Source organism: Lontra canadensis, unplaced genomic scaffold, assembly GCF_010015895.1.
Source record: "Lontra canadensis isolate GAN:19392208 unplaced genomic scaffold, GSC_riverotter_1.0 scaffold38, whole genome shotgun sequence".
Lineage (NCBI taxonomy): Eukaryota > Metazoa > Chordata > Mammalia > Carnivora > Mustelidae > Lontra > Lontra canadensis.
The window spans coordinates 16,847,271-17,101,066 of NW_022631032.1; the positions used below are offsets into that span (position 1 = coordinate 16,847,271).

The following is a 253,796-nucleotide window of genomic DNA, read 5'->3' on the forward strand; positions in this document are numbered from 1 at the left end:
ATTCATTTTCATTTGTTTCCATGTATTTTTTTTAAATTGTTCTTTAACTTCCTGGTTGACCCATTCATTTTTTAGCAGCCTGTTGTTTAACTTCCATGTATTTGTGGTCTTTCCAAATTTTTTCTTGACTTCAAGTCTCATAGCATTGTGGTCAGGAAATATGCATGGTATGATCTCAAACCTTTTTTACCTGTTGAGGCCTGTTTTGACCTAGTATCTGATCTATTCTGGAGAATGTGCCATGTGCACTTGAAAAGAATGTGTATTCTGCTGCTTTGGAATGAAAGTTCATATAGTTCTGGCTATACTTCTTAAGTCCATTTGGTCCAGTGTGTTATTCAAAGTCATTGTTTCCTTATTGGTTTTGTGCTTAGATGATCTGTCTATTGCTGTTAAGTGGAGTATGAAAGTCCCTTACTATTATTGTATTATTATCAAAGAGTTCCTTTATGTTTGTTATTGTTGTATATATTTGGATGCTTCCAAGTTGGGGCATAAATATTTACAATTGCTAGACCTTCTTGTTAGATAGTCCCCTTTATTATGATATAGTGCCCCTCTTCATCTCTTGTTACAGTCTTTGGTTTAAAATCTAGTTTGTCTTACTTTTGATGTACGTTTGAATGAGAAATATTTCTCCATCCCCTCACTTTCAATCTGCAGGTGTCTTTAGGGCTAACCTGAGTCTCTTGTAGGCCGTATATTTATCCATTCTGACACCCTATGTCTTCTGATTGGAGTGTTTAGACCATTTACATTCAGAATAACTATTGGTGGATAAGTATTTAGTGCCATTTAATTACTTGTTTTGTTATTATTTCTGGAGATTTTCTCCAGTCCTTTCTGTTTGTTTGTTTTTTTTTTTTTTTTTTTTTTTTAATCACTTTTGCTCTTTCCTTCCCACTCAAAGGGCTCCCTTTAATATTTCTTGTAGGGCTCACAAGAGTTTTTGGTTTTTGGTTGTCTAGGAAACTCTTTATCTCTCCTCATATTCTGAATGATTGCCTTGCTGGATAGAGTATTCTTGGCTGCAAATTTTTCCCATCAGCATGTTGAATATATCTTGTCACTTTCTTCTGGCTTGCCACATTTCTGTGGAGAGATCTGTAGCTAGCATTATGGGCCCTCCCTTGTAAGTTAGGGTAGGAACTTGTTTTGTTTCTCTGCTTTTGGGACTTGTTCTTTATCACTGTATTTTGCAAATTTAACTACAATATGTCTTGGTGTTGGCCTGCTTTTGTTGATTTTGATGGGAGTTCCCTGAGCCTCCTGGATATAAATGTCTGTTTTTTCCCTCAGATTAGGGAAGTTTTCAGCTATTATTTCCTCAAATAAACCTTCTCTTCCAGTCAAGCCCACGGACCCCTAAAACTCCAGTCTTTAAGCACCACCATTTGCAAAAACTCACAAAAATCAGCCTGTTTCATTTTCCCAGCCAATGGCTTTGGGGAGGCGTTCTCCTTGTGCATGTCCCTGTGCACTCCACTCTCTCTTGCCTCTCACCATGATCAGGGGTCCCTCCCCACTGCAGCACCCATGATCCATTTCTCCCCCAAACCATGTCTCTGTACTTCCTACCTTCCTTGATGTGGTGTTTTTAATTCCTCTAGTTGTGCAGTTTGTTCTGCCAGTCCTCAGAACTTGGGTATTCAGAATGATTTGATTTGATCTAGTTACATTGGAGAGATGAGGCAAGCCTAGGGTCCTCCTCCTATGCCACCATCTTACTCCCTCCAGTGGTTGCTTTTAAAGTTATTATTACATGCTTAAATATAAAAGTCACATGGATTTTGGATATATGAGCTCAGGGGCTGAGTAAGGTTTTGAGAGGAAGAAAAAAATAGCCTTATTAGCATACTGATATTTAAAGCTACAGAATGGAAAAAGTCACCTAAAGAGAGAAGTTAGATGGAGATCAAGTAGCTAGAAAAGAAGAGGATGCTCTAAGCATACTATTGAATTAATCCCAATTGGTAGGCACTATGTTTGCTGAATCATTTACTTAACTCTATAGAAAAGCTCTACTCATGATGCCTATTTTTTCCATTTTATTTTATTTTATTTTATTTTATTTCTTTTCTGTGTTCCAGCTCATGATACCGATTTAACGTGATAATCAATGTCTTTTCTACAAAGATGCAAAGGAAAAAATTCCACCTTTTATTTGGCTATGTAAAAAATTTTTTTTTTTTTTTTTTTTTTTTTTTTTATTTATTCCACAGACAGAGATCACAAGTGAGACAGAGATCACAAGCAGGCAGAGAGGCAGGCAGAGAGAGAGGGGGAAGCAGACTCCTTGCCAAGCAGAGAGCCTGATGTGGGGCTCGATCCCAGGACTCTGGGATCATGACCTGAGCCGAAGGCAGAGGCTTTAACCCACTGAGCCACCCAGGTGCCCCCAAAAATTTTTTTTTCTCCCTATATTAATCAGTCTATTTTTCTTTACCAGATAATGGGAATTATGTAAATGACAAATTTACTTTTGGGGATAAGTTGCTGCAATTTCAAAGCTAAATTGAAAATGCATTTAAAATTCAATCCACTAACTCCAACTACTGTTTCTTTGCTGCTTTCAATAACTATTGATGGAATGCCTGAGTGGCTCAGTTGGTTAAGCATCTGCCTTTAGCTCAGGTTGGGATACCAGGATCCTTGGATTGAGCCCCAAGCTGGGCTCTTTGCTGAGCAGGGTGTCTGCTGCTTCCTCTGCCCCTCCCCCTGCTTATGTTTTTTCTCTCTCTGTGTCAAAGAAATAAAAAAAAAAATTAAAAAAGATAACTCTTTATTATATCCATTTTCATTATTTGATTAATTTTGGAAAGTCAGTTCAAATCCTTTGTTGGAGAGAATTGGTGGAGGAGTGGAAATGGAGAAAAAGTGGCAGAGGAATGGAACTGCTAGATGGATTCTGTTTGCCTTCACCCTCCATCGCTCACCATCCCTCTCAGTCCCCTGAATGGCTTTCTCTTTGTTCCTAACCTGTCCAATTTCTCTTCACCAGGAGGCCTTCACATATACTCTCTCCTATGCTTAGAAGACTCTTTCCCCTACTCCTTTTATAACCAAAATCTGCTCATCTCTCAAGTCCCAGATTAAGTGCCAACAGTTGAGGAAGGTCTTCCCTGAATACACTCCCGCATTATATAGATTTACATACCTTGTACTTTTTCCTCATAGCACTAATTATCTTTACAATTATTTGATGTTTTTGACAGCTATCCTCTTCTTTTAGAAACTTTCTTTAGCTTTTGTATTTCCTTTTATTCAAGAACAAAGTTTCACCTAAGGTTACACATTTGAAGGTAACTGAAGGCTTGTTCTCTCTACTGTCTACCAATCCTGTATATAGACATGAAATAGTTATAGGTCAGGCAGCTTAGGTGTTTTTAAATAAGATACAGAGAATCAATAGCAGAATGAAATAATTACCAATCTTAACATTTTCTGCCACGTCTTTCACTCTGAAATACTCATTCCATATTCAAATTTCCCCAAATATGCTCAAAATACCTCTTATAGCTTTTTCTAATCCTGGATTGGATTGAGGTTTGCACATTGCATTTGGATTTTATGTCTCTTTTAAGTCTTTTTCTCTGGGATGCATGGGTGCCTCAGTTGGTTAAGTGTCTGCCTTTACCTCAGGTCATGATCCTGGAATCCTGGGATCAAGTCCCACATGGGGCTGCCTGCTCAGTGGGGAGCGTGCGTATGCACTCTCTGTGTCAAATAAATAACTAAGATCTTAAAAAAAAAAATAAAGTCTTTTACTAAAGAAAAGTCTCTCCATTTTTTTGTTTTTTTTTAGAGTATTGACTTTTTGAAGAATCCAGGCTAATGTTCCATTATCTGGGTTTGTCAGATTGTTTCCTGATGGTATTGCTTCAATTATTCCTCTGTCTCTTTTATTTTTTATAAGCTAGAAGTTAGGTCCAGAGAAGGGCTATTGAATAAAAATATAGCATAAGCCACTTACATAATTTAAAATTATCTGGTAGCCACATTAAAAAGTGAAAAAAAGTTTAAGATATTTATTCAACACAATATATCTAAAATATTATTTTAAAAATATAGCCAATTTTAAAAAGATATCAGAGACTCTCTTCAACTTTTTTTGTGCTAAGTTCTTCAAATCCTGGGTTTTTCTTGTTTGTGTGTTTTTTTGTGAGTAAAGCAATAGAAGCTTATTAAGTGAAGATACAGAAAAAGCTCTCAGGAGTGGGAGGGTTTGGGCCTTGAGGGTTGTCTTTTATAGAAAGCTAACCAGGGAACTTAAATCCTTTTAACATTTCTACTGATATCACCATTGAGTAAGGACTAGTAATAACGCCTTCAATGGCTTGCTTCCTATGCTCCCTTTCACAGCACAAATACTAAAATTGGAACAATGGCTTACTTCCTTTTTAGGCTCTGGTCATTCTTTGTTGGTCACAGGTGATTATCATAAAAAAAAAAGACACCTACCCCATGTGCCTAGTACAGGGTGAAACTGTTTGTTCCCTTATCTCTGGTTTCCCTACACCTCCAGGTATAGGAAATTTATGTGGATTTCTGTCAGCCTGATCTCCTAGCCTCCTATCTATCTATCCCTGCCTAAGCCCCACCTTACTCATCTTTCCCTCTGGAAGAGTAACCCTAACTGCCCTTAGGGAATGGGATGGTGATGACCCTCTGGCTGGTTCCTGCTGAAATGGGGCAGCAGACTGTGTGACAGAGTCTATCTAGGGATCGGTCCAGGGTCTTGTGGTATGGCTTCAGGGGGGTCATGATGGGCAGCAAACAGTACGTGCAATAGCACATGCAAAAGGATGAACATAAAACAAGTATTAGGCCCCAAATTATGGTCACATCCCTTAGATAAGATCCTCAATTACCAATTTTGCCAAATGGATCAGTGGATATCTTGATTCTTATTTAATTGATCACAAATGTCCCCTATTAATTGGGATACTTTGTAGGAGTTAACTGTAATGTTAACATAGCACATGTGAGGAAATTTTTCACACCCCAAATGGTGTAGCAATAGTAGGGAGTCTCAAGAAGTCCTTCTCTGACTTCATTTAATTCTTGGCTGAGTGCACCCAATGCCTAGGAAGTCTCATTTAGAGTCCTGCTGAGCAAGCATCCTGTTTTGCTTATTTTATATTGCGGTCCTAATGTGAGTCCTGGGAGTCCCATACTGAGCTTTGAGGCTCTTTTTACCAGGAGGGCTGTTGTATGCTTGGTTAGAGTCTTTGTTTGCTATTGTATGTCAGTAGAGGTGGCCTCCAGCATAAAGGACTATGAGGGATGAAACCATCTCCAGGCCCACATCAGGCTCCCTGCTCAGTGGGGAGTCTGCTTCTCCCTCTCCCTCTGTCCCTCCCCCTGTTTGTGTTCCCTTTCTAGCTGTCTGTCAAATAAATAAATAAAATCTTTTTTTTAAAGATTTAGAAAAAAGATTTTATTTATTTATTTGACAGAGATTATAAGTAGGCACAGAGGCAGGCAGAGGGAGAAGGGGAAGCAGGCTCCCCGCCAAGCAGAGAGCCTGATGCAGGGGTTGATCCCAGGATCCTGAGATCATGACCTGAGCTGAAGGCAGAGGCTTAACCCACTGAGCCACCCACGTGCCCCTAAATAAATAAAATCTTAAAAAAAAAAAAAAAGACATCCTTTTTGTGGGGCACCTGCATGGCTTGGTTGGTTAGGCATCTGCCTTCACTCACCTCAAGTCATGATCCCAGAGTACTGGGATTGAACCCTGTGTTGTGTTCCCTGCTTAGCAGAGAGCCTGCTTCTCCCTCTCCCTCTGTCTGCCTTTCTGCCTACTTGTGCTCTTTCTCTATCTCTCTGTCAAATAAATAAATAAAATCTAAAAAAAAAAAAAACCAAACCCAAACCTTTATTTAAACTTAGTCCCTCACACCTAAAATTCCTTTCCAAAGATTTCCCCTCACAAACTTTCTACAACTTTCTTTTGTATTCAGATTTTGTCCCAAACCATTTTTCTACAAACAACCAGTCTCATTTAGGACAAAAATTGCTTTCTTTTACCTTCAACAAAAATGCATTCCCATTTCTTATATCTTTCTTACACATACAGAGTTGCTTTTCTTATTTCCATCAGTTTTAATTACAGTTAACAGAATTTCAGACTCTTAGAAACCTTAGTTTCTACTGAAAACTAAGTAGTAAGTAATTGTGAACTGTTACACCAAAACTTTTTTAGGTAGCAAATTTGTGAATCCATTAAGCACAATGCATGTTTACCAAAGAGACTCAAATATTCTTAGTTTTTTGCAATAAGAACTCAAAAGCATAAACCTACATTTTGCACTTTTCCCATTTGGAAAAGACCTAGATGTCCAATGAATTTAATCCCAAAGACTTTGAAAGGTATTTTAACAATTTCCTATGAAAACTTTGATGAGACAGACAAGTAGCCATCATTTTAGTCATCTTTTTGCTAACAAATTGTAACAGAGATAACATGAGCTTATTTGACCTTCAGTAAACCTTTGCAGAATAAAAGTTTCGCATTTAAATTTAATTTAATTTAATTCACATGTCTGTCTTAATTAAACCAATAAACTTAGTTTAAATTCCAAGTTATGTTCCACCTGGGTCCACTTTTAAAAGTCAATTAGTTCATTCCCCCAGTGTCAATTTTTACCTGAGACACAGGTGGGGACATCTGAAGGGAGCAGCGTACGTAGGCTGCACCCCAGGGGCAGATGCGGGAGGGGTGGGGCAGACAGAAGAGGCTTTTACTCTCCCTTCAGTGGAAGTGATTCTGGGTTTTGGCGTCAAAATGAAGTGGGAGAACTAGGTTCTTGTCTCATGGAGTGGAAGAATGAATCCCATGGACAACGGAGAGTGAGGAAAGTGATAGAAGTTTAAGTGAAGATACAGAAAAAGTTCTCAAGAGTGAGAGGGGTTCTGACAGGGTTGCTCTAAATCCTGTGTTTTTTACACACTCACAGCACATCTCAATTTTGAGTGGCCGAATTTCAAGTGCTCATTATTCAAATATGGCTAATGGCTATCGTATTGGACAATGAGGTCTACAGGCTTGACTAGATTCAGGTTAAACATCCTTGGTAAGAAAGCTTCATGGATGATACTGTGTACTGCCCATTGCATTCTATCAGGAGCCTCAAAGTACCTTTGTCCTACTGTTAGTGATGTTAAGTTTGATTACTTAGGTAAAGGGTTTGCTGCCAGAATTTTCCATCATAAAATATTCATTTCCTCCCTTCCTAATGTAGAAGGTAATCTGTAGCTATTCCTTGGGCATCATGAGTCTATCTTGTTACCTCCCACTCTTTTGCCCAATGGTTATAGAATCCATTGACAGTCCTTGTGGGAAGCAATTATTATACTATAATTATAGTGGTAATTTCTTTTTTTTTTTTTTTTAGATTTTATTTATTTATTTGAGAGAGAGAATGGGAGAGAGCAAGCATGAGAGGGGGAAGGTCAGAGGGAGAAGCAGACTCCCTGGTCAATGTGGAGCCTGATGCGGGACTCGATCCTGGAACTCCAGGATTATGACCTGAGCTGAAGGTAGTCGCTCAACCAACTGAGCCACCCAGGCACCCCCAAATGGTAATTTCTTATAATTCCCTTTGCATCTGTTAGCTGGCAATCTACAAAAAAAGAAAATGTTTATTATCCTCTGGAAGGTGTTGTTTACATTAGGAATTTTCTTTTTCTTTTACTCCTTTTCCTTAGGATGCAGGGACTGCAGAGAGTCCACATGGACACCTCATAGGACTGGAAGTGCATGGGTGAAGCAAGTAGCCAGGAGAAGTAAGGAAGTTTGGAGATCTGGAAGATGAATGGGTTGGGTAAGCTAAGACTACTGTTACAAGTAGATATCAACATTTCACTGGCTTAACCCATAGGAGTTTACTTTTGCTTCTGTAAAAGTCCCATGTGAGTGTTCCTATTTAACAGGTGATCTTTCTCCAGGCTGTAATTTGGAGACACAGGCTCCTATCATCTGGTGGCTCTGGCATTACCTAAGACCTTGACATCCCTGCATCTAGGCTGAAGGAAAAGAGAGGACTGAGAAGGTCATTCACCACTTAACTGCCTTGACCTAGAAGTGAAATACATAATTTCCACTTCTACTTGCTAGTGAGAGCTAGTCAATTAGCCCTTCTTATATGCAAGGGATGGGGCACCCCTCCAGCACAGCTGCTTTCCTGAAGCATCTATTTTCTGTAGAAGGGATGGTCAGCCATCATTGCCACAATGCAGCTGAGAGGCCGTTGACTAGAGGATAGAAGGGTGTTTGCTGGCTCTTTCTCCTTTTTACTCCACCAGTGGCAACCAAATTTTATTTTTTCATTTACTCTCAAAAGGACTAGGTGAGATTCCTTTAAAAAAGCCTCCTGGGCAGCCACGATTCCTATTTAAAAAAAGAAAAAAAAAGAAAGAAAGAAAAGGAAAGAAAAAGCATAGAAGTGACTATAGAAGGCATTGAAAAATATTTCGTGAATTACTTTACAAAATGTACTGATGGGAAAAAATAGATATGGAGAAAATGCAACAGTGATCTAAATTGAGAGAGATTTATTCCATTTCTATACCATAAGCTCTCTGTTGAAGAAGTGTGTAAAGCACTTACATACATGATATTTAGTATCTGAGATATGGACTAATCCTAAAATATTATCTGTTAAATAACTATGTGTGTAGCAATGCCTTTTTAAAATATTTTATTTATTTATTTGAGAGAGAGAAAGAGAGAAAGCACAGGTGTGCAGGGGGAGGGATAAAGGAAGAGTGAAAGAGAGAGAGAGAGAGAAAATCTCAAGCGGATTCCCCACTGAGCACAGAGCATGATGCAGGGCTGGATCTCACAGCTCTGAGATCATGACCTGAGCTGAAGTCAAGAGTCAGATGCTCAACTGACTGAGCCACCCAGGCACCCCATGTGTTTAGCAATTATTATATATATTTTAAACGTTCCTAGTCCTAGAACTCCTAATCTTGGCTCTAGTGGTCACAAACCTTATAAGGCCACAGCTATTGATTCAAATATCTATTGAATGTCTACTGTGTGTCTACTCTAGTAGACACAGATACTACTGTAGTTGTTGAAGATAACCTTGGTGAATAGGAATTACACAATCACTGACCTCATGAGGTTGATGGTCAGGTGTGAAAACAGACCTTAAACAAATAGTTACCCTCCTTCCCCAAATGAAATGATTTCAGTAATAAGTGCTATGGAGAAAAAGTTCTGGGGTCCATGAGATTATAATAATGGTGGTGGTGATGGTGGGGAACTTCAGGAAAGATCTTCCAGAAGTGTTGGCACTTAATCTGGGACTTGAAAGAAGAGCCAGTTTTGTTCCACAGAGTGGGGGAAAGGGTGTTCTAAGTAGAAGAAAGAGTAAATGTGAAAGCTGAGAGGTAGAGAGAAGTTTGATAAGTTAGGAGCAAAGGAGGCTCTTGTGGGGGACTGAGAAGGACAGTGAGTGATGCCAGTTATGATGGGGAGTATGGGTAGGAATCAGATCATGCAGGTTCTGTAGGCCAAGCGAAGGATTTTTAAGTTTAGCCTTAAAACAAGGGGGAGAATCTGGAAATATGGAAGCATCCTTATGATTACACGATTACAATCCTTATGATTATAGTTGTAATCAAAAGAGATTACTCTAGCAGAAGCTATGTTAGACATGAAAACATTTTACGATGATTAAAACAGTACTGACAGGTGAATTAAATGGCAACTCAATATACAGGTAAGAAAGTTCAGCAGAAGACCCACCCAAATATATATAGGAAATTTGTGTGTGGTAAATATGACATTTCAAAATAAGTGGGGAGAAAAATGGATTACTTACTAATATTTTGGGATACCCGAGTATCCTTGAGAAAGAATAAAGTTGGACCTGTACTTCAGAAATTCAGGGACACAAGATGAAGTCATAAAAGACACAGAAGAAATCATGGGAAATGTACAAAAAATAATATTGTGGGCAGGGAATGCCTTTTTGGAGTAGGTATCAAAATCTAGATATTACAATAATGATGGCTTGGCCTAGGCCCTGAAGAGATGGTAACCGATGGCTTCAAGGCATATTTTAGATGTGGAATCATCAGGATGATGATGTTGAATGAGGGAGGATGAAAGAGGGAGAGAGTAGAAAGATGTCAAGAATGACTTAATGACTTCTAAATTTGTAGTTTGAGGAATCCAGTGGGTGGTAATGTTTCCTCCTGAGATGGGAAATAAGGGAGGAGGGATTGTTGGAAGGATGATAAAAAAAAATTCAGCTTTGTGTTAAAATATTTTGTGCTTCAAAGGGCACCACCAAGAAAGTGAAAAGACAGCACAGAGAAAAACTATTTGCAAACCTGATAAGGTACTTATATCCAAAATATATAAAGAACTCTTAAAACTTAATAATAAAAGGACAAATAACCCAGTGAAAAAATGGGCAAAAGATTTGATAGACACTTCTTTAAAGAAGATACATGAATGGCCAATAAGCACACAAAAAGATGATTAACAACATCATTAGTCATTAAGAAAATGCAGATAAAAACCACAATGAGATATTTCACACCCGTTAGGGTGGCTATAATCAAAAAAGATAGAAACTAACAAGAGTAAGTGACCATATGGAGAAAATGGAACTCTCCTATATTTCTGGTAGGAATGTCAAATGGTGCAGTAACTTTGGAAAACAGTTTGGTAGTTTATCAATCTGTTAAACATAGATTAACCTTATGATTACATAATTTCATTCCCATATGCTTACCCTAGAGAAATAACACATGGCCTCAAGAAGCCTTCCACAGGAATGCTCATAGCAGCATTAGTCATAATAACCAAAAAGTAGACACAACACACCAAATGTCCATCAACTAATGAATGGATAAAGAAAATGTGGACTCTTTATATAATAAAATATTTGTCAGTTGAAAGAAATTTAAGTACTGACACAAGTTACAACAGAGATAATCCTCAAAAACATGTGAAGTGAAAACAGTCAGTCATAAAGACTACATGTTGTCTACTATATAATGAAATATCCAGAACAGGCAAGTCTATAACAACAGAATATAGATTAGTGATTGCCTAGGACTGGGACCAGGAGGAGAAAGGGAGAGAATAGGAGTGACTGCTTGGGATTACAAAATTTCTTTTGGGGGGCAATGAAAATGTCCCCAAATTAAATTATAGAGATGATTGAACCACTCTGTAAATATATAAAAAGCCGCTGATTTGTATGTTTTAAACAGGTGTACTTTATAGTATGTAAATTATATCTCAATAAAGCTCTGAAAAAATTCACCTTCGGATATATTAACTTTCCTAAATAAAACTGTGAATTCTCTTAAAGAACCCCGTTCTGGGGATGCCAGAACGATAGAAGTTTAGGGAACGTTAGAAGACCAGGATGGGAAATAAATTGACAGAACAATTTCCTTCCTTCCTCCAGGTGCTTAGAATGAGGCCACGCCCTTCCTCCGTTTCCTAGCAACCAACTCCCGTGCCACATGCTCTCTTCCTCAACGCTTTCTCTGTCGTCACTTCCGCCCTATAACAGGAAGTGAGGTCAGAGCCGGCAGCTTTCCCGGGAGTTCGGCGTTTACGGTGTCTGCCTCAGCCGAAGAAGTGGTATTTCCCTGCAACTGGCAGCCTCCCGCTGTATCCGGGTCCCACCTGCCCGCCTGGTGGTGAGGCTCAAGAGGAGTGTAGAGGTGTTTGAGGTTCCAGAGATCCGCGCGAGAGGAGGGTGAGGCCCGGGAACGCATGGCTCTCGGGGCAGAGTAGAGGACCGGCGGGGGCAACTCTCTGGGTATCTGGGCATCCCTTCAGCTTAGCTTCGTTTATCTACTGCGGCACCGGGAGTTTTTCACTTCTCCGCGGACCAGCTTGGTTTCTGGAAATTGGCACTTTTCGGCCTCGCTCCCCCAACGTCCCACCTGCTGCCTTTGAAGGAAGACCCCTCATACGGAAGGCTCGTCCAAGGCTCGCTGGGCTGCTGACTCCCAATCCCGCGCAGACCCAGAAGTGATTCGTCATGACCTCAGTGTGAGCTAGTGACCGACTTGTGACACTTTTCAGAGTCCTAGGGTAAATGTTTATATATGCGCATGGCCGTGTGTGTATGAGTGTCTTTTTTATCCTGCACATTATGAGCTAGGAGAACCCTGGGCTGTGTTTAACAAGTGTGTTATTTTAGTTTACTTTTCTTTAACGTCTCTGCCATGGTTTCTTCCTTGTTCTTGCACGTCAAACAACTTTATGCCGTCTGTTAGTTGGTGGGAACCAGCAGACTGGAATTAGGCTGGAAGGGCCCAGGAGTTACTGATTTAAATTTTTTTTTTTTTATTTTGGCTTGTTCTTTGAGGAGTTCAGTGACCTATTTGATTTAGGCGATTTTTAGTCCGTTTTAAATTTTTATTTTTAATTATTATTACTTTAAAAAAATTTTTTTTAAGTTTTTAATGTGTTTGTGTCTTACATCCAAGACCACAGGTTCTTCATGGACAAAGACTGTGTCATATAATACTGTTGTGACCCTCATAGTCCCAAGCACAATGCTGAACGCATAGTAAAGGCTCGTTAATTTTTAAATTTAAATGGAAGAAAATACACATTCTAACATTTTCAACTTAATATTGAAGGGGTCTATTTAAATATAGTTCAGCTCCTGGAAAGGACAACATAAAATAACAAGATCTTTTTAGAGAAATGGGTTTAAAACTTAGAGCTGCCTAGAATACTAGATACGGTGCTTTCAGTGAAAGAGAAATATGGTGCATCTATCTTTTAGGAAGAGAATACATAAATAATGGTTTCCTTGCTTGTATCTTTTCTTCTTCTTTTCTCTTTTTTTAAACAGGTATAGTATCCTGACTTACTGACCCAGAGGAACTTGCTGACATTATGGGAAATCAGCTTGCTGGCATTGCTCCTTCCCAGATCCTTTCTGTGGAGAGTTATTTCTCAGACATCCATGACTTTGAATATGATAAGAGTCTGGGAAGTACTCGGTTTTTTAAAGTTGCTCGAGCGAAGCACCGAGAAGGCCTCGTGGTTGTGAAGGTCTTTGCAATTCAGGATCCCACATTGCCTTTAACCAGCTATAAACAGGAGCTGGAGGAACTGAAAATAAGGCTTCATTCTGCACAGAACTGTCTACCTTTTCAGAAAGCAGTAGAAAAAGCATCTGAGAAAGCAGCCATGCTCTTTAGGCAATATGTGCGAGACAACCTTTATGATCGCATCAGTACCCGTCCGTTCTTAAATAACATTGAGAAGCGTTGGATTGCTTTCCAGATTCTGACTGCTGTGGACCAAGCACACAAATCTGGAGTCCGTCATGGGGACATCAAGACTGAGAATGTAATGGTCACCAGTTGGAATTGGGTCCTTCTAACTGATTTTGCTAGTTTTAAGCCCACTTATCTTCCAGAGGACAACCCAGCAGATTTCAACTATTTCTTTGACACTTCACGGAGGAGAACTTGCTATATTGCTCCTGAACGTTTTGTTGATGGTGGATTGTTTGCCACTGAGTTAGAATACATGAGGGATCCTTCAACTCCGCTTGTAGACTTAAATAGTAATCAGAGAACAAGAGGAGAGTTGAAGAGGGCAATGGATATCTTTTCAGCAGGTATTTGAATTGGTCGAATTTGCCAAGGGGGGATGCGCATATATTTTAACTTGAAACATTGAACTGTAGCTTTTAGAAAATCCCTTATGTTGAAAAATTATTTTCTTGGTATTTCATACATTGTTCATTATTCAGATAGATATAGCAGTCTTTCTTTGGACATGTTTAAGTGCCTAGGAAATGCAGAGTGGTTCATTTATTCAAATATTTCAGAAATATTTGAATTCTTCTGTATGTATTAGGCACTTTTTTAAAAAAAAGTAAACTTTTTTTTTTTTTTTTTTTAAAGTAAACCCAGTGTGGTGCTCAGACTCATGACTCACAATCAAAAGTTGCATGCTCTACCCACTGAGCCAGCCAGGTACCCCAAGGCACTTTCTTTAGCGCTGGAGATGGATGGATAATTATGTCCCTCTTTTCAAGGTGTTTACATTTAATGGGGAAATGGATATGATATTGAAAAAGGACATTTCAATGCAGTGTGATTTGCTGTGGTGGTTATAAGCACAGGGTGCTGTTATAGGAGCATAAAAATATTAGTATCCATGGTGTGGGTAGAGAGTCAGTAGCAGGAAAGGCCTCTTTATTGGAAGATGGTATAAATTTTTTAAAGATTTATTTTAGAGAGTGTGCTTGCTTGAGTGAGTTAGGGGAGGGACAGAGGGAGAAAATCTTCAAGCAGACTCCCCACTAGGCAGGGAGCTTGACATTGGGCTCATTCTGAAGACGCATGAGATAGATCATGACTTGAACTGAAACCAAGAGTCAGATGCTTAACTGACTGAGCCAACCAGTCACCCAGATGATTTTAAGAGAACTGAAAGAAGATTGGGAGCTAACTATGGCAAAGATAGCTTGTTTCAGGCACAGAGTGTTGCTTATACAAAGACTTGAACATCCGAGCACGAGGACATTTTAAGTAGTTTATTATATTATATAGAGTGTAGAGTGTGAGGTAAGCAGGCCCCAGATCAGAAAGGGTCTGGCATGCCCATGCTACCGTACAGGGGCATTATCAGATAAATATTTTAGATAAACGCTGTAGCATGGAGAGTGGATAGTGGGGGAGCTACCTTATAGATGGGAAAACCGGCTAGAAGTAAACTGCCATAGTCCAGAAAGGATAGGACCCTGACAAGCTTAAAGTTGTGACAGAATTGGAGAGGGAGTGGAAAAAAGAATACTTCAGAGATAATTAATAGGTAGAATTGTTAGGACTTGGTGATTGATTGGTAGGTGAAGTCAAGAACACTCCTTTCACCCTGGCATGGGAAATTGGGTGGATTGGCAATGGTGGTCACGGACATAAAAGAAATGGGGGGAAGAACAGGTAAAGGGGGTGAGAAGATGATGAAGTCTCTGTTAGGTATGTTGAAGGTGTCTGGGGGATATCCAGGAGAAGATGTACAATAGGCAATTGGTTATAAAGGTTTGTTGCAGAGAGAATTGGGATGGAGGTGGAGATTTCGTAGTTACCAGGAAATAGATAGTAATTGTAGCTAAGGGAATGAGTTTGTAACTAGGAAGAGTTTGTAAAAAAGTGATTCCTAAGCTTTTTTGGGATCCCCTTAAAGATTTTGATGCAGTCAGTGCCCTTCTTCTCTAGAAGAAAATACCATGCATTAATATACATTATTTCACATACCCAGACCACTTCAAGCCAGGCTATAGATTCTAGATTCTCTATGAACTTTTGGGAAGAAAATGGGCTGAAAATGGTATCCTGAAGAAAAACTGTGTGAGCTCTGCATCAGTGCCATTTTTCATGAATTTTGCCAAGGTTGGGTGCTGCAAAGAAAATGTAAATTGAGCTGTATTTTAGATTACTTAGGAAAAGTAACATAATTAATGAAGAAATGTATTTCATTGAGGGTAATGAACAAGAATTGTTACTACAGACCTGTCCATTCAGCTCACTAATATGTGTCCCAAGATAATACTGAGGGGTATTTTTTGGTAAGCTAGGGTTATCCTCCAGGCTGTGTAAATAACAGGATTAGAAGTTTAATTCATCGGATTCCTGACTTTTTTTGACCAGTGAATTTATCTAAATTTTTGGCAAACCATTTTTATTTTTAAAATTATGATTTTATAAATAGGATTCCTTTAGCTTAGAAATTTGAACACTTTTTAATCTCGGGATCATTTATAGGCTTTTTTTAAACTGAGGTATAATAGGCACATATTACATCCCTGTGACTTATTTATTTAATAACTGGAAGTTTGTTGGAGTTTTAAAATTTCAAGGGTCGATGCAAAGTTTATATTTATGCTTTCTGTGTGCATTATAGTTTCATAAACTTACTCAGCATTTTTTTTTCCCAGACCAGAGTCTACACCGTAGAGGCCCTTTCATTTTTTTTGAAAGAGGTGGGTGGGATCTGTCCACCTCTCCTAAGATTTGATGTAGGCTCTTTGGGTTTTGAATGTTACTTTTCTCCATTTTGATGGATATCCTTGGTTCCTGGCTGCTAGTTTTGGAGAAGGTATATATTCTCTGTCTCTGGTCATATAAGTGGGCAGGATGCTTTTCCTGGAGATCTTTCATTCATTTGCTTGACAAATATTTGAGTATTATCTGTTATGTATGAGACACTGTGTTGTTACATGTTGGGGGTACAGCTCTGAAAAAGACTGATGAAGTTTTTACCCTTAAGGAGCTTATGTTCTAGTGGAGTAGAAAGAGAAACAAGGAAAGAAGTTTATTTTCATGAGTGATAAGTGCTGTGATGGAGTTAGGACTTTTAAGTGTTATGACAAAGGTTGGTGGGAGACTACTTTAGATAAAATGGTCAGAGAAGACCTCTATGAGAAGGTGATATTTGAGCTGATACCTGAATTATAAGGACTTAGTGTTGATGAAGACACTGAACAATCTGTTCCATAGGGAAATACCACCTAATAACACATTTTCCAGAACAATATTCTAAAAGTTGCAAGAAAAAAGTCCTGTATTCACCTCTATTAGTTTGCTAGGGCTGCCATGACAAAATATCCCAGACTTGGTAACTTAAAGAAAAATTTATTTTCCCTCCATTCTAGAGGCTGAAGTCCAGGATCAAGGTGCCAGCAGGAGTCATTTCTCCTGAAGCCACTCTTTTTGGGTTGCAGATGGCTGCCTTCCCACTGTGTCCTCACATGGTCTCTTCCTTGGTGCACCTTCTTAAAAGATCACGTATAATAATGGACGTATGACCTCATTTAACTTAAGTTACCTTTTTAAAGGCCTATCACCTGTATTTAGTCAGGTTACAGGTACTGGGTGTTAGGGCTTAAATATATGAATTTGAGGGAGAGAAGAGAGATAATTCAGCCCATAACAAACCCCATTTAGTTGTAAATAGTTAAATGTCGCTATGTTTTTTTCTGACTTTTTACTTGGAAATTATTTCATACTTAAAAAATTTAAAAACTTGCAGAAGAGAATCCCCAGATTCACTTGGTTGGCATTTTGCTCCACTTGCTGTATCACCTATACATTCTTTTTGCACCCCAACCCACCCTCATGTTTTTTTAATGACTAAATTACATATATTGTGGCCCTTTGCTTCTGAATACTTCAGTATATATTCCCTAAGATCCTAGTCTGTTACATAACTCTTACGTAATTGTATGTTGCAGTTATCAACTGCAGCAAATTTAACATTGATAAAATAATTTACAGTTTTAGTTCTAATTTTGTTTTTGAGCCATTAATGTCCCTTTTAACATTTTAACTGCTCCAGGTCAGGACCCTGTCTAGGGTTTATAGCATTTAGTTGTCCTCTCCCCTTAGCTTCCTTTGATGTGGAACATCTTCATAGTCTTTTTTTGTCATCACGACATTGACATTTTTTGAAGAATACTTCTCTCCTTAAATTTTTTAAAAATAATTTTTGTACTTTTTATTTTAAGTGATAGAAGTTGCAAAAATAGTGAAGAATGCTTCTCCCAGTTTCCCTGCTAGTGATATCTTATATGACCAGTCTGACCTCAAAATCTGGAATTGACAGTGGAGCCTTATTGTTAACTGGATACAGACTTTATTCAGTTTTCACTGGCTTTCACCTGCATTTTGTGTGTGTGTGTGTGCGTGCGCGCGCGCGCAAGCGCACACATGTGCTCAAGCAGCTCACTCCACCCCTTTGTTTTTTCATAGAATGTACCTCATTCAGGGTTTGTCCGATTTCTCCTTTTGATTAGATTCAGGTTATTCATTCTCCATGTACTGTATATGTGATGATACATTTTCACAGTATCACATCTAGAGACATATGGTGTCTGTTGGTGATGTTAATTTTGATCACCTGGTCAAGGTCTTGCCTGATTCTCCCCTCTCTAGTTACCTTCTGTTTTTTTAGTCTCTTGCAACTAGTAAGGAGCCTGTGGGAAGAAACTTTTAAGACCATGCAAATACACTGTCAGTCATAACAACTTACTTCCTGATTTGGCATTCGTTGCTGATTCTTGCCTGATGGTTGCAAATGATGATTTTCCAACTCTAGTACTTCCTCCACATTCAGCAGTAGGCCCTCAGCATTCTGGCATACTCAAGTGTTCTCTCTTTCCCCTCATTTTTTTCTTTTAATTTATTATTGGTATGGACTTATTCATTTTTGCACCCAGTTTGTCAGTGCCTATATTCATCAGGAATATTGGTCTGTAGTTTTCTTTTCTTGTGATATCTTTGTCTGGTTTGGTATCAGGGTAATTTTGAATGAGTTGGGAAGTGTTCCCTCTTCTATTTCTTTGGGACAATTTGTGAAGGATTATTAAGTATTTTAACACTTGATAGATTGAAGCCTCTGTTAAGTGTTAGGCTTTTCTTTTGTGGAGTGTTTATTATTCTGTTTCTTTACTTATGAAGTCTATTCAGATTTTCTGTTCTTTTTAAGTCAGCTTTGGTAATCTGTGTCTTTCCAGGAATCTGTCCATTTCATTTAGGTTATCTAATTTCTGTGCATACAGTTGTTCAAAATACAGTTCTTTTTCATTTTTGTAAGGTTGGTGGTGTGTCTCCTTTTTCATACCTTAATTTAGTAGTTTGAGACATCTGTCGTCTTAGTAGGAGCCTGTCAATTTTGTTGAGCTTTTTAAAGCACCAACCTTTGAGTTTGTGGATGTTCTCTATTGTGTTTTATTCTCCGTTTCACAAATTTCCATTCCAGTCTTTATTATTCCTTTCCTTCTGTTTGCTTTGGTTTTAGTTTACTTTTCTTGTTTCTTAAGGTTAAGATTAGATTATTGTCCTGCACTCTTTTAAAATACAGGTGTTTATAGTTACACATTTCCTCTCAACACTGTCCTAGTTGCATCCCATACGTTTTATATGTTGTGTTTTCATTTTCATTAATCGCAAAGTAATTTTCAAATTCTGTTTGATACATTGGTTATTTAGGAGTGTGTTGTTTAATTTCTACATATATGTGAATTTTTCAGGCTTTCTCTGTTATTGATTTCTTATCCCATTGTGGTTTGAAGGACTTGATTTCTATGATTTCAATCCTTTTAAACTTACTGAGGCTTGTTCTATGGCTCAGCATGTGATCTAACCTGGGAATTGTTCCATATGTACCTGAGAAGAATTTGTATTTTGCTGTTGTTGGGTGGAGTGTTCTTTTGATGTCTGTGTTAGATCCAGTTGGTTTGTAATGTTGGTCTGGTTTTCTATTTTCTTCTTGCTTATGATATTTCTAATAGCTATTTTAAGTCTTTTATTCTAAAACTTGACACAGATTGGTAGAGATTAATATAAGAACTTTATTATGTGTTAGGAACTGTTTTAATTCTTGGAAATTATTTAGTGAACAAAATTAGGTGAAAATCCTTTCCTCATGAAGTTTGCATTCTAGTAGGTATACTAGATAGTAAAGAAAAAAAATACATGATATATTTAATTTGGCAGTTGGTGCTGTGGGGAAAAAATAGCAGGGAAAGGGAAAAGGGAATATGCAGAAGAATAGGCAAGAAGAATGGGGTAGTTGTGGTGGTGGGGCTTGCAATTTTAAACTGGATAGTTTACATAACTGCTAATATCCTAAATTATATTTGATGAAGGATCTTAAGGAGGTGGAGGTATAGGTGGACATTTGAGGGAGTAGCATTCTAGGTAGAGAGACCAGCAGATGCAGAGGCTATGAGCTAAGGTTATTTAAGGATCTCTATAAGACCTGTGAAACGCAGGGGTGCCTGGGTGGGTTAGACGGTTGAGTGTTTGATTCTTGATTTCAGCTCAGGTTATGATCTCAGAGTCATGATATCAAGCCCCACAGGGGGCTCTACATTGAGTTTGGAGCCTGCTTAAGATTCTCTCTCTCGGGACGCCTGGGTGGCTCAGTTGGTTGGACGACTGCCTTCAGCTCAGGTCATGATCCTGGATTCCAGGGATCGAGTCCCTCATCGGGCTCCCAGCTCCACGCGGAGTCTGCTTCTCTCTCTGACCTTCTCCTCGCTCATGCTCTCTCTCACTGTCTCTCTCTCTCAAATAAATAAATAAAATCTTTAACAAAAAAAAAATTCTCTCTCTCCTTCTGCCACCCTACATCCCACATGCATGTACACGCTCTCTCTTTCTCTCTTAAGAAAAAATATTTGTGAAATGCAGGTCATACAGTGATGCAGTGAAACTGTTTTGTCCTTTTTGGAGTGTAGATAGATTTTTTGTATTCCCTGTTTGAAGATTATGTGAGTGCCTAATGATTTGGTTATCTTTCCTTCTTTTTCTAGTCTTACACCTATACTTCATAGCACTCTTCACACATTTGTTCATGGGTTTATTTTATGTCTGTCTTCCTAGAACGAAAGCTTGATGAGGGCAAGGATTTTATCTATTATATGCACTGCTAGTGTCTAGTGTATAGTAGATACCTAATAACTTTTAGTTTGATACTGAATAAATGAGTTGTCAGATAATGACTTTTCAGTTCCTTATGGACTTAATTTCTAAAGTAAGTCCATACTTTAAAAAAATTACCTTTCTTGTAACTTGTATTCTATCTCTAAATATATGTATGTATATATTATATGCAAACATATTCATTTTAAATTAGAGAACTAGGAAGTAATTTTATTTTTTTTTTAAGATGGAGAGATAGTGGGATTCTTTTGACTTTACACTTTCAGAAACTGATGATAAGGCAATAGACATTTTCCTTGTCTTGTGTGACCGTAGTTGTATGATGCATTAAAATTTTTAATTCAGTTTACTTTGGGCTTTTCATTTTGAGTTTTGTGAATTCTCTCAGTTCTACAATAAAGGTATCTTGCATTGCATTTTTAATGGAATTATATCTGTTATTTTGCAGGTTGTGTTATAGCTGAGCTTTTTACAGAAGGTGTACCACTGTTTGATCTCTCTCAACTTCTGGCTTATAGAAATGGACAGTTTTTCCCGGAACAAGTGCTAAATAAAATTGAAGATTGCAGTATCAGAGAATTGGTAACTATGCTACAAGTATTCCCCATTAGGTTTTAATAGAATTGTGTTTTCACTTTTGCATTAGACAGCTCTCTGGAATTTTATGAATTTGGAACAAAGAAATAAAGCCCCATAGACAATTATGAACAGCCTTTTTTTATTTACTTTGTTAGGGAGAAGTGTATAATACTTTACCTCTTTTCAGGCACAGAGCTCATTTGATTAAATTTTATATATATATAAAACATGCATAATGTTATGCATACACACACATCTTCAGCTCTGCTTTGGACAGATTTGGGAGGAAGTAAAGTGGAGCTTGGAGATTAGAGATATTGTCTAGAATAGAGCTTGCTAGTAAGAAATCAAGAAGACCTATCTAAAATGAAAGACAGGAAACATCAACTTGAATATAATACAGTAGTATAGGGCCATTTCATATAGAAACAGCTCGTTTGGTATGTCTCTCTTGAGGCTGTTCTGGATGGAAGGCTATAGAATCATTAGTATAGCAGAAGAGAAGTGAGGAGTTTTGTGGGTCACATAAGCCAAAAATCCACCTTACTGTTTGAGGGGATCTTTATTTAAAGTCCATCAATACAGTAACTGATGACTTTAAAGATGATGACTCTCAGTCTTGGGAAGTTGTAGTATATTAAAATATTCTATAATAAAGTAGGGAAGTATAGAATACATTTTAATTTCTCTTATAAATGGCAAATATTAAAAAATAAGATGTTTTAGAGGAAGCCAATTTAGCTCATGTTTGGTGAACTGTGCACTAGTTGGTGTACCTGGCTGTTCTGTCTTTGGGTATGGCACTCATTTGTCATGTTACATTGGCTGAGTGACTTCTTGAACTTGGGCCTGTATTTTCTTAACTATGGAAGGAGTGAATCTGATGAATCTTTAAGGCTTAATCTGAATGTAAAAGGAATTCTATTTAAGTCACTTCTGGTATTTATAGTGCATATGAGTCCTTGCAAGTTCAATGCTAGGTCCCTATTTGAAATATAAACAGAAAACTCAAATAACTAGATATATTTTTATGATATTTTAAGTATTTAAATAATGACTGATTGACTCTGAAGATCTAGGAAAAATTAAACTATGCTCTGTATATTGAAAGAAAATTAGTTCCCTAAGATGTCAGAAAACACATAATAAGTTCAGGTTAGGTACATTTCCTTTCTAGGGTTTGTAGGATTTAACATCTCTTACACTACTTGAGAAGTTTAAACCACTGATCCCCTTTTTGACTAGATCCTAGAACTACACTTAAACCATGTATTCCCTTGGACTTGTGGTATTAAGACTCTAAATCAGAACTCTGATATGTAAATAGATTTTAGTGGTACTGTGGTTCTTTGAATCGTGTATAATTTTATATGTAAAAATTTTGTGTATACAATTTTTTTCTGGAGAAAATCCCATTGTTTTCTTTAGATTCTCAATGATATTACCGTACTCAAAAATGTTTAAGAATCCTTGAGTGGTGGGCAGTAATGTATTACTCCCCTGTCTTAATAATTCGGGAATACTGAACAAGGTATATCTCTTTATGTGTCTGGGCCATTTGTAATACTATATAATATTACAATAGTAATTTGTAATTACTATATAATTTCCTGTTGCTTTGCAGGATGGTAGTAGAGTCCCATATTGCTTGTAGTCAGGTTCTGAAAGTAGCTTGAAAGGTGAAGATTGAGAAGAGTCAGAGTTACCTCAAAAATTCTTTATGTCGTGTTTAAGTTGCCCTTGTAGCTTTCATCTGATTTAACCTGCTGTTCTCAAATCTATTTTTTACTCCTTTTCTCCCCTTGGTGTAGGTAACTCAGATGATTCACCGTGAGCCAGATAAACGTTTAGGGGCAGAAGATTACCTAAAGCAGCAGCGTGGCAATGCCTTTCCTGAAATATTTTACACATTCCTTCAGCCCTACATGGCCCAGTTTGCCAAAGAAACATTTCTTTCTGCAGATGAGCGCATTCTGGTTATACGGAAGGATTTGGGCAACATTATTCACAATCTCTGTGGACATGATCTGCCAGAAAAAGCAGAAGGAGAGCCTAAGGAAAATGGGCTGGTTATCTTGGTGTCTGTTATAACGTCCTGTCTGCAGACCCTTAAATACTGTGATTCCAAACTTGCTGCTTTGGAACTTATTCTCCATTTGGCCCCAAGATTAAGTGTAGAAATTCTTTTGGATCGTATTACTCCATATCTTTTGCATTTCAGCAATGACTCTGTTCCTAGAGTGAGGGCTGAAGCCTTGAGGACGTTGACCAAAGTTCTTGCTCTTGTCAAAGAGGTTCCTCGCAATGATGTCAATATCTATCCGGAATATATTCTGCCAGGCATAGCCCACTTAGCCCAAGATGATGCTACTATTGTTAGACTAGCCTATGCTGGTAAGAACTTATTGTCCAAGTAATAGCTGCTCATATTTTTGAAGTTAGTGACTATAATATCTCTTGTTTCTCTGATTTCTCTGGGAATTCTGAGAGTGAATTATAGTCCTTAAACTATTTGTGTACATTTTGATAATTTTCATAAGTGATCTATCTGTCCCTGGGACTCAACTTTTGGTTGTACTCATTTTTGAAGTGATCAGAATTATCAAGTGAAAAATATGTAATATAGAATCCTATGATTTTACTGAGTATACTACATTTAATTTGGAGTGAGACTAATGTTTACAAGTATGTTCTGATTGAGTGTGTTTAGGTCTTTGTAAAGTTTCTCTGAACAGATATGCTAATTTGAATATCAGCTTTAGGATACAAATCTTTTGCTGTTCAAAAAGATGAATTTTGCTGGATAATTTGGTTTTTAAAAAACCTAGCCTATTACCAGATTTTAAAGTCCTTTTAGTTACTGTAGTGCTTAAGGTGTGTGGCTTCTTTGTGTTGAGGTTATAACACATCTACTTGTTTTACTTGTAATTCTTACTCATAAAATTAAGTGATACAGATTCATGTTTTTTAGCTCCCCAAATTAATTCTATATACTTCTTTCTGTATGGAAAATGTCACTGAAGCATTAACATAATTCATAATTTATTTCTAATATAATATGTAAAGCAGAGATTGTTTTGGTTTCTGTAAATAGTACATAAAGTGTGGTGGTGATATTGCCACTTTTTTGAAAGGTACTTGCTAGGTTTATTAAATTTACAATTGTCTATCATTATTTCAATGGAACATACAAAAAATGGTTGCTGGACTCTGGCCTTATCTCTAGGTACATTCACTGAGTGGTGGTTGTTGCATTTTTTTTTCTTCCCTATACATATATTTTTATTTGTATTTATCCATTGCCTATTATTTATGGCTTGGTTTCCATAACTGTATAGGTGCACATGTCAGGCCTAGAAAATTCAGGATTTCTTTAAGACATGTACATTTGAGTTTACAATTTGTAACAAAGTATATTTATAAGTAACTTGGCAAACATAATTAAACTAGAAAAATTTAAATAAAAGTTTATAGGTTTTAAAAACAAACTGTATCTTTCTTTAGAGTTTTGTGACCTACTCTTGGTCTTAGTTTGTTCTCAGTTGTGTTAAATGGATAAGGTTCTGAAGTGTAGGTGCTATGTTAACAGAGTGACAACCAATTACTAATAGTGATAGCATAAATATAATAGCTACTGTTTATTGAAAACTCCATCAGGGCATCTGCTCAGGGTTGCAGGGATTAGCTGCAAGAGATATATAAATTTTAAGATAGATTCCAGATTCTAAGATACATGGATTCTGAGATTCTAGGATCTATATATTTTTTGCAACTAATCCTTGCAACAGCTTTGAGCAATAGATGCTATATTACCTTCATTTTACAAGTGAGGAAATTGGAAATGGGAGAAGCTAGACAATATGACCTAAATGTATCTGGTTTCATTCTTTCTCAGTTCTCAGAGCTGCTGGTCTTTACCTTGACTCTGAAACACTCTGCTTTTCTTTGATCTTCTGGGTCTCTATGGTGAGAGTCTGTGGTAACCAGGGTCCATGCTGGTACCTTGTAGTGTCCCTTCATTATGGTTTAGTGCAGGATAAACCTGCCTGTTTTTCAGTTGAGCCAGAAGTCTATTTGAACTTTTATGGTTAAGTATAATTAAACCACACATGTCAGTAACTTTAAAAGTTTAAAATCAGTTTTTAAATGTCTTTTACAGTGTTCTTTTTAAACTCAGAGGTGGTATAGATTTGTATCTTGTGTAAACTTTCAAGTGTATTGTGGTTTATGAACTTAAATGGGGGAAATAGGCATAGATCTACTCAGATTTTAGAAGTGCCCAGGAAAGTAAGAGACTTTTCCTCATAAAGATACATCCATTAACGTGGGGTGGGGAGCATTCATCTAGAATTTGACTTGTTATCAGAGGATGGCCCAAACTCTTCCCATCTTTAGGGCAGGCATTATGGCAGGCATTATAGGGTATTCACGTCTTGGGTACTTAGAGGTAAAGTTTTGTTCTTCAGAACAGTTTTGAACCTGTTGAGGGTCAGGGCAGGGTATAGTGGGGCTATAAGACAAAGGTAATCACTGCATTTGATAGACTGAGCAACTCAACTCTTGTGATATGCACCTCAATTGTAGTGGTATTAAAAATTTAAGGAAAAAGTGAGTCTTGAAATTAATAAAGTGAGGCAGTTAATTAAGCTTTATGTTCAGTGCCATTTACTGCTAAGGAAAAGAGTGCAGTCTTAGGCTGGTATGGACATATGTTAAGAAGCACAGAAATGGGGGTGCCTGGGTGGCTCAGTGGATTAAGAAGTGAGAAATGGGAGGGAAAGAAGGATAGAGACACAGGCCTCATTAAGAAAATGGAAGGGAGAAGAAAGTGTAAGCAGATCTGATAGCAAATGTGACAGCACAAATTAGAAGTAGATATTTTCACAGTGCTAAGGAATATCAGACAGTCTTAGGAGAGAATGCAACTGTAGAAATGCAGCAATCTCACACTTTGGTTCATAAGAACTTCAGAGTATCACAAGGAAGGCAATCTAATAATGGTTGATTCAGTTTGGTAATAGCTCTTTGAGGTAGATGTGACTTATGTATATGTGAAGTATACTCCTGTGTTAAGCAGCAGTAAGTGTTGGGGGCTGAGATTGGAGCTGAGATTTAAGCCGGGGTCTGTGTGATTCTGAAGTCTGTGTGATACTGAAAATAACAGTTTAGCCCGTTATTTTAATCTGAATGTTTCTCTTTTAGTCTAATGTATGTATCTCACCTGTTAAGATACTGTTCCTAGGTCTCTGTCGAAGGGTTAAGCTTTTCCCTTAGTAGATTTGAATGCTTGTTTTATGCTATTTTTGTATTTTTTCATAGTTTTATTGAGATCTAATTGACCTACATCACTGTATAAGTTTAAGGTATAAAGTGTAATAGTTTGACTTCACATATTCTGAAATGATTACCACAAGTTTGGTTGGCTTCCATCCTCTCATATAGGTACAATAAAAAGACGCAAAAACAGAAAAAAAGAATTTTTTTCTTTGTGATGAGAACTCTTAGAATTTGCTCTCTTAACTTTCATATGTATCATATAGCAGAGTTAACTATAGTGTTTACGCTATACATTTTTGTATTTTTAAAAGAAGTTTATGTTTTATTATTAAAACTGTTAGTTATAGGGGTGCCTTGGGAGGCTCAGTTCGTTAAGTGTCTGCCTTTGGCTCAGGTCATGATCCCGGAGTCCTGGGATCAAGCCCCCTGTTGGGCTTTGTGCCCAGTGGGGAGTCTGCTTCTCTCTATACCCATTAACCTGCTCATGCTCTTTCTCTCTCACTTGCTCTCTTTTCTCAAATAAATAAATAAAATCTTTAAAAAAACTGTTAGTTGTAGATTATGAGATTAGTTACCAAAAATCTGATTAGGTTAAGAGCTAAATTGAAAAGTCCTACTTTTCCTCCTTAGTTTTATGATTCTTATTTATATGTATAAAGACCTGAAGGAAAAATTATTATAGGGATTTAAGATTATAATAAATTTTCCCTTTTTTATAGAAAACATAGCTCTGCTGGCTGAAACAGCTTTGAGATTCCTGGAATTAGTGCAGTTAAAAAATCTCAATATGGAAAATGACCCAAATAGTGAAGAAATAGATGAAGTTACGCATCCCAATGGAAATTACGACACAGGTAGTACGATTTTCTCTTCCAGGTTTCTTATTATTTGGAATGAATTAGTAATGTGGACTTGAAAGAAACTATCATAATTTTTGTGTAAGATGAAAGAATACCTTATGTATATAGGTGGGAAAGGTCACTGATGTTTCATTGTTCTCTCTGCTCTGTACACTATTATCTAACCAGAAAATTATCAGCTTGTTGTCAGGATTCTAAGCTCAATTTTTAGCCACAACTGATTTGTATAAACAGTAAAGCTAGCTGAATTGTATAATCCTTCTAAAATGGAAGGAAAAAAATTGACGTCATAGCCAAAGAATCTAAGCCTTTTTTCCTTATGTGAATATACTTTGAGTATCCTTAGTCATGAACTGTTTATGTCATATTGTCTATGATTTATGGATCAAACCCCACAAACACCTTTTGCTTTAAATGTATAGATGTGATGGTAAGCTCTTTGAGGTCAAAGTTCCTGTTTAAGTTTCTTTACATACAAACAACTCTTAGCAGGCTTTTAATTAATGTTTATTGAGTTAAAGATTTAGAAGTAATATGCTTAGATTTCTTTGAGCACAAGATTTTTATGCTATACACAAATGGTAATGGCTCTATTACTTGTAAGAATGATATCAATTTTAGGCAGCATATATTCTCTGCAGTTGAAGTCAGTAGAATAATTTTGAACTTAAGAATGTATCAGGAAATCGTCACTTTTTTCATGGAATTACTTAAAAGATAATACTGTCCTACATTCTGTAACCATGTAATTGGACATTTATAGATAATGAAGTTGAAGTTAGTTGTTAAACCTTTTTAGGAGTTAACCTAAAGTTTGTCTTAATGTGAACGTAGTATTTTGCTTATCAGACCACCTTTTCTCTTGACAGTGGCTGCACCAGGAGCGACCTCTGCCCTCATGCATTTAGCCAACAGATAATTGTTAAACATAATTTCTGCACTAGAAATATAGTGGTGAATAAGACAGAAAAGATCCTTCTGTTGAGCTTACATTTTAGAAGGGAAAGGAAGGAAGAAGGGAGGATGGGTAGGAGATAAAGTCAGAGAAGAAGGGGGTGGCCAGATCATGTAAACCCTTGACAGGATTTGCAGTATAGTTTCTGCTTTCTAAAAATTTAGTAAACTGACCTTAGAAATGCTTTCTTAAAGTATTAAATTATGCCATCAGTTTATATCCTTAACCAGTCTAGTATGTTGAAGTTCTTGATCAAGTTGATTTTATTGGTGGCAATAAAATAAAATTTATTGGTGATTTTATTGATTGTTTTGGTGTTTCCTATAGTTTTTTTCCTTGAGCTTCAAAAATAGGTCTGTTTAGTTAATGAGATGGTAACCATGCTTGTGGCATCTGCTTATCAGGATGTTGTTCTTCAGTTTATATTTTGGTTTCCTTATCTGTCCTTCAGAGCTTGAACAGTGGAAGTATTTAGTGATTATAGACTTTTTTTTTTTGGTGGCTTCTCTGTTGTTCTGTTTCTGCAAGAAGTAAGAAAGAAGACTAGGTCTATAACTTGGGAAAAAACTGATCCTATCTTTACCTTTTTTTTCCTTTTTTTTTTTTTTAGAGCTGCAAGCCTTACATGAAATGGTCCAACAGAAAGTTGTCACTTTGCTAAGTGACCCTGAAAATATTGTGAAACAAACCTTAATGGAAAATGGAATAACACGCCTGTGTGTATTCTTTGGACGTCAGAAAGCCAATGATGTTTTATTGTCCCACATGATCACTTTCCTCAATGATAAAAATGATTGGCATCTGCGTGGAGCTTTTTTTGATAGTATAGTTGGTATGTTTTTCTATTTGTTTTAAAATATATCTTTAAGATATTGAATTATTCTCTCAAACAGTATTTCCATGAGTCTGAAAATGGGTGATAAGTCTACCAATTTCATTAATGAAATAAGCTCCTAGTGTTTCTGTCTGTCTTTTATGCTGCTTTTGGATGATAAAAGTAACTTTTATCAAGGGATTGGTTAATTAAATTGTGATACACATTCATATAAAGAAATAATCATGTGGTCATTAAAAACAATGTTTTAAAAGAATATTGAATGACCTGAGAAAGTACTATGAAATTCTATTAAAGTGACCAAAGTATTGGTTCTATAAGGTAACATAACAAATCATATATTTATAAAGAAGTTGGAATATTCTAAGATTTATATAGTGATTATCTCTGGGGCGGGGTTTTAGGTGATTATTTTCTCTATGTTTTTTATATTTGTCAAATTTTTTATAGTAAGCATTCATCAGAAAGTAACTTTTACAATCAGAAAATAACAGTTAAACTTAGTATGATTGAAAATCAATTTAGTTAGGAAGAAAATTAAAGCTTGCAGGCTATGCTTTGTGTAAACTGAAAAATTAAGTAGTTTTTTTTTCCACTTTTTTCAAAATGTTACAGTTTTTATTTTGTTTGTTCATTTGTGTGGTTTTTCAGATTTCACATATAGGTGAAATCATATTGTATTTGTCTTTTTCTGACTTATTTCACTTAGCATAATACCCTCTAGATCCATCCGTGTTGTTGCAAATGGCAAGACTTCATTCTTTTTTGAGACTGAGTAATACTCCATTGTATAGATATACACATCTTTATCCATTTATCTGTTGATAGATAATTGGGTTGTTTCCGTGTCTTGGTTATTATAAATAATGCTGCAGTAAACATAGGGGTACATGTATTTTTTCAAATTAGAGTTTTTATTTCTTTTAGGTAAATATCCAGTGGAATTACTGGATCATATAGTATTTCTCTTTTTAATTTTTTAAGATACCTCTATACCGTTCTCTGAGGTGGCTGCACCAATTTACATTTCCACCAGCAGTGCTTAAGGATTCTTTTCTTCACATCCTTACCAACACTTGGTGTTTCTTGTCTTTTTGATTCTAGCCATTTTGATATGTATAAGTAGATATCTCATTGTGGTTTTGATTTGAATTTCCCTGATGATTAGTGATATTGAACATCATTTCATGTATCTGTTGGCCATCTGCATGTCTTCTTTGGTAAAATGTCTATTTAGGTCCTCTGCTCAGTTTTTAATCAGGTTATTTATTTGGGTGTTGGATTGTATAAATTCTTTATACATGGTGGATATTAACTCCAATATAAGCTACATCATTTGCAAATACCTTATTCCATTCAGTAAGTTACCTCTTAGTTTTGTTGATGGTTTCCTTCACCGTGCAAAAGCTTTTGATTCTGGTGTAGTCTCAGTTGTTTATTTTTATTTTTGCTTTTCTTTCTTTTGCTTAAGGTGATATATCTAGAACATGTTTCTATGGCCCATGTCTAAGAAATTACTCCCCTTGTTTTCTTCTAGAAATTTTATGGTTACATGTTTTACATTTAGGTATTTAATCCATTTTGAGTTTATTTGGGTGTATGGTTTAAGAAAGTGGTTCAGTTTCATTCTTTTGTATGTAGCTGTCCAGATTTCCCAGCACTGTTTATTGAAGATACTGACTTTTCGGATTGTATATTCTTGCCTCCCTTGTCATAGATTAATTGACCATTTGGGTGTGGATTTATTTCTGGGCTCTTTATCCTGTTTTATTGATGTGTGTGTTTTTGTGCCTGTACTGTACTGTTTTGATTATTACAACTTCGCAGTATATCTTGAAATCTGGGATTGTGGTAACTCCAGCTTTGTTCTTCTTTCTCAAGATTGCTTTAGCTATCTGGGGTCTTGTAAATCTATACAAATTTTAGTATTATTTCTTCGGGTTCTATGTAAAATGTTGGGATTTTGATAGGGATTGCATTGACTTTGTAGATCGTTTTGGACATCTTAATATTTTTCCAACCATGAGCTTACAGTATCTTTCCATATGTTTGTGTCATCTTCAATTTCTTTCATCAATATTTTATCGTTTTCAAATCCATTGTTTCACCTTCATGGTTAAATTTGTTCCTACATATTTTTTTAATTGAAAATTTTAAAATTTTCTTTAAAACATTTTTTTTAAAATTATTAACATATAATGTATTATTTGTTTCAGGTTACAGATCTGTGATTCATCAGTCTTACACAATACACAGCACTGACAGTACATATCCTCCCCAAAGTCCCTCACCCAGCCACCTCATCCCTTCCACCCCCCTCCACTCCAGCAACCCTCAGTTTGTTCCTAAGATTAAGAGAATCTTAATGGTTTGTCTCTCTGGTTTCTTCTTGTTTCATTTTTTCCTCTCTTCTGTTATGATCCTCTGCCTTATTTCTCAAATTCCACATATTAGTGACATCATATGATAATTGTATTTCTCTGATTGATTTACTTCGCTTAGCATAATACCCTCTAGATCCATCCATGTTGTTCCAGATGGTAAGATTTCCTTTTTTGATGGCTGCATAATATTCCATTGTATATATATACCACATCTTCTTTATCTATTCATCTGTCCATGGGCATCTGGGCTCTTCCCATAGTTTGGCTATTGTGGACACTGCTGCTATGAACAGTGCCCCTTTTGATTACTATATTTTTATCTTTGGGGTAAATAGCCAGTAGTGCAATAGCTGGTCATAGGGTGGCTCTATTTTCAACTTTTTGAGGAAATGCCGTACCATTTTCCAGAGTGGCTGCACCAGCTTGCATTGCCACCAAGAGTGCAGGAGGTTTCCCCTTTCTCCGCAGCCTCACCAACACCTGTTGTTCCCTGACTTGTTAATTTTAGCCTTTCTGACTGGTCTGAGGTAGTATCTCATTGTGGTTTTGATTTGTATTTCCCTGATGCCAAGTGATGTTGAACACTTTTTCATGTGTCTCTTGACCATTTGGATGTATTCTTTGCAGACATGTCTGTTCGTGTCTTCTGCCCATTTCTTGATTGGATTATTTGTTCCTTGGGTGTTGAGTTTAATAAGCTCTTTATAGATTTTGAGTACTAGCCCTTTATCTGTCATTTGCAAATATCTTCTCCCATTCTGTTTGTTGTCTTTTGGTTTTGTTGACTGTTTCCTTTGCTGTGCAAAAGCTTTTGATCTTGATGAAGTCCCAGTAGTTATTTTTGCTCTTGCTTCCCTTGGCTTTGGTGATGTGTCCAGGAAGAAGTTGTTGTGCCTAAGGCAGAAGAGGTTGCTGCCTGTGTTCTCAAGTATTTTGATGGATTCCTATCTCACATTGAGGTCTTCCATCCATTTTGAGTTTATTTTTGTGTGTGGTTTAAGGAAATGATCCAGTTTCATTCTTTTGCATATGACTGTCCAGTTTTCTCAACACCATTTGTTGAAGAGATGTGTTTTTTCCATTGGATATTCTTTCCTGCCTTGTTGAATATTAGTTGACCATAGAGTTGAGAGCCCATTTCTGAGTTCTCTGAGATTAGTTGACTATAGAATTGAGAGCCCATTTCTGAGTTTCCAAAGAAACAGTGTTCCTTAAATCTGTGTGCCTATTTTTGTGCCAGTGCCATACTGTCTTGATGATTACAACTTTGTAATAGAGCTTGAAGTCTGACATTGTGATGCTACCAACTTTGGTTTTCTTTTTCAACATTCTTCTGGCTATTTTGGGTCTTTCCTGGTTCCATACAAATTTTAGGATTATTTGTTCCATTTCTGGGAAAAAAGTTGATGGCATTTTCATAGGGATTGCATTGAATGTATAGATTGCTCTAGGTAGCATAGACGTTTTCACAATATTGATTCTTCCAGTCCATGAGCATGAAAAGTTTTTCCATTTCTTTTTGTCTTCCTCAATTTCTTTTATGAATATTCTATAGTTTTCCGAGTATAGATTCTTTGCCTCTTTGATTTGATTTATTCCTATATCTTATGATTGGGGTTACAATTGTAAATGGAGCAACTCCTTAATTTCTCTTTCTTCTGTCTTGTTGGTATATAGAAATGCAGCTGATTTCTGTGCATTGATTTTACATCTTGCCAGTTTACTGAATTCCTCTATGAGTTTCTAGCAGTTTTGGGGTGGAGTCTTTCTGGATTTTCCACGTAAAGTATCATATCATCTGCAGAGAGTGAGAGTTTGACTTCTTCTTTGCTGATTTGGATGCCTTTTATTTCTTTTTGTTGTCTGGTTGCTGAGGCTGGGACTTCTAGTGCCATGTTGAACAGCAGTGGTGATAGTGGACATCCCTGTCATGTTCCTGACCTTAGGGGAAAAGGTCTCAGTTTTTCCCCATTGAGAATGATATTCACTGTGGGGTTTTGTTTTGTTTTTGTGATGGCTTTTATGATATTGAGGTATGTACCCTCTGTCCCTACATTGTGAAGAATTTTAAGCAAGAAAGTATGCTGTACTTTGTCAAATGCTTGTCCTGCATATCTTGAGGGTATCATATGATTCTTAACCTTTCTTTTATTAATGTAGCATATATTGATTGAATCTACCCAGTGCAGTTTTTAACAATGAATACTAGAATAAAAATCCTTGAAAATGTCAAAAATGTGAAAGCTGAAAAATAAAGTACTCTCTTAAGACTGTGTTAAACTCTGCCCATAAAAGTAGACATTTTTAATTAAAATTACTATTTTTTGGCTTTGCAATAGTGATTTCATATACTGAGACAGCAAAGCGGCCTAAGAAGTTTATGACCTTAATTTAATGAAGAGTTAAGTGAAACATGGAATTAATGTTGCCTGTGGATACTCAGTAAGATGGCAGCCTGGCAGGATCTGGGACTCTGAGTGTCCTTCTTTCAAACCTGTGGTTAGATCAATGACCCATGAACTTTTCATGCTTGGTTTCCATCGGAGAAAGGTCAGATAGTAAGGGAATAAGAGCTTTAAGATGAATGGTCACCTAAAAGGAGAAGGGCACACAGGAGCTCTTGGTCTCATGAATTGGTCTATGTTGAATAGTCTAGAAATGTAAATCCTTGTAAAGCTTTCAAGTGATAGCTCCAAACATTATTTTTATTTCTCTCCTTTTGGATCAAGGGCAATGATAGTTTTAACTTTTAAAAAGGTTTCCATCTTCCCTGAAACTAATAATACACTACATGTTAATTAACTTGAATTTAAATTTGAAAAAATGTGATGTATCATGTTGATTTGCAAATTTGAACCACCCTTGCAGGCCAGGAATAAATCCCAGTTGGTTATAGTGAATAATCCTTTTAATATACTGTTGGATCCTATTGGCTAGTATTTTGGTGAGAATTTTTGCATCCATGTTCATCAGAGATACTGGTCTGTAATTCTCCTTTTTGATGGGGTCTTTGGTTTTGGGATCAAGGTAATGCTGACTTCATAAAATGAGCTTGGGAGTTTTCCTTCCATTTCTGTTTTTTGGAACAGTTTCAGGAAAATAGGTATTAATTCTTCTTTAAATGTTTGGTAGGATTCCCCTGGGAAGCCATCTAGCCCTGTGCTTGTGTTTGTTGGGAGATTTTTGATTATCGCTTCAATTTCCTTACTGGTTATGGGTCTGTTCAGGTTTTCTATTTCTTCCTGGTTCAGTTTAAAGTAGTTTATACATCTCTAAAAATGCATCTGTTTCTTCGAGATTGTCTAATTGTCATATAGTTGCTCATAATAAGTTCTTATAATTGTATTTCTTCAGTGTTGGTTGTGATCTCTCCTCTTTCATTCATGATTTTATTTATTTGGGTTCTTTCTCTTTTCTCCTTTGTAAGTCTGGCCAGGGGTTTATCAATCTTATTAATTCTTTCAAAGAACCAGCTCCTAGTTTTGTTGATCTGTTCTACTGTGCTTTTGGTTTCATTTATTTCATTGATTTCTCCTCTGATCTTTATTATTTCTCTTCTCCTGCTAGGTCTAGGCTTTCTTTGCTGTTCTTTCTCCAGCTCCTTTAGGTGTAAGGTTAGGTTGTGTATTTGTGTATTTGGGACCTTTCTTGTTTTTTGAGAAAGGTTAGTATTGCTGTATGCTTTCCTTTTAGGACTGCCTTTGCTGCATCCCAAAGATTTTGAACAGTTGTGTTTTCATTTTCATTTGTTTCCATGAATTTTTTAAATTCTTCTTTAATTTCCTGATTGACCCATTCATTCTTTGGTAGGATGCTCTTTAGAATGTGTTTGAGTTCTTTCCAACTTTCCTCTTGTGGTTGAGTTCTAGTTTGAAAGCATTGTGGTATGAAAATATGCAGGGAATGATCCCAGTCTTTTGGTACTGGTTGAGATCTGATTTGTGGCCCAGGATGTGATCTGTGTTGGAGAATGTTGTATGTGCACTAGAGAAGAATGTGCATTCTGTAGCTTTGGGATGAAATGTTCTGCATATATCTGTAAAGTCCATCTGGTCCAGTGTGTCATGTTAAGCCCATATTTCTTTGTTGATCTTTAGCTTAGATGATCTGTCCATTTCACTGAGAGGGTTGTTAAAGTCCCCTGCTGTTATTTTACTATTGTTGTTGTGTTTCTTTGAGTTTGTTATTAGTTGGCTTATATAATTGGCTGCTCCCATATTAGGGGCATAAGTCTTGACAATCATTAGATCTTCTTTTTGGTCAGACCCTTTAAGTATGATATAGTCTCCTTCCTCAACTCTTATTACAGTCTTTGGTTTAAAATCTAATTTGTTTAAGGATTGCTGCCCCAGCTTTCTTTTGATGTCCATTCATATGATAAATGATTTCCCCCACAACTCTTTATTTTATTTTATTTTTTTAAAGATTTTATTTATTTATTTGACAGAGAGAGATCACAAGTAGACAGAGAGACAGGCAGAGAGAGAGAGAGGGAAGCAGGCTCCCTGCTGAGCAGAGAGCCAGATGTGGGACTCGATCCCAGGACCCTGAGATCATGACCTGAGCCGAAGGCAGTGGCTTAACCCACTGAGCCACCCAGGTGCCCCTCCCCTGTACCACTTTAAATCTGCAGGTGTCTTTGGGTCTAAAAATGAGTCTCTTGCAGACAGCATATCGATGGGTCTTGCTTTTTTATCCAAACTGATACCCTGTGTCTTTTTTTTTTTTTTTTAAGATTTTATTTATTTGACAGAGAGAGATCACAAGTAGGCAGAGAGGCAGGCAGAGAGAGGAGGAAGCAGGCCTCCCACTGAGCAGAGAGCCCGATGCGGGGCTTGATCCCAGGACCCTGAGATCATGACCTGAGCCGAAGGTAGAGGCTTTAACCCACTGAGCCACCCAGGTGCTCCAGCCTGTGTCTTTTGATTAGGGCATTTAGCCCATTTACATTTTAGGGTAACTATTGAAAGATACGAATTTAGTGTCATTGTATTGCCTGTAAGGTAACTGTTACTGTATATTGTTTCTGTTACTTTTGAGTTCTCTCTTTGCTCAGAGGACCCCTTTTTCATAGGGCTGGTTTGGTGATTGCAAATTCTTTTAGTTTCTGCTTGTCCTGGAATCTTTTTATCTCTCCATTTTCAGTGACAGCCCTGCAGGATAAAGTATTCTTGGCTGCATATTTTTCTCATTTAGTACTCTGAATATATCAAGCCAGTCCTTTCTGGCCTGCCAGGTCTCTGTGGATACATCTGCTGCCAATATAATGTTTCTACTGTTGTAGGTTACAGACCTCTTTTCCCAAGCCACTTTCAGGATTTTCTCTGTCTCTGAGATTTGTGAGTTTTACTATTAGATGTTGGGGTGTTGACCTATATTTATTAATTTTGAGGGGGATTCTCTGAGACTCCTAGATTTTGTTGCCCATTTCCTTCCCCGAATTAAGGAAGTTCTCTGCTATAATTTGCTCCAGTATACTTTCTGCCCTTCCCCTCTTTTTCTTCTTGTGGGACCAATTATTCTAATGATGTTTCGCTTTATGGTTCACTTATCTCTCGAATTCTCCCCTGGTGACCCAGGAGTTGTTTATCTCTCTTTTTTCTCAGCTTCTTTTTTCTCCATCATTTGGTCTTCTTTGTCACTAATTCTCTCTTCTGCCTCATTTATCCTAGCAGTTAGAACCTCCATTTTTTATTGCCCCTCAATAGCCCTTTTTTTTTTAATATTTTATTTATTTATTTGACAGACAAAGATCACAAGTAGGCAAAGAGGCAGGCAGGCAGGGAGAGAGGAGGAAGCAGGCTCCCTGCCAAGCAGAGAGCCTGATGTGGGGCTTGATCCCAGGACCCTGGGACCATGACCCGAGCTGAAGGCAGAGGCTTTAACCCACTGAGCCACCCAGGCGCCCAATAGCCTTTTTGAATTCAACTTGGTTAGATTTTATTTCTCCAGAAAGGGATTCTCTAGTGTCTTCTGTGCTTTTTTCAAGCTGAGCTAGTATCTTTATAATTGTTATTCTGAATTCAAGTTCCAACATCTTACTAATGTCCATGTTGATTTGGTCCCTGGCAGTTGGTACTGTGTCTTGTTCTGTTTTTCTGAGATGAGTTTTTCCGTTTTGTCATTTTATTGAGAGAAGAATAGATGAATGAGAGAACAAGATGCTAAAAGGGTAACAACAACCCCAGAGAAATATACACTAAATAAATTAGAAGAGACCAGAAACCAGGGGGAAAAGAAAGAGGAAGAACGAAGAAAAAGAATATGGTCAGGCTGGTGAATAGAACAGAGCTATACACTAGAGTTTGGATGTATTTTGGTCTGTTAGATGAAACTACATCCCAAATTTTTTAAAAAAGAAAAACCTGTATATACAGAAAAATAAAGTTAAATACAATGGAGGGATGGAATAGGACTGTAAAAATGAAAAATTTAAAAAGATTTTAAAAAAGGAATTGATAAGTTGGTTGAAAAAAGAAAGAAACAGAATTAAAAATTAAAAAAAAAGAGAATGTGATCAGGCGGGTGGATAGAACAGAGACATACTAGAGTTTTGCTATATTTTAGTCTTTTAGAAGAAACTGTATCCCAAAATTTTAAAGAAAAAAATATATATACAAAAAATAAGGTTAGGTACCACAGAGGGATAGAATATGACTTTAAAAATGAGACTTTAAAAAAGATTTCAAAAAAAGAATAAGTTGGTTGAAAAAGAAATAAGAATAATTCAAAAACAAAGAAAAAGAAAAACAGAAGAAAAATAAAAGAAGATTAAAATAATTGAAGTTGAAAGACTAAAGAATCATCGGGGAAAAAGCCATGCATTTTGTATGCTGTGTTCCCCTAGTGCCAGAATTTTGCAGTTCTCATTGATGGGTGAACTTATCTTGGCTTGTTGTTTTTGCTGATCTGGAGGACCGGCCTGTTACATTAATTCTCAGATCTCTTTGCCCCAGGTGAACTGCACCACCCTTGATAGGGTCAGGCTAAGTAATTTGCTTGGGCTTGCCCTCCATAGCTTTTGTTCCCTGAAGGCTTTCTGCATAGCTTTAGAGGATAAGAATGAAAATGGTGGCCTCCAAATCTCTGGCACCAGAGGAACTGAAAGCTCAGGACCCCACTTGTCATTGAGCTCTCAAGAGAAAAGCTGTCAATCACTCCTGTCTCCCTGGTTTCCATCCGCAGTGCGTGCTCACCTGGCCTGTGACCACGCATTTCTGTCTCTGGCACATGGCCAGTTTGGAGTCTCCAAACCCAGCATATTCCAGTGGCATGCTCCACACCGCTCTTCCTGGGGGAGGACGGGGAGTCTCCCTGGATTTGCTGCTTGTTGGCTCCCTGCTTGAAGAGCAATGGCCTGACGGTGCCTCGGATCCCGAGCTGAGAGCCCATTCCCTAGCTCACTCTTTTTTTTTTTTTTTGGGTCAAAATTATTTATTTATTTATTTGATAGAGATCACAAGTAGACAGAGAGATGGGCAGAGAGAGAGGGGAAGCAGGCTCCCCGCCAAGCAGAGAGCCCAGTGTGGGACTCGATCCCAGGACTCTGAGATCATGATCTGAGCCGAAGGTAGAGGCTTAACCCACTGAGCCACCCAGACGTCCCCCTTAGCTCACTCTTTGCAGCTGGCTTCCCCGCTCTGATGCTTGGGAGCTGTCACATTCAGGCACCCTTGGTCTTTCTGTGACCTTGAGAGTCCTGAGACCACACTGTCCCAGCAAGGGTTGCACTCCCCACTTAGCCACTGGAGCTGAGATGTCCCTCAGTGGAGCTGACTTGTAAAAGTTATGATTTTGTGTTCTGCTACTCTGTCACTTGCTGGTAGCCAGTTGACAGAGGTTTCTCCCCCGCCCCCCCCATGGTCTATTTTCCCATATATCACCTGGATTCACCTATCTGCACCTCTTACCTTGCAAAAAATGTTCGCTTTTCTATTTGTAGAGTTGCAGCTATTCTTTTCTTTGATTTCCAGTTGAGTGTGCAGGTGTTCAGAATGGTTTGATAGCTATCTAGCTGAAATCCTGGGAGCAGACAATATTTAGGTCTCTAGTCCTCTGCCATCTTGGACTGCTCCTACGTATTTTATTTTTTTGATGCAATTGCAGGTAGAACTGTTTTCTTAATGTCTCTTTCTGTTGCTCTGTTATTAGTGTGTAGAATTGCAGGGTTTCTGTGTATTTTATATCCTGCAACTTTACTGAATTTATTCATTCTGATGTTTTAGTGAATTCTTTAGAGCTTATCTGTAGAATCATGTTATCTGCAAATAGTGACTGTTTTACTTATTTCTTACCAATTTGGATACCTTTTATTTATTTGTCATGTTTGATCGCTGCAGCTTAAACTTTTATTACTGTGTTGAATAAAAGTGATGACAGTGGACATCCTTGTCTTGTTCCTGTTCTTAGAGAAAAAGCTCTCAGTTTTTCACTGTTGTGTATGATGTTAGCTGTGTTTTTTTATATATGGCCTCTATTATATTGTGGTATGTTTTCTCTAAACCCACTATGTTGAGTTTTTGTCATGAACAGATGTTAAATTTTGTCAAATGCTTTTTCTGCATCTGTTGAGATGACCATATAATTTTATCCTTTGGTTTAGTAATGTGATAATATTGATTTGCAAATACTGAACTATCCTTGCATCCGTAGAATAAATCCCACTTGATCATGTGGGGTGAGTGGCTTTTTAATGTATTGTTGAATGCTTATTGAATGGATTGCTCATATTTTGTTGACGATATTTGCATGTATGTTTATCATAGATATTGGCCTACAGTTTTCCTTTTTATTCTTCATGTGGTGCCTTTGTCTGGTCTTGGTCTCAGGGTAATGCTAGTCTCATAGAATGTATTTGGAAGCTTTGCTTCCTCTTCTGTTTTTTGGAATAATTTGAGGAGAATAGGTATTAATTCTTTGAATGTTTGGTAAAATTCACCTGTGAATCCATCTAGTTCTGGACTTTTGTTCTTTTGGAGGTTTTTTTTTTTTTTGGTTTGTTTATTTGTTTTAAAGATTTTATTTATTTATTTTAGAAAGAGAAAGAGCATGAGTAGGGGGAGGGCCAGAGGGAGAGGAACAAGCAGACTCTGTGCTGAGCAGGGAGCCCAATTCGGGGTTTAATCCTGGCACTCTGAGAACACAGTCTGAGCTGAAACCAAGAGCCAACCACTCAACAGACTGAGCCACCCAGGCACCCCTCTTTGGCGTAATTTTTCAATTACTGATTCAGTTTCATTACTAGTAATTGGTCTGTTTAGATTTTTTATTTCTTCTTGATTTACTTTTGGAACAATGTATGTTTATCCATTTCATCTGGTTTGTCCAGTTGTTGGCATATAATTATTTATAGTTTTCTCTTATAATCCTTTGTATTTCTGTGGTGTCAGTTGTTACTTCTCCTTTGTTTCTAATTCAGTTATGAAATAGTTTTTATGCCAAACCCATGTTATTATGGTTACCAACTAACCCTTTTTTATATCATTTTGCACATACTTGTAAAACTTGTCTGTTAGTTTTTTTTTTTTTTAAAGATTTTATTTATTTATTTGACAGAGATCACAAGTAGGCAGAGAGGCAGGGAGAGAGAGAAGAAGGGAAGCAGGCTCCCTGCTGAGCAGAAAGCCCGATGTGGGGCTCGATCCCAGGACCCTGGGATCATGACCTGAGCCGAAGGCAGAGGCTTTAACCCGCTGAGCCACCCAGGCACCCTCGTCTGTTAGTTTAAAAGATTGAAAAACTATTCTGCTTGTCGGAAAGCTTCCCTGGTATCCAAACTTTCTCATGTAGTTGCAGAAAGCTGTAGGGTTTAGATTTTGGTTCCCAGTCTAGGAAAGTAACTGCTAAAAGATTTGCCTTTGTTTTTTTTCCCAAAAATAAAAAAAAAAAAAAAGAAAAGAAAAGAAAGAAACTCATAGCAACAGTATTGCTCTTTCTGCAAGTTCTGCCATATAACATTTTGGAGAAGAGGGTACTTTTCTCCTTTTGAAAAGTTTTGAAATTGTATGGTGTTCTTGCTTTGTTACTATTGGAGATTATTGTATCTTCTCTTTTCAGACATCTTTATAGTTAAAAAAATTAAAAAATTTTTGATGTATAATTGATATAAGTTTTGGATGTACAACAGTGATTCAGCATTTATATATATTATGAAATGCTCACCATAGGTGAGTGTACTTACTATGTGTCACCAAAGTTACTGCAGTATTATTGTTTATATTCTATGTTGTATTTTACATTCCATGACTTATTTATTGTGAAGTTTGTATCTCTTAATTCCCTTCACTTATTTCACCCCTGTCCTTACCCTTTTCCCTCTGGCAATCACTAGTTTGTTCTCTGTATTTATGAGTCTGTTTCTATTTTGTTTGATTTTTCATTTTGTTTTTTAGATTCTGTATATAAGTGAAATTATATGATATTTGTCTTTCTCTGTCTGACTTGTTTAACTTAGCATAATACCCTCTAGGTCCATCCATCTGGTTGCAAATGGCGAGATTTCAGTCCTTTATGACTGTACTCCATTGTATATATGTACCACATCTTCATCATTCTTTCCTCTATATGGACATTTAGATCCTTTCCATATCTTGGCTATGTAAATAATGCTGTAATGAAAATGGGAGTACAGATATCTCCTTGAGAGCCTAAATTGATTTATTTGGGTATATGCCCAAGAGTGGAATTGCTGGGTAGTATGGTATTCCTGTTTTTAAATTTTTGAGGTATTTCCATGCTGTTTTGCATAGTGGCTATATCAATTTACATGCCCACCAGTAGTGTGCAAGGATTCTCTTTTCTCCACATTCAGGTCTCTTGCCCATTTTGTAATTGAATTGTTTGTCTTTCTGGTGTTGAGTTGTATAAGTTCTTTATATTTTGGATATTAACCCCTTATTGGATATATCACTTGCAAATATTTTTTCCCATTCAGTAGGTTGCCTTTTCATTTTGTTGATGGTTTTTTTCCACTGTTTGTATTAGTTTATTGCTTCATCTCAGTCTTCCATTTCAGACTCCTCTAACTCTATTCTTACTTTTACTTTGCTCCTCACATTTTTTGTCTTTCTTGCTTTCTTCTTTCAAATCTTATTTTTGTTTCTTTTGTCTGGAAAAGGTGCTGCTTAGCACTTCTACCATCTATTGATCAATTCATGTGTATTTTGAATCATGTCTTTATGTTATTTTAAAATTTTAAGATAATTTTGTTTTTATTTTGTTTATAAAAGTAATGCTTGCTTGCTGCAGAAAATTTGGAAAATAAAGAAACCAAGAAGAAAATAAATCACCTCTAGTCTTATAACCCTTTATGACCTCTGTTAATCTTTTGGTGTTTTTATTACTGTAGGTCACTCTCTCCTCCTTCCATCCCATTTTGCCACCTTGTCATATATGTTTTGAGGCACTCTTGTGTACCTGGTAAGAGTAGGCACTCTGGAGGCAGACTGTTGGGTTCATGTTCTGGTTTTGTCATTTACTAGTTGTGGTTCTTGGGGAAATCATTTAATCTCTTTTTTCCTCAGTTTCTGTATTTGTAAAACAGGAATAATACTAGTACCCATCTGGGGCCTCTGGGTGGTTCAGTCAGTTAAATGTCTGCCTTTGGCTTGGGTCATGATTCCCGGTACTGGGATCGAGCCCTGCTTTGCTCCCTGCTCAGCAGGGAGCTTCCCCCTCCCCCATTTATGTGTGCATGTGTGCTCTTTCTCTCACAAATAAATAAAATATTAAAAAAAATAATAGTACCTATCTGTTGTGTTGTGAAGATAAGATGAATTAACATATGTAATAGTGTTGGGCACATAAGTATTATGTATGTATTGTATTACCTTTTAATCTTATTTCATTTTTTAATTCTTTTTCTGGTAACATATGTCCTAAGCATTTTCTCATGTCATTAAAATTTTTTTGAAACCAGGGCGCCTGGTGGCTTAGTTGGGTAAGTGTCTGCCTTTGGCTCAGGTCATGATCTCAGGGTCCTTGCTCAGCAGGGAGCCTGCTTCTCCCTCTCTCTCTGCCTGCTGCTCCCCCTACTTGTGCTCTCTTTCTGTCTGTCAGATAAAATCTCAAACAAATTTTGTTAAAACCATAATTTAATAGGTTAAGATATTCCATTATATGGTTTTACCAAAATTTATCACTTTTGGATATTTAAATTATTTTCATTTTTTCCCTTTCACATAGAGATAATATTTTACATAAATATTTGCTTCTGATTTTTTTCTCAGAATAAAAGTCTGAAATTTTAATTATTGGGTTAAAGAATATGAAAGTATTCTTTTTTTTTTTTTTTAAGATTTTATTTATTTATTTGACAGAGAGAGATCACAAGTAGACAGAGAGGCAGGCAGAGAGAGAGAGGGAAGCAGGCTCCCTGCTGAGCAGAGAGCCTGATGCGGGACTTGATCCCAGGACCCTGAGATCATGACCTGAGCCAAAGGCAGCGGCTTAACCCACTGAGCCACCCAGGTGCCCCAAAGAATATGAAAGTATTCTTAAAACTCCTGATACATTTTAGAAGCTTTTCAAAAAATATTCTATCATTTTCCATTCTGATCAGCATTGTTTGACCATACTGCATACCCTTCACCATGGAATAGGCTTCAAATAATCTTTACCTGTTTGTATCGTAGAATGATAACTTGTTTTGATGTATATTTCTCAGCTTATTTGTGGAGGTGAAAAACTTTTCTTGTGTTGATAACTCATTTGTGCTTTTTAAAAAAATATATTTTATTTATTTATTCGACACAGAGATAGATCACAAGTAGGCAGAGAGGCAGGCAAAGAGAGAGAGGGGGAAGCAGGCTCCCCGGTGAGCAGAGAGCCCGATGCGGGGCTCGATCCCGGGAACCCGGGATCATGACCCAAGCTGAAGGCAGAGGCTTAACCCACTGAGCCACCCAGGCGCCCCAACTTTTTTTTTTTTTTTTAACTTTATTTATTTGAGAGAGAGAGAGTGAGAGAGAGAGAGCACTGGAGGGGGAAGGTCAGAGGGAGAAAAGCAGACTCCCTGTCGAGCAGGGAGCCCGATGCAGGACTTGATCCTGGCACTCCAGATCATGACCTGAGCTGAAAGCAGTCGCTTAACCAACTGAGCCACCCAGGCGCCCTCATTTGTACTTCTTATTCTGTGAATTTTTTATTATTTTGTCTTGATGTTTTTGAGACTTATAAATGTACATTAAAAACATTAATTTTTAATCATTGACAAATACTTTTCTCAAGTAACTTAGGTTAATAATCTGTTGGCTATGTATTTTTTTTATAATGCTTTTTTTTCTTTTAAGATTTTATTTATTTATTTGACAGAGATCACAAGCAGGCAGAGAGAGAGGAAGGGAAGCAGGCTCCCCACTGAGCAGAGAGCCCGATGCGGGGTTCCATCCCAGGACCCCGAGATCATGACCTGGGCCAAAGGCAGAGGCCCAACCCACTGAGCAACCCAGGCGCCCCATTTCTATTTTTCTTTTTTGATAACATTTTTGAAAGTTACTGGCTTTTGTTCTAATTTGGCTATTATCAGCTTATCCCCTTGAATTTTGGGGATGGAGATTATATATATATATATGTATATGTATTGAATATGGATATATACTATATGAATGTGTGTGTGTGTGTGTGTATACTTTTTTTTTTTTTTTGGTATATTCTGTATTTTCTTTATTTTGCTGAAGAACATCCTCAAGAAACTTTCTTAGGTAGGGTTGCATGTGAAGTTAACCCAGGTGGTTTTTGTATGTTGCAAAATGACTTATTTATGTTCTCTTATTTTATTGGCAGTTTAAGTATAAAAATTATTTAATAACTTTGGAGGTCTTGCTGTGTTGTGTTCTAGCATCCATTGTTGCTAAAGATCATCTTGTGAAGATTGTTTTCATTGTTCCTCTTTCCTTTTTAGGGGAGTATTTTTCTTTCTCTAGGTTCCTAAGATCTTTTTATTCCCCTTGGTGTTATAGAATTTCTTGGTGATTTGCTTTGGTGTGGATCTTTTTCATTATTGTGCTGCTCAGGAAGTACGATGTCCTATCCTGGATTTTTGCTCAATATATTTGGGTTTTGATTAATTTTATTGTTTAACTTAATGGCATTTGTACTTTCTGGTATAGAATAATCATGTGATGTTGCTTCTCTTTCAGGTGTTGCTGCATATGTTGGTTGGCAAAGCTCCTCAATTCTCAAACCCCTGCTGCAGCAAGGTCTTAGTGATGCTGAGGAATTTGTTATTGTTAAAGCTCTTAATGCCCTTACTTGTATGTGCCAGTTAGGGTTGCTACAAAAACCCCATGTCTATGAATTTGCCAGTGATATTGGTAAGTTTCTTTTTCTCAAAATTAGAAGGAGAAAATTAAGGGTATCTTAAGAGAAATAACAAATGATAGAACACTGTAAAAGTTCTAGGCAATATAGGGTCAGATTTTCAACTTTATTTTGTGTGTGTGTGTGTGTGTCTATATGTGTGCACATGTATGTGCATGTTCATGCATGCTTGCATGTAAATAAAAGACAGGCAGGCAAACAAATGGATCATTTGGTCCTCTCGCCCAGTTTGGGAAATATCTCTTTGTTTTTATCTGTAGTTAAGCCTTTAACTTGAAAAACAGATTGTTTTGTTTTGTTTTGTTTTTAACATGATGTAGATAAAGTCTTTAACTGCTCTGAAGAGTCAGCTTATTTTTTTGAACACTTGACCACTAGTCAAGAAGTTAAAATTGAACATACGGGATTGTCTATGATATCTGTTGTTGCACTGATTGCCACTGAAAAATTCATAGTGTTGAAGTTACTACTGTTAACAGTTTTATTAACCAATGAAAAGAATTAATATTTGACCTTTATAGCACTTAACCTGTTACCCACAACTTAAAATTCAGAATAAGGGCAAACAAGTAAATATGACACTTCTAATATTAAGAATATGTGGAACTTTTAATCTTACCACTTCATTTTAAGAAAGTAAGCAATGCAAGATACTAAGTTGGCTCTGACCTGAGAGGACATGAAATCTTAGAAAATTGCCTTTTTTGATAAAATGCTTAATTGCTGTTAAATTCTTTGCCAAGGAAAAGTAATAGAAAGCCAAAATTGGTTAGATTTTGTTATAGGTTATTCTTGAGGCAGTCCTCAGAGAAGAAACACAAAGGAGTTATTTATTTTGATTGTTGAGAAAATAGGTAGTAGCTGTAGAGGTGTATAAAATTTCTGAAAAAAAATTTTTTTTTTTTTCAGCATAACAGTATTCATTATTTTTGCACCACACCCAGTGCTCCATGCAATCCGTGCCCTCTTCAATACCCACCACCTGGATCCCCCAACCTCCCACCCCCCACCCCTTCAAAACTCTCAGCTTGTTTTTCAGAGTTCATAGTCTCTCATGGTTCACCTCCCCTTCCAATTTTACTCAACTCCCTCTCCTCTCCATCTCCCCTTGTCCTTCATGCTATTTGTTATGCTCCATAAATAAGTGAAACCATATGATAATTGACTTTCTCTGCTTGACTTATTTCACTCAGCATAATCTCTTCCAGTCCTGTCCATGTTGCTACAAAAGTTGCGTATTCATCCTTTCTGATGGAGGCATAATACTCCATAGTGTATAACCACATCTTCCTTATCCATTCGTCTGTTAAAGGGCATCTTGGTTCTTTCCACAGTTTGGCGACCGTGGCCATTGCTGCTATAAACATTGGGGTACAGATGGCCCTTCTTTTCACTACATCTGTATCTTTGGGGTAAATACCCAGTAGTGCAATTGCAGGGTCATAGGGAAGCTCTATTTTTAATTTCTTGAGGAATCTCCACACTGTTCTCCAAAGTGGCTGCACCAACTTGCATTCCCACCAACAGTGTTAAGAGGGTTCCCCTTTCTCCACATCCTCTCCAACACATGTTGTTTCCTGTCTTGCTAATTTTGGCCATTCTAACTGGTGTAAGGTGGTATCTCAATGTGGTTTTGATTTGAATCTCCCTGATGGCTAGTGATGATGAACATTTTTTCATGTGTCTGATAGCCATTTGTATGTCTTCATTGGAGAAGTGTCTGTTCATATCTTCTGCCCATTTTTTGATATGATTATCTGTTTTGTGTGTGTTGAGTTTCCTGGATATCAACCTTTTGTCTGTACTGTCATTTGCAAATATCTTCTCCCATTCCGTGGGTTGCCTCTTTGTTTTTTTGACTGTTTCCTTTGCTGTGCAGAAGCTTTTGATCTTGATGAAGTCCCAAAAGTTCATCTTTGCTTTGTTTCCTTTGCCTTTGGAGACATATCTTGAAAGAAGTTGCTGTGGCTGATATCGAAGAGGTTACTGCCTATATTCTCCTCTAGGATTCTGATGGATTCCTGTCTCACGTTGAGATCTTTAACCATTTAGAGTTTATCTTTGTGTACGGTGTAAGAGAATGGTCGAGTTTCATTCTTCTGCATATAGCTGTCCAGTTTTCCCAGCACCATTTATTGAAGAGACTGTCTTTTTTCCACTGTATGTTTTTTCCTGTTTTGTCGAAGATTATTTGACCATAGAGTTGAGGGTCCATATCTGGGCTCTCTACTCTGTTCCACTGGTCTATGTGTCTGTTTTTATGCCAGTACCATGCTGTCTTGGTGATCAAATTTTTAAGGCATGAATGTAGCTTTTTTAAAAATATTTATGGAAAATTTAAGTATATGGAGGTTTCCTGTTTTACACACTAGTATCTGTAATTGTTCTTTTAGTTTATGACCTTAATTTGGTTTGAATTTTATGATTATATTCAAAATAATTACAAATTTAAGAAATTGTTGAGTATTGGTACCACCATCATTGATGAGAATCTCAATTACATTGAAATGTTTTTGAGTTTTCATATAAGCTATGAGTGCCGTGTAGTATAAGGGCAGATATAGAAAGCAGTGTTTCCATAATAATATTAAAGAAAAAAATGTATTGTCGTCAATGTTTTCTTTTTTCTCTGTGAAAGTGACATTACCTTTATGGCCCAAGTTTTTCTTGCCTTTGATCCTCCTTATTTTAATGAATATTCTCTGTATATAAATATGTACTTATATGTTCTAATTTCATGCAATACATTTTTTTTTTAAAGACTATTTACTTGAGAGAGAGAGCGAGCATGAGTTGGGGGTGTAAGGGGTAGAGGGAGAGCAGGGAGCTGAGCAGAGAGCCCGATGTAGGGCTTTATCCCAAGACCCTGGGATCATGACCTGAGTGGAAGGCAGACACTTAATTGAGCCACTTAGGCACCCCTCATATAATATGTTTCTTCTGTTGCATAATTACTTGGGAACTATTTTTGAGACTTAATGTAGCTATAATTAGCATTTTATTTATCTGAAAAATGGATGTCTATCAATTTGTAAGCAAAAATCATCATAAAGATGTTTTTTATTCCTCTTCTCAAATTTTGCAGATTTCTCTGTGTTCTGTTTCTTATCACTGATCATAGGGCAAGTATATGGGATACTCTGTATCTTTAGCATCAAATAAATGATTTAGATATATAATAAATATGCAATTTCTTGGATAAGGGACTCCCTTAGAACTGGAACTGAGTTTGGTACTATCTTTGTGGGGACAATTGCTAAAAAAAAATCAAGTGAACTTGATTTTGGCATTATGAACTATTTCAAAGAAATAGTTGGCATTTTGAACCATTTAAAAGAAAAAGCAACTTTTAGTAACTTAGAAACACCTTTAAAACATGATAAACCCTGTACATCTCTCTGTTCTGTTTTTATGTGTAGTCTATTGTAGTGATTGTTAAAGGGAATGGTAATGGTGATAATGGCATCATGATTTCTTTCACTGTTTTGACAAAACTATACTCTTCCCACTTAGTATTATGCATACTCCCCTTCCCTCATGCTTGTCCCTAAATAATTGGAATGTATTGGATACAGAAAAGATCAAGTACAGTGTTTTATAGGAAGTCCTCTTGAGTGTTTGAAGTTCTTTGTATCTGCTACTTACTGTAGAATGATGCTGTGTGATAGTCAACCATAAAATCTCAATGAATGCTTTCGTAAAGTCCTCATCATGAATGTGTGGGCTGTATGGTTGGCTCTGCTGTAGGCTTTGTATCTCCAGATTGTCTGTGGTGACAGTGATCCATCCGTCTCATTCTGGTGCCCATGTTAGATGGGCTGCAGTTTCTTGGGTTATGTTATAGGTGATGGCATGAGACAGCAAGCCTCGCTATGTAGCACATTTGAGGCCTCTGTTAGTGTTATATCTGCTAATTTCCCATTGACCAGAGCAGGTTAATATGACTGAGTGAAAAGCAAGAGGCAGAGAAGTACCCTTTGTATACCATGAGTGCAAGGCAAAGAGTGTGATTGTTTAATAGCGATAATGTAAAGAATTGGGACCAATAATTCAGGCTCATACAGTGCCTAATTCCTGCCAACTCATTTTGGGTTCAGCTACTTTCTGGAGGTTTTTCAGTATTTTTCCAGTCCTCATTTTGCCTATTGTCAAAGGGAAACTACAAACCCTCCTGTGTTATTGTATCAGAGGCTGCATGATGCTTATGAAGTAATCAAAACCTCCTTTATGTGTAATTAAAAGAATTGGAAATGGGAGAACTTTGGACACATACTTTGAAGAAATTTTATCTCCTTCTCCTTTTTATATAAGTAATTTTAGCATGACAGTGTTCTTATTTCTCTATTACCCTGAATTTCTTAGAAAATTAATATCCTGTAAATGCTGATGTTTTAGCATACTCAGAACAAATTATATATATATATATATTTTTCTTTTAAAAGTTTTATTGTAAATCAGGGGTTTAAAAGTTTGAATTTTATTCTAAATCTTACGTTGATTAGTTGAAGTCATTGATTTTTAGGTAATAAACAAGATAGTTAAAAGGTGTGAAAACACATTCATTTACTTTTCTGTTTTAATATATATCTTTTTAAATTTTTATTATTATTATTATTATTTTAAAGGTTTTATTTATTTGTCAGAGAGAGAGAGGGAGAGAGAGTGAGCACAGGCAGACAGAATGGCAGGCAGAGGCAGAGGGAGAAGCAGGTTCCCTGACGAGCAAGGAGCCCGATGTGGGACTCGATCCCAGGATGCTGGGATCATGACCTGAGCCGAAGGCAGCTGCTTAACCAACTGAGCCACCCAGGCGTCCCGAATTTTTATTATTTTTTAAAGATTTTATTTATTAGAGAGCAGAGTGAGGCAGAGAGAGAGAGAGCACAAGCTGGGATCAGGGGCCGAGGGACAAGCAGACTCCCTGCTGAGCAGGGAGCCTGATGCCAGGCTTGATCTCAGAACCCTGAGATCATCACCTGAGTTGAAGACAGATGCTTAACCGACTGAGCCACCCAGTCTTCCCTAATCTTATATTTTAAACTCCTTAAGAATGGGCATCATATTTTCTGCCTTTAGGTTCTATTCATGATGCCTTGTGAACGAATTTATGAATGATGTATTAGATTTGATCAAACCTTTTCATTAAAAAGAATGTCAGATAAACAGCTATTTTTATTCTTTTATGGTATTATTGCTAATGTTTTATGATAGAGGATATTATAATGTTAGTATGTTGAGTTGAGTTTATGCCATAGGATAATTGAGTATGTGAGGACAGCTGATAGTAACATTGTGGTATAATCCCTTTATTGTGTTATAAAGTGAAATTTTGTTTACCCCAATACTTTGAAACTATTTATGAACATAGTTTAAATCTTTACCTTTTCTTTTCCTGTTTAGCCCCATTTCTTTGTCATCCCAATCTATGGATACGCTATGGCGCCGTAGGATTCATCACAGTGGTAGCTCATCAAATAAGTACAGCTGATGTATACTGCAAACTGATGCCTTACCTTGACCCATATATTACTCAACCAATAATACAGGTATGCTTGTTCCTACTTGGAGTCAGTCCTCTACAAATTGTACTCCTTAAAGAAAAAGGTTTAGAGGCGCGGCTGGGTGGCTCAGTCATTAGGCGTCTGCCTTCGGCTCAGGTCATGATCCCAGGGTCTTAGGATTGAGCCCTGCATCAGGCTCTCCGTCTGCAGGAGGCCTGCTTCTCCCTCTCCCTCTCCTCCTGCTTGTGTTCCTTCTCTAGCTGTCTCTCTCTGTCAAATAAATAAATAAATAAATAAATAAAATCTTTATTAAAAAAAAAGAATAGGGGCGCCTGGGTGGCTCAGTGGGTTAAAGCCACTGCCTTCGGCTCAGGTCATGATCCCAGAGTCCTGGGATCGAGCCCCGCGTCGGGCTCTCTGCTCGGCAGGGAACCTGCTTCCCTTCCTCTCTCTCTCTGCCTGCCTCTCTGCCTACTTGTGATCTCTGTCTGTCAAATAAATAAATAAAATCTTTAAAAAAAATAAAAAAAAAGGAAAAGGTTTAGAAAGTCTTATTTTTATTTAAAATTTTAAAGATTTGAATTGGGCTACAGCATTTTCACATTCCTTTAAGCTACTTAATGTTAATGGAACAAACAGTATTGAACCTGAGAAAAGTTCAAGAGACTGTTGTGTCATACATCATGTTATGCGTAATATACCACTCAGTAGTGCATGGTTTATTTTCTTAGGTGCAGTACTGTAAAACATGTGCTAGTAAAGTGAAATATAGTAGAAATGTATACTGACGGGCCTCTACTTTTATTGTAAAAACTCTGATTTTAGCCCAAGTCAGCATTTATAATAAATTGGAAAAAACCTTTTACAGATGTTCGTTTTTTTGGACCACTAACTGGTTCTGGTTTTTTTTTCTGTTCTCTTTTTTAATCTAATCTTTCAAAATCTGATTTAATCTTTTTTTTTTTTTTTAAATATAATAACTTGTGCCCCCCTCCTCTCTTCCCAGTATAGCATGAACTTCAGGTTTTTGGTTCGTATAAAGCAGTTACTTACCCAACTTGTCAGTGCTTACATCCCTTATCTTCCTAGAAAGCTGACTATCAAAAAATATCTAAATTGAGTGAACTGTCGAGAAATGATTCTGGCTGTTAAAATATTCTGAAATATCTTTTTTTTTTTTAACCTTAAACTCTATTTCCTTTTTGCAAATTCACATACTTCTAGCTTCTGCTACTTTTATATTTCCAATGTACCTTCCCTTTGTTGGGGAAAGTGACCTTGGATATATTCTGGAAATGAGGAGGCTTTGGCTGTGCCTTCCATCCTTTTCCCCATAGATTTATCCTTTTCTTTGGGATCATCATTCTTTATTTCATATATGTATGAGAGAGGGATAATATTACTAGAAAATACACCTTTTTAATTAATTTTTTTTGAAAGCTTATTTATTTTAGTAGTATCTCACCACCCAGCATGGGGTTCAAACTCACAAACCTGAGATCAAGAGTCACATGCTCTTCCACCTGAGCCAGCTGGGCATCAGCCTTTTTAATTTATTTTATTTAAAAAAATTTTTTTATACTTTTATTATTTTTTTAAAGATTTTATTTATTCATTTGACAGAGAGAGGGAGAGAGAGTGCACAAGCAGGGGGAGCAATAGGCAGAGAGAGAGAGGGAAGCAGGCTCCTTGCTGATCAGGCAGCCTGATGTGGGGCTCAGTCCTAGGACTCTTTGATCATGACCTGAGCTAAAGGCAGATGCTTAACCAACTGAGCCACCCCAATTTCTTTTAAAGTTCAGTAAGTTTTCTTGGAAATCCAGTCTAGTGATTCTTACTACTTTTGGCTACTTATTCCATTTAGAAGTTTGTTTATTAAACTCTTTTATAACATAATGTGGAGAAAGTATTCCCGGGAATTAAAAATTGCATGCATTTGTAATAACTTAGTGGTGGTTTACTGTAATAAATCTAACATTAAAAAAATCTGACATTAGGTATTCTTTTTAGAAATCTATATCACTCTTCTTAAGGATATATATATACATATACATTATTTCTCAGAGATATAAATATAAATATAAGTATAAATATTTTGGGGGGAGCTTTTTTTCATTGCTTTATTTTTTGAAAGGCCAGGATTGGGAGTTGAAAGGCTAATTATCCATCATAAATCTTGCTTTTCTACAGTTTGAATTAGACAAAAGATACCCTTTTATGCTGGTTTCCACTGGCCAGATTATCAGATAGTTAAATATGTCTAAAAGAAGATGCTCTTGGTTTTGGTTAGTATGCTTATCCTTTTTATTATATACCCATTGACAAGGAGGGTGTTCTTGGGAATAATTAAAGGAAAGATTTCATGAACTCTGTGGAGAGAGTAATGTTTTTTTAGAGGGGGTTGAAACAACTGGGAAACATGATGACTGCTGGTCAGCCCTGTGACTCTTGAGCATCTTTTCTCAGTCAGTACCCGCTGGCTGTTAGACCCGTAAGCCACAGGTACTTTTTTGATCTAGGAGGTCATCTGACATTTTGGCATCCAGAAGAAGTCTCTGTCATTTTCTAAGTTTTTCTGTCCTGGGTGTATACTATTATTCTTTCAGTATGGAAGACACAGATGTGTACTCACATGCTAAAAATGTAAAGAAAAACCTTAGCTCTTATAGGTCAGTAGTAATCTTTTTTCTTTGAAGAAAAAATTGCAGATGTTGATATCTCCCATTTTCTGAGGAAATATGGATATTAACTTTGCACAAGTTGTATTTACTGAATATGAAAATAACTGTACTATATGTTGTATCTTTGGCTGATTCTTTTTATTTTCCTAATATAGATTGAAAGGAAACTTGTTCTGCTCAGTGTTTTAAAAGAGCCAGTAAGTCGTTCTATATTTGATTATGCTTTGAGGTCTAAAGATATTACTAGCTTGTTCAGACATCTTCACATGCGCCAGAAGAAACGAAATGGGTCTCTTCCTGACTGCCCTCCACCGGAGGATCCTGCCATAGCACAGCTTCTGAAGAAATTGCTCTCACAGGTTGTATTACCTTTCTGAAATCTTACATTTAAACACAAACTTCATAAAAACATTCAAGCATCCATTTAGTTATTAAAAATACTTTTGGTTATTTAGGTTGCATCATAACAAATGAGTAAATAAACCTGGCAAATATATACATTTGCCTTGGCATCTAGGAGATACTAGGATGATGATAAGGCATTGGTTTGAGCTCTATAAGGAATCATGGTAGACCTATTAAGTTTCTTTCGTGATTATTGCATGTACAAATAAGGGAGAGAGTACATACAACCTTAAATTTGATTAATATTCTTGGTTCAGTTCCATATTTCACCAAAAAAAAAAAAAAAGGAAAAAATTCAATTAGAAGAAACATTGCAAAGCACAGATATAGGACAGAGAGATCCTAAGTTATTTCAGTCCAAATTTAGAGTTTTCTCACTACATGCAAACAGCTGAAATAACTGGGATTTATAATACATCTTAGATTGAATAAACCAGTTACTCCTGTATATTGAAAGTCTATGATTTGGATCAATTACCAAATGTTGTTAGAACTAGGAAGTAATCTATTTATTATACTTGGAATTAGTAAGTCCTCTTTAGAAATAGTCTAGATTCCGTGTCCTGTTTTTATGGAACTTAAAGAAATCAAGATAGAAATGAAAATGGTAGAAATAAAGACTACAGTTTCTGAATAAATGCCCCATGAGCTAGAAAGTAAATGAGTAAAGTTATTAAAAAATAACTTCAATGACTATATTTAAGTCTGTAGGACATTTTGGTTAAGAGAATACTTGTCAGTCATGTCTTACCTACCAAGAAGATGAGAAAATGTTTTAGTTGCCTGAGAGAATTTGATAAATTTGAAGATATAAATCCTTTCTTGTATTAGTCACTAAATATCCAGAGTATGCTGTTTCATACTTCTGTGTTGGTTTGGGTGATTGAATATCCCTAAGGAGCCTGGTCAATAACCATTTTGGTTCTTTTGGGTCTCAGTTTGCCTGGAGGCTGGAACTGCTTCTCAGTGTCCCTTCCAGGCCAGTGGTTCTGTTTCCTGTATTTTAGAAGACTTAATTTGGTGTGACTTGAATTACCAAAGAGCTTTTTCTTTGGGTTTTCTTTTAACCTTGGCTTGTACATTAGATGTATTTTATATTTTAGAAAGCAATTTATGGAAAATTAGATATTGAATCACATTTCCTTGTTGTTTCTCTTGAATAAATAATCCTTATCAAAAAGATTTTAGCATGCAATAAAAACCACCCCAATTTAGTTGTTTCTTTGGGCTTAGATGGTGTGATTCTTTGTATTTCTCTCTTCTACAAATCCTGTGTATTAAATTAAAAGCTTCTATACTAAAATTTCATCGTAAGTCATTAGTTACTTAGGGCCATTCTAGCCATCAGTTCTTACTTTTCACCTTGCTGTGTGTATAGGTTTTGCCATTGCCATGGGTAAAAGGAGGGAGGGGAAGGAAGCAGTTTTCATAGCTTTTTTACTTTCTGCTTCCTGCTGTCCTCCTAAACCCTTCTACCGTCACTGCTTCCACAGCCAGCCCTCATTATTGGGTACCATGATGAAATCAGTAAAAATCAGTAAAACACTGACTTGTATTCCTCTGAAATGTTAGTGCTTGATGTATTCATTTGTCTGTCATGTGCACCCTCATTTGTATGACTGGGGAAGAAGGACCATGTTTTCCCTGGTTTTATGTTGTTTCTGTGAACAACGGTTTTAGGAGACTCCTAAGGGTTAGTAGTACTCTGTTTCAAGGGACAAGCGCTATTAGTAGGTGGGAGAGCAGGCTAGAATCTTTGAGGTCCTCAGAAGTAACAGCAGATTATTACTGGCTTCCATTTTTTGAGGACCTACAACGAGACTATCACTGCAGGTGGTGCTGTCCATATTTTGTCACTGTCCTTACATAACAAGCTTGAACAACAGGTGTTATCCCCGTTTTATAGTTAAGGAGACTGACTCAGTGAGGATAGTTATCTATGCTCACACAATTAGTAAGCTTCAAAGCTGACATTGGAACTAAACCCATCTAACTCCTTTACCATGCCATCTCTCTTTTTTTTTTTTTTTTAAGATTTATTTATTTGTCAGAGCAAGAGCACAAGCGGGGGGTGAGGGTGGCAGGCAGAGGGAGAAACAGACTCCCTGTTGAGCAGGGAGTCTGATATGGGACTCCATCCCAGGACCCTGGGATCATGACCTGAGCCAAAGGCAGATGCTTAACTGAGCCACCCAGGTATCCCAATCACCATGCCATCTTGCCTCAAAATAAGGGACTGGGAGCTAAGGCTGAAAGGCTTGCTTAAGTTTTTTTTGGATTTAGGAAGGGTCCATGTGCAGTTCATCTCTTCCAGCTCCTTGCATGCCTTTTATCTGCCTTCACTTCATTTTGATCTCTGCACTACCTGAGTTTCTTGGGATTACTCACAGAGGCTTGGAGTCAGGGGAGACTTTGGAGGTAGGAATTGAGTCCCTGTTCCTAATGTAGGGATACAGAGGGAAGGATGCTTTTAGCCTCTGCAAATGGGAATTCTGAATACTCCTACAAAATATTTCTTAATTGGGGTTTTACAGTGCTCTTTTGTATAGGACTGCACTTCAGATACATAATGGGTGAAATAGGCTTTTCAGGACCATCCTAGTATTGTTTCTGTGGGAAAATATGCTCAGGGTTCTGGGTAACAGACTTTTGAAGTACACTTTTGGAACATATGGAAGTTAGAATCTGCCTGAACTCCAGATTTTCAGCAGAACTTACCATCTGGAGGTGGTCCACGGTGGGGATATTTTAGAATTGCATCTACAAGAGCTGTTTTATTTGTATCCATTTGATCAAGCAGTAATACAGGAAAAGCATATGTATATATTTTTACATTTTATTTTTAATTTTTTAAAATTTTTCTTTTCAGCATAACAGTATTGATTGTTTTTGCACCACACCCAGTGCTCCATGCAATCCGTGCCCTCCTTAATACCCACCACCTGGTTCCCCCAACCTCCCACTCCCTGCCCCTTCAAAACCCTCAGATTGTTTTTCAGAGTCCATAGTCTCTCATGGTTCACCTCCCCTTCCAATTTCCCTCAACTCCCTTCTCTCCATCTCCCCATTAGCAAGACAGGAAACAACATGTGTTGGAGAGGATGTGGAGAAAGGGGAACCCTCTTACGCTGTTGGTGGGAATGCAAGTTGGTGCAGCCACTTTGGAGAACAGTGTGGAGATTCCTCAAGAAATTAAAAATAGAGCTTCCCTATGACCCTGCAATTGCACGACTGGGTATTTACCCCAAAGATACAGATGTAGTGAAAAGAAGGGCCATCTGTACCCCAGTGTTTATAGGAGCAATGGCCACGGTCGCCAAACTGTGGAAAGAGCCAAGATGCCCTTCAACGGACAAATGGATAAGGAAGATGTGGTCCATGTACACTATGGAGTATTAAGCCTCCATCAGAAAGGATGAATACCCAACTTTTGTATCAACATGGACAGGACTGGAAGAGATTATGCTGAGTGAAATAAGTAAAGCAGAGAGAGTCAATTATCATATGGTTTCACATATTTGTGGAGGATAAGAATATTCTGATTTCACTTCTTTTAAAAAATGACAAATACTTTAAATTTTTATTTTTATTTTTTAATTTTTAAAAAATAATTATTTATTTGACACAGAGAGAGCACAAACAGGGGGAGCAGCAGGCAAAGGGAGAGGGAGAAGCAGGCTCCCCACTGAGCAGGGAGCCTGACACGGGGCTTGATTACAGGACACCAGGATCATGACCTGAGCTGAAGGCAGCCGCTTAACCAACTGAGCCACCCAGGCACTCCATAAATTTTTAATTTTTTAATGATTTTTTATTTTAATATTTCTGGATTGGTAGTATAGACACAAGGTGTAAAATTGAAAAAATATTGGAAGATCTATAATAAAATACAGGTTTTCCTATTATCCCTGATCCCCAGCCACCCAGTTTCTTTCTCTGTTGATAATGAATTTTATGTTTTTAGAGTGCTGAATTCCTTTACATAGTATCAGATTGTTGTGTTGTACAGTTACTTACTTGGAATCAGTTTGATCCTTTTAAGCCTTGCTTTTTTTTTTTTTTTTTTTAAATTTTAAATCCAGTACAGTTAACATAACAGTGTTATCTTAGTTTCAGGTGTGCAATGTAGTGATTCATCAATTCTGTACATTATCCATTGCTCATCAAGATAAGTGTGCTCTTAATTTCCTTCACCTATTTCACCAATTCCCCCCACCCCCCACCTTTCCATCAGTTCTCTGTAGTTAAGAGTTTGGTTTTTTATTTGTCTCTCTTTTTTCCTGTTTATTTCTTTTGTTTCTTAAGTTCTATACAAGGGAAATCATAGGGACTTGTCTTTCTTTGACTAGCTTTATTTATTTATTTATTTTCAATATTCCAAATTTCATTGTTTATGCACCACACCCAGTGCTCCATGTAATACCTGCCCTCTATAGTACCTACCACCAGGCTCATCCAACCGCCCCCCTCAACCCAAAAAACCCTCAGTTTGTTTCTCAGAGTCCACAGTCTCTCATGGTTTGTCTCCCGCTCTGACTTCCCCCAACTCACTTCTCTTTTGCTTAGGATTACATTCTTTATGTCTCTCCATGTTGTTGCACATGACAAGATTTTATTCTTTTTAATGGCTGAGTAATATTCCATTGTAGATATATATCACATCTTCTTTATCCATTCATCTGTCATTGGACACTTGGACTGCTTCTAAATTTTGGCTATTATAAATGACACTACAGTATACGTAAGGGTGCATATATCTTTTAGAATTCGTGTTTTTATATTCCTTGGGTTAATACACAGTAGTGGAATTACTGATCATATGGGTAGTTCTAGTTTTAATTTTTTGAGGAACCTCCATACTGTTTGCCACAGGGAAAGTGCCAGTTTGCATTCCTATCAACAGTGCATGAAGGTTCCCTTTTTTCCACATCCTTGTCAGTATTTGTTATTTCTTGTCTTTTTAATTTTAGCCATTCCATCTGGTGTGAGATGCTATCTCAGTGGTTTTGATTTGCATTTCCCTGATGACGAAAGATCTTTTCTTGTGTTTGTTGGTCATGTGTATGTCTTCTTTAGAAAAATGTTTGTTCATGTACTCTTTTTTTATCGGATTATTTCTTTGTTTTGAGTTGTACAAGTTCTTTATATATTTTAGATACTGACTCCTTATTGGATATAACATTTGAAAATATTTTCTCCTATTCATTAGATTGTCTTTTTGTTTTGTTGATGGTTTTGTTGATGTTTCCTTTGCTGTGCAAAAGCTTTTTTATTTTGGTGTAGTCCCAGTAGTTTATATTTGCTTTTGTTTCCCTTTCTTGAGAAGACATTTCTGGGAAAATGTTTCGTTGTCCATGTCGAAGAAATTATTGCCTATGTTTTCTAAGAGGTTTATTTTTCCAGGTCTCACAATTAGATCTTTAATTTATTTTGAGTTTATTTTTGTGTATGGTGTAGGGAAGTGGTCTGGTTTATTGTTGTGCACTTAGTTGTCCAGTTTTCCCAGCACCATTTATTGAAGAGACTATCTTTTCCCATTGTATATTCTTGCCTCTTTGTCATAGATTAATTGACTATATGAGTATGAGTTTATTTCTGGGTTCTGTATTTTGTTTCATTGATCTATGTGTGTGTTTTTGTGGCAGTATCATACTGTTTTGATTACTGCAGCTTTGTAGTATATCTTAAATTCTGGGATTGTGTTACTTGCAGCTTTGTTCTTTCTCAAGATTGCTTTGGCTGTTTGAGGTTTTTTATGATTCTATACAAATTTTAATATTATTTGTTCTAGTTATGTGAAAAATGTTGGTTTTGTGATAAAGATTGCATTGAATACAGATTGCTGTAGATTGCTTTTAGTAGTATGGACATTTTAACAACATTAAGTTTTCCAATTCATGAGCATAGAATATCTTCCCATTTGTGTTGTCTTCAATTTCTTTCATCAGTGTTGTATAGTTTTCAAGAGTATAGGTTATTCACCTCCTTGGTTAAATTTATACCTATGCATTTTGTTCCTTTTGATCCAATTTTAAATGGACTTACTTTCTTAATTTCTTTTTCTGCTGCTCTGTTATTAGTGTATAGAAATGCAACAGATTTCTGTGTATTAATTTTATATCCTACAACTTACCTAGCTCATTTATCAGTGCTGATACCATGTTTTGGTGGAGTCTTTAGGGCTTTCTCTGTGTAGTATCATGTTATCTACAAATTGTGACAGTTTTCCTTATTCCTTACCAATTCGGATGCCTTTTATTTCTTTTTCATGTCCAATTGCTGTAGCTCAGACATCCATTACTATGTTGAATAAAAAGTCGGGTGAGTGGACATCCTTATCTTGTACCTGACGTTAGTGGAAAAGCTCTCAGTTTTTCACTATTGAATGTGATGTTAGCTATGGGTTTTTTCATATAAGGCCTTTATTATGTTGAGGTAATGTTCCTGCTAAAACATTTTGTTGATAGTTTTTATCATGAATGGATGTTGTATTTTATCAAGTGCTTTTTCTATATCTATTGAGATGATCATTTAATATATTACATTGATTTGCGAATATTGAACCATCCTTGCATCCTCTGAATAAATCTCACTTGATCATGGTGAATAATTTTTTTAAAATGTATTGTTGAATTCAGTTTGCTAATATTTTGTTGAGGATTTTTATATATGTTGATCAGAAATTTTGGTCTTTAGCTCTCTTTTTTTGTGGTGTCTTTGTCTGGTTTTATATTATCCCCATAGAATGAATTTGGAAGTTTTCCTTTCTCTTCTATTTTTTTGGACTAGTTTGAGAAGAATAGGTATTAACTGTTCTTTAAATTTTTGGTAGAATTCACCTGTAAAGCCATCTGGTCCTAGATTTTTGTTTGTTGCGAGTGTTTTGCTTACTGATTCAATTTTATTTCTAGTAGTTGGTCTCTTCCAGTTTTCTATTTTTAATGTATTAAATAGACTTCTTATAAAACTACTTTAAACATATAAGTAATGTAAATATTTTATGAAATTTTTCTGTAGTCTGAATTTTTTTTGCTCTTACTGTATTTTTGCATTTAGGTTTGTAAATGATTTGTTCTTCAGTTTTCCTTTCTTGTAATGTCCTTTAGGTATATATACCAAATACTAAAGAAAAAAATCCTGACTTATAATCTTGTCTTGAAATTACTCCTAATTCTTAACAGTTCACCTGAATGCTTCCTGTTTAAGGATGATTGCTCCTAGTAATGTCAGTTTGCAATTTCTGATTTAGGTGTGTGTCTTATGGGAGTCTGGAAACTCTAATATGATTGTATTATTGTTAAAAAGAAGCTTTTTCCTCCATGGTGCACTTCTAATGTTTTTTTATTGAGATAATGCACATACAGAATAATTCACATTTTCATCATCTTGGAAAGAAACCCCATATCCATTAGCAGTTATTCCTCATTTACTTCTTCCTCTAGCCCCTGGCAACCACTAAATCTACTTTCTGTTTCTAGGAATTTGCCTATTTTGGATCTTTCCTATAAATGGAACTGTATAATATGTGGCATTTTTGTGTCTGGTTTCTTTCACTTAGCAAAATATTTTCAAGGTTGCTCCATGTTATGGCATATATTAATACTTCAGTCCTTTTTATGGTTCTTATGGTGACCCCTTATGTGGACTAAAATGGAGACTTCCCTTTTATGAACTAAAATGTTGTCTAACAGAAAGAATAGAACTCTTGCTACAGCTGTAAAATTGTCTACAGTAGGCAAATTTTAGGAGGAAAAGTAAAAATAAATGAAGAATTTCAGGCCAGTATTGGAAAAAATTCAGTCAAGGATCTATGATTATTGTACTTTAGTACAATTTTATTTTATTGTTTCTTAGCTTTCTAACTTTTTAGAGTTTGTGTCCTGTTTTGACTGTGGGTTGTGAATATTATTTTAAACTCCAATAGGATCTAGATTAAGGCCTTGGGAATTGCTATTTTTTTTTTTTTCCTGTTGGCATAATAAAATCATTCTAGAGGATTCTGTGGATGGTTTGAAAATTAAGAAAAAACTGCAGAACTGTTCCATTTACCAGAATATTTGTTTCACATTGAATTATTTAATTAATTAGTATTTATTGGCTGTCAGTTTCAAGTATTCTTAAGTGTCTTTGGTAGATTAACTTACTGAAATTTTAAAATAGACAAAAAAAAATTTCAAAATAGCCTTATAAGTTGGATGCTAATAATTATCCTTATTTTCTAGATAAATCAGTAGAGGTTTAGGGAAATTGGGTAATTTGCCCAAGTTTACACGTATAGTAAGTAATAGAATTTCACTGTATTTCGGCAGTCTAACTTTAATTATACTGTTATCCTAGGGTGTATTGCTTGCATTTGCTGCTTAGTTTGCGTATATCAATTTCTGAAGTGTGTAGAATGTTTTATGTATCATAGAGTCCCTTCACAAACAGTGTCTCATTTAATATTCTCAACACATCTAAGAGCAAGGTTGAAATAGGTATGCTCTCTTTTACTTAATATTCTAGTTCCAGAATTTTTGTTTAGATAGTAAATGCTTATTCAGAGTTACATATTAAAGTAACAGGCACTGTATTAATTTCTTTGGAGATTTCAAAGATGAATTATACTGAATGCTTCCATTTAGAAATGAAGTTAAGGTACAAATTGTGATACAAAATAGCAAATGTGGGACGCCTGAGTGGTTCAGTGGGTTAAGCCGCTGCCTTCGGCTCAGGTCATGATTCTAGGGTCCTGGGATCAAGTCCCACATGGGGCTCCTTGCTCAGCAGGGAGCCTGCTTCTCTCTCTGCCTCTGCCTGCCACCCTGCTTGCTTGTGTGTGCGTTCTCTGACAAATAAATAAATAAAATCTTAAAAAAAAATAGAAAATGCCACAATACAGGGTGTTCTGGGAGATCAGAATAGTGAGATGTTCAGTATTGGTACTTTCTTTTTCTCTTGCCTTTTTGTTTGCTTTATTTTAGCATTCTAATTCTTAAAATTTTACAGTAGAATTTAAAATTTGACATTCAAAGGGGTGCCTGGGTGGCTCAGTGGGTTAAAATTTGACATTCAGTTGTTAGGCATTCCAATGCCTGTTACTGCTTTTGAAAATAACCTAGAACATATGTTTTTTTTGGTTTTAGGGCATGACAGAGGAAGAGGAAGACAAACTCTTGGCACTGAAAGACTTCATGATGAAATCTAACAAAGCAAAGGCCAATATAGTAGACCAGAGCCATCTCCATGATAGTAGTCAGAAAGGTATCATTGACTTAGCAGCATTAGGCATAACTGGGAGACAAGTTGATCTTGTTAAAACCAAACAGGAACCCGATGATAAGCGAGGTTAGTATGTTTTTGTGTGTGTTTATGTGTGTTTAGCTTATTGTTATTTACTTCATAAAGTTAGCTATAGCTAATTAGTAGTAAAATGAAAAATCATATTTTCCAAATGTAATACTGTGGGTGACTCTATTATGTAGCAGGAAAAGTGGCAGGGAGGAAAAGTAGAGAACTGAATTAACAGTTAAAAATTTATATGGGGATGTCGGTTAAGTGTCTGCCTTTGGCTTGGGTCATGATCCCAGAGTCCTGGGATTGAGTTCCACATCAGGCTCCCTGTTCAGTGGGGAGCCTGCTTCTCCCTCTTCCTGCTCTGCCTGCTGCTCCCCCTGCTTGTGCTCTCTCTCTGACAAATAAATCAAATTAAAAGAAAAAAAAAAGTTATATAACCTGTCAAAGTTATGGCTCTCTGTGTCAGATCAGGATTCAAACCAAAGCTTGACTCCAAAGCTCTGCTCTTATAATGAGATCATGTTGCCTTTATGGAGATGTATATTGACGATGAATTCCTATTTTTTAATCCTTTAAACACCAAGCCAAGGTCAATAGTCTGTGTTAAAATGAAATAGTTATCTAGTTTGTTTTAGTAGGTAATGCCCAGTGAATTGAAAAGAACAATCTTGTTATTAACAATGAAATACAAAAGAGTAGATGTGAGAGAAGACTTAATTGTTTGAAGTTTCAAGATTTAGAACTATCAGCTATTGTGACAAGAATGTTAATAGACATTGACTATATGAGGTTTTTAAGATCTTGTGTGTTCTTCCTTTAACCCTTTTTGAGATGTAGTTACTTCCAGGTATATGCCTTTAAAAATAGTATCAGATTTTAAGGACAGCTGAATTATATGTTAAATAAACCTCTAACTGCCACACTTGGGGTAAAATTATTTGGAACTTAATTACCTGTGGTTTACATTGATAATAACTAAAACACTGATACAGATTATAAGAAAAACACAAGCACCCCAAAAGAAAAATATTGAAGGATTTGATCTTAAAACTGATAGAAGAATAGAAATGCATGTTTGAAAAAATAAATAAATGCAAAACAATGAGATGCCATTTTCTGCCATGTGATCAGCAAAGACTGAATGATACCTATTGTTAGTAAGGGGATAGGGAATAGGCATTGTCATACACTGTTGATAGATTATAAATTGAACATACTCTTTTTAGAAAGCAGTGTCGTTACTCTTTGAGTCACCATTTTCAATTCTGGAAATTTCTTCCAGGAAATACCGATAAGCATGTGAAGAAATATGTATAAGAATGTTCTTAGTTTAAAAAAAAGAAATAATTGAAGTATCCATTAATAGGGGGATAGTTAAATAAACAATTAGTGTATTTAGTTAAGAGAAAAACAGGTTGTGAAACACTTTATATTTGTACTACTTAATTTTTGCAAAATGATATGGTGTATCATTAAACTATATAGTCTGTGAGGTTTACAAAGTTATTGGGGCAATTCACGTTATATTTTCGTAATGCAAGAACTTTGTGTTATTTGATGTACTTTTTGTAATTGGAGAAAGATTTTTTAAAAAGTTTCTTTTTATACTCAGGAGGTAAGTGTTTAACGATTTTTATATTTGGTTTGTTTGTATCCTAAGTAATACTAGAAATAGGTCATATTTAGCAGTGTAGTCAGTGACATTTGAAAAAGTTGCTTTTATTGTTGGTTCTTGAGATAAAGTGGTTATTTGAAATTGAGCTAGCCTTGCGAAACTAGGAAGCAATTAGGTCTAATTATTAATGCCATTGAAAGTGCATCTGTTCCATTTATCCCAGAGATAAAGTGAGAGTTAATGAGTTGATGTGTAAATATAAATAAATCAGAGATCAGAAAGAACAGATAGCATGTGAAGTCCCTCCCCACCAAAAAAATAAATAAAAGCACATATTGATTTCAGGAGTTTCCTTTAGATTGACTATTCTGAATCTGTTTTTGTAGCTAGAAAACATGTAAAACAAGACTCAAATGTAAATGAAGAATGGAAAAGCATGTTTGGGTCACTGGAACCACCAAACATCCCACAGGCTCTACCTAAAGGGACTGACCAGGAGGTGATTCAGACTGGGAAACCACCTCGTTCTGAGTCTTCTGCTGGCATTTGTGTCCCTTTGTCAACTTCTCCACAGGTACTACCAGCTAGGCAATAATCCTCCTTTTGTTTTTCAATCCCATTCTAACTGTTTTGGTTGTTTAAAGGCTGTGTACTATATTGGAAAAATCAATATGGTGAGTTGTCCTTTAGGGAGGATATGTTTCATTATTTTTTCTTCTTCAAATTTTTATTTAAATTCTCCTTAGTTAACATATAGTGTAATATTGGTTTTAGGACTAGAATTTAGTGATTGATCACTTGGATATGTAACGCCTAGTGCTCAAAACAATTATCCTTCTTAATGCCTATTACCCATTTAGCCTGTCCCCTGTCCACCTCCCTTCCAGCAACCCTCAGTTTGTTCTTTATAGTTAAGGACATGCTTCTTTCTAAAAGCAAGTTTATCTTTAATTTTATAGCCAAGGGGAAGTCTCTAATTATTGAACGTATCTAAAAAGATCTTGTGTTAGAGTACTCACCAATAAAGTGATCTAAAATCGTGGGTTGAACACATCATTATCAAATGTGATTATAATTATTAACTTGCAGTGAACCTTTTAAATCTGTTTTTATTCCTCCTCTAATATTCCTCCTCTAATATAATATACCTTTAAAATAGCAAAAATACTCCTAGAAGTCCCTAGTTTGCCATGTGTGAGAAATGTTATGATTTTATATATCTGAAATAAATTTGCTGTTTAAGGTGACTCTTCCCTAAGCCAATCATAGTTTAAATGAAAATATTAACTGAACCAACTCATTAAATTCTATTTCTTTTCACTTAAATTAATGAGGATTTTTGTTTAATGTTATTGCTGTAATGATAGGTTTTTTGGTTGTTGTTTTGTTTTTCTTAGTAATATAGAGGTTTGGAAATGTAATATTTGTAGTTAATTTTTAGTTAGATTTTCACTGAAAAAATAAGTGGATTTAAAACTTGGTACATTAGGGGCGCCTGGGTGGCTCAGTGGGTTAAGGCCCCTGCCTTCGGCTCGGGTCATGATCCCAGGGTCCTGGGATCCAGTCCCGCATCAGGCTCTCTGCTCAACAGGGAGCCTGCTTCCCCCTCTCTCTCTGCCTGCCTCTCTGCCTCCTTGTGATCTCTGTCTGTCAAATAAATAAATAAAATCCTATTTAAAAAAAAAAACTTGGTACATTAATAAGGAAAAAAGCAGATATAATGAATAGAGAGAATATTGGTACAGTTTTATCATCTAGTATACTTTGCTTATGACATAAATAGTTATAATTCTGTTTTGCAGCTTCCAGAAGTGACAAATGTCCAAAATAGAAAACCAACAATACAGGTTTTAAGTAGTACAATTTTACCATCTACCTACCAGATTCGGATCACAACTTGTAAAACGGAACTTCAGCAGCTCATCCAGCAGAAGCGGGAGCAGTGTAACGCTGAGAGGATAGCTAAGCAGATGATGGAAAATGCCGAATGGGAGAGTAAACCACCACCACCTGGTAAAAGTGCTACTGCTAGGTAGTTGTATTCTAGTGTGGGTGCCAAAGCCTACCATCTAATGCAGGTTAATTAAAGAAGTAAGAACAAAACTGTCACTTGGAAGCCCAGAGGAAGAAGCATTGAGTGAGAAATTTTAAGTCATTATTTGTGGAGTTTGGATCATCTTGGCTGTGCGGGCAACTTGCAGTGTCTTGTTTAGGCTACTTAGTGTTTCAGTCTGTCTGTGGTTCATTTTCTCCACTTACAGTGCTACGTTTTACCTGCCTGCTTATATCATGCCACTTTTTCATAAAATGTCAGTCTTCTTGGAGTAAGCTTCAGCTTTTAATTAGAAGGGTTTAACATCTATTGATTTTCTTTTAAAAAAAGGTAAAGCATTTGGTAAACAATGGGTTTTTTTTTTTTTTTTTAATTTTTTTTTTTAAGATTTTATTTATTTATTTGCCAGAGAGAGAGAGAGAGCGAGCACAGGCAGACAGAATGGCAGGCAGAGGCAGAGGGAGAAGCAGGCTCCCTGATGAGCAAGGAGCCTGATGTGGGACTGGATCCCAGGACGCTGGGATCATGACCTGAGCCGAAGGCAGCTGCTTAACCAACTGAGCCACCCAGGCGTCCCTGGGTACTTCTTAAAAAGAAAAAAATCATCATCTATAATTCCACTACTCAGTGATTAACAGCATTAACATTTTGTGGAAAGATTGCTGTATTTTGAGAAGATTTAAAAGAAACTTAGAGCTATTTCAGATGAAAATGTGGCTCAGCTATGTTAACAGACTTGCCCAGTGTAAATGTGGTGGAGTTAGTTTTTGATATTAGATATGCAGATTTTAAAAACATATTTAATGAGTTTCTGTATATAGATTGTAATAATAAAAATTTAACTTGAAAACTCTGAGAAGCAATGCATAGTGTGCTTATGTGTAGAGACTTAAAATCCCATGAATTCCTATGTGCTTCCATTGTGTGCTCCAGGGGAAAAAGCTGGTGATGGTAAATGATTTAAAGATTTAAAAAGTATTATTAAGTGGTAAGTGGCATCTCAGGTCAAATAATATCCTGGAATAGAATCTGTCTTTATAAGAAGCATTTTATATTTAAGTGGAGCTGTACTTTTTATTCAGTAATCACAAAAAAGGTATCAAATTTTGAGGTTCAAGAAATGTGCAATGACTGTTGAACATTTGATTTTTTTTTCTTTCCACACTTGAATGATTGTGTGAAATTGATTTTCTCTAGAGGGAAATGTTCAATCTAGCCTGATGGATTATCTAGACTTCACGGCAAAGTGTTTTTGATCACCTTCAAATCTTAGCACATCCTCCTTTAAAATCACATTCAGCTTTTCTTCCCACACATGTGAACTAGAGATCCAAGGGGAAACATTTTTTTATTTTAGAGTTTACCAGGTTTGGCAATAGTCTTAGTTTCATTTTTGTTTTCTGATAAAAAATAATTTTATCCTAAAATGACATTGTTATCAATTAGACACTCTGCTGAATCCTAATATAGGACCATCTTTGGCATAGCTTTCTGTTTTATGTTAAAATTGATTTAATATTAAATATTAAATGTTTCACTTAATATAAAAGTTGACTCATCAAGGATTGAGGATAGTTATGTGCAAAGACCTGTGCTAGGTACTGTGAATGATTCAGAATGGATAAGACATGGTCCCTGGCTTTAGCAAATCTATAATTTATTAAAGGAAATTAATCATACACAAAACAATATGCATAATAAGACAAGTGTATAGATGTCATAAAGATAGTACTAGAAAATCCATGGGCACTCTGAGCCTATAATTCATAATACTATTTAATTAAAATGTTGATGCCATACAATACATGATTGCAGGTAGAGAGGAAATCAACATTTGGTTGTTTACTATGGACCTCAGATGATGTTAGACACTTTATATATCTTGCTTATCCATATCCACCCTTTGGGCTAAGTAATATTTCCCTCATTTTACATTTGAGGAAATTGAAGCTCAGTTTAAATAAGTGCCCTAAGGTCATACATTGTATTATGGTGGATCTGGGTCTTTGAGACTTTGAGAACAAGCTTGCCTCCCTAGCACCCAGTGTCTCTAGGTATAGGATAGCCATTATCTCTGGCTGTTGGACAAGAAGTCAAGGTTTTTCCAGGTTGTAAGTGACTATTGTGCACTAGACCCTAGAGGAGGGCCCCCCCAAGTGCAGTCTTTCTAAAGGCTCCTTGGTCAGCACTTAATTGCTGTCTCGGATGTCTTACTAAATAACAGTAACTGTCACGGTCTAATAGACCACTCTGTATTGTTTAGCTAGTGGTACCCTTTGTTTAGTTCTTATGATTGTTCTCATGCTGGTCATTGTGACTGTAGCTGGAGGTGAGAGGAATATTTTATTTGTAAACTGTAGTTTAAGACCGACTCCTTTGCTTTTCCTTAGGGTGGCGTCCTAAAGGGCTACTAGTTGCACATCTTCATGAACACAAATCTGCTGTGAATCGAATTAGAGTCTCTGATGAGCATTCACTTTTTGCAACATGTTCAAATGATGGCACAGTGAAAATCTGGAACAGTCAAAAGATGGAAGGGAAGACCACCACTACCAGGTAATAATGCTTGGGAGAAGAATCCATTCAGTCAACAAATGTTTATTGAGTGCTCACTCTGACAGGTGCTGTTTTAGGAACCAGGGATATAGCAGTAATACATGGACAAAAATACCTGTTCTGTGGAGCTTTCCTTCTTCTTCTTCTTTTTTTTTTTTTTTTTTAAGATTTTGTTTATTTATTTGACAGACAGAGATCACAAGTAGGCAGAGCAGCACACAGAGAGAAAGGGAGAAGCAGGCTCCATGCTGAGCAGAGAGCCCAGTGTGGGGCTTGATCCCAGGACCCTGAGATCATAACCTGAGCCGGAGGCAGAGGTTTAACCTACTGAGCCACCCAGGCGCCCCTTGGAGCTTTCCTTCTTATGAGAGGTGACAAACAATAAGCAGTATAAATAAATAAAACATATAGTATGTTAAATGGTAAAAAATTTTGGAGAAAAATAAAGCAGGAAAGAAGGATAGGGAATAGAGTGTGGGGGGAGGGGTAGGTAGAATGTTAAATGAATTGACCAGAGACTGCCTCATAGAAAAGGTATCACCTGAAACAAGTGAAGGAAAAAGTCATGTAGATATCTTGGGGAAGAGGATTCCAGGCACAGGAAAGGAGGGATATCAAAGGCTCTGAGGTAGAAAGATGTTTGGCATGTTTTGAAGAATAGCAGAAAAGTCTGTGTGGCTGGAGCAGAGTGAGCAAGAGGGAGGAATAAGAGGAACCAGATTACATAGGGCCTTGTAGGCTATTGTAAAGGACTTTGACTTTTACTCTGAGTGAGATGGGAGCCTTTGGAGGATTTCAAGCAGAGGAGACACATGATCTAAGTTAAATTTTAGTAGAATTACTGTGGCTCTTGTATTGAGGATACTGAGCAGTTAGAGGCTATTGCAGTAATTCAAGCAGAGGTGGAGGTAGTGGGAAATGATCAGATTCTGGATATATTTTGATGGTAGAACCAGTAAGACTTACTAAATGGGTTAATGGAGCCTGAGCAATAGAAAAGTAATGATGGAATAGCTAGCTGTATAAGGAAAGCACTTACTATGCCATTGCCCCAGTGTTATGGTCAAGATGGAGGCTAGTTATGACTTGAAATCTCTAAGACTCTTTACGCATGATGTGATTTTGGTTAAGTGTGATTTAGATTTGTATGTTTATAGTTATGTCCCTTCTTGATATGTGGTCTCTTTGTCTGCCAGTTCCCCATTTCCTCATTCCCATCAGTCCTACCATATTAATATTTGTTCTGTGCTTAAATTTGGTCTGGATCTGAAAAGCTACTAGAAATCAAAATTGAATTTCATGTGTAAAAAAAATGTGGATAATCTCTGGTGCTTTTCTCATTATCAGTTCAGTAACTACAGTTAATCACAAAATCATCAAACAAAATATCTTTGATAAATAAGAAGTGTACTCTTAACAGTGTAATGCAGTTTTGTGCTGTTTATTTTTTAAAAGAGCTCTATGTTTTTGCTTGATTATTTTCATGTTCATTCCTTTTTGGTGCATTACATTGGTCAGAACATAAATCAAAACCAGTAACAGAATCCTGGCTCCATTTAGCAATTTTTTGTCAACACTTTATTATGAAATTTCAAACATGTAAGTAAAGTTGAAAGAGTTTCACAGCGAACATTCATATACTTGCCACATGGATTCTATAATTTTACTCTATTTGCCATGTCATGATATTATCCATCCTCCTATCAGTTCATCTTTTTAAAATGTATTTCAAAATAAGTTGCAGACATTAGTACATGTCCCCTAAACACTTCATCTTATCATTAGCTAGAGATCAGTATGTGTTCATAAGTTTTTTTTGTTTGACATGAAATTCATATTCTATGAAATGCACAGATCTTAAGTGAACCATTCTGTGAGTCCCAATAAATAACATACACTTGGCAACTTACACCACTCTCAAGATAGCCATCACACCAGAAGAATGTCCCCTAGTGTCCCTTCACAGAAAACTCCTGCCTTCTCCCTGCCTACAACCATTCTTTTGATTTTTTTCCCCACCATCGTTAGCATTTTCATTAGTATTTTGTCTAAAATACTAATACTCTTTGCTTAAAAGAGTATTTTCTTTATTTTATTTACTTTTTACTATTTTGTACTTTGTTTAAAATACTAATACTCTTCTGATAATTTTTTTTCAAATGGCTCTTTGTTACTATCATTATCAGTTGAATTCATTGTCCCTTTATTAGGAGGGGAAGTTCAGTTGACATGTGTAAACCTCTTAAGAAACAACTTGGGGGTACCTGGGTGGCTCAGTGGGTTAAGCCTCTGCCTTTGGCTCAGGTTATGATCTCAGGGTCCTGGGATCGAGCCCCGTATTGGGATCTCTGCTCAGCGGGGAGCCTGCTTCCCCCTCTCTCTCTGCCTATCTCTCTGCTTGCTTGTGATCTCTCTCTCTGTCAAATAAATAAATAAAATCTTTAAAAAAAACAAACAAACTTGGAATCATTGTTTAACTTTACAAAAGCCTCATTTGTTAATTCCCAAATGATTTTTATTACTGAGCCATGCCGTCTGTATTCCAGTGTCATATTTTAGGGAGTGGTATCCCAGGGTCACATTTCAGACAGTGGTATCCCAGAAAATGTGGCAATTCACCTGACTGTATAGTCTTTGGGAAGTTTGTTTGATAATTAGGAGATTGGATTTCTCCTGGATGCAGCTGCTCTCTTGCTTTTCTGTAACACCTGCTGTCTTGTTTGTGGAGTGCAGTAGGCCTTGGCTCAGAGGTGCTTCATTCCACAGTGGGGAAGAGAGGAAGGGGACAGAATGTGTTTCCTTTATCGGCCTTCATGAACTGGATTAGGGGAGAAGCACGCCATTATTATTGCCAGATCCAAGTGGGGAACAGCTGGTGGTTGGGAAAGAACAACAAAACTCCTTTTTCTTAGGAAAAAGTATTTTCTTAGGAAATATTGCTAGTACATTCTGACTATTGAGGTTTTTCCCCTATGTGTTATGCTGGCTGGCCACCCAGTTCCCGGTCTTGTCTTTTTCATGGAGTATGATTGTGATTTAGGCCACCCAGCTCTTGGCCCTACCAGTTACTTCTTTCTTGAGTTAAACTGTTGATTTGTCCCTTGGGGACTAGTTTGTGAAAAATTGCTATTTTTCTAATCTCTTACATAAATTTTTTAAAAACTTAATTCTTTATAGTATTCTAAATCATATTTTCTTTATGTGTTTCTTGTGTTACCCTATTTTTGGCTCATTTAGCTTCTCAATTTCAGGAGAGGTTGATGAATTTGGTACTTTTATGTGATAGAACATCTCAGTAGAGTTTTATCTCAATGAAGATTTGACACACTAGGAGAGGTGTGCAAGAAAGTTACAGTATTACATATTTTAGAATTGCTGGTGGTGTTGGAGGTTGAAGCTTTTGAGTGGAGTGGCTACTCTGAAGAAAAGGGAGCGTAAGGGCCTGTAAAAGTCCTGAGGATGCCTGAGGACTTGATCTTTGCCAGTTGAATTTTGGGGATAGGAAGAGTGGTGGTCAGGAAAGGAGAAAGAAGAAGCAATTTAAGTTACATCTGCAATGGAAGAAAGAGTTTTAAGAAAGGAATTTAGAGGCAGCTCTCAAATGCAATGAAAAAGCCAACTAGCATGAAAACCTAATAAGGTCATTGGGCATTCTGATACAGTGTCCTTTGGTGGAATACAATCGATACAGCCATCATCCTTGGAAGGCTTTTTGATAATATATATTACAAGCACTTATGATGTCCATATCCTAAGGAAATGACTATGAATGAACTCAGAGATTTAGTTTTAAGGGCTGTTCAGATTGGCTTCCTTTATAATAGTAAAAAAATTAGACTAGAGGTTCAGCAGTAGAGGTAAAATTGGATAAGTAAGTGCTGGTGCAAATATAAAACTGATGTTGTGGGAATACGTTTTTTTTGATATAAAATATATTGATACATTGTGTGAGAAAGTAGGTTTGAGAAGTAGGTTTAAGAACTCACATAGGGTTTCTATTTTTGGAATGACAAAGTAAGGATAGAACACTAGTAGATACTGTCAAAGTCAACTTTTTCAGAACTCTAGAAATTAAGTCCTGCATTAGTCTGAATAGTGTTATTCAAGAAAATCAGCTGACTTAGAACAGTGCGCCATGTGTTCTCTAATTTTATCCCCTTTTAGCTAACAGTGTGGTAGCTTTGAAAACTAATAGTCCCCCAACCTTTTATCATGCTGTGCAGTAACTTTGAAACTCACAGCCCCACAACTGTGGTAGCCCTGAAAACCAGCAGCTTAGTAGTGACTAGAGGGGTCATACATGCTAAAAAGCCCCATTTCTAGAAAATTGTCACTATTTGACCTTTTTGCCAGATTGCTGAAAGCTCCGTTCTCAGTGTCTATCTTTATTTGATCTGACTCAACCTATTCTTTGAGAAAAAACTGCCCACAGGGCATTTGTTGAAATTATTAATGCCGTTTGTTTAACATTGCAGCAGCTTGTTTGCTCTTTATTTAACAAAGTAGCAGCATTACTGGTTGTAGCTAACAAGAGGCTAACAAAAAAACTTAGGAGGAAGAACTAGGGAATGATATGTCTTTAGGGGCCTTTGAAAAGTTCAGACATATTCATGGGTATCTTTAAGGCCACATGCATGTATAGGGTTATGTGCATGCTCAAGAAAGAACTGAGAAGACCCCGAGTTTTTGCCTCTGGCTGACCTTGAGACTGTGCAAAGAGGAAATGAAGGATAAGGCAGAGTTGTAAACTGTTTTGTTGAAGGTGTGCCACAAACACAGTGAACCTCAACAAAGGCTAGAACACTTACCATTTCAAGGCAGGTAAGGAAAGGAAATGTCTGTCTAGTCATTAGCCAACTGAACAAAGACTTTAATGGCTATGCATGAGAAAGATTATGGACTTTAGATAATTAATCCTGCAAGAGTCACTAAATAAACAGCAAAAACCTTGGGATATTATTTCTAAAATTGACATATGAATTAGAATATCTAGTTTTGAACAAAAAATTGCAGGTCAGGAAAAGAAACAGGAAACTATGGTCTATACACAGGAAAAAAAACAGTCAGTGGAAACTATTCCTCAGTAATCTCAGTTATTAGACTTACTAGACAAAGACTTTAAGTTAGGTATTAAAAATATTATCAAAGAATTAAACCAGGTCTAAAGAATTAAAAGTGAGTGAAGAAAATGTCTCACCAAATATACATATCAATAAGGTTATAGAAATGATTAATAGAGATTCTGGAGTTGAAAATGAAATAACTGAAAAAATGAAATAAGTGTACTAAATGAAAAATTCACAAGAGAGGCCGTACAGATTTCATCTGGCAAGAGACAAAATCAGCTGAGGGTAGATCAGTTGACATTATCCAAGCAAAGGTGCAAAAACTAAAAAAGAATAAAGAAAAATGAACAGAGCTTCATAGACATGCAGAACACTATCACAACATACACGTAGTAGAAGTCCCAGAAGGCAAGAAAGAGAAAAAGGAGGAGAAAGAATATTTGAAGAAACAGTGGCTAAGAACTCCCCAGATTTGGAAAACCTTAATCTGCACATTTAAGCAGCTCAGTGCACTCCAAGTAGGCGTGGCCATACTAGACACAAGATAAGCAAACCTTTGAAAGAATATTGAAAGCAGTGAGAGAAAAGGGACTTACTGCATGCAAGGGATCCTCAGTAAGATTAACGGCTGGCCTTTCATCGGAAATGGTGTAGACTGGAAGTCAGTGGGATGACATATTCAAAGTGTTGAAAGAAAAAGACTGTCAACTGATAATGCTATATCCAGAATGTCCTTCAAAAACAAAGAAGAAATTAAGACATTCCAAAGTCATTAAAAACAGAGAATTTGGTGCCTGGGTGGTTCAGTGGGTTAAGCCTCTGCCTTTGGCTCAGGTCATGATCTCAGGGTCCTGGGATTGAGTCCCGCGTTGGGCTCTCTGCTCAGCAGGGAGCCTGCTTCCTCCTCTCTCTCTCTGCCTGCCTCTCTGCCTACTTGTGATCTCTCTCTGTCAAATAAATAAATAAAATCTTAAAAAAAAAAAAAACAGTACTTATTGCTAGGAGATTTTCCCTAAATGAAATACTTAAAGGTATCTTTTGTGTTGAAAGAAAAGGACACAAGACAGTAACTTGAATTCACATGAAGAAATAAAAAAACATTGATAAAGGTAAATATATAAGTAAATATAAAAGTATAAATCATTTTTAGAACTCTTTACTTATTGTCTTATTTAAAAGATAACCACATAAATAATTATAAAACCGTGTTTATGGGCTCATAGTATATAAATCTAGAATTTGTGTGACAATAATAGTACAGAAAAAGGAGGAAGGAACAGAGAATTTGGAGCAAAGTTTTTGTGTATTAATGAAATTGGTATTAATCTGATCATCTTTAGATATCAAATGTATTTCCCAGGGAAACCACTGGAATAAACCTTTCAAAAACATGAAGTATAAGAAACAACAAAGGAATTAAAATGGTATACTAAAAAATACATTTTAACATAAAAGAAGGCAGTAATGGAGGAATACAACAACAATAACAACAAAACCTGTGTAAGACAGAGAAAACAAATAGCAAAATGTCAAACATAAATCCTACCTTTTTGATAATCATATAAATGTAATCAAAAGACAGAGTTGGCAGAAAGTATGAAGAAAACATATGACTATGTGCTGTCTACAAGAGACACTTTATTCAGTTTTAAAAATTTTAATTGCAGTATGGTTAATATACAGTATTATCTCAGTTTCAGGTGTACAATACAGTGATTCAATAATTCTGTACATTACTCAGTGCTCACCATGATAAGTGTACTTTTAATCCCCTTCATCTATTTAACCCATCCCTCCAACCCACCTCCCTCTGGTAATCATCAGTTCTCTATAGTTAAGAGTCTGTTTTTTGGTTTGTCCCCTTTTTTTCTTTGGAAACAAACTGTACATATGAACGATATCATAAGGTATTTATCTTTCTTTGAGTGGTTTTTTTTTTCACTTAGCGTTGTACTCTTTAGATCCATCTATATTGTTGCAAATGGCAAGATTTCATTCTTTGAAATGAGTAGTATTCCATTGTGTATATATACCACATCTTTTATCCATTCATTGATCAGTGGACCTTGGGCTACTTCTACATTTTGGCTGTTGTAAATAATGCTGCAATAAACATAGGGGTGTATATATCTTTTTGAATTAGTGTTTTCATATTCTTTGGGTAAATGCCCGGTAGTGCAATTCTGAATCATAGGGTACAGTAATCCAATTTTTATTTTTTGAGGACCCTCCATACTGTTTTTCACAGTGGCTATACTAGTTGGTATTCCCACTGATAGTGTATGAGGGTTTCTTTTTCTCCACATCTTCACCAACACTTGTTTCTTGTGTTTTTAATTTTAGGCATTCTGACAGGTTTGAGGAGATATCTCATAGTGGTTTTGATTTGCATTTCCCTGATAATGAGTTATGTTGATCTTTTTTTTTTTTTTTTTAAAGATTTTATTTATTTATTTGACAGACAGAGATCACAAGCAGGCAGAGAGGCAGGCAGAGAGAGCGAGGGATGCAGGTTCCCCGCTGAGCAGAGAGCCTAATGCGGGGCTCGATCCCAGGACCCTGGGCTCATGACCTGAGCCGAAGGCAGAGATTTTAACCCACTGAGCCACCCAGGCGCCCCTTATGTTGATCTTTTCATGTGTCTATTGGCCATCTGTATTTCTTCTTTGGTAAAATGTTTATTCATGTCTTCTACCCATTTTTTCATTGGATAATTTTTGTTTTTGGTGTTGAGTTGTATAAGTATATGTTTTGGATACTAACCCTTTATCAGATATGTCCTTTGCAAATATCTTCTCCCATTCAGTAGATTGTCTTTTAGTTTTGTTGATTGTTTCCTTTGCTTTGCAGATGATTTTATTTTGATGTAATCCCTCCCCACAGTTTATTTTTGCTGTTGTTTCCCTTGCCTCAGGAGACATAGCTTAGAAAAATATTGCTATGGCCCATGTACAAGGGATACACTTTAGATTCAAAGACATAAGTTGGTTAAAAGTAAAAGGATACACTATGTAAACAGTACCTAGAAGAGAACTGGAGCAGCTATATTAATATTGGACAACATTAACTTTAAGACAAAAGTTGCTATTATAGATAAATAAGGACGTTTTATAATGATAGAAGAGTCAGTGTATCAGGAAAACATAACAGTTGCAAACACATGCACCAGATAACACATCCCCCAAATGAAGCAAAAACTAACAAAATTGGATAGTTCAAGTAGGCATAAGATCAACAAAGAAAATAGATTTGACCAACACTACAGACTAACCAGATCTAGAGATTTTAATAGAACACTCCACCCAACGGTAGCAGAATATAAATTCTTTTCAAGTGCACATGGAACACTTTCCAGATTAAACCATATATGAGGCCATAAAACAAGCCTCAGGAAATTCAAAAGCATTGAAACATATTAGCCTATATGTTCTCTAACCACAGTAGAATGAAACTAGATATCAATAACAGAAAGGTCTGAGAAATTGACAAATATATGGACATGAAACAGCACATGGCTAAATAACCAATGGTTCAAAGGCAAGTTAGAAAATACTTTGAGATGAATGAAAATGAAAACACAACATGCCAAAACTTACGGACTGTAGCTTAAAGGAGTGTTTAGAGACAAGTGAGATTTCACCAAAGTTACAAACATTTGTGCTTCAGAGGACACTGTCGAGAAAGTGCAAGGACAACCCCCAGAAAGAGAGAAATACTTGTAAATATAAATATACACCATATATATATATACACTTTATCAACTCAACAATAAAAGTACGACTAAAATATGGATGATGGATTCAAATAGATGTTTCTCCAAATAGGACCAATAAATATACAGAAAGCTGTTCCACATGATTAGTCACTAGGGAAATGCAAATCAAAACCATAGTGAGATACCACTTCACACCCGCTAGAATGGCTGTAGTTAAAAAGACAGTAACAAGTGCTGGAAAGGATGTGGAGAAACTGGTGCCTTTATATGTTGCTGGTAGGAATGTAAAATGGTGCAGTAATGATGGAAAATAGTTGGCTGTTTCTCAAATGCTAAATACAGAGTTACCTAATAATGACCACTCAATTCTATTTGTAGGTATAAACCCAAGACAGTTGAAAACAATTGTTCACATGGAAAGCTATACACACGTGTTCATAGCAGCAGCATTCATAATAGCCCAAAAGTGGAAACCACAATGTCTGTAAGCTATGAATGGACAAACAAAATGTGGTGTATCCTCTATAGAGTGGAGTATTAAGCCACAAAAAAGATTGAAATACACATGCTACAGCATGGATAAACCTTGAAAACATGCTATGTGAAAGAAACCCGATTCAAAGGTTAGCTAGCATATTGTATGATTCCATTTATATGAAATGTCTGGAATAGGCAGCTCCACAGAGAGAAAGTAGATTAGTACAGATCTTCTTGATTTATGATAGGGTTATATATCATGATAAAACCATCATAAGTTAAAAATACTGTTAATTCAGGAGCACCTGGGTGGCTCAGTGGGTTGAGGCCTCTGCCTACGTCTCGGGTTGTGGTCCCGGGGTCCTGGGATTGAGCCCTGCATTGGGCTCTCTGCTCAAGAGGGAGCCTGCTTCCCCCTCTCTCTCTCTGCCTGCCTCTCTGCTTACTTGTGATCTCTCCCTCTGTCAAATAGATAAAAATCTTTAAAAAAAAAAATACTGTTAAGTCAAAAATGCATTCAATTTACCTAACCTAACATCATAGCTTAGCTTAGCATATCTTCAAATGCTTAGCCTACATTAGCCTATAGTTGGGTAGAATCATTTAACACAAAGCCTATTTTAGGGGTGCCTGGGTGGCTCAGTTGTTAAGCATCTGCCTTTGGCTTGGGTCATGGGACCGAGCCGCGCATTGGGCTCCCTGCTCAGCAGGAAGGCTGCTTCTCCCTCTCCCACTCCCGTGCTTGTATTCCCTCTCTTGCTCTCTCTCTCTCTCTCTCTCTCTCTCTCTGTCAAATAAATAAGATTAAAAAAAAAAGCCTATTTTATAATAAAGCATTGAATAGCTCATGTAATTTGTTGACTACCAAAAGAAAAACTGAATCATTGTAGATTATCATAATGGTTTTAAGTGTGTTAGTTTTTTACTCTTGTGATCACGTGGCTGCCTGTGAGTTGTGGCTTACTGCCACTGGTCAGCATTGTGAGTAGATCGTATGGCATGTCATTAGCAAGGAAAAGATCAAATTTAAAGTTTGAAGTATGGTTTCAACTGAATGCCTGTTGCTTTCATACCATTATAAAGTTGAAAAGTTGTAAGTCAAGGACTATCTGTAGTTGCCAGGAGCTGGGGGAATGGAGGATTGGGGAATGACTGCAGTTGGGTACAGGGTTTCTATTCAGGGTGATGTAAAGGTTCTCGAATTACATAATGGTAATGGTTATAAAACTTAGTGACTGTACTATCAATCTCTTTAAGAGAGTGAATTTCATGATAGGTAAATTATACCTCAATATTAAAAGAGAGGGAGAGAGAGCAAACAAATGCAAGAGACTGAACAATAATGGCACTCCTGTGTCTCCCAGTGCCTTGTCCCTGGATCTCTATACTCATCTACCATACTGGTCCCTTATTGGTATTGTGTTCCAACAAAGCTGTGATTAAGAAAAAGTGAACTAGAGAGTAAAGATTGATAAAAATTACAACATATCATTCCATATTTATTTAAGAAGCAGATATGAATATAATATGCATAGAAAACCCTTTGGAAGGTTATATAACAAAATGTTAATGGTGTTTCTGGGGATAGAATTATAAATGTTTTTACTTTTCCATATTCTTTTCTATAGTTTTAATAATTCTTTGTAGTATGTATTAGCTTGCATAATAAAATGAAAAAAGTAGAAAAGATGGAGATGAATAAATTTGGTGATTAGGGACTTGTGATCTTTTAAGTATGGCCCCAGAGAAGGATGAGTATGCACCTTATGAAGGAGGTACTGAAGGTACTGAAAGAGGGAATTGGTAATCATGGGAGGCACCCTGTGTAGTTCATATATTCAAGCCGTTTGGCATTGAATTTGAGAAAGGGCAGTAGATAACTGAAGAGGTCAGCATGTGAGTGGGAGAGACTGAATATTATAGTAAATATTGTGCATTTATGAGTGTTTTATTATTTACATATTATTTGAGCTTCACTTTGTTCCAAGTAGAGAAGTTAGAGCAGCCCTGTTTTGCAGATGAGTAAACTGATACATAGCAAGGTAAGTGGCTTGACCAAGGTCATATGAGTGGTCAGTACTGGAACTCAGGTCTTTCATTCCAAAGGCAGTGTTTTTCCTGCTGTGTCAGGCTGCATCTTAGGAATTACAGAATTACTGAATGCTGCAAGAATAGGGCTTATGGTATTGTAAGAGTGGAAGGAGAGCTGGATGAGGGCAACATGAATGGGAGCTTCAGTTGGAAAGGAGGATGACAGCTTTTCTGTGATAGGAGAGTAGTGTATGGGGATGGCCATTTGAAAATAGGAGAAGAAAAGTTGATTTTGTGCCAGCGCTTTTGGTCAGGATTCTAAGCTTTGTTAGGAGAGCAAGGAGGTGAAACAGACCTCAAAGCACTAATTTTGTTGGTTAACAAACATGTGGATATTTACTTAGTAATAGCAATAATAATGCTCTGTGGCCTTTGCAGAAATGCATTGTTTTCTTTTGTACAGATCTACTCTTACATACAGCCGAATTGGAGGACGTGTCAAGACGCTTACATTCTGTCAGGGCTCCCACTACTTAGCCATTGCATCTGACAACGGCGCCGTCCAGCTTCTTGCGATTGAAGCGTCTAAGCTGCCCAAGTCTCCTAAGATTCAGCCTCTGCAAAGCAGGTATCTTCTATCTTTTGTGTTTTTAAAACAGCATTTAGTGCACTAGGATAATTTAATCCTATCTTGCCAGTGTAGTTTGGATCCACTAAAGGCCTATTAGATTGTATTCTTTTTTTAGCACATGGAATAAATAAAACTGTGTTTTCAGCTGAAATCTGTCACATGCAGTTAGTTTCAGAAAGCTCTGTATATCTTCTTTCTGCTGTAAGGTCAGAAGGGCCGCTTTGAACTTGCGGCTCATCCCAGTCTGGAATCTGTTTGAATAACCTAGTTATCAGATGCATCTTTTGTCTCAACTACGAAAAGCACAACTCTGGCTGGCTGATTTTTAGAATATGAATGTTCATTAAAAAAAAAAACAAACAAAAAAAAAACTCAAAACGTCAGCATTTTGTCACTTGGCATTAAAATATCTGAAGTTGATGGGAACATGGAGTGCTGCTTTTAGTCAAATGATTTGCTTATCATTGTAAAACAAAATACTGGCTGGTTTTATATAAGAATTTCCTTCACTTCTTACAAATTGTGGTTGCCTCCGGATTAACGCAGGGTAAGACATTTAAAGATAAAGCAGAACAAGTTTTCAACTGACCAGTATGTGCTACACACCTAGGATTCCAAATACAAAGATATGTTATCCAAATTCCAAGATATGTTAGGCTCTCTAAGACACTATAGTCTAGTGGAAGAAGCAGACCAGTTAACAGATGATTTCAGGTGCAATGTGATAATGTTCCCATGCTACAGGGACGGGGAGCCAGCTTGCAGGGCATAGGGAAGAAGGCCTGGAGGAGGGGAGACCAGATGTAGGTTAGCCAAAGCAGGGTGGTCGAGAAGAGCATGCAGGCAGAGGGGGAGATCCCATAGAAATAAAACAGAATGAGCAAATTTTTATAGTTAAGTGGGTTCTAAGACATGGTGGTTGGGGTAGCTAAGGAAGGAAAGGATGTATGTTGGATCATCTAGGGTTTTATTGTTTATATTATTTTATTTGTTTATAACTTTGTTTTGCCTTTACAATTAAAAATATGCATTATGTTTAAGACATTCACTGAACAGATTTGGGTAAAGCTTTTGTCTAGGACATATTATATATTGTTTTTAACTAAAAAATACCTGCCTTTTTTTTTTTTTTAATTGTTTCAGCAGAGGAGGACTGTATCATAGTATAACTATTGAGTTCCATGGAACTTAACCAACAGCTGATGGCAGATTGTGTTGTGTGACGGCTGTGCTGGCCAGACACACAAACAGACATGCTCATTCCTCCCATAGGTACCTTGCAGCTGATGGCACTTTCCATTATGAATGTTACTGTCTTCACCCTAAGCAAACATTGACTACACAGATGGGGAGATTGTACCAGAATGTTTAGTAGATTTCACTCTACCTGTTAGTGGTTGCTCCAAATAAACCTTGCCATGAGTCTTTTTTTTTTTTTTTTTTAAGTTTGCTTCATTCAGTCATATCAGCGGTTGTCATGCCTCTTAGTTATTAGAATTTTTGGCATTTGGACTTTTCATCATCCGTCTGGGGGAAATACAGCCAGTATTAGGATGTTTCTAAATATAGTTGCTTATATTTATAAGCCACCTGGGTGGCTTAGTCAGTTAAGTGACTGCCTTCAGCTCAAGTCATGATCCCAGGTCAGGGTCCTGGGATTGAGCCCCACATCAGGCTCCCTGCTCATCGAAGGGCCTGCTTCAGCCTCTTCCTCTGCTGCTCCCCCTGCCTATGCTGTCCTGCTCTCTCTCTGTCAAATATATAAATAAAATCTTTTTTTTTTTTTAAATATAGTTGTTTATCTAAGATGTAGAGGTCAGCAAACTATAGCCTACAGTATGACCCATAAGCTAAGAATGATTTTTGGATTTTTAAAAGATTGTAAAAAAATGAATATGCAATAGAGATAAATGACTTGCAAAGCCTAAAATATTTATTGCCTGGCTGTTATTTGCTGACTCTTGATCTAAGAGATAAAACTAAAATAGTGTATGCTGCAAAAGCATGATATGTACTGATCAGGGGGGCTGGCCAATATGTTTATGAATTCTTTTTGGTTTAAGAATGCCTCAGCTTGAAAAAAATAGGCATATCCATATAGTGGAATAGTACATAAAAAGAAACAAAAAGGAACCAGTGTTATTTTATTATTTTTATTATCAGTTATGAAAGGAATAAACAGTTGATTAATGCAACAAGCAATGAATCCTACATTCTTTTTGCTAACGAAAGAAGTTAGACCCAAAAGGCTACTTCTTGTATATTTCCAACTGTGTGACATTCTGGAAAGCATAAAATTATAGGGAGGAATTGAGATCAGTGGTAGTCACAGGTTGACAACAAAGGGGCTGCACAAGATAATTTTGGGGTGTGCACTTGTTCTGTGTGGTTCTGTGGTAGAAGATCCATGGCTGTGTTTCTGTCATAATGCATAGGACTGTATACCACAAAGAGTAAATTTTACTCTTAAAAAAAAAAATTAACCCAGATATAGGATGAAAGGTAGAATGCAGTCTATGACAAATCAGTCTACTTAACTCTACAGATGAAGCATATAGGCACATTGAAGAGTGTGGGCAATAAAGGAGCCATCCTAATACCTGTGGAAAACAAGTGGTTTAACTGGACACTGCAAGGTGAATGACAGAAGGAACTGAAGTCACTGTTCTAGTTGGTTATTTGTCACAGGAATATGTTTTATCAATTCCAAAACTACTTGTAAATTGTATGCTAAGGTTGAGGAATAGGTAAGTATGTAGGTAATGAGAGCCAGGTTTCTCACTGCTGAGGAAAGAAGTTACAAATATGAAAAGGGGATTGCTGAAGTGAACCATCATGCTAGATAGATATGAATATGGACTCAGTATCAATAGGGACTCATGATATATGTATATGCATATGTGTGTATATATATGTGTGTGTGTGTTTGCATACATATGCACACATACACATAAAAGGATAGAGAAGTACAGATAATGTATGTAGCTATGAGCTGTCATATACATATTTTCTAGCTCTGGCCATTGAGAGGGACTAGAGCAGGGATACCCCCATAGCAGTGAACATTTAGCACGTAGACCTTGGCTTTTAAACACCATTCTCCTGGGCATCTGGGTGGCTCAGTCAGTTGGACATCTGACTCTTGATTTTGGCTCAGGTTATAATCCTCAGGGTCGTGGGATTGAGCCCTCTGTCAGGCTCTATGCTCAGCAGTCTGCTCAATATTCTCTTTCTCTCCCTCTCTCTCTCTCTAATAAATAAATAAATCTTTAAGTACCATTCTCCCATAAAAGGAACCAGGGCTCCTTGGAGAACTGGTTGATTCCAGGTCTGAGCAGTGAAAATACAAGATGAGTCTTGAGTATCTTGTGATGCCAGGAAGTGGTTCAAAAAAGGACATTGAAAGGGCATCGGAGCCAACCTGAGGGAGCTTCCTGTGGCCAAAATTGGAACAACTTGAGCAACAAAACAGTAATACTAGTATTGGGTTACAACTCAGAGAATAAAATAAATATCCACAAGTCCATACTGATATAAATAAGTAAATGAATAAATAAATTAATGGGAGAAGTGACCAATCTTCTTTACAGAAGAATTCTAATCAGTAAGTATAGAAGGAATGGGGGAAATAGTCACCATTAGAACACCACTGGTATGATCTATCAAAGGATTCTAAAATTTGTAGACAAAACTTCAAGCAGAAACAGGATTTTTACGTGGTCTCAAAAGTATTTGCCCTAAAGATTGAGTAGTTATAAAGGAAAAAATAATTTTACAGTGGAGAATCTTGGTAGATGCCACCTTAGCCAAATGATTAAGGTTAATATCACCACTAATATGTTCGAATTAGCATCAGGTGCTTCCTCATAAATGCCCTGAGAAATTATTTCGTGGTCTTCCAATAAGGCATATACTGGGTGAGAACACATGAGGCAAACCCAAATGGAGGGATATTCTATAAAATAACCAGTAATCTTGAAAAATGTCACAATCATGAAAGGCAGTCAAAGACTAGGGTCAGATAAATACATGACAACTGAATGCCATGTGGTATCTTGTTTCGGATCCTGGAACAGTGAAAGGACATGAGTGGAAAGCTAATAAAAATCTGATTATGTTCTGTATTTTATAAGCATTGTACTAAGATTAATTCTTAGTTTTGATAAATTTTCTATGATTATGTAGGTTATTAACATGAGGGGAAGCTGGGTGAAGGATATATAAGAATTCTGTGTACTATTTGTGCAGCTCTTCTGTAAGTCTGAAGTTATTTTAAAAAATGCCTAAGGTATCATTGGCTTGATGGGTCACAGTTGTTATTTCTTGATTATGGTTAGAATATAAATTTATCTTAAATAGAAGCTGCTCTATGTTTTCAGTGACGAGAAAAATCTTTACCTTTTGCTTTGTGTATTTCTTTAGAATTCTAGACCAGAAGGATGATGGCTGTGTTGTGGATATACATCACTTCAACTCTGGGGCACAGTCTGTTCTCGCCTATGCCACTGTGAATGGCTCTCTAGTTGGTTGGGACCTCAGGTCTTCAAGCAATGCATGGACACTAAAGCATGATCTGAAGTCAGGCCTCATCACTTCCTTTGCTGTGGACATCCACCAGTGCTGGCTTTGCATTGGTGAGCTGATTTGAAAGTCATTGACTAGGTTGTGAATGCCACTAATATCTGGAATTGCCTTCTTGTGAAAGTTTTTTCCTTTTTCATCATTGGTAATCCCCCGCCCCTTTTTGGGGGGGTGGGGCGGAAGTGAAGGGAAAGAGAGGGGAATCCCAAGCAGGTTCCAAACTCAGCTCAGAGCCTGACATGGGCTCAGTCTCACAACCCTGAGATCATGACCTTAGCCAAAACCAAGGCACCTCCTCATCTCCTTTTTTTTGATTATTACATTATAATCACTTGCAATTTAATTTTTTTATTAAAAAATTTGAAAGATTTCAGTATCCCAATGCCTAAAAGTTTCCTTTTTCTCTTTGTTCTTAAATGAGCCTCTTTGTAATCATTATAGTGATCAGATTTTGTGGTATTCTGTTATCCTGCCAGGGAAGCAGCAGGCTTTTTTGATGAGAGTATTTGAATTTGTGCAGACTTGGGTTTCAAATTCCAATAACCCCAGGCAAGCTGCATAGCTTCTCTGAGTCTTAGGACCCTCATCTTCAAATGGGGCTAATCCTTTCAGGGGCTGCTTTGAGGATTTAATGAATTAAAAGCATCTATCACAGGGCCTCGTACTGGAGAAGAGCTAAACGGCGGTTTCTTGCCTCATTATTCCTCCTTACCTCCCTTTCTCAAAGGCTGAAGGTGTACGATGTTATCTTGCTGGTTGCTTTCCTATTTTAGTTTCACATTTTGCCCCCATAAGGCTTTGAACCTGCCCCTTGAGAATGTACCACATCTCACTTTTTCCCATTTGCCGTACTTTCTGAAGAATTATAATGTTGTGCTTGAATTTTGGTTTCCAGATTCCCTAACTTATATTTATGACATTGTTAAGTATCTGCCCTTTCCTTTATGTCTTTTTATATAGTTTATATGGAATACATTGTTTGCCTTTTGTGGGAATAAACTGTACGGGTTCAGGAAGATGTGATGCCAGGCCTATGTGTTAGATATGAAACTCTGTGAGTAGCTTAGTAAATGGCAGTGATGGCTCTCAGATGACTCTCATCAACTTTGAGGGCAGCCAAACTACCTCGGCTGTTTGAGCCATTGTCCTGCAGTGGGGCAAGGTTGCAGAGGGACCCTGCTGCCCTTTTGCCTTTTCACACTCCCAGTATCTCCATTGGAATTGGAGACCAGTCCAAGAATATGCTCTGTGCCTCTGTCAGGACCAGCTGTTCAGTGTTGGGGTTGGCAGTATTCTTTGGAGCTTCTCTGTGGAGTTTGTTGTGGGCAGATGTACGGGTACTCACTCCAGTTTCTGCTGTGATTGGATATCGATACCGGTTTCCAGAATGTTTTGGAGAAAAGGGCACATGGAAATGATTGAAGTCTATCGCTATAAAGCTGCTGCCACTGTGGGTTGGTTAAGTGATCACTGAATGCCACTAAAACATGGGTTTTGGTGATTTAAGGCATTCTGAATGCATTCTCAAATGCAGTTTATTTCTTTTCTAGACCATTTCTTCTCTAGTGCCTTTGGCAATTAATACCAGTGTAGTTAATGAATTATTCATTTTCAACTTACATTTATTTGACAATTATGTAGTAGCATTTTGATGTTCATTTTATATCTTTATTTAACAACTAGAAGTGCTTTGTGACCCCAGGGAGATAGCTTCATGAGAACAAAGGATGAATAAAACACATTCACACAAAGCTAGTGGTGTTTATTATTTGTATAAATGCAGCTTGGTGTACTTTAATCATTATATATGGTAATCCCTTTGACCTTTTTCTCCTTTAAGGTACAAGCAGTGGTACTATGGCTTGTTGGGACATGAGGTTCCAGTTGCCAATTTCCAGTCACTGTCATCCTTCCAGGGCTCGAATCAGACGCCTCTCCATGCACCCTCTGTACCAGTCCTGGGTGATTGCAGGTAAAATGGAGGGCTGGCTTTCAGGTGTTGGGGGATGTTTTTGAAAGTGCATAATATGCTGCTGCCAAGACTCAAATTCTTAGAGTTTTTATTTCACATGTGAACCAAATCTTGATTTTGTTCTGTTTTCTGATGATGGAAGTTCCTACCACTGCTATCTTGCTGTCCATTTCATATTTATTATCCTTAAAAATGATCTCATTAATTGTACCATTACCTTCCATTTGTTTCCTTTCTCCCATATTTTTGTTGAAGCTGCCACCACCATCTTAGAAATCTGAGTTAGAAACCTTGACTCATCCTTGTCAGATGCCATTTCTTGTTGATGTGTTTCTGTTGTGTTTTTTGCAAGCTTCGCTTTCCATCCTTCCCCTCATTGGGCATTTGGATTTTCTTGTATGGATTCTTGGCAGGTCTTTGAAACTTACTTTCCTTATCTGTAAAATGTGGTTAAAAATACTTTCTTAGCAGAGTTGTAAGAATTTGAGATAAAACACTGTGTAGAGCACACAGCCTGGCATATGTGCAGTGCTTGGTAGATAGTAGCTCTTGCTGTTCTTATGTCTTCTCATTGGTTGTCTTGCATCTCTTTGGTCCCTTCTCATATGCTGCTGCTGTCAAAGACTTTGTGTTGCCAAATTTGATGGCCATTGATCTGCTCACCTCTTACCTGACTCATCCTTTGGTCAGTTACAGTATCCTCTTTCTGAACTACTTTCCTTACATGACTTCAAGGACATCACTTTTTTGGTTCTCGTGTTCACTGATTTGCAGCTGATTCCCCCATCTTCTTTTAAAATTGGCCTGCTCCACTACCTCAGGGCTCAGTCTTTGGTCCTAACTCCTCCTCCTCCTACACTGGCTTTGCTGTATGACATTGTGCAGTTCCATTAAATACCACATTTATTCACAGTTTTATAGCTACTTAAAATCCCCCCCTAAGATATGTAATAGACACCTTAAATTTGACATGTCTAAACCGAATACCTGGTTTCCTAACCTGAGACAAAACTGTTCTTCCCACCATATTGTCCAAGTAAATGACAGCTCTTTTACTCGAGGTGCTCAGGAAGCCTGGTGTTGTCCTTGATTCTTCTCTCTCATCTTCCTTCTAGTCCTTTAGCCAATCTTGTATGGTCCTAAAATACATTCAGAATCTGACCAATTTTTACTATTTCCATCACTGTCTCCCTTATCCAAACCACCATAATCTCTTGTCCCTATTAATACAATATGCTTGTAACTCCCTGCTTTAATCCTTACTTCTTAAGACTGTTCTTTCTGCTGTTCGGTACCTTCCCATTCCAAGTTACAGCCAGACTCCTTACTATGGCCCAGATGCCTATTGGGGATATGCCCCTGCTACCTCTCTGACCTTTTTTTTTTATCAGTCAGGGTTCCAATAGGAAACGGATGGCATACCCAAGGTAGGGTAATTTGAGGATTTATTTTCAAAGGAACTATTGATGGAAGTATGGGGTAGAGGTATCATAAAAGCACAATGAAATGGGGCTGGTATCAGAAGACGGTGGGGATGGGATGGTTACTGGAGTTTGCAGAGAAGTTGAGTAGAGAGGAGCAGTGAGTTTGACATGAGGGACACAGTCCCCCTGAGATGAGACATTCATCTATCCCTTTGGTCTCCTACTATGGCTTCCACAGGCCTATATTAGTTCCCTATGACAATTTATTCTTAGGTATAATAAATTACCACAAAGTTAGTAGCTTAAAACAACACACATTTATTCATTAACAGTTCTGGAGGCCAGAAATTTGAAATGAGTTTTGCTGAGCCAAATTCAAGGTGGCAGCAGGGCCACATTACCCCTGTGGGGTTAGGGGAGAATCCATTCCCTTGCCTTTTCATGCTTCTGCAGCTGTATGCCTGGGCCCCTTCTTCCATCTTCAGAGCCACCACCGTAGCATCTTGCTCCATTGTCCTTTTGTTTTCTGCTGTCAAGTCAGCCTCCCTCTTCTAAGGACACTGTGATTGCATTTAGGGCTCACTTGGACAACCCAGGAGAATCCCATCTTGAGGACCTTAATTTAATCATATCTACAAAGTCACTATACAACATAAGTTAACATGTATAGTCTCTGGAGATTAGGACCTATATATTCAGGGGGCTTTTAGTTTACCACCGGCCAAACCCATGTAGAAGCCAGAGGGCACACACAGGGCCTGTTGATGTGGCCTCTATGGATTAGCCTTGGAGTGGCGAATGGAACGTGGCTAGGCCTCCTATGCCTTTTCCTGCCTCTCCCCCATGCTCAGGTCACCACAGCCACAGGGGCTTTCTGGTTTTCTCCTGGAATTAAGCACACTCCTGATTCAGGGCCTTTGCATTTTTTTGGTTTATTGTCCCCATTAGAATGTAAGTTCCATAAAATAGGGAATTTTTCTTTTGTCATTGCATTTTTTGCCTCCTCTTCCTCAGCATCTAGGACGGGATAAGTTCATAGTACACATTGTTGGTTCAGTAGATATCAATGAAGGAATGAAGTATTGTCACCACCACCACCCCCCGAAACTCAAAAACGACTAAGTGATAATGTCTCTCTCAGGTCTACACTTCCCTTTTTCGATCCTGCCTTCATCTCCCATCCCTCCCTATCATAGATGTGCTTCAGTCACACCAATTACTCATTTTCCCAAAGAACATAAAACATTGTTTCTGCCTGAAATGACTTGCCTGTATGCCATCTGTATCTGCCCAGCTCTACTTGTTCTATTAGTCCCAATGAAAATGTCTCCATGAGGGGACCTCAGTTCTTGCCAACGGATTGGATCTTTTCCTTGAGTTCAGGTGGAATTCTTCAGTTCTTTTTGTTCTCATTGTCTTAATCCTTTAAATATTTTTTTCTCTACTTCTAGACTGTAGGTTTCTTGAGGGCAGAATCTGTTTAGGCTTTACCTTTCTACTTCAATGTGTTGTACACCAGTAAATATTTACTGGCAGTTTATTAAAACAGTCTGGTGACAGAGTCACAGTATTCTTTAAAAGTAGAGTGAGGATTTTTTGCAGAATCAGAAAAATAGGAAGAGGTACAGGCTGACTTGGATTCTCTACCAAGATGTGGAAGCTCTGAGAATAATGCTCTGAGAATAGAAGCTCTGAGAATAGCACTATTCTCAGAGCTGAGTAATGGTTCTGGCCTTTGTTTCCCTTAGCTGTGCAGGGCAACAATGAAGTATCCATGTGGGACATGGAGACTGGCGACAGAAGATTCACACTCTGGGCTAGCAGTGCACCACCACTCTCTGAATTACAGGTTTGCCTCCAGTTTTTATTCTACAGACTAGTCAAGTTTCCCATACCCCAAGCACTCAAACCTGGTATCTGTTGGGCTTTTGGGTTGTTTTAAATTAGTCTTAGGTGGCTTTCCCATTCCTTAGGCTTACTAACGTCTGGGAGGTTTGGTTGCTAGCTCCATAAGGCTTGTGAGGTCTCTGTGGATCCCCAGTAAAAATTTGGGGTAATTAGAATGTGACCCTCTTACCTACACTTTTTTCAGGTTGCCGCCCCATGTACTTCACTGGGGCAAAATGTAAGAAGAAGTTTTGTTCTCCTTTAGTTGGAGTCCTCCCAAATAGAAAATGTTAAGAGGCTGAAGAGATTTTGCCTTTTTATTCAGAATGATACAAAGCAAATGCATTTTAAGGTCCCAAAGAAAGATCTATAGAAGATACGCATAAATGGTCTCTGATTTCTTCAGTTAATCAGAAGCCTGGAAAGCTACTGTCAGTTGACTTGTTTCTAGAAATGCCAACACTGGTATCTTTAATTTGCTTCCTATTTCTTTCTTTTTAAAGCCCTCTCCTCACAGTGTCCATGGTATTTACTGTAGTCCTGCGGATGGAAATCCCATCCTTCTAACAGCTGGCTCAGACATGAAAATAAGGTACAATATCTGATAAAGGATACTTACTATGTAACACTTGAGAGAGATAATAAGGATAATATGTGGATGGATGCTCTGGTTAATGTTAGGGTGATATCAATGTTGGTAATGTTTATCCTCCACATCTTGCAGGAATAGCTATTAATACTTCATTTATCCCTAATTTTATGCTATTCCAGGAAAAATCTCTTTTCCTAATGAAAAAAAAAAGTTATGTATTGATGAATATAAGTTAATGATCATTAATTCCTCCCCATCTCTAGATATGATCAACATTCGTTTTGTCTCTTTAGGTTTTGGGACCTGGCTTACCCAGAGAGGTCCTATGTTGTTGCAGGAAGTACTAGTTCTTCGTCTGTGTCCTACTATAGGAAAATAATTGAAGGCACTGAAGTTGTCCAGGTACAAGCAGTCTTGTTTTCTTTCAGCTTCTGTAGGCATAAAAATGACTTCGGCCAAGAGTGGCAGTATTTAAGAGAGGGGTTTATTTTCTATTGGCTTTTATGTGTTTTTTTTTTTTTTTTTGAAATTCACTTTTATTAAGGTATAATAAACATATTAAAGGCACACACATAAGTACACAGTTCGAAGTAAGCACTTTATACACTTGCTCAGTCTTTATAAGAAAGTACTTTTCTTACTTTCATTCTACAAATAAAGTTAAGCACCATGAAGTAACTTGTGTAAGATCATCCAGGTATTAGGCAGAAAAGCTGGGGCTCAGACCTGGCTATTGGAACTCCAAAGCTTATGTTCTTGAGTTGGGCAAAAACTTCATGCGAGATAATAAATCTGCAAGTGCCTGGGTCCTAGAAGGTGCTCAGTAAATGAATGAAAGCTTCCTTTATGACAGATAAGTATTTGCGTCCATATCCTGGTCATTTATACCCCTTTATTATAGGCTTTCTCTTTTTTCTTCTGATGGTGGCAGAAGGTAATACGGAAAATTTATAAACAGGCCCATAATTTGTACATATTTGTAAGTGGCCTACTTGTGGAAAACAGTATCATTTTGGACTCTTTTACTCAGTGTATTTGTGAAAGGATGACTACCTCACAGAAAGTTTTAGCTTTAATGACAACAACTTGTCCCAGAAGCAACAATATTGGTAAGAGGTACAGTGTGGTACAGGCTTTTAACTTCTGGCATTCTCCCTGACTTCTAACCATTAAACAGGAAATTCAGAATAAGCAGAAGGTGGGACCAAGTGATGACACCCCTCGGAGAGGCCCAGAATCTCTGCCTGTGGGACACCACGACATCATCACAGATGTGGCCACCTTCCAGACAACGCAGGGCTTCATTGTTACTGCATCTAGAGATGGGATTGTTAAGGTGTGGAAATGAAAAACTAGTGGTTTGTAAAATTTGTAATAAAGTTATATGTATACTGTAACTTGAGAGGAAAGGTATTTTTAGAGGACAAAAGTGAGATTCCTTTTCAAAATCGTGTCTGTATATTTACTATTTCATTATTAAACAGATCCCATCCAAGGTGGTTAAGGAAGTTGCACTCGACTAATATGCTCATGCATATCTCTGCAGGAATCAGCCAGACAACAGTATCTGGGACTTTTTATTTTATAGGTCACAGAGGTGAGGAATTTAAAATGCTAAGACTTACATGACCTAAGTTTACTTTGTATTGAAAAAAGTGGTTGTAAGCTATTAACAATGTAAACACATTTTTGCTATTAAAAGTGCTATTCAAACCAGCTAATAAACTGTATTCAAGCATCTTAAGTTTTTTTTTTGTTTGTTTGTTTTGGTTTTTTTTTGGTGTTTTAAACAGTAAACCTGAGCAGAATAGTAAACTCTTCAGCAATATTTGTTCTGAAGAAATGGACTCAGTGTCACAAAGAATCTGTGTCAGAAGTAAGTCTTATGCCCACATTTCTGGACTTTCAGTATTGTTCTTTCTGCTTTATATCTTTCTTCCTGATTTACAGTCTGCCTGATTATTTAACATTGGAACTGATCTGTGTATCGACCCTTGAAAAATGTCTCTCCTTGGCCATTCCACTTGCTTTTATCCAGTGTCCGTTAACTAAGCTGTTAAAAACATGCCAAACCTCTATACTTTTAAATTAAGACAAATTGGCCTTCCCCACAAAAATAAACCCTTCAGGTTTATCAATTATTATTTGTACATGAACCTAATTGTCTCTTCACATTTAATTGTCATCCATTTGCTGAAGGGTTTATGGTGTTTAAAATACTTCATTTTTAAATTCGTTACATGAGTCTGTAAACCAAAAAGTTAAGTAGATAATCTGACTCTGGGGAAAACAGTACTTAAATACTCAAATTTAATTTTCTGTAATTATAGGATTCCATTATGGTACATGACAGTTTGCAGTGCATAGGTCTGTCTTTACAATTCAGTGCACTTAGTTTTTGTTTACCTGTCTAAGCTCATCAGAAAACCCTGTCATTCACAAAGGCCTGAGTTAGGAGTCTGGACCCTGACAAGGCTAGACAGCTAGTGGAACTGAAGGATTTGCAAATTTGACATTTTCCTGTTACATTGCTTCTGCTTTCCTTCGTGTCTGTTAAGACCATATATCCAGAGTTTCTAGCTATTAAGTCAGATTTCATGTCTGCAGAGGTTGGAGGTCACCTGTTTGTGACAAACCTTTGGCCTTAGAAAGGCATTAAGCCTGGAGCCATTAGCGAAGCCACATGACTGACAAAGCATGCAGAGAGGAAAAAAATGGAGCGGGCCAGTGGAGATGTGATCCTTTTTTCCCCTTATCTTCCTGCCATCCATTCCTCTTCCCACTTAACTCCCCTTTAGAAAAGGGGGCACTTGGTTGAATTGTTACTGAGTATTGTAATCTAAGGCTCTGTTGACTTGCATCTTTTTTAACCTTTTTTTTTTTTTAAACATGCTTGATTCATAGCTTACTGCTAATAGGCATGTCCCTTATAGTCAATTAATTTACATGTTTAAACCAGGAAGCACCACTGCCTATTTATGTGATTCTTGGTTTAAATAGGCGTTTAGTTAATTTATATTCACATTTTTGCTGTTTTTTTCCTTTAGAGAAAGAGGTAAATCATGGGAAATGCTAATATTAGAGATTTCAAAAAAGGAACTTAGTAAATTTACAGTATGTTTCAGACCCTTCATCTATTAAGGATTAAAACGATGACCAGGGGCGCCCGAGTGGCTCAGTGGGTTAAAGCCTCTGCCTTTGGCTCAGGTCATGATCCCGGGGTCCTGGGATCGGGCCCCATATTGGGCTCTCTGCTCCGCGGGGAGCCTGCTTCCTCCTCTCTCTCTCTGCCTGCCTCTCTGCCTACTTGTGATCTCTGTCAAGTAAATAAATAAAATCTTAAAAAAAAAGACCCAAAATGCTAAATAATCTCAATTACCAAGGACAAAAATTTTTGGTGTACTTTATCAATGCAGAGAAAATAGACAAATACATTTTTAAAGTATTGCTAGCAGTAAACAGGAGGAGTTCTTGCTTAATCCAAAGTTAACCAGAAAAAACCCTTTTATTAAAATACTTCTTAAATATGTCTCATCATTTTCCTCTACGTGAAACATGAAGTTTTCCGGAACCCCTAAGCACCGCTTAGGATATGAAGAAAATTGATGTGCTCTATTCATCTGTTTCCTAAGTATGAATATGACATTGGGGGCTAACTATGGAGTTGCCTAAGTAAGGATGGCAGAAGTGATTTTAAAACACAGTGGAGATGGTCTTTCTTTCCTAGCTTTTATGAGGAGAGATCTAGAAAAGAAAATCACCTACTCGTCTTAGGAGTCAGTAGCCATCTGCTCCATGCATTCAGGCAGGGTCTCCCTCCTTGAAGAGAGTGACGTTCTACCAAGCAGGGCCATTGCTACCTACTCTGGAGTCAGCTCTGAGAATTTGAGGTAAGGTCCAAACACTGTGTCTAAATTAATTAATTTGGTCTTTAGTTGTTGAAAATACTAGCCCATCATAAGATTAAGAATTCGTGATCTGGATGGAGGGGTTGAGGGAGCAAGCTGTCAGAATGCTATTGGAGGCTAGGCATTCGGAAGACCTTTCTTCAACTTACTTCGATCTCTGTGCATCTCTTCACATCTCTGGAATTCCAAATGGATTTGTGGATTAAAACATTAACAACTTAATCTTTTCCAAACTCAGTATGCCTTTAAAACTACTTAGATATCAGTCAGTCCTATTTGGTACTGCTTACTACTGACTAAATAGCTATCTTACGGGTGAAAGTAACTCAGCTTCACCTATGACCAGTTGTCTTTACTCTCCTTGTCTAAAGAATGTATGGGTTAGTGAAAAATAAAATATTTAACAATGGTAAATAATAAAAGTCCGTCAAAATGGCTAGGCAGGAGGTCCTATATAGTGAAGGAACTTCTATCTCAAGAGCAATTATTTATGTTTGGGGGGAATTAACAAGTTTCTCAGTGAGTTGAGTAGTTGGAGCAGAGAATATTATTCTCTGCTTTTTACCTATCCTAGCAAGCAACTGCAGAAAGTGGGAGGAAACCTTCCAACACAAGCCTATCCGAAAGCTGGCCACCCCACAGAGTCCGTGATGTGTTTAAATGGTATCATGGAAAGCCAGATCATCAAAATTATGACATATAAGCATCAGTTTGTAAATGGAAATGTTGAGGTCTTTAAAACATTAACCTTTGGTTAAACGTGAGCATTAAACTGTATTAAGTAGAGAATGGAAGCTTGGTTTGCAGAAAGTGGACTGAACAGAGACCTGCAATTAAAAGAATTAGCACTGGCTCATGTATATACTATGTAAAATTTACCTTCAGATTATATCTCCATTGAACTTTGCAGAACACTTCTTTCATTCTTCCATCTTTTAATGATAAGAGTTCTTGAATATATCAGAGTGCTGGAATTATGAGATGTGCTCCAAGAAATGGACAAGATCGACCTTAATACTGATGAGTGCAAAGGGTTAAATTGCCTAATAATCTACAACCTGTGCTTTGTCCAGCCCTCCAGATTGGACTTGTGAATATGGGTGGATATCCAAATAAAAGTTTCCGATAGGTATGGCAATGAATTTAGTTACTTAAATCCACAGTCTTACCATGTTTCCTAAGGCTAAATTCTTCAAGCACTTCCTTTATCATACTGTTTTGGAGCAGTTTTTATCACCTTTTTTCCATTTTTAAAGGTATGGAATGTGTTTCTGGTAAGATTTCGAATAATAGCATCACTGCTGCCTCTTGCTACTCTTGGAAGATATTTTTTATCTTGAAAGAACTTTGCCTTCTGTAATACATCTTCTTTGAGGGCAGTTTTATGTGGTCCAGGAACAAAGCTGTGCAACAAAAGAAGAGAAACATCATAGAAGATAAATTCCATTTCAACTTTAATAGACTTAATAATATTGTCTTTAATAATATTAATTCTGTCCTCCTAAATGTTGTCCCCATTCCTTGTTGCATCCTTCCTAGATGTACACTGTGCAGAAATACCAGAAGCTGAGACTGTGACATAAGACATCTTGTCAAAATATGCAAAATTATTTCAACAGCAAAGTTTCCTCTTCATGAAACATGTTCTACCCAGAACTTCATATGGCTGGCTTCCTCTGATTATTCAGGTCAGAGGTCAAATAGTACACCTCATTAGAGACTGCTACAGCTATAGTTTTCTCAGCACAATATGTTTATCTCACAACATTTCACTGTCTGAACTTTTATTTACTTATAAACCTCTTTGTGATCTGTTCTCTATTCTACCCTCCCAGACAGAAAATTTCACAAGACGATACCTGGTAATCATAGTAATCCCAGGAATCTTAGAAGAGCATATAGTAGATACTCAATAAACATTTATAAGTTGTTGAACACTACATCAAAAGTAATGTACTATATGTTGGCTAACTGAACATAATAAAAAAAGAGAAAAACCACAATTATCTAATGAAAACATGAAACTCCCTTCTTTCCTTTCTCCCTCCCACCCATCCATTCTTCCTTCTGTCTGTCCATCTATCCATATGTTGACTCTCTGTGGAAAGCACTAGGTTATGTATAGTGGGGGACAGAGAGATAACAGTCTGGTAGGCACATAAAGAGTCTGTCAACTGTAAAGGACAGCTGGGGTCAGACTCTGGAAGGCCAGAATGCCAGACTGACAGGTCAAGGAAATCATAGAAGTCAAGTACTGACAGGAAGTCCTAACCTTATCCAATAAAACTGTGCTGTTGTAAATGTCCTATAATTCACTGGCTAGTATGGCAGTCACTAGCCACATATACCTATTGAGCACTTGAAATATGGTTAGTGTGACTGAGGAACTGAATTTATAATTTCATTTAATTGAAAGCTAGTGGTTACCATATTAGCGCAGGAAGGGAGCCATTTCAGACAACCTTATTTTACAGGGAGGTGGTAGAAAGACCTTTAGGCCCATAAACGTTCTTCTATTCCAGCTGCACTACTTACTGGCTGAGAGCAGCTCTGAGCAAACCACTTAACTAGAGTGATTCTTGTGTCTTCAGGTGTAAAATGGTAATAATCTATGTTGTGAGCAACATTCGAAATCCCCTAGGCTGATTACCACGGTGCTCTGTTGGTTACAGATGAGGAAACTGACTGCACATAGAGGCGAATATCAGGGACAGAAGTGAGACTATAACCCAACATTCTGATACTAAGAGCTTGGTGTTACTTACATTGAACTTGGTTTTTATCTGGGACACTATGAAAAACTATCAAGATATTTATTTATTAAAATATTTTATTTATTGTGGCACCTGGGTGGCTCAGTCAATTAAGCATATGCCTTTGGCTCAGGTCATGATCCCAAGGTCCTGGGATCAAGCCCCATATCAAGTTCCCCACTTGGTGGGGAGTCTGCTTCTCCTTCTGCCCCTTTCCCCCCACTTGTGTTCTCTCTCAAATAAAAAATTAAAATCTTAAAAAAAAAGTTTATTTAATTGAGAGAGAGCACGTGAGAAAGCATGGTGGGGGGAAGGCAGAGGGAGAAGCAGACTTCCTGCTGAGCAGGCCCAAGGCAGCCACTTAACTGACTGAGCCACCCAGCTGCCCCAACTATCAAGATATTTAGAATAAGAAAGTGAAATGAAAAAAAAGTCATGATGTTAGGAACACCTGGGTATGGGTACAGAACCATAGGAAAGGAGATGCCCTGGGGCAGGCTGGATAATTAAGAAGGTATGAGGACCTTGGCATATAAGCTCTTTGTAAATATTTTTAGAATGAATGTGTGAGAGCCTGGTTACATAAGAAGAGGTTTACCAATACTGATAAACCTCAAACATTTGCTGAATCCTGGTCAAGGGAAGAGTGGAGAGAACTCCAAAACATAGACATCAGAAAAGCAGAGCCAGTATTTACTACGATCCATTTCTTCATATTTGAATTTTTCTGCTTTCATGAGCTTTAAACCTGATCTCTTATGAAAACAAAGATATTTAGAAAACAAGTAAGGGAAAGATAAAGAATTTAAAGTTAGTTCATGTCTTTCACGTACACATGACATACATGCATGCATATGTGCACACACGCACACTCCACATAGTCCTCTTGCCTCTATATTGAAAGCTAGAAGCAAAGGAGACATCAAATCAACAAAGAACCATGCCATTATATACTACATGTCTGGGCTTCTGAAATTCTAATCCTAAAGTATATCTCCATTCACTTCCATCAGTGCTATCTGGAATATACCAAGTTGATCAACAGACTTCTCCCAGTTACCAAGAAAGCTAATTTCAGTGCAAATACAATTTCTCATACCTTCTCCCATTTTTGCTCTTCTATTTTCTTATTTCCAGAACTAAATATTAGGACCTCAAATTCTCCAGAGCCGTAATTGTTTATATGTGCAGAACATGGCTTCACCAATCATGGAGAATGTATGCTTTTGAATCTCTATCACACCATTTTCATGTCTTGGGTTCCCCTCCCCCAACCTCCCTCTTTCTATTGGATCCTTTTTATGATAAGTTGTTATCTTTGTTATCTTCCTCCCTCTCTTTGTTAAGAAAAAGCTGTTAAACTGGTAAATATGACATTGCTATCTTTTCCCCCCAAATAATTTGATTCTCAAAAGGTTTGAACATGATAAATATTATATCTCTGGACTTTTTTCACTAGTATACACAGGAGCTTGTATTTGATTAGCATCAGGTAAGAATCATTTGATTACCCTGTTTGGGAACCATATAGAATTCCTATTTTTCCTTTTATCCCATATTGTTGAAATACTTCTTTACTGATTGGTAACTCCAATAATAGGCAGTCAAGATAAAGAAACAGGAATGAAATACAGCCAATCATTTTGCATCCTGTACCCAACTCTAGTAAAGCTTGTGTAAAGTCTGGCGGCTAGACAAAATGAGGTGGGTGGGACTCTGTAGATTTCAGTTCTCTGTGATGACAGATCCCTCCATCTATGCAGATAATCAGGAGTCAACTCTGCTGCATTTACTAGTTGACTGGATGCACTGGAGTAAAAAATGCAGACAAGACTGCCTCTATTTTGGGAATCCTTTTTAATATGCATCTTGTGTGTCTAGAAAACATACTTTGGAAGGTAGAATTACAACAGATGTATTATTCATATGACATTGGTGACTCTGTCCATTTTTTACAATTTGATTGTTCTGGCTCTGGTCTGTCAGTGCTTTCAAGTCTGGCACAACAGCTTCCTTCACTGGATGAAGCAATAAGCAGGGGCTTTCTGTCTTTTATTGTCTCTGAGCAGATCTAAGCACTTACAAAGAGGCTGCCTTACAGTCTCACCCTTACTGGCCATCTGTCTCCTTGATTGCTTGTGTTCAGTTCCTTTCTTTTCCATCTGGTAAGAACCAGCTTCTACCTGTATTTCTCAAAATCTCACAGTGGAATCATCTAATTCTTATGCAAGTCATTCTGAGACTTGGCAAGTCATCTTTATGGCCAGGCATCTTGCCTAACAGGCATTCTCAGCTCCCTCAATTATGTGCTCAATTCTGCCTCACTTCTCTTGAAAGGCTCAGGCAGGGAGTTTGAGAAGCATCTGTGTGGCTTGTTACTTTTTATTACGGTCTTTGGTTACTTAGAGAAGGCCTGCAGTGTCCTAGGCTGTCTCCATCAAGAAGTTCAGCCACAGCGGTATGGATTTCATGTCTCAATTCCTGATGTCCCAGCCATTTCCTGTCATTTCCCTGTTTCAGATACATAGGAGAAGCTGAGCCTCGAGGATAGCTGGGCAATGTGAAGAAGGGGAGGAAACATCCTGTCGAATAGTACCATGAATCCCCTCTGTTCATGTTGATCTTTGAACAAAATGCATGGTAGGAATAGTTTCCAAAAATGGGTTTTAATTTTTATAGGCTGGCTTCAGTGTCTGCCTTTGGCGATTATGGCCAGCTACATATTATGTGGAGCCTAGTGCAAATGCAGATGGGAAGCTCCTTTCCTTGCTGCCAGACACCTGCAGCAGGGGGAGCCCTGCTCTTTGTGGACCGACCGCACAGGCCTGCTTTAGGCCTGAATTCAGGCAGCATTTGCTGCTGGACAGTTCCCTGCTTCCCAGCAAGGTAAGCATATTTGAAGCAGAGGCTTCTCAGAGCTTCTGGAGTTGGGGCATCTGGATTGAGAGTGCCTCTCTGGCCCCGATCACAACACAGAAATTCAGACACTGCAGACTAAAAGTAGGCACACACTATTCAAGGCATTTGCCTAAGTGTGATTCCCAGGGGCTAGTACACATTTGATTTCACTCAGATGTGGGGCCCACGTGTGTGTGGCAGTACAGTATGATTTTTCCACTGAGACACTCGCCTAACTACAATCATTTCTAATTAAAAAAAAAAAAGTAATGTTCATACAAAAAATATATGTATATTATTAAGTTTTAAGAGAACTTTTACCTTTATTGATACTCTTAAAATATCTTAATTAAAAAATATTAAGTTCTACTCTGATTCCTTTCTTTGGGTATATATATTTTTTCTTCTATAACATCTCAAGAGCAATGTTTAGCTTATTACCTTTTAGAGTTTTAAATTTTCCCTAACATAAGAATTAAGACTATAAACTTTCCTAAGTTATGACTTCTGACATGTCCCACAAATTCTGACATAACATCTTGATTATTATACAGTTCTAAGTGTTTTAAAGTTTTCATTATATTTCTTTACCTTATTTAGAAATGTGATTTTAATTAAAAAATGTATGGACTCTAAAAACCTTTTTATTAATTTCTAACTTAATCGAATTCCAATCAGTTTGGATTGTATGACACTAGTTCTTAGAGCTGTGTTGATACCTACTTGATAAGTTAAAAATGGCACCATGAACACCTGGTAAACTCTCCATCTTGATTCAACTAGCTGTTAATGTTACCTGTGTTCTTCAGAAGAATGTCTTGTTGCTCTATGCATGGTTCTAAATGAACCTATTAAATCAAGTTTGTTACTTATGATGAAATTTTTAATGTCTTTACTCATTTTTGTTTGCTTGACCATTCAGTGTTCAAACTGGTGTACTGAAGGGCACCTGGGTGGCTCAGTGGGTTAAGCTGCTGCCTTCGGCTCAGATCATGATCTCAGGGTCCTGGGATCGAACCCCGCATAGGGCTTTCTGCTCAGCAGGGAGCCTGCTACCCTTCCTCTCTCACTGACTGCCTCTCTGCCTACTTGTGATCTCTGTCGAATAAATAAAATCTTAAAAAAAAAAACTGGTGTACTGAAATCTCCTACTCTAATGATAGTTCAGTGGCAATTTCTCCTTGTAGTTTTTTAATCTCCACTTTGTGTATTTTAAGATTTTGTTACCCTCTTAGAAATCTGGAATTGTTAAATCTTCTTCATGAATTGAACACTTTGTCACCACGCAGTGGCTTTTTATCCCTATAATACCGTTTCATTAAAGAGAATATTTTATTTGATACTAATATGTTATATTCTAGTTTTGTTTTTCTGGCTACGGTAGGTTTATATATATCATTTTCTGCATATAGCAATATAAAATTTCCAGATTTTTAAAAAATTTACCTGATATTTTCCATACAATTTTTCTTCCAACTTTTCCTTGTCCTTATTTTGTGGCCGTGTCTCTATAATTGAAAGCAAGTTATAGCTGGATTTTATTTTGTTTCTTAAGTCTATCCATCTCTGTAACTGACATGTTTAGTTTGTGTTTATGACAACCCCTAATATATTTCAGTGGATTTGATTCTGCTGTTTTAATTTCATGCTTTCTATTTGTCCTCCCCCACCTTTTCTCACCCTTTTATTTTGTATTTATTTTTTTTAGATTTTACTTTTTATTTGACACAGAGAGAGAGAGAGAGATCACAAGTAGGCAGAGAGAGAGGGGGAAGCAGGCTTCCCACTGAGCAGAGAGCCTGATGTGGGGCTCGATCCCAGGACCCTGAGATCATGACCTGAGCCGAAGGCAGAGGCTTAAACCTCTGAGCCACCTGGGTGCCACTTTCTCACCCTTAAAAAAATATATATTTATGTTGTTTTTATTCCGTTTTCCTGCACTACTTTTTTGGTAGTTAGCTACTTTCCATATTTCTTTTTCACAGGCGCCGTCATAATTTCTAATGGATTTTTAAGAGAGTCTAAATTTTTCATTAGCCTGCCAGCCCAAATATTTCAAGTTCCTAGAACCCTTAACTCCATTTACCTCTACATGACATGTCTTATTATTGTTCCATTTTTCAGTACCACCTTTTTTACCTTACAGGCTCAACTTCATTTTTTTAAATAAAAGATTATTTTATTGTCCAATATATTTTCTCAAGTTTAAATAATATTTGTTAATATGTATTGTCTTAGTACAACTGTTTTTTTCTGTTAAACCACTAGGTCATTTATTTTTCTTTCGTACCTTTGTTAACCAAAAAAATGGCTTTTTTGTAACCCTACAAATTAGATATTATTATTACTTAAAAATCTAGCATTTAGATTTTCCTAAATATTGTCAAATTTTGATGATTTATTAGTGTTCCATCTCAGCTTTTCCTTCCATAGTCATTTTTATTTTTCTTGAACTGTGTACTTCAGAAGTTCCTTTAGTAAAGGTCTTTGTGGTGAACGGTTGTTTTTTGTTTAACCTAATTATCTTTGTTATACCATTATTTTTTAAAGTCGGTTTAAGTTGATAAAAATATTCTTCCATTACTTTAAAAGTTCTTAACAGTTTTGTGGCTTCCACTATTGCTACTGATAATCCAGCTGCCAGCCTAATTGTAGTTTCTTTGTAGATAATCTCTCTTTCAGGCTGCTTTTTCCTTTGGCTTGGTTTCTGCATTCTCCTATGCCATGTCCAACTTGCTTTCTTTTTATTTATCCTGCCTCTTGTACCTTGTCTTTTCTTCATCTCTTAATTCATATCTTTCATAAATTCTTGAAAATGATCATCTCTTCATGTATTTGAATATTATCTCATTTATTATTTGTTTTGTCTGATTTCAAGAATTCTAATTTGATATAGATCTTTCCATTCTGTTCTGTCTCTAAACTTCTTACATGTATCTTCTCTGCATTCTGAGTGATTTTTTCAGCTTTATTTTCCAGTTCATTATGTTTCTCTTTAGATGTGTCTATTATTCTGTTTAATTCATCCACTGAGATTTATTTTTTAATTCACAGAATACTTTAAGAACAAAACTATGAATAAATAAATACCTGTACACTTTTCACCTATCTGGTTCTCCAAATGTTACCATCTTGTTCCTCTGTGTGTGTATATTCACATATATGCATACACACATCCATATAAGCATATATACTCATATATGCATGTACACACACACACAAAACCCCATCCTATTTTCTTTTAGGAAAACCATCTGAAAATAGGCTGCAGACATTATACATGTTACTTTTAAATACTTCAATATACCTAACCTATCTTAAGAACAAAAACATTCTCTCATATGAGTATATTATTACTACACATAAGGACAGCCACATGGAGCAATAATAGCATTTGACATATTATTCACACTCAGATTTCCCCAGTTGTCCACTAGATGTCATTTATCATAAGCTTTCTTTCTGACCTAGGATACAGTCAAAGTTCACTCTATTACATTTGATGGTTATGTCTCCTTAGTCTCTCCCACTTTAGAATAGTACCCAACAACCTCTTGCTGCTCATGGCATTGAAACCTCGGACTAGTCAGCTATTCTGAAGAAAACTCCACATTCTAGAATGGGCTAATGGTTTCCTCATTATGAGATGTGGGTCAAACATTCCCTGCAAGAATCTCACATAGCTGATGTATCTCCCTCTGCACCACTGCAGGAAGCACATAATGTCGAATCTTGGTCACAGTGGGAACTGCCAGATCTTACCATGTACATGAACATTTCCTTTCTTTGTAATTAATAAGTTAGTATTATGTGAATGATCTGGGAGACTGTGAAATAGTCTGTTCCCAAACAACCTGTCACCCAGTGGTTTTAGCATTCCTTCATTCTTGCCTAACTCCATTATTACAGTGGAGATTACAAATTGGTGATTTTTTTAAAAAAATATTTATTTATACACATTTAATGCATATTTATTAATATGTTCATTTAATATTATTTATAGTAATATTGATTAATATATTAATAAATATACATATTTAATACATATACATATTTAATTTTTTTAAAGATTTATTCATACATAAATCATATGCTCTCAGAGAGCGCACATGAGCAGGAGGGGCAGAGGGAGAGGGAGAGAGATTCCCAAGCAGACTCTGCTGAGCACAGAACCCGAGGCAGAGCGCGATCTCATGACTTGGAGATCATGACCTGAGCCAAAACCAAAAGCTGGGCACTTAACCAACTGCATCACCCAGGTGCCCCACAAATTGGTGATTTTTTTAATTCTACCGTTTTCTTCTATATTTATTGGGTAGCATACTTATATAAAAAAAGAGCTTTTACTACCCTCCTCCCTTTTTGGATCTCTATATAGACTTATGGATTTTAAAAATTCATTCTGTTGTAATCCATTAACATTATTCTTTCTGATATGAAACTGTCCAAAATCAGACCAGTGAGAATCTTTTCAAGATAGCCCCTTTGTCCATTTGACAAGACACTGCTAGTTTTTGGCTACTTTCTTGCTTTCTGGCATAATAAATATTTGAGAGTCGTATTGTACTTCCCAGCTATAGTCTAGAATTTAGCTTTTTCCTCTCCAAGAAACCCTGGTTCCTTTGAGTGGGGAATTATATTTAGAAACCACTATCCAGTCATTATCCCTGTTGTCACTGAAGTGTCCCATTGGTTGTTTAATTTCCACATTTAGAGTTTCTACTTTTAAAAATCTCTGGTTATTTTTCAGATCAACCTGGTCATTTTTTATTATCTCTTATGCCCTCAAATTATATTTTAATATTATATAGCAATAGATTTTGTCCAAATAGGATGGAAGAGGAAGGAGACAGAGAAGAGGAGGAGGAAGAAATTACAGAGAATGAGGAGAAGAAAGATTCAAGTTCTTTCAAGCTGAAAATACCTTCGCCACTGCTGTGGGGGTGGCTTCAGGTCTGTAGAGCTGAGTCTGCTGCACTTCATTTTGAAGTTTAAGGGTGGATATTTGTGGATTGCATCTAGGAAGAGAAGTCTGTGATGAGTCTCTTATTCATGGCTATTAACATTACAGCAATCTGCTCTGTGTGCCAAGTATCACTTCACTGTTTTCGATATTAATCAAAGGAAGATAGCAACTAAGCTGGCCATATAAGAGATGAAAGCAAGTTTCTCAGGGGAGTCTCTAAAAAGGGGTTTAGAAAATACATCTCTGCTGAATTTATAGGCAATGCATTCAACTTACTTTTCAATAAGATGCCTTTAGCTGCTAAAGTTGGTCAACGTTAGAGGAGATATTATGAGCTAGTCCTAAAAGTCTGGTCTCTAATTGACATGAACTATTCAGAATAGCTATTTTTTAATTTGCTCTTTCGCAATATCAAAATGCAAAGGGAAAGGGATATTCCCTTTATGGTTTCTGTATCATTAACCGCAGTAACAATAGTGCCATCTTGGGTTTAATTCATTAGTGGCTCACTTCATTTGGAAGTATATTAATTTTTTATAATAATAAAGCATGCCTCTTCCCACACAATTTAGACACTTAAAAGCCATTTTTGATGGGAAACTTTTAAAAATATTTATTTCCTTGAAGCATTAAACTGAATAGACTTGGTAAACGCAATTAAATCTCGTCCTTGGTGCTCAAGGGTCATTAAGTAGCAAGTTCATCCTGGGCTGTGATACAGCATTGTCTCTAAAGCTGCTGTTGCAGTCTGGACTACGTGATTCTAGACTGAATGGCCCAAGACTGTGATGTTGTGCATTTTACTTTTTATCTGTCCTAGTTCTAAGCATCAGGTTGTCTGTCAGTTTTGTTTCTCTCAGAAAATGTGTTATTTCTGAAGCGGACTGTGCTCGATGGCCGCCTTGATCATAGCGTGGTGTTAAATAAGAGAGAGGGAGCTGCACTAGAATCCCCAAGAGGGCAGTGATGGTGTCTGTTTGGTCACTCCTTGATACCGCCACACCTTGGGGCACCTGGGTAGCTCCGTTGGTTAAGCATCTGACTTAATTTGGCTCAGGTCATGATCTCAGGGTCCTGAGAATGGGCCCTGTGTTGGACCCTGTGCTCAGCACAGATTTGCTTGAGATTCTTTCCCCTCCTTTCTCTCCCCTTTGCTCCTCCCCCACAGCTCATGTTCTCTAAAATGAATTTTTTTTTTTTTAAAGATAGCTCCACACCCAAACTGTGAGTGGTTAGTGTAGGTACCTGATACATATGTGTTGCTGTTGAATGAACATGAGACTGTGGGTTTGCTATAGGATTATGTTAAAGCCTTTTTCAACTTCTACTTTTACAGCTATATTTCAAAGACGGAAGATTTCTAGATACATAAGTTCTAGAAAAGTAGTGTATAATTGTGTCACAGTTACGGTTTTCTGAAAGCACTGTATATATCTCTCACCTAGCCCAAGTAATTCTTAAGGCATCTCTTTCCTTCCCTGGGTAGTAGTGGAGTGTCATTTTTAACTAACCATACAGTTTGACTAATTACCATGAAACACCATGAAGAATTTCCGGGGACTGAGGAAAGAACTTCCATCTTAAATGTTTTTTTAATTCTTTTTTTTTTTTTTTTGCCTCATAAAGAGTGTTTCTTTACAAGTTTCTCAGTCTTTCAGTGTGTTCTTTTGTTTTACCCTTACAAATACCTTGTAATTACTTTTTTCAGAATGATTCCTGCCCCCCCCCCCTTTTTTGCCTTTTTACGAACTCCTCTTTCTGATATCTATTCAAAAACACTCCACATAAATTTCATTCTAGGAGCTTGTGGCTCCAGTGTTTCTCAAACTATAATGTGCATATGAATCACCTGGCAATTTGATAAAAAGCAGATTCTAATTCAGAATGTCTGGAGTAGGGCCTGAAATTCTGCATTTTCCACAAGCTCCCAGATAATGCTGATGATGTAGGTCCTAGACTCACATTTGGAGAAGCACAGGACTAGGGGACATGACATTAGTACCATCAGCAATTTCCCACCTCACCTATAGTGACTCATCCGTCTTTGCAAACTTAGCTGGTCTCACTTTGTAATGTCAGTGACCAGTTTGAGGCATGATCAGAATCTCCTCAAGGTACACGGGGTGTTCTTTAGCCTGTATATTCACTTTTATCTGGACTCTAAGGGCTCATTGACCATGAAAATGTTTAGAAATCTGACAACTTTAGAACCTCCAGAGTCACAGTAGGACATTTTTTTTTTTTTACCCATTCCACTGCATACAAAGTGAATTGCATACTTTCAAGGCAAAATTATTTCAAGAAATACAGCCCATGTTTCTTTTTTATGAGCACGTTACACTAATTGCTGGTATGATAAAAAGTCATTAACAAGGCTGAGAAAGTTTTGCAAGGATGTATCTTTCATTCTGACATGTAAAATTGTATCTCCTATACCTGAAACTCTGCCTTTGGAACTTGTAAAAAACCAAAGCGAGAACTGTTGAATTTTTCTTTGGCTTTCTCTTTTGGTGTGTTAACTGATGAAGCTTACCTTTGAAGGGTAGTGTGTTAATGTTACATGGCAAGGATTTCTACTTTATAGCTAAGGTCCAGGCTGTGACTCCCCCCCCCCCCCCCCCATATTTCTCTATGCAGACAGATGTGTGAGCAGCTGCTTGTTATGATTGCTTCTCCATAGGAACCAGAGGCATAAAAAAGATGAGCCAGAAAATTAAATGCTAGAAACTAGAGGTTTCCTCCCTCCACCATCCATCATTACACATTTTCCTTTATGACCCTGCAGTGCCCTTGAAGACAGAGATTTCCAAGAATCCATTGTCAGTTCATCAACCCTTCTCCTGGGAATACCAAATATACTCCTAATGTGTAAGAAAGAACAGATTTTATGACTTACGCCTGATTGAGTTTACGAAAGATTTCACAAACTTCACACTGTATCTGTGGTCAGGTTTATGAATTCGGCCAAGCTGGACCAAGTGGTGATCCAAAGGGTAGCTGGCTAGATCTTCCAGTTCCTTGTCATTCCAAGCCAGGCCAAGGGAAAACACAAATAGGGCATAACCTTGACATTTGGCTCTCAAGGATTCTTTCTTTAAGGTTTCCCTGTCCAAGTGACTGGTTTCCCCCGCAGATATCACAAATATGACTTTGTTTCTTCTCATATTGGGTGCATTTAAAAAAATATTGTCCAGGGTCCACTGTAAGGCATGACCGATGAAAGCATCTCCATTTAGTTGTTGAACTGATTCTTCCAGGTGTCTCTTCATGAGGCGTTTGCTATTGTAGGTGGTAAGGTTGAACTCAGTTCTAACAGGACTCTTCTGAGTGTTGGGTAGGAAGTTGGGGGGAGCATGGCTTAAGAGGGCTACCCGGTCTCCAGTGACAGAGGTCTCAGGCTCTGGGGTGATCTCAAAGTGATCTAAGAGTGCTCCCAAAAAGTGTCTTATGTCTTCAAATTCAGCACTTCCCACATGCCGGGAGCTGTCCAGAAGAAAAGCAGCATCCATGTAAAACTCTGCAGGGGGTGGTTTGGCTTGATCGCAAAAAGGGTCCGGCTTGCATACATCTACAAACCAAAAGTCGCATAGGGTTATTAGTAAAACAGACTGGAGAAAAGATAGCATCTCAAATATTTTAACATTTGGAAACTGCATAGTTTTTGATATTAAAAGAATTATTAAATGACTTTGATATTAACAATGAAAGATTCATAATTTGCATCTGTATTTAAAATGTACAGATTTTACACCCAGCTGGCATCTTGAATTCCATTCACTAAGGCATCTGACTTTTAAAATTAGGCTGCTTTCCACAGATGTTTAATCTTGGCTGTATTTTAAATTTATAAAGATTGAAGTGGACAGTTTATCTCATTTAAGAGTATACCTTTTCATGACATAAAAGCTGATGATCTTTCTAGATAGACAAGACAGGTAAAGCAACAGTCCTTATCATTATGCTCAGAATCTTCTACTATGAAATGTAGTATGCTTTTAAAAAGTGGGAAAAAAGCAATGAATTCTTATAATTCCTTTTAAATAAAGGTTTGTAACTCAATGTCCACCCGGGTGTGGACACTAAGGATAAAGCTATAGCTCATGTTTGTATCTTCAGTGTGTTTATTAGTTGAAAGCTTAATACGTGTTTGTTAAATACATGAATATAAATATTGCATATTAATAGCCTTTCATTAAATATAGGGTCATTTAAATAAATATGCATGTCTCATTTAGCAAAAGAATGTGTTGTAATAAAACAAAAAGTGAATTCCACTGAATCTGACCACAATGAATATTCAGAGGAATAAAAAAATTGGAAATGGAAGGATCTTAGAGGTCACCTAATCTAATTTTACAGAAGAGACTAATGGTAAGAGGTAAAATTATTCTGTCAAACAATATGCAAGTGTTTCTAGAAGTTTCTATATGGTGTGAGGTCAGGGTTTATTGTGAGAGACAGGGCCATGTGATGGTGTGGCAGTGGGAGGCCCCTTGGCCTAAGAGCCAGGATGCCTGGGCTCTGGTCTTAGCCAAGTCACCACTAGGCCTCAATTCTGCACAGTTAGGTTGGGGGGTCAGATTCACCCAGAGAACCCTCCCAAGGCCAACCTCTGCAATCTTGAGGTTTGTAGTAATAGTTAATGGTTAAGGCTGAGAATGCCTCTTTAAGACCTAAAGAAAAGTGAAATGGAATGACAAACATGTGGACAGCTGGCACTTAGATATGTGCCTGGGGCAGGAATAAAAGCAGTCAGATGAAAGGTTAAAAACCAGAATGCAGATCCCTGGGGATATAGCAAACTTTCTAACTTTAGTCTTGCTCATGGTCTCCATAAAGATGTGGCTTTGCACAAGTTATGTTTCCCTTACTGAAATTTGGTACAATTTTACGACCATGTTTAATGGTCGAATGACAGAAAGTCACTTGTGTGCTAGACAGTTTCTAAAATCAGAGAAAGCAGGCTTCCCATTTGCTCAATTTTGTGGGATTTTTTAATTGCAAGAAACGATAGCCAAAATATCTTCCCTTATATGCCTCAGAGACAAAACAAGGATTTAAGCCAAGAAATGGGGCCAAAATCTATCCCCAGTCACACATGTACAACTTCTGACTGTAACATACCAGCACAGAAGTATAACTGATGTGTCTGAAAGCTGTGCTGAGGCTGAGGTGGGAAGCCTCCCTCACAGCACAGCCAGCCACTGCGTTGAGTAAGAGGACCAATGCCTACCCAGCCCTGTGCCACAGACAGGGACAGAGGAAGGGAGAGAGGAAGGTGGGAGGGAGAAGGGAGAAGGGGAAAGGGAAGGGAGGAGAGAGACTAGTGAGTACTGGGCAACAGAGGAAGAGACAGAATAGAGGGGTGTCTGAAGCAATTCCACTTCTAAGAGTTACTGCCTCCCTGTGAGGTCACTTACATGGGAAGCACTAGCATCTCATTGACACACATGGAGAAGGAGAGGAATCAACCATTTTCTTCAAGACCAAATACCAAGTGCCAGGGAGAATAACAGGTCTCTGTTACTCATAAATGTCAGCGTTGTGAGGCTAGCCTTTCTGGGTCTCCTCTGGCTGTGCCGTAGGCAAATTATCTCACCTCTCCAAGCCCCATTTTTGTCATCTGTCGAGTGGAGCTAGTAATAGTTCAGATGTCTCAGGGTGATTGTAAGGATGGGATATGACAATGAGAAGAGTGCTTGGAACAGAATAAGCTCAAATGTTTCAACATTAACTATCACCAGCACCACCACCAATGTTATAGAAAGCTGTTAGAACAGGGCATGGCTCCTAAGAAACATCTGGCAACTGTTAGAAATCACACGCACTGATGACTGCAGTGGCTTCCACCATCTTCATAATTATTGGATCACTCAACTTACCAGCATATACTCACCCACAGCTGCCTCTCTAGCTAGGCCTATAGATTATGTATAAAATACAGCGACAGACAAACCAGCATGGAAAATCTTTCTGATTCTTCTTTGCAATGAAAAATGTATGGATTTCTACTAATTTCCACTTGTACTATAAAGCATTTCTTGAGGGGTTGTGAACATCTGAGATTTAGAAAACACATAAATGTACTTTACAGCATGAAAACCTTGGTAATGAGATAGGCTGAGTTTTCCTAATAATCGTTACCGTTTCCTGGAAGCTGCAGAAGTGTGGAGGGCCTGGAATGCAGTCCTCCTGCTAGGAGCCCTGCTGGCTGGGGCTCCATCTGTGGACCATGCAGTATGAGGAAGTGAGCCCAATGCCCCGTGGAAATCTTCCCAAGGCCTCTTGTACCCCTGCTTCCAAGGTCCAGTTATTCGTGCCAACAGTGATTCAGTGTGCTTAACAGGCCTGATCAAATTATATTCTCTCGTGGGTCTTACCATAGCAGAAAGTGCACCGCTGGAGTCTCTCTAATGCTGGTGCGTAGTCAGTCCCAGATGGAACAATTATGACTTGGAATGTGCCAGTGTCATCAATCTGCAAGAAGCAGAAGCAAGAAAAAGAGCAGCTTAGTGGGTGGAGCTGCAGGAATCCCCCAGGATTGTTCACAGCACTGAGATCTTTTGAGTGCAACACTGCTCCTTCTGAAGGTCATAGGGAAGCCTAGCGCGTGTTAGGGTGGCTAGGAGCCCTGCTTGGGTTTAAGCCTTGGTGTTGCCTTTAGCTGTAGGTTAGGTTCTTTTGTCTCTGTCTCCTCATCTACAAAATAATCACACTACTACCTAACAGGGATACACTGAGCATTGAATGGGTGCATAACTGAAATGCATTTAGTTGTACAGGATGGGTGCTGTGTGGGTCAGTAGAGACCACAAAGCACTTTCCTATTCATTATCTCAACAACCCAGTGAGTTTGTTCTTATGTGCATCATGCCTATTTTACAGATGAGGAAGCTGCGGCTCAAAGGAAGGTGAGAGGACCGATCAAAAGACAATGCACATGGACATCGTTTAAGGAAGAGGGTCAGAGGACAACACCCCCACTCATCCCCCCACACACGCGCCAAGTCCCAGAGAACCAAGTGAAATCACAGAATGTACTTTATTTTATTTATTTATTTATTTATTTATTTGACAGACAGAGATCACAAGTAGGCAGAGAGGCAGGCAGAGAGAGAGAGGAGGAAGCAGGCTCCCTGCTGAGCAGAGAGCCCGATGCGGGGCTCGATCCCAAGGTCCTGGGATCATGACCCGAGCTGAAGGCAGAGGCTTTAATCCACTGAGCCACCCAGGCGCCCCCACAGAATGTGCTTTCCAACTGTCTCTGAGTTCCCATTATGAGCCAGGCATGGAAGCTGGCTTTGCAGACCCAGATCCACATCCAGGGGCTCTCCTCTGAACAATTCCCAACCCCTTCCAATTCAGTCCCATTGTTAGTAACCTCTCTGAGGAGTTTGAGGCTGGACAGCAGAGATAAAATAGGCTTCAAATAATGAAGAATAATTAGCTTGTCAGTTAACAGATTCACAGATCCATTGATAACTGAGGGAAAATTATAGGTATAGTCTTATCTAATGCCTAAGAGATGGGACAGACAACATTTCCCTACTCTTTCTCAGGAAAATGTCCTTTGAACACTTTATCCATAAAAGTAGGACTTGGGGAGCCATGTATAAGTGTGTGTGTGTTGGGGGGGGATGCCATCTCTCTGCAGAGCAGATTGCGCCAGGGATGGACATCTGAGCCAACTGGAATCATTCTCTCAGGAATTTGGAATTGGGGTCCTGAGGGCAGTGAGTCCCTCTCTGTTAGGGGTAAGCACTAATAGAGCTGTAGGCTGGCCATGCTCTAATTGAGGAGCAATGGGAAGGAAATGAGGGAAATGGGAAGGAAGGAAGGTGGTGAGGGCTTTCGCTAAGGCTTATCTTTGTTTCATCCCATCTTTTCTTCTGTGTAGAAGAGATGGAGAAATCTGTGTTCACCGGAATTCCTCCCTAGAAGACCACTGTGTTTGCCTTCATGAGCTGGATGGGTTAGAAGGGGAGACTCGGAGGAAACATGTGGTAACTGAAGCGTTTGGCATGATTTCTAGGCAAACTATATAGAAAAAAGAATGGTTAGTGCCTGGGAAAGGCTGAAAAGAAATAAACCAGAAGGCGGGAAGGTGAGCATTGTTGTGGTATGAGCAAAGAGGACAAAAAAGATGCTGTGACAGGGCAGTGGAGCTGGGACGGGGGTGGTGGAGACAAATGGGGACATTCTGTAGAGGAATACAGCACCCTGCATTATGGTGCCCCTTCTTTTGACTCACTACCTTCAGTGAAATCTATACTGCCCACTGATTATTTGTGCACATGGATTCTTGGAACAAAGGCTGAATCGTGTGTCCAGGTAAGCACAGAGTGAAAACAGAAACTGCTTACCTAGACCCAAAGCAGAGGACACCTGGGTTATAGTTGCATCTTTATAATAAATTTACCAGGGGTATGTGAATGTGTGTACTTAAGCTAGCTTAAATTGGTCTTGGCAATGTGTAAAAAACAGTCTTGACTCTTGAATAATACAATAGCACCATTAGTCTGTATTGTTAATGGCTTTTAATAGGTATCTGAGCAATGTTTCCAGTGAACCATGCCTTCACTTCATCTGGATTGTGATAAGTGACCAGGAAACCAAATCCAGAGAGCATGGATCAGACCATCTGGTAAGAGCACAGTGCTTTCTTATTGCCAACTATCAGGATCCAAGGGGGAAAAAAAAATCACAAAATGTTTAAGCTAGGAGAAATCTCAGCAACTATGTAGTCCAAGCCTAGCATTTACAGATAAGGAAAGTGAGCCCCGAGGGAGGTGGAATATGGGAGGCTCCAGCTTAAATTTTGCTTTCTCCAAATAAGACCTACTTCCCATCTTCTTCATTAGCTGCTTTTATGATCACAGTTCTGTGTCAGGGAGTCCTAACTTAGTTTAGAGCAGTGTTCTGAAGATGTCATCCAGGGATTGCTGCCATTTGTTAACTAGTTTGTGTTCTGCATGTCTGTGTTGTGACAACTTCCACATTTCTAGCAGTGGAGCTGGTTGATAACTTAGGCTTCGCATTTAATCGTGTATCAACATGTTGGTGTCAACTTAAAACATCATCCTTCTCTTATGGAGTTTAGTGTGTTGCTTTACTAGGAGAGTTCACAGGGGGTCTGTGCTCTCCCTGTCCTCCCACCCCCTCTTCCCACCAAAGTAATCTCCTAGTCAATGAAGTTTGGCAGATGTGGTTTTAGTGATCACCACCACACATCACCAGAGCAATTATAGTTAGCATGTTACAGAAAATTCCTTAAGCTAAACGAGGATCGGGGATTTAAAATAAAAGGGTTCTATGGTTCACTTTTCTTAGCTCTCACTTTTTATTGATATTAAGTGCACAAATGGGCTAGAGGAGGCCTTTAGCAAATGGTTTGGGAAGACACCCTGTTCCCTCATTTCTAAACATCATGGGGCTTTTTAAATTCGTGTGTTCAAGAAATGATACAATTAATACTATGTGTAACCATCTTTCTTTGATGGTGCATATTCATTAAGGAAATTGATTATCATTAAGTTCATATTCACTAAGGAATTATTTTTAAAAATAAAAAGGTTGGGTGGTCAAAGTGCCACAGTTTCCCATTAAACCCCCCTACCCCACCCATTTCAGTTCTGTCTCCAATCACAAGAATAAACTGTAATGTCAATATTATGCTTAATGTTTCTCTCATCTGTGATGCTAAAAAGCAGAGTTAAAGAAAAAAAAAAGCCTAGCTAAAAAAGAGATCTCTCTTATAAGTCTATTAGAAAGGGAGACCCACTCTAGGTTAGAATTCTTTATGGGCGGCAAGTAAAATTTCACCAGAGGTAAGAGGTCGTTGCCAAACACACTTAGAAGGGAAAAGCTGGTGGCAAAACAAAGCCGAGACTGGGGTTTTTCCAGTCAAAAATGGCCTTCTGTTTCAGAAGGGATGAATAGCTCATCACTCAGCTTGATACCATCATGAGAAACTTCTAAAAGGGGTGTTAGGGTCACAGTCCATGTGTTAAGGGAAATCATGGCCTGTTGTCAGAACATCTGCTTCTGAGTCCTGTAGCATGTGCCTGCATGGGCCCAATTTTTACACTGGACTGCTCAATTCTCAGACGAATCAAGATTTAGAAAAGTCATGATAATTATGAAACAAGTTAGGGCTTTAAAATATGGCCCCCAAATAAAAATTCATTGTCACTAAATTTTTGAGTTCTGTTCTTGAAATAATAAACAACAGTTCAAGTATAGGGAAGCACAACTGAACAGAATGGATAGAAGAAAGAAAAAGAGGGCAAAGGAGAAGAAATAACATAATTTCCCTTCTGTAATGCCAGGTATCAGTAGTGGGTTCTTACCAACTTGTATAACATGTCTCTATTTTGAACCTTTTTAGATAACCCTGCTTAGTTCCATCCTCTAATGGCAACTCCATGAGTGTGGGGTTTTGGTTTTCCACTTCTGTGTCTCCACAGCCTAGGATAGCACCCAGTATACATGAGGTGCTCACTAAGCATTTGCTGGATGAACCAGATGAACTTAGCACCAATTCTGACTTCTGTCTGCACCTCTAATTCTACTCAAGATGTGTTAGGAGCCAATGCTGCTCAGATTTTGGAAGGTCATTGTCAAGAATTTGAATCTTCAGTGGTGCTCTTTTGAGATAAAGTCCTTCAAGAAAGGAGCAAAGAGCCTCCAGCTGATTTGGCTAGGAAATCTGAGTGAGACTGTTAACAATCAAAAGATTTTAAAACAATCCAACAAAATATGTTTTCTCAAGTTATAGGCTATGCACACAACTTTGAGTGGGTGGCGAAATAGTGTTTATTTAAATATATATTACAAGTACTATCAATTATTTGCATTAGGATGTTGTCTCTTGTTTTGTGAATAAATAAAGCCAAGGGACAATGGGGATCTCAATAAACAGAAGGAATTATGAGTCTGTATGTAACCATATCTACTCACTGAGTTTCTGAGCTGCTGTGCTTTATAGCAGCTTCACTTGCATGGCATGGCCCAGCCTTTTCTAACTGATGTGCATTTTCCTTTCCGAGCCTGGTCTATCAGCCTGTCCATTCGCATGTTCAATGACACTAATAGCAGCGTCAGCTCCTTTACAACCTAGATATCAATTTTGTTAAATAGATTGTAGTTCATTATCAAGCAGATAAACAATAACAATAGCAATTAGAGCAAAAGCTATCATTCTTGAATATTTACTATGTGCTAGGCACTGAGGCATGGTGTCCTATCATTTCACCTACACAATAGCTCCAAGAAGCAGGCACTGTTTTTCCATACTTTATAGATTAATACTCCATTTCAATTCTGTTGTGCTTATTTGACACCTTCATTGAAAATTATGGTGGTGTAAAAGGCCTCGAAAGGCCCCTGCAGTTTAAAAGTGAAAGGATGAAGAAATGTTTATCATGCAAATAGATGTGAAAAGAAAGCTGAGGTAATAATACTTGTATAAGACAAAATAGACTTTAAAATAAAAATGGTAACAAAAGGCAAAGGACTTTATATAATAATAAGACAACCCAACAAGCAGATATGACAATTATAAATACTTATGCATCCAACATGGGAGCACCTAAATACTTAAAGCTCATACTTATACTTAAAGTTAATAACAAACACAAAGGAAGTAATCAATAATAATGCAATAATAGTAAGAGACTTTAACACCCCATTACATCAATGAACAGATCATCCAAACAGAAAAATCAACAAGGAAATGGTGGCTTTGAATGACACATTGGACTAGATGGATTTAACAGATATATAAAGAACATTCCATCCTAAAATAACAGAATACAGATTTTTTTGAACAGATTCAGAACAGATACCATATTAGGCCACAAAACAAGTCTCAAGAAATTAAAAAGGATCAAAGCCAAACAATGCATTTTTTCTGATCACAATGCTATGACACTAGAAATCAATCACAAGAAAAAAAAATCTAGAAAGAGCACAACCACATAGAGGTTAAACAACAAACTACTAAACAACAAATGGGTCAACCAAGAAATCAAAGAGGAAATGGAAAAATACATAGAGACAAATGAAAATGAAAACATATAATCCAAATCTTTGGGATGCAGCAAAGGCAGTTCTAAGAAGGAAGTTTATAGCAATGTAGGCCTACCTCAAGAAGCAAGAAATTTTTCAAATAACCTAACATTACACTGAAAAGAGCTAGAAAAGGGAGAATGAAAAAAAAAAAAAACCACCCAGTAGTGGGAAGGAAATAAAGATTAGAGCAGAAATAGATGAAATAGAAACTAAAAAACACAACAGAACAGATCAATAACATCAAGAACTGGTTCTTTGAAAAGACAAAAAAACCTGATAAGCCAGAATCATCAAAACAGAAGACTCAAACAAAATCAGAAATGAGAAAGGAGAAATAACAACTGACACCACAGAAATACCAAGGACTATAGAAGAGTATTAGGAAAAACTATATGCCAACAAATTGGACAGCCTAGAAGAAATGGATAAATTCCTAGGAACATATAACCTGCCAAAACTGAAGCAGGGAGAAATAGAAAATTTGAACAGACCCATTACCAGTAATGAAATTGAATCCATAATAAAAAAAAAACTCTCAACAAACAACACTCCAGGACAGACGGCTTCACAGGTGAATTCCACCAAACATTTAAAGAGTAGATACCCATCCTTCACAAACTATTTCAAAAAATAGAGGAAGGAAAACTTCCAAATTCATTCTGAGGCCAGCATTACCCTGATACCAAAACCACATAAAGACATCTCAAAAAAAGAGAAGTACAAGCCAATATCTCTAGTGAACATAGATACAAAAATCTTTAATAAAATATTAGCAAACTGAATACAATACATGAAAACAAAAATTCACCATGACCAAGTGGGATTTATTCGTGGAATGCAAGGGTGGTTCAATATCCACAAATCAATCAGTGTGATACATGACATCAGTAAGAAAAAGGATAACCATGTGATAATTTTGATAGATGTGGAAAAAGCATTTGACAAAGTACAACATTCATTCATGATTTAAAAAAACCCTCAGTGAAGTAGGTTGAAAAGGTCATATATGAAAAACCCATAGTTAATATCATAATGCTGAAAAATTGAGAGCTTCCCCCCTAAGGTCAGGAACAAGGCAAGGATGTCCATTCTAATCACTTTTATTCAATATAGTACTACAAGTCCTAGCCACAGCAATCAGATGAGAAAAAGTTATAAAGTGCATGCAAATTGGTAAGGAAGAAGTAAAACTATCACTATTTGCAGAAGACATGATACTACATATTGAAAACCCTAAAGACTCCACCAGAAAACTACTAGAACTGATAAATGAATTCAGTAAGGTCATAAATACAAAAATCAATGTACACAAATATATTGTATTTATATATACTAATAATGAAGCAACAAAGAGAGAAATTAAGAAAATAATCCCATTTATAATGGGAAAGAGTAAAAGAGTAAAAATACCTAGGAGTAAACTTAGCCTAAGAGATGAAAGACCTGTACTCTGAAAACTACTAAGGCATTAATGAAAGAAACTGAAAATGACACAAATGGAAAGATATTCTATACTCATGGATCGGAAGAACAAATATTGTTAAAATGTCCATACCACCCAAAGCAATCTATAGATTCAATGCAATCCCCATCAAAACATCAAAAACATTTTTCACAGAACCAGAATAAATAATCTTAAAATTTGCATGGAACCACAAAAGACCCCAAATAGCCAAAACACTCTTGAAAAAGAAAAACAAAGCTGGAGGTATCACAATTCCAGATTTCAAGTTACCCTGAAAAGCTATGACAATGAAAACAGTATGGTAGTGGCACAAAAATGGACACATTGATGAATGGAACAGGATAGAAAAGCCCCAAAAGAAATCCATAATTATATGGCCAACTAATCTTTGGGAAAAAGACATTCTCTTCAACAAATGGTGTTGGGACAACTAGACAATGACAGGGAAAAGAATGAACATGGACCACTTTCTCACACCATACACAAAAATGAACTCAAAACAGATCAAGGACCTAAATATGAGCCCTGAAACCATAAAAATCTTAGAAGAAAGCACAGGAAATAAGTTCTCTGACATCAGTGTAACAACTTTTTTCTAGATACATCTCCTGATGCAAGGGGAACAAAAGCAAAAACAAACTACTGGGATTACATCAAAATATAAAATTTCTGCATAGAGAAGGAAGCAATCAACAAAACCAAAAGACAGCCTACTGAATGGGAGACTTGCAAATCACATATCCAATAAAGGGTTAGTATTAAAAATATATAAAAAACTGATATCACTCAACATCCCCCAAACCCAAATAATCCAAATAAAAATGGACAGAAGAGATCAACAGACATCTCTCCAAAGAAGACATCCAGATAGCCAACAGACACATGAAAAGATGCTCAACATCACTCATCATCAGGGAAATGTAAATCAAAACTACAATGAGATATCACCTCATACTTGTCAGAATTGCTAAAACCAAAACATGAAGAAATAACAAGTGTTGGCAAGGATATGTAGAAAAAGGAACTCTCATGCTCTGTTGGTGGGAATGGGAACTGGTGCAGCTGCTGTGGAAAACAACATGGATGTTCCTCAAAAAGTCAAAATAGAACTACCCTGGAGCTTCTCGATGGTTCAGTCAGTTAAATACCTGACTCTTGGTCTCAGCTAAGGTCTTGATCTCAAGGTTGTGAGTTCAAGCCTGTCACATGGATCCTACTGGGGGGGGGGTGGTAAGGAACTACCTGCAAACAAGTAATCACACTCTTGGGTATTTACCCAAAGAATATGAAAACACCAATTCAAAGGGATATATGTATCCCCATGTTTATTGCAGCACTATTATAATAGCCACATTATGGAAGGAGGCCAAGTATCCATCGACAGATGAATGGATAAAGAAGGTGTGGTATTATATACAACACAATATTATTCAGCCATAAGAAGAATGAAATCGTGCCATTTGCAACAACATGGATAGCACTAGAGATTATAATGCTAAGTGATAATAAGTCAATCAGAGAAAGACATAACATTATAATTTCACTCGTATTTGTAATTTAAGAAACAAATCAGCCAAAAAATAGACTCCTAACCATAGAGAACAGAAGGGAGGTGGGTGGGAGGGATAGGGGAAATAAGGGGAATTAAGAATACACCTATCACAGGGTGCCTGCGTGGCTCAGTTGGCATCCAGCTCTGGATTTCTGCTCAGCTCATGATCTCAGAGTTGGGAGATCAAGCTCCACTTCAGGCTTCATGCTCAGCATGGAGTCTGATCCAGATTCTTTCTCTTCCCCTCCATCCCTCCCTGCACTCAAGCTCGCTCTCTCTCTCTCAAAATAATTAATAAAAAAGAATAAACCTATCATGATGAGCACTGAGTAATATATAGAATTGTTGAATCACTGTCTTGTACACCTGAAACTACTGTAACTGTATATTAACTATATCGGAATTAAAATAAAAATCTTAGTCAAAAAGGAAGTTCCCATTATGATAAAATTTTTTTATAATTATTTATGGTGATAATGCTAACTAGGCTTATGGTGGTGATCTTTTCACAATATTTACAAATATTGAATCACGTTGCACACCTGAAGCAATGTTATATGTTATATGTCTGTTTACTTCATAAAAGGTCCCCTTGATCCCAAGTGGTCTATTTATATAGCTTCCCAACCAAAGAAGCTATAATAACTAGGATGGCTTTCCTTTTTAAAATTTGGATAATTATATGATTGTTGAAATTATAAAATCAAGTCAATTGGCTTTCATTGCACAGCAACTATAGCTACTGGCCACATAAGTGACATCAATGAATGTTTACTGGCCTTCCTGATTTAGTAGCTCTATACCCAGAGGCAACTCAAGAGTTCCTTGGAGAAGGACTGGAATAGTAAATCCAGTAGACTGGAATAGTAAATAGTAAAGGACTGGAGAAGAGTTCAAGTCCTGACATTGCCACTTCTTGGCCATGTGAACCCGGGCATACAGGTTTAACCACTCCAGGCTGTTTTCTCACTGATAAAATGGGAATAGTAATTTATACCCATCCCTTACATACCACTTGTGAGAATTAAACAGGATAATGCATACAAAGGGCTTAGCATCTTTCTGGTACACAGAAATAAACAGCTTAGTTCAATCCTTTCTTAAAAAGGCTTCTGAGTATAGCCTTTCCCCACCCCCACCCCCCCAAAAAAAGTTACGTGGAAAGCTTAACCATCTTACCGCAAACGCACGCTTGATGGAGGGCACGTTGCTGAACGCAATCACAACCGGAATGATGTCAAGGGCACTGAATTCCATAGCTGCTGTGGCAATGGTCTGGGCATCGGAAGACTGGCCGCTGCTAAAGAAGGTGGCGATTCTTCTTGTGTGAGCCCCCGGAAGTGTTCGCTTGAAGATATTCCTGGAGATAAACCTCATCACTTTGCCGATCTCCCTGCTGTCTGAGGACCTCTCGTAAGGAATAGCTTCAATCTCCCTGAGGAGCTTGTTCTTCTTGTAGGCGTCTGAGAAGCGGATGAGGTGTCGGGCGTGAGAGGTGTAGGTGAGGACGGCGATGCGTGCGCCCACCGGGCAGCTGTTCTCCCGGATCCTGACGCCCCTCACCAGGGAAGACATCAGCTCCTTCATGCGCTCAAATTCCTGCTTGGTGACATCTCGAGACTGGTCCAAGGCAAACACCAGTTCGGTGGGATGCACGGGGCATTCTGGTTTTCCTAAAAGGCAAGAACATGTTCCTTATGTAACATGCTTATTTAAAAACAAAAATTAAAGATACATGGAGGGCAAGGTAATTTTTAATGTTAAATATGCAAATATTTAAACATTAAATAAGCATTAAATACTAAAATGAGCAGTTAAAATAGTCAATGTTTAAATCTTGAAGGAAAATGCTATTTTAAAGATTGAATTTGCTCTTTTAAATAAAGCCCGAGAGAAAGTATCAATTTGAGTTTTTATGTAATTTGGAAGTTAATGGCCAAATTCCTTTGAAATAATCAAAAGCTCATGGATATGCCCTTTTACTTACAGAAATTGGATCACTGGTATTATATTCATTGCTGGAACTTTATACAGTGAGCTAAACTAAAACATACATGTTTTTACTTAATAAGGAAATGTAATAGGAGTTGAGAAAGGAATGGGTCCAAAAGCTCTGTTAATGATTTCAGAGAGATTAGAAGAGAATAGATGTTCCATACATAGAAGAGCCCATCAGGGGGCACCTGGGTGGCTCAGTGGGTTAAGCCTCTGCCTTCCGCTCAATCATATTCTCAGAGTCCTGGGATTGAGCCCTACATTGGGCTCTCTGCTCAGCAGGGATCCTGCTTCCCCCCCACCTCTCTCTGTCTGCCTTTCTGCCTACTTGTCAAATAAAGAAATAAAACCTTTAAAAAATAAATAAAATAAAAAACAAATAAATAAAATAAATACATAAAATCTTTTAAAAAATTTTTTTTTCATTTTTATTTATTTTTCCAATATCTTTTTTTTTTTAATTTCTTTACAGCGTAACAGTATTCATTGTTTTTGCACCACACCCAGTGCTCCATGCAATACGTGCCATCCTTAATACCCACCACCTGGCTCCCCCAACCTCCCACCCCCTACCCCTTCAAAACCCTCAGGTTGTTTTTCAGAGTCCATAGTCTCTCATGGTTCACCTCCCCTTCCAATTTCCCTCTACTCCCTTCTCCTCTCCATCTCCCTATTAGCAAGACAGGAAACAACGTGTGTTGGAGATGATGTGGAGAAAGGGGAACCCTCTTACACTGTTGGTGGGAATATAAGTTGGTGCAGCCACTTTGGAGAACAGTGTGGAGATTCCTCAAGAAATTAAAAATAGAGCTTCCCTATGACCCCGCAATTGCACTACTGGGTATTTACCCCAAAGATACAGATGTAGTGAAAAGAAGGGCCATCTGTACCCCAATGTTTATACCAGCAATGGCCACGGTCACCAAACTGTGGAAAGAACCAAGATGCCCTTCAATGGACGAATGGTTAAGGAAGATGTGGTCCATATACACTGTGGAGTATTATGCCTCCATCAGAAAGGATGAATACCCAACTTTTGTAGCAACATGGACAGGACTGGAAGAGATTATGCTGAGTGAAATAAGTCAAGCAGAGAAAGTCAATTATCATATGGTTTCACTTATTTGTGGAGCATAACAAATAAAATCTTAAAAAAAAAAAAAGAATAGCCCATCAGATGTAGAAAGTAGGTGCTACAGAGATGTGTTAGAGACCTGCCCTGACTATGGACTAGCCCTGTTACCTTGTCCCAGCGACTTATCTTCTCTGGGCCTCACTTTGCTCATTTGTAAAATGCTGGTCCTAAGATTAGCCACAGCTAAGCCCTGTATTGAGGATTCAGTGAACCAACACAGGCAAAGAGCACTTAGGACAACAGTTCCTGGCACACAACAGGTCCTCGGTTAACGTTAGCCATTATTATTACAGACTTTTTCATTGTGATGACTATGCCACTTAAAAGAATGAGGAAAGCTTTCAGGGATATATTTTTATTTAGTAGTTGAAAAGACAAGTTTAATCAATAAATATACCTATTACATAGAAAAACTGAATTGGTAAACTTGAGCGTTAAATGTAAATTTCAGACTTACTGATTGATTCCAATTCATTCATTCTAATCCCGGTACCCTGCATTTATCACAGTTAACACTTCATATTTGTCTGATTATCTGATTAATGTTTTCCTCTCCAGGAAGTGTGAAGACGGGGACTGTGTCTCTCTGAATCTGCCAGATTATTAGTTCCTGCAATTTATCAGGGTTCTAATAAATGCTGACTGAATGAAGCAGTAGCAAACAAAGGACAGTTCTTTTGCAGCGGGTACAGGGAGAATAAAACTTTTATTAATGGGGGAGAGGCCTGGTATGGAGATATAGGTTGGTAAAAGGAAATAAATCTCAATGATAAACTTCTCTTGGAGGGGTGCCTCCTCTCATTCAGATGCCAGCAAGTCAGATTCAGAGATAATAAAAGCAAAATGAGGCCTACCAGCTCTTGATGAGAACTCAGAAACTCAGGTTTTTTGAGGCTGGCCTGGGCTGGTCAAGGAGCGAGTCCTCTGCTATGACCAGCTGAGCTTCGTCCCTGTCTTGGTGCTAGATGATTATCTCCTTCTGGTCCTGGACTCCGTGACCTAACAGGCTAAAGGACCAGTAAGGATAAATATTTAACCCTAAACCAAACTGTGCATCTCAGTGGAGACAGGACATATTTTATTAGCCTCTGAGTCTAACTCAGAAGGCTGAGCAGATGTTAAAAAAATTGAGGTCATGTCAACTTTACAATAAAAAATGGAAGTATGACTAAACATGAAAGTGTTTCTGCCAGCTTTTTGTTTGGGCTGTGATTTGCATATGGGAACACCATCACAAAAAGGCAGCTTCAGGTGCAATTTGGAGATAAAGGGAAGAAAATGATTCACAGCACTGGCTGAAATATGAAAAAAACACAAGTTTTCAGGAGAAAGTACCTAAAAGAGTAATTCAACTTGAAAAACACATGTTCTGAAATCTAGCAACCTCCCAGGAACCAGAAGATTCTGAAGAACACTGGGCTGGCTTGCGGTGGTACCTAGCAGTTCTTCCTCAAGGCACAGATGACCACACAGAGGCCTGATCTGGCTCTGTGGCCATACACTGTACACTGATGGCTGCTGCTTGGCACAGACAGGTGACAAGGATAGAGAAAGAGAAACCACTGACATGTACTTAAAGCACAGCACTGGCAGCCCTCTCCTGGCACCACCACATTTGTCTGAAACAGAACTCCCTCCTGACTAATCCTCTGGCCTTTAAACTTATGCTCCCCTACAATCTACTTTTCCACAATGGCCCAAATAAGTGCTCAAAAATTGTTCATCAGCTCATGTTCTTCCTTCCATACTTTGAATACACTTTAATACCCTCTCATTCCAGCTTGAATACAATCCACCCTCTCTATTTGAACCTATATTGAATCAAATTCAACTTTACCTGGCTTTGGCTTGCTTAATTTTTTCACCCCCCAATCTTCCCCTCCCCCACTGGACTTCCATCAGTTCCTATGCCTAGATCTGTCCTACAGCATGGCCTTGCACTTGCTGTTCTTTCTCCTGGCTCTCGTAAAGCTGGCTTCTTTTTATTCTTCAGTCCAAACGCCAATGTCACTGTCTCAAAGAGGAGCCCTCCATCCTAAAGCAGCTCTTTCCTCCCCTAACATTATTCTGTGACAAAGTCTCCTGTTTTTTTATCTCCTTCACAGCAAGGATAGGATTCCATATTTCTTTGACGTGTTTATCATCTGGATCCTCTGCTAGAATGGGAGCTTCTGAGGACAAGAATTGTGTCCATCTTATTCAGCCCTGTGTCCCCAGTGCCTAGCACATAATATGCTTTTTTTGTTAAAGATTTTTTAAAAAAATATTTTATTTATTTATTTGAGAGAGAGAAGTGAGAAAGAGTATGAGCGAGGAGAAGGTCAGAGAGAGAAGCAGACTCCCCGTGAAGCTGGGAGCCCGATGCGGGACTCGATCCCAGACTCCAGGATCATGACCTGAGCTGAAGGCAGTCACTTAACCAACTGAGCCACCCAGGCGCCCTAAAGATTTTATTTATTTATTTGACAGAGGGAGAGAGAGATCACAAGTAGGCAGAGAGGCAGGCAGAGAGAGGGGGAAGCAGGCTCCCTGCTGACCAGAGAGCCTGATGCTTGATCCCAGGACCCTGAGGTCAGGGCCTGAGACGAGCCTAAGGCAGAGGCTTAACCTACTGAGCCAACCAGGCTCCACCCATAATACGCTTTCAATAAATATTTGTTGAGTGAGTGAAGATGCAACCAGAGGGTGTGGATTGATGGGTTTAGACAGAAGGGATAGAATGTAAAGGTTTAAGAGGGTAGGTGTTGTCACATCTAAATTCATAACCATTAGGCTACAAAGACAATAGAGAAAAGGAAGGGAAGGAGACAATTACAAAAAAACCAGTAACATCAATGGTAATGTTAGTCATTAAAATATTAATAAAAAAAATCAAACTACTTGGTTGAGAAACAGCTGTGAGACTCAGCTAAAGCTGTGTAATTGACTGGAGGCAGGTCTGTGCTACCAGAATGAGGCAGCAAAGACATCTCAGATGAAATTTATATCATTTGGCAGGCAACACATTGTTTTAACTTGTCTTTCCAGATGTATGACATTTTGGAGCTTGATTATGACTTGATGTAAATAAAGATTACTCACCATGTCTGCCAGCTGGGGGAGAAGAACAAAGGAGATTGGGTTATTATTTGGTAGAAGAGAGTTTAGTACTGTGTAGGGAAATCGTGGCAGTAGAAGCTCTGCCCTGTGTGCTTTTTGTAATTGACTCAAACACCGAGGCAACAGGAAGGGTCTGGAGAAAATGCAGGTGGATCCCAGCATCTTGGCAAAAACAAGACAGGGTGGGAGAAATGGGATAATATATAGCCATAAATCAGTAGCCTGCCACCAACTGTCGGAGGGAAAGAACATTTGCCTGGGAAGGAACGTTACACTGCAGAGAGGTGCACTGAATTTGGAAAGGTTAAAAGGACCTAACGTCTCTTTATTCTCATTTTTCTCCATGTAGAGATCTGTAGATATTGATTTTATATACATGCACATATATAGTCTGTACTGATACATATTTGTGTGTGTGTGTGTGTGTGTGTGTGTGTGTAAACATGAGAGGTGGATTTACTCTGAAGCAGATAAAGCATAAATAAGCCTTAGGCCTGCATTGTCCAATATGGAAGTCACTAGCCACATGTGACTATTTAAATTTTAATTAAAATTAAATGTATTAATTTCAGCTTCTCAGTAGCAATGATCATCTTTCAGGTACTCAAAGTCACAGGTGGCTAGTGGCTACTATACTGAACAGTGTGGTAGAACACCTCCATCACCACAGAAAGTTCTGCTTTCGACTTCTCACTTGCCCAGTGCAAGACCCTGAGAAGGGACCTAGTTGTGTGTTCACAAGATCATGTGCTTTTATAATAAGCAAAAGTTGTTGGTTGTGATTTCTTTTCTTGTTCTAAACAACCCTTTCTTTTGAAATAATTTTGTACCAATTTTGGATTTGTGATTTTGTACTGAGCCTCTCAAATTATAAAAGATTGGGTCTCATCACACTTGGTCTACCTTTGACTCATTATAGTTCCCATGGCTCTAATGTCAAAAAGTGAACTGTGTTAAGTCAGCCCAAAGCAACAGATCTTCATGACTTAACACATATATTTTGATTTTCATCATGGGTGGTTCCATTATGGTACAAATAGAGCTGAGATCAACACTGCATCCAAAGCTTTAAAAAGTCTGTGGCTTTGAGACCAAAGCTCTCTACAGAAATGGGCTCCAAAATAATTCATGGTGTTTATTTGGGAAGTCATAGTGTTTATTTACAGTGTTTATTTACATTTGTAAATAAACACTAAATAGTCAATTCTTTGCTCATCTTGTATGTGGAATTCCTTTAATGGTGCTAACATATATTTTGATAGAAGATGCTGCTATAGGAGTCTTAAAGCAAATTCAAAAGAGCATTTGCCAAAATAAATGCCTTTTTGCTTTAAAAATTGGGAGAGAGAAAAAATATGAAGGCAAAAATCAATAATATTACAAGCAAATCAATCATTCAATGAAAAGTAATCAAGCATACCTTTCTAGAAAAGAAGTAATAAATAATAAACCGAAGTAAGTGCTCCCACCCATCAGGACACCTTGTTATTACAGCTAGCTTTCACACCAGGTGAATTCAATCCTGTGTTATTGTCTGGTGTTAATCATTTTTAGAAGTTCAGTGTGACTCTCCATTGATTGATTTCACCATCAGAAGAGTTCTGACCTCATGCCTCAATTTCCCCTAGGTTAAAAGCCCTAGACATATCATTAATTAGTGTTTGGAACAGGTTCCAATAGACATGAGGAGGGCAGTCAGAGAAGGCATTTCTAGTCACTGATCTATGTTGACTCAAAATATATGCAGTGACATTTCTAATGTTAAGAGATTGGTTGGTAAATTGTCTCAATTCTGAGGGCAGAATTCACTGCTCTTCTTCTATGAATGCTTTGACAACTTGGGTGATCAATTTAAGCAGGATACTTACGGCTGTGGTCCCGTACATACTGAATGAGCTCACACATCTGTAGTTCAAAAATAAAACAAAGAATTAACCGACCAACTGCCAGGTCTTCAAGTCTAAAAATAAATAAATTTAATGGAGTACAGAGCATTCTGTTGGGAGTCAGGAGATACATACAGAAAACGAAGCCAGTCCTCTAGCCCCTTTCACACCCTAGGAAAAAAAAAAGAAATGTGGTCTCATTGCTCTGTCCACTCATCAGTAGGCAGAATGTGCACTAACCTCAGAAAGTGAAGATTTCTAAAGTTTTTATTCTAATTAAGTTAGAGGAAGAAAAGAATACATGTAGGAGGATCCTCATCACTGAGTTAAGAGTAACATTCCAGGGGAAATCAAGTGAGGGCAGCAAGCCTGAGGAACACAAACCTCCGAAGGCCACCTTCCTCCAGCCCCATCTGTGGACAACAAGGGTTGTCAGAATCTAAGGATGGAGCTGAATACTTAACACTGGCATGAAGAGCTTTGGAGCAGGCTTATGGCTTGGATACAGATGAGGCTGATCCATCTCTTATAACTGCCCAACCTTAAGGGATATTCAGAGTTCCTCAGCCCCATACTTTGCCTTGGCCACTGAACAGCAGCTGAACTGAACCTTCCTGTTTCCATCATTGGTTGGATGATAAAGGGACCAGACTCAGACTGTACATCTGGAAAGGTAATCCCAACAGTCTTCCCAAAATAAATGAATATACATATATAGAGATCTGCCTGGATTGGGAATAGAAAGCACAAAGTGGAATTGGTTTTAATTTCACATGTTCAATTCCATCTTTGGAATGGGAAGAGTCTGGCTATTCTCAAAGAAAGACACCTGAGGGAAAATGCCGTGAAGCCCCACCCAGACTCGAGAAAAGTTTCATGTGAATACAACTTGGATCATTTATTCCCTGTTTATTAATTTCCTCTACCTTCCCTTCATTCACTAACCACTTACTGAATATAGGAGGAGGACAAGGACCAGGCAAATAAAATTCACCCATAATTGAGAGATCACATTTTAGTCCAATACTTTCCATTTCCTCCCTCAAATTCCCCTTACCTCATGAGAAATGGTGACTAATATTTAATCAGTATCCCCCCCCTCCTATCTCTAGGATATTTTTCTGCACATAAATGCAGAAAAATAGTGAAAATAGTTACCAGGTGCAAAGATAGAAAACATGCACATTTGGGCAATGAAGACTCCATGCATTTTATTGAGAAGAGGATCTGGTGTGATTTATGACTTTTCAACTTACCTTGCGTCCAGGAGGTCCTGGCTCCCCAGGGGATCCCATCTTTCCTGGAGGCCCAGTGGATATCTCAAAGCAGAATTTATTTATTTTAAAATTATATTTATACATATACATATGGTGTTTGTGTTTTATTTTACTTTTTAAAAGATATATTTGTTTATTTATTTGTTTGACAGAGAGAGAAAGCATGTGAGTGTGCGCACAAGCAGGGGGAGCAGAAGAGGGAGAAGCCAACTTGTGCTGAGCTTGATGTGGATTCGATCCCAGGACCCTGGGATTATGATCTGAGCTGAAGGCAGACACTTAATCAACCGAACCACCCATTAGTGGGTGTGTTTTAAATGTCAAAGGGAATACACTTTTAGAACATTGAGAGATTTCCGAAAAGCACACAAAAGGAAAAAAATCTTCAGCAATTCTTTCACTTCCAAATAATCCTTGTTAACATTTGGTGTCTTTTGGTATTTTTATATGTTTATATATGTATATATATTCTTTTAAAATATAATTTTATACCTTTCCTGTTATTTTTTGAATTAAATATACCTCTTGAAGTTTTCATGTTATTAAATTTGGGAGGGGATCATTTTTAATGGCTGCATAATATTCCATTGCACAGATGTACCATGATTTCTTTCATCAGTTCCTTATTATTGGCATTTAGGTTTGCTGCTGTTATAAAGCAATACCAAGAAAAATTATATGTTGTGATTCTTATTATTTCCTTAGGGAAGACTGCTAGAACTGGAATTGCTGGATCAAAGGAGAAATTTTTATCTGAATGAGACAACAGATGACAACAAATAAGTGAACAAAAAACCCAGAAGAACAAAAATTTAAATATAAGACCCCTGAAACAACAAGAATATACTTAGAAGTTGGCTGGAGATATTTGTAATGAAATGAATAACAGCAGTAATAAAAACAATTGCTGACTACTTGCTATATGACAAGAATTCTTCCATGTGCATTTAGTAGTGTGATTTATTATAAAGAAGGCTAGAATTAAAAAATCAGGGCAGTATTCCTAAGTTCATTCAAAATACCATGGGACTTATAACATTTACAGGAATGAAAAAATGAAGTCGTCTGAAATCAGCTTAATTTGTACAAGCATTACCAATGAGACAGGGAATAACTGTTGATGTTCTTGAGTATTCTACAGTGTGCTAGGCTGAGTGAAAAAAACCTCACTGATTATATTTTCTTTAGGAGATATAGATTAACCTCCTGGGGGAGGGGAGGGAATGGTAGACTGAACATATATACATGACTTCTGCTCCCTCTCAGTGTTTCATCAAAATGGTGTAAGTAGATATTTTTATTTAAAAAAAATTTAAGGGTTTTATTTATTTGGTAGAGAGAGTACGAATAGGGAGAGTAGGCAGGGGGAGAAGCAGGCTTCCCGCTGAGCAAAGAGCCTGATGCGGGACGGATCCCAGGACCCCAGGATCATCAGCTGAGCCAAAGACAGACCCTTAACCATCTGAGCCATCAAGGCATCCCTAAGTAGATTTTTTTAAAAGGCAAAAAAAAAAAAAAAAAAAAAAAAAAGCGGGGCGGAGGAAGACTGAGAAAGAAGACAATAGCCACAAACCTCCAGAGGCTAGAAAGCAGATGTACAGGTGTTAAATGACTTAACAGATATGAAAAAGCTGGATCCTAAGCCAGTAGCAGGGAAAGCCAAGAATCCATTCCCAGAAGGCTCACGAATTGGCAGCAGGTACCTCCAAAAGTGGAGGTGAAGGGGAGGGGCTAAATAAGGAGGACTGGTTGAAAATCATTTTAGGGATCCTCTGATCTCCTCTCCATTCTCTGCAATTGGGTGAATGTCCCTTTTTCCACTCCAACAACAGACAGAGGTAAAGCTGAGGGATCTGCACCAGGGAACTCCAGGCAGAGTTGAGCGTCCATGGTACCCTCCTGAAAACAGGGTGATCCGATGAAGATATGTGAAATAGACATGAGACCCCTCAGGTTTCCTTTTCCATGTGGTTTTGTGAAAACTACAGCCAGAACTTCATCCTCAGGCAGGAAATTGAAACAGTCTTCTCAGGGAAATCTGACCAAAGAAAGAAGACCTAAAGATACAGATATCAGACATCTGCTAAGAAAAGAACTCAGCCAGACCACTCTTCAGTAAAACCTGTAGCAGATCAGCTCTATCAATGTCTCTGGGGCTTCCGATTAGCCTTTTTGTCTTTAATTCTTAAATAGGAAGAGATAGCCCATTCTCCAGACACGCTGGGTATAGAGATCAATACAGAAAAAACAAAACTACAGGAAAAAGATTGTGTTGGACAAAGAAGCCATAAAAATACTAATTTATATCCTCAGAAAATTAAGAGAAGTTGTTTCAACCATGAAATGAGACAAGAGAGTGTAAAAAACATTTGGAGAACAAAACAAGCTCTTTAAAATTAAATCATGAGAGGAGCATTGTGAAATAGTCAAAGAAATCTCCCAGAAAAGTAGAGCAAAAAAGACAACCTAAGAAACAGGAGAGAAGAAAGAGATAAGGGGCAGATAGATGGCCTTTTTCCCCCACCTCGTATGAAACTTAGTGAAATTATTTGACTCTTTAAATTAGTGGTTCTCAACTAGGGAGAACTTTGTGCCTCTCCCCACACCTCCAAGGGGAAATTTGACAATGTCTGGAGACATTTTTGTCTCTTATAATGGGGAAGGGTGGCGAAGGGCAGTGCCACTGACATCTAGTGGGTAGAGGCCAAGGAAGCTACTAAACATCCTACAATGCACAGGAGAGCCCCCGCAACTAAGAATTATCCAGCCCTGGGACACCTGGGTGGCTCAGTCAGTTAGTGGCTGCCTTCTGTTCAGGTCATGATTCCAGCATCCTGGGATCGAGCCCTGCATCAGGCTCCCTGCTCAGCAGGGATTCTGCTTCTCCCTGTATGCCTGCTGCTCTGCCTACTTGTACTCCCTCTCTCTCTGTCGGTTAAACATATAAAATCTAAAAAAAAATTTATCTAGCCCCAAATGTTCATAGTGCAGAGATGAACACATCCTGCTTTAAAGTATGTGCATGTGTAAAAAAAAATATATGTATATACACACATACACACACCACACACACACACACATATATACATACATAATAAGGTTAAAAACCATGACAAAAAAAAAATCCTTCAGTTGGGAGGAAAAAAATAATGTGAAAATTTAGAAAAACTAAAAACATAATCATTCCAAGAAAACTGAAGAGGCACTCAAAATTGAAGGCAAAACTTTAACAACAGAAGCTTCTACCAATGGAAACTTCAACTTTTTCAGAAGGAAAACCTGGAAGTTTTCAGTGTCTAAACTTCAAATTTGGAAATATTTACAAAGATAGGGGAAAAGCAGCTTGGCAAGTGAAATAATAAGTTACAAACAGTGATAAATTGTGGGAAAAAAAGAAATTCAAGTAATCAAAGACCAAAAGAAAAAGTTCACATGCTTCCCATTGGTTCATTGTTTTATAAAAATGATTAATCTGGCACTGGGGGACAAGAACCCAAAAACAGCTGAACGTGTTAGCATGCTTCCAATGTTCAAGAGTAAAGTACTTCATTAACAAGTCAAGGGAAAGGATCCAGAGGTATTTCAATGCAGATGACATGTGGATTAATTTCAAAGTGTTTTCCAATTATCTTTCTAATTATTTCAGTCATTTAAAAAAAATCATAGTGTTAAAGGACAGTCATCCAAAAACATGCATGAAGAAAAGAATTATAGCTGAGATGCAGTCCTCTTAGGAGAAGCAGGATGGAAGCAAAGAGCAGATTCTTTATTTTGTATCCCTAAAACCCAATAAATAATGACTACACAGACAAGAGGTGTCCAAGATGGTGTCATAGACCCTGAACTCACCTCCTCCCAAGGACATACCAAATCTATTCCTACCTAGAGAGCAATTCCTCCTGAAAAAGAACTGAGGGCTAACTGAACAGCTTCCACACAACAAAGGGTAGAGACCACAAAGAGAATGGCAGGAGGGATGGAGACACAGTAACCATGGAAACCCCACCCTTGATGCTATGAACTGCAGTACTATGAAATTCTCCAGGATAGATCTCATTAGGCTACAAAACAAGTATCAATAAATTTAAGAAGACTGAAATTATAACAAGCATCTTTCCTAACCACAATGGGATGAAACTAGAAATCAATCACAAGAAAACTGGAAAAAAAACCACAAATACATGGAACTAAACAATATGCTATTAAACAACTAATGGGTCAATAAAGAAATCAAAGAGGAAATCAAAAAATGCCTGGAGATAAATGAAAATAGAAACACAATGGTTCAAAATCTTGGGGAATGCAGTAAAAGCCCTTCTAAGGGGAAGTTTATACCAATACAGGCCTACCTCAATAAAAAAAAAATCTCAAATAATCTAACTTATACTTAAAGGAATAAGAAAAAAAAGAGAACAAATCAAGTCCAAAGTTGGAAGGAAATCATAAAGAGCAGAGCAGAAATAAATGAAATAGAAACAAAAAAAACCTATAGGAAACATTAATGAAACTAGGAGCTGGTTCTTTGAAAAGCTAAATGATAAACATTAACCAGACTCATCAAGAAAAAAAAGACTCAAATTAGAAATATGAGAGAAGGTACAATCGACACGACAGAGGTACAAAGGATCAGAAGAGACTACTCTGAAAAACCATATACCAACAAATTGGACAAACTAGAAGAAATGGATAAATTCCCAGAAACACCATTTCCAAGACTGAATCAAAAAAGAAAATCTGAACAGACCAATGACCAGTAATGAAACTGAAAAACTTATAAAACAAATACACAGGACCAGATGGCTTCACAGGTGAATTCTACTAAATGTTTAAAGAAAAGTTAATATTTATTCTTCTCAAACTATTCCAAAAAACAGAAAAGGAAGGAAAACTTCCCAATTCATTCTATGAAGGCAGCATTACCTCAATTTTAAAAACTGGGGAGAAAAAGCCCACTGCAAGCAAAGAAAAATTACAGGTCAATATCCCTGATGAATATAGATGCAAAAATTCTCAACAAAATATTAGCAAGCCTAATTAAACAATACTCATCCACCATAACCAAGTGTAATTTATTCCAGGGAACAAGACTAATTCATACTCACAAATAAAACATGATATCAACACATTAACAAATGAATAAAATCTTATGACAAAATTCAGCATCTATTCATGATAAAAACTCTCAACAAAATGAATTTAGAGGAAATACACCTCAACCTAATAAAAGCCATATACAAATAAATTCACAGTTAACATCATACTCAGTGGTAAAAAACCAAAAGCATTTCCTCTAATATCAGGAGCAATACAAGGATGTCCACTCTCACCACCTATATTCAACAGAGTCCTGGAAATCTGAGCTAAAGCAATCAGACAAGAAATAAAAGACATCCAAATTGGTAGGGAAGAAGTAAAACTGTCACTATTTGCAGATGACATGATTTTATATATAGAAAGCCCTAATAACTCCACCAGAAAACTATTAGAATAAGGGAATTCAGTAAAGTCACAGGATACAAAATTAATATAAGAAATTTCTTGCTTTTCTATACATTAATAATAAGGTAGCAGAAAGAGAAATTAAGAAAACAATCCCATTCTCAATTGCATCAAAAAGAATAAAATGCCCAAGAAGACATTTAACCAAGGAGGTGAAAGATCTAATCTGTGAAAATTGTATGACACTGATGAATGAAACTGAAGATGACACAACCAAGTAGCAAGATATCCTATGCTCATGGGTTGGAAGAATTAGAATGTTCATATGTCCATACTACCCGAAACAGTCTACAGATTTCAGTTCAATCCCTATCAAAACACCAGAGGCATTTTTCACAGAACTAGAACAAGTAATCCTAAGTTTGTATGGGACCATAAAAGACCTTGAGTAGCCAAAGCAATTTTGAGGAAGAAAACAAAATTGGAGGTATCACAATGTAAGATTTCAAGATAGACTAGAAACCTGTAGTAATCAAAAGAATATGGTATTGGCACAAAAACAGACACAAAGCCCAAAAGAAGAGAATGGAAAACCGAGAAATAAACCTATGCTTGCTTATATGGCCAATTAATCTATGACCAAAGCGGCAGGTATATACCACAGGGAAAAGACAGTCTCTTCAATAAATGGTGCTGGGAAAACTGGACAGATACATGCAAAGAATGAAACTGATCAATGTCTTATATATACACAAACTCAAAATAGATTAAGGACCTAAATGTAAGACTTGAAATCATAAAACTCCTTAAAGAAAACATAGGCACTAATCTTCTGGATCTGTCTGTAAGGGAAACAAAAGCAAAAATAAATAATTGGGATTATTACCATACTAAAAATCTTTGGTGCAATGAAGGAAACAAGCAACAAAATGAAAAGACAACCTACTAAATGAAAGAAGATATTTGCAAATGGTATATCCAATAAGGCGTTAATATCCAAAATATATAAAGAACTCATACAACTCAACACACACGCACATACACATACAAAATCTGATAAAAAAACAGGCAGAGGACTTGAAGAAACATTTCTCCAAAGATGTACAGATGGCCAACAGACACATGAAAAGATGCTTAACTTCACTAATCATAGGGAGACGCAAATCAAAACCACAGTGAGATATCACCTCACCAGTCAGAAGGACTGCTATCAAAAAGAAATAACAAGTGTTGTCAAGGATATGGAGAAAAGGAAACCCTGGTGCACTGCTGGTAGAAATGCAAATTGTTGTGGCCAGTATGGAAAATAGTGTGGAGGTTCCTCAAAAAATTAAAAATAGAAACACAATATGACCCAGTAATTCCGCTTCTGTGTGTTCATCCAAAGAAAACAAAAACAGTAATTTGTAAAGAGATCTGCACCTCTATGTTTATTGCAGTATAATTTACAATATCTAAGATATGGAAGCAATAGATGAATGCATAAAGAATGGATATACATACACACAATAGGATATATATATACATATATATTATGTATGTACATATACACACAATGGAATATCACTCAACCATAAGAAAGAATAAAATTTTGCCATTTGTGACAACATGGATGGACCCAGAAGGTATTATGCTAAGTGAAATATGTCAGAGAAAGACAATACCATCCGATTTCATTTATATATGGAATCTAAAAAAAAAACCACAAAAGAATAAGCAAAGAGAAAACCAGAACAAAAACAGAAAAACAACAAAAATAGAAATAGACTCATAAATACAGAGGATAAACTGGTTGTTGCCAGAGGGATGGTGGGTGGAGGAATGGGTGAAATGGGTGAAGGGGATTAAGAAGTACAAACTTCCAGTCATAAAATAAGTCAGTCACAGAGATGAAAAGTACAGCGTAGGGAATATAGTCAATATTATTTTAATAACATTATATGATGACAGACAGTGACTACACATTGTGGTGAGCATTTTGTAATCTATGTAACTGTTGAATCATTATGTTGTACACCTGAAACTAACATTGCATATCAACTATATTTCAACAGAATTTTAAAAACCCTGGAAAGAGTCAAAGAGGTAGAAATGATCAAGTGTAATGCAAAAGAGAATGAACACATAGGAGAGCAAAGAAGCTTCTACAGGATCCCTTAGAAGAGCCACAATGAGCTAGGAAAAAAAACTCATCTCTGTACATAAAGCTCTTGTCATACTTAATAAAAAATGGGATCAGAATAAAATTCACTATGATGACAAAATTGGAAAACCACCTCAAGTATCAAGGTTATAGCACTTTTTCTTTTCCTGCTAATTAACATGGTATTAAGATCGGTTTACCCAACCAGTGAAGAAAAGAAACAAATTTACTGAGAGGCAATTATCAGAACAATGTCTTTCACAAAGCAGCCATGTCCTTTATACATAGTATAAATATAAAGAGTCAACAAATACAAAAATCCATTCCTAACCCCCTGGAACCCGAATATGCTGATGTCTGTGAGACTATATTGTACACTTGTCTTCATTATGAGTGATCCAAAGCTTTCAGATATTTCCCAGTCCTTCTATGGAATAACAAGGACAGATTCAGCCATAAATGGAAACTCTCTCATAAAAATTAATAACAGTCTCTTAGGCTAAAAGGGCAGAGGATCTTTCAGGGTATATGTCATTAAAAGCAGTTTAACAAAACTTAACAGTGAAGAACAAGATGCCAGTGGACATTAGGCTGCACTAAATCTGCCAGGGAAATGGGATTAAACTAACCATATTTTGCCAGGGTGAAACTGTTTTTTGACCACAAGGATTCCTAAAGCGAACATTATTTCCAGAGTTGAGAATGGTACCTTGGCAGCCAGGACAGGTGAACTTGTTCATTAAAAGCAAACACTTCTTTGCCTTCTTGCTGGTGTTGGAGGATGAGTCATACACCCATCTCCCTTTCCCAGGTTTGCCTTCAAAACACACACACACACACGTACACACACACACACACACACACACACACACACTTTGCAATTCTTGGGGAACAAGTGGCAACTCAAACGACTGTAAAAGCATGAAAAGGACTTCCCAAAGTAGCTAAGGTGGAAAGGCATTAGAACCTAAGAAGCTTACCGTCTTGCCTCTAGCTCCCTTGGGTCCAGTTTCTCCTGGACCACCAGGGTCCCCAATCTCACCCTAGATAAGTTCAGAAAAACACAATGGTTATTAAAATCAAACAGCTATATCTCAATATGTTTTTAAACTTATTCCAACATGAAGATGTTTTTCATATACATTTTAATCTTCAACAGTCTTCGTTCAAGTGTCTGCCATCTCCCCGCTTCTCTCCGCCTGCCCCTCATTTTTATAGCTCTCTACACAGCATGCTACAGCCTCGTTGTTTGACTTCAGTCTCTGTCTCTCCAGCCACAACACAGCCTCCTCTGAGTCATGAACGCTGCCATTATTTTGTCCTCCGATCCTATCACAGGACCTGGCATTTATTGAACTCACTAAATGTTTCTAGTAAAAGTGATAGCCTTAAGGTAAAAGGCATCATTGCTAACATATTATTGGAAGGTGACTTATAATCACATTGGAAAAATTGAGCAAGGTGAAGAATTCAGGTTTTGGTTTTCCTTACATTTTACTTTCCTTTGAACAAAGAAGAAAATACATATGATAGAGGAGGAGTCCATGTGAGAAGAAAAAATAAGGATTATTTCTTCCTTTACTTACAAATTTAAAAACTAGAAGTTAAATTTTTAAAAAAGTCTGCTTCTGTCTTCCCCATTTTCTTCATAAAGATTTCTCCCTTTCTTTCTTTCTTTCTTTTTTAAATTTTATTTTTTATAAATATATATATTTTTTCCCCAGGGGTACAGGTCTGTGAATCGCCAGGTTTACACACTTCACAGCACTCACCATAGCACATACCCTCCCCAATGTCCATAACCCCACCTCCCTCTCCCAAACTCCCTCCCCCCAGCAACCCTCAGTTTGTTTTGTGAGATTAAGAGTCACTTATGGTTTATCTCCCTCCCAATCCCATCTTGCTTCATTTACTCTTCTCCTACCCCCTTAACCCCCATGTTGCATCTCCTCTCCCTCATATCAGGGAGATCATATGATAGTTGTCTTTCTCCGATTGACTTATTTCGCTAAGCATGATACCCTCTAGTTCCATCCACGTCGTCGCAAATGGCAAGATTTCATTTCTTTTGATGGCTGCATAGTATTCCATTGTGTATATATACCACTTCTTCTTCATCCATTCGTCTGTTGATGGACATCTAGGTTCTTTCCATAGTTTGGCTATTGTAGACATTGCTGCTATAAACATTCGGGTGCACGTGCCCCTTCGGATCACTACGTTTGTATCTTTAGGGTAAATACCCAGCAGTGCAATTGCTGGGTCCTAGGGTAGTTCTATTTTCAACATTTTGAGGAACCTCCATGCTGTTTTCCAGAGTGGTTGCACCAGCTTGCATTCCCACCAACAGTGTAGGAGGGTTCCCCTTTCTCCACATCCTCGCCAGCATCTGTCATTTCCTGACTTGTTAATTTTAGCCATTCTGACTGGTGTGAGGTGGTATCTCATTGTGGTTTTGATTTGTATTTCCCTGATGCCAACTGATTGGGCGCTGTTCTCTGAGGGCACACTGAGGAGTGGGGCCCCGGGCTCTCGGCTCCTCCGGGCCAGAGACTGGGAGGCCGCCATCTTCATTCCCGTCCTCTGGAACTCTACAGAAAGCGCTCAGGGAACAAAAGCTCCCGAAAGCAAACCCGAGCGGATTACTCAGCCCGGCCCCTGGTAAGGGCGGTGCAACTCCTCCTGGGGCAAAGACACCTGAGAATCACTACAACAGACCCCTCCCCCAGAAGATCAACAAGAAACCCAGCCAGGACCAAGTTCACCTACCAAGGAGTGCAGTTTCAATACCAAGGAGAGCAGTGGAATTCCAGAGGAGGAGAAAGCAAAGCACAGAACTCATGGCTTTCTCCCCATGATTCTTTAGCCTTGCAGTTAATTTAATTTTTTTTTCTTTTTCAATTTTTTTTCTCTTCTTCTGCTAAGTTTTTTTAACTTTTACCCTTTTCTTTTTTAACGTTTTTTAACTAGTTTATCTAATATTTGCAAATGACATATCAGATAAAGGGCTAGTGTCCAGAATCTCCCTTTCTTTCTTTAGAGAGAATCCCACACTGAGCGTGGAGCCTGACGAGGGGCTGAATCTCACAACTCCGAGATCATGACCTGAGCCGAAATCAAAAGTTGGACGCCTAAGTGATTGAGCCACCCATGTGCCCCTAAATGTTCTCTCCATTCATTTTATAATTATCCTTCTATTGTCCTGTGATAGATTTTATAGCCTCAGGAGTAATTTCTAATTGATCTCTACTTAATATGAAGTACACGGTACCTTAGGTCCACTTTCTCCAGGAAATCCTTCTTGCCCCTATAATTGACAGTGTAGAAAATTAATATTTGCACACATCACCAAGGTAGATTTATGCTGACTTTAATTTTACCTGCTGTCTTACTCGGTTTTAGCATCTCTGAATCAAGAGAGGACCAAAACAACTAAAAATTAAACTGTACAGCACTATTTGAGAAACTAGCTCCAATTTCTAAATTAAGCTATTTATACCAAAATATCATGACAACCTAGATAATTGGATAAATGTGCACATCTGAGGAATTACAAATCAGCTCTCCTTCTACTGAAGGCATTTAACAGGACAGCTGGCCAGATGGTCAAGTGTTTCTGAAACAGTCTTCCTAGCACATATTTCAATGGAGAAATTTGAGAAGCCTAGAGCCTAAACCTGATCATTGGTTTTCTAGGCTTCTGTTTACCTTACTTAGTCCACGGACTATAATTGAAGATGTCTGAAAATCCCCATTTGATGAAAATAATTTATTTAAAGTTCAGTTTCTGATTATTATAAGTAGAGTTTCCTCAAACATATAAAATACAAAAGAATAGAAAGGAGAAAAATCATCTAAAATCTCACTACCCAGAACCATTATAAATGCCATATTTTCTTTAAGCTCTTCAAAATGCATTTTTTAGCACAATTGGGTTAAATATTCTTTTTGATTTTTTTATATCCTGGTTTTTTACTTGATATTGTCACATAATTTCTTTATGTGATTGTAAACTTCATATACATTCATTTTAAAGAGTGGCTAATATTCCAGTGCTATAAGCTACTCAATATTTTCCTCATCAGATACTGAACTTGTTTTCAATTAATTCCCTATTCTAAAAAAAAAATTTCTGTGGAAATGTCTCATTCATTAGTGATTTCTTTTTTCAAAGAAATTTTAGCTTTTGGGGGTTTGTTTATCCTTCCAGACAGCCTCTTGCATCATTCCTAGTGGGATTTCACTTGGAATTAAATTGATCCTTTAAAATGTTTTAAACGTTCCAACAAGAATTTGGACGTCTTCATTTAGTGAAGTTTTTAATTTCAGTAATTTTTTTGTTGTAAGTCTCAAACATTTTGCAGAAAGGATAATTTTAAATCTACTATGTTTTTGTGGGTATTGTTATTATGGTTTCTAAGCGGTAATTGTTAGTGTATAGGAATCACTGGTTTTATAAATTTATCTATCTTACTTCCAGACCCTTAAATGTTCAAAATACAAAGTTGTAACTTTTTTAACATCTTAATTTTTTTTTCATGTTCCAAGATTCATTGTTTATGCACCACAAAGTTAAAAGTTTTTATTTTTTAGTTATTGCTTGGCCCAATGCATTTAGAAAGACGCTGTAAAAACCCTTACCAATGGTTAAACATATTAAGAAGAGAACTTTGGAACGCCTCCCTAAGTAAAGCCTAGCACAGAACTGCTAAGATTAGATGCACTGTTCAGGTTAGAACAAGTCAGGCACTGGCCGCACATCTTTGCAAAGGAACAGAAAATTAATTTTCAAGTTTCAGTTGTTGCCTGCACCTAAGCCATCAAACTGTTTTTTCTTTTACCACAGTCTCCAAGGGATATCAACAAATAAATTATCAAAATCTATCTCCAAATGTCCAAGACTGCCCTATTCAGTGCCTTTTTTTCCTCTTGAATGTGTCAAAAATAAAGACCACAAAACCAAAACAAGCAACAGAAAACAAATGGAAATGTCCAGATTCCAGTCAATGTGTCTTACCTTTGCTCCTTTACTTCCAATGCTACCATAACCTGGGTTGCCATCATCACCCTGTAAACAAAGGCATTATTTACAAATATCCCAGACTATAAACTGGAGGCAGGCTTCCTCACATGAGAATAAGACACCCAGTTTTTTGGTTTGATTAGGAGAAAGTAAGAAGTGGATTCTCTCTCTGGGGCTGGCCACTAACATTTGGTATTAACTAACATAATGCCACTAATGGCACTAAAGGCAACTCTCAATGACAGACAGAGACGGTGCATTGTCCCTGAGGCTCACTTGTATCATCTGTAAAATGGGACTAAAAATTATAACTACCCATGGTGTAATTATGAAGACTAAATGGGAAAATTTCAGGCATACAGTAATCTCAATAGAAGGAGTTAGTGTTGTTAGCTCTTCTATTTAACACCTGTACTTTAAATACCTTTCAGTTTGCTAGATGAGAATAAGACCTCCTAAATGCCTGGCCAGAGGCTACTGTCAGACCCTTGCAGAAGGTCTTTGTAAGAAGTCCTGAGCGCTAGAAGAGTGTGGGCTGGGTTTCTGATGAGCAGGTTCTGATGGGAGGAAAGAATGGGAGAAGAGTTATGGGGATGCTAAACGTAAGTTTTGTCCAGTTTATCATTTAGCTTCAAAGCATCCCAGCCAGGATGTTTGGTACCAGGGAAGCTGCCACCTTAGGAGAGCTGACTAAGGAACTATTCCAAGTTGAGGATAATATCTCAGTTTCCAGAAGGTTATCAGGCTAGATTGGGGTGGTATCTTTAATGCACTCTTCAGAGAACCACATGGGATATCTACTGAACTAGAAGATTCCAAGTGCCAGGTCAAAAGTAGAGATCCAACACAAACCGGCAAGCCTCGAGGACCCGGGAGGCCAACAGCTCCTTTTTCTCCCAAATCTCCAGGTTCTCCCTGTCAAATAGAATGAAACATGTCCTTATTAGTTTGCTGCTGTTTGTGCATGTGTGTGTGTGTGTGTGTGTGTGTGTGTTGTAAAGGAAACTGGAAGTTATGGTACTAAGACAACAGTTAGTTATACAATTGCATCCATGTGCATCACACAAAGTGACAACAGATTTGTGGTCAGGACTGCAAGTTGTGTAAGTAATGCAAAGAATTGCTGTTGCTGGCCAGTGAGGTCTCCTCCATTGATGAATGAAGTCCCAGCAAGTCTGATGCATTGTTTAGTGCAATCTGCCATCTTGGCAGCCCAGTGCCATGGACCACACCCTTGGAACTGTCTTACTATGAGTCAAAGAGGAAGCTCTGTACTGTTTAAAAAAATTAACAAAATTGTTTCCAAGACGATCCATCAAATCATCTGGCTGCTGCAAAAACAACAGGCTTACTAATCTGGCTTGAAGTGCTGATCAAGGTAACCAGGGTAGCACGACATCCATGGCAACAGTTCCTGACTTCTGACTAGTAGAACATCTACTGTGGGTTATAAAATAATCTCAGTATTATGTTGAGTCAAGTCCAGCTACTTGAGAAAGTTAAGGTTAACACAGCTTTACAAAAGAAGGTTAACTCCTTTAAAAAAAAACCCTTAAAATTTTAGATTTTAGATTTATAGAAATGTTTAAGTAGCAAAGAGAGTCCCTAGATACTCAACATCTAGCTTCCCTTATTGTTAACATTGTATTAGTTACATTAGTAGGACGTGTTTATTACAATGCATAAAGGAAGATTGATTCATTATTATTAACTAAAGCCCGTACTTTGTTCAGATTTTTTTTTTAAGTTTTTACCCGATATCTTTTTTCTGTTCCTGGATCCTATCCAGTATACCATATCACGTCTCCTTAAGCTCACTTAGACTGTGTAACACAGTTTATCAGATTTTCCTTGTTTTTGATGACCTTGACAGTTATGAAGAGTACACTCAGATAATCTGTAAGATATCCCTCAACTGGGGTTTTTCTCACGATTAAATTGGATTTTAGGGGCTGTAGGTGTAAAGACCACAGAGGTTAAGTACCATTCTCAGCACAACATTATCAAGAGAACATACTGTCAACACAGGATAATTATTGATGTTAATCTTGACCACTTGGCTGAGGTAGTGTTGGTCAAGTTATTCCCCCCTGCCCTTCCCATAATATACTCTTTGGAAGAAGGAGTGCAGAAGTGTGTGCAGCCCACACTTAAGGAGTGGGAGTGTTTAACTCATTTTTAAGGGTAGAAAGGCAACCCAGTTAAGTGTGAAAAGTGGACAAATGGACAAATGTCCACCAGTACTGAACTCTGAGACTAAAATAGAATCGGGTTCCATGGATGGGAAACAGAAGATCACCTTCCCTGATATCTTTCTTTCAGGGTAGTGACTCTCAAAGTATTCTTTGGAGGCTACCTACCTCACAATTCCCTCAGGTCCACATGCAAAGGAAATTCCTGCCCTCCCCCCCAACCGGTATAGTCTCTGGTAATGGAGCCCAAGAATATGCCTTTTTAAATTAGCTTCTCATCTGATTCTTATACACAGTGAACTTTGAGAACATCTGCTTTAAGGTAGGGAAACAAGGGAAGCCATATGACTTGATTAGGGTCACTTTGTTATTGGTACAGCTAGACACTGAACCCAGGGTTAATAACTAAGTTGCTTGCCTTCCTGGGAACTTGAGCTTATTGGAACAAGGTAGGATTAAGTGTTTGGGGCTCATCTCAGTTAACAATGAATCTAGAGGACTCAATTTATCTTAGGACTTCCCAAAGGATTTGGGCTTGCTTTGAGGGCACTTGTTTCCAAATTCTTGCCCCCCCCTTAAAAGTCTCTCTTATTAATAACGATCTTTTTGGCACAACTACCCTGCTCCTATTTATTTCCTTCTACACTCGCACCTATAACTGACCCTCACCTATAACCCTCCATTCCTGCCTACCTCTCTCCTGGTTCCTTCTGCCACACCCTTTGGAGCGCTTTCATTTCATAAGCAAACCTTCTGTATGCATTCATGACATCTGCACACAGACCTACATCTTTCCTCACTGTAAGATAAATTTGATTCTCATCAGTGACACCACTTCTCCTGCAGCCTTCTTGATGGCGAGAAGGCAGCAGTTGTCTCTGTCCCAAACTTTCCTTTTCAGACTACTATTGCTACAGTGCATGCTCTCGGAATCCTTCCCTGTTGGAGTTGATTATCCCTGTTTTCCATCTGTCTCATTTCACCCTCCAGTCAATGGTCCTTGCAACTCGACAGCTGGCATCCAACATTTCAGTCCTTCTTAGCAGATCTTCATTACAAAGCTAGCCCCTCTTCTCATGCCCTCATTCTCATCCTCTGGGTCAAGGAATTTCTCCATTATCTATTCTGACATCTTCAACCTTCTTTCTCTCTGTTTCCATCTTTTTTGCTCAGACACATACTATACAGTTTCTCCTATCATTGAAAACAAATTCCCAGGGTGCCTGGGTGGCTCGGTTGTTTATGCAACTGCCTTCAGCTCAGGTCATGATCCCGGAGTCCCGGGATTGAGTCCCGCATCGGGCTCCCAGTTCCACGGGGAGTCTGCTTCTTCCTCTGACATTCTCCCCTCTCATGCTCTCTCTTATTATTTCTCTCAAATAAATAAATAAAAATCTTAAAAAAAAAAAAAGAAAACAAATACCCAGCTTCAGTTTGTGCTAGACTGGTAATTAATGTACCCCCTTTGCCCCCACGCCTTGCTTCTTCAAAAAGTGGTTTATAGCCCTGAATCCATTTCTTCCTCACCAACTCATTATTTAGTCCCTTTGCAGGCTCTTTCCGTTTCTTTCTCCTCCTCTCAAATGCTACATTTTTGAAAATATTCTTTAGAGCATCTTAGCCACCAGAGGCAATGGTTTCTTCACTCCCCCCTCCTTATCTATTCTACACCAGCTGATACATTTGACCTCTCCTTCCTCAACTCTTCTTCTCAGCATCCAGTATGCATTTCTTTCCCCTCTTTTCTAATGATTCACTATCTCCTCTTGCCCTTCTTACAAACGGACACCACAAAGAGTCTTCTTAAAACTCCATAATGCCTCTGAAACTGCATCTCTGACCAGCCCTAAACTCTTTCCTTTATTCCCCAAAACAAATGGTTCCCTTCATTCTGACACCATTCTTTCTCATGACTTTCCTACTTCTGGGAGGGTACTACACTCACGCCGGAAGTCCACAAGTCATCCAGCCCTCTTCTCTCTACCTTAGTTCCCTAAAAGCAGAGTCCTCCAGAATCATCATGAGCCCCTCCTATCCTCACTCTCTTGAGTCATCCAATCGCTGCTTATCTTGGAGACTGTTAGAACACACCCACTAGTCTCCTAGCTGCCAATCCCTCAGCCTTCAAAATATTTCTACACTGAGTAGCCTATTCAAAATCCTCCCAAGTCTGGCTGTGTTCAAACACTCCATTAAAAAAATTGTAAACAACACTGTACTGGCTACCCAATAAAGTAAGTGACCACAGAATTTTTTTAAATATGCCTATAAGACAGGATCATTCCCGCCCCCCCGCCAAATACCCACACCCAGGATTTTCCAACCCTGTGCTTTCCTTCACATAGTTTCTTCTCCCTGAAATCCTTTATGCCTCCTCTCTGCTTGTCAAAGTCTTTCTTATATTCTAGGGTCTGCTCCAAGTCTGTATCCTCTATGATGTTTCTTTCCCCAGCCCAAAAATACTTCACTAATACTATATTCAAATTTCCATTCTCAGACCCATATTCTGGTCTACTTCATGTCATAGATTATTGTCTTGAAAATATTCTAAATTCCATGGGGATTGATTCCATGTCATATCTATTATACAACCCAGAAATTCTTTCATTAAGCAAATATTTACTGAACAGTTGCATGCCAGGAACTGTTCAAAGTATCCATCAGTGAGCAAACAGTCAAAGATATCTACTCTCCTGAAGTTGAGTTTCTAATCCAACAGAATACCAGTAGAGTGACTTTGTCTTAAAAGGTGTGCACAAATGTTTGAATGCATGGAGGAAACAAAGAAGAAAAGAAGACAGGAGGGGAGGGAAGAAGAGAGGGGCAAAAGAAGGCCTGCCCCTAGAACAGTCTTTCTTCCCTGAGGTCTCCCCAGCTATGACTGGGTGTAGCCCCTCATGAAATTATGCTGAGCTGGAATCCTTAATCTCACTGTGGTCCACACCCACGTCCTTAGATGTTGCTGGCTCTCTAAGAATCAACCCAGGGTGTCGGGGCAATAAGAGGTTCTCCTTTGTGTTTAAAGTGCTCTAGCTAATACAACCAGACACACTTACTTTGAGGAGAAAACCTTAACTTTGGTGGGCTTAAAGAATGTGACCTACTTTATTTCCTTGACTTCCCAAATGGCCTGGATTCCCTGCTTCTCCTCCTGGTCCTGGAGGTCCCTGAAACAAAACAAGGATTGCAAATATAGCAGAACATAAAGCAAATATCCCCTAAATCCTTTGTGTCTCTTCTAAGAGGAAAATGAACCACAGATGGGGAATGAGTTATGGCTTTATTGATTTCTGCTCTGGAAAAAAGTATCACAGCTGTCAAATAAAAACTAGTAAATAAAAGAAAATTAATAAAGTAATTCATGACAGATGTGGCTTAAATGATCATGCTTTCTTGTGAGTCTTCTTTTCCAAAGAGATTCTACATTCTCACTGTTTTGCTTTTACAGCAGATGTTGCTAAAATGTCTAACGTTTAAAGAAGGCATTCCAAGTGACATTTGCCTTTAACTGTATTCTGTCTGGTTCCTTGTTTTGGTAGAAAGCAGTTTTTTAAGGTAAACTTTTATTTATTTGCAAACAATATAATTTGTCCAATAGAAAGCTCAAGAAACTTCACCAAAATAATTAGCATTAATAACAAGATATGTTCAGGCATACCAGATAAATATTCTTATATAGTTTTCTCTTTCCTATTGATAAGTTAGAAAAGTAAATGTACATAAATTCCCATTTACCATTAGAAAGAATAAAAACTATAAAATATGTAGAATTTAACAAGAAAGATAAAAGACCTATATAAAGAAAGCTTTAAGATCTTATTGAAGAGCATAACAAAAGTTAAACAGAGGGATAAATATACCACACACACATATGGAATATCTATTTGATATAATAGAAGTCTCTTTAATGTTCTAGAAAGCATGTTTATTGGGATAGCTTTAGAGCTAAACACTTAAAAATCCCAATTCAGAGACAGCCCAACTGCCTTCTTGTGTTATTAACACTTGGGATCAGATTTTTCCTTTGGAATATCCAAACATATGGCAACAGAAATCTTGAGGTTAAAATGTTTACATAGGTACTTGTAAATAATCTCAACACCAGTGAATTGAAATCATTTTCAAAAAAAAATTTTTTTTGAGGGGGTGCCTGGGTGGCTTAGTCGTTAAGCGCCTGCCTTTGGCTCATTTAATTATCCCAGGGTGTGGGATCAGCCCCACATTGGTCTCTCCGCTCAGCAAGAAACCTGTTTCTCCCTCTCCCAATCCCCCTGCTGTGTTCCCTCTCTGTCAAATAAATAAAATCTTAAAAAAAAATCCCTCCCCTTTTTTGGCCACAATGGCTGAATTTAAAAAGAAATAAACCAAATCTGTGTAGCAAGCATGATACTTAGCAAATCTTATTCAGAAAAAAATTATGATATTAACCTTTCTGTCTTTAAAAAATTAAAAATGTAGTAAGTTGAACAAAAAATTTCCTAATAGGAAAGACTGTTGAATAGTATATTGGTCACATAGGGAAGATAATAATGATCTTTCCACAATTTTCTCTCCTTTCTTTATCTCAAAAGAAGATCTTGATTTCTTCACCTTCCATAGCTCTCAACTCTTTCCTTTGGAAATCTCACTTCCACCAGTGCCTGGGGCTAGCTCCCATGACCTTCATATTCGATATAATTAGACTGTTTTCTGTTCTTACCTTATTTGAATTTGATCATGTATCTTTGAAACTTTTCCCTTAATTTCTGTAACACCAGGGAGTTCCTGGTGCCTCTCTGGTCTCTTCTCCATTTGCCTCTTAAATCTCCATGCACCCTGAGGCTCCATCCTTGGACCTTATTTTCTCACTTAATCCCCTCCTCCTGAGTGACACCCCCATAGAGTCACATAACCACTACTTTATAAAATAACTCCTAAGTACCTGGATCTCCTGCTCAAACCACTCAACTAAAAGCCAGACTTGTATATTAAAATGTCTCTTGGATATCTCGTAGGAATTGATTGCCAAAGATAATTATACTTACTCTAAGTCATGCTTGGTTTCATATTCTCTTTTTAAGGAATGGTGCTACCCTTCTCCTCCCTGAATCCCAAGCTGGAAATTTAGGAATCATCCTAGGGCCCTTCCTTAGCTTATCTCTCAAAACCTATCAGTTACAAGTCCTACAGATTCTATTGCCTTTCTATACCCATCTCCCTTCCGCTATCACCTACCTTCTCTCTTACATTCCTATTGCTATCACCTACCTTCAGGGCTTTCTTCTTTCTGTCTAAATTCCTGGATTCTATGACTGTAGCCTGGCCTCTCTCTAATCCATTCTTTTCTCCTTTTCCCTTTTGCTTTAGAATGTCAGGCTGATGTTACCACTTTTTCTGAAATTCTGAATTCTGAGTAGCCTTCAGAATAAAGTTGATGGTACTTATTAATATATAAAATCCCTTAAAGTGTTGGTATTGCAGGTCTCCATAGTCATCTGAGACTACTTCAATCACTATATGCTTATGCTCGAACCGTCTGCAGTCACCAAATACTTCTTGTTGTCTTAGGTTTTCACACTTGTGCAAGTTCTTTCCTTAGCTGGTTCATTTTTCTGTCCAGACACAATCTCCCTCTTGTGAAAATCTTACCATTAGCATCACTGTTTCAAGAATACCTGAACCCCCTGACTCTGTTTGGTCCTGAAAAACTGACTCTCCACTTTGTATATAATTGTTCATTTATTTCTCTCTCATCTACTAGATATTAGTCTGTATGTTCTTGAAGGAAGGGGTATATGCAATTGGCTTCCTATCTCTGGAACTCAGTACAATACCTAGAACCCATCAATGCACCCATCCATTTATCTAGCAATCCATGCACCTATCCAGGAATAGCCCCCAAGAGGGATGAAATGATATGTTAGTTTGATTTTCCATATGACATTTTTTATGTACTTCACAGAGGGATAAAGTAGATTTCAACTGTCCTTGACAATAAGGGGCAAACTGGAAGTCTTGCCTAGGGGATCACCTTCTGGGCTTCCTTCCAACATAACCAGCTCTATGAGATGAAGGAAATTTCAGGGAGATTCCCTCATGTGTAGTCACTTTAAGTACACACAAGAACAATGAGAGATTATCCTGTTTGAAAGCCCTCCAAAATGGAAGAGTTCTTAGATGGATGGATGCATACATGCAGACAGGGCATGGTCATCTGAACATCAGAAAACATGATTCTATTTCCTGCACAGGACCACACCAAGTACCAGACTGGGGTTTGTGACTCCTTGAATGGGTCTCAAGCTCCATGAATGGTTACCCGGATGTATTAACTACTCAAATACTGCTGACTGTATAGGGACCATGTTTTTAAAGGAAATATTAAAAACTCCCTGCCACCCCAAGATATCAAGGAGTCAAAAAAGTTGCTTTGATTTGAGGGCAAGAGCATCTATGGAATATAAAGAGAAGATTAGGGCATTCAAAGGAAAAGGACACCAGCTAGAGGTGAAATCTTTATTGGCTTTGTTGTAATGGCAGCCTTTTATTGAGCATTTATTTTGTGAAAAGTACTATGCTCAGAAGTATATATTGACATTATACAGGCTTTCTCAATCACAATGAGATACATATGATTGACACTACTGTTTACAAATAAAAATCAGATTGTCAAAGCATTTAACTCCAAATCACCAAATAGAAGGCTAAGAAGGGAGCTAAACCTGATTCTGTCTCTACACTTACCTCTTGGCCACTCTTTCTGCTGTTTTGAGACCTGTATCTGGGACAGGATTCCTAAACTCTACTAATCATGCACCATCTGAGACTGGAGTTTTAAAAATATGAATCTCCAAGCTTGATGCAGGAGGCTGGGACCAGATCTACTCTCCACTCTCAGGACTTGGGCTGGTGGTCCTTTGCTCATGTTTTGACTCTGCCATAGAGCCTTCTGCAATCACAACTGGTTAATACAAGTGTTAAGTGATGATAGGATATGTTTAGAGTGTAAATGTTTTTAAAACCTGTCCTTAGATAGCATCTTATCAGAAAGGATTAAAGTAGGAGTTTGGGATTAATGACTGGGGCAGTGCCAAGGACACCCTGACTTCAGATGGAATATGGCCGCACAGGCAGAAGAGATTTAGGATCTTCTCATGTTCAAAAGGAAACCTGTCACTTATTTTCATGGGGTAAAACTGCCTACACTGACAATCAGTTAAGTTGTCAGGCTGGGCTGGTGCTACCCAAGGAGATTAAATGCTCAGTGTCTTTAAGAGTCCGATATGAGCTAATTCTTAGAAAATAAAAGACAGGAGCCAGCAAGAGGTGGACTAATGCAAGAACAAACCCCAAGATATCCAAGATGTTGATCTTGATAGTGCTAATCTAAGACACAGACTCTAACATCAACTTCTAATCTTTTATGCATCCTATACTCCATCCATGTTGAACCATTTACAGTTCCCCAACTCACTTTGATATCTCTTTTTAGATTACCCGGCTCCTTTTCCCAGATGCCTGCCTCTCCTTTGGTCACCTGGAAAACACTTCCCTATCCTGCAAAAGCTAAATCACTCTTCTCCTGCTCCAAAAAGTTCTTGCTCCCACCACTCTACCCTGGGTGTAATTCCGTTTTAGCATTTAGTACGTCACGTCTCAACTATTTGTTTGTGTTGGTGACCTTTATGAGATTGGGACCTTTATGAGATTGGGAGTCCTTTATTTTTTTTCTTTAAAATCTTTTTTTTTACTTTATTATTATTATTTTTTAATTTTTATTTCTTTTCAGCCTATCTTTAAAATCTTTTATTTATTTGGAAGGAGAGAGAGTGAACGAGCGAGAATGCAAAAGCAGGGGAACGGTGAAGCAGACTCCCATTGGAGCAGTGAGCCCAATCACAGGATGCTGGGATCATGACCTGAGCTGAAGGCAGACGCTTAACCCAATGAGCCACCGAGGTGCCTTGGGAGCGTGTGCTCTTATCCTACTGTAGGATCCTACTATATATTATACAATATAGGACTTACATACAGGACGCACTCAGTAAATATTTGAGTAAAAGGAATGGTTGATGGATCATCCATCCTAGATTACACAGAATGATGAAATCCAACCATTGCAGTTCAGATTACACATTGTTATATTGTTATTATTATCATGGCCTTCCTTGGATTGGAGACTCTCATGCTTTGGGCATAAAATGTCCCTGATAAATTAGGTAATACTGATGCAATATAGTAGTAATAAACACTTAACACAGTGCTTACTATATTGCAGGCACTGTTCTAAGAACCAACCTATATTAAACCATTTAATTTTCACCTGATGAGGTAGCTCCTATTACCACCATCTTTATTTTATAGCAGAGAAAATTGAGGCACAGAGAGGTTAAATAAATTACCCAAGGCCACACACCTAAGAAGGTACAAAACTGGCAAACCCAGGCAGCTTGGTTTCAGGCACTATGCCCTTGACCACTATGTTATGCTTTATAAAGATGACAACAGAAATTCTACTTTGTATTCCAAATTTGCATGGAATAATTCCAACACTTCTTGATATTGCATGTGACATTAGTGATTATTTCACTAAAACAACTAAGAATAATTCCAGTACTAACTAGAATTACTAAGTATGTCTGATTTTCCATTCCTTTTCTAGGCATTGATTACATTAGTGTAATACCCTAAGGTAAACCAAACAGGGGAACAAAGGAAGGTATAAAAGAATACGCTGTTCTTTTCAAAGTTATACCTTCTTTTTCATTGTGCCATGGACTATATTTCTTTCATGTCATAGCCATATACTTGGTTAGATTAACACATTTTGATTTATTCAGAATGCCCCAACACTGCATAAATTAATAAGCCTTCAGAACACTGTCAACAGAAATCACATGCTTTTTTCTAAATGTATATACTAAGAAAAATTTAAAGTCTTCAGTTAAAAAACACTCCTGTGAGGGATGTCTGGGTGGCTCAGTTGGTTAAGCATCTGACTCTTGATATCAGCTCAGGTCTTCATCTCAGGGTTGTGAATTCAAAACCCATGTTGGGCTCCATGCTGGGCATGAGCTTACTTAAAAAACAAAACAAAAACCACTCCTGTTATTCCACTTAAGAGGCTAGTTCTTAAGTCTATGTCAGTGGATTTATAGAGCCAATAGAGAATAACACTCTCTTGTATACCTGGTTGTGTTTGTCTCCTGTGGTTTTCCTTTGGAAGCAACAATTTTGAGATCCCATTCATCATGTCCTGAATATAGAAAATTCTACACATCTTTGAAATAGCACTTTCACTGTGTTGACAAGGGTATTTCAAGAAAAGCAAGCAAAGAAAGAAAACCATGGTTTCTAGCCAGATAAATGGAAGAGGTAGAGAGAAGTGGTACCTTTTGACTATAGTTGGCAATGCCAAGAGGTTGAATGATTTATAACTATAACCAATCTTGCCAGAGCAAGATTAAAGGGGTCTCACTCAGACAAGTACACTACAGGGCAAATGGAATAACTTATGTGAGCAACAGTCACTTGGATACAATTTTGGTTTCTAGAAGAAGAGAATTACCAAATTCTTTGGATTTCAACCCATCTACATCTTAGTATTTTATATAAACAGATGAGATAATCACCTGATATATGTTTCCCTTGGCATTTGTTGTTTTTTTTTTTTTTAAATCCTAACTCATGGTGCCAGCAAGTTTTTAGTGATTCCGGGTGTGAATACAAAACTGTTACTTTTCAATTTAGTTCTACAATGAAATTTTTAAAGTTTTCATGCTGTTTGAAGGAGTATGTTCATCAAACTGGGGACAAATATCCTGATGAGCAGTAATTAATAGGGTTTAAAATACTGCATCAAGAGATATAGGTTTATGCAAATAGTTTCTTAAATATTTTGATGATGAACACAGACACTAATGTGTTGGACCACCGCCTGATGGACACAAAGGAATATATTCCCTTTATCCCATTAGGCAAGAACACGTCCCAATTGTGTCTCATTCATTCATTTACTTATTACATAATAAGTAAATATTATGATATAGTAATAATAATTATTATATTTATTATATAAATACATGTTGAGCTCTACTGTGTGGCAGCCTTGTCTTTCCAGGCTCTGGGATATAGTACAAGTAAGACAAAGTTCTGGCCTTCAGGGAGTTTAAAGTGTAAAAAGGGAGACAAAAAGCTAAACAAATATAATAACAGTTAGGCAAAGGCCAGATCATGTAGGGATCTGCTACTCAATGTGTGGTCTGGGAACCAACAGCATCAGTACTGACCAGGAGCTCACTGGAAGTGTAGAACCTCAGGACCCACCTCAGACCTACTGATCAGAATCCACACTTCAGCAAGTTGTCCAGGTGATTCTCAGACACTTTAAATTTGGTGAAGTGATGTGGGAAAGTCAGTCCCAGCACTGGTCTTTCTACTACAATCACCTGGTGAGAAGTTAAAATTACTGATACCCTGACCTTACCTTCAGAGATTCTGATTTAAATGGTCTGGTGAGGGTTCCAGGTGGTGGAGTGTTTTATAATCTTCCCAGGAGATTATCATGTGTAGCTAGGTTGAGGAGCACTGAAGAGCATTGTATTCTTGGTGCAATGGGAAGCCCTTGAGGAGATCAGGGGAGTCGCATGACCTGATTTCTACACAGGAGGAATTTTTAACCCACAGTAATGGCTGAGATGTTGAGGCAAAGAGGGCTATAAGCCATCTTCCACCTCTGTGTCTGACAGAAAGATAGCCCACCCTGCAAGGTACAGACCACAGTATGATGTGGCCTTCAACCACATTGACACTGAACTCAAAATTTTGCTGGTTCACAGGCAGTAAATAACTCTTTCTGCAGAAAAGAAACTGCAAGGACATCTGTATGAAAGCCAGGATCAAAGCCAAATGCAGTCATTTTCTCTCATTACATACCTGAGGACCTTTACTTCCCAGACCTCCTTTCTCGCCTTTCACACCAGTCTCTCCTCTGGGACCCTACATACATACAGAGCATACAGAGAATTAAAGCATTATTTTCTTTCTAGAAGAGAACACTTGAATGTTAACTTGAATATTAAAGATGGATATGATAAGTCAGTCACACAGACAGAAACTGAAAAGAGAACTCTATTCGTGCCCTTGGCTCTGTCTTGACCTGTAAGCTCTCCTTGTGTGTATACAAAGGTCCAATTTGTAATTTAGGCCATTGGGGGCATTTATAGTCGGTTGAACAAATAGTGCACAGTTGAATTTTTCAGGATTGCTTTCTAATCATCCTCAGCATCTTTAGACTCCAAATGCATATATTTCTTATGTGATAAAGAAAATAATCCCTAATTACATAATCTGAAACCAAAATATTAAAAAGAATTTTCTGTTCAATAATCACACTGAACACTGGTCATAAGATATAGCATGTGGTAAGATGAAATCTGGATATTTCTACTTCTAGAATATTATATTGCCTATTAATTGTGGCCTCTGTACATTAGGCAGAGAAACCTTCATGTTGTGTTTGATTTTCCATTTCCTTTTAAATTATGTCATGAAAGAAGAGTCTGTAAAGTGGAAGAAGGGATGTTGTTGTATTATTTGTTTAGCATGAAATAAAGCCAGCCAATCTATTGAAATGTTTCCCCACAACCCCAGTGGCAAATGTCTCACTTGAAGATAAGAAACGTGAACTTTCCTCAGCTGGCAAGTAAAACAAACAAAAAAAACCCAATCAAGTTCAAAAGAGACAGAGGTCCAAGGGGGCAGACTTTTTACTGCTCTGAAATCTTGGTAAAAATGTGAACACAATTTCTCATCTGATGTCTAAGGATATTTCACCCAACTTCCACGTACCAAGCTGCCAACACAAAATAGTTATTTCTTTACTATGTGGATTAAAACTTTGAAAAATTATAGAAACTTTGCTTGTCCTGCAGTTACCAAACAGCAAATTTTTTTCTCAAGATTTCATAACAAAGTTTGGAGAGAAAAAAATAGGTTCTAATTTTCTATAGTCTGACCTCCTTTGCTTCACCTTGGCATTTTCTAGGACTTCCTTTCCCTTCTCAGTATTATTCCAGACTACATTTTGCTCTTTCTGGCACATGCTTCTTTCCCCTCATGTGATTGCTTGTAAGAGCCAACCATGGTTTATTCCTTGCGAAGGAAAAAGTGCTGGAGGCAGCTCTCTGGGGAAGTGAGCAAGAAGGCAGGCTGAGTGCCACACTATAGATCACTCCACTGAAGACTTCAGCTGTATTTGGAACAATTCTTTCCTAGAGTAGAGCCAGTTTTTTCTACCACACAGTCATCAGATATGTGTGTTCTGGGTTCTTACTATGCTACATTGACCAAAATTCCCAGGTTGGGGGCTCAACATTTTCTTTGGCTCAAGGTCTCCCCTAGATATTCTAGCTAGCTTGAACTCATTGCACAAGGGCCCTACCCAACATGTTCATTCTCTTTTCGTCTCTTGACAGGACAAAACTTAAAGGAGACCAAATTCTGGTCTTGTTGCTTCCTTACTTTATTTCCCTGAAAACACTTTAAACATCTGTATTTCTGCAAAGAGGTTTGAAGGATTCCAAGGATTCAAGACTCCAGATTCTTCTTTATGTTCTCAAACCCTGATTAGTTCTGATATGTACCTGAGGGCCTTTAAGTCCCCATGAGCCTTCAAGTCCATCTGGGCCTGGGATGCCTGTTTTCCCCTGTGGTGAGAGAGAATCAACCTGTTAACACCATTTCCTGAGAATTTTGTTTCCTTTATGTACAAGATTATATACTGTTAACCACGATGTCAGTGCAGGATTTTTGGCAAAAAAATGAAAGATAAAGAAATAAAAATTTTCTATAATCTCTTCAAGCAGAGACAGCCACGGTTAATATGTTGGTATATTTTCTTTCAAGTTTTTATACATATGCACACTCACACATTCCTTTTTTTCTGTAATGTTTGTAATGTATTTCACTTGGGCATTTGGCCTGAAGAAACTCAGTTTACATTTTCTTCACAAATATCCAGACATCTTACAACTCTATATTCAAATAGATTAAATATCTATGGGTCAAAATTTGAGCAGTATCTTCACATTGCCCTTGAACTCTTACAGAAATAAGAATTCCAAAGAAGAGGAAGGATTAAAAAGCATAATTTAGTCAACTATTGGGATAGCCTAAGTTTATGCCCCATTTATTATACAGATGTGATTGAATGTCCCTTGCTAATTACCTTTTCCTAGATTTCAGAAGAATTTCTCAACACGTTCTCTCCCCAATCTTATTTCATGCTGTTATTCTGGACTTTTTTTTCCCTTTTGTTGAGGTCTAACCTTGAAGTGTGTTTGAGTAATGTCTGTAGATGGTTAACTCTCTTGGTGTTGGTCTGAAAATGTCTACCTGTTCATTCACAGTTCAGCTAGGTATAAAATTCAAAATTAACAGCTATTTTTCTTCTGTACTTGCATATATCATTTTGTTTTCTTCCATGTTTTATTGCCAAATATAAGTCTGATGCAATCTAATCTGTTATTCCTTTCAAGGGTAAAAATGCTTTTTTTCTCTGGTCATGTTTAAGATGTTTTATCTTTAGCATTCCAGAGTTTCACCATGATGTGATTAAGAGAGGATTTATTGTTTATCCTCATTGTATTTTCAACCTGAGGGTCTGTGTTTCCTCAATTGCATAAATTCTCAGTCACAATATATTTTTCATAAATATTACAGATACATGAGTCATGTATATCACCAACATGTACAAAGAAGATAAGATACAATATTTGGTACAGTAAGCTTTTGAATAAAACACTCAGAATGTCCAATATGTATCAGGGTTTTGCTGTACATACTCCCAGTTTATAAAGGGTTTATGTAAATTGTAAGATTTCAGAGTTAATTGAACAAAAATCTAAAAGATCACTCAACTGAGTTACTAGTTTGCATGTGGAATCATGTGAAATCCAAAGTTAAATTTAAAAGTTATTGGGACAACTAGTGTTTCTTGTCATTAATTTTTTTTATAGTCTTTGGTTGGACTGCCCAAGTCTTCACATTACAATTTGAGTTCTTGAAATTATAGCCTAAAATATTTAGTCTTGAAAGAGGTTTCTCAGAGCCTTTATTCTTATTCCTTGATTGGACACAGGATACTTATCATTTGGAGTTAAGAAAAATAATCATTATACCTGTGGGCCTGTATGTCCCCTTCGGCCATGAGCTGCCTAAAATAGGAAAGGTAGGTACCATTAACTCTGAAAAAAATGTTTTTTATATTTAAATTAGTAATGAACACCTTAATGTACTCATTATTTTTTTTAAGTACCCACATATTGCTTAAAACATTTAATTATCCACTGCACCAGGACAGTAAAATGTTGCCAATTCTGAATTTCTTATCCTAGGGCAATAGGTTATTAAAATCACAGAGACAACTGAAACCTGTACATACTTAAGAGAGCAGTTTGTGGTCAATAATTTGTCCTCCCCTAAACTATTATTAGTGCTGATCGCAAGCTCCAAAATTGGCTGATTTGAATTTAATTTATTTGCATTTTTCCGAAGTACTATCAAATAAGCCAAAAATCAGGAGTGGAGTGGCCAAAAGGCAAGAAGCCAGAGGAAAAACTAGGAGAATTGACTCATTTGAACTTTATTATAGGTTAATTTCAGAATCTAAAGATAACAGACTAATTTTACCCTCTCCCCCCTAAAAAGTCAAAAAATAAGCTTATCTGTCAGAGAATCAGCCCAAATATTCAGAAGTTCTCAATTCAGTAGGTTAATGAAATAGTCAATCAAAATAATAGCACTACATAATCAAGTGGAATTTCCCTAATACTCTCTCATATGTAAGGTCAGGGCCTGGATATATTTCAGATCAACAATCTGAAATCACACAAAGATGTTTTATTGTCTAACTTAGGATGTCTCAGTAAAGTCATAGCAAGACTGACACCAGGATTTGCAAAACTCAGTATATATCAGATGACATTTTCTTGATGGAAATTTGAGATTCTTAGATCAAAATTCTACGTGAGGCCAGTACTGCAGACTCTAAATTCTTCTAATCATATTTCAGTTAAAATATATTGTTATTTAGGAAACAGACTGTGTATATCTGGAGAAATGGAGACCTATCTCTTTAACATTTTGAGATGAGAGTTTAAATCCTCTCTGTCAGAGGGAGGAAAAGAAGCTCTCTCCAAGGGTTTATCTGTTCTGGTTCAATTCTTCAGACACATTCAGAAAAATATCTGCCAATAATCTGTTACCTACAAAGCATATTGTATGAGAACCGTGGGAGCATAAAGATTTCACACACACACACACACACACACACACACACACACACACACACACACATAGTTCTTCACCTCAGGAGACCCTCATATTTCGGGTTTGGGGGTGAAGAGATAAATATTACAATATTTACAAGGCATAGTATGGCAAATGCCATAAGAAAGGGGAAGATGGAATATCGGCTTCAAAGAAAGCAATTATATCCAGTTTGTCAAATTAGGAAAATATTCCTAGAGGGAGATTGTTTTTAAAAGTTTTTTTTAAGGAATCTCTACACCCAAGGTGAGGCTCAAATTCACAACCCCGAGACCAAAAGTCTCATGCTCTACTGATTAAACCAAGCCAGACACCCTGGAAGATACTTTTGATATGGGTTTCATAGAATGTTAGGAGTTTGATGGGTAGATGAAAATGAAAGAAGTCTTTCTAGTAAAGGGTATAGCCTAAGTAATGAAGTAGAGGCAGGAAAACAGGAAGTGTATTTGATAGTGTATATTTGACTATTTCTGGGTCAAAGGTGTGAGGAAAGAGGGGAGTAGTAGGATTACTAAACTGAAGGGTTCATACTCCCTTTATCAAAACCACTGGGGGTGCACCTGGGTGGCTCAGTGGGTTAAAGCCTCTGCCTTCGGCCCAGGTCATGATCCCAGGGTCCTGGGATCGAGCCCCACATCGGGCTCTCTGCTCAGCAGGGAGCCTGCTTCCCTTCCTCTCTCTCTGCCTGCCTCTTTGCCTACTTGTGATCTCTGTCAAATAAATAAATAAAATCTTAAAAAAAAAACAAAAAAACCTTAGAGCAGAAAATGTGCATGGCCAGACTTGGGCTTTAAGTGGATACACCTGGGTGTGGTAGGCACAACTGAACCTATATTCAGGCAAAATAAAGGGCTTCCTATAGGGTATGATTTATGGGATATGAAACTGGACCTTACATCCAAAAATCTTTCTCTGGTCCACTGTCATAGTGTTTGAAATAATACCAAGAAAAATTTGGTGTCTGCATCTTCAAAGTTCGACTTTGAAAGGAGCTCTCAACATTGAGCTCCTGCTCCCTAGAGGCACTGGGGTTGACTGGTGGTAAGTAAAAACTGACTTCTGTCCCTAGGCAGGAGTTTATAAGCTCCTCCTAACAGAGGAGACAGACTTTAACCCTCTTTCACGCCTTTCATGCAAATAATGGAAATCTTTCTGGAAGTCATCACCTAGGGCTTTCATAATGGCTATTTGGGATTTAAATTTCAAATGGAAATCATGGGTTTGAGATACCTTGGGTAGGTATGAGAAACTGAAAGAAAACAAGGAAATGGGGGAGATTATTTTACACTTTTTTTTTTTTTTTACATTTTTTAATGTTTTAGATGGGAACGATTAAATCCCAAAATGTCTTCATGGGTCTGCCCATGGGCTTGCAGTTGTCTGGTAACACATCCACATGGTCTAACTTATCTGTGAAAGGACATGTGAATGAGCACATCAAGAAAGAAAATATCCCCAAAGTCATCCTGCAAGTAAGAAGACCTAGAACAGGATACTCAGTCTTGTTGGGCCCTTGTAGCCTGGCTTTCTGATGGTTTACCAGGACCCACTTTCCCGGATAGGTATAGACTGATTTGAGACACAGTCCTCAGGGGAAAAAAGCAGGACACTCATTCACAATGATGGCTGACTGCCCGCCTGGGGGCACTTCTGGCTGCCCCTTAAAGTAGTGCCAAGAGAGTTGAAAAGGGAAAAGCATAACTAACAGCCCTCTAGACTAAATAGGACTGAAGGCCATGTTTTAGTATGAGACTAGGGTTGCTTCTTATTATCCATGGCACAAGAATCTGTTCTAATTCTCAGTGAAGTTTGGGTCAGAAAGAACCAATCTCCCGTTCCTACCTTCTGCACCAGTGCTGTGGCTTTCTGGTCCTGATCCTACTCCCCTGACCCTCTCATTCCAACCCATTACAGACTGCTGGCAGAGCTTGTTATCCCTGAAGTTCCATCCCCCTCTCAATAGTGGTTTCAAACTGCAAGAGGGGGATTTACAACCCCTCCTCACTGGCAAAAGTTGGCAATGTCTGGAGACAGTTTTCGTTGTCACAAGTTGGAGGTGTTGCTGACACCTCATGGGCACAGCCAGGGATAACACTATACATCCTACAATGCACAAAACAACTCTGCACAACAAAGAATTACCTGATCCAAAGTCAATAATAGGTTGAGACACCATCCCTTGAATCTTAACATGATTCTAGGTTCCTTGAGAGTAAGAACTAGGTCTTATTTGATTTTGTAGCTCAGAGTTGGTCAACCGCTGTTATTTCCCTGCTTGCCCCACCCTACCACCATCCTCCAATCACTTTTCAGTTCAGCAGAATCTTGTTGCACAAAGGAGTCCTCAATACTTATTATCTATCTACATTTTAAAAAAATTCTTCCTTCTTTCCTTCCCTCCCTCCTTCCTTTCTTCATTTTTATTATGTTAGGCACTATACAGTATATAATTAGTTTTTGATGTAGTGTTCCAGGACTCATTGTTCGCATATAACCACCAGTGCTTCATACAATCTGTGCCCTCCTTAATTTTAGAGTTTTTCAGTTAGTGGTATAAATTTTTCTTCTTTCTGAAAGGATAATGACTTTACCATTATTATAAATATGATACAGGCTGATCTTTAATTATTCAAAAGCAGGAAAAAAAAAACCAAACATTTAAGTCATCCCAAATCCTATGTAGATAAATCTATTGTTAACATTTGGCAATCATGATTCCCGCCATCTTTTTATGTGTGTTTACAGAGTTCTAAATATTTAATTAAGAAAGGATCATGGTACTTATGCTATTATAAAATTAAAATGTATTGAATTTTACTTGAATTTAATAGAAGAACAAAATAAATGGGGGCTGTATTGCCTGAATTTTCTAAGGCTGTATCATATTAATTACTCATATGTACAAAGGACTACCCAGGTGGGTATGAAAATCTTGGACCCCTGGATTTCCCTCAGAACTCTACCTATTCTATTGCTCTCCCTTTTGGTCCTGATCATTGTGAAGAAGGCTGAAGACAGACTGGGTTTTCCTTCTTTTGGAAATTCTTGGAGTTTCTTCCTTTACATAACAAGTTTGGAATTTCACTAGGATGTACCTCAGTGATAATGTTTTTGTATCAGTTTTTTTCTGAGTCAGAAGATGCCTTTTATACTGCACATTTGAGAATTTTATAAGGAATTCTCTTTATTATACTTCTGGATATTTTTTACAATATCCAGAAATGCAAATTGTACAGTTGTTGACTCTCCATTGTCTATCTCTATCATTGCTTTTGTAGTTTCTTGATTACTATATGTCCAACTACATTTTCAGTCTTATTTATTCTTGTTTTTTTGTTGCTTATAACCTATATTGCATACTGATCACCCCCAAACACTACCAGCTTGCTTTCTTCACTTTCTATCATCTTGTCAATTCTTTAGACTCTTTTTAGAACAATTACAAAGCCCTAATTTTTTTGAGACTTTAGAGGACTATTTGCCAGAGTCGTTCTGTCTTTTCCTTGAATAATCCCCCTCCCAGTGAGGGTTTATTTGCCCTTTGCTCATGTCGTTTTCCTCTTCTTTCTATGCATAAGTCTTAATAACCATTTAATAATGAAGATTAATAATATTTCTGATTATTAATCACTTTTGAAGAGGGCCACCTACTTACTGAGTAACTGTATGTGGCGTAGCAGGACCTAGGTCAGTGGCTTTGATATAGATATGTTGTCTCAAACCTTTCTCACCATGAAGTATTTCTTACTCATGCTACCTCTCCCTTCAAATCTGGTCATTTAAGAGATTCATGGAACTCACATAAAGCCCCTTAAATCATAGCTTTACAAGAGTCACTGTTTCTTCAATCTTTGCTGCCTCCATGGACCAGACTGCTGGTTGTAGATATTAAAAATGAAATATTCTTTAGTTTCCCATGATTTCTGTCTCTTCTGTTACACTTTCTATGGGTATATTCTCTGATCTTCTCAAAACCCGAAAACTCCTTTTAGAGAAATCTGATCCCTGATGAGGTCTGAAACATAGGTATAAGCTTTCCAAAGCCTCCCTTCATTAGGCTCTAGATTTAAAAAGAACTGGCCGATATTTGTTATCACATGTGGTCACTCTGTTAACCTCTAATTTCCTGTGTTGTTTTTGGTAAGTTGCACAAAAAAGAATAGCAAAAGAAAACACATGGATTTTGCCATCTTTAGCTGGAAGTCCCAATTTTACTCCTGAATGACACTGCTAAATCTATAACACAAATGAGGACATATTTCTTGGGAGTTGTGCAGTTTAAACAATACATGGTGATACTGTGTTAGCCTCTAGAGAGACTATAGCTTCTATAAAACAATAAAAGCACACATCCCATGCCAGGAAATCTTGGATGATATTCTTTAAGTTCAAAATATTTTCCCAGGGTATGTAAGCTGGCTACACCCTTTTAGAAAGTGAAATGAATAGCAAATGTATTGCTTTATCTTTAGGTGCATTAACACAGCAGCAGTAATAAAGTGTTTTCCCAACAACTAAATTCTGCATGTTTTAAATGTAACTTCTGTTCCCATTTCCATTTTCTGTGCCTAGCAAAGAAGAGGTGTTTCAAGTTACAAAAATTAATTTTTTATTATTTTTTTAAATTTTTCAGCATAACAGTATTCATTATTTTTGCACCACACCCAGTGCTCCATGCAATCCATGCCCTCTACAATACCCACCACCTGGTTCCCCCAACCTCCCACCCCCCGCTCCTTCAAAACCCTCAGATTGTTTTTCAGAGTCCATAGTCTCTCATGGTTCACCTCCCCTTCCAATTTCCCTCAACTCCCTTCTCCTCTCCATCTCCGCTTGTCCTCCATGCTATTTGTCATGCTCCACAAATAAGTGAAACCATATGATAATTGACTCTCTCTGCTTGATTTATTTCACTCAGCATAATTTCTTCCAGTCCTGTCCATGTTGCTACAAAAGTTGGGTATTCATCCTTTCTGATGGAGGCATAATACTCCATAGTGTATATGGACCACATCTTCCTTATCCATTCGTCCACTGAAGGGCATCTTGGTTCTTTCCACAGTTTGGCGACCGTGGCCATTGCTGCTATAAACATTGGGGTACAGATGGCCCTTCTTTTCACTACATCTGTATTTTTGGGGTAAATACCCAATAGTGCAATGGCAGGGTCATAGGGAAGCTCTATTTTTAATTTCTTGAGGAATCTCCACACTCTTCTCCAAAGTGGCTGCACCAACCTGCATTCCCACCAACAGTGTAAGAGGGTTCCCCTTTCTCCACATCCTCTCCAGCACATGTTGTTTCCTGTCTTGCTAATTTTGGCCATTCTAACTGGTGTAAGGTGGTATCTCAATGTGGTTTTGATTTGAATCTCCCTGATGGCTAGTGATGATGAACATTTTTTCATGTGTCTGATAGCCATTTGTATGTCTTCATTGGAGAAGTGTCTGTTCATATCTTCTGCCCATTTTTTGATATGATTATCTGTTTTGTGTGTGTTGAGTTTCAGGAGCTCTTTATCAGGAACACGACAAGGATGCCCACTCTCACCACTCTTGTTCAACATAGTATTAGAAGTCCTAGCAACAGCAATCAGACAACAAAGAGAAATAAAAGGTATCCAAATTGGCAATGAAGAAGTCAAACTCTCTCTCTTCGCAGATGACATGATTCTTTATATGGAAAATCAAAATGACTCCACCCCCAAACTAATAGAACTCATACAGCAATTCAGTAATGTGGCAGGATACAAAGTCAACGTACAGAAATCAGTGGCTTTCTTATACACTAACAATGAAAATACAGAAAGGGAAATTAGAGAATCGATTCCATTTACTATAGCACCAAGAACCATAAGATACCTGGGAATAAACCTAACCAAAGAGGTAAAGGAACTGTACTCGAGGAACTACAGAACACTCATGAAAGAAATTGAAGAAGACACAAAGAGATGGAAGACCATTCCATGCTCTTGGATTGGAAGAATACACATTGTTAAAATGTCTATACTGCCTAGAGCAATCTATACTTTTAATGCCATTCCGATCAAAATTCCACCGGTATTTTTCAAAGAGCTGGAGCAAATAATCCTAAAATTTGTATGGAATCAGAAGAGACCCTGAATTGCTAAGGAAATGTTGAAAAACAAAAATAAAACTGGGGGCATCACATTACCTGATTTCAAGCTTTACTACAAAGCCGTGATCACCAAGACAGCATGGTACTGGCATAAAAACAGACACATAGACCAGTGGGACAGAGTAGAGAGCCCAGATATGGACCCTCAACTCTATGGTCAATTAATCTTTGACAAAACAGGAAAAAACATACAGTGGAAAAAAGACAGTCCCTTCAATAAATGGTGCTGGGAAAACTGGACAGCTATATGCAGAAGAATGAAACTCAACCATTCTCTTACACCATAGACAAAGATAAACTCAAAATGGATAAAAGATCTCAACGTGAGACAGGAATCCATCAGAATCCTAGAGGAGAATATAGGCAGTAACCTCTTCGATATCAGCCACAGCAACTTCTTTCAAGATATGTCTCCAAAGGCAAAGGAAACAAAAGCGAAGATGAACTTTTGGGACTTCATCAAGATCAAAAGCTTCTGCACAGCAAAGGAAACAGTCAAAAAAACAAAGAGGCAACCCACGGAATGGGAGAAGATATTTGCAAATGACAGTACAGACAAAAAGTTGATATCCAGGACAAAAATATTTTCTTGATGAAGTGTAATATGAACTTCTGCTCAGAAAATACAATGCATAAAAAATGCAATATATCAAACTAGTTCTTATTTGTGCTCAATAAATAACATAAAGAATTGAGGAGGGAGGTGGAGGAAGTTGAAGAAAGCTAGATAACGAAGAATGGAAAGGAAATGCTGCAAAATGAAAAAAAGACAGGTCTAATATAGAACGTAATGCAAGTATTTAAGTGTATTTAATTAGTTATCTCTTATTAGATAAAAATTTTGTTTTATAGTTTCTGTGCTCTACCAAGTGGTTGGGCACAGAAACTTTTTAAAAAAGTACTTATTGGAGGGGCACCTGGGTGGCTCAGTGGGTTAAAGCCTCTGCCTTCAGCTCAGGTCATGATCTCAGGGTCCTGGGATCGAGCCCTGCATCGGGCTCTCTGCTCAGCGGGAAGCCTGCTTCCCCCTCTCTCTCTGCCTCCCTCTCTGCCTATTTGTGATCTCTGTCAAATTAAAAAAAAAAGTACTTATTGAAAAAATATGACAAAACAAATAAATTAGACCCCAAAAGTGTGCATAAACAAATGATCCAATTTCATTCTAATTTTTCCACAATATGGGGTTCCTCAAAAAATTAAACATAGAGCTACCTTATGATCCAGCAATTCCACTTCTGGGTTTATATATCCAAAGGAAATGAGAACACTAATAAAAGAGGTATTTGCACCCCTGTGTTCACTGCAGTATTACTTACACAAGAGCCCAAACATGGAAGCAACCTAAGCATCCACTGATGAATGAATGGATAAGGGATGTGTGAGATATAGATAGAGATAGAGATATATAGATAGATATAGATACATAGATATCAGAATATTATTCAGCCAATAAAAAAAGGAGATCCTGTCATTTGCAACAACATGGATGGACCCTGAAGGCATTATACTAAGTGAAATAAGTCAGAGAAAGACAAATGCTGTATGGTCTCATTAATATGTAGAATCTTAAAAATATTTTAAAAAACCCCAAATAACTCCAAAAACTTGACTTCTAGACACAGAGAACTTTCAGTAGTTGCCAGAAGTAAGGAGTGGTGGGTGGATGAAATGGGTAAAATGGGTCAGAAGGTACAAACTTCCAGTCATAAAATAAATTATAGGAATGTAATATACAGCATGGAGACTATAGCTAATAATGCCATATTATATATTTGAAAGTTGCTAGGAGAGTAGATCTTAAAAGTTTCAGTATAAGGAAAAATTTGTAACTACACATGGTGGTGTTAACTAGATTTATTGTGGCGATTATTTCACAGCCACAGATACATATCAAATCATATTATACACCTGAAACTAATATGTTATATATCAACTAAATCTCAATTAGTACTCTACATATATGCTTTAGGACTGATCACAAATAAAAACTAGTTTAGTACACTGTATTTATTATGCATTGTATTGTTTGAGAAATTCATAGGATCAGCTATTATACTCCACCAAGAACATGTTTTTGTGTCCTGGAACACACACCTTCTTCGCAAGGCAGTGAATATAGAAGAACAGAGGACTTACACGAGGACTGACTTTCCTAAGCAGTCATAAAATTCGGCAGAAGAACAGAGTCTGGGACTCAAAATGACATACTGGCAATGGCAATTAGTGTAGTGAGAAGGCCAAACTTTCACCACTCTTCCCCTAGTTGGCTGCTTTCTGTTCTCTTTGCCTAGGTTTTTTTCCTGATCAGTAATTTTCCTTGCAACCAGAACCTTCCTGCCTCAGCTTTTCCGGGGCTTTCCACATGTGGTCCGTCAGCTATGTTCTCAGAGCTTTCCCAAGTGTCCCCAACGTAGCGAGCCCCAGCAGAACCATCCCAACCCCTCCCCACAATCAGCCATTTTTATCACAATATAGGCTACCAGAGCAGTGGGTCTCCTTGTCTAGAAGGACTCTTACTGTCTTTCTTCTGGAGCCTGGTGTTCCAGGAGGGCCTGGCCAGCCTCTTCTACCCTGTCAAACGAACAGACAGATGGGCGACAGTAATTAGGCAGCACTGACACATTTCCTCTTCAACATTTGCTTGTGCTGCAGGGAGAGTAGATGCATACACACTAACTAGGGAGTTATCCTCCCTCTGGATGTGGATTGCTTCCACTGGTTATAAACCATATGTCTATGCAGGAAATGAGGAACTACAGGACAAAATGCTAATGACATGACTTTATCTGTTCATCATCACTGTCTAACTTGTCTTTGGGTGTAAGTTATAGAGTATCTGAATCAATCTATCCTCACTGTGTTGCCACAGTGGATAATGACACATGCGTCTGGTATGGCTATGACTGGTTTGGATTTCTACCTTTAGACTTCTTGTTCCATTTGGCTAACCTGTGTAGATTAACAGCTGCATGTGAATAAAATCTCACAATACTCATAAATCTTCCCAAAACAGAAAATGAAGGAAAAATTGTGAGTCTATACTGAAACACATGAGACTTACAATTACCACTTAGTAAAAATGGCAGGTAGCTTTTACCTAAGGGTTATGATGTGGTAAGGTCAGTCACTGAATTCCCATCATAACCTTCAAAAGTAGGCTATTTATCTTATTTTGTAGATGAGAAAATTGAGCTTTACAGAAAACGACCCAAGGCCACAGAGCTAGTAAGGCACAGAGCATGAGGGCCCGTCCCCAAAGTAAAGTTCTTTCCACTGCATCAGACCTCTCCCCCAGGTGAAGTCACCAAGGGAACTTCCTCATCAAGAAGATTGAGAGAAACTCATTTTCCAGATAATTACACTTTTTAAAAATTCTGAATAATAAGGTTAGATGATCACATTGTGGTGAGATTTCATGAGATTAATCCCAAGAGATTTACCTTAGTTTATAAACTGTGTAGATCTACCAGATCTTTTTTTTTTTTTTTAATCATGTACTACAAATAATATGAAGTCTTCTTAGGGTACGTGACTTCTGTATCCTGGAAAGGACAACAATTTACTGGCTTGCTCTTTCCATCAGCTAGCCCTACATTTTAAGTTGGGGCTTAGATGTTTGCATTCATAAATGCTTGGTGAAGCAAGTCACCCCAAATTCAGAAGAACAAAGGAATGTTTTTTGAATCCTAGAGTAGCAGATAAGGAGGAGGAAAAAATATATTTGCTCCTAAAAATGTTTTTTTCTGTATCAAGTATGTACATCATTGCAAGTTTACTTTCAAATGTGCACATAATTACTTGTCTTCCACGTTGTCCTTTCAAGCCCTTAGGTCCTTCTATGGTATTGTCAAATCCAGGAACTCCCTAAAAAACAGAAAACAAAAACTCTGAACATCTCTCCTTAAAAATGTAACTGCATATAATACATTTACTCACTCCCCTTGAAAAAAAATTGACAAAGTCAGTCCAATCCATTTAAAAGCATAGATAGGTAAAAATTACAAATGGCTTACACATGATTTCTTTTTGTCCTGTGTTCTGCATTATCAGAAGAGAGTGGAGACATAAGGTGAGTTTGTCTGTGTATGTAGGCGGCATGGGGGAGCAAGAGCTCACCATAGAAGGCATCACCAAGAGAAGCAAGGGTGACATGATTTGTGTTTATGACAATTCTCATCCTGGGTCTGGAGGTACCCCTTCCCACTACTGCCACCCCTTCTCTTAATGTTTGCTCTTCTTTCTTGGGGTCTACACAAGTTTATACTTGAGGTTGTTAGAATTTTACTCTCCCCTACCTTTGGGAGAAGGGAGACATTTATAATGGGTTCTACCACAAGAACATAAGTACACTGAGAAGCACTGAGGACTGTATCTGCCATCCAATCTCTTTCTTCTCTTGGACAACTGGTAGTCTTCTAGCCCCATATGTTCACTGCTACTTTTCCAGTTTTCAGAAAATTCTGGTGTCTTGAGTTTCCCCCAGTACTCATACAAACATTCTAGCAGGAACTCATTGTGGGATATTAACCTTCGCAGGCCAAACTGAAAGCTTTCTATCTTGGATAGTTAGGACCACCAATAGGGCAGTATCACCATGATGTTGGGACAATCAATTGAGCCAGTCAGTTCCGTCAATGCTCCAATAAATTGAGAGGGGACAAGAATTATCCAGTCCTGCTGAGTGCCAGCTGCTGGGCTGTTTAGCTGACAGCAGCCCAGATTAACTTCATCAATCAATAAGTAATTTGAGATCACCAACAGGGACATGTCATTGTTACAAATACTTAGAAAGATTTTTAAATAAATAGTTTCTATGCTTACAGAGTTTGTAGGCTATCAGAGAGAAAAAGATGAACTTAGAATTTACTTTATAGCTGAGATTACCAGAATTTATGTGAAAAATTCATTCTCTCCCCCATATACCAAAGCCAAAGATTATTTTCTACAATTTCTGGTTTAAGTTTAAATATTTGTCTGTTAAGTTCTCCAAGCAGGGTATACCTAAATTACAATATTAGAGAATTGTATTTTGGCCAAAAAAGGAAAAGATCATGTAAAGTGCAAAATTTTATTCCGCTGGATGTATAAATAACTTATTGAGGTCCAACTCCAAATTATTTAATTGAAGAGATGGCATTTAAAAAGTTACATGTTACAGAACAGAACATTCTGGTTGTTCAGTCAGTCTGAATATGATCTGTCCAGTCTTTCAAGTTCTTTCTATGCAACTGGACCAAAGAGCAAATTTATGATTCAACATGGGCTTCTAATAATGATATGGTTTAGAATGATGAACCTTACTAAATTCTGTAGCTCAAATGATCTGGTTCAGGTTTTCCCCCTGTATCACATGAGATTATATGAGATTTTTAAAAATGGGAAATTCCAAACACCCAAACTAGCTTTCACATGATCGGAAGTTCTGTCTGAATAAGCACAGAATTTTAGGAATTTGTGCCATTAGTATGCATTCCCATGAATAATCTGATCATGTGTGGGTTCCAGTTATTCAATCAATCTTGCTCTCCCAAATTTTTCCTGAAATAGTAACCCATAAAAACCACATATAAAAAGGCTCAGAGAATTGTCTTCAATTTGAGATGTATACTCCCAAGTGGGTGGGAAGAATTATCATGCATTAAAAAAACTATCTAAAATTAGTATTGTGACAAACAGCACATCACAAAGTTCTAGCAGGTTGAATTTTCAGCCATCTCAAAGTCATAGAACATTAAAAAGAATAAAACCATCTTACATTATTCAGATTCTTTTGAAAGTGTTAAGGAATTGCACAGACAACTTAGCAGACAATTGCCGGGGTGGGGGGGGTGTTCTGACCAAAGTGCATGGCAATTTTATAACAATATCCCAAGGAAATTTTAGCCTTCATATATAGATGACTGAAATGTCTTTTGAACTACTATTTATTATTTTATTATGAATAGTTTTTGGTTTTGGATTTTTTTAAAGATTTTATTTATTTATGTGGCAGAGATCACAAGTAGGCGGGCGGTGGGGCGGGGGAGAAGGTTCTCCGCCAAGCAGAGAGCCCGATGCGGGACTCGATCCCAGGACCCTAGGATCATGACCTGAGCTGAAGGCAGAGGCTTTAACCCACTGAGCCACCCAGGCGCCCCAATAGTTTTTGATTTCTAATTACGTACCTTGAAGTTGTTTCAAAATTCTCAGGTCGTCAGACTATTATCAAAAAAATATCACTTAGGGGCGCCTGGGTGGCTCAGTGGGTTAAAGCCTCTGCCTTGGGCTCTGCTCAGTAGGGAGCCTGCTTCCTCCTCTCTGTCTGCCTGCCTCTCTGCCTACTTTTGATCTCTGTCTGTCAAATAAATAAAATCTTTTTTTAAAAAATCACTTCTTAAACAATGTAGTCTTCAAGTGCAAATTCCTCTGCTTTTAAAACAGTTATCTTCGATGTGTACCTAACATTTATATTTCTCAATCTGTTGCCCTAAATTCTTTCTCTGATCAATCTATTGTCTTTAGTAACTCCTCTTCCAGTATACAAAGTCCTGTGAGTGTCCCAGTTGTCCCACATCCATAATTCAGCAATTATTATTGTCAGCTTTTTAAAAATTTAGCCATTCCGATATGTGTGTGTAGTACACTGCTATGGTACGTTGCTGGTGGAAGTGTGAATTAGTACAAAGTTTTTGGAAAACTGGCTAAAAAGGCTTAAGTTTAATGAGACTGAATGAACTATTATTACCCGAAAAACATGGATGAATTTCACAAGCATAAACTTGAGCCAAAGAAGCCAGAAACAGAAGAGAGTGTCCCATACGATTCTACTTACTTAAAGTTCAGGTACATGGGTAGAACTAATTTATGGTTTTAGGACAGTGATTACCTTTGGGTGGGGCTGGTAATGACCGATGTAGACATGGGGGGGGTGATTTCTGGGATGTCCTATTTCTTCACTTGGGTGCTGAGTACACAGGTACATTTACATTCATCAAGCTGTGCATTTGCAATGTGTACTTTTCTGATATTATAGTTCAAAACTAAGTTCTAGAGACCCAGCATGGTGATTATAGACAACAAGAGTATATACTTCACAGCTGCTAAGAGACTAGCTCTTAAATGTTCTCATCACACACACACAAAAAAATGATAATTCTGTGACACGATACAGGAGTTAGCTAACTCTATGGTGGTAATCATATTGAAATATATAAATGTTACCTAATCAATACCTTATAACACCTTAAGTTTATGCAATGTTCTATGTCAATTATATCTCAGCAGAAAAGTTTAATAAACAAACCTAAATCTTAATTCATTAAGATTTGGGAGACTTACTTTTGTGTGGGTGGGGTGACGGAAGTCCCATGGCACTGATGTTTCACTGGACCTGGCATGTCCCGTACATTGGTGTGGGTCATGCCTATTCAGATAGGTTGTATCTCGGAGAGCGGGCACCTCTGTGTCATATCAGGTGTTGCCTGATATAGTCCTAGCTGTGCTTGGATTCAAGAAAATTAAGCTCATATTCTTAATTGAAAAAGACTCTTAGAGAATGGAAGAAAAGAGATGGCTTTGTTTCTTCCACCCTATCTATATTTTGAGGTACTCAGAGGAAGAGAATGAAGGAGTCTGTAATTCCTTCATGGCTCCAAAGCATGATAATGATTCTGAATATGTATTCTCAAACAAATGTTCCAGCGATGGACAAGATCTTCTCACTGTCCCTGCTCATTCCATAGATGAAGAGGACCCAGCACAAGGGAACTGCTTTTAAAATTTGACAAGAGTTGTCCCTGTGATGGATGATCTGAACTCAGGATTGCTACTGTACTATCATTAAGTGGGTTTCTCTCCTTATAAGAAGCTGATGGGAACCAAGCCCTGTTTAGCTCACAGCCCACACAGCCCCAACACTTACAGGGTCTCCTCGCAGGCCCTTTGCACCTGGGTCACCAGGAACCCCTCGCTTTCCTGGGCTGCCCTAAAGATAATACAGATCAGAAGAAGGACAAGACAAGAATTTTTAATAACATTAGTAAAAGCAAAAGCAAAATTATCTTCTCCCTGATTTGAATAATTAAATTTTTTCTAGTAGAGTTATTTTTTAAGCTGGGCAACCAAAAAAATAGTTTCAGGCATCATATAAATAATCTAAGAGTGATCTCAATTATTTACCACAGTGATGAAATCTCTGTTCCAGACATATTTGTTGTCTTAGTTTTTACAGCTACTTTATAAACCAGGTATTATTTGTATCTTTTTTAAAATTAAAAAAATTTTTTTTTAATTCTATTCAGTGTACCAGAATTTATTGTTTATGCACCACACCCAGTGTTCCATGCAATATTGTGCCCTCCATAATACCCACCACCAGGTTCACCCAACTTCCCACCCCCGCCCCTTCAAACCCTCAGATTGTTTTTCAGAGTCCATAGTCTCTCATGGTTCATCTCACCCTCCAACTTCCCTCAACTGCCTTTTCCTTTCCATCTCCCCATGTCCTCCGTGTTATCTCTTATGCTCCACAAATAAGTGAAACCATATGATAATTGTATCTTTAATGAAGCAGCTATGATTCAGAGACGTTATCTAATTTCTTCAAGGTGGTTGTATCCGCTAGAAATTGGGTTTCTGACTCAGCTGTTCACTCTCCCAAGGCAGACAAAGTGGATGATGACAATATGGCTGCCATCAGTGTCTATTCTAGATCGGAATGTGTGGCATACACTTTCAATGTGCCGACCCACACTACAGACTCTTATTAACACCCTGCTACCATTCTTAGTGTGGTAGCTGCTTTTCATTAATGGCCCTAATTCTTTACTTCTGTATCTATGCCCTTTGCCATGTGACTCTGTAATGCTTTCTAGCTGTGGTGGGACATGAATCCCTAAGCCCCGAGTTTGGCCATGACTTAATCTGACCAACAGATGGAAGTGTTGCTGTGAGAGTTTCAAATCTAAGCCTTAAGAGACCTTGAGAGAACCTGTGTGTTTCTACTTGTTCCCTTGTGCATCTGCCATGGCCATGAAAAGGTGAAGGCCAACATAGCTAGACAGGGCTTCCTGATCCTAGGAGGAAGATAAGAGACATGTGGAATAAAGCCAGCAGCCAACCTACAGATAGATGAGCCAAGGTCAGCCACGCTCAGCCTAGACCAGGGATCTGGGCTGCAAACCTTAGATACACAGGAAAGAAATGTTTATTGCTGTATGCAGTTGAGGTTTTGTGATTGATTGTGACAAAGCAGTTTTGTGGCACTCGCTGACTGATATGCTTAGGGTAGCTGTTCTACTCTGTTGGTCACACCTCTAACTGCCAGGACATTTTTCTTGCTGTCTCTTTATTGAATCCCTACCTGGGATCCTTCATCACCCTTATCTCCTTTTTCTCCAGGAACACCACTCTCACCCTAAAAAACAGAAACATAAACTCAAATTTCCATCTCCTTGATGAGAAATAGCTCAGAAGGGCCTTTCTGGGACAAAGAAAAGGCTCTACCTGTTCTCCATTTAATCCACCAATTCCACTTTCTCCAACTTCTCCCTGAAAAGACAGATGTGAGCAGAATAAAGTGTATTACACATTTATGTGGAAAGAAGTCAGACACCTGACAAGTCTAGTTTTGTCTTCCATATACAGCCTAGTCCTAAGTAATAACAAAGATGGCCAAATAATAGAAATTGTGAACAAATAATACACCCTGCCTGCAATAAAAGACAAGAATAAGCAAAATCCAGTGGCTGGCAATAAAGGAAGATCAAGAGAAATTTCATTTGCATGATCTGTTGGTCAGTAGTTGGTCAGTAGTTTCAAAAAATAAAAATATTTCTAGGTAACAGATGGGCAGATAAATGGATATGATTGGTACCATACCTCCTGTCCATTTAGTCCCCTGTTTCCCTGAAAATAGAAAGGACAGCAGTGGTTAGTGTAAGAAAGTGGAAGTGATGTTGGGAGGACTTCACAATGCCTTATGCAGCTCTTACCTTAGGACCTTTGGCACCATAGCATCCCTTAGTGCCTTGCTCTCCCACTGGGCCACTGGCTCCTCGGTCTCCCTGAGAAAGAGAACATACCTGGATGAGCTTTTTCCATTGTACTCTGGATTCTTAGAAATTTTACAAGTTTTGTGTTGGAAAAAATGCATAACTGCTCGTGGTTTACAATCCAGAATTCATGCTTATTAAACCTGAGAATGGAAGTAAATTAGAACTACTCTGATGACAGACCTTTGCTTTGGATCCCACCTGGATACTGCCCTAGGAAGGGTGCTACCTAAATAAAGCAGACATACAAACAAGTGACAGCTGAAACGTATTGTCAAAATTTCAGGCGATATCCCAGGAACAGATAATGAAGAATTGGTGAGGTCCCAAAGAAGGACGTTCTAGATCTAATGAAGGATGTTCTTAGATCTAATGAAGATCTAAGCATGATTTCTAATCCAAAAAACCATTTTCCTTCTTTTTCTGTCTTTAACCAAATGTCGTTCCTACAATCCTTGTCTTGGTAACCCCACTAGTCTGTGCAGTCTTGTGATCTGGAAACAAAGAGGTCATCTTCTGCTTCTCTCTCCCCAGGTCACAATTACATACATTCATCCTCCTTAACCACTCATACTGCCCCCAACTAAGATTAGGACTGCTTTGTGTTGCGCCAACTACTGCAAGACTTCTACCTATAACCCCTGCCTTATTAGCATCAATACATCACCTGAGTATGCTCTAAATCCATGCCCCCATCATTTTTTACTCCTGTGCTTAATATCATTCAATGACTGCCCATCAACTGGAAGACACCAAATCTTCTGTAGGATAGTCAAGATTCACTATAATCTGGGTCTTGCTTGCCACATAACTTCCTCACTGTGTCCTGGGTTCCAATCAGGTTGGCTAGGTGCCATTCTACACATATACACACAAATTCTGACTCAGTCATATCCTTGAACACATTGTTCTCTCTCTAATAACATGTTCTCTCCCACAAACTTTGCCTGAAGAAATATCTATTTGTCTTTCAGATGTCTACCCAAACATTACCCCTTATTCGCAGCCTTCCTTTCCCAAGCCTCAACTGCTACCAAGGCTCTTAAGTATTTGTTCTGCTGTGCTTTGCCATGATTCACCTGATTGTACCATTGGAACAATCCTTATGTATAGCAACTAGAAACAAGGTTGTTTCATTTGCCTCTTCACTAGTCTGAAGTTACCTGAGATAGGAATCATATTTTTTCTTTTATTTTTTTTTTATCTCTAGAGTCTAGCACTGTGCCTGAAACATGGTAGAATGCTTTAATATATATTTGTTAGATGAATACATGAATGGAGAAGTTCATTTATTATGGTAAATGGTAAGATGCTCAATATATAATTGTTAAATGAATACATAGATGGAAGGAAGAAAGGAAGAAGGATGAATGGGTGGACGGATGGATGGATGGATGTGAAAAAGAGTAGAGGTCCTTGATAAATAATGTGGGGGTTGGTTTACCTGTGTGAAATGGATCAGGAAGGGGGAAATGGCAGTGATTTGAGTCCCCTGGTGAAGAAAATAACTTCTGCATTAAGTTCATTGAGCAGTGTTGGTGAACAGCCAAAGAGGAGACAGTAGGTTAATAAACCATTATTGACCACCAGAAGCAAAGCCCAATGAGAATTAGAAAAGACCTCAGATTTTGCACAAGAATTCTTTTTTGTTTCCTTCTGAATTGACACAAATTATTTCCTATTGTAGATATGTTCTCAGGAATAAATAGAGGCTTAAAAAAACCCTTGACTTACAGCAATGCCTTCCTCTCCCAGATAACCCTCACTGCCTTTAAAACCTGGGGATCCCTGGAAATAAAACGAAGACTGCATTAGCACTTCACAGACCAATAACCAAAGGTAATCAAGCAAAAAATCTTTCATTATAGTTTTACTTTATGTAGAATTACAGGAGTTTGAAAAAAAATCCTATCTCCACAACCTAGGCTGCATTTATACACATAAAAATAAATGTAGTTTTGAAACAAGTATCCAGATAACTCAAGGGTATGTGCAATGTGTGGGTCATAATGCCATCCATAACTCACTCTGGGGCTATATATAGAACTAGAATATTTTTTTCTCAGACAAACCTTCCAGTGAACACAGCTATATTTGCTCTTGACAGACTAGAATTATCCTCTTTTTATTAAAAAAAATCTTTTTTAGGATTTATGCTACACATAGAAAAACAGACCACACACATTTCTTTTCATTCTTTCTGAGCCCAGCTTTAAATATAAAAAATCTACCATTCTCCTTACATCAAGTGGAAGGATTCAGGAAATAGTCTGAAAATTTTCTTTAGAGACATGAGCATGTTGATTTGGGAGTTATGGTGCTATCTACAAATTATTCACAAATCAAACACACATGTAAACAAGCAGTATTGAAATTATTAAACACACCCATATTATGTCTGCACATATTTTAGCATTTCCTAAAGCCCCAAATCATATTTCTTATAAGAGTATATATACTTTTTTTGTTTAGGAGATATATAAATCTATTGTTTTATGACTGGCAATTTTGAGCATATTATCTGTAACATTTTCGGTCTGGCTAAAGCTGACTGAAACATTGCCACATCTTTTGTGAGGATAGGGTGAGCTGATCTAATTTGCTTATCAGCAGACTACCCAAAACATTCCCTACTTCATTTAAATGACTCTGCAGTCATTAAAAGTGGAAATTGAAATGACATTGGTATTCAGGAGGTTTTCATTATTCAACACCGAGATCACAGTTGATTTCTTGGGTTGTTGTCATCACTGCTGGAACACTAGATAATCAAGAATCTTGGCAGTTGTTCCTCCGGACACTTGAACTGAAAGCTTTTGAGAAGACTCCCATTTAGAATGCCAAGGGAAAGCCAGGACTATCTAATTGTCATGGAGAATAAGTAGTTACCTCAGAGGCTCTATCTAGAAGTGAAAATCGTCCTTTGTTTCTACCTAAACCCATGTCTGAAAGACATACAACATTCAAATAAAGTGAACTGTAAATCTTAACTAAAATCACCTTTTTCCCCGGTGGTCCAGGATCCCCCATTATGCCATCCCCTCCAATGCACTTGCAGAATAAACAGCAGCATGTCCTTTCAGCAACATTAACCTTGGGGAAGAGTAAGAAATTCATGACATTGGGTGGCACTGCTTCCCAAATCCCACATACACGCTCAACAGTGTCATTCAGGCTTCTTCCACAGTTTCAGAAACCTGTTCCCCATTAAAGTAACTGTGCTCCAGATACAGTGCATGAGACATTCTTCAGCTGCTATCCTTCCTTCTGTGGTCTGCATTCTCTACCCTATGAGGACTTCAGAGAACTCAAAGAAGCTGACTTTTCCAATTTAAATTTTATGTAGTTAACATGCAGTACAATATTGGTTTCTGGAGTAGAATTCAGTGGTTCTCACAACACCCAGCTCTCATCCTAACAAGTTCCCTTCTTAATCCCATCACCATCCAACTTACTCTCTACCTCCCTCCCTCAACCCTCAGTTTGTTTTCTATTGTTGAGTCTCTTATGGCTTGTTTCCTCAAAGAGGTTTTTGTATTCTCAAAATGCTAATCTAATCTACTAATACAATTCTCAAAATGCTAATCTAATCTACTAATCTACTACTGTGGTCTCTTGTTCCCACCCCATCCCAGCATTGACCATGGTGTTGCTGCTCACCTTATATATATAATTTTGCCCCCAATATTTTGTTCAATAAAATGAATGCTGTTTTCTCCCTTCCCTGTTTCATGAAATCTTTGTGTTAGAGAATTTAAACAGTGCCTGATGTCATAGTGCTTGGAATGGAGTCCAATGGTAAACACTTCCAGAAAAGTTCGTGTGACAGGATTTTAAAAACACCAATTACACACTCAACATTTCCAAACCCTTGCTATAGAGGATGGGGAATGGGGAAAAGATTCCCCTTTATACCCTGGCCAAAAAACCATATTATATATTGAAAAATATCAGTGAATTTTATCCAGAACCTAGTCATCTTCTAAAAAATTGACATATTCCACTACATTTCTACAATTAACCCACAAGTTTTATTTTTAGGAAAATCCAGTTTGCATTAAACACCATGCTTGCCCTTGGTGGGGTAGAATCAATCTTTGTGTTGAAAAGTTTCCCATCAAAATTCTTGTATGATGGGGCACCTGGGTAGCTCAGTGGGTTAAGCCTCTGCCTTTGGCTCAAGTCATGATCTCAGGGTCCTGGGATTGAGCCCTGCATCGGGTTCTCTGCTCAGCGGGGAGCCTGGTTCCCCCAACCCTCTCTGTGCCTGCCTCTCTGCCTACTTGTGATCTCTTTCTCTCTGTCAAATAAATAAATAAAATCTTTAAAAAAAATTCTAGTGTGATGAAAAGTGGAAATCTTTTGTTATAATAATCACTTAGCAATTGTACTTGTGTTTATTATATAATTTTACTTTTCAGCCATTAGAAAAAAAATTTCCCCTGAAAATGTCAGAAAAACCAATAAAACTTGAAATGTGTGAAATCAGATAACAAACTGGATTCTGTGATCTTCTATTAGATAATACCAATTTTCTTTGGATCAATAACACCCTACAGCATTAGGTCTTTTACTATTAATGTTAAAATTGATCTATTTCTAAAATTAAGGTTTTTTATTTTTATTATTATTTTTTTTTACACCGTATTGCACTGATGTGATATTGAAAAACTGACTGGCTTGTTTTGAAGAATTAACTTCCTCCCTCTATGAATTACCAAGACAGATTTCAAAGACAGGAAAACAAAAATAGTAGGAAAAAAAGATCTTTTGTAAAAAAGACACCGTCTTCCCATGTAGAAAGCAATTCCATCAGAACTTCCATATTCTTGAAATAATTATTTTTACATAATTACCACACTGAACAATGGTGTTTAAACATCTCTTTACATACAAATTCTACAGGTGAGAAATAGGAGCTAGCATGTTATTGGAAAGTGTCTTGATGTGCTGATTATAGAAGTTATAAATCATAAGCAAATGGGAGATTATTAGCCAGTTACGAAGGTGAAACCCTTCACCCCTCTAGTTTGAATCCTTGTATGCTGAAAGAAATGGGACTGGATGCATCCATGTAGACATCTGGTTCTAAAGAGAGTTCACAAGGCAAACATTGCAGTCAAGACTTTTACAAAGCTTTGGATTGTGCACACAGTACGGCACAGGGGGTCAATCATCATGCTGCTCTGCTCTTCCTCCAACATCGGGGCAGGGGCCTCTTCCTTTGGTTGAACTCCAAGTGCAGTCAGCTATCCTTTACCAGCCGTGTTGCCCGGAAAATACATGTCTTAAACACGAAAATTATACTCACTGCGGTGAGCTGTGACACTTAGGACCCACGAGGGATGTGAAAACCAGCAGGCTGAGGGAGCAGTGGATTCACTCTGTCATTACATTCTGTGACTGTAATTTGGGCACGATTGTAGGTGCTATCAATTTCTTTCCTTTTTTGCCAAGTAGAGTAACTAAACATGCTTCGATGTATCTCTACTGTATTACCTTATTTTTTTCAAAACACCCTCTTCTTTAGGCTGTTCACTAATTCAGAAGCCTTTTTTCACACTCAAGTGAACAAAAATCAGTTCAGATTTGTCAGCATAAATATTAAATCTATATACAAAACAATCAGAAAATTGAAAAAAACGAGACTTTTCTAAGTCACTTACCAGTTGCTTTGACAGTCGGCTCCCAAGGTCCCTCATTCCAATAGTGAGCTGGGTTCTGTACTCAAACCCTTTCCCGAATTCAATGTAGAGAAGATCAGCCAGGTCACTGGAATCAGTGGCTCCATCCAGAGCAATGGTTACGAGGGCATTCAGGCCTATCCAACACAGTTTATAGTTCTCCATGTGAGGTGGGTTTGGCTATTTTAATCTATTTGCCTATGTATCTACATTGTTATTCTGGGAAACCAGTTGCAAGAGGAACACTCATTTCATTGTCTACTTCCCCCAACCATGCAATGTAAAACTGATGAGTGACAAGACTATCTTCAGAGAACAAATGGAATTCCATTTTTCAAAGTTAATTAGATTGGAAGCAGGGGGATATTATAACAGAAATTACAGCTCCTGGATGATTTGAAGTGAGATATAATGATTTAAAAAGGGTCCACAGAGTATAGTAAGATGCAGAGAAAATGATATATCAAGAAAGGAAATGTTTTAAATTTTTGCTATTCAAAGGGGGATCCTTGGACAGCAGCACTTACATCACCTGGGAACTTCTCAGAAACACAGAATTACCTACAGAATCAGAATCTGTATTTTAATAAAATCACCACATGACTTATAAGCACATTAAAGTTTGAGAAGCACAGCTATAAAGACCTCTTAAAGATTCAAGAATCCAGTTGGAATTATAGTGAGAGACTGTAAGACTGTAAGAGACCTCTTGTCAGGCAGTTAGAAACAAATGACATATAATCATCCAGAGCCGTAGCTCATAAATTCTGGAATTTTATAGATCAGAACATTGCAAAGAAAACTAGAAGGGACTAACAGAGGGTTTTGACCTATTTAGCAAAGTATTGATTGATACAAACATGAAATGATTAAATGCCGATTGATATAAATATGAAATGATACCAGTAATAACCTTGGCAATCCTTATGGTGGAGGTAGCCATAGTAACAATGTGCTCTCATTCGTTAATAGTTACTATGTGCCTGGAAGTCAGTTAAGTGCTTTCCATGCATTAGCTTACTTGTAAGCTACAAATCCAACTGTATGGGTATGTAGAATTATAGCTGTATTTTACAGATAAGAGAACGGAGGCTTGGAGAGGTTAAATGACTGGCTTGAGGGGTATTTTTAGGTTTTTACCCAGACAGCCTGATTCCAAAGTCTACAGTCCAAAGACATAATAACAAAAATATATATACTAAGGACATAATCAGAGTAAAGAGCAGTCCTAAAATTGAATAAACTTGGCTTTATGAAAACTTGACTCCATTGGCAATAAGTTTTCTCATTTCATTATGGAAGAGTGAAGAAATCTTTAGATGGGACTTGGAAGCCAATGGACTAGAATAAAGAAATGTTCACAGACCCGAGAGTTAAGAATGTTGTCTCAGTGTATGTATGATTCTGAATGAATGATTTTGGGTGAGTGGAAGAAAATGGGGAGAATAAAGTTTCAAGGGCATACTTAAGGCTTGAGTTCTAGGAGAGGAAACAGAGGTTGGCTGAAGTAGAATAAGAGAAGAAACACTAAAGAATAGGCTGTCCAACTTGTCCTGATTTACCAGGACTTCCCTCAATTTAGTGTTGATATCTCTGGCTTGTCTCAAATAAACAAGGCGTTAGTCACTGTTCCAGGAATGAGGATGACAAGAAGAAAAGGGATGGTGGAGTGGTCTGGAATAGACAATAAAGAATGCTGAGCTCATCAAAGGAGTTTACTGACCAAGAGAAGGTATGCTAGTGGATCTATTTATACGGGGGGAAATCTTATATCTGACTTTTCTTGTAAGTTCCAAGAAATGCAAAAATTTAAGAGTTATGAGAACCATGGGATTGTTGATTTGTAGCAAATCATGTATATAACTATTATTTGCAACTGCTTTCCTCAGGATGAGGGACTCTGACCCTGCTGCTTTCAGACTCATCCAATAAAAAGTCAAAAGATCTAAAATACAGTTCATAAAAATAAGGAAGAAAGGATTTTGTAAATGAAAGAATATAAGGGTCATTGAGGAGAATCTAGAGCACTATATTAAGAAAAACTAAACCAGTTCAAACCCTAATCCATGTGGATTATTTATAAAGCTACATTCACCACTGAGTATCCTTTTCTCTGGGCCTCCTTTTGTCTTTATGTCATTATGAGTGCACAGTTTATATGTACAAATACCTGGCCCCAAATTAGGGAGGCTCTCCTAGGTTAATGGATCATAGGGCCACACATCAACTGGAATTATATATGTGTAAACATGTGAAAAGAGCTAGAGGTACTCCTTTTCCATACCGAGAGCCATTCAACAGTCTTCAAAAAATATTATGGCTATCATCCCTTTACCTCTCCCATCAAAGATTCTGAATTTTTGAGGATATTAAAAATCTAGCTTCTGAAGTTGAAACTCATTTAATGGTTTTTCTTTGGGAGCTGGGAAAAAGAAGGCTGGTCTTAGAAATCTGTGTGTTCTGCAGGAAACTTCCTGGAGAAAACTCTCATGTTGTCTGCAAAAGATACATCTTTTTCACCACAAAAGAAAAGCTGAAAATAGAAACAAACAAACAAACAAACAAACCCTACCCACCCAAATTAAACACTCTAGTGTCTTATTCTCAGTCTTCATTAATATCTCCAACTGTAGATCATTTAAAATAAAGTCCAAGACTTGAAAGAATTAAAAAAAAAAGGCGTTAGAAAATAAAGATCAAAATAAAAAGTCTTACTTTTCAGCTGTAAATACAGCTAACTTTGCAATTTGTTTAAGATTGAGGAGAGAGAACCAAAGAGAAAGAGAGATCTCCCTAGGTTCTAGTAGCTAACCTGGGAGCAACCCAAGCAGGTGTCTTAGGCAGTTTCTCTAGAAGCAGAGCCTGAGAAGGGGATTTAGATGCTTACAATTTATTGAGAAAGCACTCTTAGAAGGAGTAAAGAAAGCAAGATAGGGCAGGGGAAGGAGCTGAGCAAGATAGTATTTCAACTGAAGACTAGCTTCAGCCTGATCCCATGGGGAACTCTGGAACATAAATTATACCACTTAACTGGTGTCATTTAGAGGAAATGTCTAATTTCTTGTAGTCTACCTGCTGCCTAGGGTTGGGGTAGAGGGTAATCTTCCAGGTGACATGGGTTCCACTGGCCGACAGCACTTCTTCAGAGAAAGGAGAACCTGTGAGTTTCTAGCAGCCAAAAGTCACAGCGGCTGGAGGATGGGGGAACCTGCTTGGAAAAGGGGTCTGGGTGGGAGCACCAATAGCATCCTCTCACAAGAAAGTATTTCTATTCTTAGTCAAACTAGAACATGTGGATTAATTTTTCTTCCACTGATCCATATTTTGTAAGAACCAACAATAAGTCAGACTGGGCACTGGTTCCTAAAGCAAAAAGCCCAGTGCCAATACTTGAAAAATTCCTAAGCACCATGGATGGTCCATCTGTAGTTGGAAGGAAGGAACTAATTAGAACACTCCAAAACATGAGTAGATTTGTCCAACAATGTCTAAGATTCTGGAAACTTTAACAGTATCAAAAGAAAATAATCTACTTCTTCAATTCCTTGGTCAAGGAGAAATACACTGTTCACTTCTGCAGACACTAAAGAAGTAGCAGTATTAGATAATGTGGGCCAAAGGAGACAGGACCATTCTCCTGGAAAGCTTAGGAAGAAGACACACAGTGATATGAAAGAAAGGGTAGGACTTTCTATTCCATGCTATTTCACATCCATAGTGTATGAAGAAAAAAGTATGTGCCAGAATGTTCTGAGAATTCATTTGCTCTCCCAAGTGCATATTGGTTGACAAATTCAGGGTTATTTGAGTGCTTAAAAACTTAAGAGCCAGAATTGAGCTCTGAGGTTATTAATTCAGTAAACAATCCTTTCCCACTCTTCCCCATGCTCAATACCTTCTTTTCTAAGTTCATCAGATTTTTGTTCAAGCTTTTCAATGTCATCATCCAATCCGTCTGAAAATAAGAGAACCACCTAGGAAAGTATTCAAAAAGAAAATTAAGTAAAAAGGAGGTCATCACAACTGTAGACCAGCAGCAGATAAAGTAAAACCAGCTTACCTTTCCTCGAGCAGCTGATTTATTCTGAAATGCATCCCACAGAGAACTCAAGAGGTTTGTGTTAAGAAGAGATGGTCCTTTTACTGTTACATCCTTCAAGCTGTTCAGTATGTTTTCACTATAGATCTCAAACTTGGGTGAATATTTTTCCATGGCATTGGTCACTTGAAAAGCCACACTAACTTGAGTCTCTGTGCCCACCTCACAGCTTACCCCATTGAGGGAGCTGATGGCACGTAAGAGATCTTGAAGGTAGGTTTCTATCCAAGGCTGACCTTCAATCAAAGTCTGCCCATTCTCATGAGTTGAGATGTCAAATCCCACCACAACATCCACAAAACAATCTAGGGTTCAAAGGAAAAGTATCTTATTAGATCAACAAATAACTTTATCTGGTTTACTTGCCATATCTGAATCAAGGTATTTGAAGTTCTTGTTTTGATTCCAATTATAAAGTTGGAAAACAAGGAAGAACATGACTGAATAAAGGAAGAGGATTAGAATCACTCTTTTATAACCTATAAAGGTATAGGTATAGAATTTTTTTTAAGCTGCTAAAAAATCTAGATGATTTTGTAAAAAAGTCCTGAAAGACATCATTGTGGTCACTGAAAAAGCCATGCAAAATCATTTAAGTATCTAAAGTTATATGCCAGAGATGGCATTGCCTTCAGAGCTCAGGCACTCAGGAAGCTGAGGCCATTGCCATTTGGAGATTCGAGAAATACCTAGAGAGGTTTTGCATTTAGAGTGCTTTGCTTTTATCCTTATTAAAGCCAGGGACATGTTAAACACTGGAGAAACTAGAAGGGACTTCATAATTTAAGCTGAGCCTCCTAAAGGGGAGATAATCAGGGAAGGATAAAATGATAGCTCACATGCATTCTTCTTTCCAGAACTTCTAAGGTTGACTAAAAACTTTAAATTTTTCTAGCAAATTCGGTTAGATACAGACTCAGCAAATCCAGCAAATGTAACCAGCTTGCTTGGTTTAAAAAAAAAAAGAAGAAATACGGAAGGGTAGAAGACTATGTATTTTTAATTTGCTTTGTTCAGATAAGCAGTTTTTCAAGATAGCTATTGTGTAGAAAAATGCCCACCTACGCTACCTCCAGACACACTGGTCAGATGTACATTTCCAAGTTTTTGAAATCAAAATGTCACTTTCAATTTTAAAATAAGGGCCAGTAACTTGATTCATTTTTTCCCCACTCCTTTGTACCCTGATTCATGTTGAAAGAGAAAAGATTTGGGTGAGGGAAAGTAAATCCTTATCTGATAATCAATTTTCACCATGACATTTAAGGTAAATCAATGTTATCAAAACATCTGAAAGGTGGGTTTTCTTTAGATTTTATTTCTTATTTTGCCATAGGTACTTTCTTAGACAAATCTCTCCTCTGATATTTGGAAAGGGAGATGAGGAAAAAGAAACTAGTCAGAAAGAAGAATCAGAGTCAGTCCTTTCCAAAATTCCTCTTGAATCAATATCCTATCATTTCAATCTTGAGATTGAAAGTTTCACTCTGATAAACATGGTTTTAGCCCCCGAACAGAAAACCAGTAACCAAACTAGGTCACGGCCTTCAAGGAAAATTGTCTCTTTCGAAAAACGAACATTGGCAGAAATGCCAAAATATCATTGAGTGATCTGGGGAACTGTCCCCTCTAAAAATTAGTGTTTTAACTTTTTGTCTAGATTAGTAAATAAGTTCCTTGTGTTTATTTAACTAATTCAAATTGACAAATGATTCCATAATAATGTGATCAAAGGAATGAATTTGAGGAACAAATCCAGAGTTGGCAGTCACATGTCTAAATGCAGTTAGACTAGGCCGTATTAATCAAGGGGGCTTTCATGGAAGGAAGGGCCTTACCAATTCAGAGCCTTCAGAGCTAACAAGAGGCAGGGATGGTTTTGAAGTGAGTGAGGGAGAAGGTGAACACTGGATGTCCAAGGAGAAATAATGAAGGATGAACCTACGATAGAGGGATGGGGAAATCGAAAAGTGGTGATAAGCGCGGAGCAAATTGAGAAGAGAGCTCACAGCCCTGCTGTAGAGGGTGATAACAAGGAGAAGGAAAACTAGTGTTTTGAGCATTGGACTTGTCCTTACAAACCATAGTGTGGATGTCTGGTTGTCTGGTTGGGGGGAGGTCTTTAAGAGGGAAGGCCCCACGTTCCATTTTAGTCACGGAGGGGTCAAGACACTGCTACTGCTGGATAATTTTTCACAAGTCTCTTAACCTTTCTGGGCATTGATTTTCCTGTTTATAAAATTGAGATTATATATTCCAAAATAAAAATAAAAACAGAAAAGAGTGGATTGGACTAAACAGGTAGTCTGACATTTCCTTGCCAGACCTAAAAGTGGATTTTAATTATCTGACTTATAAAGTCCATAATTAGAGTTGATGATGGCAGATTCCTAGTATTAAGAAATACTGTCAAGAAGGTAGGATATATCAGTAAGATTAGAAAACAATTCTTAAATACTTTAAAGGGGAAAGTGGGGCTATTGGCAGTTATTGGTTGGGATAAGAGAGAAATTTGTTTGGGGCCTTTGAAAGAAGGGGTTTTCTCAGATGAAAAAAGAATGATCTAGAAAATAGGTAGGGTATGATACCTGGTTTATGTATTTCCCATATTTGCTACTTCCTCCCCACCCAATCCAGACCTGGACATTTATCCATTGGATAGACTCAGCTGCCACCATCATCTGGTCTCCTAAAAGTGTGCAGGGTGGTTGGGGGTGACCAGGCTTTGTCATGGCCTCATCTCCTCAGGGCAAGAGGGCCATGATGACTCTGATTCCCATATCTAACCCAACTGAACTCATGGGAAATCCAGCTCCTTCCAGCTCCTTCCACAGATATCATTCACTGTGGATCCCATGTCTGGTTTCCCCAAAGGGCTGATAACACAACCCAGTAGGGTAGGAGAATTAACTCTCCATAAGGGTAAACACTGATCAGTGAGAGTAGTAGCTGGTAGGAAACTAGCAGATAGGTCCTCTTCTTTATTCCCCCTGATGGACCCATCTATGTGGTGGTGCCACACACTTCCTTAGTGATATTCTACATGACTGATGCACCAATTTTGCTTTCTCAAGAAGCTATAACAAACTTAGTAATATACCATCTTGTATGTATTTTTTTCTCCTTTCCTGTAAGACTTCTCTTACACTCACTCTTGCATCCCTGGGATTGCACTTTCAAAGTATTAGCACCTAAAGTATTAGCATATAAGCTTTGTTTTGAGCTCCATTTTCTAGAGAACCCAACTAAGACAGAAACCTTTGAGATCCTCGTCAAGGAAATTTGGGAATGACCATCTATTTTTGTCATTGTATTTTTCACATTCCTTGAATCAAATCCTTCCCCAGGCTGCCTTTCACTTAACTCTCCTTTTTGATACATCTATCCATGATGATGCAAATGTTAAGAGGGACTACTGATTCATTTGCTACCTAATCACGGCTCAATGAAAAAGGCAGCATTTCTGTATCCCAAACACTCCGTGATAATCTCCTCTAGGTGGTCAGAATACCCAGGCTCAGAGAAAAGTCAGGAAAATAAACATGAATGTAAGAAAATAATAAACATGGGGGGCGCCTGGGTGGCTCAGTGGGTTAAAGCCTCTGCCTTCAGCTCAGGTCATGGTCCCAGGGTCCTAGGATCGAGCCCCGCATCGGGCTCTCTGCTCAGCAGGAAGCCTGCTTCGTTCTCTATCTCTACCTGCCTCTCTGACTACTTCTGATCTCTGTCTGCCAAATAAATAAATAAAATCTTAAAAAAAAAAAGAAAATAATAAACATGAAGGTAAGAAAACAGATTTTGGAGTTTAGTTGCTTAAGAGAATTTGCTATATGCTAAGACATTAAATTTGAATATAGTTCTGAACTGTTTCAAAAATATTAACATTCCTAAACCAGGGAACTCTTGGTAAATTGTCCTTCTGTGAACTAACCCCATGACTCCACGTATTTGTATATTTATATGATCATTATAAGATATACTCTGCAACACTCTATAGTAGTTACTAATAGTGTCCGTATACCTACCATGCACTTCCCATTCATTATCTCATTTGTCCTTACAAAACAGCATAAGTAGAAGCTCTTCTAATATTCATTTTTCAGGTGAGGAAGTTATGACTTGGAATAGCTTGCCGAAGGTCTCAATTATTATTGTGGATCCCACACTTGGGATATCAGATCCAGGCTTCTCTGGAGTTCATATTCTCAACTACCTTAACCTTATTTTACCAATTCCTGGGTGGATAGTGTTGATAGGTCATGCAGGTTACAAGTTTGTTTACTAGATTGTAGTGTCAGAAGTCATAGCTCAGCAGCAAGTGGTTTCCTTAGTGGGCAGCTGCTTATGGGAACAATTTCAAGATGCAAACTTGTGAGGTCTTAAGTTCAGCTATTAATTAGTGAAGCACAACACTTAGACACTAGTCCTTTATAACAACAGCATAAGATAACCCAGACAACAACTGTATCAAGAAAATAGGCAGCTTAACTAAACAACCAAAAAATGGGTTGGTGTCAGACAGACCTAGGTTTCAAAATTTGTTATCTGGTACTTCCTGTAGGATCTGGGCCAGGTTACCAATATGCCTTTGAACCCTCATTTCTTCATTATAAGTGGGAACAGAAATACAAACCACATGGGGTTTTGAGAGAATTTAACCAGATGATGCATTTAAAATGCTTAGAGCACCATGCTAGCCCCCCTTCGTAGATGCTCAGGAAACACTGATTCTTAGTCATTTCCCTCATATCTCAAGGCAGCTGACCGTCCTTTCAAAACATTGAATCATAGTATACAGTCAGAAAAACAGATGATTTAACTTCATAAATGGAGAAGAAAGGATAGTGATTTCTCCAAAGTTATGCCTATTTTAATAAGAAGCAAAGCTAGACATTTAGGTTCTAAGTCTGATTTGCTTTAAGTCATACCCAACTACTGGATTTCCTGGACTGGGGTGTAAAGAGGCGGTTGTAGTTTAAGAAGAACTGGTATTCTCTAGTACATCTGCACATGCCTTTGGAGCTTTCTCAGTGTTCATTCCAGTCTCTTTAGACCTCGGCCCGCAGCTCAGCTACAAAGTCCTCACATTCTTGTTTACTGCAGTAATAACTTCAAGTTTATCTTAATATAGAGTACTTCTGTTTATTTATTTTACATTCATGACTATTTCCTTTAAGGATAACTTACTACATGGAAGTGCATACTCCTGGTTTTCACTTTCCACATGGTTTTCTTTCAGTCTCTCGAGAAGAGACTAGATGGTTCCAAGATCATTTTCTGCCTAATAATTGGAAATGGGTATTTCATGTGAAATAGGAAATTAATGTGGAAGGTTTGGCTGAAGTCACCAGACATTCCAAAGTATGGGGATATCATGAAGCAGAGTTCATGAAGACAATAGTCCCTAATCAATGACAGGACTCTTAACCCTTAGCTTGTACATCAGGTCTTATAAAGGGTTTGAACCTAGAGTTTAGAAGAGTGTTTTGGGGGAGAGAACTGTTGATGTGTTGGGAGGTGTCTTACCTGCACACATACACATACGTAGAAGGAAAGGAGGTAATTTCCTCTTTAAGTCAGGTAAGAGAAGCTTTAAGAGAGTACTCAGAGATGAGGCAAGCCTAGAAATTCTACAGAATGTGTCACAGGATGGCACACTGCTCTCTCTACAAAAGAGAGGTGACCACACCAAGAGGCTGTAACTTCTAGTATTTACTGGGGCAACTGATACGTAATTGTTTCCCCTGGAGCTGATATGCCCATGAAAGAAGGAGCCACTGTGGACTCCTTTGATCTCCTGTCCAAAAAGGCTAACTGGAGGGCCAAAGAGATGGCAGCAGAATAAAGCTGCAGACATCACCAAATGCCTAGAGGCTGAGGAAGGCATAAGGGAACATCTGGAATTGAGACATGTTTACCTCTCTCAGAGGAACTATGGTTGAGAGATCCCATGACAAATGTGCTTTGAATGGAGGTAGAGGTGGTGGAGGGCAGGAGGGAAAGTCTTTGGAAGACCCATGAATGGACCCAGATTTAGATATAGGCTATTGTCACAGAAAACCAATTATTGACAAGCATCATCAAGTAAGAACTTTGGTGTGCTTCTTTAGCTCTTCTCTCTCCCCCAGCCTACTTTGGAGAAGCCAGAAAACATGGCTAACAACAAGAGGGTGGGGCGTGGGAGAAGGGGGTAGAAGAGACAGGTGGGCAACAATGGGTAAAATGCAAACTACGTGGCAGCTCCTTTGTCATGGCTGGTGAGCAGACTGTGGGAAGCTGGGAAAGTGAAATAACCTTGAATGAAGTTTTTAGTTTTAACGGTTACCCTTCGATGGATATACTAATCACCAAGAAAAGGTTCACTTATTTCCTGAAAGTGACTAGGGGCAAAGGAAGAGCTGGCCCCCATGAATAAATTTAATGGATCAGTGGTAGACAAAAACGAATAACTTTATGTTGAGTAAGCAAGACATCTGGGATGTCATTATAAAGATTAAATACGCATTTTCTCATTTAATCTTCACAATGATCTTTTGAACTAGGTGATGCTACTGCTCACATTTTATAGATGAGAAAATTAAACTTAGAGAAGTTAAGCAACTTGTCCAAGAAAAAAATGTCCATCAAGTAAGGATGCATAGCTAGGCTATCTATCTCCAGAGCTGCCTCCTAGCAACTAGATAGCTTTCCTTTTCCTGGTAAAAATCTAGAGTTTCTATTTACCATAGATAGTTACACAGAACCACAGTCAACCCATTGGGTGCATCTACAAAAATAGAAAAAAAAAAATCCTTCTTTCAAGATCTTTTCTTCCATCTGTTGGAAAATGTCAAAATAGACTAACTTTTAAGAAGGTATTTACTTAACTTTTGCAGCAAAAAGTTTCATAATAAAAATCTAAATTCTCAAGGCTGTTCATTTTCTATACACCTGTACCATAGCCCTTGGCGGGCTGAAGGTCCTTTTGCCAGGCAACTGAAACCTGCCAAATAGTTTACTTCTTTGAGACATAGTCTCCAACTTATGAAACAAATGAAATTGTAAACAATGGCCTCTTCTTTGTGCAACAGCATTCCCATTTGCAAAGGGGCATGTACTCTAGGGGGTGGAGGTAGGGGGGTGGTGTGTGAGACATAAGGTTCTCAGATGTCCTGTTTTTTTCAGTCCACAAGTCACAAAAAAATACTTGATGACTGTGAAAAGTTCATTCTGAAATCCAGAGGCGCAAATCTAAATTCTCCTACCAGGCCCTGGGGATGTAAACAGAGCTGGAGGAAAATGTCAGCAAAGACAGGGAAGGAAAAAATATGAACGACACATTAAATACTTACTGCTCTCACCCCCTGAGGTACAGATGTTGCGAACTATCCTTTTCTTGACCTTTGTCAGTTCATCAAAGTTATGGACCGTCAGTTTTTTATCTGCAGTCCCGGTGATCTGAATGAGCTGTTGATCATCCACATCTCCAATGCCCACAGAGTAAATGTCAATACCTCTGTGTCTCAGGTCTTCAGCGGCCTGGGCCACCTCATCTTGGGACTGGCCATCTGTGAGGACCAGCAACACCTGCGGGGTACCTGCATTTATCCGGCTGCCCATGTCTGGCCGGAAGTAATGCCCCACCTGCCGGAGTGCAGCACCAATGTGCGTGTATCCAAAGATCTGCTGGATGTTTTCGATCTGAAATGAGATCTCCTTCTTGCCTATGAAATTTCCCAGTGGAAATTCTGGCCGATAGGTATGGCTGAACTGGGCAGCACCTATACGTACTCTGTTGACACTGACATCAAAGTCTTGAACAACAGATGCCAAGAATTCCTTCATCTTCTTGAAGTCATCTGGATGAATGCTATTTGAACCATCCATGAGAAACACAAGATCGACTTTTTCAATTTCACAATCTACAAAGAAGAGGAAAGGAAGTAACAACAATAAAAGTCAGATTATTTTTTTCTGAAACCTGGCAAGTGCTGATTATGTGTTTGTAGCTATATGGAAATGAGATTTGTGAAGACGGCTTCTTATCCTATGCCATCCAGTGGTCACATTAATGGAGAGGAAATAAAAACAGTCAGTTCATAAAGGCACAAACAACTCACGTATCCCTTTCTGACTTTCTTGGGATTTCCATTTGGTCTTACACCATTTTCTTTTCCAAGAGGCTAGAGAAATGAGAGTGGCACCATGGTAAACTCATTCTTACCTGTCATGTAGCCTTAACCCTTTCAGAAAGCCCAGTGCTAGTAGTAGCACAGCAAGAGAAAACAAAATAGCACACATCCACTTAGGGACTCAAAAAGACAGATGGTCTGTATGATTCACTTGGCCTCCCTGGCTAGGTGAGCCAATCAATACTTTCCTGATTATTATTAGGGCAAACTGAGGTTTTCAAATCATGCCTTGCAGCCTGTATCTTGTCTGTTTTCCTCTTTTTCAGCTCCCTTTCTGGTGCATATAGGCAGAAATATGTACTTAATAAAAATATTTTTTGGCAATGCAATATAGTTTAGAGAGGTTTCCTTTTTATTAATACAACAAATACAAAACAAAAAGAATATGAAAAGACCACTGCCAATGAATGAGTTATGCTTGGAACATGCTCATGTGTGTTCCCTTAGCCTTCTGGTAAACATTATCATTTCCTTGAATTCCCCCAGAGATTTCACCATTGACTTAACTTAGTTAATTCTAGTTAGCCTAAGATTAAAGGTATCCGAGATTCCTGCAGTCAAGATAAGCAGGGAAGAGATAAAGGGAAATATGATAAATAGATCCCTTAGGAACCAGTTAACTCATTAAATTCCTGTTTCAAATAAGAGAGATAAAGCAGTTTTTTTTTTTAAAGCACACCCAAGGATACCTTTATTTTTTTTTAACTTTATTTTTTCAGTGTTCCAAGATTCATTGTTTATGCACCACACCCACTGCTCCATGCAATAGGAGCCCTCCTTAATACCTACCACCAGGCTCACCCAACCCCTCATCCCCCTCCCATCCAAAACCCTCAGTGTGTTTCTCAGAGTCCACAGTCTCTCATGGTTCACCAAGGGAGACCTTTTAATACAAAAATTCAAGTTCAACTTCTGCAATAGGCTTAAAAGGACAAATCAAATTTTAGGCACTGGCCAACAGAAGCTAAGAGTTCTCCCAGTAAGACCCAGACAGATTTCATTAGTTTTATGAAAGAAATAGATAGGGTTAGATTAGGGTCTCCTAAGGCAAGGCATAGGAAATCCAGAAGAGTCAAATAATTTTTAAAAGGAACTATACCCAAGATGTTGGAAACCTGGATTAATAGCAATTCATCTAATAATACTTAGTATTTTTAATAAAACACCCTAAATAAAAAAATACTAAGGAATTAAAAAAAAGATTTTATTTATTTATTTGACAGAGAAAAAGCACAAGCAGGCAAAACAGCAGGCAGAGGGAGAGGGAGAAGCAGGCTCCCTGCTGAGCAGAGAGCCTGATGTGGGGTTTGATCCCAGGACTATGGGATCATGGCCTGAGCCGAAGGCAGATACTTACTGAGCCACCCAGATGCCCCAGGAATTTTTTTTTTTTAGTAGACCATAGTGTTCCTTTAAAAACAAAGGTGTAGAGTGGCAGCTGAATAAGTGAATGAATGACCACATACACACATAAATGTGGCAATGTAATCCCTAGCCACTGAACCAGAAACATCGGGCAAAGGAAGTCCACTGTGCTCTGCTCTAGAAACATCAGTCTCAAAGTGTGTTTTGTATTGGGCTCCATGTTTTAAACAAGCTTCTGTTGATAATAAGCGAAGGGACGGGGATCTTCCAGCCGGCAGGAGAGAAGGCTTCAGGCAATGACTGCTGGTTCTTAGGAAGAAGTGGAATTGGATTTCTTGTGTGAAAAGCGGGAGGAAGAACTAGTGAGTGGAAAGAGTGGGTAAACAACTTTGTGTTCTGAGAAACAAAGCCTGCTCAAAAATGGTGAATCCCCCATGATTAGAAAAGTTTAGGCAATGAGCAGCAAAGCTGTAGGAGGTATTCCTCTTTGGGGAGGAGGCCAAATGAAATGTCCTTGAGATCCTCCTTATCCTGAGATTCTCTAACAATGGGAAGTTCTAGGACCATGGGTGCTTCTCCATTTCCTCTCTGAAGAACCTGCTCTGACCGGCTATTGTCTTGGTTTCTTCCTCACTTGGACCTCTGCTGATAATTAAGACAAGTTTAATGGACAAAACTTACCTACTTTCGAAGAGTTACATACACTGGCTGACACATCTGAAAATATTCCCTTCAGGCCTCCAAACGTCTCCACAAAAAAGTACTTGTCACTCGATCCTGCCATGGCTAGCAGCTCCACAGGGTTGGCACCAGCAATCCCCACGGCCAGGACAAGAATGCCTTTGTCTCTCAAGGCCTTGGCTGTGGCATTGAGCTTATCTGCATCATGGGATTCCCCATCAGTTATCACAATGAGGACTTGGGGGACCCCTTTCTGCAGGCGGCTGCCCCTGGCTTCAGTGAACATGTGGTCTGAAAAGCCTAAGGCCTCAGCGGTGTAAGTGTTGCCCCCCATGGGCTGGTCCTTCTGAAGCACCGAAATCACCTCCCATTTTGTGCCAAGGTCACCCAGATAAAACAGCACCTCTGGGTCATCAGCATACTTCAGTGCCCCAAACCGGACCTGATTCTTGCCAACATCAGCTTTTTTCACCAAGTCAACCATAAAGTCTTTCATGATATTATATTCATCATGGTCAATGCTTCCAGAGCTGTCAATTACAAACACAACATCCAAAACTTCAATCCGCTTGCATTCTAAAAGAGGAAAAAGGAAAACCACACAAGATTAGCTTTGGAGATCACGGGAGACTCTTCTGCCCACATCTCTTTTTTCCCATTGCCAAGGTGTACTCTGCATGGGATCAAGCTGTACATGAGAATGTCCTGGGTAACAGGACAATACACACATGTTCATGCTGCCAGTATGTAGAAATAGTCAGGTAAGACTTAGGACAAGGCAGACATGAAGCATACTGTAGGGGGAAGTAGTCACAGGATCATAGGAATAAACACTTCAAATGCTTTGGACTAAAAAGGAAAAAATAGCATTCTGCAGAAATTCTCCTGTATAAATAGTTTCTTCAACATGTGCTTTCATTTACACAGATTCATGTATTTTTTTTTCTTTTTTTTTAAGCCCAGCATTGAGATTTTATTCTTAAGATAAACCTTCGGGAAATGACCACATGAAAATGAATTTGGCAACACTGTATATTTTTTCACAGTTTTATGACAGCTCATTCTTCAAGGTTACATGCTCTCCCTTTTTAACTTTCCTGAACATTATCTCCTTTCATTGTTGGGTCTTATCCTAGAAATAAGCCCAATTCATACTTGGTCTAACTCAGTGGTCCTGGCATGACATGCCTGTTCACTTTTCAAACTTTGGGTCAATGGCATGAAAAAGTAAAGCAGGGAAGACCCCATTAATACTTAATTCATGTGTGTATAAAATATTCTATCTAAAGGTACAGAGTTCCAAATTCCAACTCATTCATTCTGGAGAAGTGGAATGTCAGTTGGTTAATGATTTAGTCCATATGTAGCACAATCCCTCTAGGGGCCTTGGAAAGTTACGTTCCAAAAGTTAACTCATTGGTTCTGGAGAAAAGGAATGATAACAGAGTAGCCACCCTCCTAGAGGCTCACCCTATTTCCTTCCTCTGCCAGCCACCTGCTTGCTATATGGCAGGGCTGTTAAAAACTCTAGAACCAATGTACTTATCCCACTGACTAGAAGCCACGTTGTACATAGCCATAAAGTGAATTCTCAAGAAAAGCCAGTGATGGACATTGAGGAAGGCATGTGCTGTGCTGAACCCTGGGTGTTACACTTATATAATGAATCACTGATCGCTGCATCAAGGACTAACTCTGTGCTATACAGGAGCTAACTGAACATAATAAAACAAATAAGAAAAGAAAGGCTGGTTCCACAAAAGAAGACACTACATCTCTCTGGGCTTTTTGCTGCCCTCAGAAGCCTGCCTGGATTACCCAAGGGACTGAGCTGGTGCTACGGGGGTGGGGTGGGGTGGGGGGTTGATTCTCAGTGTTGGCACACTTCGAAGAGTTCAGATTTGTTCTGGGTAGAATTATCAGGAAACACAAACACAGGTGTATTTTCTACAGAGCACAGACTACAATCACCAAAACTTCCAGTGGAAAATGAACAGAACTGTTGCTTGAAAATCATGGTTCCTCTCTTTCCTCAAAACTGCATTAAGATCCATGTCCTTCGTAGAGATTTTTCAGAATGCCTCTGTCATCAGGCCCCATGGATCACAGTGCAAATCCGTCCCTTCCCTTTGCTGAACTTGTTTCATCACTTGCATGACTCCAGTTTCATGGAAGGAGGACAGGGACTATACTATTTACTTCCTTTGAGGCATCCATGGTTCAAGTTCCCATACTATACTCCTCTTTTATAGGATTTAATATCACAGTGTTTATACCAACATCATCTCAGTTTATGGAAGTATTCATTTTCAAATATTATAAAACAAACGTCTGCATTGGACGTCAGGTCAAAGGGGAGCCACCTTGCCCAGGTTATGCTTTTGTACGGCTTGCCTCACATGGGGCCCAAGGACACAGGTTATAGGAGGCTGGCCCCTTGCCTCCAGGTGGGCGGACTCTGTGGTATATATAATTCATGCTTAGGGTTCCCCAGGGGATCGGGCTGAAGCTATACTCTAGCTGAGACCACTTCTTTGCTTAGCGCTTAACGTGTGCCCTATCCTGCATCCCTTATACCTCTTCTGAAAATGCCTCTTCAACAAGTCACTTCCATAAGAACCCCTGACGCAGCTCCTGCTTCCAGGGAACCAGACCTAAGATATCGCCTTAGTGCTCTCTGTCTACAAATGAGAAACAATCTAGGCGGACCAAAATTATTCTATATAAATCCGACAGTTCTGTTGAGGAAAGGTGCATTTTTTATATGTAGGTCAAAACCCACTAGGATGAACATTTCAACTAAACACAAAGTTTGCAATGTTCAAATAGTCTACTTAATTCCAGACAGAATGGCTAATGCGGACATACGTTTGGATAATCCTGCCAGTGCATACGCCCACACCTACCTTCCCGGGGGCTGCATATTCCAAAAACAAGGTCATCTTCAATGTGCTGCAGAATATCAAAGTTCTCAACATAAAATACCATCTCGGGCCTCCCGCTGATTTCCTCGAGCTGGGTGACATTGGAACCAAATACCCCCACTGAGTAGATAATTATGCCTTCTTGTCGAAGTGCTACTGCTGGGTCCTTGACGATGTCCTGAGCTTCACCGTCAGTGATGAGGATGAGAAACCTCCTGACATTGGGCCGGGCCCCCTTAGCAGGGCTGAAGTACTGAGACACAAAAGTCAGGGCACTACCGGTCAAGGTCGTTTCTCCAATGTGAGTCATCCGGTCTATTGCATCTGAAATTTCATTTTGGGACATATATCTGTTGAGCTGAAATTCCTCCTTATTGATGTCGCTGAACTGGACTACGCCGATTTGTACCCGATCTGCCCCAATCTGAGATTTGCTCACCAGGTTTTTCATAAATGTTTTCATTTTGATGAAGTTTTCAAGTCCTATACTGCCAGAACTGTCCACCAGAAACATGATGTCTGCTTTCATCTCTTTGCAGGCTGTAGGGGAGAAGGCAAGACACTTATCCAAGGTAGCTTCAGGTAAAAAGGTTAAGGGTAAACAAGAAAATCCAAAAGACAAATAAGTGAAACCATATGATAATTAACTCTCTCTGCTTGACTTATTTCACTCAGCATAATCTCTTCCAGTCCCGTCCATGTTGCTACAAAAGTTGGGTATTCATCCTTTCTGATGGAGGCATAATACTCCATAGTGTATATGGACCACATCTTCCTTATCCATTCGTCCGTTGAAGGGCATCTTGGTTCTTTCCACAGTTTGGCGACCATGGCCATTGCTGCTATAAACATTGGGGTACAGATGGCCCTTCTTTTCACTACATCTGTATCTTTGGGGTCAAGCCAGCAGAGAGAGTCAATTATCATATGGTTTCACTTATTTGTGGAGCATAACAAATAGCATGGAGGACATGGGGAGTTTAGGAGAAGGGAGTTGGGGGAAATTGGAAGGGGAGGTGAACAATGAGAGACTATGGACTCTGAAAAACAATCTGAAGGGTTTGAAAAGGTGGGGGGGGTGGGAGGTTGGGGGAACCAGGTGGTGGGTATTAGAGAGGGCACGGACTGCATGGAGCACTGGGTGTGGTACAAAAACAATGAATACTGTTATGCTGAAAATAAATCTAAAAAAATGAAAAAAAACAAAACTAATGTTGTACTGTATGGTGACTAACATAACTCTTAATAAGATAAAAAAGATTGATCATGATTAGCTAAGTGTTAAAGAAAAGAAAAGAAAATCCAAAAGACAAATAATTCTATATTGAAGTTAAGTGTGAGCTTGGAAAGGATTGCTAGCAAGTAAATAAAGCACTGAAGGCAATAAAAGTGAGACTACTCTATTTGTTATTTGTTATTAATATATGATTCAGGATATCTTAATGAGCACAATTGACAATTTGGGCTGGATCATTTTTATTGTGGAGAGCATTCCTACAGTATCCTATAATGCATGCACACTTAGCAGTATCCCGACCTTTACCTGTTAAATGCCAGGAGCATCTATTGTCATTCATAGTCATTCATAACTATGTCATCATCATAACATTCAAACTATACCTGTCGTTCAGTTATGACAACCAAAAATTTCTTTAGATATTGCAAGTATCCCCCAAGGGGCAAAAATCACCCCCAGCTGAAGACAACTGATACAGCCATAAAAGGTTTCATAAAAGTTTTATTAAAAAGCAATTTAAATAACCTGAGCCACTCCTTCAAAATCAGAAATCATTTGCGGTGTCTAATTATAGGTCTATCCCAGCAGGGATTTGTGGGAAGAGGCTAACTGATATTTACTAGGGATAACGCCTCCAAACATCTTTCGTATGCTTCTGATATTAATTAGAACAACACTATAATGGGCTCCTAGTTTTTCTCTGGAGAACAAATGTAGCTGCACAAGTCAACAAACCTTGACTTAGAAATTCATGCTGTTTCTCTAAGCGTGGGATGTCATACTGCAGGAAGGTAATTTAGGAGCTGAAATCAAAAGGCGAAGCCACCATGTCCCCTACCTTCTTCAGCACAGATTTCTTGAACAACTTGGTTTCTTATGTCTTTCAAAGCATCGAAGTCATGCACATAGTATACCCTCTTTTCCTCGCCTGCAATTTCTCGCAGCTGTGTTTGGTTGGCCTCCTTGACCCCAATGGCATAAACACGAATGAGCTCTTCTCTCAGTCTGTTTGCAGGCTCCAAGATGCTATCCTTGGACATGCCATTGGTCAGGACAACAAGATGACAGGGCACTCTGTTTCCTCGCTGCTTCTTCGCTTTTTGCAAGAGCCCTAGTGTGAAATTCAGGGCTGCACCCGTGTTTGTGTTCCCACCCATCTGCCGGATGTTCTCGATGGCCTTTCCCAAGTCGTGCTTGTTAGTGTATTTATTGATCTCAAATTCCAAGTCCCAGCTGTCAGCGTACTGGACAGCCCCAACCCGCACCTTTTGGGGAGCAATGTTGAACATCCCTACCACCTCGGACAGGAAGGTCTTCATTTCGTGGAAGTCTGTGGCCTGGGTGCTTCCAGAGCCATCGATGAGAAGGTAAATGTCTGCTTCTTCGGTATCCACACAACCTAAAATGGAACCATACAGTTGGCTGTGGCCCAGAGGCAAGTGTGAAGAGGGACTGGGGATAGATGGGAAGCAGAACAATGGAAGCGTCTTTAGACAGAAAAATGGAAAACAGCTTCTAGGCATAAAAGATACTGCTAGCCTAATGTAGGGAAATCATAGCATTACTGGGTCCAAATGAATTGCTTCTGACAGTTTAAGACTATTTGAATAGTTCTCTGCCATGAATTAGAGCAAATCTGGATACAATAAAAGATCAGAAAGAAAACTTGAAGATGATTTTTACAAGTCACTTTCCCCATTAGCGAATAACAGCTTAGCAAGCAGGCAAGTGGTATGCTGGAAAACAGAAGGTCTTTAATGTGATATTGTGGACCAACGAGTTTTCTTTTTTGAAAACTTAAACACACTACAGACCCCCCAATCTACTCCTAGCCAATTCACAAACCTAGAGGTATTGTCAGTGGCCTTATTTGCATAGAACAAGGACACTTTGACAGTAAACATGCTAGAACTATTTGTTGATGTCTACATATAAAGGCACACATCAATTACATAGTACACACGTGTATATATGAAATATTTAAAATGCATCACTCTCCATCTCTCCAAACTCACAGATAGCAGAATAGCCTCTCATAGCAAACCACTCTGTCCTTACACCAAATCATGCTTCTGGTTTCTTTCCCAAGTTGGAATTCGAGGATGGTGGGAGAAAAGGAGAGAAAAGTTCAAAAAGAAAACAGTATAGGAAAGAGCAGGGGAACATGAGAGGCAAAGGAGAAAAAGTAAAAAGTAAAAGACAATCAAATAAAAAAAGGATGGCATTCTGGAATGTTTAGAAGTCATAGAGAATCCTGGTAAGGCTGCCCATGAGACCACATAAAAAAGGAAATCCCTCCTCCCCATCCCAGGACCTCAACGGCTTCCCTTCTCCCCCAGGTTACAAAGCGAAGGTAAGGAGTTGGGAACTTATTCTCCCTATCCACAGCACCCCTGCCAACCCCTCCTCTATTTAGGATACCTGAGTGACAGGAGAAAAGAGAAAGGCTCTGAATCACCCTTCTCTCAGCTAAGGACCTTACCGGATTTGAGAGTTTCCGTGCGTTCAGAGAAAACAGAGACAGTGTGCGTGATCTGGTTCCGCAGCTTCTTCAGAAATGTCTGGTTGTGAGCAGCCAGGTCAGAGAAGGTTTTCAGTTTGGACACATGCTGCTCGGCGGGGTGAGAGGCGATCTTTTCCAGCTGGCTGTCGCTGGCCCCCTCGATGCCCATGGTGAAGATGGTCACGCCCTCGCGCCGGAGATTAACGGCCGCCTTAGTCACGTTATCCTCTGAGGGTCTGTGGGTCACCAGCACAGCGATCTGGGGCACCCCCTGATTCTTCCGACTGCCGTTGCGTGCGCTGAACACTTCCTTCCTGATCTTTCTGATGGCAGCTCCTGTGTGAGCCTTCCCAGCCCGGGGAGAGAGGTCCTGTATATTCTGGAGAACCTCTGACTTATTTACGCCCCTGCTGAGTGAATTTATCACCTTCGTCTCATTGCTGTAGGTCACCAGGCCAACCCTCATGCAGTTATCCTTTATGTCAAGAGCAGATACACTCTCTTCCAGGAATTCCTTGAGGTAGTCAAAGTTCTCCTGGCTGCCATTGACAGACACATCTAACAGGAACACCACATCAGCCACAGACGGACCTTGGCAAACTGTATGGACAAAGAAAGAACAGGCACAAATTTAGCTGGAAGTCTGGCATCCCTGCCCAGCATTATAAGGCACGGAGATCATCTACCAGAACCTGGTTATACACTTAAAGAAAGAATGCTGTGCACAAAAGGATCATGAAGCTGAGATCACAAGGTCCTAGATTCAAATCCTGGATCAAAGCTCAACTCCCAGCTTTAATTTCCTTATCTGTGAAAACAGCATTTATCTCAAGAAATTGTGATGGAGAGCACATGTGATAACATGCTTAGCATGCGGCCCCATACATAAAATTCGCTCAGTGAACAGCTGCTACTGTGATTGTAATTAAAATATCACTAAAATCAATAGGTAGAGTCCAGAGATTCCTAAGGTGTTGTAATGGACTAGAAATTGCACTTTGCATTATGTTATTTGGGGAAGAGTTTAATAAGAGGATTCATGTTTTCCTAGAATAAACAAGAAAAGCATTCTCCATTATCAATAGACAATTCTACTGTCTCGTTCAAACAGATCTACCTGGCAATAATATGAGTTTCCTATGTTACTTACTGATACTTGTACAGTTTGAGCAAATTGTTTTTTACTGGCTCTCTCCTGCCCCTCACTTGAATGAGGTTCATAAACACCCCGTCATCCTTGTTAATATAAGAGGACAGACCTGGACAGCAGGTTAGAGTTGGAACAGAACACAGGGAAGCTCGGCCAGAGAAGAGCAGCAGAAGGGAGGCAGTATGTGGTTGTAAGACCGAGGGCCTGGGGAATCCAGGGGCCTGATCTACCCGATTTCCAACTGCAGCCCGGTGTGGGGCTGGGCCATGTCATCTCAAATGATCCCTGCAAGCTTCTCTCAGCAGAAGCAGGAGTTTGGCTTACCTGAAGTTGTTTCTAGCCCTAGCATTCTGAGATTGCATTATGTGGTTTCAGCAGGCAAGGATTTAAGAACACATTTACCTTTCAAATGAACCAGTAATAAGACTACACAGCAACAGAAGCCCAGGCTTTGGAGGAAAGGGTGTTCATCCTTACAATCCTCTCTCCATATTGATTTTTCAAAAGCATTTAATCATTCCTATGCATGTGCCCTAAACCCACCTTCCACAAGAATGTCATCCGCTGCTCCATCCCTGTACTGGGTGGCTTCCTTGATGATCTGCGTCATGTTTTGGGAAAATGCACCAAGGTCCCTGACCGACCGGAGGTTGAAATGAAACTGAGCCGTGGCCATGGCCTTCAGCTGCTCCTCGGAAGCACCCTGCAGCCCCACGGACACGATTCTCACCCCATCTTCCCGCAGGGCTTTGGAGGCCTCTTCCACGTCATCCTCGGACTCCGCGGAAGCCAGGACCACCAGAATCGGGGGAAACTGCTTCTTGTCCCTCCCGCCGGCCTGCACAGAGAAGTAGGTCCTGTGTGCCTCCCGGAGCGCGTGGCCGATGCGCAGGGAGCCGCCCATGAAGCCGAAGTTCTTCTTGAGGTGGTTCAGCATGGGGTTCCTGCTCCTGAAGGTGCTCAGCTGGAACTCGTTGTGTAACTGGTCACTGTACTGGGCCAGGGCGACGTGGTACTTGTGGGCCTCTATGGGCAGACTGCTGATGATCTTGTTGATGAACGCTTTCACGAAGGGGAAGGATTTAGTTCCCAGGTGATCCGAGCTGTCCACCAGAAACACCACGTCTGCATACTCAGGGCCTACGAACCCAGAAACATAGAAACAAAGCAAAAATTTTAGAAATTACCACCCTGTTTAATGCCAACCATTTGTAGAAAAACCTACTTTCCTTTATTTGTATTTTTAATATTTTTCCAATGAACTGGAAATAATAACCGGAAATTACACATTTTCCCAAGAAAAGAAATCTATTTCTTGGACTGATTCCTTCCATAGACCCTTTTATTTAAACTCATCACAAATTAAGCATCAATTTTGTATGGAATTAATTAGATAAATTTAGAGAAGTAAAAAATCCTGGGTTTTTATACATTTAGTGACTGATTCACTCCTCCACATTTTTTGCTTTCAGAATTTGATCTCCATTTATATCAAGAGAATAAAAATTTTAAATGAGAATTGCATTGCTTTGAATTTGTTAGAATGGAGAAATCTGAATGATACTCCTTCATTGTAATTCCTCTTTTAGCAAGGCAACAGTGATCTGATTAACTTATACACATAGTAGTTTTGTATTCCCGTGTTAAATTGATGAAGTTTAAAAAATACCTAACAATCACAAAAATTGGCAAATTTAAAGTTCTTTATAATATTTTTTGGATGAACCATAGGAATGGACATTATTGTTGGTGGATTTCTTCTTACATAAGTAAAACTTGATAGAAACTAGAAGGCCTTAAGCTAGGAAAGGGATTATGGTTTTAGTTCCTATTAAAAACATAATTTTTATATAGGGATATAATACTTCATTGAAATTTTAAGGCTTCATTCAATGTCAGGTTCAATGTTAGCTATATAGAATTAGATTTTTATGTGATAGAGAATCACTGGGTTTAAGCACAAAATGTTGTTTACTAGTGATCTGCTGGTTTGAATTCAGAGTTCTCACCACTTTGGTAGAAGATCCATTTCCTGTCTGGGGAAGGGAAGGAAAGGTCTATTTGATGGTGCGGATTTAAGAAAATATGGTGAAATGGAACAAAGAACAGGAGTCCTGACTTTGTTATCAGCTAACTCCACCTGCTCTGTCAAACTATTCAACATACTTGGGCCTCTGGTTCCTCACCTTTAAAATGAGTGGATTCAACTAGGAAATAGCTACAGTCCTTCCTCACTCAGATTCTGATGAGCTCAAGTGGTTACCAGATAAATTCTAATCAAATTAAAATAACTTCATCCTCTTCCTGTCTACAATTGCTAGGAAACCAGCATCAGCAACCCCCCACCCCCACCCCACGTGTGATTCTCTTCCCTCGACAGCAGTCTGACCAAAGCACAGAGGATAATATTCTTTCCTAGCTTCTGAAGAATCTAATTTCAACCAGTTTGAGACTCCTTGGATGACCATATAGCCAGCAGTGACTTGAGGGGAAGAATTAAGTGAGGGTGAATTAACATTGTCTTCCAAGAGAAGGCTGGAACCCCTATGAGGATTGTCAGGGGAGCCCTGTCCAGGATGGCTTGACTTGTGACCAAAAGTGACCTTTCTATTCATGAATAAACCCCACACCTCACGTGGAGAAAGGAAATGTGGACAACTAGCACATGAGATAGATTCAGGTTCTGATACGGGCCGACATCATGTCTGAACCATGGGACAGTGAGCAAAAAGCACTGCTTCTCTTTAAAAAGCTTAATATCAAGCATAGTGAGATATCAAAGGAAGAGGTTTACAGAACAATGTCTAGTTTCTCTCTTCAGAAGGTCTTGATTTCCTTCCAAGGTCAGAGTCCTTGAGAAAGCCGTGAAAGCCAATATAGCTGGCCTTGGACATGAAGTGGCCAGTATGAGAACTCACCACATAGAGGTGGGAGGGGCAGCAAAGGGTACACCAGTATTTTGACTTCTTGTCCACCAGGCAAAGATTACTGACAGACAGTAGACAGCAATGGAGTTTTCTCTAAAGAGCAAGAGCTCTTTCTTTACAATAAGCAAACAGTTTAAACTGAAGCAGAATCTGGATACTTAACTAAGACAATGTTTTGGCACAAATGAACTAGGAAGAGACATGCCAAATTTCCTAGGCCTGAATCTAATATTAAGAGATGCAAACTCCCAACAGACCTAAAAGGGGTTGAAATTGAGGACAAATAACAGCTCTCATATCATATCTGGAATAAGGTCCAGAAACAAACGATCTATAAAGAAAAAGAGGTTGACATCAAAAAGAAATTGAGCTACCATCCACATCTTTACAAAACTTGAGGAAAATAATTCTTCTCTCTCTCTTTTTTTTTTTTTTAAACTTACCAGGATCTTTGCTCATAGAGACATGGGAACAAGTTATTATAAGGAACAAAATCAGCAGCATTTTCATATTATGACCTAAAAAAATCTCCAGCTTGAAATCTGAAAGGCAAAAACATAAACACCTAAAATTGTTGTGGATATTATTTTGGAATAAAGTCCCACACTTAAGAGCACACAAAATTTTATAGCAAACTGGATGCAATAGAAGGCATAGAATCTCTGAGTTTCTGATTCATGAAGTACCTTGGGGAAAAAGATCCACAAACATTTACACAATCATATAAGTTTTTCCCGGTCTAAGATCCTGTAGAAACATGAAATTTTGGATTGTCAATGGCGATAGCCAAATACATTCTAGTTCCAACAACATTTCGTGTCTCTATTAGTCATTTTCCCTGTACCCTAGTGTTACCCTGGGTCCACTTACTGCCAAGACAATTCAGAGTTCATGGCTGGGACATAGTCTAAGACTTGACTTGTAATGAACATGTAGGTGTGTTTCATATTTGAGCAGTACGTATTTTTAGATGTGGTCAAAACTCCTTGTTTTTCTCCTTTTCCTAAACAATTAAAAAGCTAACCATTTCTCTTTATCCCTAAATTTGAGGGAAGACATAAAAGTAGTGCCCTCCATTTTCCATCTTGATATCTTGATCCTCCCAAATGACTCATTTTGCGCCATCTTGCTTCCAAGTACCTAGAACTGTGTGAGGCAAGGGTTTTCCAATTCCACTTTGACCTAAAGCATTTTTGGCCCCCTAGAATTATTCATTTCATAGAATTAAATAAAATATTAAAGATACTGAAAATAAATATTTTCATGAAGCAGGATGGGTTCATTCATTCATTCATCCACTCAGTGAAAAATCAGTTTATCCATATTAATGAACTAGTATCTGTTTCTTGCTGAATTCTTACCCAAACATGAATTTGCAATGTTATATAGGGCTGTCTCACTCCTAGTGCTTAGTACTAGCAGTGAGGCTAGTCAGGCAGACTTCTAGGGCTTAGTACTTCACCCCTTCAGAAAAGGGACCTGTGCCATTCAAAATTCCATCCCCATTGCTTCACCTACTCCATCATCCCTCTGACATTCTGGTATTTGGAACTCTGATGTATTCCTTCATAAGCCTAGATGACATAAACTTTTCAGGCTGTAAGTCAATTTATCAATCCTATTCCGAGGTAATCAGTGAACTGGAAGGGGCTCATAAGAGGTTGTTTTTAGTTCACCCTTTTATTTTAGAGGAATGTTAGTCCTAACATGGATTGCCCAAAATGAAAACCAAGTTGTAATATCTACACATTTTCTACCAATGCGTATAACAACAAATTCCAACATTTGTTGAGCCTTTACTCTGTGTCATGCCCTGCATTAACTTCTTTACATTTGTTCTCTTGTTCGATATTGATAACAAACATAGTACTAGGTGATATTATTCTTATCTTACAGATAAGGAAATAGGTTTATAAGGGAGAAGTAAGTAACCAACTCAATCACATTGATAACATGGGCCACAGTTGGGTGTACAGCCCACATAAGATCTGTCCTTGCAAACTCTGTTACCCTGCATCCCAATCTCAACATTGTGAACACAAAAAGTGTCTCCAGCTTTCTTTCCAAAAGCTAAAACCTGGATAGAAAAGTGAGGATTAGGAAAGGCCACAATAATCCCAATGCAGCATGAAGCATCTGGAAATTTCCCCATGCAGATGATCAATACCAGTGATACAATAAAATTTGAGTTCTTTGGAATGGCATCTTGTGAAATAATTTTCTTGCACCCTTTAAATGGAATCCCACATCTGGTGTGGTATAAGGCTATACAGTGTAGAATCCCACATGAAAAAGGTTCTCTTAAAATGCATATGTGCCATGTTTTGTGTATACAGTAAGACTAGTAGTGGGCTAAGCCTCCAAGCTCATGCTTAGTAGGCTTGGGATCATTTTGACCACACCAAAACATGGATGAACTGCCTATAATCTCTTTGCTGTTCTGCTCCCAATCATGGCCAGGATTTACATACATCTTAAAATATCTGGATATTTTAAAACAATTTAAAAAAATACCCAAAGACATGAGGGGAGAATAAAGGAGATATTTACTTAAAGTAACAACATAAATTTAAATTCATTGTACACTCCATCTTAATGATGAGATTGATTATTATAGAAATACTCTCAAAGGTACAGTTCTCTTTAATCTAAATTTTGTTGTAATTCATTTATTCTGAATCAAATAAGCTGAAGCCAATCTACTTCTTCTGGAAATTGCATGCTATAAAAAGCTTTAAAAAAATCTGGATCACTGTAAACTTTCTGTTGAGAAGGTAGAATGTTTCTAATTTAAACCACAGCTGCAAAAGCAACATAGCCACCAAACCCTTGGCTTCAAACCCAGAATGTTTAGAACTTGTGCAACACCTCTCTTGAGGCTATGAAGAACAAGGGGTTTCAGGGAGACCTCTGCCCCATGCAAGCCAATTCATAATCTAGGACATGTCTTCAAAAAAAAAAATATTAACAGCCCAGAAGGGATACTAAAAAGACTTCAGCAAAATTAAGATAAATGCCAAGTTTTCTTTTAAAATGAGCATGAAAGATACATCACTTCCAAGCATATGGATTTTATTTTTCTTCAGAAACAAGAATATTGTCAACTATTGCACATAAGAAAAAATACTGGGTCTGTGCTGCAAAGTTTAGGATAAGTTGTCATTTGCTTATTTATCCCCATGCCCCCATCTCTTCCACTATTTCCCATTCTTGAGCTGTACTCATTCTCAGAAGTCAAAAGGTAGAAAGAAAACTATCCAAAGAGAGACAATGTCCATGCTGAAATGTTATAGCACAAATCCTTGGCACACAACAGGAACAAATAAACAGTGAATCGATGATGGTAAGCACTACAAAACACACAAGCAGTCTTGGGGCAAGCAAACTGCATAGTTTTACTGATGTCATGTTTTTCCCAACTGCAGTTTCTAAAATCACAAAGAGAAGATGCATAGACTGATCATATTGAACAAGGTCATTAGGATCTGCCATTTTGTAAAATGAACACTCATGTGTGGAGGAATGCTTGGTTCAGTGGAAAGAGCACAGGCTAGAAAGTCTCATGACCTGGGTTTCACTCTGTTCCTCAGCGATGGTGTCACTGGACACCCCCACCCCCCCTCACTTCTGTGGATTCCTAATCTGAAGCACAAGAGATTACATCCTCTAAATTCCAACTGTCACACACTGACAGTTCTTTGATCTAATAAATAGTACTAGAAGAAAAAAAAGTGACCAGTTAAGCCAAGGGCACAGTGAAATATCAAGCACATGTTCTGAAACAGTCTTAGGGAGGAAAGTGCCCCTCAGACAATTTGTGTTACAGGGACTACAACAGCAAGAGAAGGAGCTGGTCTCAGTTACTGACCCCTTCTGGGTCAGAAAATCTGCTGGAATCCTTCCAGACCCAAGGACATCCACTTAAGGGGATGAAAATGTCAATAAGGCAAACCTTATTTTATTTGTCTGGGAATTATATGCTCTGCTCAAAAATTAGGAAAATACAGAATAAATCCAAAATAAACCTAGAATACTAAAATACTAAAAATTTGAGCAGAAATCAGCAAACTAAAAGACAAAGGTAAAAGAAAATCAAGATTGAAACACCCACCTCACAGCAGACTAATAAAAAAAGAGAGAGGAGACACAGATAATTGTATGAATGAAAAAGGAGACATAACTATAGATAAGGCAGAGACTTAAAAAGTTGAAGCAGTAGTTAAAAATATTCACAGAAAACTCGAAGCCTACATGATTTTATTGGCAAGTTCCAAACTTTCAAGAAACACATCATTTGAATCTTCTACAAATTCTTTCAGAGACCAAAAAACAAGAAATATTAGCCATTTCCCGTTTCCCTTTTGGGGGACATATAAAATCTTGATATATAAACTAGCCAAGGACAGAATGAGAAAAGCATATTAAACACCCATTTTACTAATGAATATAAATATCAACAATAGTCAAATTATGGAAAGAGCCCAGATGTCCATCAATGGATAAGTGGATAAAGAAGATGTGGTATACATACACAATGGAATATCACTCAGCCATCAAAAAGAATGAAATCTTGCCATTTGTACTGACATGGAGAGAGATAGAGAGTATTATGCTAAGTGAAATAATCAGTCAGAGGAACGCATATACCATATGATTTCACTCATATATGGGATTTAAGAAACAAATAGATGAACATACAGGGAGAAAAAGAGGCAAACCAGAAAACAGACTTTTTTTTTTAATTTTATTTTTTATTAACATATAATGTATTATTAGCCCCAGGGGTACAGGTCTGTGAATTGCCAGGTTTACACACGTCACAACACCCACCATAGCACATACCTTCCCCAATGTCCATAACCCAACCACCCTCTCCCTCCCCATCTCCCCCCAGCAACCCTCAGTTTGACAAACCATAAAAGACTCTTGTGAGGTTAAGAGTCTTTTATGGTTTGTCTTTCTCCCGATCTCATCTTTTTTCATTTAGTCCTTTCCTACCGGCCAAACCCCCGATTTGCCTCTCAACTTCCTCATATCAGGGATATCATATAATTGTCTTTCTCTGATTGACTTATTTCTCTAAGCATAATACCCTCTAGTTCCATCCACATCATCGCAAAGGCAAGATCTCCTCCCTTTTGATGGCTGCATAGTATTCCATTGTGTGTGTGTGTGTGTGTGTGTGTGTGTGTGTGTGTACACACCACATCTTCTTTATCCATTCATCTGTTGATGGACATCTAGGTTCTTTCCATAGTTTGGCTATTGTGGACATTGCTGCTATAAACATTTGGATGCACATGCCTCTTCGGATCACTACCTTTGTATCTTTAGGGTAAATACCCAGTAGTGTGATTGCTGGGTTGTAGGGTAGCTCTATTTTCAACTTTTTGAGGAACCTCCATGCTGCAGAAAACAGACTCTTAAATAGAGAGAACAAACTGAGGGTTACTGGAGGTGAGGGGCTGGGGGGATGGCCTAAATGGATGATGGGGATTAAGGAGGGCACTTGTGATGAGCACTGGGTGTTGTATGCAAGTGATCAATCACTAGATTCTACACCTGAAACTAATGTTACACTGTGCATTAACTACTGGAATTTAAATAAAAACTTGAAAAAGTAAATAAATATAAAAACTCTTAAATGAAACATTAGCAAATCAACCCCCTCAGTATAAAAAAAAAGAGAATATGCCATTACCAAGTTGGATTTAACTTAGGAACACAAGGATTGCATTCAAAAGATACAATCTAACTATGTAAATCTAAATACGTATTTAAAAACACAAGAATACAGCTTATATTGATAGACTAATAGAAATAAAAAGTAAATACAAAAGAAAAACCACTCCAATTCATGATTTTAAGAAAAACCTCTCTCTAACAAACCAGGAATAGAAGCAAACAATCTGACAAAGGATGTATTTTAAAAATCTACAGTATTTATCATCTTAATGTAGAAATTATAGAAGTATTATTTGTTTAAAGTAAAATTGAAGTATAATTTACAGTGTTATTTTAGGTTCAGGTTTACGATATAATGATTCCACAATTCTATACATTACTCAGTGCTTATCAGTACCTATACTCTTAATCCCCTTTCTCTATTTCACCCATTTTTCTCCCATCTCCCCTCTGGCAGTCACCAGTTTTTCCTCTGTTTTTAAGAGCCTGTTTTTTATCTTTTGTTTGGTTGGTTTCTTAAATTCCACACATGAGTGAAATCATATGGAACGTGTATTTTTCTGACTTATTTCATTTAGCATGAATACCCTCTAAGTCCATCCGTGTTGTTGCAAATGGCAAGATCTCATATTTTTTATGGTTAATATTACATTGTAAATATACATACCACATCTTCTTTATCTATCTATGGATGGAGATTTGTGTTGCCCCCATATCTTGGCTACTGTAAATAATGCTGCAATAAACACAGGGGGGCATATGTTTTTTCAAATTAGTGTTCTCATTTTTAAAAAAGATTTATTTATTTGAGAGAGAAAGAGAAAGAGAGAAAGAGCACATGGAAAGGGCAGAGGGAGATAATATCCAAGCAGACTCCTGCTGAACACAGAGCCTGATGTGAAGCTTGGTCTCATAACCTATGAGATTAGGACCTGAGCTGAAATCAAGAGTCAGATGCTTAACCACTGAGCCACCCAAGCACCCCACAGTGTTTTCATTTTAATTTGGGTAAATACCCAGCAGTGGAATTGCTGGATCCTATGGTAATTCTATTTTTAATTTTTGGGGGAACCTCCATACTGTCTTCCACTGCGGTTGCCCCAGTTTGCATTCCCACCCAAAGTGCACCATAAAACTCCTAGAAGAAAACATAGGCAATAATATTTTGAGGTAGCTGCAGAAACATTTTTGTAGATAGAGCTCCTCAGGCAAGAGAAACAAAGGCAAAATTAAACTATTGGAGCCACACCAAAATAAAAAGATTTTGCACAGAACAGGAAACCAACAAAATGACAAGACTGCCTACTGAGTGGAAGAAGATATTTGCAAATGATGTATCTCATAAGAGGTTAATACTCAAGTATATAAAGAACTTATACAACCCAACACTAAAAGATTCCAAATGATCAGATTAAAAAATAGGCAGAGGACCCAAATAGGCACTTTCATACAGATGGCCAACAGACACAGGAAAAGATGCTCGTCACTTAACATCCGGAAAACACAAATCAAAACCAAAATGAGCTATCAACTCACACTAGTCAGAATGGCTAAAATAAAAAAGACAAATAGTAAGTGTTGGTGGTGATGTGGAGAAAAAGGAACCCTCATGACTGTTGGTGAAAAGTACCCTCTTTAAAATGAGGAACCAGGAAAGGTGATCCTCTTTTACTCCTAAGTTCTAGCAAAATTAAATACACAAGAATTGAAAAAAAAAAAAAGAAAAAGGACACATAAAATGTCATTATTTACAAGTGACGTGACTGTTTAAATCCATAGCTAAATTATTAAAAATAGCAAATATTTTAGGTCTCTTCATATAACATCAAGATATAAAAACCAATTGCATTTCTATATATCCACAATAACTAGAAAAATTTAAGTCTTTTCATAAGAGTCAAGTTAAAATAGCATCAACAAAGGGGCGCTTGGGTGGAGGAGTCAGTTAAGCAACCAATTCTTGGTTTCAGCTCAGGTCATGATCTCCTGGGTTGTGGGACTGAGCTCTGCATTGGGCTTCCCACTCAGGAGGGAATCTACTTGAAGATTCTCTCCTCTGCACCTCCTCCCACTCTTTCTTTCTCAAATAATAAATATTTTAAAAAATTGCATCAACATATCAAATATCAAGAAAAACATTAAAACACATAAAAGATTGATAGCAAAATTTATAAAACTTTACTGAAGGATGATGTAACCAAAATAACAAGATAGTAATGAGGTCAACTCTCTATAATCTCTTCAAGAAGATAGAAGCAGAGTAATTCCTAACCTGTTTTATGAAGCTAGCCTTGCGCTAATACCAAAACCTAATAAACACATTATAAGAAAACAACAGACCAATATCTCTCACGAACACAGATGTGAAAATCTGTAACAAAATATTAGCAAATCCAATCCAACAATGTATGAAAAGAATTATATACACCATGGCCAAATGTCTTTCATTACAGTTTGCAAGTCTGGCTCAACATGTGAAAATCAATGAATGTAATCCGTCACATCAACAGTTTAAAGAAGAAAAATGACATGATCATGTCAACAGATACAGAGAAATCATTTAATAAAATTTAACACCCATTCATGTTAAAAACACTTAGTATATTAGGAATAGAGGGAAATTTCCTCAACTTGATAAATAATACTACAAAAAACATATAGTTAACATCATACTTAATGGTGAGAGACTCAAAGCTTTTCCAATAAGTTCAGGAACAAGGCAAGGTTGTCTTCTTTTACCACTGTCTTTCAACATCACACTGGGAAGTCCTATCTAATATAATAAGACAAAGAAAGTATGTGAGGTTGATGCAATCTCTATCAAAATTTCAATGGCATTTTCACAGAAATAGAACAATTTTAAAATTTGCATAGAACCACAAAAGGCCCCAAGTAGGCAAAGCAATATTAAGAAGAACCAAGCTGGAGACCTCACACTTTCTGATTTCAAACTCTATTACAAAGCTATAGTAATTAAAACAGTCTGGTATTGGCATTAAAAAAAGACACAGATTGGGGTGCCTGGGTGGCTCAGTGGGTTAAAGCCTCTGCCTTCGGCTCAGGTCATGATCCCAGGGTCCTGGGATCGAGCCCCGTGTCGGGCTCTCTGCTCTGCAGGGAGCCTGCTTCCTCCTCTCTCTCTCTCTCTCTGCCTGCCTCTCTGCCTACTTGTGATCTCTGTCTGTCAAATAAATAAATAAAATCTTAAAAAAAAAAGACACAGATCAATGGAATAGACAGCCTAGTGGGGGGGGGGGGGGGAGGATGCATATACAGTCAATTAACTTACAACAACAGAGTCAAGAACATACAGTGAAGAAAGGACAGTCTCTTCAATGAACGGGGTTGGAAAAACTGTACAGCGACATACCTCACACCATACACAAAGATTAACTACAGATGGATTAAAGACTTGACACCAAAAGCAAAGCAACAAAAAGCAAAAACAAGTGGGACTCCATCAAACTGAATATCACAGTGTGGCATTAACAAAAGAATAGACAAATAGATGATTAAAATAGGAGAGGGAGCTCAGAAATAGATCCACATAATATAGTCAATTCATTTTTAAAACAATGGCGCAAAAGCAATACAATGGAGACAAGATAAGCTCTTTAACAAATCGCATTGGAACAACTGGATATTCACACACACACCCACCCACCCACACCCCTAGACAGATAGACACACACACACACACCCCAACCCCTAGACACAGACCTTACATCCTTCACAAAATGTAACTAAGACAATGGCAAGAGAATGAGAAGACAGGTCACACAGACTGGTAGAAAATATTTGCAAAAGACACATCTGATAGATGACTGTGGCCCAAAATATACAAAGGACTCTTAAAACAATAAAACAAACAACCCAATTAAAAATGGACCAGGGGCACCTGGGTGGCTCAGTGGGTTAAAGGCTCTGCCTTCGGCTCAGGTCATGGTCACAGTGTCCTGGGATAGAGCCCCACATCGGGCTCTCTGCTCAGCAGGAAACCTGCTTCCTCCTCTCTCTCTCTGCCTGCCTCTCTGCCTACTTGTGATCTCTGTCAAATAAATAAATAAAATCTTAAAAAAAAAAAAAGGACCAAAGAGCCTTAACAGACACCTCAAAGAACATTCATAGCTAATAAATAAGCATAGGAAAAACTGCCCACATCACATGTCATCAAGGAATTGCAAATGAAAACAACTAGATACCACTGCACACCTATGAGAATGGCCAATATCCAAAACATTGACACTACCAAATGCTGGCAAGACGAAGAGCAGCAGGAACTCTCACAAACTGCTCGTGGGAACGCAAAATGGCATAGCTACTTTAGAAGACAGTTCGGTGGCTTCTGACAAAACTAAACATACACTAACCTAAAGACCTACCACTTGTGCTCCAGGGTATTTACCCAAAGGAGTTAAAGACTTCTGCCCACACAAAAAGGTACACATGGATATTAATGTCAGCTTTATTCCAAATTCCCAAAACCTGGAAGCAGCCAAGATGTCCTTCAGCAGGTGGACAGATAAATAAACTGGGACAGCCAGACAATGGAATTATTCAGAGCTAAAAAGAAATGTGCTATTAAGTCATGAAATACATAGATGAAGGTTAGATACACCTTACTGAGTAAAAGAAGCCAATCTCTTAAAGGTTAAATACGGTATGATTCCAACTATATAATATCCTGGAAAAGGCCAAGCTATGGAGACAGAAAAAGATGACTGATTTCCAGGAGTTCGGGGAGAAGGAGGAGTGAATAGGCATGGCACAGAAGATTTCTACTCTGTATCATAATATAATGGTGGACACATGTCATTATAAACTTGTCGGAACCCCACAGAATGTATAACACCAAGAATGAACCATAATGTAGACTTTGGTTAGTGATGATTTATCAGTGTAGATTCACTAATTGTAACAAATGTACCAGTCACGTGGGGGATGTTGATAATGGTAGAGGAGATGCATATGTGGGGCCTGGGGGTATATGGGAAATCTCTGTACCTTCTGTGCAATTTTGCTGTGAACCTAAAACTGCTCTAAAAAAAAAAAGTTGATAAAAAAGAGCAAAAGAATAATAAGCATGAGATGCAGGATAGAGGTCGCATAGATACAGGAGGCAGGGGGATGGGACTGGGAGGAAACATTATAGATAGGTTATTGTTAATATTCCAGTTTTCATATGGGCAGAGTTTCACGGGCTTATTATTAGTAAATAAACAAATAAATAGAAAGTCTTACAAGGACCTGTGGATGACGGTGTCCAATGAACTAAGGGTTAGGATTAATCCAATTCTGCGTACCTGAGATCCAGTAGATGTATAGAAAAATTAAAAATTAATTAAATACAGTTAAAGGGAAGGAAAAAAGATCAGGTAATTAAGCCAAGAACCTAAGGACACATTGAGAGCAGATTTGGAACAGTTACAGGGAGAAATCCATCCCCCTGTGATTGTCCTCTGTGGCAAGTTCTGTATTACTGGAATGGGGAACAGTGAAGCAAAAAATTATTTTGACCAAAAGACTTTTCACGAGTTCAGAACTCTCCCAGCATCCTGTAGGACCCAATTAAAGGAACTCAAATAAAATTTCACCCTTGATAAGTCACCTAACATAATCATGATTCTAATAGTGACATCTCTAGCTGTTCAGCAAAATTTGTGCTGCCCCTTCTGCATTGCAGAGTTGTACTTTGCCATGTCTGAAAACTGGGGATGACCTGTCCCAGACCACTTGCAAGGGCTAAATGATGGCATTCAGCCAGGAGAACACAAGGGGAAATGACGTCACCCAGTTCCCAGCCATGCCTTATACCTCCCTCAGGGTGCTCTCCTATCTCTCTCTCCCTTCCAGTTGGCTGGAATGGAGACAACCTCAAAGAACAAATGTTGACAATGGCAGAGCTGCTCTCAACCTGAGGACCCCATGACTGTGTAGAAAAGGGCTGCCCCATGAATGTGTTGATATGCCAACTTCCGTTAAATCACAGAAAATGTAAATTACTATGGTGTTTTCCAGTATAGATCATTGGGTTTATTTGCTACAGAATTTAAAGTCACTCAAACTAAGAAAGCTTCCAACACTTGCAATGGTAGGATAGCACAAAATAGGGGCAGGAAAGCATTTATGATCAGGGCATAGGAAAATTTGTGAGGCACAAGGGGAATCACTCCACCACAAATGACTGTGAGGTCACACCGGACTTAAATGATGATCCAGTTGTAGACTGTATTGTCTCGTAGTCAAACTCACAGGGTCTGGCATCAGACTACCTAATTAAAATCCTGCTTGTGGGGCTCACCAATTGAGAGACCATGCAAGTAATGTAATCCCTTTGTGTCTATCTCTCATTTATAAAAAGTGTTAGCGCCCACATCCACTTCAAGGTACTGCTGTGGGGGTTACACAGACTGATGATATGCCTACTGGGGTTGGCGGAGCTCTTGCCTTGCTGTAGATATTAAACTAATGATAGCAGTCATTTTTATTCTTGTTATTGCCATCTTTACAATGGGATGGCTTGTGAGGAGAGCAATCTAGAAAACACCTGGAAAGGAACTCTATTCACTCCCTGTCCTCAAGTCCAGGTATAGGTACAACAATGTACAGGTGTCTGTGTCTCTCCATGACCATAGTCTCCCCAAATCCTGTGAGGTAGGTAGGAATTATTATTATTATTATTATCATTATTCCTATTTCACAACAGAAACATCTGAAGCTTAGCAGGGTTGAGCCTCTCCCCAAGCCACACCAGTCTTGAGGTTCTCAGGCCAGGACTTTTCCCACTACATTATATTGCTTTTCTTGACGCAAAGCCCTGCATGCTATCCAGTTCTCTGAGAATGAAGGAATTTTAAAGATAAAATGCATCAGATAATCTATGTTTATAAGTTTTTCTTTTTTAACTGGAAATTGTTTCTTCAAGTTGAATATTCATTGCTGTGAACTGCTCTTTACAACAGATCCTGGTAAGTCTGAATAGAGGTTTCGCACCTCCAAATTGCTGTTTTTCCCTGTCTGGCTGATCAGCTACAAAAGGGCAGCCGTACTGACACAATTCACAAAAGCCAGCAATGACATCAGCTAATCTGAGATCTGTCCAGCAATACCCAGAAGGACGAGGGAGGTAATGAGATATGTTGGATCACTGATAAAATATTTCTTCACTGCAGCCAAATCAAAAGTGTACACAGCTTAGGATGGCCGGAAGTAGAAATTAGGTCTAAATGATTCGCTTCAATATCCTGGCTGTTAAGCCCAATGCAGATATTTGACAAGTATCTACTAATTGTTGACCTCTTTAAGTTTCAGGCTTAAAAAAGCACAAAGCAACTGAAGAGATTCAGACACAGAGTAGCAATCTAAACTTGGCATGGATTTTCTCTATCAGCTTTGAAAAACCGTAGATACCTTTGGAAAATATTCTGACTTGCATTAAGCAAACAAAGTAAAGAGTAACTCATAACATCCCTGGTCTGATGGACTGTAATGGGGGGAGGACACCCAGAAAGAATAAGAAAAGCAAATACTTACTGAGTACTTACTGTGCTCCAGGCACTGTTCTAAGGGCTACACTGATTCCTCTGGACAACCCAGGGAGTATCAATAAATACTACTCATTTTATAGAGGAGATTGAGTCAGAGTACTAAGTGGCTGGCCAAAAGTCACACAGCTCTTAATTAATAGAAGTGGAATAGAACTTAATAGAAGTGGAATAGAACCAAATGTGAATATAGTGTCCCCAACTGTTTGCCTACACTGAGGGACGCAGACCTCAATCTAAGTGTTGAGCTGTGACAAACACACTAAATAAGTAACACGCATGATTTAACAGTTAATTGTTGACTCTGCCATCTCAGTAAAAAAGCTGCCCAGGCTAGAAATGTAGGAGTTATCATGAGTTCCTCAGTTTCATACCCCTAAGCAAATAAATATATTTATTTTAAGACCTAGATCTCAGATCCTGCCATGACTCAGCACTTTGACTTCCACCCTAAACTAAGACAGTATCGTCTCACCTGGATTTTAGCAAAATCTTCCTAATTGGACTTCCTGCTTCTACTCTCTCCCAACTACCAATCCTTCCAGAGTGCTCTAAGTCAAAAAAGGAGGTATTATCACATATCTACTCAACATTCCTTACCTTGTCCATCCGGGCCCTACATGCTCTGGTTCTACAAATCCACTGACCTCACCGCCTCATCTTCCCCTCCCCCACCCCACTCCAGCTTTACTCATCTGGCTATTCCTTGAACAGGACAAGCTTGCCCTACCTCAAAGTAGAACATTCGCATTTTCTGCTTCTGTGCTTTGCTTAGATGTTTGCTTAAACATCAGATACTCCTTAGACTTTTGGCTAGCATCCTCTTCAAAAATAATTTCCCCTTATATACCTTCCCCCATCCCCATTATAATATTGACTGTGGAAAAAATAAATTTGGGGTGTTTTTAAAATAAAGTGTAACTAAAATATTTGACCACAATATGGAAGGGGGAAGGAGGCTATTATTCAAGAAAAGCATAGATATTTACTAAGGTTAAACTCTGATAATAAGCAACTAGACCACTAAACCCAACAGAAAAATGGACAAGGGCTATGAGCAGGCAGTTCACAGCAGAGGTAATCTGAATGGTCCACAGACAAATGAAAAGATCCTTAACCTTACCCAAGACAGGGAAATGCATATTAAAACAATAAAATGTCATTTCCCTAGGAAACTAGAAAAAAATTAAAGAGACCGACGATATTAAGTGTTGACAGGTTATAGGAAAATTAGAGCTCATGTACATGGTTGGTGGGAATATAATTTAATACGCTCACTTTGGAGAGCAATTTAGCAATCATCTAGTAAAATTAAACATGACCTAGAAATTTCATTTAAAGCGAATGCCCTAGGGAGCCTGTGGGCCTCATGGGTTATGTGTCTGCCTTCCGCTCAGGTCATGATCCCAGGGAATGGGACTGAGCCAGCATCTGGCTCCCCATTCAGTGGAAAACGTGCTCCTGCTTCTCCCTTTCCCTCCCCCTCCCCCTGCTTGTGCTCATGAGTACGCTCTGTCAAATAAATAAATAAAATCTTAAAAAAATAAAGTGAATGCCCTAGAGAAACTCTGGTACATGTACACAAGAAGATTTCTATGAATGTTTGTAAAAACTGCAAATCATTCAAATGTTTGTGAGGAGGAAAAGGGAGTAATTAAGCTGGGGCATACTCACACATGAAAATAGTTTTTGGGTGTTAAATAACTTAGTTCTAGATAGGCCTTAATAGGAATAAATCTCAAAACAGAGGGAGAGCACTAGTTGTAGGTTGGCGTGACTTATTCACAGCAGAACTCCTATTCCAGGATGGAAGGATCACGTAGGAAGTCCTGGAAGTAGTATGATGCCATCCATGTGAAATGATTAAAATACACCAAAATACAATTTAAAAAAAAAAAAGCCTGTGTATATTAAAGCAAAGCTAGGGATAACACAAAACTACTTAAGAACTGCGGTTCTTAAGACAAAATGGAAAGAGGAAGACAAAATGGAAAATAGGATCTGGGAGAGGGATCAAGGGGGCTTCAACCCTATGTATCATATTTTATTGAGCAAATTCTGAAATAAACCTTGGGTGATGGTAAGTTTTAAATCTGGGTAGATTTATTATTTATTATTTTTTCTAGTTGTAGATTTCATGAATAAGGAAGGAAAAAAGAATGCTAAACAATATAATGCAGGAAGTAAGAAGGAACCAACCCAGGATCTTGAAAAGGGAGTTTCCATGTCTTTGAAAACGAACCTGGTAAGGAAATTAAGTATCCCAAAATAATGAACAAAAGAATTTCTATTTTCATTCCAATATATGTCCTTAAAACAAAAACAAAAACAAAAAATCCTCCTAAGATGTTAAGGACACAAAAGGATCATTGACAGAGTTAAGAAACTGTACTCGTTAGAAAATGTGGTAGATTAAATATGGCCATGAATTACTTAATTACTTAATTACTCTTTGCTACTGCTTCCACTGAAAAGGGAATCTAATTTCCCTCACTTTGGAGCTGGGTTGTCTTATGACTGACTTGATCAATAGAATGTGGTATAAGCAATGTCTTGAAACTTTTAACATTATGTCATAAGAAGACTTGTGATACCCAGGCTCGTGAAACTCTTGGAGCATGAGAAGCAGCCACCAATCATCAGGAAAGAACTTCCACTATCTGGGACCGCCATATTATGAAGCCCAGCTAGTCCCATGAAGGGGCTATGTGGGGAGAAGAGAGAGAGATATGCTTCACCAGACCTTATATGATCCAGCCATCCAGTCCAAGTACCAGATATGGGATTGAAAAAGCTTTCTGGTAACTCCAGCCCCAGCCACCACCTGACTGAGACCTTGAGCAAGAACTGCCCAGTATAAACCAGTCAACCCACACATAACCGTTGAGATGTAAATTATCCTTATACCACTATGTTTTGGAATGGTTTGTTTTGCAAAATTAGATAATCAGTACAGAGAAGAAGGTCCAGTCTTAGTTTTTTGAAATGCTGAGTTTGAGATGTCCACATGGCATGGAGGTGGAGACATTCTGCAGACAGATGGACACATAGTATTGTGGCCTTAGTGATCATCTTCATACTCATGAGTACAGTCACATGCTTTGGTCCAATAGTGCATTGGCCCTTAGGCATATAAATCCACCAAAAACAGATCTGGACCTCATGAACTCAGTCTGTTGGGGGGGGAAGGGATGCAGATCTGTGCTATGATGAGCAAGTCCAGAGGACTACAGGGAATCAGAAAAGAACCCTCTCAATGCCTTGGGAGGGAAGGGGGCATAAGGGTACAGAAAGGATTTTTCTGGAAAAGGACTGCTTCAGCCAGTTCTGAAGGACAGGATCTTGATCTTAAGCATGAGTGCTCCCTAAGGAACTAAAGATGTTGACAATAAGGGTAGTAGAGTTATTGATGAATGCCATCATTTCCAGGAACTTGAGACCAATAACTAGGCAAATTGCATCGCCTTGGCAACTGCCCCATTTGGTAATTTCTATATTAATCTCCAAAGGACACAGAAAGGACCCTGCCTACATTACTTTAAAAGCTATCAGAAAAAGAAAATAAATTAAAACAAAATGCAAATTGCAGTATGCAAATTCATGTACTTGTTTGTTCATTTAACATTTTCCAAGGTCATATTTCATACTAAACCCCCTGTATTGGTTATTCTCTTACAAAAAAAAAGATATAAAAGCCATGGTTTTGCTTTTTCTGGGGGGGAAAGCCTTTATTTTTACAGTTTAAAAAGTGCTTTGACCACTCTCTGAAGAGACACAACTATTCCCATTTTTATAGCTATTAATACTGAAATGCAGTAAGATTGAGTAATTAATTACCCCAAGGTCACTAACTGGCAAACAGCAGGATTTGGACTCAAAATTATCTACTCCTCTTATGAGGGCTGCCCCTTGCTTTGAGGAGGTTCAGTGTAAGTGGGCAAAACATAGTACACATACTAGAGATGTGAAAAGACCACTGGAAAACTGTGATCAAGTGAAAAGGGTGCAAGGGAAAAACACATCTCGAAGTGGGGCTGAAGGATGGAGAAATAGGAGGCCACCTTTGGTGGCAGTGGGTTTTGAGCTAGATTTTGTGTCAACTGATAAACTGCTTTTGCTAAGGAAGGGGAAAATGTGTGGGCCATACAGGTAACAGTGCCGTGCAGGTTTAATGGCAGTGAACTAGAGGGAAATGGCTCCTGCATTTTCACAGGTACTTATACCCGTGGTTCTCAACTAGAGATTTTGTTCTCAGAGGACATTTGATAATGTCTGAAAAGATTTTTTGTTTTTCCTTCTGGGAGATGGGGGCAGTGCTATGGCCATCTAATGGGATGGTGTTAAACATCCTTCAACACACAGGACAGTCCTCCACAACAAAGGATTATCTTAACCAAAATGCCAATAGCTGGAAAACTATACAGGTTGAGAAATTCTGACCTATACATCTTTACCACATTGTATTAGGGCTTTCAAGAGAAATAGGACCAATAGGGTGTGTGTGATACATAAAGAGCACAGATGTGTGTCTTTCAATGGAAAGAGAAAGACTTGGCTCATGTGAGGGGGGCACTGGCAAGTGAAGTCTTGAGGGTGGGCTGAAAATTCTAGCAGAAGTGGATGTCACAGTTTTGAATGGGAGGACAATCTTCCCTAGAGACTTGGGAGCCTTGGTATTGCTTTGTAAAGTCTTCAACTGATTTGGATGAGGCTACTCAAATTATGGAGGATAAGATATTTTATCCAAAGTCCATTGATTTAGATGTTAGTCACTTCTTTACAATCTCTTTACAGTAGCATCTTGATTGGTGTTTGGCCAAAAAGCTGGGCACCAGAGCCTTGCCAGGTTGACACATATAATTAATCATCACACACATTTAACTTTAGAAATCCTACGAGGCAAAGATTTTATCCTTGTTTTAAAAGATAAAGGAAGTACAAAAAAGAGCTACAGATGGCCATGTCTCTTGCTGAAAGATGTTCAACATCACTCATCAGAAAAATTCAAATCAAAACCAGAAGGAGATATCACCTCACACCTGTCAAAATGGCTAGACTCAAAAAGACAAGAAACAAGTGTTGGTGAGGATGTAGAGGAAAAGGAACTCTCATGCACTACTGGTGGGAAAGCAAACTGGAGCAGCCACTATGGAAGGCAGTGTGGAGATTCTGCAAATAATTAAAAATAGAAGTGCCATATGATTCAGTCATTTCACTACTGGGTATTGATCCAAAGAATACAAATTTGAAAAGATACATGTACCTCTATGTTTATTAGAACATTATTTACAATAGCCAAGATATGGAAGCAGCCCGAGTGTCCATCCACAGATAAATGAATAAAGAAGATGTAGTATATACATATGATGGAATACTACTCAGCCATAAAAAAGAATAACATCTTGCCATTTGGGACAACATGGATGGACTTAGAGGGCATTATGCTAAGTGAAATAAGTCAAAGACATATCACAGGATTTCCCTTCTATGTGGAATCTATAAAAGCAAAAACAAAGATTAGAAACAGATCCATGAATACAGAAAACAAACCAATAGCAACCAGAGGGGCAGAAGAGGGTGACACAGGCATTCAGTTATGAAATTAATGAGTCGCTGGAATAAAAGGCACAGCATAGGGAATATAGTCACGGATACTGTAACAGCGTTGTATGGTGACACATAGTGGTACAGTTGTGGGGACCATAACATATATAGTCATGAGATTACTATATTGTACCCCTGAAATTAATGTAACATTGTGTGTCTACTGAACTTCCATAAAAAATACATATATATGTAAAGAAAAAAAAATAAAGATGAAGGAAGTAAATCCAGAGAAGTTAAGGAATGTTCCTATATTTGCACGGCTAATACTACCAACAGTTAACATACTCAGAGCACTCCCAGTGAGCAGGTGTTGTGCTAAGAGCTGTTGTTAATCCAGGGAAGGCGATACTATTTTTATTGCCTCCATTTTATAGAGGAGAACAGAGAGGCACAGAAAAGCAAGGTACATTTCCTGGACCAAACAATTTTTAAGCAACAGAGGCAGGATTTGAAGCCAGGCAGCCTGCCTAACCTGTCGCCCTCCCCCGGAATTGCCCAGAGGACTAATTGAAACAAACTGTGGGGCCCTGGGACTGAATCAGTAAATCTGGGATAGACCCAAAGATGTGCATTTCTAACAATCTCCCAGGTGATGTTAATGTGACCTGCCTGGAGACCTGCTTTGGGAACAATCACTTGCAAGTACTATGCTACACTCGGCTTTAGATAAGGACAGCAGTATTGGGCCAAAGGGCATGCATTCCACAAATATCCTGAGGCCCCATTATAGACAAGCATGGCAGTTCTCATCACCAATTCTGATGTGGGGGTGAGTTCCACACCTCCAAGAATTCTCTAATACCAGCTGGGTATCCTACAATCCAACTCAGTTCTGTTACTATCCACTTGGAGATCCTACCAGGACCTACAGGTTAAGGGCTCAGTCCCACAAAACTCCTCCTCTTCCACCCCCACTTCAGATGCCAATGGCAAGTCCAAGTTGTTATCTCTGCTTCTGACCAGCTGGCTATAAATCAGAGGTTCCAATGACCCTCTCCTCAGGATCAATTAATTTGCTAGGTGGTTCACAGACCTTAGAGAAACATTTTACTTACCTGCTTTTCAGCTTGTTGGGAAGGACAGAGCTCAGGAAAGCTGGATGGAAGACAAACAGAGGGCAAAGCACGGGGGAAAGGGAAACTCCCATTGCCCTCTGTGAGTGTGCCATTCCCCCCTGGAGTCCCCACATATTTAGCAACCTGGAAGTTCTCCAACCCCCTTCCTTTTGGGTTTCCATAGACGCTTCACTACATAGGGGTGGTTGGTTAGGCTATTGGCCATTGCCGATTGGTTCAACCTCCCATCCTCCTCCTTTCCAGAAATTAGGGGGTGGAACTAAAAGTTCCAACCCCCCTTCCTGACCGGTTTCCTGGCAAATAGCCCCCATCCTTAGGTGTTTTCAGTAAGTCAGCTCATTAACATAAACCCGGTTCTGGTGGGAAGGGACTCATTATGAGTAACAAGAGACACCATTTCACCTTTACAGCTCAGGAACTGAGGACAAGAGACCAAATATTATAACACAAGATGCTCTCATTGCTGCTATTGCTCAAGAAAATCCAAGGATTTGCGGAACTGTGAGCCAGGAACTATAAATGAAGACCAAAATACGTATTTATTCTGAATCACAATATCACACCAGGTAACAGAGATAAAACAGTGGCGAGCCAGTCATGGTTCCTGCAGCCATGACTTCTCCCTGGCGTGGAGGATGACTGTGCAGACAGAAAGAGCCCAGGCTTTGACGGATCACCCTACAGGAGGCAGGAGGTGCTCCCAGTGGGAACTCCTCCCCTGGCGTGGGGTCAGGGAGGAGACCCCAGAAGGAGCAGATGGCTAAACTGAGACCCAACATTGAAGCAGGAATTAGGAGATTCTAAGGGGGAAATGAAGTGTATCCAAAGCGGTGGTGGGACTAACATGCGCCTGCAGAGGCCCAGAAGGGAAGGAAGGGCTCATGCGTTGGCGGAACCAAAAGCAATTCAGTGAATTAAGCCACCAAATTTTGCCTACATCTCCTTGGCATGTCATCTTCTATGTTTCATTTTCCTTATCTGAATAATAGCAATGAAAATACCATATTTCTTGGATTCAAAGTGCACACTGACACCCCCCCACCCATTTTAACGTTTGTGAAATCAGCATCTGTTACTATAGATTTGTATGTTCCCCGCTACATCTCCCCTTCCTTGAAAGCTTTGGGGCAACTGAGGGTGTCTCAGAATTAAGGAAAGGTGAATTATTTTTACCTTCCCTACCTCCTCGGGCTGAGAGAATACAGACTCTCAAATAAGAATCAGGCCTCCCAGTGGCTCTCAGCCCAGGCTGCACCTTAGGATCACCTAGGGGGCTTTTCAACTCTTCCCATGCCTTGGCTCCATCCCTAGGCATCCTAATTTTATTGATCCAGAATAGGAGCCTCATGGATATTTTCTGAAATCCAGGTGATTCGAAGGTACAGTCAGGGTTGAGAACTGATCCCACCTTCTCCTATGGCAGGGGCCAGCGAACTACCCCCATCAAGCCAAATCTGACTCTGTTTTGCTAAACCCAGTTTTACTGGAATAGTCACACCCATACCATACATTTACCTGTTTTCTACGGCTGCTTTTACATCACAATGACACAGTGGAATAGGCACAGCAGAGACAGTGTGACCCACAAAGTCTAAACTGTGTCTTCTCTCTCTCTCTACAGAAAAACTTTGCCAACCCTGGTCCTGCACTGTTGCTACACAAGGTGTGCTTCCGGGCCGAGCATCTTCAGCATGGCTGGGAGAGGGTTGAAAACACTGAATCCCAGCTTTAGTGAATTAGTCTTGAATCCCAGGTGTAGTGAATTAGTCCGCAGTGGAAGAAGGTTCCCAGGCAGTCTGTGTGCACAGCAAAGTTTGAGAAGTCCTGTCCCTGCCCGTCTGACTGCTGCCACTCTCTCCAGCTGCTTTTTGCCCTGTACCCTTGGCTCCCACTCAGTCCTTATCCTCCAAGACTTCACTGCACTACCTGCTTAGAGAGGTCCTCTCCTGTCCTCATAAATTAGATATCCTTTGCGATTTTTCTCTCGTGGCATCTTTTTTATTTTTCTTCCTTGCACATCACCCCAAATCTGTGACTAAATATTCATTTGTGTGCTTATCTCATTAATGTCTGGCCCCCTCACTAGACTAGAAGCCTCAGGGGGGTAAAACCTGCCTCCAGGACAGGAGAGAGAGCTCTGGAAGGTACAAAGCACAGTAAGTGCTGCTTTCAAGAAGGAATAATGAAAAGGGGAAAGGTAACTTGGAAGTAGCTTGATGGGAAAAACCAGAACCAATTACTATGCAGACCAGGGAGGGCACAACCTAGAAGGTCCTGCAGGATGAGCAACTAGCAGATTTAATTTCCTCTTTTTGTATTCTGGGGTTAAATATTAGTATTCAATCACACAGAAACACTCAAGTACTTCGGTAAACCTCTGCAGACCAAGGATCCAATTTTACCAGCTGTTCATTAAATGAAATATCCATATATATGTATCGGGAATTTAATTAGAAAGGCAGCAGTCCAAGGATGTGATCATTGCTTGAGAAAGTTACATTTCAGGCAGCTTTTCTCTTCCAAGAGAACCAAGGAAACTCTTAATTGCCTTCTATTCTTTTTTTCCTATTAATCACAGCTTGCCTCAACCGACTTTTTTTTTTTTCCAAAATGCCCTTGAGGAGTGAACATTTTTGAATGGCTGACTTTTTAGATGGAGATTATGCACACCAACTGCCCTTGTCTAAAGCTATAGTGTCTTTCAAAACAGAACACAAGCCAGATGGCTTAAGATGATCAACTTCAGGCCCTAGGCATAACATTCACTAATAGTGGGATAAGATCAGTGGTTTTCCTGGAGAAGTAGATGAGCTCAAAGGAGGAAAGAAGAAATATCATAAACTCATTTTGCCCCCAAAGAGCCTCAAAGGTGATTAGAACATTGCTGGCTACAACTGGTGGGTGTATGCCTAATATTTGAAGTACATTTTGGTAATCCCTCCCTCCCCAAATAAAAGGGCATGGTGTTTGGAAGGGGTCCACCGCAAGAGGGAAAACAGCCTGAATGAGGAGTCTGGAGACATGGTTTCTGGTCCAAGCTGAGAAACCTTAGGCCATTCCTTTAACTTAACCTCATTTTGAGACTCATTTTTCTCATCTGTAAAATAAGGTGGTTGTAGTATATTTACCTATCCATTAATTTATTTATAGGCATTGTGTTAGGCAGCAGGTGGCAATGGAAAGTAAAACCAGGCATGGTCTTTGTCATCATAGATCTTATAGTCCGTTGAGGGACCGAGTTATTTTTGAAGGAATTATATCAAGTGTAAAATTACAACTACATTACATGCTATAAAGCAGAGATTTCTCTAAAAGACTCTATAGCCAAACCATCAGTAAGTCTGGTCAACAGTACCTTTGAAATACATTCCAGATCAACCCACTTCTCATCACCTCCCACCATAGCCATGCTACCTTTGCTTCTTGCCCAGATTCCTGTTCTTACACACTTCCATGCTTTGATTCTTGTCTTTCTTAATATACTCTTCACACAGCAGTGAGAGTGATCTTTGAAGACCATACATGAGTCCAGTTATCTCCCTGTTCAAAATTTCCAGTGAGTTTCCATCTGGCTTAAACTCCAATACCATACGTGTGTGGCCCATGGGCTCTCCATGATATTGGCCATAGCCCATGATTTCCAATCTTATCCTCTTCACTGTGCTTCCTCCACTCCAGCCACATCAGTCTCCTTGCTTTTCTTGAATATACCAAAGTTGTCTCTGCTAGGAAATATCCTTTCCTTGCCCCCTGGGCAGCCTCATTTTATTCCTGTGTTCTCTCAGGTCTCTGCCCAAATGTCACCCCTTAGAGATACCTCCCAACCACCCCATCAAAAACAACCCTCAACTTCCTTAGAGTCAGTCAATGATCACTTAAATAACTTTTTTCCCTGGCCTTTAATACTACCTGGAAGTTATTTGTGGATATCTTTGTTGTTTATATCCTCCCTGGAGGAAGAAGTTGTCCATTTTGTTTTCCAACACCTAAAATAAGACTTATACATGAAAAGGTACTTAATGTGTTTCTTGAATTATGTACTGTGATTACATATAATAGGGAGAGTTGATAACTCAGGAAAGGCTTCCTTAAGCTAGTAATACTTCTTTAAGCTAGTATCTAGAGGAATGGTGAGAATTAAACTGCCTAAGAGGGGTATGGTGTTCCAGAAGGGAGGAAACCTTGTGTGAAGGTCCTGTGGTAGGAAGGAAAACAGAGTGGTCAAGGAACCAAAGGAAGTCCAGTATGAATAGAGCACAGAGCAAAGCACGACACTTAATGAGGCTGGAAAAGAAGTGACCAATGTATGGCTTTGCAGGGTCTTTCAATGATTTCTATCTTTATCTCAAGATCAGTGAGAAATCATTAAAGGCTCTTAACTGGGGGAAAGGGGAGGGGAGGAACCAAACAAAAAGAAATAGTCAAAGTGATTTAAAGGCCCATTTTTGCTCTGAAATTCTAAGATTCTATGAAAAGTCAATCAGCAAAATGAGAATGGGATTTTGAAAATATTAACCAAAGTCAATTTCAGTGACACAGATTTGAGCAACTGAATTTTGTAGTTACTCAAATATCATCTCTTTGGGATTTAATGCTCATGATAACTTTAGCACTCTACCTTTCTTCCCTCCCCTAAAAAAAAAATAGAGTCAAAATTTCCACTTACAGGTGAAAATATGACTTTTGAGTGAAAATATGACTTTTGAAATATTATTCTAAATATGCAAGGATCTAAGTTGACCATTAACATTGGAAGCTTCTAGGCTTTCGAAGCATACATTTTTTAGCTTACCCCACCAAATAGACAGGTAGGAATGTCAAGGCCTGGGATACCACATCCTGAATTCAGATCCTCCACTGGTCTGCAACTGATGCACCTTGAAACCTCAGACCCTCGTCTGTGGAAGAGGGATGATGATGGCATTTTCTTCACTGAATTGTCATGAGGATCAAATGTGATGATGTAGATAAAGTGTTTAATAAGTGCTGAGGGAGTTGACGTAACCCCCTTGACAGGGGTATTCAAAGATCCAGTGGGTGAATAAATCTGGAGTCAACCATCTCCATCTACCTCGGCTGGTTCTAGCCCAGCCACTTCTTGCTTACTGGCTGAAGCCAGTGACATAGCTACAGGTCCAAATGCAGGGCACAAGTCTCCTTTCTCAGTGGAGAGTTAAGCAGATAAGCAATGTATGGAATCACAACCTCTCTTTCAGTATCCAATACACTACCTGACTCAATAACTTTTTTTTTTAAGATTTTATTTATTTATTTATTTATTTATTTATTTATTTGAGAGAGAATGAGAGAGAGCGTTCAAGAGGGTCAGAAGGAGAAGCAGACTCCCCCTGAGCAGGGAGCCTGATGCGGGACTTGATCCCAAGACTCCAGGATTATGAGCTGAGCTGAAGGCAGTGGCCTAACCAACTGAGCCACCCAGGCATCCCAACTCAGTAACTTTTCTAGCTGCTGACTGAGATGACAATGAAACATTGATGCCTAATTGCAACTTTCTCCATGAAGAAATTGAAAGAACAGATGGGGCATTGAGAAATAAAACAAATGAACAGATAAATAAAAACCTTCAAGCTTTGGGGAGAAAATAGATACTTACCTAAAATATTTTGCATGTAAAGTTACATATATATGGATTTATGAGGTGGGTCTCTAACAGACAACACCATCAACCATCAATTTACCTCTTATTCTTAGCATAGTGACTGTTAATTACGAAAGACTACATGTGCCCAAATTGTTGGGATATCTAGAAACAAAGGGGGTTTATAAATTGTGTGTGTCCAAGGGGGACTGGGCACCCTTGGCTGGTAAGCTTTAAAAGTGGATCTGCCATAGATTTAAGCAAGTGTGCCAAAGCAGTATTTTACCAAATAATACCCAAAGTCTTTAAATGGTAGTATTAGTTCCTTGAGGTGCTATTACTCTATTTTCCAACCCAATTGTGTATTTGACTCACTCCCCACTCATAAAATCTAAAAAGTTATTTGTCTTCATTGAGCAGTGCAAATCCATTAATTTGTTTAGTACTTGCCTCTACCCAGTTAAATCGCTTATAAATGTGCATCAGGGTTTGTGAACATTTTCATGACAAGTCCCTGGGGGTCCAAGATTAGGTGCTTACTGTGGTTGTTTTAGGATGATGACAAGAGTCATAGAAAAGGGGGAAAATTAAGAAAGAATTGCAGTTGGGAATAGTTTTTTAAGGCAAAATTCTTGGAAAAACTCCTCCATTTGGAAACTGGATTCATGGCATTAATCCATGAAATGCAGATGTTGGGAGCTCAAAGAGGATTGTTTGGAAGACACTAGGTGAGGCAATTAGATGCCATTATATGTTATTATATCAATTTCATTTCCAAAAACACACTCCATGCATGGTTTGAAAGGACATCTGACAAGCAGGATGCTTTTATCTAAATGACATTTCTTTCTTCTGGGTTCCACCAAAGCCCTTATAGAAAAATGTCCCTTTAGCATTTAGCATTAGACAGTACAGTCCACACTCCTGGTTGTGGACTGTACTGTCTCAAAACATCACAGGGTCAAGTTTAGGATAGTTCCTATCTTGCTGAATCCGAAGGAATTATTATTGACTGAGTGCCAACTATGCACCAAGAACTAAAAATCCATAATCTCATCAAGTCTCCGCTGTCATCCTCTGCTTGCACATGATATTTACTTTAGGTGAGGAACATAAAGTTCAGAGAGATTATGTGACTTTCCCACGGTCATCAGCTAGTAAGAAACCTAATCTTGGCTCATTTATTCATACAACAGATATAGCTACTAGGTGGCTAGCCCTGAAGATATCCTAGTCAAAACAAAAGACGAAATAATCACAGTTTAATGGAAGAGAAATATGACTGGAAGTGTAGGGTACTGTGAGGACCCAGGGTAGGGTACCTTACCTAGAACAGAAGGTCCAGTAATGCTTTCTCAAGGAATGGGCATGCTAGCTGAGCCATAAGGGGAAAAAAGGAGTTAGCCAACTTCAGAGTCTGGAGAACTCTGTTCTAGGAATTCTAGAGGGAATTCCAAATGCAAATAGTGGGAGGTAGGAGAGAGCAAGAGTTTGTTTTATTTTTGTTTTGGTTAAAAAACTGGAAGATTGGGAGTGGTGGCAAAGAAATAGAAAGACATGAGGAAGGAGAGATAGATAAAGTTGGATGGTGAGAGGATTCTCAACCATGGTAAGGAGTTTCGATCATATCCAAAGTCACTGAAATAAGCAAAGTACAGGTTTTTGGAAGCTCACCAAGGCTGAAGTATGGAGAATGTTAGAAGAGGAACAAAACTAGAGACAGGGAGGTGGACTAGAAGCCAGCTGTTTTCTGGGTGAAAGAAAGGATGGTGCTTGGGAACTAGGAACAGAAATGACCTGGAGATTATTAGGAAATGAAACTGTTAAGACTTGGAGACTGATGAGATGGGATTGTTGATGAGGGCTGACAGAAGGACAGGACTTCAAGACCACTCCAGAATCTTCTGGTGGAGCCATTGGGTCATGCCATATGTAGGAAGTAGGGAAAGTGCGTAGGTGAGATAGTAAGTGCCATTTGGCACTTGTTGGGTTTGTAGTGGAAGATGTTCAGGGGTCTTGTGAGCAGTGAGATATCTGGGTCTGGAGTTCTGAAGAGAGGTGGGGCTTTGGGGGAGGTGTTAGGAAGTCTCTGGTAAATTTGATGAGTACATTTATGTGTCAACTTGACTGAAGTAAGGGATGGTAAGACATTATTTTTGGGTGTGCTTGTGAGGTATTTCCAGAAGAGATTAGTATTTGAATTAAAAGAATGAGTAAAGATCACCTTCACCAAAGCAAGTGAGCATCACCCAATCCACTGACAATCTGAACAGAACAAAAAGACAGAGGAAGGGCAAATTTGCTCTTTTTACTTGAGTTGGAACATCCATTTACTATTGCCCTCAGACATTGGCATTCCTGGCTCTCGGGCCCTCAGACTTGGACTAAATTACACCTTGGGCATTCCTGTTTCCCTGGTTTGCAAATGGTAGATCACAGGACTTCTCAGCTTCCATAATCATGTGTGAAAATTCTTATAATAAATCTCCTCTTATATATTTATGTATATCTAACTATTGGTCCTGTTCCTCTGAAGAACTCTGACTAACATATCAAGCAAATGGTGACCAAACCTGAGGGAGAGATTGAAACACCCACAGAAACATAGAGAGGCCAATTCCATCTTTACAGAGCATGTGTTTGAGCTGCTCTTTCTCTAATGATGGGGTCATCTGAGTCCTTGCTAATATCTCCCTCCATGTCCCAACAACATAGTCCTCAAAGGGATGATGGGAATTCAGGAGTGGGTCATGGCCAACAAACTAACATTTCCAGACACAAGTCAAACAGCACTGTCTAGGGACAAAATTCTGTTCTTTAGTGTGGAAAGCAAGAATTCCATTCTTAATTCAATTTTTGGCTAGAGTAGAATCTACAGTATACTTTTATCTAAAACACTGCATTTACTGAAATAGCTAAGAAACTTATTCTAGATTGGGTCTCCCCAAAAGCAGATTCTGGACTAGAATTTGTGCAATTACTTTATTTAGGGAGTGATCTATGGAAGCACTGGTAGAGAAGCTGGGGAGTGAGACAGAAGAAGGAAGGAAGCCAATGTAGAACTGTTAGTGGACAGACACGTTGCCATTCTGGGGAGCTGGAGCTCATTCCCTTGGGGGCACCTCCGGAAGAATGTATAGGTCATACCTCAAAAGTTTCCTCTTCCAAGGTGTGAGAAAGCTGGGATATTCACCAACTTTCATGTACTACTGGGTGAGGGGTTGCTCTAGAGGGTATTAATGCCCAGGCCCTTTTGACCTACTCTACATGAACCAGTCATGCTCCCAAGGCCGGAGAAAGCCCTCAGGCCTTTACAGGTGCTTAAAGTAAAAAGTCTGCAGTGTGCACCAAAACAGTGGGAGCAGAGGCAATGTGGGGAGGGCTCTGATGTCATCTGCTAGCCAGCAGAGAAAAGCCTGGAAGTGAGGGAGATCTGCTACAATGTATAACATCATCTTCTTAGTGTTAGAGATAGTCTAACCATCCCAGACAATTGTAGAAATGAAATGAGTATAGAATTAACCATACATGCTGGCTGTGGTGAGGTAGGGTACCAAAAGATGGCATGTGGACCATTTGACACACTGTGGGATTATTTTCCACCCAACAGTAATAGCCAAATGTGACTATGACTTGCTCATGATCTTCAAAGTTCTATTGTATTTGGACTCATGTAGCGGAGACTTTTAGTCAGAATTTCTTGCCAAACATTAATCAACTTGTTTTTAAAGAACTCAATAAGTGATTAGCTTACAGTTTTTTAAGCCAACACAAAAGCCTTTGCCAACTAAGTCTGGCAAAATCTTTCCCCTCCAACATCTAGGATACAGTACTTAGAGCATTACAAGAGCAATTTAGAGTCAAATTGATACCCAATCCTTAATTGTAAATGGTTAAAGAATGGTTAAACATATAGTTATTAGGCCTTTGTGACACGAGGGGAATGTTGAGGTTTCCATTCATAATACCAAGTTAGTTTGTAAGCCGCATCTTTCTTCTCTCCACTCTCCTGCTTGAGCACTTGGGGGGAAACTTTCTATTCATAGCAAAATTAAATCAGTAAATCTCCTTGGACTTGCTATTTGGAAACATAAAAAAGTATTATTTTTTAGGTTTATCTCAGTCCATGAAGACAACTCATAAAAGGTAAATTTATAGTCTGCTGTTTTTTGCTTTAGCAAAAACGAAGGTCAGAAGCTGAGACACAAGAAGAGGTCATACTCCCTCCTTCATCTTGCCTGAGGTTTTGCATGTTAGTGAATTTTCTGAGTGCAACTGCTCCAGATTTACATGAGAAGCATCCTTCAGCCAGACTTTTGAAATTGTAGGCCATTCATTTATCGCATAGTTTGTGAGTATATGACTAGTGCCAGGCACTGTGGAAGCGTTAGGGATATGAGAGACACAAGAGCTCTTTTCTTCTGCACATGGTTTATGTTAGCCAAACAGTATCCATTTTTATTGATGTAATCCCTTCCAGATTCCCCTGCCAGGGCCTTGGGGTCACCCCAAGAAAAAACAATTTTGGAAGGAGGGTGAGGAATCAAGGCAGGGAGTGAGACCAAGTCTCTATTCTTTCTCCCTTAAAAATACTGGCCTTCAACTCCTTGCTGCTTTGTAAATGATCCTCTATGACTTTGTAACTCTCAGCTCACTTGAAGACCTTCAGGTTGACTTCGGGTCTTTATTTTAAAATTCTGAAAATGTCAGAGCTTCTGCTGAAAGCAACAAAATGGTTTTGTTATCCCAGAATCATTATCCAAAGAAACAAAAACACCAAGTGTGCATCTCCCAGCCTTCTACCTGCAGGAACAATTTGACTGCTCTAGAAAAAGTTTCCCAAAGTTGTAAAGCATAAGTTATGAAGAGATACATAGTGAAGTCAGAACAGGCATACCTCGCAAACACCTCCTCTAGTACAGTGGTATGCCCAAGTGCTAGGTCTTTCCTTAAGTGATCTCTGCAAACTGGAAGGCAGGCTTCCAGGGGAAAAGGGAGATTACAATGTTTGGCGAGTTAGCCATTTCTGTTAATCATGTGTTATACTCCATGGAAAGAAACAAGTTATTTCAGGGAGTTCAAAACATGGAATAAAATTGGGTTCGACATTAACTGAATTATCAGGAACACTTCTATTTGCCCTGACCCATAAGTGTTAACCAGCACCATCACTGCCACCTTCATTTAGGGAGGACTCACATCTTGCATTTTCTGCAGATCTCCTTTTCTCCTCACACTCGCCTGTGAGGTAAGTAGGGATCACCGCTCTGCATGACAGGTGCAAGAAACCTCAGGGAGGTGAAATGATTGTCCCAGCTAGTCCGTAACTCAAACCTAGACCTGTTTCAGAGCAAAGCTAAAGCACATCCTACTTTCCAAAAAAAAAAAAAAAAAAAGGGACAACAACAAAAAAATCAGCAAGGAAGAGAAAAAAAAAAAGATACTGGCCAACATTTGATCACTCTGGAAAAGTTCTATATTCATGAAGCTCATTAAAGGGGAAGTACAGAAAATCGAATCTTCATACTTATTTCTTGGGATTGTGGAAGTGACAATTCTTTGGTCATAAAAACATCCTCATTAGTCTGGACTACTTTTATTTATTTACGGATGGTTTAGGTGACAATCACATAGTTTTTTAGAAATTCCAGTGACGGGGATATTTACTGACAGGGAAGATTTTTTTCAAGTCATGTTTAAGACTGTTATATGAGCAAGATTATGCGGTGTTCTGTGTACATATAGATAAGTAAATAACACCAACTTTTCTTCATGATTCTTGTAATGTGACCTTCATTTGGTGACTTAATTAGCGGCTCTTAACACTGTCTATGCAAATAAAGAAAACTTTTCTTTATAAACATTCCAACGACTCAAACTTTTCTGCAATTCAAACTATACAGAGGGAATAGGAAAATGGAAAATTGCAAGTATATAATATTTAACAATGGTCTTTTCAAAGAATTGTTTCATAAGAAGATTTAGTAAAATAAGAAAGCTTTTTTTTTTTTTTAAAGAAAGCTGAATGGTTCTTCAATGGGTGTTTCACATAAAGTCTTTTATGTAAATCACAAAGTTTGATTTCACAGGGCACAGGGTCTAAAAACACACGGACTCCTGAGAAGCAGAAAAGCTTTCTTTTCAGGTTTTCCTGGGCACTCCTAATATTTTGGAAAAAAATGAGGGAGGAGGAAGGAAATTGACAACTTTTATTGGAAAAACAACCTTTAAGGCCAAGTGTTTTAAAATGCTTCATTTAGACTCTTCAGGATTTTTATGTAGGTCATCTCATCAATGGGGACACTAAACAGTAAGTTTACATTGTAATTTCAAAATGGCATGCTTGAATACCTCCTATTAAAAATAGGTGCTTTCTTTAAAAAGAAATGTGACTGCTGATTCTGTAACTATAGGTATTCTTGACATAAGACTTCTAATATTCTCATATCTCGAGTCTTCATGACTTCCACCAACATCTCAGATATCCCTAAACAGCATCACCACCCCTCACTCCTATCAAAACTTTTCCTCCCACAGGCAAAGATCACCTTTAAAAATCTCCATAGAGGGACACCTGGGTGGCTCAGTTGGTTGGGCCACTGGTCATGATCCTAGGGTCCTGGAATTGAGTCCTGCATCGGGCTCCTTGTTCTGTGGGGAGCCTGCTTCTCCCTCTCCCTCTGCCTCTCCCCCTGCTTGTGCTCTTTCTCTCTCTGTCAAATAAATAAAATCTTAAAAAAAAAAATCTCCATAGAGTAGATGTCTAAAAATAGAATTGAGAAGTCTTCTATCAAGAAAGAAAATGGGGGGGGGGGCGCGCCTGGGTGACTCAGTTGTTAAGTGTCTGCCTTTAGCTCAGATCATGATCCCAGGATCTGAGTCCCAGATGGAGTCCCAGATAGGGCTCCCTGCTCAGCAGGAAGCCTGCTTCTCTCTCTCCCACTCCCCCTGCTGGTGTTCCCTCTCTTGCTGTGTCTCTCTCTGTCAAATAAATAAGTAAAATATTAAAAAGAGAAAGAGAGAAAGAAAGAAAAGGAAGGAAGGAAGGAAGGAAGGAAGGAAATGGGAGAAATCACTTTCTTGTTCCAGTGTTTTTCCCTCCTCCCGCCTCCCTCCTCCCCTCATCAAAACTATTTGCACTTTTGATACTGAGCCTGGTAGCTGGGGTTCCACTCATTCCAAGATGTTACTGGGTATTCATAAATGGGTGTATTTTTTTTTTTCCTGCTTTCCCCCCTCTCCTCAGAGGATAATAAAACCTCAACCAAATTCATTTATCTTGAATAAATTTGGGTGAGGTCAAGAAGCAAAGGTACACACTGGGTCTGTACAGACATGGGAGTGATTTTTCCTGACCTGGGCTGGTTACCCTCATTCATCCTTTCCATAGTCCTAGGTGCCTGCCACAGGCCAGGCCCTGCCCTTGGTTTGGGGACAGTGTTGGGTGAGGCAACTTTCAGCCTTCGAGGTACATGAGTGTGCAGCAGGGAACAGGGAGCCCGGAGCAGAGAGGGACAGTAGAGTGTGCTGTATGTTGACAAGAGAAGCATGCAAAAGACTAAAAGACGGGTGAGAAGGGCTAACAGCCCAGAGGAGGTGAAAAACGCAAGGAGGCGATTTTGAGTTTCTGAAATTCACTTCTTTCCCTCACTGCAGCCTTCTTGAAGGGCCCCCCACCCCCGCCTCCATCTGGCCCGTACCTCCCATGCAATTACCCACCACTTGCAAACGGCTTCAGGACTTACCTCGGGGAAACTTCCACGCGGCTCTCAGCCCTGCGCTTGCCAAGCCCTGCGTGGGTTTCCTCCCCGCGCGCCCTGAGCGCACCGTCCGGAGCGCAGCGCCGAGTGCCGCCGACCGCGAGGGCGCGGTGGGGACCTCGGGTGGGGACCTCGGGAACCGGGGAAGGAGCCGGAGGCGGCACGAGCTGCCTCTCGCCTCCCGGTGTCCCGCAGGCGGGCGGCAGCTCCCAAACCCCTCCTTGCCGCTATATAAACGCCTCTCCCCGCCCCCTCCCGACCCTTCCCCGCCCCGGCGGCCCCCGGCCCAGCGCACGTCCCTAGGGAGGGGGGCGGGTGACAGAAGCGGGAGTTGGGAGTTAAGGGGGCTGTAACTGCCCCGCACACGTCTCCCCGGCAGGGAACCTCGACCTTCTCAGCTCTAAACCCTGGAAGGATACTGAAGGCGGGGAGACTGGGGCGTTCACCGTGCATGCCTTCTAAGCACCCAGAGGACCCGCGGGGCGGGGGATCCAAGGGGCACGAAAGATGACAGCTCTGTTCTTACTGTTGGAACTGTCGCTGGGCGACTTTGTCTCTGTCCTGGGGTCTTCGTGAAGAAAGCAGGGGCTAGCAAGGGAGCCCTAGAGTCTTTGGGTGGTGGGAATTTCCTCTTGCCTGGGAATGGAGACCAGAGACTGTGCGCCCCACGTTTGAGGTCAAGCGCCCGTCGGAGGCCCCAATCAGAATTTAGGGTTTCGAGAATATCCTTTATTCTTTTTGTCTACTGGTCTAATCGCTTAGTTGTCCATTCATTTATCTATCCACGCATTCATTTCTCAAGTATTTGAGCACTTAGTTTGTGCTGCTGTCAGGTGTTTGGGATTCAAAACCAACTCTGGTTTTTAGCTGCCCGTCTCAGTGGGGGCCAGGCGCGGCAACCGGGAATGGGGTTGGGGTCAACGCTGCCCAGGGAACACAGAAGCAGGGATCCTAACGCAACCAAGGCCAAAATAAGCTTCTCTGAGGAAATTAAGTCCAGACTGATATGAGAAGAGGGAGCGAGGTATAAAAGCAGGGAAAGAGGGTCAAAGACGTGGATCAGCGGCTGCAATGGCTGGGAAGAGAGAGAGAGCACTGCCCCTCTTCAGTGGAACCAAGGGTTTTTTGTTTGTTTGTTTGTTTTTGTTTTTGTTTTTGTTTTAACTTGCAGTTTACTGTCACCCTCAGTAAGAAAATTTTAAAATTTAAAGAAAGGCGATCTTGTAAGTGGTAGAAACTGTACCTTGAATGCAGGCAGACTAGCTCTGGAGTGTGCTTTTACTGCATGGATGGCCAACTTGGCAAATGACAAGTTCAAAACAGAGTTTGTTCCCAAGGAATGGGGATTCTCTGGAATCTGAGGCATAACTCAAGTCTCAGTGAGAACTTCACCAAGTGCAACTTTGGCCAGGTCATGAACCTCAATTTCTTTGCAAGTGGAATGTGAACAATAAGACTTTCTCATGTGCCTCATTCAGTGCCCTGGATCATGAGACTTCATGTTCCAGTTCAAAGCAGTGCCAGGACAGGTGACTTTGAAATGGTGACTCCTCCATGGGTCCTTTGGCTTTGGTGCAAAGGAAGCTGGGAGAACACTGGAACAACAACCAAAACCGCAAAGTAAATGTTGGAACATCTCAGATTATTATTGCTTTTACCTAAAATGATTAGAAGTAATTCAAGTTTTCATATCCTCATATGGTGTTATTATTTTTAATAATGCACTTTAAAACACAAGTATACGTTTCTTATCCCAGGTCATTGTTGAAAGAGACAGATGTGATACCTGATGGGAGGTTTTTTAGCCAACTGCTAGCCCACCCAAAGCTCCTTTCAAAAGTGTACCACCCCCACCTCCAAAATACTGATTCTCTTAGCCCGATAGTGAACAATAGTCTGATAGAAGGGCTTCTGGGAGTCACATGCCTGTGACCCATGGCTCAGCCAGGACCAATGATCATGTCAGTTCAATGGGAAGGCTTGCTAGCACTGCCTTAAGAACAAGCTTAATGCCTCTGATATCTTGTTTTGGGCCCTCTCAAATCATTCTATCCTGTGTTATGGCTCTTTTGATGTCCAAACTAACTTTCATGACTGGATCAAACTTTGACCAGCACTCAAAGAATTAGGCTTCCTTTCACCTAGACCTCAGCAAAAAGGCAGAGAAAGAAGAAAGGTTCTTGGATCTTATAAATGCATGTGTTTGCCTAGAGTGACCCTAGTTTTTTTTGATTAGGCAATCCTTGATTTCCAGAGAAATGATAAGTAGCCAGTGCTCTTTGCTGTATTTCTGGAGCTTGTTTAGGGACATCTGTAAGTTAAGTGGAAGTGTGGGTGCAGTATGCACTTAAATGGGTTTTTGGAGCCCATGACAACTTCATCAAAACCAGACATTAATTACATCAGAAGATAACAGCAGCCATTAACTAAAGCCATACATATGAAATAGTTAGCCATGATAGTGTTGGGACTTTGGAAACCTTGTCCATTCATAGTTCAGCTTTTGGGAGGAAGTCAGCTTGGGAAGATCCACACTGACTTTTGAAATGTCTCCAGAGCCCAGCTTGGCTAGATCTTCAACGTTCAGACCCTCAAGCTACTGAAGTTGCCTTCTATTTGATCTTCCAAAGTCCAATCTTCTCTTTCACCTAACTCCACTCCTGCCAATTTATGCTTCATTCTTTTGATAGGAGGATCTTTCTAAACCACAAATCTCATCAATCACTCCACTGACCTAATGCTATTAATGGCTCTCCACTGTTCATAGAGCAGAGTACAAACTCAAGGCACTTTATCTTTCTCCCCATTCTTCCTTCTTGCCTCTTGTCCTGTCATCCAGCCACACTTCCACCACTCATTGTGAGCTCCACTGTCCTAGTAATGACTCACATCGATTGATCTCATGCTGCTTTCCTTCCTCTTGCCATTGTCAAGACTGTTTCTTTTGTATTTATGTATTCGCTTATTCAGCAAAATATATATTGAATACTTATTATCAACCAGGCACTGTGAAGGATTTGAATTGTTTTTATGATGATACTGTATTTTTTTGGTCATAAGTTAGAATAATATACTTAATCCAGGGATCCTACTTGGTTTACTAGGACCTGTTTATAAAACATGTTTTAAGTACCTGCTTTGTGATAGATACTATATTAGACATCAGAATGTGATCAGCCACAGTATCTGCTCTTAGGACTTCAGAGCCTAGCATTGGATTTGGAAAAATCATCTGATTATTAATGTGATAGTGGTCTGTACCCATTGGGCACTATGGGAGAAATCCTGGAAAGAAGGTGATACTTGTGATAAGCATCAGACCTGGGTTGAGTGAGGAAGGTTGGGGGTGCTGTGGATAGCAAGGCAGAGGGAGCAGCATATATGAAAGCATGGAAGTCAGTGGTGGCAGGACAATGAGGGGACGCACTGTGAAATGAGGTTAGAGAAGTAGGTGGGGACAGGTGGTGCATTCAGTGTGAATGAGCGAGTAGGTGAGTAGGAGGAGTCCAGAAAACCTTCCAGGCTTCTGGCTTGCCACTCTGCAGGGGTAACACCATATACTGAGATATTGAACAGAGGAGGAGGTTTGAGGAGGAAGGTGAAAGAAAAGAGTTCTATTTTGACTATTTTGAGTTGGAGATGCCTGGGAGCTGTTCAAGTAGTGATGCTTACTGGCCAGGTTGAGTACATATAGGTCTGGGGCCCGGGACTGAAGCCTCAGCTGGAGAGGTGGATTTGGGTTCAGCATAAAATTGATAGCTGAAGCCATAGACAGGTGTGAGATGGTATAAGGAGAGTTCATTTATTCATCATTCACTGAGGAAATATTCACTGAGCACCTGCCACTTGGGAGGCACTATGCTAGACCTTGGGGATACATCAGGAAAAAAACAAACAAAAAACAAAACAAAACAGAAAAAAAAAAAAACCAAGCAAGATTCCTTCTCTTCTGGTGCTTGAGGAAAGAAGACTGGGAACATCTTGCTGGAAGGCAGGAGAGGATTACAGTTTTCATGCAGTGAGAAGGCAGCTTTGAGCAAAGTCCTGAATGAAGATGAGAAGTCCGTAGAGACAGCAGAAGGGACAGTCAATGCAAAGACCCTGAGGCAGGGACACGGCTGGTGCATTTGAGCAAAAGGAAGAGGCTGGTGTTGCTGAAACAGGGTGAGTAAAGGGAGAAGTAAAATGACGCCAAATGAGAGAGGTAATGGGAAGGGTTCGATTTGTGGGGATCAGTGGAGAGTTTTGAGCAGAAGAATGATATGATATGATTCCTGTTTAAAAAGATAATAGACTATAAGGGATTGAAGCAGAGTCCTGGGAAACAGCTGACAGTGAAGGGATGGGCAGGGAAAAAAGATAGTTCAGGGCAGTGGGAATGTTGCTAAAGGGTCAGATCCAGGTGATCTTAAGGATGTTAAGAACTTAAGACTCCAGGACAGGATGACAGATTGTGCAAAAATGGCCAGTGAGGCAAGAGGGGGACTAGAGAGGAACCTTCTTTCAAAGCCAGGGGAGGGTAGCTATGTAGGAAGCAATTCATGCATGGTGCCAAGGGTTACAGAGAGGTCAGGAAAGAGAAGGCTTGGAGTGCATCTTTTGGATTTGGCACTGCAGAGAGTCCTAGTGGCTGTTGCTGTAGCAATGTGAGGGAGGGGAGGGATGGTAGTCAGAACTTGGAGCCCATAGAGTGAATGGGAGATGAATGTGTTGAAGGAGAGTTGACTCTTCCAAGAAATATGACAGAGAAAGAAGATTTAGGATTGTGACTTCACCAAAGACTGATATTTTTTATTTATTTTTTTATTTTTTAAAGATTTATTTATTTATTTGTTAGAGAAGGAGAGAGAACGAGCTGGGGTGAGGGCCAGAGGGAGAAGGAGACTCCCGGCTGAGCAGGGGCCTGGATGTGGGGTTCGATCCCAGGACTCTGGGATCATAACCTGAGCCAAGGACAGATGCTTAACTGACTGAGCCACGCAGACACCCCTAAGGACTGGTACTGAGGGGATGTTCATCTTATTGATGATAGCATAGTTTTTCTTTTTTGTAGAAAAGCGGAGAACATCTGTGCTCATCAGTGGGCCAGGAATAGGAAGAGGAATATGCAGAAGATGTCCACATTATAGGAGTTCAGAGTCTGCACTTTACAAGGTTTGCCATCTTTTTTATCTTTCAAAAGAAGATCTAAGAATAAGAATACATTTAAAAGGCTTAGTCAACAGACAGGAAGTAAGAAGAACTCTAGGACAATCTCTAATTGTATCCTGGGGATTTTAACGTAGTACAGTAAAGCCACAGGTAGGGTAGGTGAATTTGGGTGCATCACCACTGCCAATTGGGTCCTAATTCCCACTCTATCCTCCTCAGACTTAAGTGGCCTCGAAGTTCTTCATGGTTGGTAGAGAGATACCAGTTAGGAAATAACCGTCTTATGGTCACTGGAATATTACCAGGTACATAGTGAGTCACAAACAGTATAAACTTTATTATCTTTGCTTTTTGCCCTCTGAGGCCATATAGAATGTCCAGAAACATCAGTTATCATTAAGCTGGTACTAGAGCAACTCTAAATGTTATGCAATTGATTTTCAGATGTCACTTACCATATTGTAGGAGGTGTTTAATGGTATAATTACTTACTTAATGAGTGTGTTGAACTAGTCAGAAAGATTTTTTTTAAGCTTTGAGATTTTGAATCAGTTGTGAAGTCAGAGCAGAACAAGACTGCCTCCTCCCCCATTCAGTCCAATAAATAATAAGAAGCTGAAGGCATCGAGCCAGATTCTCTCATTGTTTGATTTACTTCTCTGGTACAATTCTATGAGAGGTCAATTCACTTTTATAGCCCATTAGGGTATAATTAGGATTCAGTAGACATTTTCTAAATCTTCTTCTTAAGACTAAATGGTACGTACTCCATTTTTAAAGGGCAAAAAAAAAAAAAGTTAAAATCAAAATGGAACGAAATTACTCTTACCTTCTGTAAGAATATCTGCTAGGTCCTAGAATCAAACTAAACCATAATCCTCCAATGATGGCAAGGGAGGGACCGCTAGTCTTTGTGAATCTGGTCATGACTCCGAGATTTATCTTGTTTATGGAAGCTTTCCCTCATGGATGTTGCTACCATTGTGAAGTTCCTCACCTTAACCATCTGGCCCAGCAGGAGTTTCACAAACTTTCCCTTAATTTCTGGGTCACAATCAGGAAAGTCTAAAACAGCCCTATATAGGACTCTCTAAAGACTCAGGAGAATAGCAGAGAAATAATAACAATGATAACAACAACTAGCCAATCCCATGAGGTGGGTAGGTGTCTTACAGAAGAGGAAGTGAGCACAGAAAGTCAAGGAGGCCATCCAAACTTACTTGCTCAACTACCAGCTGTTGAAGCCAAGACTGAAACCTAGGAAATGAACCAGGAAGTGAAAACAGGGGTAGCAGACGAACAAACAAGTAACCTGCTCTACAAGGTATGGGTGGTAGCTTGTCTTTCCAAAAATGGTTACAGCAATCAATCTCTCTCATGTTTTTGTCTCTGCAATTTGAGCAAACACCATTTCACTGTCTTTTCTACGTTAGGGGTGGAGATTGTCTTAGTTTTCCCTCTCAGTCCCACTCAAAAGACTACTTCTGAAACAAGGATTCATGTACAAGTAGTTTATTTTGGAGGTGATTCTAGAAAACAGTGCTAAGGGAGTGAGACAGGAAAGGGAAGACTGCCAATGAAGCAACTAAGCAAGTGACCACTGAGGACAACTTCAGTTCAGTCCTCCTGGGGAATGTTGGGGAACAGTACAGAATATGCCTCAGTCTTTAATCCCCCAAATTTCTATGTGTTATTGGCTAAGAGATGTTCCCCAGAAAGGTTAACTCTCTGGCACAGGGAAAGCAGTCATTAGCATATAGAATTGAGTGTGGAGGGTGGGACAGGAGATGACATCTGCTGGAGAGACCTTTTGAGTCTGTGTGCCTGGGTCCCTGTGTAAGCTCCCAGCAACAGCAAGAAAATGAAAACATGATCAAGGCTTACATTACTGAACTCAAACAGAATAAAAAATCATCTTGCAGCATGCTCCCACCCTGGCCCCTGTCACTTTTCTCTCTGAGTCTTTCTGAAATATTCTCCCCACTTGGTTCCCATCTGCCCCTGCCAGTCCTTGGTACACATGATGGAGGAGGGTGAACACCTATCTGCCCACAGGAATGTTACTAGAGAAGCACTGACGTCTGGAACATCAATGTGGAAGAAGTGCCGTGTACTCGTCAAGGGGACCATGCCGTGTGCTTTGTGCCATGTGGGGCTTGTTGGGGTTATTAACTCTAGCTAAGTTTAATTGAAAATTATTGAAAAAGCACACATTAAAAGCTAGTTACATATGTGATTTGCCTTTAACAAGAATTGTTTGTCTTGGTTGTATGTAAAATAATTCAATGTTGACGGAGTTCCTAACCCTGTTGACCAAATCTTTCCAAATTGGAAATCACATAAAAGCTTTGAGAAAGGTTTGAACTCAAAATCTGAGTGCCTTTATATATATATATATATATCTGTATATATATATATATATACACACACACACACACATATATGTATATATATACACACACATAAGTATACATATATATGTATACATAGCATATACATAGTGTGTGTGTATATATATATATTCCATTTTTACAAAGAAGTACATTTATATATCATAGTGAATTTTCCAAAGTTTTTCAATTTTGAAATAAAAATGCCAAACATTTTCTTCTATTTAAATTTTATGACAGGACTCTGAGGTCCTCAGAGTGTGTGAGGAAATCCCTTAGTGGGATACATGATATCCCTTGAGGCAAGTTTGCTTATTTGAGGTTCCTTATTGCTTTCTAATTACTTAGGAATTTAAGCTAAGGCATACTGTGTCCTATACACGGACCACAAATATAGAATTTTCCAAGGCTACAGCTCTGGATTATTCATAATGAGATCTTTTCAGACAAATATTGAATAGCTAGCAAGTGTAATCTCTCCACCTGCCAGCATGTCTTTTAACCATTATTTAAGGACACCGAGGACAGCTGTTGCAATATGTCATGTAGGCAGAATAGCTGACTCTACAGGAAAGCTTTGTTCCCCTGCTCTCCATTCACACGGAAGTTATGGTTATTTCAGAGACACGTAAAGGGGCCTGTTGAATCTTGAGGGAAGCACATAGTAGGCGTATAGTAAAAAGAGTTCAGATACGTTTTACTAAGATTTTAATCTTTGATTTCTCATGGAGGTAGGGGTGGATACCCTGCTCTGGAGAAGCCCTCCTCTGACCTTTGGCCCAGTCAGAAGAGATGGCCTTATTCAAACTGCCTGAACTAAGGCTCCATGTTAGGCATCTGGAGAAGCAGCCAATCACTGTTGTAAAAAATAAGTCAGTCAGTCAGATTTTCAGCAGAACATCACTTATCCACTTAGGAACAACGAACTATAACATTTTGGTGTACATTTTTAGCATAAAGTGTATATACACACATATATACATATATATGTGTGTGTGTGTGTATATCTCAACTATGTTTCTAGTAGCTTTTACTAGTCTAATAATAGGCTAGAATACGACCAAGAAATATAAATAATTAAAATTGAACTTTGTTTTGGAGCAAGAACAACTGACATTTACTGCGACTGGTAATTTTTCTGTAAGGAAGATTATTGAATAAATACATATAAACATCTCAGTTTTCTGTATTTATTTCAGGGAAGCCCTTATAAGAAATAATTTACATTTTCTTCTGAAGTCTCACAAAACCAACTCCTTCTTGTATATTCTTTCCATTCCAAGGTTACGCATGTTGGTGTTTATTGTTATAAAACATTGGATATGATATTCTTTTTCCACCCTTTTCCCCAAAAGTTCTGAAGAAGTTCGGATTTATTGTGCTTAGTCACCCATCCTCTGGGACCCTGGTGCCGAGTTATACATCTTCACACACACGCATGCACATGTATACACACACTCCCTGTAGAAATTTATACATGCACTCCTCCCATTTGCAGAGGCTGTGGTTTCTGGGAACACACTCCAAATTCCTCTGTACAGTCATTGCAGGAGTGGTGGGAAAAATAATTATGGCCATGTATGCAATAAAAATTTGCCTGAAGAAATGGAGCACTGTAAATGCATCCAAGGGGTAAAGATGTATTTCCTATGACATAAGCTTGGGGCTTATCTGGTCAGCATTTTGCTGAGAGCAGGGCCTCAGAGCACTCTCTCTTCTTAATTAGAACTTCCAAAACTTGCTTGCGTTCCCCTCCTGGACATATGTTTATGCCTCTCACCTCTGTAGCTCATCCCTTCCAGTTACAATTCGGGAGATGAGGAAGAAATGATACAGGTACGTTTTCCTGCTGACACTATGGGCTCACATGGATTCTAAGCTGGGACTAATTTTCTATTCCTGGGAAAGAATTCTAAGACATGTCTTTTTATTTATCCATACTAAGATTCAGAGCATTTTCTGTTGCTGTTGTTGCTAAGGGAACACTATGCAAAAGTGGAAAAACCCACGGTTTCCATTCTAGCTTTTTTGAGGAGTGGGTCGCTTAATATGGCAGAATAGTCATTAGCAATCAGAAGTATATGTCATGGCATTATTCCCATCTTTCCAGGAGAGCAGCTTTTTCTGTATTTGTGCTTGGCCTCATAGGTGATGAATTAAAAAACAAACAAACAAACAAACAAAACCCCAAAAAAACCATCCCCAAGAAACAAACAAAAACAACAACAAAACCAATTTTAAGATGCTCTAGTCCAAGCTCTTCCTTTCTCACATGAACTAATGGAGGCGCAGGGAGGGCAAGTCAGGAGGTACAGCAGTTGGTGGCAGAGCCAAGCCTCAAACTACTGTTGCCCTCCTCTCTTCTCTGTGACCTGCTGGTTCTTATACTTCATGACCTGCTATGCTTCAAAATATACAACCCAAACCAGTTTTCCTTTCCTGGCTTATCTCCCTCTACATTCACTTGATTCCTTATTGGGACATCACTTAATTTTCTATAATTCAATTTAGAGCCCAGAAAAGTATAGATTTTACTATTTCATTTAAAAATAATATGTCATACTAGGCTTGCTTTTCACATATTTTGTCCAGAAATATGCTACCCAAAGAGAACAATGACATTCTTCTAACAGAAATAACCAGTTCTCTTATTTTGTGGCTGTCCAAAGAAGAATATGGTTTGATGTTTTTGCTAGGTGAGTGGGTCAGACAGCTGATTTTTCCCTCAAAGATCTATGTTCCACCTCCCACAGTGTGAAGTTCTTACTGGGAAGCTGAGAACCACAATTTGCAGGCTCCTTTGCATCTGTATGTGGGCATATGGCTATTTTGGCCAATAGAAATGCAAGTGAAAATAATGTTTTTCCCCCCAAAGAGAGTAACAAGCAAATTTTCCTTCACTTACTTTTTCACTTACTCTTTCCTCATAAAACAACTGAATCCATAAGAGGAGGGGGGAGTCAGAAGAGGGAAGAAGTAAATATATTTGAAATCTCAAAATTCCCATGCGGAAACCTCCTTGCTAACCATAACAGTGGTACTAGAGCATTAACCAGAAATAAATGTCTGAAGTATTATGCTCTACCAAGTTATCTTTTGTTGTGCAACAAGCCACTCCAGAATTTAGAGGCTTAAAATGACAACAATCATTTATTTTGTTCACAAAACCGGTTGGGGCTCTGAGGAGGGTAGTCTCCTGCTGCACATGGTATCAGCTAGGGCAGGGCCATGGGGGGCTGGAGGACCGACTTTCAAGGTGCATTACTCACATGACTTGTAAGTACCGGACGTGGGCTGAAGTTCAGCTGAGGCTGAGGGCTGGTGGCCCCAGTTCCTCTTCGTTCTGGCCTTTCCACTGGCTGTTCTCCATCCTCGTGATATAGTGTCTAGATCCTAAGAGCAAATGTCTCAAGAGACAGATAGCAGAAACTGAGTTTTTTGAAGTTTGGGCCCAGAAATTGACACAATATTCTTTATGCCATAATTTATTGATCAAAGAGTCATACAAACTAGAGTCAAGCACATGAGACATAGATCCCAATTTCTAATGGGAAGAATGTCAAAGAATTTGGGGGCCATGTCTTAAAATCATCACTTAAGCCACTGTGACTTTGAGGTTTATATATTAAGGCAGCTAATGTTACAGTTAGAACCACTACAAATGAGAGAGGAGGAAAGTACCAGCTCCTTAACAGTCTTACATATTTTAATTATAGGTCATCAACCAACCAACAACAAAACTTGCAGAGGAGGGCCATTAACTTTTGTGAATTACAGAATGAAGAGATCTTTAGGGGGCTTCTGCAAAGTCCTGCTGGGTTCAGCTTTACAATGTACTTGCAGATCTCCTGTATGTCAGCAAAACCTACTCAATAACAACAAAAATACTAGGAGAAAAATGGCAAAGGACATGAATAGATGGTTCACAGAAGGGGAAATAAACAGCCAATGATATAGAAGAAAGCTCTCACGGTCATTTATTGGGTTCTCTGCCCAAGGCTCACTTCCCCATCCTAATAGCCCTTGGATTTCCCTTAAGAAGTTTTCACTTTCCCTCTAGCTATGATTCAGTGGGGTTGTAATGAGAGCACTGCCCATTCCCAGGCTGAGGGCAGGCCTGTGGTCCAGGGTCAAATGCAACTTGAAAGTTAAGAGAGGAATAAAGAGACCAAAGCTGTTGGAGTTCCATTTTGTTCTTGCATTGGTGCCCTGAGCAGCCCTGACTCAGGGATGCCCTTCCTACTGAGTCCACTGCTGGCTGGAGTGACTGTCTCCTTACCTCCTGAGACACCTGTGTCCCACCCATTCCTCAGCCTGGTCTTCCAGGCTTCCATGAATCCTGTGGGCCTCTGCTACCCCTCCTCTGCATGCCTCTCATTTGAGAGCCCCTTTCTGTTGCTCTCGATGAAAGAACACTATACAAATGTTCACTCACAACAATAATGAAATAAGTCTATGTTAAAGCAATGTGATACTATTTCACTTATCAGACTGGCAAAAATCCTAAAAAAATAAATGGTACTACCAGTTTTGTTAAAGTTTGCGGAAAAAAAAGGACTCTGGTCATAATTGCTCGTGGGAGTGTTCATTGGTACAGTCCTTCTGGAAGGCAGGGCAGTATGTATGAGAAAGCTTAAATGTTTTGATTGAGACATATAAAAATTCTGTATAAAGAGAATATATAATATTATATATTATATATTATTATATTAATATATTATATTAATCTATTTTTATTAATATATAATATATTAATATTATATTAATATAATTATTATATTAATTCATTTAAAATATAATATAATATATATAATATAATATATA

The 253,796-nt window shown here is 38.5% G+C and overlaps 2 protein-coding genes across 2 annotated transcripts; one reads left to right on the forward strand and one right to left on the reverse strand.

Annotated features, from left to right (window-relative positions):
• Nucleotides 1-11,566: 11,566 nt before the first annotated feature.
• PIK3R4 (phosphoinositide-3-kinase regulatory subunit 4) lies at nt 11,567-93,882 on the forward strand. The gene is made up of 20 exons (XM_032869721.1): nt 11,567-12,082; nt 12,855-13,631; nt 20,915-21,048; nt 22,857-23,439; nt 27,042-27,176; nt 28,748-28,969; nt 45,495-45,668; nt 51,076-51,221; nt 54,013-54,216; nt 63,388-63,589; nt 65,540-65,727; nt 66,956-67,166; nt 69,597-69,762; nt 81,515-81,679; nt 86,105-86,316; nt 88,104-88,235; nt 91,408-91,508; nt 92,050-92,138; nt 92,432-92,540; nt 93,316-93,882. The coding sequence occupies exons 2-20, from the start codon at nt 12,899-12,901 to the stop codon at nt 93,484-93,486; spliced, it is 4,077 nt and encodes a 1,358-aa protein (XP_032725612.1). The 5' UTR covers nt 11,567-12,082; nt 12,855-12,898; the 3' UTR covers nt 93,487-93,882.
• Nucleotides 93,883-96,642: 2,760 nt separating this feature from the next.
• On the reverse strand, nt 96,643-241,477 carry LOC116874762 (collagen alpha-6(VI) chain). The gene is made up of 37 exons (XM_032869723.1): nt 241,417-241,477; nt 208,604-208,702; nt 205,777-206,373; nt 204,063-204,683; nt 202,419-202,979; nt 200,326-200,883; nt 197,420-197,995; nt 194,534-195,103; nt 187,164-187,507; nt 186,999-187,077; nt 183,086-183,240; nt 180,420-180,512; nt 179,154-179,207; nt 177,360-177,431; nt 177,247-177,273; nt 176,872-176,916; nt 176,729-176,782; nt 175,289-175,351; nt 171,187-171,252; nt 169,906-169,959; nt 160,101-160,136; nt 158,565-158,627; nt 156,856-156,918; nt 149,046-149,108; nt 144,602-144,664; nt 143,744-143,794; nt 141,998-142,033; nt 139,707-139,769; nt 131,124-131,186; nt 130,003-130,038; nt 129,850-129,886; nt 127,964-127,975; nt 122,932-123,425; nt 113,044-113,140; nt 109,560-110,231; nt 106,622-106,715; nt 96,643-97,449 (listed from the first exon to the last, which is right to left on the reverse strand). The coding sequence occupies exons 2-37, from the start codon at nt 208,668-208,670 to the stop codon at nt 97,239-97,241; spliced, it is 6,810 nt and encodes a 2,269-aa protein (XP_032725614.1). The 5' UTR covers nt 208,671-208,702; nt 241,417-241,477; the 3' UTR covers nt 96,643-97,238.
• Nucleotides 241,478-253,796: the final 12,319 nt, after the last annotated feature.

Bases quoted from the DNA above. Each gene is read 5' to 3' on its own strand.
- PIK3R4 (XM_032869721.1), top strand. From the start codon at position 12,899: ATGGGAAATCAGCTTGCTGGCATTGCTCCTTCCCAGATCCTTTCTGTG. The intron at 13,632-20,914 runs GTATTTGAATTG...GTTATTTTGCAG, and splicing joins AATGGATATCTTTTCAGCAG to GTTGTGTTATAGCTGAGCTT. The intron at 54,217-63,387 runs GTTGTATTACCT...TTTTGGTTTTAG, and splicing joins TGAAGAAATTGCTCTCACAG to GGCATGACAGAGGAAGAGGA.
- LOC116874762 (XM_032869723.1), bottom strand. From the start codon at position 208,670: ATGAAAATGCTGCTGATTTTGTTCCTTATAATAACTTGTTCCCATGTC. The intron at 183,241-186,998 runs GTATTGAGCATG...TGTGTTGGATAG, and splicing joins TGATGAACTTAGAAAAGAAG to GCCTGAATGCCCTCGTAACC. The intron at 106,716-109,559 runs GTAAGTCATAAA...TTCTCTTCCTAG, and splicing joins TTTCGTAAACTCAATCAGGC to ATGCAATCCACAAATATCCA.